This window comes from Dicentrarchus labrax, unplaced genomic scaffold, assembly GCF_905237075.1.
Source record: "Dicentrarchus labrax unplaced genomic scaffold, dlabrax2021, whole genome shotgun sequence".
Taxonomy (NCBI): Eukaryota; Metazoa; Chordata; class Actinopteri; family Moronidae; genus Dicentrarchus; species Dicentrarchus labrax.
The window spans coordinates 14,553,729-14,816,439 of record NW_026136710.1 but is presented as its reverse complement, the minus strand read 5'-3'; the positions used below and the strand labels follow the sequence as shown (position 1 = coordinate 14,816,439).

General features: G+C 39.4%; 6 protein-coding genes and 1 long non-coding RNA gene across 12 annotated transcripts; 4 read left to right on the top strand and 3 right to left on the bottom strand.

Moving 5' to 3' along the window:
- The first annotated feature begins 8,733 nt into the window (after nt 1-8,733).
- On the top strand, nt 8,734-12,257 carry LOC127370556 (uncharacterized). The gene is made up of 3 exons (XR_007886244.1): nt 8,734-8,817; nt 11,097-11,158; nt 12,179-12,257. It is a non-coding gene; the product is annotated as an uncharacterized LOC127370556 (long non-coding RNA).
- Nucleotides 12,258-13,077: 820 nt separating this feature from the next.
- Nucleotides 13,078-42,211, bottom strand: hook3 (hook microtubule-tethering protein 3). 4 transcript variants are annotated; one of them, XM_051412704.1, is made up of 25 exons: nt 42,027-42,211; nt 35,021-35,106; nt 34,602-34,674; nt 34,194-34,244; nt 33,868-34,000; nt 32,118-32,185; nt 31,871-31,933; nt 31,186-31,269; nt 30,086-30,148; nt 28,376-28,539; nt 28,108-28,248; nt 27,489-27,576; nt 27,148-27,261; nt 26,895-27,005; nt 26,487-26,571; nt 26,114-26,183; nt 23,364-23,504; nt 22,942-23,029; nt 20,820-20,854; nt 20,101-20,183; nt 19,875-19,975; nt 19,667-19,771; nt 19,375-19,446; nt 18,471-18,607; nt 13,078-18,297 (listed from the first exon to the last, which is right to left on the bottom strand). In XM_051412704.1, exons 1-25 carry the CDS (start codon nt 42,081-42,083, stop codon nt 18,285-18,287), a joined length of 2,226 nt encoding a protein of 741 aa, XP_051268664.1. In that variant the 5' UTR covers nt 42,084-42,211; the 3' UTR covers nt 13,078-18,284. The 4 variants fall into 4 exon arrangements, with proteins under 4 accessions (XP_051268664.1, XP_051268663.1, XP_051268665.1 ...); XM_051412703.1 differs by having other exon boundaries at nt 13,078-16,747; XM_051412705.1 differs by lacking the exon at nt 30,086-30,148 and having other exon boundaries at nt 13,078-16,747; nt 42,027-42,210.
- Nucleotides 42,212-44,250: 2,039 nt separating this feature from the next.
- On the bottom strand, nt 44,251-49,382 carry rnf170 (ring finger protein 170). 3 transcript variants are annotated; one of them, XM_051412713.1, is made up of 7 exons: nt 49,180-49,382; nt 47,870-48,033; nt 47,227-47,302; nt 46,481-46,595; nt 46,103-46,176; nt 45,693-45,824; nt 44,251-45,541 (listed from the first exon to the last, which is right to left on the bottom strand). In XM_051412713.1, the coding sequence occupies exons 2-7, from the start codon at nt 48,007-48,009 to the stop codon at nt 45,272-45,274; spliced, it is 807 nt and encodes a 268-aa protein (XP_051268673.1). In that variant the 5' UTR covers nt 48,010-48,033; nt 49,180-49,382; the 3' UTR covers nt 44,251-45,271. The 3 variants fall into 3 exon arrangements, with proteins under 3 accessions (XP_051268673.1, XP_051268672.1, XP_051268674.1); XM_051412712.1 differs by having other exon boundaries at nt 49,184-49,382; XM_051412714.1 differs by lacking the exon at nt 49,180-49,382 and adding an exon at nt 48,729-48,879.
- Nucleotides 49,383-49,819: 437 nt separating this feature from the next.
- Nucleotides 49,820-52,835, top strand: gpn3 (GPN-loop GTPase 3). Its single transcript, XM_051412711.1, has 8 exons — nt 49,820-49,991; nt 50,142-50,250; nt 50,770-50,937; nt 51,325-51,449; nt 51,596-51,711; nt 51,998-52,094; nt 52,192-52,320; nt 52,433-52,835. The coding sequence occupies exons 1-8, from the start codon at nt 49,944-49,946 to the stop codon at nt 52,496-52,498; spliced, it is 858 nt and encodes a 285-aa protein (XP_051268671.1). The 5' UTR covers nt 49,820-49,943; the 3' UTR covers nt 52,499-52,835.
- Nucleotides 52,836-52,873: 38 nt separating this feature from the next.
- arpc3 (actin related protein 2/3 complex, subunit 3) lies at nt 52,874-56,566 on the top strand. The gene is made up of 7 exons (XM_051412715.1): nt 52,874-53,011; nt 53,404-53,503; nt 54,009-54,085; nt 54,439-54,507; nt 54,769-54,895; nt 55,773-55,867; nt 56,321-56,566. Exons 1-7 carry the CDS (start codon nt 53,006-53,008, stop codon nt 56,381-56,383), a joined length of 537 nt encoding a protein of 178 aa, XP_051268675.1. The 5' UTR covers nt 52,874-53,005; the 3' UTR covers nt 56,384-56,566.
- A 171-nt stretch (nt 56,567-56,737) lies between these two features.
- LOC127370554 (ubiquitin-conjugating enzyme E2 G1) lies at nt 56,738-60,643 on the bottom strand. The gene is made up of 6 exons (XM_051412716.1): nt 60,423-60,643; nt 59,815-59,917; nt 59,631-59,728; nt 59,009-59,187; nt 58,390-58,500; nt 56,738-57,999 (listed from the first exon to the last, which is right to left on the bottom strand). The coding sequence occupies exons 1-5, from the start codon at nt 60,463-60,465 to the stop codon at nt 58,414-58,416; spliced, it is 510 nt and encodes a 169-aa protein (XP_051268676.1). The 5' UTR covers nt 60,466-60,643; the 3' UTR covers nt 56,738-57,999; nt 58,390-58,413.
- A 34,841-nt stretch (nt 60,644-95,484) lies between these two features.
- On the top strand, nt 95,485-239,353 carry si:dkey-112m2.1 (transmembrane protein 132C). Its single transcript, XM_051412701.1, has 10 exons — nt 95,485-96,115; nt 96,572-96,743; nt 141,541-142,465; nt 173,468-173,611; nt 201,843-202,032; nt 218,932-219,075; nt 225,228-225,436; nt 228,499-228,808; nt 236,251-236,442; nt 236,979-239,353. Exons 2-10 carry the CDS (start codon nt 96,695-96,697, stop codon nt 238,059-238,061), a joined length of 3,246 nt encoding a protein of 1,081 aa, XP_051268661.1. The 5' UTR covers nt 95,485-96,115; nt 96,572-96,694; the 3' UTR covers nt 238,062-239,353.
- Nucleotides 239,354-262,711: the final 23,358 nt, after the last annotated feature.

Here is a 262,711-nt window from a genome sequence, read left to right as displayed (position 1 = left end):
AGAACATGTGTTTGTATCCTATCCTGCTGAGGTTTTAGTGGCAAATATCAATTAAAAATATTTTTGTTTGTGTTGAAAACAACAAAACAAAGTTGGTTTGAAAAGTGCAGCATAGGAGAGGAAACTGTATTGTGTCACCATATGATCCTTAATCACTGTATCCCCTGAAGCTATATTATTGCCATTAAGGGCTGTGTTACAAACCCATGGGCACTGGTGCATGACACAATAATGAATCAGTCAAAAAGGACAAAAAGTAGATCACGTGAAACGATTGTGGAAGGTCCAAAATATATGATAATAATTTCAATAGCAGCCTATGAATACACCTATTAGCTCATCCCCCACTGATGATCTCTTCTTTATCAAAAGGCTTTCTGAAAAGAACTTTTTAATAAAGATTTCTTACCATGAAAAGCCACTGTGATAGACCCACAAAGCAGGCTACAGGTGGAGTCTTTAGATATAATTGTATGTGGAGGCCGATCTATGCGCTGTGGCTCTACGCTCCGCTCCGTGAGGCTGCTGGTTCGCAGGGGGCAGAACACATGTTGATGTTGTCAGACGTCTGAGTAAATACGAGACGGGTTGTTGACGCGAAGAACCACTTCTGGGCTTCTTTTATTTTATATATATATTTTTGAGGGCTTGCTGTTTGCAGTCAAAGAGCAGGCTTTTAGGAATCAGGACGAGGTCAAGCTGAAAGGTATTGCAGGCTTCAGCAGTCCAAGATGAATTCACAGACTGTGAAAACTCTGTGAAAATAATAGGCAAGCGATTAATAAACTGTGTCATCAATATTTTTGCTTATGTCTGTAATGGAAGGACACCATTTACCCAATTTAAAATAATTGGAATTTGAAAAAAAAAAAATAAAATAATTAAAATTATAATGCAGCTTTATATGTATAACCATTAAAACTGTATGCAAATATATATGCATATAGGTTATGCATACTTTATAGACAGATTATACAGTGTTTCTGCACATAAGTGTGTAATACGGACCCATGATGGTAGTGGAACCTCTTTGTCAAGGCCTGTTAAAGCTCCTCCTAGTGGACAAAATGATGTTTGCCAAATGTGCTGGTTTATACCCAGTTTTCAGTCAAAAGACAGAAAAGACAAAGCTGAAAGAGAGACAGACTGAGTGATGTCTCTCCAGCACACTGTTCTCAAAAAATCTTTCCTATTAGTCTTATTCATTTCAACTTCTTGACCCTCTAATCTGTTCACACTCTAGGAAAAAGTTACAGAACACCGGCTTACAGTGCTAAAAAAATAGCATTTGCAATATTGTGTCTTTTTTTTAACAAGGCTATTCCTACAGTGATATGCCAATAGAAAACTTTAAAGTTACATATAGTACTATGTCTTTCTTTTACTACTCTTTACAGAAGATCTCACTCCAAGTTTTTTTTTCCAAGTTTTAAAATGAATTGTACAAATCAGTGCCTTTTAAAACTCACAAATTTTAAAAACGATTAAAAGTTAGATACAAATACATGGCTCATTTCATGCATTTGTGTTTCAGATTCAGATTCCACTTATTTTGATGGATAGTTCAGGAGAAATGTGCAAAAATCAGACACGAAGAGCGCACAGTGACAGTCTTTGAAAAAGTGCGTGTGTCCCTCCATTTAGGTAACGAAGAGTAATAAAGAAAATGCCAATCATCCATTACATGAGCTTGTTGAACTGATTTCTGTCTCACACTAATGTATCCAAGCTGTTGCCAGATCACAATGAAAAAGGCAAAAATTGTGTAATTGCTTTGTCAGAATAGGATGAAGAAGGACTTTGCACGTGTGTATGCTAATCGTTGTTTGTGTTATGCATCTGTAAAAAGGTAAAAAGTACACCTGCAGCTGCTTCCTCTTTAAAGTATGAAAAGGTTGAGAAGTGTGTGATTTGTAGAGAGGCATTTGTGTGCAGCCACACACACACACACACACACACAAACACACACACACACACACACCTGTTCTTTATTTCCATTATCTACCCACTTAGCCCATAGAGGCTAATCTATATAAATACCCCTCCAACATACATCATCCTCTCTCGCTCTGTGTAGCATCACATGTGTCAGAGCTAAGGCCTGTTAACTGCCGCTCTTTTTCATCATTTATTGTGATTCATGGCAGCAAACTGAAACCACATATTTTAGCTCCTCACTAAAACTAAATGTGGGATCAGCACCGGGGGTCACGACTCCTCGGATAGTCAGGAATCCACTAACCAGCGCCTCGTCCTGTCACATAGCGGAGCAAAGTGTTTCCATAACTTAAAACCATATGACACACCAGAATGAGGGGATGATGAGTAAAACAAATGGTCTCATCACATGAGTTGAAAAGAGTTTTATATATTATATATATATATATATATATATATATATATAGTTATAACTTTCACATTTTGTCAGGTGATACTCTTTTCTTTTATTGTGAAGATTATCAGGATTAGTTTGATTGATGGTTTTAAAGTGAAAGTTAACCTATAGGTTAGTTAGTCTATAGGTTTTTACGACATATTATGCAAATTATGGACATTCTTTTTCAAATAGATAAAACAGGTGATCATAAAAAGTTCTGGCTTTTGATCTTTTTATCATTCATTTCGTTGCTTTTCTGTTTTATTATGACTGAATTCTGTATTTGCATGACCCTTCACATGCAGTGCAATGACAAAAAACTCATTCAAAATCATATTTAAAAAAAATTAAACAATCAAAATCTATAAACTTACACTGTTTACCTGCAACATTTTAAAGCAGTTCTATCATTTCACAAAAGAGAGTCTGTTTGAAGCCGGTATGGACTTCAGTGACCCCTGTCAATACTGATACTACAGCACATCTGTACATTTCCACTTTAAAGTGGCTCTGTTTGTGAACATCAAACAGGACTGGGGTCTTCTGAGGGTTCCCGAGCAAACATCTGATTCTGCCTCTTTAGAGAAATCTTCAAAAGGATTTCACAATATGGAAATGACCACATATGCTTCATTTTATAAAGACTGGGAGGTGGATGTATTTGATCCTGTCAGGTGACCCATACTGCTCTGTCTGTATCTTAGTGGAATAATTAAACAAGAAAATAGTGACAAATATTTCTTGGTTAAACAGTACAATGAGTGTAAGTCCTATAGCACAACCATGATTTCTGGCTGATTAAACATGAAGCAAAATTGGAAAAACATAAAGCAATAAACAAAAAGAGCCTATGAATGTGTATGCAAGCCTGAAAGTGCTTCCAGATTGCTATCTGTTGTTTACAGTATTTGTATGTCTGCATGCACACTCGGTTTATGCATTCCTGACGTTTTTATAATCCTGAAAACAGACCACAGAAGACATGACTTTCAGTAAGCAGACTGCTGGACAGATGGATCCATTCATTCATTCGTTTTACACATGGTCAGAGAAGAGAAGAGAAGAGAAGAGAAGAGAATGTACGGACAACTGTTCGAGTCTTCAAGTAGCCTAACAGTTTAAGTTCATATGACTCAGTCCATTTACAGATGGCCAGTCATATCAACCATGGTCTACTTTCTTCACAGCACATTAAACCCTGATTGAAAAGACCTGGCACAAATATCTGCAATTTTGCATGCCTGTGTGTGTGTGTGTGTGTGTGTGTGTGTGGAGAGAGAGAGAGAGAGAGAGAGAGAGAGAGAGAGAGAGTATGCGTGTAGGCCTACTGTGTGTCTCACTGCATGCAACAGTATGACTGTTTCTGTAGGTTAATAATAACAAAAAAGTTTTTATTTGTTTTGTTCGTGTGATTGCTAAATGTATTGTTATTTTCATGTTATTATTGTTTGTCCAGCAGGCTGGCTCATTAATAACCTCAGTAGTAACTAGTGTAAATATACAGCCAGCTATTATAGCTAAGCGGGAGAAGGACATGGCTAGCATCTAGTCTGTTTTTTGTACAGATTAAACAAGTAGGTAGAGTGATTAGAAAACAAAAAAATAAAAAAAATTAGGACAAATCAGGCTAGCCATTTCCTGCCTGCTTCATATTTAACATACAGATGACTGATGTTTTCAACAAAGTCAGACGTTTAAGTGTTATTTGGGAATTTAAGCAACAAATTGTGTCTTCATCATATTATTTATAGAGTATATCTAGCAATCAAAAACTGTACAACTATATTTGTGTAGTCTTTATGTGTGTTTCTGGCTGTATTCATGGTTCCCTGCTCCCTGTGTCATAACAAGTACCAGCTACACTTAAAAAACCTCAAAAAATGCACTGTAGGAGTGTGTCTATATATATTCCAAAGCAGACTGAGAATCTGTGTCTTCAGACATCTTCTGCCTACCTTAATTTCCATGGATGCAGATCTCTCCCTCGGTGGTTTAAGCAGAATGCCTCCCGGAATCTACTCACAATTATTTTCTCCATATTCAGTAAAAGCATCTGTCTAACATGAACGTGCAGTGTCTCCACGCCATTCATTCTCAATTAAGAAAGAATTCCTGAACGAAAACAGACATATTAACTTTGACCCACTTTTATCAACACAGAGGTCAGACAATGACCAAGTTGATTTTATCCCTCTTGCAGAAACCAGGCTGGACTAGACACAGAGGATGACTGACTTGTTCTAGCTACTACCAGGCAGCACATACAGAAGCTGCTACTACGTTAAATATTGTCTGACTGAGCCGCTATCTGTCATCTCTCCAAACAGTGACTACATGACAGTTTCTTATAATTTCAACATCATATTGACTGCTTCACTGATACAGATTACCCGCTGGACTTTGAACTTTCTTGTATGTTTCTTTTAAAACATAGGCCTTTATTATAAAAAAAACACAAAAAGCTCCATAACAATACATTGACTTCCTTTAACTTCCTTACACCAGCACCATCGTACCAGAGACCGTTACTAAAAAAAAAAAAAAATTGTTTCCAGAGGTTTTCCGTGTTTGTCAGGCAAGGAGGAAAAAATATGACCCAGTTGAAAAGAGATGTGAGCTATGTAATGTTGTCTTTTCTGGTTTTAGAAGAGAAAATGTAAACCACAGAGATTTTCTTTGCGTGAATACTAATCTGACCTGACTACACTAATGATCTAAATTATGTTTTTGTGCCGCTTACAGTAATCCCATCTATTCTGATCTGTGAATTCCCAACACAAGCAAACAAACCTTACAGATAACTCAGTAAGTTTTACACACTGACCATCCAGTTTTAGCAGGGATACAAACCGCATGATTGCTGTTCTTGATATTCTCAACACATTCAATTATCCGGTTCTTGTAAACATGTACGGTTTCAGATTTCAAAAACAAACATGACATTAACACTAAATGACACACAGACCAGAAAAGGCATGACTGCACGGTTAGTTGTGATGGAAGTGGTTGTGTGACTGAGCCGTTAGTCACAGCATCAAAGCAAAAATGGTGTTCATGGTAAAAAGCATTTACTGGAATCCAGGGTGTCCTGGTGGCTCTGTGGGCAGACACACATACCATACTAGATCCGAAGGTCTGCTCCAGCACCAGCTTATGTCCTTAATTACCAACCCCCCACCAACAATCTCCTGTTCCTCCTCTCGTTATTAGGAAACATATTTTTCAGAGATTTTTACATATATGTATATATATAGGACAAAGATGTTAGTCATTTGGTTGCTCTCAATGAATAAGTTATATACGTTGATAGATGAGGGGATATTCCGGAAAACCAACTACTGTAATATTGCAACTGTTATTTACTCTATATCACTTCCTCAATGATCGGATTGAAGTTAAATTCTCACAAACTCATCTTTATTTTGTCAAAACGTGTTCTTCTCATGGTGCACACTCAATTTGCTTGGGCACATGTAGATGTGAAATAGCAGAAGCATTTAAGTATATGTGAGTACCAATACATGATCGTAATGGCTGTTGACAAAAAAAACATGCTATTAAAAAGTTTAACGACTGAAAGCTAAATGCTAAGCTAACAATTTTCAGGGCCCAGGCCTAAGTTTTAATTTTGCATTTAAAAAATTTTATTCAATTCTATTCAGGTATTTTTTGGCATTTGTTTCAATTCTGTCCTGATGCAAAATGGCTGAGAGCAAATATAATAATAATAAAAACGACCACTACAAAGGGCATACCATAAAGAATAAACAAATTAAAATTAAAATACCCAAACTTTAAATTTTGAAGGTCTCAGGAGGTTAAATGAAGTTGTAAACATCAATACAATTGTCTCGCAGTTAATCACATGACATAGAAATGAGTTGAAGTTTACTTCACATGCCATGATATTAAAGCTACCTGTGTAGCTTGACAGTCTCTTCCAGTGTGGGTTGGATTTCTTGGTTTATTGGTATGTTTTGCATCAAATCACTAACAGACCAAAACAATTAAACGTGTTCAATTCTGTTCATTTGATTCTCTGAAAACAAAATCCAGTTAAAAAGTGAAATGTATCCCGTTGCTTTTTCCAGGGACTGCCTCCAGTTGAGGTCAAAAGTTGATTGTGAGTTGTTTATTGCTCCCAGCCAGTGTTAGGTAATGAAAAATAATAATTATCTTTCCTACTATTATCATTCCAACTCCACCCTCAACTTCCAGCCCCTTCCAATGAGACTCTTTCACTCTTTGTCTCTCTGTCTCTGATGTGCAGTGTGCATGTGTGTTCAGATCATTAATTTTCATGATGATGTGCTTAAATTGATGTGTCAGTTATCTGTCACTGCCAGAGACTTCAAAGTGCTCAAAGCCAACATTTCTTCGCACTTACCAAAAAAAATAGAACCAGAAGTAGAAGTCCACTGCACTAATACAATGGTCACAGAAGTGAACTGAAAATGAAGGGTGGTAGTTAAAGGAACTCATCATGCATTTATCTCTTCTGGATTATTGTAGAAGACTCTATAGATGTTTTTTTTTTTTTTTCAGGATTGTTAAAAATGACCAGACAATGAGCTATATTTGAATTTTCCCTAAAAAAAAAAAAAAACCTTTAGGGATAAAAGCTGCAGATATTCATTTAGGACCATGTCAGAATTGTAGCGTATTAATTACAGGTTTTTCGAAGTTTTCTTGGCTCTTTTTACATGCTTTGTAATCCCAGCTGTATGACAGCCATGGAAGCATTTCGATCTTTCTTTGAAAAGGAAATGGAAACTCATCTGCCACTTTTTCAGCCCCTTCAAGGCCATAGTTACAGTAGTTATTAATCTCACAATAAAAGTTGAGTTAAAAGATGACTTTTTAATGGAGACACTGTCATGCTTCATTTCTTTCAAGGATACCATAGAAATTTGCCAAAGGAAACAGAGAAGTTGTGGAAAAGGACCTTTGGCTATATTGTCGTCATTAACCATGACATATGCATAAATCTTTCTTCATCAGGACAGATCAGGGTCAGGGTTTTAGCACTAGTCTTAAATAGAGTATATATGGGCTACACATATAAAGCATGCACATTTCTGCATGTTGGAAAATGGATGAAAGCTTAATTGCTCATTACTTTGCAGTTCTTAGGTACTGTTGATGGAGCTATGCTTGACAAAGATATTTTTTATTAGCAGTTTCATTTATCTATTTTACTTTACTTTTCATTATTTTATATTGCATTCACACTGATGGCTTCATATTAGAGATATATACAAATACTTGTATGTCATTTCTGAATGCTGTATTTGTTTGGATTAGGAATTTGAGTCATAACTGTAGGACATGGGATTAAGAATCATTTTTAAAATGCAGAAGTCTGAATATTGTTTTTCCAGATGGTTAGAAGCGTCTTTGAGAATGCTGGAAATACCTACAAAATGGAGATAATGCATGAGAGACATAAACTTGTGTTTGTGCTAAGCTAGGCTAAACGCTTCCTGGGGCAGCTAGGTTATTGCATGAACAGAGATTAAATTAATATCCTCTCATCTAACTCCTGGTAAAAGAGCGTAATTATCTATATCTATTTCCAAAAATCTAAGTATTCCTATAAGTTCTTGATCATAACATTACTATGCTTGTATGGAGAATGTGTTAACTATTAATCTATTGCTATCAGCTCAGTCATCAGCTATCACACTTCTGTCTGCTGACTCTGTTCAAATCCAGAGAACCAACTAAAGTTTGGAAAAGTTAGGATTAAATGTTTCAGTGCTGGCTTTTTCCATACAATTGCAATAATCGTACCTGTCACTGAAAACTAATGGCCCAACATGATACGACTCTGGAGTGGGGTAACCGTATGTGTGAAAAGAAATGAAAGCTAACACAATGACTCACTCGGGCTGTCATGAGTCCATAAATCAGCTGCAGTCGCTGCTGTGAAGCCTCACAGAGTTCCTCTGTCTCATCTTTACGCCCAACCTCTAATAGACACCTGTCCACAGTCAGAAGGATGACTTACCTCACTTCTGCACTCTTTTTCCATTAGGCTTGATCTCCTTCACACCAGAACACTACTGGCTGGGGAGGGGGAGGGGGGTGAGCAGCAAAACCAGAATTAGTATTACTGCACAGCAAGAGAGAGAGAGAGAGGGGATGAAGGGGTGTGAAGGAATGCAGCTGTTCAAACAGCTCTTTGATTTAGTGGTCAGGGCGCCTAGTGTGACTCACTCTGGCTCAAACAGCGTGGAGATCACTCAGACGTTCATCCCTCTGGTCCGGTGGTTTTCAGCTCTCTGTCGGCCTCTGTAAATGTGTGTGCGTGTTTGTTTGAAAGAGAGAGAGAGAGAGAGAGAGAGAGAGAGAGAGAGAGAGAGAGAGAGAGAGAGAGAGAGAGAGAGAGAAATATGTACACTATCGGCTGCACCTGAACTTGATGACCTGTACATGTGGTAAGTTAAACGCCCACATGCACTCTATTTATGAAGCTTGTTAAATACAGATTAATCATCTGGATATATATGCATGAAAAGGTAAAAGTCTACTTATATCCCTTAAAAGTGTTAAGTGTTAATTGGTGTCTCCAAGTTTATATTTAATATCATGCACATTTCCTAATGCTCTTCATGACCATCTGCTCATGATAGAAAACCTGAGTGCCCAGAGAGACAGTGCGATGAAAAAATGGAAGTGGAAGGATTGGGCAATTTTCTAATTTCTCTGTTTTTGCTGTAGCCTTCAGCCTACGATGTCCCACACATGCAGAAATACCAATGCAAGTCCAACCAATTGGAATGTATTACTAACTGTAAAAAATGCATGGGCTTCAGTGGTGAAAACCACGTAGTACTAGTGTGTCCGTCTGCTTATGTGCATGACATTTGATTTTGTTTCATGAATCCATTCAGAAGTTTTTTTGCCATCATACCAAAGGGAATTGAAAACACTCATCACTTTGTCCATAACCAGCCTGTCCAAAATCCATTCAGAACTTTTTGAAATATCCTTCAACCAGAATGAGACAAAAACTTATATGTACATATGTATGTGACATCAGCCTAAAAATCTAAGTTAAAATTAAATAATATTTATAGAAGTACAGTAATAAGTATCTGTTTTTCTAGAGGACAGAAGGGTCAAAGGGGAACAAGAAAATCTGGTTTGAAAAGGCTTGGATGCGAGGCTACACATGAACCCGGAAATTGTGCAAAAAGAAAATACTCTTCTGATTAATGTGATGAATTTTAGGTTGCTTATTACGATGATCAACATATGAGAATATGAGAGGGATTTAAAGTGGCGGCAAGCCTGAGAATCTGCCTGAAAATGTCAGGGTTCATATCGCAACAAAAATCAGATCTGATCTTATGTCGACCTCGATAACCTAACGCTCGTCGAGAGTCATTTTTACCATCATAACTAAGCCCGAGAGGAGGCTGGCATAAATAAATAAATCTTCATGTCAAATGAAAGAGATTTGTGTCTCAGAAACGTCACATCCCTGCTTGGCCTGCATGTTGACCTTTAATAAACCCGTGGCCTGTTGTACACGGTAGCTGTCAGTCAAACTGCTCCCCTCGAGTTCAAGGGTCAATACAATCTAAAGAGCCACTCTGCCTCCCTTTTACTCTCTGACTGTGTCAACAGGCTGAGCATGAGGTTTCAGTTTCCCCCAGTGCACTTCTCACCTGCGTCTCATTGAAGTCGTGCCAAAAATGATCATGTAAAAGCGGAGAGGTTGCCTGTGCGTTGGCTGACGGTGAAAGTGCTCTTGTGTGTGTGTCCATGCTGTGTGCGTGTTGAAATCTCAGGTCAGGTATCCGCCGGGCTCCAATCCAAAGTGCTGGAAACACCACCTGATCTGTGTGTGTCTGATTGTGTGTGTGTTAGAGTGTGTGCATCAATGAGAGCCTTGTGTTATCAGGCCTCTGCCACCCCCCACACCCCCCACCCAGCCATCCATACATACACACACACACACACTCACACCAGTCTGATTGAAATGTAAATTGAAAGTGTCATAAGGCCCATATTGTCAGCCAAACGCTAAGTTATGAAGAAATAATAACAGGCTCTTTCATTAGGGAAATGACAGCTCTCGTTTGCTCTGATTTTCCTCCCGGTGGAATGATTCAGTAATTACTTCAATATTGAGAGACAGAGAGTTTAAAAAGAAAGAAAGAAAAAAAAAAACATCTGGGATCAATGACAACATTTTCTTTGGATATTAAAAACAAAGTTCCTACTCTGACAGCATTTGCCGGTAAAAGCAACAATGTTCTGTAAAATGGGTGTACTGTACAACATTTGCACCTACAGGTTTGCCATTAAGCTGACATAGTTTCCAAGTATTGATGGTGTCAAAAGAGAGAGTTTCAAAAGAATAAAAGAGAAATTCTCATAATTTCTGATGCTGTACAATTCTTACAGTGCATTTCAAAAATCTAAATTTATATTAATTTGATTTAATTTGATGATGAATTAATCTTTCTGTCTGTTGTATTTTAGAGAATGTAACCATAATGGAATGATAATGAATCAGACAACGTGTGGTCATGTTTCCGACAGTAAAATAATTTTGGGCTTTTGTCTGGACCACAGGAGTGGAATCGTGTCAGTGCTGCTGGTTGTCCACCCTATTCATAATGTCCATGACTCACTGTCTGCCTGTGGTGTTATTTTATTTTCTTATTGACTTTCCCTGACCTCAGCTTTTCTCCCTTCTTTGTAGTCCATATCCCAATGACAAAACTGGAACAAAGACACACAGAAAATGACCAGTCAAAATGTGAGGTGAGAGTTTGTCATTTTAAGGTTAGACACTTGAAGGGATGGTTTGGGGTTTTTTTTAAGTGGGGTTGTATGAAGTACTTATAGTGAGTGTGTTACCGTTATAGACATTAGTCAGTGCGTCCACAGTTTGAAAAGCAGACAGGAGTCCCGGTACAGAAGCAGAGCAATGCACTGCTGTGGACAGGGGCTGAAGAAAAACGCATTTTAGCCACACCACAAATCTATATCAGTCTGAGTGTACACTATATTAAGAATATTTTTTTTACCACTTTACCTTGTAGACAGCCTTTTTCTTTAGCCCTAACCATAGAACTTCTGTATTCCTACACATAATCCCAGCAACTACACATTCACAGCAGTGCTTTGAGCAAAACGCTAATGCCAGAACACTAACATGCTCACAATGACAATGCTAACATGCTGATGTAGGTATAATGTTTCTCCATGTTCACCGTATTAGTTTTGTACGTACGCGTTCCAACATCTGTTTGTTAGCACCGAACACAGCTGAGGCTGATGGGAATGTCATTAGTTTTGCAGTATGTATGAACTAAAGTGGATCAAATTTCATAGCAATCCATCCAGTACTTGTTGAGATATTTTAGTCTAACAAAAGCCATCTATAGAGCTATATTGCACCTATGTTCAGAGGGCCCATCAGCAGTCTTTGACTGTATCAATACCACAAGTGGAATCTGCAATAATGTGACCCCTTTTAATTTTCAAACTTTTATTCTGATGTTGCAAGATTGACCAACTTTAATAGATCAATATACTAAATAATAACTAAATATATGATTATTTTGCCAGGACACTACTGTACTATATCTTTACATCACCTTTTACCATGCCATGTTAAAGTAAACAGTGCAAAAAATCAATCACAACTTATTGTTTACTGCTTGTTTTTGGTACCTATAACTGGCATAAAATAAACCATCAACATATGACTTGAGCCAGGTTTGGAAAGTGATATCAACACACTGGACTGTAACTATCATCTCCCCTCCTTTCACTCAGGCCTATCTCAATGGAAGTGAATGAGAAACCAGAGAAGTGTATTTTTATTGACTTTGGACCTCTGCTGTGAAATGTCAGGAGGAAGCACCCAGAGGCTGAGGTAAGGGAGAGAAGGAAAAAGAAGCTCTTAGGAATGAAGGATGGGACACTGATATGGGGAAGTTCCTGAGTCTGCAGCCTTGAGGGGCATCCAGGCTTCATTTCCCAGGCAGGCAGGGCTGTTTGTGTGTGCACAGACTCAGTTCATAAGAGAGGCAGATACTGAAAAGCAGAATTCACCATGATCCGTAGCTAATATAGGACAGGAGTTGTGCCGCATTAGCGAGGGTGGTTATAACACTACGACCAAAGACAGGATGGTGGCTCAGGCGAGCTATTACTGTTTCCTTGTTAAGCCCAGTTTACTGTAAACTGTAACTTAAAGGCCAAGTCTAATTCTGCATTATGTTAAGACGAATTATATGCTGTAGGGTGTTTTCAGGACACAATTGGAATCCCCTCTTCCATCATCTGCCCTCCATGCTCAACTTGGATACTGTCTCATCTAGTTAATGATTTAATGAAAGCAAAGAAACACTGCTTGGCAAGGTGAAAAGAAACAGCTGAAAAACTTTTCATCCAAAGGACTGTGTGTATGACATACTTCTGGGGACGACCTTTACCTGCCCCCAAAGGTTTTTGTCCTCTCCTGCTCAAGTGTTATGGTCATGTTTATTTAGGGTATGTGTGCTCTTCTTATAACTTGTTTAAAATCTAATTTTAAACTGCTCAGTTGCATACATGTCAGCTGGGGAATCTACTGCTGACCCCAAACAACTGAGTGTGGTATCTGATAGCATGAGAAAAATTGTATTTGTTTATGTCGGTCATCATGTTATGGAAAAATCTGAACAAGCAGCCTGTTTTATACAAGCTTTATTTACAATGTCATTTCCAAGTTTTGCAGTGTAGGAAGCACATTTTCATCAATACGTCCTCATCGGACAGATGCTATATGAAATCCATCTAACTAGACATGAGTTTTATTTTCTCATCCTCAAATGGCCAGACACCTCCTCTAACACTGTTACATTAAGTATGTACATAGTGTGTTTGTATACAAGCAATATAAAACTTGGCAAATGGAAGGTTATTTGCTACTTCAATATGTAAAGAAAAGTTTGCCAATGAGTAAAAAAATACAGCAAACACTGCACGCGTAGTGATAGATTCTGACCTGTTAACAGCCGCATGTTCTTTTCACCTCTTTAATACACTTTTGACTGGCCCACAGAGCAATCAGCAGTCAAGTAACACTAGGGAACACACTGGGTATTCGTTTTAGTTTAGGCATATAAATAATACACCACATTATGACAGTTTTTGTGAAGATTACTGCAGTACTCATTCAGTAAATTGTTCTCAAACAGGAAAATTAAGGAAAAATTTGGGTTATAGCTTGAACAGTACATGAGGATGTCACCTTTCCTTCTTTACTGGGAAGAAATTAGCATTAATATGGTCTGAAACTCCATTCTGATAATCCTCCCCCCAGTATCTCATTATTTGCCAGTAATATTGGGTATAAAAACAGACACATATAAGCAACAAAATACAGTGGCTCACTTCATGGGGGATAAAAGGGGACAACATGTTTTCTGTTACGGAGATATTAAATAACAAAAGAAAAAAAAAGTTTCCCCAACATCCCTGATATAAATTGAAACAGAACAACCACAATGTGGATGTAATCCATTATATACAGATTTCTTACCAAACCAATGACAAATGGGGATGGACGGCTAAAAGAGTTCTGTGTGATAAAACGGACAGAAACAAGTAGAGAACTGGACAAAACCAACCCTTCTTTACTTTGCAACTGAATTATTTTTTTTTTGCTGAAAAAGTTATTTCACAGCTCGGTTCTGAAAATGTATTTGATGTCCAAATGAAGAATTTGATTTGTCCTCATCTAATCAGGATAAGTTAACCAAAAATCTGAGCCAACTTCATTTTAATGCAATTACACATGCACATCCAACAGCCTTTTTCCCCACAACAGGACCCTGGTCTTTGTTGCTGTCACTAAAACACTGGAAAATGTGTTCAATTGTTCAGGTTACAGTAACTTCACCAACAATTCAGTGAATTAAAAGTGTAGAGTGTGCTTTTTCGTAAATGAGAAAACATTCATTTTCAAACATGACAAGTTTCTTAGCACAATCATTTTCTAAGAAACTCCTCTTCCTGAAAATACTAAATGTAAATGTAACCTTGCTGTGTTTTCTCCATTTTACACTGATCTGAGCGGAAACAGTCGATATAATAACCTTTGTGTCATTTTCATTAGATGAACAGAGCAAACACTACACTATTTCAACCCATCTCCTCCTTTTGTTGCATAAGACAAGTATCTAACAGTATTTTGATGTCATATGGAAACTTCACATCTATTGTAACAGTATAAGTGGTGATATAATAATACTAATATAAAAAAAAATGTAACAACACTGCTGTACAAGCAGCAAAACAATAAATAAGCCATTAAGATAAAAATGCACGGCATGAATTAAACCAAGGTTACACATTATAACATTTATGAGTAAAATAGGTTAAAAACAGAGAAGAAAGCCCTCATTAAGCCCACTTAATCTTAAAAATAAGTTTTTTTTGTCCAGAAATGTATCATTTGGATGAGATCATCAAAATTTTTCTCTTTCTAAATAACACCATAAAACTGGTTTTAAAAGGCAGCACATCTTGCTGTATTAACTCCTAGCCAGTCTTGTTTTTTTTTTTTTTAAATATCACATTTTACACAAAGGCACTAAATTGGAGGATTCAACCATCTCTCTCACTCGAAAAATGTATGCACTTATACCTATAATATGCATATATCCTTAGGTCCAGGTGTTTCTTTTCAGTCTTTCTCACCCTTTTAGTTAACATGATTTTAATAAGCTCAGGAAATAAAATTTAAATAAGAAATTTATTTTAAAAGCTACATAAAATGTATAGTATGACTTATAGCAACACCAAGTTAAGTTTCCCTATTACTGATACTATAATTTGGCTCTTGTATAACTCGTGTATTGTGGTTAACACTGCATGTTTAAGCAGTCAACTTCATCCATGAACAATTAATGTAAAACAAATAAATAAAAATCTTTCACATAACTGTTCTGTTAGGTTGAACTAATAAAGCACAAACAAATGCAGGATTACTGCCTGGTGTGAATGCTTTTGAAATGTACTGAATAAGGGTTTGATCTGCGATCAGCAGGATCTTTAGAGATTGCTGGAATAGTTTCCCTTTCTGCTTTTTAAAAATAATTAGCCCTTTCAATCCAATCAAATGAATGTACTGTACATTTGCCTACATGAGCTAATGTACACTTTCATATCCGTGTTTCTTGAATACTTTTTAAGGCAATAATAATATCAAATTGCTTTTGGATCAATTAGACCACACTACTACTTGCTATAGACAAAACAACATAGACAACATAGTAGTCAACTACATTATAAGCCATCCAACACACTATAGAAATGTGTATAAAATGTGCTTTTAATCAAGAAATAGCCACTACACTGACATGGAAATTTGCAAGTAGGCTTAATGGGGGCTTTTATCCTGTATAAAAGCATATCTGTAACAATGTTATTAATTCAATTAATTTAAACAGTTATTTTGCCATCCTATGCTCCTACTGCAAATTGTTCAACTGACCAAATGCCCCGTAAGCTCTCCTTTAGTCCATAACTTGTTGTACTCACTAATACTTGAGGTAAAACCACATCTAAGGTGCCATCTTGCAACATGTTGAGGAGAGGCAGGGCAGAACTTCAACAGGAGATACACATTTTGAAGTTTATGGGGGAGCAGACTCCTTTTTTTTTTTTTTTTTTGCAGACTTATTCGCAGGCTACACCTCTCAAATATTTCTCTCACACCAACGCCGACTCTCCGCCAACCATGTAAATAAAAATAGATATGTGAAAATATGTCATTGAGGTATCCTGAAGCAGCCAGCCAATGTCAAGTTACACACAAGTACTACAGAAAGGGCCTACTAACAGTTCAACTGTGTGATTGACAGTATGTGCTGCGATATGCTGCCCCTGCCCTAGATGTTTGTAACACAGGTTGAACTGTAACAGATTTAATGCAGTGTGGAAAGACAAGCAGGCATGACCATGGAGAGTGAAAGGTGGGGGGGTGGAGGACAGGAGAACGGGAGTATGGCGAGGATAACAAAGCGCAGGAGAATATGAAGAGAAAGGAGCTGGAAGGGTGGAAAGGAGTTTAATTGGGTGAAGGAGGGTGAGGGTTTGCTCTTCCGACCCCATCCCTCATCAGGCTTGTCTGGAGGTTACAATGCATGACGCTGCAGAGGGTTGTTAGTGCTCATGCTGCTGTGCTGGTTATTCGCAGGCTCGAGTCAATGCAAAGTCATGCAAACAGTAGGCGGGCAGTTCATGCAGCGTGTGCCTCGGCCTAACTGAGCGTAGGCCAAAGACAGGCCAGGCTGGGCTGAGCCACGCCAGGCTTGGCCAGTTCAGTGGTGTGCCAGTCATGCAGTGACATTGCTGTTGAGGGAGGAGAAAGAGAGATAACGGTGAGACGGCGGGGCCTGTTAGCCTGAATTTCTGGCCTCGATCTCAACACATACATAGCAAATGAACAGGGTTAATTCTAAAGGTGCATCATGTAATAGAAGTTCATTCATGATGTGCCTTAAAAACAATGACAATGTAAACAGAATGGAAGAAGAAAATGGGTTAAAGAGAGGATAGGAACAGCTGCAACAAGCATACTTATTCAAGGTTCCCCCTTAAAGTGACATTGGAAACACTGTGCTTTTCAAAAAACACCTTTTAACATACCTTGGAAAACATTTTCACTATAACAATCAACTGATTCTAAAATGATATGGAAAGTAAGTCTGCTTCAGTGAGCTACATTGAATAAATACCTCATTGGCATTAAGGGGCAATCTACAAACCAAATCCCTTTTTCAACCAAACAGTCCCAGGGTGCCAAACTCAGCAACCATTGCACGACTAGATTTTCCTTCAGTGTATTTTTTTATGTGGTGCTGGGAGGGAAACTTGCAGTGTTGCAGGGATAATATTGCCCAACTGTACTGTAGTACTTACATTTAAATTCAACCCTATGGCACATAAAGTGTTGTCTGAGACAACCTGGTAAATGCTGGTAAAAGCTAAAACGCTGTGAGCTGGTGCCACTCCCGGTTTGTTCCACGGTGGCTCTTTAAGTCAGATCATGAAAGCCTGTCTACACAATTATGGAGCACATTGATCTTTGCCGCAATCTATCTAGATGTGGACCGTAACACCTGATAAAACTTCAACAGCTGAAGCAGTTACTTTGCCTTTTTTTTTTCCTCAGAGGAAATTACCCTTCACAATTATTGCTGCACTGTTACCAGCTGAGAAGTTACCTGTTTTTTTCTAAACCATGTAGTCCTATTAGAGATCATTCAGATCATTTAGCAAGCAAATGGAACATTTTACACGTGACAACTATACATCTTCCTATGCCTCCATGTATTTGTTACTCAATATTGATCTAAATTCACAGATCAAAACATAATGACATGGAAGAAGAGCAACTGATCTCCATTTGAAAAATACAATTCAAACATTAACACATGTAAATGAAAAAAATGCTGTTACCTGCTTAAAGCTACATCATAAGAGTTAAAACAGATACTGCAGAACAGAAAATCCGACAACGCCAGTCAACAAACAAGATGAACCTCAAATGCTATCACAGGTAGAGATGTGCATAAATACTGCATGAACAGGCAGAGCAGTTCCTCTGAACATAAATGACAGTAAATTCAGTAGAGGATGCGCTTCTTCTCTGCCTTGATGTCCAGATTACCTGCCTGGCAACTGTTTACCACAGAGTACAGGTTGAGGAAGGTCAGTGGTTGAGAGGGAGGAAGAGAGGGTGTTTGGAGTGATTAGTCAGACCCTATCAAATATACTGGGGTGTGAAAAACAGTAGAAGCCTGGCATCACAGAAAGTCAGGGTAACATATGCTTAGTCAGGGGGAAAAAAAGTGGTGCAAGATTTGGGCAGCCTTGGCTGGCATCTCTACCTCATGGATCTGATCAAGAAGAAAAAAAGGAAATCAATAGGCAGAATGAAGGGAAACAAGAACGTCCATTAGAAATGAATGAAAATAGTGTGCCTTCAAAAAAGGCACATCTACTGTTATGTAGGTTCAGGGGATTTGTAAGGTAGTTTGCCGCAGTATTTTTCTGCCTTGCTGCCATCTACCTTGCGGTAGCTGGCTGGACGTGGCCTGGATAGGAGCGGCGTGTGCTGGTGGCTTGTCTCTGCCGGGCCAGGAAGGACTGACCAGAACCGGAGTTGGCAAGTCTGTCTTCAGCCGCCTTCTTCTGCAGAGACATACCCTGGAGACAGATACAGAGGAAGTCTTATTATTGTTCCTAATGGTCACTGTCAGTATAATAAGACAGACTCAATATCACAATATGAACTTGTGCAGCAGCAGTAAACTGTTCTAACACAGGGAGTAAGAGAGTCACCAGACAATCAGCTACCGTTAGTTTGCGAATCTTGATGCATGAAAAAGCAAATGAGCTCAAACACAATATTAGTGTTGATTTAACAACTCATAAGTATTAACACCAGCTATTGATCAAATGTGTTAACAAGCAATCGTTGGTTGTTAAGTTGATAGAAAGGGAATTGCTGCCCTCTAGTGGTTAAAATGCCTTTATGCATGACTTGTGCATGATCAGGACTTCTTAATATGCAATACTGGGCCTGCATTACAAAAACATGTACTAAAATTCACATGTAGAATGTAATGTGCCAAATGAAAAAGGATGAACCAAACACAATTGTTTTCTGGACAATTATTTTAAGATAATGTTAAGGTCAGTCTATGTTTTTTAGTGCTTTAGGTTACTGTTTTAATATGTTATTGCTGCCAACTGCTAATAACTGACTTTGGGTCAGCTATGTGTTACTATAGGGCTGCAATTATTTTCAATCTGACAATTATTCTCCTTATCTATGTTAAGGATTTTTTGTGTATTATGTTATGTTCTTCTCTTCTTGCCCTTAAATCCCAGCTGCACATATGATGTGCCACAATTTAAAAAGCACACTAGTCAAAAGTGGTGACTGTTTTAGTTGTGTAGGTCCTTCTTACCATATTGTACCAGGCTGATACAATCAGTTTCTCCTCGTAATCTCTCTGGCATTTTGTCTTGTCCATCTCTTTCTGTACAAAGAAAACATAAAGCCACAACAAATTAAGCAATGAAAGTATTCTTTAGGCCACAATACGCTGTTGTCCAAATATTTCCAATGTGTTTTCACACACTTCGACAGACTTCCTTCTGTGGTGGTTAATTAGAAGGTGAGAGATAAACTTGATCAATATGCTGCCAAGTCCACTCCATTCCTTGCCAGACCATCTAATTCTTCTAAACCTGTATTACCTCCAATGAGTGCAACATCCTCTCCTTCTCCTGCAGCTGGTTCTTCAGGGCCTGGACCTCTGGACCTGAACCCTGGTTCTGCTTGGGATCCAAAGTACGGATCACCTGAAGAGGACACATACATGTTTTTGTTGACCCAAATCTACAGCAAGGATCACTGGTTACAGAAAGATAGGTCACTTGTTGTCCGTAATAAAGATGTACTTACGCTCTTGGCTTTTTCCAGGTATTTCTTATATCTCTCCTCCATCTGTTTCATGTCTTCATCTTTCTTCTTCAAGGCCTCCTCTAGCTCATCCACTCTTTGGGCTGAAAGGGAACAACATAACACTTTTTTGTTAAAAATCGTAAGAACAGATGGTAAGAGAGGATGGAGGTCAGTGGGTTTCGACTGTACTTGACACATTCAGAATTCAACAGAGGTCCAAACTCACAGCTGGCGTTGTATTTAGGCTCCATTTCGTCAATGAAGGAGTTTTTCTTCAGTAACTCATTGTTCAACTCTCGTAATTTCTCCCTGGTGAAGAATACAAAGCAAAATAAACTAGTTTTAGGCCTAGTTCTGTCTGATATTTCATGTTAAGCATTCCAGGACTGAATAAAGAGGATGGTTTAAATCTTTTAAAATGAAGTAGGGATGCACTGATATATTGGTCGATGTTTGCCCTGTTGATTGACAATGTCCTATTGGCAAATAAAATGGTAATCGCCAATATCAGTGGCCAATGTTTATCTGTTGTGTTACATCAACTTTGTGCTGGCTAAATGGGGTGTTGGTTGTTTCCAACTTGGATACTGGAGAAATAATCGCCTCAGTTTGCCAGTACTGGCACAAACTGCAGACAAATATCTACGGGCTCTATGCACACGCACGGACAGTGAGAGGCTGATCAGCTCTGTGTCTCACATCTTGGATGAGAAGTGAAATAGACTGAGCTGGAACAAGGCAGATATGCCAGTCTTTGTAAATTTTCCTTGGCACAAAAGGGTAAATAAATAACAACAAAAAACACTGGCTATTGGCCAAAGTGTTAATTTAAACACAGTTATCGCCAAAGAACTTCCAAACTGGTGCATCCCTAAAATAAAGTTCTATGCTATCCTGACCTGGCATAACTAGCAACATTTCTGGGTCTGTACGACAATAACTTACATGTGCTCCTCATACTTCTTCTTCAGAATGGAAGACTGAAAAAAGAGAGAGATATGGTTTATGACACATAATATTGTTACAACTTATACCACCTACAGATAGAATTTCAAATCTTTCAGTATAGTTCCTGCTAGCTTCACATCAGTCTTCTTCGCCTTTAAACCTGCAGCCACATTTGTGTGTCACACATTACAAAAAATATACCAAAAAGGTTTTCAGCACAGTGTCTGCCTAATTGAAAATGATCCATCAGTGCTAAATAAAAGGCACCACTATAACAAAATTATGCACTTTCCCCCTTTTATCCAACAGAGGGGAGTGTAGAACAGATACTGTTTGGAAAAAAGACCAATAGAGAAGTAATCTAGACTTCAAGCTAATCTTTGTCTGGGTAATTACGTGATTTCCCAGCCTGGATAATCACAAAGAATGGTTACAATTAGAGGAGTGCTCAAATTAATTTTTTTGAAGCTTTTATGTTTTTGATCCTGTTTCCTCAGGCAGTACCACTTTCTACCCATGTGGTATCTAAGGTGGTGTGCAGCAAAATCATGTGAGGGCAGAAATCTGCAAGAGTATCTCTGAACTAGAAGTCAAACAGCACCAAGGAAAGAGGAAACAGAGGAAAAATCTACAAGAGGATGCCTACGGGATGATTAAAGATGCCTTTCTATTTCTAACAGGAAAAGGTAGAATCTCAACAGCTATGAAAAAAGTATCTTGTGTAACTTGTGTGTAGCAACTCAGTGTAACAAACACATTAAAGTTAATGAAATGCTCAATACGAGGTTAAAATGCAATGATTGTGGTCAAAATGTCATTCTATTTGCAAAGCAACTGTTGCATTTTGCAGTCCTTATGTACCGTATTATATATTAGCAATACATTAGGCAAAGTTTTTACAATGTGTATATTTATTACATTCTGAGTTGTTACACATTTGTTTCCGGAAATCAAAAAACTAAGCAAACACCTGGAAAAAGTCTAAAAGAGGAAACTTGTCAGGAATCACAAAGTTATACTTACTATAGTCTGACAGTGGGAGCATTATTCGAAAAGAAAATGCAAAGTATTTTACTGATTGGCAAGAATCACAGACCCGCCAAATGTGGATGGTTTTGCATCCATGCAATAACCTGTTATGGAGTCGTTCCCATTTTTGCACCTGACATTTGACACACCATCTCCTCACCAAAATGACTCAAACTGTACTGATAATTCTACTTAAAGAAAAGGCAGTTTCTCCGTAACTGTGGCACTGCATTAAGGAAATACATATTTCCATTCTTATTGTGCACTGTGCCGTGTCGATGAAACACTCAAAAGACAAAAAAATAATAATATGTTATGTTCATCTTGAGTGAAGACAGATGGTTAAAGCATGAATGGTAACACTGGTGATGGGATGCTAAATCTACACAGGCTGGCAGGAATAGAACCAGAAACCCCATAAAAAATTTTTTTAAAAAAGTTTAGTATTTTAAATTAAGGTTAATTATTTAGTAAAGAAGCAAAGCAGCTCATGAAAGATGACGTTAAACATGCATGCGAGCTCTCTCTCACACATCAACCTTCTCAGGAGATGCTCCAACTCTCCTCTTCCTAAATACCAGTTGCCCCCTACTAGGAACTAGTTTGAAGGAGAGAATGAACAAAGAAAAATACAATGAAAATGTCCCCATTTGTGTTAAACATGTTAATACGAACTAAATCCAATTTGTTTTACTGATTTTATCATGTGCTGTCATTTATTAATTCACTGATGCATGCAAGGCTATCCACAGCTACAACATACAAATAATGTAAAAGCACACAGACAGAAAACTGAGATCATGCATACGATGAGTGTTAGAAATGGTTATTGTTAGGAGGAGTTAGTTACAACAAAACAAAATCAAAAGTGATTTCAACTGTTTTCTATGCGTTGGGTGTACATACACAATTTTGCCTTTTTAGTTCCTTTAAAAATAAAATACCAAAGCCTTCAGGAGAACCGATGTACTGCAGTCTTTATTCACCAAGTGTGGTATGATGGGAATTTGACTTTCTGTGGTTATTGCCAACATTTAAATGATATCAGAGTTAAACTTGCGCAATACAGAGATAACATTTAATTACTTACATCATCTGCTTTGGAACCCTGTTCTTGAAGATTCTTTTGTAGCTCCTCTACCTGACTCTGTTCCTCCATCAGGCGCTGATTGATTAACCTAGATAAAAAAGGGTCAAAAGACCAGTTTTACAAGATAGTTTTAATGGTAGATAAAACATCAGAGAGGCAGGCTTCTGGCTAAGAAGGTCATTGACTCAAATTCCAGTATAGACAAAGAAAATCTTTGTGGGTAGATAAATGGGAGATTGATCCAGATTCCAACACAAGGAAACAAAATCTGCCGACACTGAACATGTGACTTTTAAAACTACATGAACAACATTCTAAGTTGTAAAATATTCTCTTTTTTCATTAAATTTCAATACGATGAGACAGAATGATATAGTGTTTTTCCTAGGCAAATGCAAGTTGTTTCTGTGCTTTTAGCTGACCTGTTTTCTGTTTCCAGTTCATTTTTCCTTCTGCTGGCATCCTCCAGTAGACTCTGCAACAGTGCAATCTTCTCATTGTCCGATCCCTCCTGGGCCAGCTTCAGCATCTTGTTCTCGTGCTGAAGGCGAATCAAATGTTCTCTGGAAAAACACATTGGACAGAAGCAAGTGTTAATTTCAAATTTAACGATAACTTGTCACATATAGTTAAAACACATTATACACCTGTATGAACTGTCTGACTACCTAATAGTCTTTTTTTACCAGAGACCTGAGATAGAATTAGCACCCCCTTCAATTCTACAATACAAACAGACACACACACAGACATAAAATGTTTTTAAACCTAAATCTTGTTGTAACTTCACTTTTCTTCAGCAAAGAAATTGTACTTCCACTCTCACTGTGGAAACTGAATTAACTCTAAACACACCTCTCAGTCTAGTTAATCAAACAAACAAGACTACAGTAATGCTTCCGTAACAATACAAAGTGTTGGACCACCAGACTAACTGACATTGTCATCCCCAGAGCTAAAAATTATGTGAGACACCCACTCAGAAGTCTCTTGTTGTTGCAATCTCGCACTGCTCCCCTGACTGATTGACCGTTTCTCAATGATGCTAAAATTAGGTCTTTATACTAGGGATGTCCCGATCAAGGTTTTTTAACCCCCGGATCCGATCCGAGTAATTTAATATTGAGTATCTGCGGATCTGGAGTTCTGATCCGATTAATTTTAAAGCGTAGCCTACAGTGCGCAGTGCACAATAAAGTACAAAGTAAAGTACATTAAAGTTACTAAAATCAATCACATGTATATGCTTGAAAAACCCTCTGTAACCATTTTGGTCTCGTCGCTGTCTGGAGGCAGTCACTCTCTCCAGCGTTCGTTGCTTCAGTACCGCTGAGTTACCTGAATGAACGTGTGTCTGAATCGGTATTCTGCTTCAGTGTTTATTTCTGTCGTCTCTACATCTTTTGTGTGGATTACATGAATTAATTACTCCTATTGGCTTTTTAGTTCTGCAAGCTATACAATTTATAGTTTATAGCTTTAGTTCTATTATCCAGTTTGCATTATTGCATTCATGCAAACACCTTTGCAGCTCTTATGTTTCCTCTCAGCAGTGTGTAGCATTGACAGGGTTGATAAAGACTGCCTTTACAGTGTTGTGACAGGCAGTGAAGAGGTTTATATTTGTAGTGGTAGCAGGTAAGTTAAATTCAGTGAAAAAAAATTCAGAAAACAAAAGATTTCACCAGAGCAGTATTGATCTATTTTCCCTATATTCATTTTCTTGAATTACTGTGGAAACAGACTGTGCACCCACTTTCACTTGCCCATTAATTTATATTTCTGCATAATAAAATAAGAGAGAAAAAGAAAAAAGAGAAAAGAAAGAACCAACAAAACAGAGCAATCTGCACAGTAGAACGGGAGGTAAAAAAGCAGGACTGAGACTTTTTGTACTTAGATAAACACAAAAATGTCAGGTGGAAAGACAGAAAGGTAGAAAGCTTTGTTATACTGTATAGTGGGACTGAACAGATAAGACTGGATCTGCTGTTTGATAGTGTTGAGCACAGTCACTCTCTGTCTGTGTTTTTTTTTAGGGTGTGGCTGCCTCCTTTCCAACTGGAGAACTTACTAAATATTTCCAGATGAACTCACAGCTGCAGGCTGACAAAGGTTAGGCCAGGGAAGGCAAAAGAAGACTAGAAAAGAGGTTCTAATACAGCTTATTGAATATAATATGACACCAACATGACCGGATTTCTTCTAGTGGAGATCTGATTCCTACACAGTAGAAGAACTTAATTTCCAGCTGTTTTATAGTTTATAAAAAAATCAATCCCAGATGCTGCTTATGAAAGTAATGGGTTTAAGGTACAGCCAGCTTCAGTTTTCCACACTCACTGTTGGATGTTGAATTAACAACCGAACCAACAGACACAAATGAGCACATATCAGCCAAGACACCCAATTATCAATTTTGTATTTCACACACAGAGTGACTCTCTTTAGATCTCTCACAGGAAACATCAATATTGCAACATCTTACTTCCATTTTTGAAAGGTTGCAGGATATGACATCACCTCAGGGCACAACAGCAGTTCTTACCATCTCTACATTAGAAAGAATCGCCTCAACTGGCTTAACTCACAACTTCAAGGTAAATCCACATTTTTCTTGGTTCATCAAGACACGGCACGCAGCCAGCAGAAAACCCAGCCCTCTTGGAAAGTAGCAGTCAGGCTGATGTAACTCACACACACAACTATTACATAACTCGCTACAGAGGTGGCTTTTTTTAGGCTCATCTATCTTACCACAGCATACAGAGCAAGAGTAACTGGCAAGAAAAATCTGGCTACAAAGTAAAACAGCAGCAGCACAAACAAAGCATGTGCATACACAGGATTAGCAACATCTGCAGAGAATACAACTGTCTACACTGTAAAGCAACTCTCAAATCTTATCCTTTAGCTTGACTGATGTGTGTAGCATAGATGTTGTCGTAAACCAAAATCCCAAAATCTTGAAAGCATGTTGTTTGAAACAAGACAGATGTGATGCTATGATGTGATATTTGAGAAGGGATATTTACCATAACTTACCCAACTACCAAATATATTTATGTCCGATGATCTGATATTTGTACTTCTACTGTATTTTATTCTCTATTCTCTTATACTTTTAAAAAAGTAAAAAGAAAAAAGAAAAACTGGGGTTCAAAAGTCATACCTGATCTCCGGGGTGGTGATCTCAGCAGCCAGCGAATCCGAACCGTCGTTGCTGGCCAATGGTAACAAACCTAAAACAAACAGATTGTGGATGAAAAAAAGGCAATCCAGGCACTCCAAACAGGACAATATTAAAAAGCATGTATTGTAATGGCCACTGTAGGTCTTCGTCAGGGCTTTAAACAAACAAACAACACATATGTGTCTACACCTATATAGAAGTGCCAGCCAATGAGAGGCAGTCACCTGAACCAAGTAATAAGATAACATTGGAGGTATTTAAGCTTGCCCAAGTAAACTGTGCTTACTGTAGCTTTAAAAAGGCCATGCTCAGCTACCCATATTTAGCCCCTTTTGACAGTCATCAATTTTACCTGCTGTAAGTTGTCCCTCCTGGGCTTGGACACAATGGAGCTCCTCGATAGTCTCCTTCAGAGAGTCTCTCTCCGTCCGCATACGCTACAGAGGGAGTGACAAATGTGTGATGCACTAATACAGAAAAAGTATGACAGGGAGAAATAATGCAACGTCTGGGATGAATATCCCCAATGTGCCTACAGAATGCATCTGTAAATCAATTAGGGACAGCTAACACACTGCAGCATTTCCTGGCCTCTGGTATTATCCAATGTTACTCCTCTCCTTCTTGTACATCTATAAAATATATTGTGGGATATTTCTATGAAAACTGTATATTTATGTGTTTGCAAAGTAAAAGGAATACTGTTGGGACACTGTTTTATAGTGTACCCTATTATATGAATAAAATTTACTTTACGTACATCTTTTTCTTTTTGTAGAGAGTCCACTTTCTCTTTGACTCGTTTGTACTCAAACTCCATCTTGTCTGCCTTTTTAGACTCTTCTGACAGTTTGTTCTGAAGTTCCACCACCTGTGCAGAGAAAGGGCACTTAATGAGAAGACATCATCTCTCCAAATATACTATAAACGTGTGTGAGAGTTACAATTGGGGTACATCACCCTGCCATTTAAATAACAATTATTGCATGTGCACATGGCTGTTGGTTGGGTACCTGTCTCTTGTATGTCTCCAGCTGGCCCTTAGTAGCATTCGCCTTTCGTAGCTCCTCCTCCAAACTGACGTTGGTCTGCATTAATACCGTGTTCTTCTCCTCCATTAGCTTATTCTGGAATATAACAACAGAATTATACGTTTTATTTATGCAGTTTAACTTGGACGAACAAATATTGCCAATTGTTAGACTAACAGGGAGGTCATTAGTAAAAGATATTGATTGGAACAAGATGTTTCTTGCAAACCAATGGACGCTGTGTAAAGTATTGTTAGAAAAAAGGAGAACTCCTCATATTAAATATATTAAGTTGTTGCTGTTGTCTGTTTGTGACTGTCTACCTGTCTCCTGAGAAGTCCCATGTCCTCCAGTTTCTTCTTGTAGTGTTCCACTGTGCCCTCCAGCTTTGATACTTTGTCTGATGAATGCCTGGGAGAGAAAGAGATTCATTTTGTGATGTTACATTCAAAAAGCAAAGGGGGGAGGGGAGTTTTACCAAGGCTCTGTTTGTGTATCAACACACCTGTAACAACAGAAGTCTGAAATAACAGGATAGTGGCTCAACAATACATTATTTGTCTTCTGTCATCTCCTGTTTTTCTGACAAATTTCCACTCCCATTCGGCCTTTGGTGCAAGTCTTCTTACTTTTCAAATAATTTATATCTTTAATTATGCAATGTGCATGTTTTTAGCAACCAATACATCATCCTGATACATTTCATGTCATATAGCCTCTCATGGGTTATAAAAAATGGTTTATCACCTGTTGCATTCTAAAACAATCTTTAAAATAGCATTTAAATAAGCGCATAACAAACATCATCTGTAAGACAATGAATGCTAACATTATAACTTGTGATTCTCTAAGGTGAGATTTTGCAAACAATTAGGCACTTGCTTAGTGTTTAGTTTGCTTTACTCACGTAATCTCTTTTTTTTTTATTAATCTCTGACTTACCTGAGAACATCCATCTCATCCTTGAGCGACTGGGCTTCATCAGCCAGTGATGCAAGCTCTTCATTCTGTGACTTTACATCCAAAAGTTCTTTTTCAAGCTCTTCACAACGGATCCGGTAGTCATCTTTTGCTGCCTCCAGCCTAAGAGAGAATAAGCAACAATAGTAATCTTTCCAATCTTAAGACTTTTGACACCATTATCAGCCAATGCAACTTGGCAACTCGCTTTTCGTATGACAGAATCCCTCTCCTTCGAGCAGCTACACACCTGAAGGTTTCTTCCTGTAGTTGCTCCAGTTGTGTCTGCAGCTGGAGGTGTCTGCGTCCAGCTGGGCTGTTTATATCCTCTATGGAGTCAGACTGGTTAAGTCTCTCCATAAGGACCTGGTTTTCTGCCAGCAAACTGCTTTTCTCCTCCTGCAGGGCAGCGACCTGTGGGAGAGAAGATGGCAAAAGGAGGGACGGATAGAAATGCAAAAAGGAAAAAGGAGCAGAAATGGCAGACAGAGATGGAGGAGGACAGATGGATAAAAGGGAGCGTGGGAGGTGTAAAAAGGGATGGAAAGGATGTTTAGATAGAGAAGACAAGCAGAGAAGAGAAATAAGTTAGCAGGGAATGAAACCGAAAACTTTCAAATTGTATCTCTCAAGCTACTTTAATGTGCATGTAACATTTTCTTCACAGCATTCAGTCCGATAGGTTATTCACAATCACTGCAGCACTGAGTTTGGTAATAAAGCAAGCACACACCAAACACACTTCAACAAGGCAAACCAACAAACTCCAACATAGCACAGAGGGCTACATATGGTTTGATGTTGCCTTCTCAATGTGATAGACAGGGTATCAAACTCCACACAAAGCAAAGCAGAAGCAGTTTTTATGTACCACAATACTAACTATTTACTAGTCTGTTGTACCTCAGTTAATGTAAGTGCTGAACTGACATTAATGTTTTTTTCTTAAGAGAAAATATAAACATGCTTTTTTGGGAAAGTTACCTTTATATGAGCCTAAACTGGCTGATATCCACAAAACTAAATAGCATATGTAAGTGAAAGGGATATTATTTTATTTTCATTATACCTACAGTATCTAGACACTGAATTGTTATAACGCCTGTATAATCTATTTTGCATAATTCATTTTGTGTATTTTATAAGCCAATGTGTTTTTTTTTTTTAATGTTGTCTAACACTCCTGTGTGTAAAATGTATGCCATTTAAACGCCTGTAACACTGTTATGTGGAAGCATTCTAGGAGAACTTGCACCAGTGTGAAAATTCTCTCACTGCAACAAGCCTACATCACATCAAAGACGTGATCAGGACAGCTCAAAAAGAAGGAAATGGAGAGGAACTCAGTTATATTCATTCTTAAAACCAGAATAGGGTTTTCTTAAAAACATACTTAATTCCTATGAATATTGAGTTACAGTAGATGCTGCTGATCGCTTGCTGGCCAGAGTCCTGTTTTTTTTTTTTTATAACAAGATTCTTGGTGTGCTTTTTTTCATTTAAAATGGAAAAACAAAACTAAAATAGTGATATCACATATGAATAAATATTCAGTATGTGTAAATATTTGATATATATATTCAACAGCTCTGCCAAGAAATATCCCCTTCCTGCACCCAAAAGCCAAGCTCTTCCTCTTACTGTCTAATGTTGCTGTGGGAAAGCATGAAACACACCAAGGTAAAAAGGCTGAGAGGGATATTAGTGAAGGGGTGACAACTGACACACCCACACAAAACTGCAGTTGTGCCTGGTGTGCCTCAAGAGGACCACGTGTATACGTGTGCACAAACACTTGTGCACAAACGTGTACACACACATGCACACATAAGTAGGAGAAAGGGACTCTGGATTCCACAGGGGATGCTGGTGCAAGCAGACTGAAAAAAAATCCAGGACTTTTAGACACACCACACACCATGGATGGAAGAGACAGAGAGAAAAGAAAGTTTGGATTTACCCTCTCTTCTAGCTCATTAAACTCTAACCTCAGTCTATCACGCTCCTCTTGGACATGGAGGGCCTTTAAAGCAAGGCATACAGTATTGAAATAGTCAGGAAATAAGAGGACACAACAGGAGAGCAGGCACCGCTTTAAATGACAGCTCCATTTTTCTAGCAAAAACTGTGTCATTAGCAGAAAATAAATGTAAAATATGTATGTCCATTGTGATCAACTGCTATGAAGATAGAAAGAAATAGTGTGTTACTCTCCTTTTGCAAAAGTTCATCACTGTTAAGGTGAAAAAATAAAACAATCTGACAACGAAATAATTATAGGAAAGGTACATCAGTAGTAACAGAATCAGCCGTTTTGATACCATTACAGTGCAATTATGCAGAAAAGGGAGCTGCTTTTAAAGTGTAACCAATAAAATAGCTTTAAAAGTATGAAGTATGACACAATCAGTTATATAGTAAAAGAGTTACAAAATATAGCAGACAAAGTAAGAATAAAACTTCTAATTTGGTGAATGTGGGAATACTATGCGTTTATACAATGTTATTTTTCTCTACACTTTGAATATATTCAGCCTAATTAACTATATGACTAAAACAAGACAAGTGCTCATTTAGCTACAGTATGCCACACATATTTAGTCTTTTAGATGAAAAACCACTGAATTCCATTTACTTTTTTTGATAAATTTCAGTTTCAAATTGCATTACCTCAACACAGTTAACATTGCTCACATTTACAGTTCAAATTTAACAATATATATTTGATTAGAGCAACATTTTCCTAACAATAGTGATATTCGATTTTGATTTGATTTGAAAATTCTGTGATGGAACGCTTACAATTGTAATTTCAGCACCATGAATACACCAAATGGTCCTGTCATAATAACTTTAATCTCAATTATTCACATGCTCCCTTTTTTAGTAGTGAGCTACTGTAATAAATAACTGACCCACAAGACCTACTGGTGGGGTTTATGGTTTTCAGGTTAGGTCATTCAGACATGTGATAAGAGTACCTGCACACTGTGCTACGGTTTACAAAGCCAGTTATCAAACAGCCTAAAACATGGGGGGTCGCAACTACATAAAACCAACCTGCATGTCAAGCTCGCGACACCTCTGGGAGATCTCTTCCTTGGTAGCCAAAGCATCATTGAGCTCCTCTACTGTTTTCTTCAGCTGAGAACACAAAGAAACAGCAAATAAAGACCCTGCAGATTTGATTTGAATTCCACACAATTTGTTGTCCACTTGGATGCGACAAAAGAAACACTAATTTACATTTCATGGGCGTGTGGGATGAAGGGCTATACAATACAGTGTGACATGTTTGTGTTGCAGTTTGTACACAGTAATAATTACACAGGAGCGCAATGCTTCTGCTGAAGCTAGCTCTTCCACAAAAAAGGAGGGTGAGACACGAGGTGGAGGGAGTCTGGTTCATCTTTTACTGTGACTGTTGTGTGTTATGATATTGGTTTTGAGGTTTCAGTGGTAAATACAGATACTGGAGGGTGTCTGTGTGTGATTTCAAAGGGTTTGGCAAGCGAATGTTTAATACTGTACCTTAAAAATCAAGCTAATTTAATACAGGCAAGATACATTTAAACTTAAATACTTCCTGTTAGCATGGAACATATGGAAAGAATGAAGTTTCATGCAGTGAAAATATACCAAATAGCAATCAGCAAAATTCACAGAACATATAGCGTTCTTTCTGAAATCTGAGACCTTGTTGATGGCACTGTTAGTAAACAGAAATGTATTAAAGTCTCCATACCTGTCTGTCTAGATCCACATATGAGTCATTTCCTCCCATAACTGGAGTCTCTTTGCTCATCAGCTACAGACACACACAAAAATAAATTAGTGACTGCAAGAAGCTGTACACAGCATCAACACCTGTTACACCTTGATTCAGTAATGATGATGATAATGGTCTAAATCTGACCCATCGCACAATGCTATCATTATTAATCAATCATCACCAGCAGTTAATCAGAGGTTTAAATAGCATGATAGTTCACCTCTTGGATGGCTGTCATGACAACATGCTGCACGGACTCCTCCATCATCATTATGGTCTGGATGTATTCTAGAGAACACAGACACAGACAACAATATCACCTAATCAATCAGTCAATCCATTTATTTGATCCCAGAAGGGCAACTGGTTATGCAGCAGTTGGGTGCATACATTTAGCAAATATAAAACATAAAACACCATAAATTCATAAATACAACACTAAGACCAACAAAACCTAAACACACAAGTTAAAACATTAATGCAAATAACTACCCTTTCCACTTAGAATTTAAGAAGATGGCAGAGGGTATAAAGGTGTGTTTGAATCCATTTATTTTAGCTAAAGGAATCTGGTGGGTATCAGAAGACAGGAACTGAAACTGTTGTTGTAAGGGGTAGGAACAGCACATCAGACAGGAAGGATTCTGCTCTCTTATATATGTACATTATTAGAACAGTATATTAGATTGTTTGTTGTAAAGATCCTGCAGAGTTCCCTGTGCAGTGTCAGGTATTTTGCTGCACACACTGAGGGTATTTTTGTGCTTGACCTTGAGAGATTGATATCAACAGACAAAAGAGAAAGTGCGCACAGACTTGGGAACCTCACTGAATACCAAATCATCCCGATGCTCATATGCACTGCGTGCATGGATGTTAGTCTGCAAATTGCAGAGGGTAAAGAAATTGTTCGGTCCTGTTCAGTAGTTCTTTTTTGTTTTCCTTTTTTTGTAGCTTGATCACTAGAAGTAGTATCAGCCGATATCCATCACTGGGTCTATTTAAAGCCTTATATTCATAGTGTAGCCTTATTTATTGATCATTATTTATTATTCTTAACAAGATTGTATATATATATATATATTAAGTATTCATTAATTATTAAATTATGAATTGACAACTGTGTATTTACTTACTGTGTATTATTATGTATTTATTGGCACACAACATGTTCAACATGACACAACTTAAACCTCAGCCGGTTGTTGGTTATTGGCAGCAGCTCAGAGCTCCACAGTGTTTCCACAGAATGACAGTTAAAGTGTGGAGGATATATTTCTGTACACCATGTCTTATTTCACCATTTTAATTTAACTTCATTGTCCACCTTATTTTGGTGTTTTACTGTTTACTCACAAAATACTTTGTACACTTGTTTTTTCCCCTCATCTTTACCCTGACACACACACACACACACACACACACACACACACACACACACACACACACACACACACACACACACACACACACACACACACACACACACACACACACACACACACACACACACTGGCGGCCCCGCTTCTTTCTGCTCCTCTTTCCATATACAGGCTGTCTCTGCTCTGTTACTTTGGTCAGCAGTATGTTTTATAGTCACCCAAGACACACCTCAGGTTTTAAATGCTTTCACCCGCAATTCCTTTTTCCCAGCAGATAAGCCGTGCATTAACCAGGAGGCTTTTTAATTACATTGTTTATCAAAAACGCAACAGTTTCTTTACCTGCTCCTTGCTTGTAAAACATCTTCCAGATAACATCTCTCTCTCTGTTCTCTGCAAAATGCTAAAACAAGTCCCTGACTGTTAATATACCAGGCGGCCCACCCAAGTAAATCTATCTGTGTCAAAGACTGAATAACTTTCCTGCAGAATAAAATGAATGCGTCAACTGATCGGAGTTCAAACTAATTAGAGTGGATATCGGCCGATCAATCGGAGCAGCCTTAACACAGAGTAAGGAATATGCACCTTGTTTCTGTTCGCAGTTGACAGCACAGCCCAGTAGAAGTTGTAGCATCCTCCCAAGTTCTGCTGCGTCAGAATGCTCTCCAATAAGGTTAACATCTGGTAATGTGAAGTCGTTAATGTGCTGGCCTAGGATCTAGAAAGGGACAAAATGCAATAATGGAATTATTTCATTATATGAAAACTAGATTATCATGGCCTGTGTTGTGCATAAGGGACTACGGGCGGAGTAGTCACAACTTCGTTCATCGACACAGCTACTTGTGTAATGTTGATGCTGGGAACTGACCAAGTCTTCTTATTTCAAAATGAATAAGGTAAACTCTTACCTCCTGGTTATAGTCGAGGATTCCTTTCAGAATTTTCTTTAGGTTGCTGATCTGTAACGAGAGAACTTAAATGGGTACCTCTAGAATATCAGAAACAGCAATACAACTAACACAGGCTATACTGAAGCAAAGTATTAATGGTCACTCATAAAAAAGTTCAAACACAGATTAGTAATCTATGATTAACCAAAATCAAATAAATATTTTAATAGTAACAGTAGTCTTAGTGGGATCACGTATACGATTCAACATAATTGCAACATACAACATAGTTACCATTTCTGGATAAAGATATTATTCATTTACACTAGGAATGGTGTTCTATGTCATGCAGCTAATGGGGGAAATGGCCTCACAGAACCTTACCATGCATACCTATGAATAAAACAAAGAATAACTGATGCTTACCTTTAACCTCCAGTTGTCCCCAACCTCTGGCTTGATTCTACTAATCCAAGCATCATTGAAATACACTACATCTCTAGAAAATTCAGACAGAGAGGAGAATATGGATTAAACAGTGTGAAGTGTTTCTGAAGTGTCTTTTTGTGAATAAGGCACAAACAAAGTGGGCAGTTTTTGAGGGGGCTACCAAGAAGAGGCATCATCTCAATCTACAGGCTTAGGGAACTGAGAAATAAAGCTGAGTCTACAGTGATGGAGTGACAGCCTGACTGAATGTTCTAATACGTTTACTTAATTATTAGTTATTAATAAATCATTTTGACAACGCATTCTGGTATATTCCAATAACATAGAATTCAGTTTGCACAGGAACGCCACCAATAATGCCAAACAACATCATGCATTTTCAAATGAAAACTTACATTTTCTGTAGTGCTTGGGCCATGACGATGCCACTCGTCAAGTCTTCTACTGTCTTGCATGGAGCATCCACTCCAAATGTCTGGATCTAAATGACAAACAGAAACAAACACATTGAGCGCGGGGTGCCTCATAAAAGTCTACAATTACATCGAGTCGCGAGTTGGTCCACCTACAATAAGATCTGCAGAAGAGAGAATGGGACTTGGTTCAGAGGTGTGAAATACAGCGATATATGGAAAGTGTACTGATGCTTGCTTTTCACTTTCTGATCAGGAGACAGTGAAGGTAAACTACATTTTAAATCAGCATCAGGATGAATACATAAAATCTGTAATTTGATTAGACAGTTTTGTTATGCTAATTCTTGCTTTTTCACCCTCATTTTACTCTTTTCAGATATTTCAGCAAGCAGGGCTTGATGGTATATTACCACAACATATCTTTAAAGGGCAGGTTAACAGTCAGCTCACACTTGCTGCTCCTGCAAACTTCCTCTCAACTTTGCTTGTCATCATTGCTCAGTTTCTCTTACATCACCTTCATCACTTTTTTCAGACTTCACTTGGCATGTCTTAGTTCTCTTTCTGTCCTGCAAATCCCTCTCTAATGCTCTCCCTCTAGGCTAAAAGTCTGCTGCACAGACAGAAGTGAATAGTTTTCAGTCTACATGCCAAAAGTCCACGTGCCAGAGAGGGGCAATTGAGAGCAGGAATGTTGGAATTCTGACAGGAAGAAAATGACGAGGTTGAAATTCAGCCTGCACATCGTTCTGTCGCTCTCACTTTTCACATCGTGGCAGCTCTCAAGCCCTCAGTCGCCAATTTGCCAAGAGCAGAGAGCAACAAATAAGAGATTCAACAGAGTGTCTATAAACCAGGGACCCGGGCTGATGAAGGGTTTATGACGGATCCACAGGAAGTAAATGAACTGAAATTAACTGTCATCGTTTCCAACATAAAACTCATTTGAAATTCTTATGATTGGAAAGATTTTACAGTGAAAAGCAGCTAAAAGTGCTGGGTTGGTAATAATATGCAATTTAACTTGCCATCTAAATCCACTGCTATGACACTACAGGCTGCAGAGTCAATTTTCTTAAAATAAACATGATGCAACAACACCATCTCCGACTACTGAGCTGCTATAATCTGTTCTCAGCAAGTTTAAATTGTGTAAGTTTAAAAGGAAAAGTGGTTGAATAATTTATTTAATTCTTTAGAAGCAATTCCCTAGGTCTTTGATATGGAGCAGCATTTCATTAAGCCTGAAAACTATCTAAGGAGAGCCGTGTATTATTGCTTATATGCAGAGACAGAGATTAGTAAACAAGAAGACATTTGACACTGTACACAGGAAAGGACAAACCTGACATGGCATGAGGGCAACATGACACTCAAAATAACATCCACACTATCGCTTGATAAATCAAAATAACATCCACACTATCGCTTGATAAATCAAAATAACCTTAATGTTTTTAATGTTTAGATGAAGTGTATTTTACATGAACCTCAGATTTCTTTTGTGCCGCAATGACCACCAAATAACCTTAACGGGGTCACTTGGGGTCTAACCTGAAATTTTGTCAAGACTTTCCTTAAGCACACATTGCGTAAAACTGATCCAACAACAAAGTCCTGCTTCCTACATTGCTGCTGCAAACCAGATGATACTCACCTACACATGATGACACCTGATTATTATTCAAATTGCTAATTAGCTTTCAGAGTGCTTTCAGATAGCCAAGCATCAATAAGATAGCATCTCTGTGTATCAGTCGGGCAGTTTGTAGATAAAGCCGACCACTGTGCTAGAACAAATGCAGAAGCAAAACAATACCCCTGATTATATCACACCAACTACCAGAGAGAAGAAACTTGACACGCTTGAATTACCCATAGTGCTCACTCAATTATCGACCAATTCAACTAAACAGTACCAACTTTATTCTACAGCAAGATCAAGATTACACCCTGTCCTGCGATGCTCCGTTATCTTGTATAGTGGGATACATGCTAACTTCCTGTGTTTAGATACTAGTACAACACATTGCTGGCAAATGAGATGGCACTGCATTTTAACACGCATTACAATGGATGGAGTAGCAATTAACGGTTTGTCAAACATGCATTAAATTGCCCTTTTTTTAAATGCTGTATTATAAACATGTTATTAACAGAACTATACAATATACTGGGTGGGATAATTTAACAAGACAAATCACCTTTCTCCTGGAGTGAGAGTAATAGCGCTAAATGTAACTAAAACTAGACAAGCGTCACAGTAGACATGGTTGCCTATACACCTAATGCTCTGAACTTTGTGATGGCTCTCCACCACAGCCACATTTGGTCTGCACCTTTTTACTTTGCAGGAGAGAGGTGCAAGGAAAGAAAATAGGTCCTCTCAAAAAGACACAGACCACCCAAAAATGCCTCGACAGAGACATTTCTCCAAACATGACGATCAGTCCACAGCCATCAACAGACTGTTACGAAGCCTTTCTGAGCCAGAAACGAATCAATGGCCGAATGCAAAATCAATAGTTTCGGCCTCATGAGTTGAGGTATCAGATCAGACACCTCTACCAGGATTATACTTGAGATCTGACACATCCAAATCTGTTGCATTTTGTAGACAGACTTACTTTTATCCCCATATTGGTATATCCATCTACACTGTGTAAGAATCAATAAATAAACACCTTGTGTAAAACTGGATAGCTCGTGAAAGACTTCTGAATCAAGCTTCCTGTTAGGTAAACGCTGTGCTAAGGCTGAAATCAATGTGTCTTTGTGCGAGTGGTGTCCTTATGCTAAACCTCTAAGCTGTTGTTTCTGGATTAAATGTCAATGGCCTGTCATCCACGGTGTAAAAGGATTAATAGGAGCTATCCACACTTTGTTGATTTCAGTTGCAACATCAGAACTCTTCCCAGGTAGGTCCGGGCTAAACCATGTCCCCCTACGTCATCAGGGTCACCTCCAAATCAGCTTATTATGATTATATTAATCACTGAACCTTGAAGCACTGACTGCAGGGTGTAAAGGGGTCAACAAACACTGCACTGCATCTACTGGAGTAACATTTTCTGTTTCCCCTTCATTTCTGAACAAAACAACTTTAACAGTTACCCTGCTGTTCATAACTACTATTTTTTTTTTAATGTAATGTTCAACAATATCCAACTGAACGAGTAATTTTGTGGTTTTAGAACTGCAATATTGCCATTTCTGTCAACATTTCTCAAGCACAATTACTAATTTAGTACTTCTGGCCTTCCTTATATTTAACCATGGTGATGTGACTTCTTGTTGTTTTTAGTTAAATGCTATAATTTCATTTTCTGAATACATGTTTAACATTATACTATGTCACTGGAACCACACAATACTGGTTAAGCAGTACAGATGAATACTGGATGTCCACCACAGAACATCTTGTGCTATTTCTCTGCGCAGTAGCTTAGATCCTGTTAGTTCCCAATCTATGTTTAAAATCAATTAATCTGGAAACAAAGCATCATGTGAACTGAGGAATTTTGGGGTTGAAGTTTAACAAGATTTGCTCATGTTCCACAGTCTTGCCAGATTACAATCAGTATGCTTTGATCACATCATGCATAGCAATCTGGTAAAAGGGGAGATACAAGAGTTCAAGACTGCCTGTATACATTGGGGTTTATAAGTTACACCTGCAGTGAAAAATGAAAATGTCTGACATTGTATGAGACCTTAAAAAGTTTTATACAGTGGACCCTAGGGAGACAGAAAATGCATCACCGAAAGGTGGATTTCCCATGATACCCTCAGCTTTCTGAGTCACATGTACAAGAGCTGATATAATATCTGTAACAACATTTGCAGCACACAAAGCGCAACAAAATATAACATAAACACTAGAAATATGTGATGTAAACTATATTTCAAATCTATTAAAGGTGGGTATGTGTTTTTTTGAAAAAAACACAGACCTTAATCAAAGAAAAGATAACAACCAACAATCATACTCTTGAAAATGCTGGCTCCAGTACATCACGTAAGCATGGACATACACAACTCAGAGAAGGCAGACTGAGCTCAAAAAAGGAAATCCACACCTACGAGTTTATGGAAACTTTTGGAAAGAGAGGCAGTCAAGCTGTGGAAAAAGCATGTGTCACATGACTAGGACTAAAAAAATGGCCTGCAAAGCCTTTGCATGAACTCATAATTAATGTTATCGTTGTGAAGAGGATACGTGGCCCTCTAAACTACCAAATACCTACATTAGGCTGCATCCTACAGTACTTCAGTCAGCTACATAGTTATATATGTAGGCTATTTCTCCTGAAGGAAGATTAGTATACCAATGCCACACATGCCAACCTTGTACAACTTTGACAGTAACGGCGAATGTGCATGTGGTGCACGATGCAAGAGGTTTCAACTGCAAAACAATATGTGCAACAAAAATAACCATGACACAATGCAGCCAATGCATCTAGTTGTCTTACATTGGCTTACATTGCCATGTAAAGCATGAGAGCCATAAAGGTCGGTCATGATTATTTTTAAGTGGTGCTGCAATAGTTTATACGCTACACATCCAGTTATGTTTTTGTTTTATTAAGCAATATTTTACCTCTATATTTTAAAAAGGTATAAAGCTCATATGTAGGAAAATTATTAATTAAATATATTAATACACAAAACTTCACCATGTGTATTGACAACTGAAGTTACAAGCTAGCTCATGCATAGCAGGCACTGTGCTCGATTGAAATCAATTTTCTTGTATACCAAAATTTATATTCTAGACACAAATATGTTTATGTAGTCAAAAACAGGAAAGATTTATAATTGTTGTTAAATGACTACAATGTCATGAGATATAGTGTCATAATTTGCATCTCATTATCTTATTAGATAGAGTGTTTTTGTACAATGGGCAAAAACCATCAGATAACAATTACCTGATTAGTAACTTGTCAATACTTCTCTGTTTTTGTTTTAATCTTTTTTTTGGGGGCTTTATTGCTGAAACACGCATTACCTATGACAGAAATTGCCTACACTCATTGGAAAAGGAACTATGGGGTTTGGAATAAAGAGCAGCAGACCACAGGTCAGACTGACCAGATAGGACCAGCTCACTTTAGCAGGTGATGTGGTTGCCCCAGGAGGAAAGGAAGAGAGCTGGGATAGGTGCCATGCTGGCCATTCATGACAAAAAAAACTACAATTGTTAACACAACTGACTTAGTATTGTGGCTTCTAATAAGTCTGTTAATAACATACTAATAAGTCAATATAATATATTAACTAAAAACAACACACTACTTAGTAGGAGCTTTGTGTTTCTCAGTATCCCTTCAATCAAAACTACTCACCCTTCCTATTACTATTATTATTATTCCTGACCCAAGCAGAAACAGTTGCAGAGATATATTTACTGCTATTTCATAAGGAGGTACAGTCTCACACATTTTAGTAACAACTAGTCACACTCAGTGATGTGACTTCACAGTTAACAGGTATGTGAGGAATGTTTGCCAGCCACATCATTACTAGGAACAAGAAAGGCCATTCTAGGTTGTCATCCATGAGCCAAGCTATGACAACAAAAGGTGGAGGAGACAGATACAGAATGCAGATTGGACGTGAATGCGTGTGAATTGATTTTAGGTTGCTGACTACATTGTTGTTTTTGTTTTCATAGTGAAAATATAAATATTCACATGAAACATATCAGCTCTGAAAGACCTATTTCTCAATTTCACAAAAGGGAATCCACAAATTGATTTCAAGCATGCTTGCATGACATGTAAGGAAGCACATGACGAAGCAGGAGCAGGGTCACTTGCTTGTACTAAGCTCCACTATAACAGCAACAGATGCATGTTTTCACTATACACTACTGGCATAAATGTCAGTAGTGTATAGTAAGTATATGAAAACATGTATCTATACATGCACAGTTTCCATCACATGCCATCTCAACCAGTCCCTTCAAAACTCTGTTTACTCCACATCCAGAGTAATGCTTTGTGATGCAAGCTGAGGCATGATATGTATGTATTCAGTTGTTTCCCTTTCATTGCCTAAAAGTACATTACAGTTAAGATAGTTTGAACTTTAGTCAAACACTAAATGTCTATCAGCTTGGTTATCATATACACATCAGCAGTTGTTTTTTTCCCTCAGACTTCAATCTCTGCTTTGGACTAACTATTGAATCAAAGCACAAACAGTCATACCCACAACATCAGCACATTTAAGATGTACACGTTGATGTCAAGCTAAAAATATATCAGCTGTAGTCACATAGCTGCATTTCAACAACGTAAACATACACCAATCGGTAACATGTGATCCTACAATCTGATGCCTTATTCCTCTCGGCAGCTTAACGTTAGATATCTGTTTCAGGCTTTGACTGGAGCGGGTTAGAGTATCGTTATAACTACAAGCTCGGGAAAGCTAGCTTCCCTGTATGAGACATTTTTTTGATCAGAAAGAGGAATGGGGAAGGGAAAGGGAAAGCGGACATAATGATACACTGGGCAACAATGACAGGAATTCAGACTCAAAGCAGACACCGAGCTGTAACGGTACAACCTCAACCCAGAGGAAAAAGCCACCGTTAAAAAAGCGTTGAACCATAACAAGGCCAGCGTCTGCCGTTTGATCTGATCCCCTTACAACGTTACGACAGAGCGTTAGGAAAGTTGAGCCAGCTAAATACCCGATCGCAGAGATAACGTTAGGACCAAAATTACAGTCTTGGCTGGGTAGCTGGTTTGCTGGCGGCTAACAAGCAACACATCAGCAGCTAAAGCAGCAAACAGCTGGCCTGCATACGTAACCACTGTGAGCCCGTGTCATTTTCCCCTACCCTGCTAACGTTAGCCCAGCTAGCTCATCGAGCTAGCATTAGCCTCGTACGCTAGCTAGCATCGCCGGCGCCGGATAACTGTCTGTCAGCGCAAAAGAAGCATCAAAAACTTCATATTTGATGACCTACCCATGTCAGGAGGCTTTCACAGAGTTCCATTCGATCCAATGTCTCTGATGTACTCATCGTTAGCTAACGTAGACCGACTTTGTGAGGTGAACAGAGCCTGAAGTTAACAGTCGGCTTCATGTACTCCCGAGGTCTCTCGCTCTCTGGGTGTTCCACAATCTGTCGGCCAATAGTCGGGTTCGCTGCCTCACCAGTCCGGCGTCTGCCAGAGGAGGGCTGAGTGGGCGGAGTCTGCAGTGCACATAAAGGAAAACTCCCACTATTAAACAAAACAATCTTGTGGAACATTAATGTCATATAAAACGCGTGGATGAGATTTAGACAAATATGAAGCTGCGCTTTCAAGTGGCATATACAGCTACATTCAAGGGCAGACAAACAAACAAACAGGGCTGGATTGACCTGCTGATTTACCATTTCTGTTTTATAGTGCTTGAACGGTACATATCAACAGACAAATGCATTATTATTGTTAATTTATCAAAATACAAAGTAGGCTAATTGCCACGCAGTCATCTTGGGACATTAAGGGCCACACACCCCAGGAGAAAGAAAAGATGTGGGCAAAAAATAACTTGAAAGTCATCTGTTAGGGAAGTGGTTCCAAACCTATGGTAGCAGGTTAAATTAAAGGGTCATAAGATGATTACCAGCATAGGAAAGCACAAAATATATTTAACATAGACAAAATGACATTCCTGTTGTACATGTTGGATAATTGTACCTCTTCAGGACTGTATTAAAATAAAACACAGTAAAAAAACAATTACTTTGATAAAAGAGGTCACTGCAGACAGACATAGATAACAGGTGACACATATCATATGTGAACACTGCATCATTTTAAAAGACAAACAAAACAACTTATTGAGCGCATTCTTTCGTCAGCCATGTGATAAACACGGGTATGTCGATTTGCCATTTGGAGAGGGCAATTTGCTCCCAAAACAAAACAAACACATTGGCAAGCAACATGGGACTAAATTCATACCTCATGTAGGGGTAATTGCAAAAGTTTAATAAATGAACTCAAAAACAATCCCACCAAAATGGAAGAAGACTATAGTAAGAATAGATGTCTCATCTACACCTTCACTGAACATGTACCCGATTCGTTCCTTTTTTATTTATCTATTCCATTTATCCTTTAAGTTATTCTGTGAATTTGATTATCTTTTTCTGCGTATAGCATAAAGGAACTACTAACCTTAATTTAGTTTTACAGCCTTGTCTTGTATAATGATGAATACATTTTCTTGATTCCTTGATCTTGAGAAAGGCGGAGACAGTCAGTGACATAGGAAACACAACATAAATGACTTGTATATTGTAGGTGTCAGCTTGTATGAGGATCATGGTATCATATAACATATTTACAAAATGTATTTTGAGGTGTTTGATGTCATAAATCACTTGTGTTGTAAATTCAGATGCAGGTTGCACCAAAGCACTGACTCTTCCAGCAGCTGCAGTATTTTCCCACCAGAGTAATACTCTCACCTAACCGGTTCCCAGCTATAGAACATCAAAAATAAAAGACTGGTGATTGCTTAAACATGCCAGAGACAAAGAGGAGGAAAACACTCATTAGTAAGAACAGTGGAAAGGTATGACGCAGGTTTGCATGTGCCACACCTAAAAAAAAAAAACACTCCAAGAGGCAACTGATGGGCTTTTTTTGGTGATCTGAAGCTGTCAATCACACGGAGTGAATTTTACAGTTGACTGTTGATCCACCACATGAGCCTCAACCCTCTTCTACTATTAATGAACACCAAGGCCAATGCTAGCTCAGCAAATAGAGCCCCAACAAAGCAAATGGCCTGGATACAGTTTCAGTTACCACTCTGAAGCCGCCATGTTCAGCCTGGAGGGTCGGGACCCCCCATGGACTCACAGTAACTTTAGGAACAGGAGCAGAAATAACTGTTCTATTTTTACTGATTTAAAAGATATTATCTACTCTTGATGATTGTCTCAATTAATTTATCAATGTTTTTTTCCTCATCTGATAAACAAACAATCAAAATTTGATATTTCCCTTTGGCTGGACTAGTCAACACAAGCCAGGGAAGTGCATCTTTACTGTGCACTAGCATAGAGATCTCACTCATTCATTTTACATCCATCTAGTCCCAGAGAAAACATTAGAGCTCCAAGTAAGTACACACCATTTGCAAAATATAAACAAAATGAACTGCCACATACCACACAACATGTTAACTTCATTTTTAAATATTGATTCTTTTGCTTTTTATTTACTTACAGATTTAAACCAATGTTCCAAAATTTCATTGAAAAATATGAGAAGCTTTGGGATGTTCATAGAGTTGTTCACCCACGGACTCTTGAACCTGATTAAGACTGTAAGATCTGCACAGGACACGTCCAAACCGAGAATTGTCTTTAGAGTGACAAGGTATACTTTGAAATCGTAAGTTAACATTCATAACTTGGGCGAGTCTTTGACACCTTCCTTGTACGATCCTCTTTTATATGTTTAATTTAAATCTGCCAGTTCAGAAGTTATTACTGCAACAAACAGGTGGTCCTGTGCATCACCACTTCACATGAAAGCATGCAGAAAGGTTCAGATTTAATCAATACATGTAAACAGTTGGAGGGATGAAAATCTGTGTTTTTCAAGTCATTAAGAATTATGCATAGTCACAGGTTACTTATATTAAGTGCATCATCACTTTAATTGACCAAGCAGGCTGTGATAGCCACAGTAAAATGGTTCTAACACAGATTTGTCTGACAGTCAACAATCCGAATGCAGACAAGACACTGCCATCAATATGGTACATTCAAGATTACATATATTATACAACTGTCTGCATTATGATGAGATGCACTTTAACCAAATGACTGACTTTTGGCATTGCTGTTATAGAATCGGTCGGTCGTAATGTTAGGCGTCCAGTTAGGGCTGTCTCTCAACGAACTTCAAAGCCATTCTTATGCTGTATTATTGTGTGCCTTGACTTCATTTGACCTCTGAGCCATTGATGGTGAATTATATATATATATATATATATATAAATACGGAGTGAACATTCAGAGTTCAACCTTTTGCTAGCCCCTCTGCAGTGATGAGGTAACATCCCAGGCTTCAAAGTGAACCAGCATTATTGAGCAACTGTCCTTTGAGCATTTATTCAGCCTTTACACGTCAACCTCAGATACTGCCTCTCCCCGAGCCTGATGTGAGTGAGCTGAGGCCTCCTTTTATGAGTGAGCTCCTAGCCATTCAGTCTCTGTGTGACCACCTCTCTGTACATGATAGAGATGTACACAAAGAGAAGCAGGATCACAAAAAAATCGTCCATGAATCCCAGGAGACCGAAGAGTGCCTCGGGGAGGATGTCGAGCGGCGAGGCCAGGTAGGTGAGCGCACCAACTAGGCAGAGGAGAATTCGAATCCTGAACATCCAGAAGAGGCCGCCCACAGAAAACATCTCCCTAAAGGCATGACGAAGCAGGGTGGGCACATCTCGCAGTCTATCCATAAACTGAAAGACCAGAGGAGGGAAGAAATTATGAAAAAGTCTGTTCTAAATATACTTTATAATGCACTGCTCTAGTCAGTACCTCATTTGCATACTTGTATCTTTAACCAACAGTGCTACAGATTCAACACACATCTGGCTGTAGTATACTCACAGATCGTGGCTGGCCTGAGAACCTGCGGTTATAATCGTTAATGTCTCTTAATATGAGGATAGGTTCTGCCTCGCCATCCTGGACCTGCTGAGGAGCGGCATGCTCATGAAATAGTGGGAAGAGCAACGTTACCTGGGCAAGGGGGAAAAAAATCATACATGATACAGACACAATACAAAATGGTATGGTGTCCATCACCCTCATTTTTGGACTGATTCTGACAATAACCTACAGCAAACAATTATTAGCACCAGTCTTAATAGATGAGAATTTAGCAATTATCTCTGTTCTATTCAATCTGATCTGGAAGTAAACAACAGCTACCTTTGGGCGTGGCATGGAAAAATGGTAATTATAAGATTAACTATTCTACATCCAATATTCATTCATTCATTAACATTTAGTCTCACCATTTGTCTGCAGATGGGGCAGTTAATAGCACCCAGCCAGGTGCCATACCTCCAGTAAGCTATAATGCAGGAGCCTATGCAGGAAAAGACAGCACTTTACCACATGAGCACAGCACAAGTTAAAAATAAAATAACTAATAACTCTTTAATTATGCTTTGATTATTTTTGTTCTATATTCTACATTCTGATTACTATGTATCATCTAAAACCAAGCCATGTCAGCAGACAACATACTCAAGATGGGACAATTACCTATTTGCTGGAGAATAAATATGTCTCCAGCAGTGACAAGCATCTCCATTTTTTCTCTCAGTTTGATAACGTAATAGTTTGGTTTTGCTCAGTGCGTTTAACTAGAATCTGTACAACAGTCTTACCGCAGAAAAGGTGTCCACAATTGGTTTCCACAGGCAGAACAGCCTGCTGTAAACACACAGGACAAGACATGTCCGTGTAATACTGCTGCCTGGCCTCCGCCTGAGTATTTTCATCCTGACAGAAAGAAATCAAACACATAAAAGTTTAAGTAATAAATCACCATTTTGAAATTAACACAAATGTATGGAAAATGTAGAAAACTGCACTTTTTTTGTTACTCCTGGTTGTTTGACTTTGCAGCTTACTTCCCAAACTTTATACTATTTTCTAGCCCAAATATGTAAATCTTGCTTCCAAACTAAATACATTTTTATACAATTACATAAAAATAAGTATTATTTTCTTCCTTGTTATATGATACTGATAAGATAGCTTAATAAAACTTTTGGTTCAGAAGTATGGAAGGGTTAATAGCATCCAAATTACAATATGATTCTCAGACTTTAACTGAATCTATAGTTTTTGATACTTTTGGTGGCATTTGAAAACAATTATGTTCTATCGTTTGACATATGTTAGGTAATGTCCATTGTCTATGTTGATGTCAGGTGCAAAGTACGATTTAAGAAAAAACCCACTGGTGCTGAAGGTGCAATGCTTACAACAATAATATGTCTAATTATGAATTCACTCCAAAAAAAAAGAAGAATAATAACAATTGAAACTGATTTTGTTTATTTTTGTATGTTATCTTTGCCAACCATATTTGGCCAGAATGGCTAGAACTTAGAATGTGCCTGCGTACCTGCTCTGTTTGAAGCTGTTGTCGGACAGCTCGAACATGCTCCTGATTCTCCGGATGAATGTTCTGCTCATCTTGTCTGCAAGGTCAAAAGAGAGACATTAGGCATCAAAAGATTCCTGAGCTGAAATATGTGAGTGTATGAGCACACTCCCACAAGTATGCAAACTGACAAATAATGTTTTTTCCAAATTGTTAATGTGGCAACTTATTTGGAAAGCCAATTAAAAAAACACCAAGAAAAGTTTGCTTGGTTTCATCATAATACTAAATCTAAATTACCATTTCTATCACACAGTGCGAGGCAGCAGCCAACAGCAGAAATGGCAAAGAGAGGAGGAGAGGAGATGCAAAACTAAACCTGCCGAACAGGCTACTTTAATTTAAGCATAGAAAGATTTATAATACCAAGCAGTGCCTACAGGCAAACTAACTGTGGAGACAGGTTCTCCAATGTAAGACTGAGCAAGCAGTAAAACTTTAGTGTGCAGTGGATTACATTATATAAGGCAAATTGTACTAGACTGAACCAGTATTGTGTGAATCACCTTTTACTGAAAAGTTACTTCCATTCGAAAAGAGTTTCTCCAAAAGTTAAGAGTAATTCTCCACTTGACACAAATATCCTCCTGAATTTGCTGCCTACCTGCAGAGCAGAGTGAGGAGGCCTGCAAGGAAGGTGATGCTGAGCACCACAACAAACAAGACCTGGTTGCTGACACCCTCAATGAGGGTGTCTTCATCTTGGATCATGTAGTCCAAGTCCCCACATTGATTGTCCTCCATCACCCACACTCATAGCCTACAACACTAGAAAACAAAGAGGCAAAAGAGAGGTTAGAATGTCACTGGATTGTTCTGATCCTTAACTTCTCTACAGAAAGAGTAAGAGACAACTTTCTACATTAGTAAACCACTGAATTATTACTACATTTCTTTCTTATTAGTAGGAATAGAAACATTCATTATTCTATGAACACTGACTGCTATTTCTAGTCCACAAATTATCTAAATATTGGCACTTAGAGTGATAGCTTTAAAATACTTTGTGTATTTTTGGTTTATTCTGATTTTCCACTAACAGAAGTTTGCTCACACCAATGTACCAAAACAATGATGTCAAACAGAAAGCTCATCACTTGGGTACCAGTTTTCCGTGTTGACAATGACAGAATTCAAAATGAACTCATGTAAAACATTAGTATAATAACTTAACTCCATGCAGGAACTAAAGCTAATCTGACTGAAGTGCTACCAGTCCATATCCCCAGTGACAGCCAAGTAATGTAATTTCTAACTTATTCAAATGTATCAGCAGATTTAAGGTATGAAAACGAGTGGCATTTTCAGTATTAAGCTACAAACTTACAATCATTACAGTCACTGGTGACATTAACTGGCAAAAACATTAGTGAGTCTTCAGCCATTGTTGTTATTAGCAACTCTAACAAAGCAGCTAACATGGGTAGACAATTAACATTAGATTACACAAGATTATAGAATACCTAGGACGCCGTTGCTGTTTACTCTCCTCACATTATCAGCCAGCACTGTCTGCCATAAGCTTACAATTAACTCACTGCTCCCAACACTGCTAGCTTAGTTTAGCCTCGGCGTAGAGTAGCCTTGCCAATAACGCAATACCGCTGTAATACATGTATGGACACCGCTGACGTTGACAGGCGACGTTATGTCCTTTCAGTTTCGGAAGCTCCTCCGTCGTAGGACAGTGGCCAGAGTTACTGACCACCGAGAAAACGACAAATCCGAGCTCAACCGAGCCATAATCGCTCGTAGCTAAATCATAAACTTAGCTACCATTTTAACCTGGTTAAACAAGACGGTTTTGGAGTCTGGCCGCTTCGCTTAGCAGTCATAGAAATGGGCACAATGGAGCTAATAAACTACAACATAGCAACTACAGGACATGTTATTTAGTATGACGAATGAGCTCACCTACCAATAATAAGTCCACCTTGTCAGCTCCATTCACTCCCTTGAGTGTCGACACATTTTTCTTTCCAGCAATGGCAGGTTTTAGAGTCAGAAAAAGGCGTCGGGGGCGAGTAGCAGCATCGTTGGTTGCTTATGAACTGCTTTTGCATCAGTTTTACATTTGTTGTGTGCAGCTAGCCGTTTGTTGCTTCTTCTGCTCCTTCCTTCTGCTCCTTCTGCTTCTTCTTCGGATTTGAATGGTGGTTGGCAAACGAGCTTATAGGCGCGTTACCGCCACCTGCTGGACTGGAGCAGTGGATTGGCAGGAAGAATAATAATTATTTACTATATAATATTTATTATTTAGGGGGGGCAATAAAAGTATTTTTGAAATAACTTTGTATTATTCCTGTTGCTCCTAAGTAATTAATTAGAAGATTTCATACTTTCCATGATGCATTTCCAAGCAATGTAATACTATGTTTCCCATCATCCAGTACTGCTATTAATTCCCTTTTTTCTTCATTATATCTTCTGCCGTCCATTGGTACATGTTTGACAGAGTAGGGTTTATTACAGTGTGTGCATAGTCCAGTAGGGAGTGTTTGTGTGTGCTTAATTGTAGTTCTCACTCTGACCAGTAAGTGGCAGTAGTGAACCCTACAACCGCTGTGAATGTCCCCCACGAACAAGAAGAAGTACTAGAGCATCAGTACATACAACATAGCTAAGTTAGCGAAATTAACCAACTTAACTTTACCACAGCACTTTTTTATTGAGGCGAAATGCCTCGTTACGCACAGTTAGTGATGGGCCCGGCGGGCAGCGGTAAGGTAGGTTATCAGTCAATCCGTTATACCTGCTCAAATACTTTGTTATGCTATTCGGCTAAAGCGCTAAGCTAAGGCATGAGGTTGCCTTCCACATAGACCAAGTTCAGGTTACAACCGGTCGTTTATTTGTTTATTGTTTTTCCATTTCAGAGTACCTACTGCTCCACCATGGTCCAGCATTCAGAGTCCATAAACCGCTCAGTTCAGGTTGTCAATCTGGACCCAGCAGCTGAGCACTTTGAATATCCTGTCATGGCAGGTGAATACAGCATGTTTTCAGGTCACTAAAGTGTGTTTACGTCTAGTTACAACAAGTAAATATTGGCCTTACTCAGCCCAGAACGGAAGGGTCATTAAATAAAGACAGTAGAAGGTGACGCGAAGAAGAAATTCAAATAGTTTGTTATTACATGCTTATACAGTGTTTTAGGTCTCATTTGAAAACACTGGAGCATATGGTTTGTGAGATACATAGAGGGATAGATAGATCTTTGAGTTGGTTCACATGCTGTATAACAACACACTGAGGTAGGACACAGCTAGCTGAACAATACAAAACTATGCACCATAAAGTATATAGCAGCACATAAGAGCTATGTAATCACAATTGAGACTTGGTAGTGTGCTTATTCAGTGGTATTTACTGCAGTGTTCGTGTCAGTGTTGATCTGTGGCTAGAGAGGAGAGGGATAAAATATTATTAGTAAGATAAATCACATGCTAATCTTTGTTGTGTGCTGTTTACATTTGGTGTAACTTATGTAATAAATGTCCTCAGACATCCGTGAGCTCATCCAGGTGGATGACGTGATGGAGGACCCTTCTCTCAGATTCGGGCCTAACGGAGGCCTGGTCTTCTGCATGGAGTATTTTGCCAACAACTTTGACTGGCTGGAGGAAAGCCTGGGTCATGTAGAGGATGACTACATACTGTTCGACTGCCCAGGTAAACAGACAGACAGATTTTTACCCACTTCTGTTTGTGCCGGCCATGGTTCAGTAATGTTAACAGTTGAATGGAGATGATTTGATGGGTAGTGAGATGGGAGGACATATGTTAGGTTAGCACACATTGTCAGGACTAGAGGAAAAAGGATATAAAAATAAAAAGGTCACTCGTGTCAGTGGGTAAGACAGCTTGATTAACGGCAGAACATTTAACAAATTTAAGAAAGATAACAAGTGGACAAGAGATACTAAGACTGCATTTGCCATTGTTCTCATTACAGCATTGTCATTATGAATTACTGTTTCAGTTGTATTTGCATCAGCATTATAGATACAGCATAATCCAAGTTTTGGAGCTATGTTTACATGTGGCTTGTTTTTGCAGGTCAGATTGAACTTTACACACACCTCCCTGTAATGAGACAGCTGGTGGAGCAGCTCCAGCAGTGGGAGTTTCGGGTGTGTGGGGTCTTTTTGGTAGACTCCCAGTTCATGGTGGAGTCTTTTAAGGTAACTGATGGGCCCTCCAGTATCAGCATCTGGTTCTTTGATTCCCATTTGTGCCTGAACACGCCTCGTTTCTGCTATTACAATACTTCATGTAGTAATGAAAGCAAGCACAAAGTCTCAGATTTTCCCTCCTCCTCTAACTACAGTTCATCTCAGGAGTCATGGCTGCCCTGAGTGCCATGGTGTCATTAGAGATTCCTCAAGTAAACATCATGACAAAAATGGACCTGCTTAGTCCCAAAGCCAAGAAGGAAATTGAAAAGTAAGTTTCATACCGGTAGAGTACCACAGTGTTATGTTTGTTCAAACCTGCAGCAATAATGTTGGTACTGAGACACAAGTAAAGGAAAGGTCATAGTGAACCATTAGTAAATATAGTTAAATTCCAGAGTGACTGAATTGTCTTTCAAATTTGAATTAGTGTTTGAAGCAGTGTTTTTCAAAACCTGAACCCAGTAAAAGAGGCAGTTCTCTATTATCTTAATGCAGATTAAACAGGTTTTATCTATCTGGAAGCAGCATTCCTGATGTTTTGTCTTTAACACCAGATACCTGGACCCAGATATGTACTCAATGATGGAAGATAACTCCAATACAATCAGCAGTACAAAGTTCAAGAACCTGACTAAAGCCATCTGTGGTCTGGTAAGTAAAGCCCTTAATTTGATACTGCATTTCATTTTGGATTCAAATTTAGATTTTTTTCTTTTTGTGAAACGGTCTCTACGGTGTCTGTGTCCAGATTGACGACTACAGTATGGTGAGATTCCTGCCTTTTGACTGCACAGATGAGGAAGGTATCAACATAGTACTGCAACACATTGACTTCTCAATACAGTATGGAGAGGACCTGGAATTCAAGGAGCCAAAGGTGAAGAAACAAACAACAATAACACAATAAAATAATAATTGACAATGCGTTATTATAATAATATTATAATATTATGAATTTGTTGTTATTCCCATACTTTTATTTTCTACAGGAGGATGAGGAAGAGCCTTCTAACCTAAATTATGACGAGATATTTCAAGACAAGGTGGACAGCTAGCTGAGGAGTAATGTGACTTCTGGACAAAAAGAGACTTGTCCGTGTTAAAAAAAACAAACAAACAAGAAGAATCAAGACTCACCATATCAAGCCCAGGTGGAGGATGGCGTGTGACTGCAAAGGCACTGAGAAAGGCACATGGGAAAAATACTGACTCTGAAGATCATAAACATATCATGTGTTCAGGAGTTTTCTTTTTCTGTGCCATTTAGATCATGTGTAACTTTAACTCATTCATGTTGTATTATTTCAGGACAATGTTGAAGTTTAAAGAGTTATAAAATACGTGTATTAAACCTATATTTTTAAATAAAATATTGCAGAAAATATAAAACAAGACTGCCTGTGTGACTGAAACCGGTGTGTTAGCGCCTCCACGTGGCAGCTACGCCACATAGCATGTAGCCACTTCCTGTAAAGCTGAAGGGTGGGACAGGCGGAAGAAGAGTCCTGAGGTGCTACTATTTCTCTCTCGCTGAGCAGTTGGACTGATATTCATCGCTCAACATGCCGGTGAGTAAATCCTACACGATTATTGACCAGCAGAAACCTCTAGTGTGCAGTTCAGAGCTAAAAAAAACCAAAAAAACCTGCACAGCTGGGTGACACAAGGGCCTCCGAGCTGACGTTAGCATAGCCGGCTAGCTATGTTAGCATTTGCTCGCAGTTTGGTGATGCTGGACACGACAAAAAAAAAAAAAAACTCAAATGCGCCGTCATTTTCTGTACTTTTCTCCAACTTCTTAGTTTAGTATCTATAAAATATATAGCTTGGTGTCGTGGTAGCATGGCCGTTGCGACAGAGTTGACGGTAGCAGAGATGCCACTGATGCTATTTGACACAACGTTAGCTAGTGAACTAACGCTATACTGTATGTGACAGCACCTTTTCCTCTCTTTTGAAGGCGTATCACTCGAGCCTGATGATCCCCGAAACCAGGCTGGTGGGGAACATGGCTTTGCTTCCCCTCAAAACGCAGTTCAAAGGACCAGCCAGAGGAGACGGTAAGGCTGTAGGGTCGTTTTAACTAACACACAAAGTGGGAGCCGACCGCGCTTTATCACATACACGAGGAAACACATGTGTTATGTTTAGTTTTTAATGGCTTATAGACGATGCTTATACTTGAGTCAGTGTCGTGCAGGGTTCGTGCCGTGTTATGATACGGTGCTCATTTCCTGATACATGTATCAACTTCACTTCCATATATGGCCTGAAGAGTTCATCCTTAAGTTCAACTTCTTCATTAATGTCCCTTGACACTGCGTTTCCAGCTTCCATTGTCTGTAAAGTTTGGAAAAGAGTGTCCCTCGTCTTAATATGGAATAATTCACAGAACAAAAGATCTCACCATTGCAAAATAAGCTGAGCACATAATAAAAATAGATATGTGGTTACCAAAACAGGAAATGACTCTCAGCATTGATACATATGCAACCCTCCTGTAAATATACATTATTAAATCCATCATATGTATTTATTGATACCTTTTTTTTTTTTTCATTTCAGGCATCGAGTCAGACATCATTGATGAGGCTATCTACTACTTCAAGGCCAACGTGTTTTTTAAGAACTATGAAATCAAGGTATCAAATGAAATGTCACTTGTGTTGGCAGCTATAAGCAGTACTGTCACAAGTGTGCTTGTTCCTGTATGTGTTTTCTCTTCCCCATCTCTCTCTCTCTCTTTCTTTCTCTCTTTCTCTCTCTCGAAGCAGCTGTGCATTTTTCTTCCACATGCCCCAGCTTGCTTCTTCCTGTTCCCCTTAGCGATGCATACTTGCTCAGTACAACCTTTTACTGTTCAGACCTGGCTTAAAATGTACTTAATAATAGTAATAGTTACACTATAAAAAAACACACACTTTTACATTATTATTATTATTATTATTATTATATATTATATGTAATGTGTGTGTGTGCGTGTTGTTTCTTTCAGAATGAGGCGGACAGGACGCTGATCTATGTCACACTGTACATTTCTGAATGCCTAAAGAGGCTACAGAAGGTAAATTGCACATTTCTTAATGTACAAGTTACACTGGCTTCATGCAAACCTTAATATGTGTTGCAACAATTAAAAGTATTATGTTAAAGTGGGGCTTCTAAACCAACGGCTGAAGAACCACAAGGGTTTACTAGTTTGTTTGTAGGGAGTCATTAAATGATGAGTAGAATGTGAATTAGCTGCTTGAATGCCTATTCAAATGGGTGCTAGTAAAAAGGTGGTCTATCCCTTTGCATTGCAATATGTGTGTGCTCTTTACAGTGCAGCTCCAGGAGCCAGGGAGAGAAAGAGATGTACACTCTGGGCATCACTAACTTTCCCATCCCGGGAGAACCTGGCTTCCCTCTCAACGCTATGTATCTTAAACCTGCAAACAAGCAGGAGGAAGGTAAGAAGCAGCACTATAAATGAGGTATAATTCTAATGATTGTTTGCAGAGTTAAATGCGCCAGTTTCGCTTAACCCTCATCATATTTCATCTAATTCCCAGCATGAAGTAATAGCAAGCCAAAAATAGCATTGCTGAGCAGAGCCCCATCAGCTTTACAGATGTGAGGCTGGAAGTGCTGTTTCATGCTTGCGTGGTGTCCCCTTAGTGCTTACACAGTATCAGCACTGTGGTTGATGAAACTGGGTGGAAGAGGACCTGGATATTTAAAGGGGAACTTTGGCAGAAACCGTTTAAATTTAAGTTTGACCTGTTTTCCAGAGCTTCACTGAAAGCCGAGAGTGATCACGAGACACTAATCCGTGGGAAGTTTTCTCACTAAGGCTACTGTGACAGTACTTGTAAACTTTGAATTTAAACAGTTTCTGCACAATGTATGAGTTGAAAAGGCATGTTGTTGTCACGTAAGGGCCCTGATCATGTTGCACAGACATTTTAATTGCATTTTGTGTCTGTTAAGAGCAGCAAAAGGCACTCTTTAGGATATGCCCCCAAGAAGTGTATTATAACTAACTGGGAGCTCTGGCCATTAGCTGCAGGAACTCCAGTTTGCCAGCACCGGTTTTGGTCGTTGTTTTTCCTATCGACAGTACTCGGTGACATCTAGCGATCAAGACTCGGGTAAAAATCTGCCAAAGTTCCCCTTTAAGCTCAATTTTACTGAAATAACACAATGTTCATGTTGACTATGCAGTGAATCATAATTGTCACAACTGTCTTTTCCCTTCTGAATATTAACACTAGCTTCAATTTCCTGTAAAGATAGAGAAATATTGACGTGCAGGGTCAATAATACTGTTTCTACAACCTTTTCCAGAGACTATGAGGGCGTACCTCCAGCAGATCCGCCAGGAGACAGGCTTGAGGCTATGTGACCGCGTGTTTGACCCCCAGACAGACAAACCCAGCAAGGTGAGTAAGACGTCTCCAAAATAACACCACTACAGCTTTTTTATGCACACAGCACTTGCACCAGGTAATTAGCATTTCTGATAAGTTATGAACTGGTTTCAAAACATGACAACCAATGTCATATTGGCTCTGACCTGTAGTTCATGTGTTTTGAAGTGAAATTATCAGGGCTAATGTTACCTTTATTCAGAATATAATCACAAAGTAGACTACACCCAGGACAGTGTAAATTGTAACATGGTTGTTACTCGAGAAGAGGACATCGAAAATTGAGCTATAGCTGATGTTTTGACAATGGTTTGTATCCATATTTCAGCACTGAAACGATTAGTATCCTGTTGTCTGGTGACAAATGGATTGTGTGCTGCCCATTTGTAATCTTGCCAGGTAGTTTGTTTTCTAGAAGCTTTAGACACTTTTCTTAACAGTTTTTTGTTTTTTTTTTCCTTTCAGTGGTGGGTGTGCTTTGTCAAGAAGCAGTTCATGAACAAAAGTCTGTCAGCCCCTGGACAGTGAACAACTCAGGACCCACAGTTGCTGTAAGATGGGTGGATGGATTTTTCTTTGGGCGGGGTGTGCTTTTGTGTTGTTAAAATGATTTTATACTCTTTCAGTTTAAGGACATGTCTTCTCTTGTCTGGGTGTTGACCATATTGAGCTGGTGCTTAATTCAATAAAGCAGTAATGGGGATTGGAAAATGTGGTAATGTTTTGTTCTCATTCCTTAAAAAGAAAACATGCATGATCATTGACTCTTGATTAACAGTGACTCTGAATTGAATTTAAAAGTCAGATGTATGTTAATCTGTTAATAAATATGAGGTCTACATTGTATAACGGAGGGGTAGAAACATTTCACCAATCAGTCAACAACGTCCACAATGAGGTTTATTTCTTGTTTTCACAATATAACGTTCACTGACTTAAAAAGTGGGTGCATCTGTATACCTATTATTCATCAAATTATGTCCTTACTAAGCATAAAAAACACTATTGTTTAGTTTGATTACGTCACTTGATCAGCAGATCATTTTGTGGGTGGTATAGACTTTTATCACAGCAGATATTTTGACATACCATAATAGGAAAATCACAGGTGTTACTGACAACATTAACAAGTGAGTAAGCTGTGACAGTGAGCCAGAAGCAGCTAAATAGACGCCTGTGCTTTTCCTATTATCACATCAATGTCGTCTGTGAAAAAGGCCTATCTGAGGCACTACTGTACAATATCGACACATCATCAGGTGAATGCATTCTCTCTGTACATGTGTAGTGTTCAAAAGTGTCTTTCAAAGCAAGGACAAATAATTTATATTTACATAGGTAAAAAAAAATGTTGCATGTTCATTACAAATATATTTATCACTGTATTGTCTTTGGTTTTGTAAATCTGGATTCAAAACAAGCCTTCGGATGCAGTCCTTATTGAAGATAGGTTTCCTTTGCTGGTAGTCAATTGTTAAGGCAGTGCTGGGTGACAAATGTTCCCCCTCAGGGAGAGAAGGAACACTTTCTCTGCAGAACACTTGGGAAAGGGAAGCCAGTATCTATATTCCCCATCTCTTTCATGACTGCAAATACTCCGAAATTGCATAATTGATCAAATAACTGTAGACGTGATGGCTCAGTGTGGCAGGTTGAAAATAAAAATATAAACCTCCATAAAAGACAATAAGCATCTTAAAATAATCTCACTCTAAATAAATAAGTAAACTAGATTTTGAAAATGGGGCATTTATCAGAGGGGATCATGTCTCCTACAATCTGATGACTATGTACATAACAAAGAAAGTAGTATACTTCAAGCATCAGCATTTCACTCAGAAGAAGATGACCAGAAATATCTGTCCATAGTTCATCACTTGCAAATCTTGTGCAACTGATGGTGGAAATTCAAAAGTAAAATGGAACTTTTTGGCAGAATGAATGCCACTGGAATTCAGCAATATTCAGAAATAACAACTCTCAAACTGAAAGACACAAATTAGTAGAGAAATATGGGTTTATACATCTTTTTTTCTGTGAGTCTCCTTCTTTGGGTGGCTAGTTGATGTTGATAAAGTTGTGCCCCATGGTCATCTAGCTCACTTCTGAGTAACCAGTTGCCAAATCCCCTCTGCATTTCCAACCTGAAACAAAATAAACATCTCAGTTTGGTTATCAATATTAGTGAATGTTGTAAAAACCCGCAGCACAATACCTAAATGGTTCTACCAGGAAGACCTCAGCTAGATGAGCAGCAACAATAACTTCCCAGGTCCAAAATCATCACTACTGAAACTGAACTAAACTGAAAATATGTCCTGGCCTACAAATCTTGTTTTCCACATTTAAGAAAATGTGTTTGTTTGGTACAAACCCCCAAAACTTCACACGATCATTACGTTTTTCCAGAGAAAATTAAATTTGTGATGATCATTTCCAATTGTGAATCAAATCACACTATCTGTCACAATAATAGCAATATGATGTTTTTACCATACAGAGCAGCCCTAATCCTTACAGGTGGTTGTACTTACTGTGTCGATGACTGCCTTGAGGACTTAGTCGAAAGCCATTTCTTGACTCCTCCGCACACAGCGTGCCACCTTTTTCTTAAAAACTCCTGTAGGATCCTCCCGCCACTCTTTCTGCAGGATATTACATATGAAAAAAAATCTATAACCATCTCGTTAGTGCAAACCTTACTTCCTCTTGGGATTTCTACTTTTTGACGACACATTTTGCATCAGCTGACCGATGGATGTATATTTTTGAACTATTGCCTTTTTCTGTCTCTAAGTGGCATCTCTGAATAAAAAAATAAGCCCTTTTGACCCAACCAAGACTTGGCAGGCTGTGATCTGCCCCCTCTCCCAGGGACCCACGTCACTCAGCTCACTTATTTGGATTTCCATTAGAAAAACAAGACAAAAAAAAACTAAACTGTGGTGACTTTCAGTCATTTCAGGTTTTTTGTACCTTTAGATATTGCATCCTTCTCCACATGTATACATACAGTATATACACAGATTAGGAATAAAAAAAGTGTCCTATTGTCTCTCATGGCTTGCAAAGAAACACTCATCACTGATGATAAAGCGTCTGAAAACTAACCCCAACTTGAGAGTGTGCTTATGTGAGACTGTGGGCACTTACAGCTGCATCCACATTGGCAGGTGAGTCTCCATTGGGGTCCGCCAACATGGAGATAACACTGATCATGATGGTCTCTACTGTATGGATAGGCAGCCAGCGTTCCTCAGGCTTCTCATAGCCATACTTGTCCTCGCCAGGTTCGTGCAGGATGGATATGCAGACATCGCCATTTTTTGCCACTGGCAGCAAACAAGAATAAGCAGGCATTACTGACACGTTTGTACTGAAGCAGAGGATCGGGTACTATACTAAAGCTCTGCACTTGTTGAAAAAGTAAAACCTAATACATTTAATCCTGAAGCCAGTTAAGAGACTCAGTAGATCTGGTCAGGGGACTTTTACCAATAGCACTGTATCTGCAAACTATTATACTTACAGAAACATAATTCCATATATATATATGATTGAAGACACTTCAACAGGATTAACAGGATCTTATTGAATGCATTTTAAAATAATGTTTACCTTTTTTGGAATGGAAAACATGTTTTCAGAACTTGACAGCAGTATTGACAGGCTAGTATCCTAACATTTGCTTTTGAAAAATATACTGACTTTGAATACTTCTTTGATACAGATTAATTAGAGACACGGATAACAGTGGCCTGGAGTTAGTTCTTACCATTTGGATGCCAGATTTCTGTGATGAACTTCATCTTGGGAGGCCTCAAAGGATAGTTACGGGGGAAGGTTAGGGTGGCTTTGAAGAAACCTCCTTCACTACGAGCGACAAAGACGGTGGTGTTACAATACACTAGGGATTGTGAGAGAACATGCAGCTCAATCCAGTTCACTAGTAAACTCACAATAATGTGTCTTGAGGTCCAATGACGACCACTTCCCACTGATAGATGTCATCATCATCTACAAGACCCGCAGAAAACCCCTCCACTGGGTTCTTGTTGAGCTCTGAAATGTCAAACAAATAGACATAACAGCTAGGACAACAATGCTGAACAAAAAAAGGTTAAGAATTTACAGGACTGTTACGTACACAAGTATATGAAAACATAGGTGTATACTCATATTGACAGTGACATGCAACGTAGATGTTAAATTCTTTTGCATTTTAAACTATATAAATATAATAAACCTTACAAAAACGGGTTTGGGGAGTAAATACATACAATTAGTTGTTGTTTGTGGTGATTTTGAACTGCCTTCAGTAGCTATTGAGCAACCGCTACTCTTAGTCATATTCTCAGTCAACAGCTGTCTGGTAACAGGTTACGCTATCTATAACGTTATAACGTTACACGTGCATTTCAACTTTGTTTTCACGAGCTGTATCTGTACATAAAAACGTAGGCTAGCCAAATAAAACAGCGGCTAAATGAAACGCTAGCTGTTCCCTTCCTGTGATAGTTTAATGGACAGTAGAACAGGCTGTAGTAGCAACAGTTAGCCAACTTACCTGCTAATTGTTTACGTAGTAACAACGAGGACTGTTCCGTCATTTTACAGCTACCGGTGGACTATTTCTTCTTAACTGTTACTGAAATTAATTAACGCCAACTAAATGTCAAACTGTCAACGTGGCTAAATTAAACATCGGGCAAAGAAAGTAAAGCACACCGTCCACGTTTTCTTCTCTGTCTGTCTGACAACACCAATAACACGAGTCAAAAAAGAAAAGAGAAAGAGATTTCGTGGGTTTTTTGACCATCAGTAGAACCTTTCAGGCAACCCTTTCTCCCAGACTGTGTACTGTACCCCTGTGTAAGGTCCACTTATTAAATTATAGTTAAGCTCAGAGTTAGGGCCATGAGTGGGATATAGGGTTCATTTTAGAAAAATACTCGGAATTTATTGCGCACACAAACGAGGAAATGTTGCCTGTGAGGCTGAGTCTAGGGCATATTACTTACAACAAAACTTTTCTTCTTCGTGTAGATTTGCAGTAGGCTGTTCCCCCATTGGTGCATTACCGCCTCCATTGACACAATACGTTCCCTGTTTACACGGTTATACCTCACATCCAGAAATACAGACCTGTACAGCAAATACAGTAAGTGTCCAAAAGCATGTATACATTAGTTTGGATCTGGGACTGTTTCATTGTTTGGGCTATTGGGAGAGTTTAATGTTACGAAGCGAGGTCCTTAAAGAAATGGTTTTCCCACTTTGGTCTAGAGAGGAACAATTTGACAGGACCACAGCGACTATTGTGGACACTGAGTTGGTGTCCTATGTATTTTTAATGGGTTTTGGCATCAGTAATGGATTTTTCATTCCACAATTTAAAAAAAAACAAAAACATCCACAGTATTTTACAGGTTCTTTTAGACTGTAGCTATATTTAAATGTGACTACTTTAACGCCAATTAAACTATAACTTCAATAAAAATCATTTAGTATTACCCCATCGTAGTTATATGCCAGTCTCCAAAAAAACTCCATAAAACAGTGACCCAGTCTTAATTGTCTTTATTACCTCATCCTGTACCAATAAAATGTGTCCCTTTCTGAAATATTGGCATACCATACTCTCCTTCTACCACTCCCTCTGCCATCCCCTTGTTGCCTTTCAAGGCAGCTTTCAAATCCTCCTCATCTCACTCACTTCTTTACTTGCTACATCCACAACCACATAGCTTTCCATGCCTACTTGTGCTTGAATGTCTAAAAATACCAAAGCACTCCCTTACATCCACTCAATGCAGTGCCACTCAGAGCTCTAAAACATTTTCAGGCTTGACCAAAGATCATCCCCCTACTGGTGCTGTCAGTGCATCGACTGAAGAAAACCCCTGCTGTGGTGTTACTCTTTTGAAAACTGCCGATCCTTCTGGGAGCAGCCATTCCTTGAAAATCTACAGGTGCAATATCCAGTTCTCCTCTCATCACATGATCATCACCTCATCAACATTTGGCTTTCCACAATCCTCCTCCCCCACCTTCAGTAGCATACTAATAGATTTAGGATTTGGTAACAGCCATGTTGTAATACAAGGTAAGGTCAAAAAGCTGTCTTTGTGTTTACTTCTTGTTTCTCTGGGTCAGGGGTAGGCAACCTGTGCAGCTTTTTAGCCCCTCTCCAGTGGCTCCCAGTGGCTTTGAAAAAAATATATGAAATAATTATGTTGTTTTTTTTGTTTGTTTTTTTTAGATTTTCATCATTGTTGCAGGCCTAAAGTGATTCTTACATTACATCTCTCTCTATATATATATTTCCTCAATAGTGGTGGCTACTAGTGTTAAGTTTCCCAAGCTAGTCTAGCTATGAATTCCAAATCCCAACAAAAGACAGATTTTTTTGCTTTCCCCACCAACGTGAAACATGCTCTGCCTTGCCTTTCTGACCACTGAGTCAGTATGCAGCGGCCAGGTCAGGACCCGTTGATATTAAGGTCGGTCTAGTTCATTCCCTGCTTCTTCTCTATCAGCTCCTTAGTCTTGCTGATGTTCAGGAGTAGGTTGATGTCATGATTTAACACACACTGGTAGAGAACTCAAACCATATAGTAACTCTGAACCAACCTTGCTTAATGCTTCTCCAGCTTGTAAACATCTACTACCTTCTGTTAAACTGGCCTGTATGAACCTGGGAATGTGACATGCTTTCATGGTTTTAAAATGGAAAAATTGCATGTTTTCCCTTGACATTTAACACTACATCATCTAGTCTCTAAAGCATCCCATGCTAAGGTGATTCATTATGTAAATGATTTTCCGTCTGCATCGTATTGACCCATGCAGTTTGTCCAGCAAAAATGTTTGGACCAGAAATTTTCTAATTTCCCTCACTTCACTAATATTTATCAACTCTGACTTGCATGAAAATATATGTTGGTTTTCTCTATGTTAGCCTACATGTGCTAAACATTTCCCCATCTTCTAACACTTGTTTTCTAATACCCTTCTTTGAACCAACCATGCATTCACCACTGATGTTTCACACCCTCCAACACTCTTATTTAACAGATTTAATTATAGTTTTCAGGCCACTGCTCTTAACCTCTTGTACTCTACCATTATTTATTCTACTTGATATTTTCTCACAGCTCTCTTGGCTTTATTCATTTTAACATCTGCATTAACATAAGTTTAATTCCTCCAAAACACAGTGCACAAACTGTAAGCGTGTTTATCTTCATTTCATTTCTTGTCCATTAGCAGCTAAATGTATAGCATAAACTCACTATGTTATTGACTCGAACTCATTTGCATCCTGACAGACATAATCACATATGTCTTTAGATCTCCCCTGACAAGCTCTGACTCCTCCAGGAACTTCTGCTTCAATAAGCACTCCAGTCACCTCAGGTCTTTTACTGACTTGTTTGTTTTTTGCTCACAGGCACCCATCATAAATGCAGAGAAAAGACAGTTTTTTAATCAAATATGTATCAGATGGAGTTTCTGCTTGACTTGGTTTTGAGGGTGGTATTTTCCTGCACACTCACAGATCCTGCTGTCATCCTCACTTCTTTTTGAAAAAAAGCTTTTTGCATATTATCCTTGCCACATCTCCCACATCATCTTGAATCCCTGAAGACTACAGAAACCTCCAACATTTGAAAGTGTACAAGGGTGTATAAATTCTTCTATTTGATTCAAGTCATGAAGAATAACATTAATTCAGGCAGAATACTGAAGCCACATTTTCAGTAGCCGATTGGCATCAGCTGTTTTATTCATGCTTCACAATCATTGGCTCATTCTCCAGTTGGTTGGTTTATAGCTGATTAGTATTGCCTAGTCATATTCATGCAGGTGTACAGCATGGACCTCAAAATTGTTTCTCTGCTCTTTGCAGATGATGTTCTGGTGGCCCTTCAGCATGCACTGACTGTATGACAGTCAGCAGCCATGGTTCTCTGCCAGAAAATGGTTGACTGTTCCCTCGATTGATGGTAAAATGGAACTTGAAATCAACAGGCGGATTGATTCAGTGTCAGCAGCAGCAATGCAGGCATTGCATAGGACAGTTGTGGTGAATAGGAAATTGAGCTGGAAGGCAAAGTTTTTGATTTACCAGTCAATCTATGATTTAACTCTCACCTATGGTCTTAAACTTTGTGTAGTAACCAAGAGAATTAAACTGTGGATACAAGAGGTACATACAAAAGCTAATATTAGTTTCCTGTGGTCACCCTTAGAGATAAGGTAAGGGATAGGGTAGAGGAGCACAGACATCCAGAGGGAGTTTGGAGTAGAGCAGCTGCTCCTTCCTGTGCAAGTAGAAGTGGTTTGGGGATCTGATCAGGACGCCTCCTGGGCCCCTTCCTTTGGAAGGTTTTCTGGGCATGTCCAACATCTCCTATAGGAGACCCTGGACTAGGCCCAGAACACCCTGGAGAGGTTATATATCTCATCTGGCGTAAAAAGGCCTTGGGATCCCCCAGGATGTGTTGGAATAATTTGCTGCGGGAAGGGACTGCCTTATAGCTTTCCACCATTGCGACATGGCCCTAGGTAAGCAGCAGATGGATGGATGGATGGACCTTTGAATGTTAACAATAACACTGGCAAAAAAACTAAATCTACTTACTGTATGCTCATCTCATTTGCATAAGGTAATGATGCTATTAAAAATACTGTATCATTAGGCAGTAATATAAAATATACTGCTGTTGAAAATGCTCCATGCATTGCCCTCTGTGCATATTATCAAAGAGTGCACTCAGTTCAGAGGGGGGAAAGATACAGAACCCTGGTCAGTGGCTAATAGCAGGTAATTTGTTGCATTGATTAGAGCTGTCTCATTGCTGTTCTGAGGTCGAAACCACATTTGAGTATGCTGTTGATACTCTTTAAACTAACAAAGGGAATGAGTTACTGACTTACACCTCTTTACTTGATAATTTACTATGAAATTGAAGATTACACATCTTTAAAATTGCCTTGGAAAGCGCCCACTACCTGTGATTGAATTGTACCTGTAGAAGCCTGAAACCTGGAAGTCAATTGTATTTTCACTAAAATGTCATAAAGGTCTGATGAGAAAAAAGATCAAGAGGCAGTTTGTGACTGTCTCTGAGAAATGAATTTGATAATTTATGTTTGTTTCTGCCTGGTTGAAGAGCTAGGGATGACCTAACAATGAAGGCCATTTACTACTAGTTTAGAAACACAGCTGATTTTCCAACATTTTGGTCAGGCGTGTATAACCTGATGTTTCACACAGTCCTCAATGCTTTGGGATTTGACATCTCACCCAATCAACTTAATGCTTTTGTGGTCCCAGAACTTTATTGTCCGCTTTCACCCCAAAAAAGGTCAAAAAAGCTCTAAACATAACCTTTAACAAGATTGTCTGATGCTCACGGAGTGTTTGGCTCCCTGAACTCAGCAGGTAACACTGTATCTTTGAATGTTGAAAGGGATTTAAGGCAAACAAAAGTTTGAGCCATAGGCACTGCTGTTCATAGAAAATAGTCCAGGTGACCTGGCACTTGCTGACTCAAGTGTTACTCAACATGTGAATCTGAACCTGTGAACGTTGTCTAAACTTTTTCATGCCTACAGTAATCAAAAGAGATACTGTTGGTGTCACTGTAGTCACTACAAACTGTCTTATTTAAAGCTAATATTGTTGTTTTGATGTGCAGTGGAGTCTGGATGTTGAAAGATGCTTTTGTTTCAATACTATAATGTTTGGAGACATAACCTGTAATTCCTTTGGTTAAAATCTCCATCTTTGTAAATTTGCTATTGTAAGTAAGTCTAAATTGTATTAATTCATTGATGAATCAGCAGAAGAACCATTCATAGCGGTGGACAGGGGCATGAAAGAAATGTACTTTATTCATGAAACTGCAAAACAGCATGGCGAGAGGAAGTCACTGTCATGGTGCTAAAGCAATTAGTGGAAAGGTTGTTACTTCTATTGCACTAAGAGCTAGAGGGATTACTCACTCTCTTGGGAGTATGAAAGTTGTTAAAAGGGTCACAACCATTTGCTGCCTAGAACCAACAGGGAGGGGTTTTTTTCCAGACCAGTGGGGATTTTGAACTTTTTACACCTTATTATCTGCGAAACCATGTGTTTATGATTAATAGATTCAAACCTCTGGGGCGCAGAGATTATGCGCTCATCTCCATCTGTTTGTTTTTTCAGTCTTTCACACACATATGTCAAAACTACTGCTTTTGACTGCTGCAAATTCGCGGTGCACATTCAAGCATCAACAGAGAGACAACTATTGATTTTAGTCTACCCTTTGACCTTTCCTCTTGCAGTGTTTGTTAACTACATTTACAAGTACTGCAGTTTCTGTAGGCTCAGGATCAGGAGTCCCAATTACTGGCTTGACTGTTTCTGGCCAGCCCACAAGAACAAATTAAAGTGTGTTTCAGAAGACATCCATAAAACTAAATTTATTGGCAGAGAAGGGTGATCAACCTAGACTAATTCCTTTAGCATTATTTAAGAGATTTAGTTGAATTTATTATAATTTATTGAACCAATGGCCTCTGTTTAGAATGTAAATGTTTTTTGAACTCTTAACTACTTTAATACCATTAATTACTTCAGTACTTAAGTAATGACGTTATAAAACAAAGTTCCAAAATTTTAGTACTAAATACAAATATTAAGCCATTACTCATAAAACAAGTCATGTGGAAATCTTGGCAATAAGACTTTGCTTTATGTCACTGAATATTTAATAATACGTGTGTGTTTTAATCTCTGTTTGGGTTTCAAGAGGAGTTGTGCAAAACTGTTAAAAACTGCACTGTGGTTTGTTGTCATATATCATAATTAGGGAATGTTTGCTATGAAAACATTTCCTTCAGTTGGCCGTGAAAGACAATTTGATTTGAACTTGATCCCTTGGTTTTGTTTTCTTTGCTGAGGATCCGAAGGGCTCAAGTTTTGTATGTAGCAAATATCATCACTACGGGGCTCATTGATCAGGGAAAGATTACATGTAGAACTGAGTGCATCCTGTTTGAATGTTTCAGCACCATGGAGAGAGACACAGAGGGAGATTGTACTGCTACTACTCACTCATGCACTTTTAAGTTTTATAACAGTCATTTTTAAAATCTATTCAAGGGAAATAATTATAGTTTGCATTATACTCTATTTTCATTGTCATCCTTGCATCCCTGTGAGGGCCACACATGACATCTAGCAACTAACCTTCTTTCCTAAGACTGATTTTATATAAGCTCTGTATAAACTTGAAGCTACAACCATCACTTTGAACTTGCACAAGAAAAAGCCATTACCTGTAAAATACTCATATCTCCAACAACAATTTGCTGTTTTAGTTTCTAAAGTGGTATATTTCAGGCATTGAATTTCCTTTGTATAGGAAATTACACATACTGTAACTGTGAAATCCATTATTGTATTTATTATAGGCTGTTGCATGTTCCCCACCACTCAACTACCAGAAAAGAAAACAATCATTTCTGGGAATTAGCAGACATCAAGAATAAATGGGCATAATCAACAGTCATGTCTATAAGTGTAGTTGCCACAGAAATGACTTCAAAAGATCCATGGCCCGGTGCAGCATACTGTAGGTTGACATAACCTTTCAATAGATGGCAGTGTGACCCACACTTTACATCGCAAGCTTCTATGTCTTCAAATATGGATGAGTTTAAATTACACCCTGCAACTTCTGTGATTTGAATTGTTTGACAGTTTACCTATTTATTTATTTTTTCTATCTAGCGAAGGTTGCTGAGCATGCAATTTTCTGTACAATCTTGCTCCAAAAACACACCAGAGAGCAGCCTACTGCAACCACTTGTGATTCCTGTAAAGTAAATGTATAAGATAAGAACATCACTTTCCCTGTCCAACACCCTGATCATCTGGGGAACTGCACCTGCAATCTTGCAGTTGCACAACAGCTTTTTCCACTTTCCAGGACACAAACTCTACTGTTATTCTGAAAATTTAGACTATACATTAGAATGATTTACCCTAGGTCAGGGCTCACAGGCTCATTATCTTCCATGGAGAATAATTATTCTTTCTATGTATGACAACTCAGTGGGAACAACAGCTGAGTTTTAGATTTGATTTATATGCATACAGTGTTTATTTAGGCTGAAACAGTGTACTGAAAATGTGCCTGGCTTTCTGGGTAAACTGTGCAACCACAGTTTTAAAGAACTCATTTATGATGATAATAATTTTTTAAAGAAAACACAATGAAAGGTTTCAAAGGGCAATCATTTTTGTGATAACATTTTTGAATTCCACTTGTATTTATAGAGCTATTCCTAAAGCTAATTGTCTGAAAAAAAAGAGCAAGAATGCAGTTAAAAAAAGGAAAACAAACTAAAAACTAATTTGATATATGGTGAAATCACAAATTTGGTGATTTCCGTCCGGTGTTTGACAGTTCTGTGTAACTCTTACCAGTGTGTGTTTTATTTCCACACTGATACGCCCTGCTTTAAATAATGAAGTATTAAATCCCCCAGGGACAGCTCAACACCCTGCATAGCTGATTACATCCTGCTTTGATTTAAATGCACTCATCCCTCACAAACATCATTGGAGTACCCCCGTTCTGCCTGGAAATTAGTGGGCCAGTCAAAATGATTAATAAATGGTTGGTAAATAAATCTAATTTTGTCACCGTACAGCCGACACATCACACTTGGGGCTCCAATATCACCCTGCCTGTTCAAATTAGGACAGAATTATAAAAGATGGTTTCCCATTATTCACAGAAAACTTCCAAAGAGAATAATCATTCAGAAGCAAGACAAGTTTTTTGTTTGCTTGTTTTTTTATATATATTATATTGCTTTCTATTGGTCAGTTGTAAATTACATAAAATAGTCATTCTTTTTCTTTTTTTTTCCCCATGAAAGGCTTCAAACCAATCAGAGTAGGAAAACAGTCACTCTTTTGTTACACAGCTTACAACTCATGTCCGCAGTAACGCCATAACCTGTGATGAGGGGTGCTATTGTTTAAAAAGGTCACAAGCCAAAAAGGTTGGGAACCAGCCTTGTACATAATTACTACTGAGTCTAGCTTGTAGCCAATAAAGGTTACATCTGATGCAGATAAATTATAGATTACAGGCTAATATGACACATAATATGCAAAATAAGCCTCTGATGTGTTTTTTTCCATTTTTTTATTGCCTGTTGACATTTCAGTGCAGGTCCTTTAGAATCACCACTGTAAGTACATACTGTGGAAACAAGGGCAATACTTGCTGCTTTTTGCTTATAAAAACCAATTGCCCTATCACTGAACATTGTCTGTAGTAAAGTAATAGGCAGAGGGCCCCCTCAGGCTTATGGCCAGGAATAGCTGTCCTGATTGTCCTCTCAGTTGGTGGTCATGAATGAGAGGCTTCATGTGTTCAATGTTCATCATTGTTCCTATTTACTCAACCACATCGAAACACAACAAGCTATGACACAGAGGAAATTGATTGATAAACAAGATTACAGGATGAAAACAAGACTGGCCTGGATAATGCAACATCTAACGGAGATCATTCATGCACGGAAACGTTCTGAAAGAGATGCTGAGTGTGTGTAAAATTAGTTTAATATCTCCCTGAAAGAGCACTACACTTTGAAATATTAATCTACTTTTGGGAAATGTATGATTATGTGGTATCACATCTGGTTTTGAGGAGAAAAGCCCTTGATCCAGGGTGCACAAGTACCATTGATTTCAAACGGAAGACTTCAGAAGTGTTTTAGATCAAATCCCTGTTAATGAAGAAGATGATAGAACTTATCCATACACTTTTCACACAGTTTTCAGTAGACATTTGTTTTGGTGGGTAATGGTTGTTCATAAGCATTTCAGTTTGTTTATTTTTCTTCTGTGAAAAGCCATTCTTTGTATTTCCTAAAGAGTTATTTGCTCAAGAATATAAGCTCAATGACCAATTCTTCAAATTAATTTACCATTGATGTTTTAGAGTGCACACATGGGAAATTCTCAAGTACAATGAGACTCGGGAGGCAGAAACAAGGTTACTGATAATCTCTGTCTGAGAAGCTGAATTTTGATTTATTACTCTGCATCATGACTGTAATGAACACAGGTGGTGCAATCAGAACAATGCTTGGCCTAATCGTATTTTGCGTCTTGCATCAATATGTCTGTATTCAACGTATATTCTCAAGGTTTGTACAAATCAGAAGAAAATTCTATGTCACATTTTAGAAACGTATACTGAAAATGTATTATGATATAAAACCTGTTTTTGACACTTGTAATATAATAATATATCGCTGTAGCCTTTCATCCATCACTTTCTTCTAAAATGTTTGGTTGTTCACACACAGTCATTACATTTACATTTTTTATGCAATTTATCCAATCTGTGTGCTCTTTTTGCATGGTTACTCCCAAATCATGTACAGCACTGATTCACTACCAGTGGTACTAGTAGCCCAGGGGGTAGTTGGAAAGATCGTAGAGTAGCTTGACTAATTTACAATCCAGTGAAAAAATATATACACATATTGACTCAGCTGTAGCACCTGAACACAACTTGACTAAGAGTGTGTTAGCAAATTAGCAGTGAAGTTGAAAGAGTTAAACAGCTAAAAGTAATGGGTAAATAATTATAAGATGGCTTAAATGTTTAGAAGTAGTGTAGCTAAAAGTAATGGATATAACAGCTGAAAGCGTTAACTGAAAGTAAAGGATAAATGGCTGAAAGAGCTAAAATAGTTTTAATACACTGCTAAAAATGAATAGATAAGTTAAGTAAATAGTGAGCTAAAAGTTTTACGAACACAAACACTGACCAATTGTATAAAAAGATTACTGTTACATCCACTATTACGTCCTCTCTTATTCTGGAATCACTGATGTAAAGCAATAATCAACTAACTAACATGTTTGTGCCTCTCTTTTCCGGAGGCCACACTAAAACCAATCATGATATGTAAACTGGAAAGCCTCCAGTTTCCTTGAGTGTAGACTGCGCTCACAAATCCTGCTGTTCGAGAACTTTGTGCAGGCGGAGATTCCACATGAACCCTGTCACCCACATCAAGTGTGTACTCTACCTCACATGTCAAAACTTTGTCAGCTGGCTGCTTTGTATGCTCAAGAGCAAGATGATTGCATGCTCCAAGACTAGATTTACATATTTTAATGTGCTGTAGGTGGAATGGTAACCTCCTACAAAAAACTCAAAACATGAGAACAAGCCACTTGGGCAGTTATAAGCATGTAAACTCACATTAGTATTTTCTTTGTCTTACAGAGTGCCCAGTATATTTGCATGCAAGTATGACATTAAGGTGTCCCAGACTTCCTTGTCCTCAATTCAGCCAGTTAAAGCACATATGGTCCTAATTACTATCGAGACGTTCAGGGACTGAGCAAAGAAGAGGATAGTGTTCCCGAAAGGCTTTTGGTAAATTTGGGTCCTTGACTTCTTGAAATTGAAAAGATACATATGCAGCCTCTAGACTATACATTTCTCCAGAGATTTCTGCCAGTGTGATGGCGCTTTTGGAATCCAGGCGCTTGATCCAGGTACTTCAGCAGTAATGGCGGGCACACTCACCATCCTGCAGTGCACAATTAGAATGGACTCGACATCAAATCTGTGGACTTCTGATTGGCATCCTGAGTTTGACACTTCTTGGCCACATCTTGTCATTAAGAGTTACCCAGTGTGAGCTTCAGTCTAAAGGCGCATATCGACAGGTGGCTGAAGTCTTATTTAACTTCAGTTAAATTGGGCCTATTAATTAAGATAGTTAATATTCAGTGTGTATTGTTGAGCAGCCAAGTCCTTACCCAAAGCCGTTTTTATTTTATTTTATGACATTTATGTTAAAATCTGTCTGAACAGAATGCCTACTCCTGATCAAAGACAGCCTCTCTGTCAAGTCAAAAGGGTAATATTCCACCCAGCTCTGTTTTTACTGTTCCTACTTTGCATTATGTGGTTCTTTCCCTCTAGCCTTGTTTTGCTGTGGATTGAGGAGAGGACAAAATAAAGGCGACTGCTGCAATTTCATCCCTATTGGCCCCGTGGCAAATTGGCCCTTTATCAAACAGGGGCCTCATCTATCAAGCCAAAGACTGGTATTGAAATTGCCCCACCGGCCACAAATCAGACCAATGGATCGGCCTTTATCTCAGACAAGGCCGTCATCACTCTGTAGTGGCTGGAAGGGGAGGAACCGGGCCATTTAAGAGTCTATCCTGCGTTTCTTTGCTGATGGATGTAGCCTGCTTGACCTCCCTGTGACCAGGAGCAGCTGGACGAGCGCCAAGCCTGTGCTTAACCTGGATCATTATCTGGCTGAATGCGTGTGTTTGATTCTCTTTTACTCCGAGACTCTGACTTTGTCTGACTCTTTTTTTTTTCCCAGTCCTGACATGCCTTTGTTGTCGGTTTTCCACCTGCTCCTCCATTACTGTTCGCTCTAGTTTTCTAACCTCCTAATCTTGTCTGTCTTTGTCTCTCCCCACACCTCTCCTTTGCTCCCTCACACACACGCATTCTCTTTTTCTTTCGGCCTTTTTCTAAATCTCTCTTCTCACTGCTCACATTCGTTTTCCACAACCAATCAATGCAAATAGAGAAAGACCATAATGAAGGACAAGACAAATGGATGCTGTATTGTCAGCTGTGCCTCCCTGGTTTTAAACATTAGTCTGCCTGCTATGATTGATGGAAAGCTGTATTCAGGTAATACCTCACTCTTGCCATATTCCACACAAGCAGCTATCTGTAATGGTAAGATATCTAGACTGCTTGGCTGGCATAATCCTCCTGCGTCTTTCTGTCGATATGAATAACATAAATTGTATTGTGAATATTGCTACTTCGATATTAAAACTGATGTAAACTGATGGTTCCCCCTCCTCTACTGATTCATATTGACACAAGGATCCATTTACCAACAGGTCAAAAGTTATGACAACATTTCCAGTAGACAAGTTTTGATCACAGAAGTGCCTATGACAGCAAGTGATCAGTCTGACCTGTGATCTATCGTTCACTGGCTCTCTTCCCTGGCAGCTGGCGTCTCAGCTCATCCTCTCTGATCAATTTTCGTGACTTATGGGTTTAACTAAAAGCCCATCCACAATCTAATCCTCTTCTTAATTATGTTTTAACTGCTCTGCTTTTATTTGATTAGATTCAATCACAGTGCAATGAACCCAATCAGAGACAGGGATATTAACTGTACGTGCAGATTCATTAACATAAACCTACTTTGTGTCGTTGGGCTGATTGGAAAGCATCAGAGACATTCGGTAAACATGCATGAGTTTTAAAGGATGACAGTCTGGGTTAATATTTCTATTGGTTGAGAAAACTTTCACCAAAGTGATTGCTTTGAGATCTGGAAACACAACTATAGCACTACAGTCTGATGAAGCAAGAAACATGAGAAGTCAGAAAATCAGACTTTACAAGCCTACAATGTAGGCAGATTAGGTATTCTGCAGGTAAACTTTGTGTTCGCACAACATGGGTAGTAAGTTAAAGCAGAGCCAGAAACTCTGTTTAAAGAGTTGTTTCAAAGGACAGTTTAGATGTCTTTTTGCCTTTGCTTCTTTTCCAAATAACTTTGGCTTATCTGATAGTTTAAAACCTGCACGATGGTCCGACTACTTGTGGTTTGTGCTTCTTTTTGGCTGTGCTACAGTGTTCCAAGATCTTAACCTGGTTACAATATTTATTATTGCCAAGATATGACATCCAAAACTGAAAAATTGAGACCCAAGTTCTAACTGGTTTGGTATTCCATGTATAGTCTGGCATGGATAACACCACGTTACTGGTGCCCCCCAGCAGTTTAAAAGAAATGCTAAACATTTTTGCTAACGCCATTTTTACGCATATCTGCCACATATGAAGTAGACTGCATAATCCCACTGCTTGCCCTTGGTGCGGGGCGAGAAAATGGAGCACCATGAAATGCTAATCAAATTTAAGGGAAACCAATTCTGAATTCTGAAAGCCTTATCCCACCCCATCCCCTTGACTCAGTATGTGTGAGGTGTTATCAGTCCCTTGGGGGAAGCAAAGGAACCTTGGCCTGCACAGTGTTAGGGAAGGGAAAGACGGAAGTCTTCAGGGGGAAGAACACCCACACACACAATGGATGCCTGCAGAAAGTAAAACAGGTCAGGACTCCAGTGGTCTGATAAAGCAGAGGACTCATGAATTAAAGAGTGGTGGAGGAAATATGACATTTTTCCTTTCCATTCAGTCTATCGGGACTACTCGCATGCCAGTGAAATTACCTGGAGAGAAGCTGGTCCGATAATGGACTGCCAGAGACGAGATTCACTCTAGTAATTTCTCTCTACTCGTAAGGGCAGATTGGCATTGAAAATTCAAAACACTTTTGCTGCCTTTTGGGAAATTTGAGAGACAGGGGATTTACATTATCATAATAGATCATTTGTATCTGCTTAAATACCTATTTTTCTACTGTGTAATGGAAGCCATTCTTCCACAAATCATTCCCTATTGGATGAATATTGGATTTACAAGGCTCATTGCGCTTAATTAAAGCAGCCAGTGGGAGCCTTCATCATTCCCAAAAGTTATGTATGTTCACTTATATTAAGGTTTCACAGGAACATATCACATCGTTTTTTATTCGGAGCAATAGTTCTTTCCAACTCCATAGCTCCAACCAACTTACTCATGCAGATAAAAGGCCAAATGAACCCTGTACTGTTGTTTTGGAGGCAAATGAGGACCTTTGTTCTTACTCCTTCTGCAGAGATGCGGATGATTAATATGGAAGTGGTAATGGTGGAGGAGGGCAGGGATGCAATGGGTCTTCTTTCTCTAATGATTGGTTTAAGTGAGTGCTGTAATAGGCTGGGGTGCCAGGGCCGGTGATTTACGGGACCTCCTCCTGTCGTCATGCCATTGAGGCAGCCTGGAGGAGTGAACCAGAGTATTCAGCCATTCTTTCCCAATAATATCTGTAAAAAAATATGTATGTATGTCTTTTTCATTCCTTCAAAACCAAGTGTGGTTCTGCATATTCATCTCAGAGAGAGAGAGGGAGGAGAGTGGCCTTGTTCCCAGTTAACCTTTAACTGACAGTGTGGATGATGCCATGGAGGTGTGTACTAGCAAAATGATGAATGGTGCTCACAGAAAAGCTGCATGAAATTTCTTACCATGAGCCCCAAAGTTGAAACCTTAAGACACTGCAGCGGAACCTCGTACAGAACTCCTAAGTCCAGTTTTGTCAGATGCCTCTGGAGCAATATACATGAAGCAGTTATTTCTCACTTTGAAAAAGGTTATAATGTCCTCCGTGGGGTATTTTGGTGGGCAAACAAAGTGAAGGGGAGCCTGAGGGGAGGAAAGGTGGGTAAATAGCTTTTCTAATGGAGTCCTAATCTGTGGAGGCAATCTGCAGAGAGCTGCCCCTGGCTGTGCCAGTTGGGATGATGAGACAGAGGTGACAGCGTGGCAGTTATTATTAGTGGTATCATTGATCAGACAGCCGCAGCAGCAGAGTTGGAGAGAAGGATGATGGATTCGGTGGCTCCAGCCCAGCTAAGACATGAAGGCTGTCAGAAGGGAGGGGCTCAATGTATCCATGTGGAAAAAAGAGAAAGGATTCAGTGTAGGGGGTGATGTTCTGTACTTTCATGTAGATCAGGAGGGGTCTTGGCCATTGTTCAGAGATGGGCTGGCTGTTTTTGACAGAAGTCATCCATCTCAGGCACTGACATGTTCCAGATGAAAGAATTTGTGTTTTAAGTTGGAGTACAGAAAACTTGTACTGTAGCTATGAGGACACAGAGAATAATAAGACTGATCAGGATCTTTCCATTTCTCTCTCTGAAGGTTTGCCTATTTTGATCCACAGCTTTTTGTTCTGGCCTATCTTTCCACTCTGTTAATGTTGGTCATGAACTGAATGAACTTGCTCAGTCTCTGGCACACTCAGTGCATCTGACACTTTCAGTTTTCTAAGGCCCAGAATAGAAAAATAAAACTGGTCCCAAGTTGGAATGATTGTTTGTCATGTTTTATCATTTCTTGTCAATAGTCATTACCCACTCGTGAATACAGAGTGGTAAGAATGGTATAAGAACACAAGACTAAGAAGCTGTACTTAGGCCCAGCTTTGCTTTGAGATAAATGGTGTTACAATGTTCCTTGTCTTATGTAGTTTAGTGTGTTAGTATGCTATAATTAGCTTATTATGTAGTAGTATGTAGATATATGTTGATGTGAAAAATAAAAAACAAAAACAGAACCAACGTTTTGCAGGTACTTGGTCATTTAGTCAAAAGTTAACCAAAATTATTTAAAATTTTGACATGATGAATGCCGCTAAGTGAAACATTAAGCAATTAACAAAATTACAGCAGTTCATCCAGATGGATACACAAATGTCTGTAATAAATTTTGTGGCAATCCACCCAAGATTTGGATCAGTCTGGAGCAGAGTAGTAGACCAACCTAAATACCGATATAGACATTCTACAACAAGAACTTAAAACAAGAAAAGAACATATAGAAAACCATTCCATCTCTGTAACTACTGTACAGCATATTTTACATTTCAGAATGTCTTTAATTTTGATTATGCTAGTTGCTATCATCCTGTTAAGGTACCAATCAGTTGAATCAGAGAAGCAATAACCTATGACATACTTTCTGATATGCAGCATAATTCATGATGTTTTATTGATGTTTCCCTCTAAAGTCTCGTAATGTCCTCAGGTATGACAGCAGGTGTTCCTCTTTGAAAGACTCAAATACAAGCTTCCCCCCTGGGAATACAGACATAGAACAGGAAATGAACAGGAATTCAAGGACAGGTATTTATTTTTAACTACCTGCTTTTCATGGTCAACTCCAGTCGTGAATAATTTGTTCTAAAGGCTTTCCATGATGAGGTTTGAGGTTTTATTAGTGCTACCACAGCATGTCACCAACTGTTGTTGTAGGGTTGATCTGAAAGGGATGTTGTTTTGAATACACAAAATTTCATTTCTACTCATTTTCTTTTGACTTTTGTTTCATAGTGAAGGACTTTACACATTGTCCCATAGCAGTGTGGTATCTTTTTATCTTTAGAATTCAGTATGAATACCGCAATTTTCAGCTGAGAGCTTTGGCACTTATGAATAATGTAGTTGCAAAAGTCCATCATATCCACTCAGTGAACTGAAAACAGGATTTCAGTGCCACAGATTCAGACCACAGTGCCATGTTATCAACTCAACTTTAATAAACTTATAGCTTCACGGAACCTCGATTTTATCTCTAGTTTCTTTGAATATGCTCCTAAAAATCTGATTTTCTTAAGAATATAATATATATAAGAATATTTCTCAATGAAATCCAATGTCAATGCTGGGTCAAGGAATCAGAGGCAGTTATAAACCATCTTGACCGTAGTGATTACAACTGACCAAATCTAATTTATGTATAAAACACATTAAAATGACCAATATTAACTTACTGCTCTGCTCTTAATGAGGCAACTTGCTCATGGTGTTTTGTCTTTGACATGCTGTCTCACTCTGCCTCAGATCTGGCTGTTTGTTAGTCTGTCTGCTCTCTCTCTCAGATGCACACATTTATCATCGATCTTCAGTCAAACCCTGAAGTTCTGAAGGAAACTATATTCATAATGTCAATATTCAAGCCTGAACTTTTAATATCCTAACTTAATTGACATAAACCTGTATGGCAGAAGAATTTTGTACTCAGAAAATAAACATTATTTTCTTTTTTGGGGGATGAGAGCAAGAGGATTACTTACTCTACCAAAGTCAAACTGACTCAGACTGTAACAGGAATAACAACTACTACTAATTTCCTTTTTCTTTACAGTTAATTTTGGGGAAATGTATAAAATGCACAGGACAATGAGAATATTTTGAATTTGATGAAATGGTGCAGTGGAGTCCTGGGTTGGAATATTTCACTTGATGGAAACTTCATATTGTTTCCACAAAGAGCTGGAACACGCTGATCAAACAGAGTGGAATTAGATGAGCTACTTATATGGGAAATTAAATTTAACTGGAAAGGGGTTAAATTTAAACACGCCATTATTAACAACTTTAGACTTTTATGCCTGAACTTTATAGCCCTGCAGATATGAAACTCCAAAATGGCCAATATTGAATAAATAAATAAGACATTACAAAACAAATAATACAAAGAAATACAAAATAAATTCACAAATGAAGAGTAAAACAATGTAATCAATTATTAAAACTCAACCCATTACTATGAAACGTTATTCAATAAGTCTCATTTTCATAGTAAATTAGTTTTATTGGACTTCATCTTTATTTTTTTTTATTATTGCTGTTTTCCAAGCAATATTAGTAAATTCCAAAGGGAAAATCTCATGCCTATCTGGCTCAAAGCTTCACCAGCTAGAGGGCAGATTTGCTCTGGAGCCGAGACTGAGCCCATGCCAACTCCATAGTGCTCACCACTGAGTTGTGGCACATCAGAGTCAACCCCATCCATTCTGCTGGCTCAAGACCAAACACATCTGGGCCACTTTGATGTGATGACTGGGGAAATGTATTTTCTTGCCATACATGGCAGAAGTAAAGACAAATCAGGACCATGGATCGGTTAGACCACTGTTTTTTCTTTCTCTGCTGACTCCCCCAATAATTGTGACTGCACCCATCAATGAAAGCACCTTGTTTACACGCTGGACTGCAGTCATGACAGTTAGGTCTTTAAATAGTCTCTGCTTCATGTTCTTACTGCTCTCCTCCCGGTCCCATTTCCTATAAACTAACCACTTTCCAGCCTCTAATCACTTTCACTTTTTGCTATTTTAATGGTAAGCGGCATAGGTTTAAATAACGTGTATGATTGTCTGACCACTTGTGTTCCATGCCCTGTTGAACTTTGATCAAACCGGATCAGTCAGTCAGTTAACAAAATGTCACATACCAATCCTTAATCGCAAAGATGTACACAACTACTGACCCAGGGTGTAAAAAAAAAGATTTTCCTTTAACTTGACAGGTGGCTTTGACATATCCATGCCCTCAATTATCCCTTTGTACCTCTACCTGTCTCCTGCACAATCTCCCAAAGCCACTCCTTGTCATTTAAGCTTCACATTGACTTTTCTAAAACAGTTGGATTATTTTCTCCTCTATGTAGAGCTTTTACGTGACAGGGTTAGTGACTACAAAGGTAGTGAAATAAAGATTATCTTCATTATAATTGACATAGCATTTCGAAAAGGCTTAGGCTGGCATCCAATTTCTAGTTCCAATCTACTTCCAGTGTTCATCCAGTTTGTTTAATAACCTTTTGTACAAGATTCTGCATGTGATATGATTTAATCATATACATCCTGCTGGATGGAAGGTGCAACCCTCACTGTAGCCTTTTCCCACTATGTTGCCCTAATGATTGCTGGAGGGGAAATTGTTCACACTGTCATGATGCTTATCTGCAGATGCTGCCCTTCTGTGTACTGAACTCTGCTATTATAATGCACCATTTGAATATTTTTAAAACATGCTCTGCCTTTACTCATTTTACTGAAAAGTCCAAACCTCCCACAAGAAGTTATGTGATACTCAGCCGAAGGCATTGGCAAGTTCCACAAGTGCACGGCATGGAGATCTCTTTCCTCCACTTTGGTTGATTGAATCTTGTGCCAAACCATGTTGGTGTACTGGAAAATAATCTTTTTGCTTTTTATTAACCAAATTCTATACTGGAGTGCTTCTGCACCACAATGCATCATTTCATATTATCATCAAGTGGGCAAAGTGCTTCCTGCTCCTAAACTGAACAACCCACTTTCTTTATTTTACCTCATAGGCTCCATAAAATTCTCAATTTTTTTTTTCTGCTTTACATAACTGGCACATTTTTCACCTTTTCTCCACCTGAGTGAGCATCATGTATTTGGTGACTTTCCATTTGTGGGATATTTGGAGGAGAGGCATCCTTATGCACAGAAAATGTTGAGTCACAAATTCAGTTTTGGTGCAGTTTCATGGGGCTAATTTAGCTTTTTACAACTGTTTATGTATTTAATTGAAACCTAAATACGTGAAACGTCAACCATCCAATCAGTATGGGTCCACATTTAATGGGCAAAGTAGTCATTGATATTTGAAACTATTTTACAGCTCTATATCTGCTTAATTGTATTCATTCATTCAACTTGATATCCTTGAGCCAGACCTTGGACAAAAATATGCACGGTATCATTTTACCTTGCAATAGGGCACAGATCATCGCAATTCAAAAATGAAAAAACGCCATTGTCATGGTCCTGTAGTGTCCTGGGACTGAAGTATGCAAACATAAACATTTCCTCATTGCAGTTTAGAACAATAAGGATTTTTATTCAAACGCCAATTTTAAGTCCGTCACCCAAGGACAATGTACAAATCACAGCTAAAGGTCAACAAATACATACCAGCAGCAGAAAACAATGTAAAAACAAAATGAAAAACACAGAAAACACGACAAGTGGATCTGAGTGGATCTGTCAAGAATAGCCAGATGCGTTTTATATATGCAGATTAAAAGCCGGTGGTAAAGGCTTATTTAAAAAGATGAGTTTTCAGTTATGTCTAAAAAAAAAAGAAAGAAACAGATGTGTACTGACGCGAGAGCCAGAGGCGATGAAATGCTTAGGACACTGAATGCCTTGTTCCCCATGGAGGGGAAAAGCTGGATAAGAAAGGAAGAACCAAGAACCTCAGAGTTAACATAAATATACATACACACATATGGAGAAGCCAGAAAAGGCCTTTCAGGACAAAGCTTGCTCAGGAAGACACACTACTCAAATCTACACTTTAACAGTAGAGAATTGTAAGATTGTATGAGGTTTGACAAGACAGTGGACAACAGTGTTGCAGCCATGCTAGTGGCTCTGTGAGGCTGTAGGCACAGCGGTGCTTTGAGCTAAATGCTAATGTCGGAATGACATGCTCACACTGACAATGCAAATATGCTGATATTTAGCAGGAATAACGTTTATATTTAGCATGTTAGCATGCAATGGCAATCCATTCAGTGGTTGTCAGGATATTTCCTTAAAAGCTAAAACTGTCAACCTTAATTAGAGTGGACAACAAAGTCATTAGGATTCATCCTCTGGGAACCATGAATGTCTATACAAGGCAATGCATCCAGTAGTTGAACAAGTGGTGGACCAACCGACCAACTGTGTGAGTATGGTTAAAAATAGCACAATAGTCAGTGGAGAACAGCGATGGCCTGGCTGCATGTTAACATATATGTAGTTAAAGGGCAAAATCTGGTAGGGGGCTTGTGAACAATTTCTTGCAGAATGTAAACCTTCATCTGTCAGATTTTATACTACCTTTTTCTTTGGAGACTACAGATGATATGACCACATTAATACTAGTGCAAAACAAAATACTACTTAAAATACACCGATCAGCCTTAACATTATGAGCACTGACAGCTGAAGTGAATCACACTGATTATCTGGTTATCATGGCACCTGTCAGTGGGTGGGATATATTAGGCAGCAAGTGAACATTTTGTCCTTAAAGTTGATGTGTTAGAATCTGGAAAAATGGGCAGCGTGAGGATTTGAGGGATTTTGACAAGGGCCAGATTGTGATGGCTAGACGACTGGGTCAGAGCATCTCCAAAACTGCAGCTCTTGTGGGGTGTTCCCGGTCTGCAGTGGTCAGTACCTATCAAAAGTGGTCCAAGGAAGGAAAAGTGGTGTATTGGCGACAGGGTCATGGGAGTTAAAGGCTCATTAATGCATACATGTCTGGGTGGTCATAGTGTTACTGCTGATCGGAATATGTATATGAGAAATATCATATACATGACAAAAACTACTACATTTACTATGCTTTGTATCACTGTAATTGAATGTTAAATCAAGAATATATTATCACGTTTGAGAATTTCAAATTAAGCACACAATTACATAAATCCATAAGTTAGTACACACGCTGAAATAACTGAAAAGAGGCAGTGAAAAGAAAAGTGTTGCCAGTGAAGGTAATTGCATGGGATGCTGAATAAACTGTCTGATTAAATCTTGCTCTTGTCTGTGTCATTCTAAAGCAGGAAACCTGTTTCATCTTCCCTCCCCCAAGAGCCTCTATTTACTATTCAGCAGGATGCTCCTCGTAATGAATGAGACTCTTAATTGCCCCGAGTCCTTCAGAGCCAAATGAATCATAAAAAACATCCATATGTGATTGTGTCACCACTGTGCTGACTAAACAATAGGCTGGTTTGGCTGCTTTTATGTCAGGGTGACATGGTGAGTGGTTGCATAGTAACTTGTTAGCTAATGAGCTGACGGTGCTTCCTTAGTACATGGATGCTGGACACAGACTGTTTCTGTTAGGTATTCATCATGGCTGTGGAAATGGAAACAGAACATTTAAGCTCAGGCAGTATTTAGGTTAGAAAAGCTTTAATCCACACTCTCATGTGTACTAAGCGCTAGTTTCTTTTACTTTGAAAAAGCAGATACATGGTTTTTACATCATTTCTTGGCTAATTAACCTGATATTGAATCAGCTTACGTATAATATTAGCCTGTATCTGTGACACTTTTGTTGTAGTTCTTATTCTAAACTATGACAAAACTAGCCTCCAAAAGCAACAGCCAATGCATATTTTTTGCGTATCAAGCATGACTGTATCAAAGTAATTTACATTTGTATCTGGCAAGAGGAGAGACACGCTTAAAATCTATTACTGCAATACCAAATCCCCAGAAAAAGAAGAAAGATATATACTGTTTATGAAGGTAAACCTTGGCGATTGTACATGGTCATTTATTGAAGGATAGTGCACTCCTGGCGAATGTGATTAGCCCGGGGCTTTATTACCCTCTGTAAAACATTTCAGACTTTAATGTGCAATAGAGCTCTTCTTTCTTTATGCTGCTGCAGTGAGCCCTGTTCTCTTCTCATTACAAACATGCTGGTCCTGCAGTTGAACACCTCTTCAACCTCCTCTTCAATGGCCCCACTGCCTCCTTGAGTTTAAGCACTTTCATATGTCACTATGACATATCCAGGGACTGCAGGGTAAACACTTTGGCAGGCCATTGCTTCCACGGTTAGACATTTCATCTGATACTCTTTGATGTTGTGATTAGTGTGGTGGACAGCGGGCCTTGAATCAGCCTGTCTAGACAAACTGACAGAAACATGGCAACACTATTTTTTCCCAAAAACACCTCCTTTAGAGAGCTTTGTGGTTCCATAACTGTCATATATTTTCAGACCTGGTTGTTCCCATGTTCCCATGTTCCCAAGCATCTGTTACGAGTGCAGAAGCGATTGTAGAGACCGTTAACATCTCAGGAGACTGGATTGAAATCAGCATGTGACCACCAAGAAACTGTAAGTGCACATGTCAAGTAAGTTGAGATCCCTAAAACCACTTTGGAAAGCAAAGGACTTTCCAACGAGTAATGGAGAAAGATAACAACGGAGCATTAGGGACTCTCCATCTGAATAACTGGCGGGCAGAGGAGGATTAACCATTTCCACCCGGCTACAGGTTTCACCAAGGATCACTCTTTCGTTCACCCTGCCATCAGAGACTGCACTGGTCAGAGACTTTGCAGACTTTGGACAAAGTCAACAGCAACCAACAGTACGGCAGGCAAGGAAAAACTGTATCGGCCGGTACACCTCTTCCCTCTCTCTCTACAAGCTGGACATTCAACCATTCAGCTACAAGCCTTTTCATCCGGGTTTTAAATTTAACCAATTCTTTTTAATCAGAAACGTAGTTATCCTTTATCATTAGATGTGAACAATCAGTTTTGAATCAGTTTATGCTGTATGCTGGCCCTTGCTAAATCTTGCAATAAAAATAACCATTGAAGTTAAAGAATAAATTGTGGACATTGGATTTATGATATCTCATCAGGCAGTAATTATAAAGGTAGTGTGTTCATCAACTTAACGGTTCTTACAGGTTACTGTACAAGCCACTAAAATAATCCTAGCAACTACCAAGTGCACAGATCAATAAGAGGAGAGCTACCGTTAATGGACGTGACTAGTGTGGTATTTGACTTGGGCTATTCGGTCAGGTGCTACACTAGGGTGAGCAGGGTAGCTTAAAGAGTGCTCTTTTTAACCTAGTAGGGTAATACTCATAGGCAAGAGGCTCGGACCCTTTAAATAGAGAGCTGGTCCAGTACCACCTATACTGGGGTAACTCGGGATCTAACACACACAAGGCACAGATTGTGATCTGACTGCAAAAACAGTCGGTCAGGAACACTCTCAGACAACACTGATCATAAGTGTATGTGCAAGTTCATATTCAGCAATGACATAAACACTTCACTGACCTCCTTCTCTGTTGTTGCCTTCAACATTTAATTTGTCTGAGAGCCTTTTGTTCTACTTCAGTATTAAGAGGACACATGTTGTCCATGAGTGCACATGTTTTGTAGATACTTGAGAAAAGAACTATCTATATCACATCTTCATGGACTTGATTATTACCATAGTCTCCCATAGGTTTATAAAGAGCAGTTGTTCAGAGTGTGGTCAGCTCTGGCTGTTGGCCATATGGCAGTCCTGACTCTGCTAATCTAAAACTGGGCAAATATGTGGAACCTCAGTGGAGCTGAGGTGGGCTGAAGCCTGGTTACTGAAAACAGCCAGCAGTGACAGAATCCACCTTTCACTCTTAGCTGCCATGCCATAAATTATGCATAATTTGAAGCCTTGATATAATTTAAATGGGTGAGTTACATACAAATTCACCCCCTGTACAGTTGTCATGAATAGGTATTTAGCTATAGAGACCGAAACCTGGACCAGGCTGTGAACATGTTTATTTCTGCTGCAAAGTTTAACATTTTAATAAGGGGCTTTATCGGGATCATTCACTTCTGTAGCCAGCCTCAAGTGGCCGTTTAAGGAACTGCAGTTTTTGTTACTTCTGTGTTGGTTTCATTTGTCAGACACAGAGGGTGCCACTTCAAAGTTACCAGCCATGACAGCATGGCATGGCATGGTGGTATTGTTTTCACCTTGTGACTGTGTGTGTGTCGTCATGGCAAAATGTGGCCCAGGAGACACCTACTTTAATGGGAACTACCAAAGAAGTGGTCTTGAGTTCTGACTGTGGACAGATTTTTACCAAAGAAATAGCATCACAACCGTGCAAAATGCAGTCACAAAACTTCTAAATAAAGACTGAGTTTGAAGATGGGTGTTTCAAAAGGTGCTGAATGTGGTAATCATTTGGGAATGTTTCCTGACTGGATCAGGGCAAACAGCAGATCCATAATGATGCCAGTCGTAAAGGCCCTGAAAACTTTCCTCAAACCAACTAACTATGTATTAGTTTGTCCTATATTTTTTTCTGTGCTATTCTCGCTGGTTTTAAGTGGGTGGGACTCATTTTGAAAAAGCTAATCAGTGAAATCTTCTCACATTAGAAGTCCTCAAAGAAATATAATATAATATAATACAATGAAATGTAATGTAATATAATACAATACTTATGATTGTCTTCACAAATTAATTAATCAATTTAGCCCTCCATGGATGGATGGATGTCATGCATTTTAATCATGGCTGGCTCAGGAATCAAAGTGCCCCTTGTAATATCGGGCATAATGTTTACCAATTAGCACTGGCACTAAAGAGTAATTGAAAAGGTAACTGATTCAATTTTTGAAGGTGCATCCCTGATTTGTACTGGAGGTTACAGACAAAGTGTGTTGTGGTTAGCCTTCTAAATAGCTCTGAGTGGATCACAGAGGCCTTTAGTACTGCAGGTAAATGGGCTGCAAGGCAATCTGTTGCTGTCTATCCCACTTAGCCAGGGATTGCAATGGGGAGCTGATGTTTGGCTGTGCTGCAAAGGGTGGGATTACAGAGACACTACAAGGGTTTTAGCCACCTGGGTGAAAACAGTAATATTCTCTATGTCACAAGGCTGAAAAAGAAAATTTCTTGGCTCTGGGAAAAGTCTCTCACAAGGTATCGTTGTTGATCTATTACCGGATATCAGCAGTTTTTTCCCCCCATTTTCAAATGTTGGATGATCAGAAAACAATGAGTTTCCTTCCTCTGCAAGGACAAGCACGTCCTTGATACTGTCAGGATGCTGAAATGTTATTAACGTACATTCCAGGTAGCTGTCCAACCCTTGCAGTTGCAGGAACATTGTCAGTGAGTCTGATCTGCCTTGCATACAAATCAAATACAGATGATTATCTCCTCCTGTCTACCATTATAAAATGTTAAGTTTCCTTTTATGAGTCTGTGAATGACCTCATGACAATGATTCATCAAACACTTTTTAATTGAAGCCAACTGTTAGTCTCCGTCTCAAGGTGTATGGAATCAGTCTGGAGACGTAATTTAATGGCTAGAAGATTATACATTAATTCAAAAGGTGATGGGTACTTTGTGGCTAAAAATGATACCCTTGCTAGTCTGGTTAATTAATGTCGTTTTTCTTTCATTTCTTTAGACAAAGCTAGGTGCACCTCAGGTGAACATACATTAATTAAACTCAAATGTGGATATTTCACTGTGGAGGTCACCAAAAGTTTATTATTATTATTATTTATTTATTTTTAATTTTTGCATGCATTTGTAGGAGCCTGTTGGAAAAAGTCACTGGTTATAACTATCACACATCTGATCTCATCGTACTCAACCATAAGCATACATTTCCAGAGAAATTACTAAAACAGACAGGCCTTCCATCTGAAGGATACCACTTTTAATAATACTTAAATATTGAAATATATATGTATATATATGTTGATTGTTTGAGTTGATTATTTGAGCTTACCACTGCAGAATGATGTATGTGCAGATTATTTGTATATACATCAATTAGCCATAAAATTCAAATAAGCAGTTGAAGTGAATAACACAGATTATCTGGTTATCATGGCACCTCTCAGTTGGTGAGATATATTAGGCAGCAAGTGAACATTTTGCCCTCAAAGTTGATGTGTTAGAAGCAGGAAAAATAGGGATTTTTTAAAGTATTTCAGCGACTTTGACAAGGGCCAAATTGTGATGATGACGACTGGGTCAGAGCATCTCCAAAACTGCAGCTCTTGTGGGGGTGATCCCGGTCTGCAGTGGTCAGTACCTATCAAAAGTGGTCCAAGGAAGGAAAAGCTGTGAACCGGAGACAGGGTCATCAGTGGCTGATTCACAGCTCACTGATGCATGTGGGGAGCGAAGGCTGGTCCGTGTAGCCCGATCCAACAGACGAGCTACTGTAGCTCAAACTGCTGAAAAAGTTCATGCTGGTTCTGATAGAAAGGTGTCAGAACACACAGTGCATCACAGTTTGTTGTGTAACATTATGACCACCAGGGTGCCCATGAGGTCAGATATGAAGTAGCTCATAAAGTAAGAGGACCATCTAAACATTATGTTTAATTATTCGGTCAGGCTCAACCTGTAGTTATGTCCTCTTTCTGTCTGTTAATCAATGTGACAAAGAGAGAGTTGAACTGACCTTTTGATGCTCATTAACCAACTATTTCTGCTCTACTCAACAATTCTGTAAATAAGCATTCAGCCTCATGGAATAAAACAGTTAACTACTGCAGTCCTTCATGAGCTTTACACCATTAACTTGCACAACCTGTATCGGGCAAGTTGTAGATTTTGGGATTCTCCATGCAAAGTTGTAGCATAATTGCTTTTGCAAATGTGCATGGTCAGTCAGAAGAGAGAGCCCTGTGTTGTGTGTGTTGTACTTTGTATGTAATTGCTCAACAAGCAGTGGCATGCCAGTGGGTCATTACAAACTCATACTGTGTAGCCAAACATTGTTTAAACCCATTAATACTTTATTCAGAATTCAATTAGAAATCCCAAAGTTGTCAAATGTCAGGCTGAGTTTACTGAGCAAAGGCGCAAGTAAAGCACATGGCATCTCAAATATTTCACTTTGAATTGTACAGCTATTAAAAAAACATGTCTTGAGTCTTGGGTGTAAATAATTCATGCTGCAAATATTATGACATAATAACATGAGCTTCAATTAAGAGTTGAGTTGGAATTAAACTGTATATGGTACAGTAAGAGAGTGAAGGTGATTTTAGCAACCTTAAAGACCCTGAAAACCTATTTTAGGAATACGCTTCTTACCATAAGCAATGGGGCGCTACATGAACACACTGAATTGAAATAGTGTTGGTTATTTCACATAAGTTATTCCTCTATTTTTATTTTTGTATGTGCTATTGTCACTGGTTTGGAGTGAGTGGAACTTAGATGGAAAAAGATGACTTTCTTTTATTTATTTAACCTTTATAAGACATTAAGAACAATTTCTTCTTTAAGTGACAGTCTGGCAAGTTCTGAATACATTGTAAAAAATTTAAAAACCAGAATTTAGCAACATTTGAATAAAGATTGGGTGTCACTTGTGAGGTTGTTTGCTTATGTTTCTAGAACACTGTCTATCAAAACCCACCCACACAGTCCTGATGAAGCAGATTAGCTGACCTTTTGACTATTAAACTATTAATAAATAATAACTTGTAGTAATAATAACTCATCGTTTTTTCCCGAACTTTAACTTTGTTGCTTATTAAGTTATGAATATTTTATTATTTTGTTGAAAAGTACTTTAAATTTTAAACAATTTTGTATGACCTTTGAGGTAGCCAAAGATTGTTTAGAAGAAGCTGGAGGGCTGTGTTATCTTTGGTACACGATTCAATTATTTATCATGATCCTGGCCATACACAAGGGGACTGGCTATGTGAGTGTGAAAAAGAATAAAAGAGAAAATGAATAAAAAGAAGAAATCACCATTGATGGATTAAAGGTGAATATTGTTATATAATAGTGTGTAATGCAACATCACATTGCACAAGTTCTCCTCATAAACTGCATGGTTCTTCTATTCGAACCACACAGCTATACCACACGTAGCACAGGAGTTCATTATAATCCTGAAGTGATATCCATGTCAAAACTTTATTACCACAGCAGTCCAAATGAGACAGATAAACTACATTGATGGCAGTGTGAGCATAAAGTATTTACCTTTTATTCGGGAATGGTAATGATCAGCCAATACTTTTTACTTAGTTTTATTTTTTACAAGCTATCATTACTTATGCAGGTGCACATTAGATCTAATGGCTGTATCGCTGGTCATGAACTTTGCAAGTAGAGCCCGCCATATCAAATTGGCCGGTCACTCAGTATTACTTGCTCTACAGCGTATAATGGCAGCTGATGACAGTTCGGCCTTGATCTGAGCTCTTTCCCTGACTGCCTGTGGTTGGTAATGGCTGAGGAAGCAGTACAGTGGGCAAGTGAAGACCATGGCAGGTTACACATCATTCTCCCCTTGTGGAGGAAAGGTCTCTCTTGGAGACTGATAAATGTTAATTGCTCTACCCTGACATCAGCCGGAGAACACAGCTAGAAGAGGGCCTTGTGATGGAGAAGGTAAATTATTGGCGAGTATCCGCTTGTTTTTGCACATACACACTGCATATTAACGTATATGTTTGTGATTATATTTCTTAGTTTGATCCCTTTAAAGACATATTACAGTATTTTATCTCCAGGTTGTGATTTATCATCCTTAATGTGTCCCATTAAGGGAATGACAATAAAACAAGTACAGCAGGAGTGTCTACGTCAGGAGGTATTCTCTGCAAACCCACCAAACTCAAAAGCTTTAAAAATGAATAAGGGGAATGTGAATGAGACAACAAAAGAAGTGTTTATTTGGTGTAACAGCATATCCTCCATACATTTGTCCTTATTAATCAATATAGATCAGCCCAGTGGCAGCGGCAAGGATGTAATACAGCTAATCAATACTTCAGTGATTTTGCCTGGATGAGAACACATGCTCTGTGTGTGAACCAGCTGTATCCTCAAGAAATACTAATAACAGGTAAGCTGGAATCACAAGAGGAGAGATCTTTTCTCCAAATTATCTCAAAATCAAGTGCAGTCAGACTGTGTGTGTGTGTGTGTGAGAGAGAGAGAGAGAGAGAGAGAGAGAGAGAGAAAATTAGAGTTTAATAAACAGACAGAGAGACAAAAAGATTAGCTATTATTAGAGACATTTATGATTGTTTATACCATCAGGGGCTAAATTGATGTAAGTGATACTGTGATCAGTTTTGGCAAGATGTGTTCACGGTGCCAATCAGGTTTTCATCAACACTTTGAAATTTCAAAGTAATTTATGATTATTTTCATAAACTGTGTACGCTATTATACAAAAAGAAGGTGCCTTGATTTATATTTATGGAAATAATGGAAGAGGCGGGGGAAGTTTAACATGGAGTTGGTAAATTGGATGTTTGTGCAGTACATAAAAATCTGAATGTAAAGGTTCGATTCATTTTCATTTCTGCATAGATATTGCAAGGTCACTGGCTGACCGTTGAATTATCAGAACAAAATATTGACAACTTGGTGGAAAAAAATCTGTATATATAAAAACATATTCCTATCCAGTAAACTAAGGATTGCACTTTCTAGAAACCTACATTCAGTAATTGAAATCAGTTTATGTTCAGATTCTTGGCCAAGGATATCTTTATTATCCCTGAAGCGCAATTTGTTGTACAGCCAGCAGTGACTACCACATAATACATCTGCATCTAGCTCCTTAGACAAGGGTTGGCTAGGAGGATCAGCCTTCTTCAAAGACCTCACTGTGTGCCTGCAATTTTTCTGCACACTTTGGCGATACCCTGTTGTCGGTCATATGCTATGATATACTACAAGTGTTTTTGAGTATAAGCAGGCTTGGGAAGTAATGGATTACATATGGAGTTGCGTAATCGGTTTAAATTATAATAAAAATAAGTCAAAGTCATGTTTTACATCGCACAGTTTACAGTTTATGTTTTGTTGTCAGTTTTTAATCCTACAGGGTGCAATGGAACAAGAAGGGGCAGCCACGGTAAGCTGAAGAGCTGAAGACAAGAGGCTGCACACTCCTCAGCAAGGTAACCTTTTACTGCTCCTGCTGTTGTGCGGAAAACTACACATGCCATGCTCAATGTGAAATCAGGTTGCACTTGCTCATGGCATGATGGAAAAAGGCCAATTATTATTTGAACCACAAAGGTTTTTTTGGCTGTGTTGTAAATAGATACACCAGTTGCTCTGAGTGTTTCCAGAGTTCTGGGACCTGCATTAAACCCTCAACTCACTGTTACCACCTGTAATTACAGATTTCAGAAAATCAACCAGGACAGACTTTTTAAGGATTATAAATTCAAGGACATTATTAAAAGAAAACTTTGAAATGGGGAAAAAATACTCCTGAAACTGGCATTGTCTCCCACTCCCAACCTGATGTGATGAACGTGCAACTAAAAGCTGCTTGATTGTTTTCCAGTTTATCAGCGAGTTGCAGGATTTTTTCCCAGCTGTCTTATAAATAAATTGCATGTACTGTACTAATGGAAAACCTTGTGATGAATCAGTGTGTTTTACAACATGTTTACTTCACTAATGGTTCTCTCCAACTGTCCCTGTTTCTCCGTGAATTTCATTGACACTCTTGTCTCTGACCTCTTTGGTCCTTCATGTGCGATGAAGAATATCTAAAAAGGTGCATCACATTGTGAAGGAAGACTTGTTTCACAGCAGCATCTGATCTTTTATTCATAACATATCACTGTCATTGTGCCTCTGCCTTTCTACTCTCATTCATCAGCACATTATGATATTGCTGTTTTGTTTCTGTTGTTCCCGCAGTGAGAAGGGCATAAAACCGTTTTCTTTTTAAATCTATAACCAGGTCAGTCTCTTATAATGACCCTTAATTAACGTGTGTGTGTGTGTGTGTGTGTGTGTGTGTGTGTGTGTGAGTGTGTGAGAGTGTGTGTGTGTGTGTGTGTGTGTGTGTGTAAGGGAGAAATGGAAAGGGGGGGGAAAGATTTGATAATATCAGCGCATCCACTGACTCATTCCTCTGCTCTCTCTTTTACTTTTTACGTGGGTGAGTTCAATATCTACTGCATTATGAAGAAAACAGTAAAACCTGTGAAATCTTCTGTTGTAAAAGCTTAACGGTGCAGTTGGGCCCCCAGCTAACCTGCTCAATTTAACATTTATAGACAAAGACCATTGTGATTAATACTTCACTCAGCCTTTACACCGTTGAGATTCCTTCCATGTTACCACTTGCGCTGCTGTTTATGATTTGTGGGTCACTGGTGGAGGAGATGCTTCTCCAACAGCTGCAGACAAGCTGAACTGACAACACTACTTACTGAACTTCACCCAAGGAACCGCCACATCTGCTGTTTACCAATAGATCTCTGTGCACATGCTCTTTAGTTGTAATGCCAGCAGTATACGGCTAAAAGATCCAAAACGGTGTGTAATCCGAGGCTGCCGGAGTGCTGTTATTACATGGCTGCAAGCAAATGCTCATGTTCTCATTGCAACTCCGGGTTTGTTCATTTAATGGTGTCCATGCCAGATGGAAGAGCAGATCGGAGAGCCACACTTGCCAGGCTTAACTCGCATGCTCCTCAAAACAAAATGTAAACCGGAAACAAGCATGCCAAATTACTTTATTAAAAAGCAGTATATCACATGCCCTTGTAGTCCAGCTGCAGGTCATGGTGTCTAGGGTGCTAGGTGGCTATAGTCTGTGCACACTCCTGATTAAAGCCCACTTTCCTTTGGTCACAAACCTGTGAAAACATGCCAGATTTGATTTTGTTCCTGGTCTTAGAGGAAGCAAAGGGCACAACAACAGGCTCAGAGACTGTCTGCAGTTTGATGACATGTTTTAGACCTTATCCACTGAAAACAGCTATAGATTGGGGCTCAGAAAGGGATCTTTGTAAATATAATGTACCATGTTAATGAAGTTACTTGTATTAAAAATGCTAAACCAAGAATCTGACATGGAAGATAGAAAACACATCAGACTATGACTGTAGAGTAACAGTTTTGTCTCATTAACCACATACAGTATGTAACTCTTGATTTGACCCCTTCTCTGTTGTAAAGTCACTTACTATGTTTAATGGGCAATTTTGCTGTCAGTCTCCAGTCATGCCTTTCGCCCTTACATAATTAAGAAAAGGGAAGAATGAGAGAATACTACAAAGTCAGCTCATTCTATAAACTTCTCACTGTTTTGCAAGGCAAGCGGCTGCCAAGAAGCTTGCAGCTGTACAGTAACAACCTGTCTCAGAGTGAACGCAGGAGGCGCTCAGAGACAGCAAGCGGCATCCCATGAGACCATGCTCACCAAGAGGTAGACACCAGTTAAGATTTCACAGCCAGGATGTGTGTCTGTTTGGGGTCACAGTGAGTCTTTCCACTCCTCTAACTCTGCCATCACATAATCTGTTTTAAGTCTATTTTTGCCTCTTTCATCAGTAGCTTATTAAACTCTCACTGTGGGAACTATTAGGTGAAACAGGCTACAGAATTACTTCAGTTCTGTGAATTCTACTGCAGCTTCCAAGCGGGCATGTTACAGTATGGTCATGTCTTTTACTGCAGTAGTGTATGCTATGTCTGTATGGCACAAACAGTTCCAGGCAGGGAATCAAAAATTACTTAAATAAATGAATAAAATTGTTAAAAAGGCAAAAAGAAATTAATAAGAAATGCAAAGGAGAAAAAGTCTGATAACACTGTTGCTCAAGACAGACATTTAACATTTTGTATTTTAAGCACGCAGCTAATGTTCTCATCTGCGGAATTTATACTGACTGCAATAAACTTAAATTCTAAGATTACCAACATTACAAAGAGCCGCAAAGGATTGTAAAGGTCAGAGCGACGGTGTCCTCTGAATATTTCTGTCACTGTAAAATGAACAAGTAAGAGAGAAGCTTTGTGAAAAGAATGAGAAGTAAAAGGGAAAAAAGTTTTTATGCATATTAAAATGGGCAGAAGAAGAGATGGTATCCTGATGAGAAGCTCATGTAAGAGACCATTTAAAACTGGTGACACTGTTTTGATTGCTACAGTTACTAACCACCTACCACCTACCAACTTACAGCTCTGCAAAGCATTCATTAAGCATTATATAGACATCAGCTTACATATTAGCACATGCATGACACATACTGGGTTCCATAAATAACATACAGGAAGAACTTTATACAAAACAGCAGCAGTAATGTACACAATGTACACAATACAACTTTTATATCAACTCCACATATTGGCTATGTGTTATGGAAAGCCCTCCAGGAGTGCCGTCATTTGAGAGTGAAATCCAGTAAAATTTGTTTCTCCTATCATATCTCATTCTACTTGAATGGCACTGGTGGAGCAGAAAGGAGGAGACGATGAAGGAGGGAGCTCTTCTCTTCCAAACCCACAGGGTCCCTCCACTTCTCTGCCGATGGCCTGTAATTGGTGTTTAGCACTGTTGTGGAGAGGCCTCAGCTGCAGGGTGGCTCCTCTGGCTGCCTTTCAACGTGTCACTGGTTTGTGTGTCCCATTATGGCTTGTTCACTCTTCTCTTGAGGAATAGTGAGCATGTACACTAGCAGCTTGGGCCTTTCACCCAGCAGGGTGCAGAGGAGGCAAAACCACCAGCAGCTGCGCCACATTGTTCTGTAAAGGCAGAGAAGGGGGTGCATGGTGTAGGGGTATAATGAAAGAGCATTATTATGGAATTTCATTGTTTTTTTTGAGCTTGACCAATACTCGAGATAAAAGTTAGAATATCTTGGCCCCTGTTGCATCACATTTAACCATTTCTTTTACAATCTGTCTCTTGTGAGTACCCCAGCTTTATGGAAGTGCAATACTAAACAGCTGGAGTACCCCTTTAATAATTGTGCTACTGCCAAAAGTTGCACTTTTCTTGCATGTTATCCTGTTGAAGGACTTTTTATGGAGTTTTTCCTTATTTCTGTGAATATGTTGAGCTATATAAAGAAATATGACGGAGAGACAATGTGACCTACTTAGTATTTACTTCATTTTTACCTATCTATCCTGCAGTAGATACATACTGTTATACAGTGACTCTTCCAGGGCTCTACATCTGCAAACGCACTTTTATTGAGTCTTGATGCCACTTAAGGAGTGACTGCTCCGTTATGTATACCACCTTGTTCAGCCTACAGTTTCTTTATATATATTTTTGCAGCACCTCCTTATGTGTGACTCATGAGTCACAAAGCTTACATGAGGGCAGCAGCTTGCACTCAGAGGTAGGCTTCCCTGTAGGGGGCACTGTTGGTTCTCATGAACGACCAATGGCACAACAGGTTGCACTACTTCTACTCCTCTCCTCAAAAGACTGGACACTAATGATCCATCCAGGTTATGGGAGTGGTAAAATAAAAATCCATTGCCTACCATTTTTTAACCACTTTAGGTTTAGGGCCATTTAACCATGAACATCTCCTCACCTAAATGTGTGGCTTTGACTTCGTTAGATTTTGTATAGTGTGGATTGCGCTGACAGGGAGCTCCGTGCGCACAGCTTCTCTCCAGGTTGATTTAAAATGTTTTAATGATTCTGTTATAATTTATACTGTATGAAGATGCAAAGCTGCAGTGTTCTTTCTCTACTGTTTCAGTTGTGATTGAACATCTTCCTGCAGACTCCCTGTCGTATGCTCATTTTCACCATCCAACCGAAAAAAATCTAATCCAAAATCCATCAACTTATTTTTCCGACGGTTTTGGGGACTAAAAAAAAAAAAGCGAAATCCCCATGTGATATGAGCTGGGAATTGGATGGCACAATACTTGCTGACGTGACGCCCGCAAACCCCTTCTAATTTGCCAATCCAGCCCGGAGTGCGCGTCCCATAGCCCCCCCTCAGTTTGTGCACCAGCACTCTCCCGGTCCACAGCCACAGGGTGCAGAGCGGCAACAGATTCAAGATCCACTACACCTCCACTGATCTGTGCACGCTTTTTCATCGCGTGGAAAGTTGGAGGACTATTTTTTTTTTTTTTTTACCCAGAGACGTCGTATGTACTTGCGTGTCACCCGCCGCATCCAGGTGATCCGGCGCGCTGTGAATCCAGCACTCTATGAAAAAGAAGAAGAGGAAATGAGATCTCTTTGGGAATCAGACACTGTTGAGGACTTTTTCCGCTCTTGTCGTTGGTGAAAAAGATTTTGCAGCCTGATCGGAAGACGCGGGTGCATTTTAATGTCACATGTCAGTATTGGATGAGTCCGCGGCGCCGTATCCTGTGCAATAAGAGGAATGGTAAGAAGCAAAGAAACAAAACCAACACTGCATTTCACATACTCACTCCTATTTCTATTTGACGCTGCTTTTTTTTTATATATATAGCCCAGTGTATTCAGATCCCAGAGAGAAAGAAAGAGAGGGATAATAAATCATTGGCACCATCAGCACAGATTTGACAGATATGAAACATCTCTGGGTGCTGGAGGTTGTGAATGGTGACAGACTGTTTGTTTTCACACCTGTTTTATCCTCAGAAATTAACAGTTGAATCAACACCGTGACAAATCAGCCACAAATAGGAATGTAAGAAGTTGATTCATTACATATGCTTTGTAAAAAAAAATCCCCATTTTAGGGACTTTCTTTGCGGACTTCTCTCCCTTGCTTGCCTTCTTTTAGATCCAGAATCTAGCCTATAACTGTGTTTGTGGGGGGATGACACTGACCGTGCATTCATGTCTGTGATGGCAGGTGGTGTCGCATGGAATACAACTGTTTTGCTTTCAATGGAGAACCGCTCAAAGAGGATAAATTGCGTGCAAAGTTGTGCGGCTTTCTGCTGAGGGAGTTTATCCAGCGGGCGAACAAACAGACATGGGGCCGCTCCAGTGCGTGGGACTCAGCGCGCTCCTCCTGTGCACAGGTAAGACCCAGAGAGACCTCAGCTAATGTCAGTGAGCACTTGTGTGTTCATATACAGCCAAAGAAGAAGAATTATGGAAATGAAAAGGTAATGGTCGCATAATAATAAAAGGCACAGGGAATGCATCAACCTTTAGAGAGTGGTTTTTATTCAGTGTGGAGCATTTAATGAAATGCTAATTATTTCCTATCAGCCAAGAGGACATATATGATTTATGAGACATATAATTAGCTGTAAGCTGCTGTGGCAGAATACAAAATGACTCCCTAATATTAACATGAATGAACTGTGACAGTTGCCTCGAGAGTGCGTGGGGTTTGGGTGTTGTAGCAGCAACTTAAATGGGATGCAGTGTGTGTGAGCGAGGCACTGCAGAGCACCAGGAATAACAACAGGCTACAGACACAACCCAGAAAAAGGGAAAAAGCATCTTTTCTCGAAGTTTTAGCACTTCTGCACTTGTGTATGTGTGTGTCTGTGTGTGTGTGGTTATGGTTTGGGGTGCTCCAGTATATTTGCATGTGACAGTGTGGATTTTTTAAAAATGTTTTTGCAAGGTATGTGGGCTTGTGCTGACCTGTGATATAGGATATATATGTTTTCACCATAACATGCCAATCAACACCTTTCTTACTAGAATAAAGATATCTTTGTCATTGTCTAACAACAAATGTATGTTTGGATGATGGAGAAATACTGATTCTGCTGTGTATTTAAAGGAAACTATATATTTTACTTATGTACTTTTGTTTATCCTTCCATTTGGCTATGGTAACATTTCATTTAAAAATGCTGGGGCACCCTGGTAGCTCACCTGGTTGAGCTGGCACCCCATGTACCAAGGCTGAGTCCTTGTTGCAGCGGCCATGTCAAAACAAAATGCCATTGCTGAGTTCATGGAATGTGGAAGCTTTGCTAGAAATTGGGGGCCATTAGCAACAAGAGCAGTAAGATTGATGACTGGAAACAAATGGCCAGTTTAGCCATATTACCTAAAGCACTCATTTTGAGAGGCGGGTAGGATAGCCAAAAGTAAAAGTACAGTTACTTTATAATAACCAAGCAACCAGTAGCATTCAGTATTCCTCGCCTGTAGCCTGACAACAATTAGTCCTGCACATCCCTCGTAAAACTGCAAACTGACGTATTTACAGTTTGGTTTCTGTTTGCATTAAACAAACAAACAAGATACAATGTCTTGATTAGAGAGCTTTAGGCTATGTTCACACTGAAAGCCCTAGCGCTTAATTTGGATGTATTGCACAGATCAGATTGCTTTTGTTTGGCTGTTAACAATATTTGCTAAATGTGGCCCAAATCAGATTCCAGTATGAACAGCTTATGGCCCTGTTGGGTCACGCATGACGATTGCAGATCTAGATAAGTAAAAGTCACATGAATTCTGATATGACTGATCATTCAGATTCTGCAGAGCTACTTCCTGGATGAACTTTGGCCGACTACTTTCCAGAGTTGTGCATGTGACACAGTTAGCAGTGGCAATTTTGGGTAGAACAACCTTTGTTTTAACTTCCAAGTAAGTGATTTTTGATTTAGTATAGTGGATTTAGTATAAGCAACCCGCCTACTTGATATTGTGCATTAATTCTAACTAATTTTAGCATTTAAATTGCTATTATAACCAATTTGGAAAAGTGGTGCTGAAACTATGAAAAATCTGAACATCTGAATGTTCCCTAAAATTTGTATTAAACAAAATCATGCAAGTGGCTCTTTTCACCAAATAAAAGCCACTCCACAAATAAAGAGGTAGGCCAAAGATGGATCCATATCTCACTGGTTCTGGTCAGCCTCTTAATCTTTGCAGGTGAAAGTGGAGAGGAGGGAAAAAATGACTGATTCCATCCTGTCAGTCAACCGCCCTGGTGTGCAGCATCTCAGAGGATATTATAACTCTCTAGCCATCTGATTGCTTTCACCAAGAGGTTCTAGGTTGTCTCTATGAGACACTCGCACTGACAGGCACATACTGTACAGGATACCTACACACACTCACATACTGTCAGACTGGCCATCAGGACATTTGGAAATACTCCACATAGCCTGGCATGCTATAGAATGTGATACAGGCGTTTTTTTTTTTTTTTTTTTTTTAAACAAGACAGATTGGAGGATTGTCATCTCTTAGTCAAACAGAAAAAGTTCCAGGGCTGAAGAATTTCCTACTTCACAGTAAGACAAACTCATAAAAGTTGCAGAGGTTGTCATTAACGGCTTTATTAATAGTGCACCAACCAAAGGGATCCTTCAGTTAGTTAGGTCATGTTGAATGGTAGGTGAAATAAATGTATCCCTCGCTATATATCTATAATTGACTTAACTCCATACTGTATAGTTTTCATCACTTGTTCAAAAAAGTACTTGAATGCCTGGTATAAAGGCCACTGTGCTAAGCAACAGTGGGTGGATTTCCAATTGGAGTTTGCCTGCTCTTTTGTATGTGTGGGCCCGACCAGAGTGGATTTGGATGAAAAGTTAAAAAGTTACAAAGCCAAAACGCATTTAGCCTTAATTTAATAATATCTTCTCTCTCTCTCTCTCTCTCTCTCTCTCTCTCTCTCTCTCTCTCTCTCGCACACACACACACACACACACCCACCCAAACAACACAGGACAATAACCAAAATCACAGCCGCCACAGGCATTCAGGCTGTCTAACGGGATGACAACTGATGTCTAATCACCACTACCTGTTTAGCCACAGTATCCAACTTTCTGCCTCTCTGGGTACTCCACTTCCTCCATTAGATGTTGCATTAGAATGTTGGCAAATTGCAAGGTCTTAATATGAACATAATTTGTAGGGTACTGGGTTGGCCTATTTCATCTTATAACATTCAAAGAAGAAGAAACTTCGGTTGTTATACATAAAATATGGAGAAAAGCAGAGATCACAAAGAATGTATGTATGTAATGTTTTTCTAATGTATGTAGCAAATGTTACATGCCATTTTTTCCCCTGTTGTATCCCTGTAAGATCACCTGTCCACAAAGGGGACCTCAGGCAAAACCTGAAAGCTATACATGAGTATTATAACAGTATGCAAATCTTATATTTGGTGGGTGATTCTTGAACTAAAAAGAGCTAATGAGCCCCGTTAGCAAGTTCCACATGAGCCCCCAGAGGATCAGCCATGCATACTGCAGCTCAGTAAGCTTTGATGCTATTTCCACAATATCAGGACTTTTAGTCAGTTCAGCTCTATTATCGGCTATCGTGATAGTGCTGTCAAAGGTTCTTGAGGGTCTTTTTCAGCCCTGTTCCCGTTAACCTTTTCTCTTGCTTATTTGTTAGTTTGTTATTGCAACTGATGCATATTCTCTCACCTGATAAGTAATGCTTTCACAATGCTTGCACCAAATTGTAAAGGCATCCCCTTCTTCAGTTTAAACATTTATCATATAACTTTTTCACCATTTTTAAAATCACTGCCAATAGACTCACAAGTACACAAAAGAAAAGATTACAAAAATATATTTATATATTATATATATTATAACTACAAGTGCTGCTGCAACCAGCATCTGTACTCTTTTAGAGGCTGCAGTGGATTTCTCTGGACTGAAGTCATTCTGTGGACTGTTTTCCCTCGGTTGCCACAGCGAGTGTTTAACAATTCTACTGACGAAACAGGCGAAAAACTTAAGGCTTAAAACAGATTATCCCATGCCAATGTTAGGAGAGAGGAATAGCCCAGAGTGACCCTGCACACACATTAAGGCTGTGAAATCTAAACTGGCGTCTGCCTCCTGGAGAGCAAAGTCTCATGGGATATTGCTTGTTGGCTCTGAGCATCTTTTGGTTTAATGCTTGGAGGAGTTGGCAGCTGGGCTGCGTGCTTCTGGGTAGTGATTCTGCTTAAGGAAAACGAAGAAGCATATAGAATAAGCTGACTTTGTAGAAAAATCTCACATAAAAAAATTTCTCCCTTTCTCTCCTTTTTTCACTTTTTTATTCTCCTTAAATGGTTCAAAAGGGATTTCTGTGAGCTCTAATGTTCATTACCATAAAACAAGCACTGGGATACTTGTTACTGGAGGCCTCGACCAGGAAGCTAAAATAAAGCATTGCAGAACAAAGTGTTTGACTTTCCAGAGGCAAAGTCAAAGTTTATCACACAAAGAACACAACATTTAGTCTGTAAAGCAATAGCCCTCTAGACAAACACACATTGAATAATAATTTTCCAAATCCAGTGTAAAAGTGTACTATCACTGAATGAAATGCTGTATCATAAAGTGATAGATGAAGCCTGGCTTGCCCTGTATGACATAGTATTTTGCACAAGGCTCCAGAGAGCAGCAGAAGGAAAAGCTGCACAAGGGAGCCATATGTCACGTTATATAGGCCATAACACAGAGACACAATTGATGAAGTAAAAGGTCATGTAAAGAACTGAGTTGAGTAAAATTTGTCTGCCAAATTGTGGATGCTTCAAAAAGCCACTATGTGGTCTGCTATAAAGTAAATTGAATTAAATGTAATTCAAAATCACTAGTAGTTCTAACATGTAGGTAACACTTTGTATATTATGTTGCTTGTGATAAGCATAATAGGTAATAAGGGCCTACTTATCAACATCAATATATAGTAACAAGTCTTGTTAACATATATTAATGTTGATAAGTATCCTTATTACCTATTAACCAATGCTAAGTACAAGTACCATAATCTAAAGTGTTACACAAATGCATATGCCAGCCTTGTTAACATGAAGGAAGCTTGTACTGGCTGGTTCAATAAAAAAGTTCAGTGTTAATATAATAGTACAGGCAGGCCAGTGGGAACCCCTGCCAAGTCAGTAAAATCTTATTTTTAATGCCGGAAATAACAATAAATATTAATTCTTTTGGAAATCAATGTGTTTGTGGATCTATGCAGCACTCTCCTGAAACGTGATTCAAACCTCCTTCTATTGCCTGGAAAACTCTTTTGTGAATGCCACTTTTATCAGAGCCCCTTAGAATTACTGTGGAGCATGAGCATATGAGCATACGAGCGCATGAGCGTACCATGTTGTGGCCTAAAACAAGAAAAAGCTGTATCAGGACAACCAAATATATTAACATTTTTCTCCAAAAACTCCAGAGCTAAGCAAGAAAACAATACCAGGCGGAAATTAAGTTTGACTTTCTCTTTCCGGCGGAGCTGTGCACCACTGAACGGAGAGAGAAACAAGACGGCAGAAAGCCGGCTCATTAAGTGAATGATGATCACAAGAAATCATTAACACAGGGTAAGACAACGAGCCTACAGCCACAAAGTTCCTATATCCAAGTCAAACTCACAGCATTTTGTAAAGCAGCTGATTTAAAAAAAACAACAAAAAAACAACCGGAAGAAGTGAACTAGTGAACTAGTTCATTTTAACTTGTGTGAACGGAACTCTGAGCTTGCTCTTGTGAAGTGTGAACTTGCCAGAGGTGGAACAAAAAATCCTACTGAAGTTAATCACTAATACTACAGTGTAAAAAAATCCTGCATACAAAACATACTTAAAGTACCAAAAGTAAAAGCACTCATTATGCAGAATGGCCCATTTCAGAATTATTTATTTAATTATTTTATAAAGTTTTATCTTTATCTATGATTATGCATCATCATTTATTTGTTAACTGTTTTTTTTTTAAAACTGAATCTGCAAAAAAATTTATTAGAGTAAAAAGTACAATATTTCCCTGTGTAGTGGCGTAGAAGTGTAAAGTAGCAGAAAATGGGAACACTCAAGTGAAGTACAAGTACCTCAAAATTGTACTCAAGTACAGTACTTCAGTGAGATTTTAAATATAAAACAAATATTACATTTTGGTAAGGGGAAAACAGATCTCAAGAACAGGCTGAAAGGCATGTGGCAAAATGTCCTCATCATTTCATTTATCATAATGCCATGTTGGAATTTTTCTCCAAGCCAAGAAGGATAAAGTACAACTGTAAATCATTCACACTGTGTTTATGATGTGCTAATGATTTGCAAAGGTCATAGGTTGCACAGTGTATTTTTTATACCATCCTCTCCTTGTGATTAAAGTATTGAATATACTGAGTGAACAAAAATTCTAAACGCAGTTTTAAATTGTAGACCGCCTGCTGCACCGTATCAATATGCCATCCCTCATGTCTCATCTTATTTGTAAGTACCACCAGGTGTACATACTGTTGTATGTTGTTTGTATTGCATTCTGAGTCAATCTATTTGACAGTTTGACAAATAACAGTGTTGAGGCTCCCGTAAAGAATCCCTGTGGGAACCCTAATGAAGCATATTCTCAACACTGGTTAAAGTATTATTACTTACGTACTCTCCATAATTTGAGATTAGGACTAAAAATCATGAATTGCACAAATATATCTGTTGTCTTTCTTGTTATGTCATTCATAAACTGTTTAAAACTGATGTCATTGATTTTTTTGGGCTACTCGGGGGCACAGGAACAAGCTGTACAATCATCTTAGCAAATTGCCTAATTACAGCAGATGCACAGCAACAATAGCATTCATTTGGAGTCATATCTTTGCCCACCTGATGAATGTAATATTCAGTTTCCTTTTAGCTCTGTTGTGGTCTCCACCAACCCCTGATGAATAGCTGGGTTTCTTGCTTGATAGATGTTTTAGAACTTTTTGAAGTGATGGCATACAGCTGGTTTTTCGGACCTTTCTTTTCTCAAAACAGCCGCCTGCTACTGCTGAATTGATTGATGAGCACAGACATTGTGGACTTTTTAACAATTTAGTTAAAGGGCTAAAAATTGCTGCTAAAAAATCCTAGAACTGAGTGGTGGTGCAGCTTTGGGTGTTCATTTCTTGTGTTTCTTACTGTGAGGAACACCTTTCGCATGATACGCAGTCATTTGATCCGCTGTTGATATCAAAATATTGATCAGTGCAGGTTTAAAATCGGCAGTGAAAAGAGGGGGGAAATCTTAAAGTACCTCTAACTAGCCGGCGAACAACATTTTGGGTACACATGAATTTTATTTTGGAGGATGATGAAAATATAAAAAGAGGAGAGAAATCCCAAGATGTATTTACTAATTAACAGCTCCTATAATTAAAGATTACAATTTCCCGCTACCAGCTGTGATACAGCTATTGACCCACTGAACTGCTAGTTTTTCAGACTATGATAGTGGATTTTTTTCTCCCCATGAGGAGCCCGAGTCTAGACTACTTGCACTGTGGCTTGTTGTCCCTGCCTGCAGCTCTTTTGGAGTCTCCAAACCCATAACCACTGCTAGTTATTGCTGAATAAATACAACAGGGTGCAGCAAATGGACCTGATGGTGAGACATGAATGGTTACAGTCAACAGCAGTCATTTCTCCTTGTAGTTCAGTTCAACTTAAGCCCTTGTGCATTTATCTAGCAGCAATTGCTACAGTAATTGCCCACACTGTATTTTTGTGTAATCTTTTTCTTTCTTCTTTCAGTATTTCACTTTTGTAACAGTTTTTTTCTTTCTAATAGCTGAACAACTTCCTGGAAACTATGTCTATATATATACGATTAAAGACACAGTATAATCTTTCTGTAACTAACACGTGATATTTCAGGTATCAGATATCAGAGCGAGGAAGTTAGTTGGAGAATGTGACTAAACACAACATGAATAAAACTTTAATATTACCTTTTAGGCAAAAACTGTAGTTTTGGTTATATGTTAAAGTAAATACAAGCAGTGTGATACTTAAAGTTACTGTTCACTTTTTCAGTACTGTTCAGATTTGTTCATTAACATTCACATATTATGTTGATTAAAATGTAATCCAGGCGGCTTCATGTTTCTGTCAAAAACACATTTGCTGCAAAATAGTAGTAAATAAACATTTCTTCAGGAAGGGGTTGGGTTGAAATGTTATCTCCCTTCTCAGCCTTACCATGGCAGCTGTGTAAGTACACTGTTGGAGAAGAATCTCTCATGTTTGATGTAATATAAGGAATATTTTCTGAGTTGTTTATTGCGCCGTCCTTGAATCTTAATGTTAGGAAGGACCTAAAACGTTAGTTAAGTTCTAACACATAGTGTGTGACTTGTGCCTGGATGACCCAGATACACAGGCAGATCTTCTTAGGGGTGTTGACATGCCTTTTTGGCAATAAGCATTTTTTAATTGATTCAGTGGATTTGAGGCAATTGTTTGCCCCCTGCTAATACACCCTCTATATCCACCTAGCACACCTTATGATTTCTGGAGAAATGCTATGAGCAACCAAAGTTAAAATACAAGCAGGAACACAACTCATACCTCCAAGGCTTTTTAATTTCCATCTAATTTGATAAAAACAGAAGAAGGCTTTGGTTGTGTTATGTCTGTAGCGAAGACAGAAAAATTATGTTGTTTTGTTGTTGCTGTTTCATCATCATCAGGCTTGGAAAGATGTAACTGAAGTGAATGGCGAGTGTCTTTTTTTCCCTTCATTAGCTAATGTCATTAGCTGTGCAAATTAAGTGACTGACAGGAACTGACTTTGCGGTTGCACAGTGATTGTACTGTTTAAGGACGCTCTTCTCTCTACAGGAATAATAGTGCATCTAGTTTTTTCCAGTGTGATCGCTCGCTCAGTTAATTTCTAATAACTAGTATTATTATTAACATTTATTGATGGCAACTGAAAAAAGGCAGGCTTTGAAAGCACTGATAGTACTGAGGCATACATTGAGTTAAACCTGAGAGAAAGCCTAGGCTATAGACAGCATGACAAATGAGGGGATTTTACTCCTTTAACTATTTCTTCAGTCATAGGACATGGTCATTTGCTTTCTCTGAAATCCATAGGATTTAATCCACTGGGGGGAAAGAAATGCAAAAAGTGTCTTTCTTTTCCCACAGGTTTTGCTTTACTAATAGGATCAAAGACAGAAAGGATGAAAAGAAGAATAATCAATATATGACAGCATTAAGATGAAACATTGCCCTTCTTTCCTTGTTCACTCCGAGTGTTTGGAGGATTGGGAATACAGCTCGCGTAACCGTGGCTGGCGCGTGAAGATCCATGCCGATGCACCCCGACACACATAATCACACACAAACGCACGTGCGCAGCATCACTAAAGCTTTTGTGACACATTGTAGCTGCGCACTGTAAACACACACACACACACACACACACACACACAGACTCATCTGCTTGGGCAAACAACTTCACAGCCATCCAACTGGGAAAGGATCACACTCTGCGGGAGGTCTGGAGACAATTAGCATAACTAACAGAACACTCACCCAGAGAATCAGAAGGAAATGAAAATGAACCTACACAATCAGAGCAGAGAAAGAATGTTAACAGCATTTTTGGCACTTTCCTGTTTGAAAGATTGACAGAGAGACCACATATTTCTCTCGCTTCACCAGCTTTGGTCCCACAAGACAGTGAAGGTGCAGTACGTGTTCTCCTCTGTCGCTTGGGCTTCAAGCCCCTGCTGAGGTGGCCTCACACTGCATCACTTAGAACAGAGAAGTTTTGCAACAAGTTTTCAGAGAAAGCCAATAACACTTTTCCTGTATTTCTGAAGAGAGTTGTATCATTTTGTGTGAGTTTTTGTGTGTGAATGCTGCAGGTATACTGAGGTGGAGATGATGACATTTGTGATGGGTTTTCTGGTATTGCCGTTATCTGCTCAGGTCAGAGCAGGAAGATATTGCCTTAGTGCATTTTTTGGGCCCAAACATGATTGATAACAGCGGAAACGGTCCCGATGGGCTGCACTCTTGTGAAGTCTCTTTCCTTTTCTGTAGGTCTCCAGAGCCACAGTATGCAACTTTTTTTTCAGTCTGTCTTCCTCTCTTTCTGTCTGTCTCTATCCATCTATATGTCTGTCTCGTTATTGCCTGGTTCATCCGAGTGTCTGACTCCGGTTAAGAGATGCTCCTCATTGATTGATTTACCACCCGGTTCATCAGATGTTAAGAGATGAGAAAATAACCAGTCAGAAAAGTTCAACCCAGCACAACAACAACAACAAAAAAAAGAAATAAATAAACTCCACACAGACAGGTGAATTTTAATTTCAAACTTGATAGACACTTCGGAATTGAAACCTGAGGGGAAACTATTCCACACCTTTAGGAATGTGGTTCCCAAACCAAGACTCAATTCCCTTACCAATTTTCAGCAACACTGCCTCAAGAGAGGTAAACATTGCTGAGTGCTCCAGCCAATAAAAAAAATGTATTAGCAATAGGACTTCCATCTTCCAGAGACCTATATCCGTATAGGTGTTAATACTTTTATGCAGTAAGCCAAGTGAGGATCAGAACACTTCAACCATACTGATAAATAGATTAGAACAGCCTCAGGGCTTTTTAAAAAATATATATAATTGTGTATTATTTGCATTAGATTATCAGAAATATGCAGTCATGTATATAACCCCTGATAGGTGATGCCTACTAGAGCACTGGCAGTTTGTATTCTATATGTTAAAGTGCTAACTATGCACTCAGTTGCTTCAAGACATTTCAACAGTATATAACTTTGTGTAGAAACAGGCTATAAGGCCAGACACAGCTTCATATAGTACCAAGATTTTGTGGATTGCTTTTTCAGCGGCTGTATGTATGTACGGTTCACTTGGCCGGGTGATGCATTGGCCGGGAAAATGAGACACAGATATTGATCGATCCGTGGGCTGCAGGCCAGACCTGAACCCCAAATTGTGAGCAGCCTTAATAAACTGTTATTGGTCAATTTCTAGTTAACCTTAAATGTGCTGGTGGCCAGTTGGTAGGAAAATTGTAATCTGTGCAGCAGTGGAACAGATGTCATTCCAGAATGAGAAAAATCTGTTTTTGAGCATCAGTTGAGCGTTGTTGTGTCTGTGTGTGTGTGTGTGTGTGTGTTTGGGTGGGGATTTGTGGATGTGTGTGTATTAGCGGTAGTGACATACAAAATTTCAGCTTCTTAGTTTTTGCCATGGCCTGCCAAAAAAAAGGGAAAAAAAGGAAAAAGAATTAGATTCACAATAATCAGAAATGTGGGTCCTGACATATGGTCTTTCTTCATTGTCATCCTCTCATATTCTCCCCCTCTCATCCTCCTCATCTTTCCCCTGCTTCTTGCTTCACTCCCCACCAACCATGCTCCCCTTCACCTTCATATCCTTACCATCTTTCATCTTCCCCTCACATCTCCAATAGCCTCCTTCTCCTTCCCTCTTCATTTACTGTTTTATCTCTTTTTCCAGTTTCGTCCACCGAAGAGAACAGCTTAATGTATAAACATTTTAAATAAAGATTAACAGCCAAAATATTGCTGGCAGTGTTTCCTCAAAATGGTATGAGAGAATATTACAAGCAAAAAGCTTCTATATATAATCATCTCCTTCTAATAACTTTTATGTGCGATGGTACAAAGTAGCAGGATAGGGTTATTCAGTTTCTTGTGGGACTTAGAAGATTAATACTACTCTCTACCACCAGTAGCTGTTAGCTTAGCATCGCATCAAGACTGGAAACAGGTGGAAACAGCTAGTTCTATCCAACTATAACAAAACAGGACTACCAGTACATATAAAGCTCTAAACCTTGTTTAAACAGGGAGGGTTTTACAGGGAGGGTTACATGCTGGACTATTTGCTGGCCGGGGGTGGTAAGTTTCTGGAGTATGGTCATCACCCTGAGGTTTGTGAGGCGACGAGCGGAGACATCGGAACATAAGGTGTTAATTAGTGAACATTAGAGGTTCTGTCAGATTTCATTACCTTCAGACAGAACCAGGCTAGCAGTTTCCACCTGCTTTCAGTCTTTATGCTAAGCTAAGATAACTGACTGCTAACTGTAGCTCTGTATTTAGCGTGAAGACATGAGAGTGGTATCAATCTTCCTGTCCAACTCTTGGCAAGAAAGCAGGTAAGTGTCAAACTATTCCTTTAATTCCCATGAAGGGATAAATGATGCTTACTAATGTAATCATTTAAGTGTGCAATGATGGTCCATTTAACCATTGCCGGTGGATCTTTGGTTGTTCTGCATTATATTGAGGTAGATTTTTGTAGTAATTTAATAAACACAATATCACTAAAAAATGCAACAAGTGCAACACAGAAATGAATCCATTCCCTTGTAACTTTTTAAAAATCTATCCAACATTTAGGGGGGATCTACTGGCAGAAATTGAATATTTAATATTCATAGGTATGTGGAAGCGAGGGAGTTGAGAGTCTGCAACTGCAACACTAGATCCCACTAAATCCTACACACCTTTAAATCCTTTAAATCAAACGTTCCATCCACCAGCAGCCCTCTGCCTGTGCCACCAGAGACTTATGTTTCACACTCTTTGCCCATCGCCTTTATAATTTGTCTCTTCTATGCTGTAAATAGTTCCCCACAATTTATCATCCTACAGTGCAGTTCACTTGGCCTCTTCTGACAGAATCTGCTGACCCGTATGTCATGCTTTAAGATATTTTATCCACATTTTCAATTTGCCCATGGCATCCACTGCTCTGTCTCCATGCACTCATTAGTTGTACTCTCCCACCATTTGTGGCCTTTGCTCTTTAGGATTTAATTACCACATGTAGCCCAACCAACCAACATACGTTGGAATCAGAATCAATCCACAGTAAATAGTAGAGGAATGGCACACTGCGTTGACTCAACCAACAAACAAAGTGAAGAGGGCAGAGCTTGTAACAGAGCTCTGATTTTCCATTTTTCTTCCTTATGTGCCTCCTACTAAGTTATATGTAAAGAGAAGAAGATCTCTGCCTCAGTTTTTGAAGCTTTTGACTCATCTGGATGCTGTTCCAACATTTGTCAACATGTAGGAGATTTGAAGGCTTTGGCAAACGGGTTGATCAGATTACCCTAAATATCTGATCACTTATAGGCCATAAAGTGTATTTTAAGTGCTTAAATCTATGCTCAACACGTGCCTGCACCCTACCCAAGGCAGACAAACAGTGATTTTACGATGTCTCTTATTTAGTCATCCTGTCCCCGTTTCCCACATGAGCAATATACTGTGCTGCTCTGAGCATGCCCAGGGCCAGATCTGGGCCCAGTGCCTCAGTAATAGAGGATAAATCAGTTCTTAAAAGGTCCATATAGGGGGAAGCCGAAATGTATCCAAAGCCGAAGGATTTAAACAGAGACATGAAATCTCCTTTGTTTCGCTGTGGGCATGAAGCTGAGGGAGTGAGCCTTGTGTGGGCTCTTGGTACCGGTCTGAGGCCTCATGGGTGCCAGCATTTTCCAGCGGGTAATTGGGCCTCTCTGAGCCGCTATGTGTGTGTGTGTAATCTCCATGAATACAGTGAGGATACAGGCCCCTCACTTTCCAAAGTAGGCGTGGAAGGACACATGCCACTTTTATTTAAGGTAACTGATGAGGTAGACAGCTGGACTGATGTGGTCCACTTATGTCTTAACACTCACAGCCTCAGGTGTGATTTCTATCAGCACTTTCATTTTCTTCTCATCCTTCTGGTTTCATACCCATGCTTGATGGATTCCCAGGTGATTCAAGGACTGCTGTTGATTTTTGCTTTAAATAATTTCACATAGGTTGAGAATATATCATTATCTTATCACTATCTGTGGAGCACCCCCCTTGTTATATTGAAGAGATTACAAAAACAAGCTCAAATTCACTTGACAACCTGCCATTTCTCTAATTGCTCAGGTCAAGAGATTTTTTTAGAACAACAACAAAAAAAAAGCAGCAAGAAAATCCTCCAATATATTGACGTGCAGTAAACAAGAGCTGGCAGTACAGTATGCTACATGTTTGTCCTTGTATTGCCTTACAATCTTTGTTCTACATCTCGCTTGCAGGGTGCAGGATCAGATAGCTTTGCTCCATGCAGTGGCTGCCTGTCCTACACAGTTATCTGCAAGAGCAGATGTGTTTTTGTTTAGGCCACAACAGTCTGTTAGAAAAGACATTGCTGACTCAATGTTTGATACTGATTCAAACAGTACACGGCACATTGTAGAGGTTTTGAAAGTGGCAGGGTTGTTTAAAGCATATCAAGCAGGGCTGCAGTGATTATTTTCATAATTGATGATTACCGTAAATTGTTTTATTCATTGATTCATTTAGCCTTTAGGATGTCAGAAAATCAACAGACTTGACCAACAGACCGAAACTCAAAAGCATTTAATTATGATGCGTTGTGTGTATCTGTCCACAGCTAATCTCGCATACTACTGGACCAATCATTCTCATATCTTTTGTCTATTCATGACTGTATGCTCAAAAATGTGCATTAATCATTGATCATTGGTCAAAATTGATCTGTATCCGCAAAGATCCAATGGTATTCAAGTTTATGTAAATGTATCCAGATCTGTATATCATACCATATTATATCATATCATATAAAAATAAAATTTGTCAAAGATGCATGTCTGTAATCTCCGGACAGTATCTGTGCATATCCGAACATATCACCACCTTGGATACTAACGTATTTCTGTGCATTTATTCCAGTGGATACATTATAATCCACTAAAGTTAGACATGATACGACATGAATAAATCCCACCACAATCTTGACTGTGCGAGCCAGATGAAAAGGTATGACCATGGCCACTGCTATATGATGCTGCTATGTGTCTGCACAGTCACTATATTGGAGAGATCAAGATCCATCAGTAAACAATGCAATGTATCCTGAGCGATGCATCGACTGTAACTCATTAAACTCTGAACTGATTTTCATGAAATTTGGTTTGTTATAAACATGATGAATTTAACATAATACTGGTAATGTAATTCAGTTGCTTGAGGCCAGTCTTGGCAGGTCTATGCCAAAACATGAACCTTCTGAATAGCCACCACTCCCACTGGGACATGCAGGCTCTGATCTATGAATAGGCAACATCAGTGTAAATTCATTTTGAGCTTCTGTGAGTTTCTGCAAAAACATGGATTTCTATTATATTCTTATAAAGCTGTAGGACGCATGTAATGTTCTAAATAAATGACAGATAGCAATTTGAACATTGCTATTTATTTGTGAAAGTTTGGATATATTGTCCCATTTATTGTTTCCTTATTAAGTTTATACAGTTTGGCAAACCCTATGCATCCTAAAGAAAACTGGGACTATACTATACAAAAACACAAAAACAAACTATTGGATACATATGTAAGACATGTAAGACAAAACAGAAAAGCAGCAAACCTAAAATGTCTTTAGCATTTCTGTCTGTCGGTCCACCGTTTTCACTGAAATATTTGAACAGCTATTGGAGGGATCACTGTGAAATTTTGCACAGACATTCTTGGTGCCCAGAAGATGAAACTTACTGACTTTGGTGATCCAGGTACTTTTCCTCCAGCGCCACCAGAAGGTCAAAACTTTCACATATACAGCAAATTATCACAGCACCTACAAAAAAGATTGGCACAGATATTCATAGTTCCCTGATGATGTATCATAATTACTTTGGTGATTCCCTGAATGATGACATTAGCATTTGCTCACAGCACTGCTGTGCCTAAGTACAGTCTCACAGAGCTGTTTGCGTGGTGGTAGACTTAGAGTCTACGTTTATTGATTTACTGACTTATTAAATTTTCTGCTGATAGTGATTGATGAATAGTTCAAGCACTAATATGAAGGGTATTTTAAAAAGCCCTCTATGTGTATGTGCATTATCAATCACTGGTAAAGATCTTGGAGTACAGTGAGGAAGCAAACATTTGCATATACTTGAAAGGTGGAATCTATATTGAGAAAATGACAGGGGAATACTGACGAAAACCCACTGTTCAAAAAGTGCAGCCTGGTACCTTGAAGCTCTCAAAACACACTACTCATCTGTAGTATTGTTTGTCTACTCATCTTCAAAGCATGTTTGCTCTGTAAAATTTGTCTACAGTGCATATGAGTACACACTGCAAATATGTACCTTGCCATTCTTAGGTTGAATTTGCTCATAAACTGGGATATACCTCCAATCTGTAAAGCTAATTATTACCACTTCCATCCCGATGTCGTACAGGGAAGAGGTTCTTTCATATGTAGATTTGATTAAATTATGCCATGGTGAGCTCATTAGATCGGATTTACATTTAGAGATGTTTTTGTCCCCCCTGAACCTTGTGAACGCGAGCACTGCAATCACAGGTTTCTGATGACCTGACATTTCCTGGCCAGCTTTCCACCGCCGCAGCACTGCACGCTTGCAAAGTCGTGTCTGCTCATCAAAGCTAGGAAATGGCACCATGCTGCTTTTAAATTCATGGTTCACTTTGCTATATTAAACACTCTCATGGTTTTGTAATGGGTCTAGCTGGTTAATTAAGTGGGTCAGAAAGCAGATCAAAGGCCTTTGGTAGATATAGTCAGTATTTTGTACCATATCAGCTGTGTAGTGTCAGTCAATCAGAGATAGGACACTTCACTCATCCCGTCTGCTGTCAGGCTTTGATTTTTTTGTTTGTTTTTTTGTGAATGATTAATCAATTAATAAATCGGTTATTCTAGAATGTCAACATTAACCAGACATCTTTACTTTTTCATAGAGAACTTAGTCATTGCATTAAAATTTATATTTGTTTAAGTTGTTTTGCTTAGGGGCTTGAGCTGGGCTGTCTATGGATAAATCTGCAGGATGACTGACTGTTTTAGGTTAGCTTGTTTAAAGAAAGCAGTGGATCTAATCGTGACGAATTTTTTTTTTAGAGAGGTAGCCATCAATCATAAACCCCCGTTTTTCCTGCTGTCAAATTACCTCTGCAGCATCACACCACCCCCGACTGTAATTTTATAGAAAAAGAACACCTTATCTTTCCAGCTGTCAGAGGAATGATCGGCTAGTTGATTATGACGTTAGCGTTGCGGCATGCCGGTTAAGTTCCACTGTTCAACATTTAGGGATGACTAAGCCGCTGCACACCCTGCAGTGCATACAACATGAAAAACATGCAGGATAAGGTATGTGTATGAATATTAACATCATAAATTGTCCCTGTATTTCCATTTGCTTGCAGCTTTTCTTTCATAATGATTTTTTTTTTTGCTGATGTGATATTACACAGGAAAATAATAGTGGTAGAATAAAAGGGAGGATTGAGGGCTTATCTGACTCTGCAGGTGTGGTATTACAGGCTTCTCAATGGGAATCAGACTTGTGGTGTGAAGTATAAGCTCCTGCACTGCGCAGAGCATTCTGTACATAATCCCAGTGCACTTTCCCATAACTGGGAGCTGGGACAAAGTGAAGGGCACACAGTCTGTTTGGCAGCATGACACTGACAAGCGGCCACTGAGAGGGGGCCACGAGTGCTTGTCGTGCTTTGTGCGGTTGTGATGCAGCTCTGGCTCAGCGCTGCCAGGGAGAAATCTTTTCCAATCCAATGAAAAGGCTGTTTCTTTTGCTCCTTTCAGTGTTAAATAACATACACAAAAGAGAAAGATGGTCTGATAATTTTAATAAAGGAGAAAAGGCTTGAGAAGCCTAATTTTACTGTACTGAGAAATGAGTTCAATGTGGCCGAAACCATTATCCCACTAAATATAACATTATCTCCAAACAAGCTCATTATATATTATTAGTGATGTAATACATTTAGATGGAACATCCTTCAAAGCAGTGCAGGAAAATGAATATATTTTCATTATGTATACTAATCTATTTTTGTGCTCCACAGTGTTGGGCTCAGCTAATCAAAAATCAGTCCCAAACTTGTGCTATGTACCCATCTATTTTCATTCCACATTGTGGTAAAATGAGACAGTGGATCTGGACCACTGAATATTCAGTGAGTCTTTGTAGACTAATTATAATGTGTGTCTTCATAAACTTGGGGACTGCATGCGGTGACTGAATAAGGCAGAGCAGAAAATAAATTGATTTCTTGCTTTGATGCAGCTGTGTTGCGTGTTCAAATGTCTGATGAGGGGCTGCATGAAATAAAGAAACCTTTATTTCTTTTGTATGATAATTTAGGCCAGCTACAGGACATCGCGTTGTGCCGAATCCCTGCCTCAGCACAAGGGTCGCAGGAAATCTATTCTGGGTTGTGATGAAATTAATGGAACATTTTATTGGTGCAGGTCATGTTTGTGGTGTTGCGGCATTGTAATGAAGAAGAATGTTGAGAAATGTTGAGGAGGTGGAGCATTAAAAAGCCCCCGGCAGGTTCTGCTCGCTGTTGAAAGGGAAATAAGTCCATCATGGGGGAAAGCTCACTCAAAACAAGTAATGATTAATGTGAGTTTTGGATGTTTGCTGATTGAGTATGTGCAGCATGCGCCTACAAACATCAAGATATATGCATACAAATATACCCATATGAGCATACGAACACAATGCTTAGTCCTATATAGCTATTCAAGCATTCAGGCACTTCACCCACATTTATGCATACACATACACAAATAGATAAAGGCCAGACACAATAATAGGCACCAAGAGGGTATACTTTGTATGGAAAAATGGGTCTGTGCACAATTTGCCCTTATGTCTCAAACTGGTATGTTAAATACTTCACTTGTTTCAGTATTTTCTTTCTGTCACAGGCTAAACTTTTAAATTCAACTTGGAGGTTTTTTTCTGCGCACATCTGAGACAACGAGAAGGCCTAATGGACAAAGAGACGGTAGAAACTGCTCATGTGTGTCCATCGACGTCAGTGAGCATGAATTGAAACTTTAAACTGCATTTTGCATTTTCACATCAGTAAATCATTGGCACATTCATTGTGAGACATTAGTGTAATTAATGCAAACGAATGAGACTATTAGATCTCAGTGACTATTCGCTTCTGTTTTGCATTTTTAAAATGAGAGTGGAATACACTGAAGAGCTAACTTTAGTTTTGTGCAATAGTAGATAGTGGAAGAAATTAAACATACTGATTTAAAGGTCCCCTGTGTAACATTTAGGAGAATCTATTGACAAAAATGGATTTTAATATTCATAGATATGTTTTTATTAGTGTATAATCACCTGAAAGTAGGAATCGTTGTGTTTTTGTTACCGTAGAATGAGCCGTTTTTATCCACAGAGGGGGAGTAAGAGGGAGTCCAAACACTCGCTTGGCCGCTTGAGAGTGCTTTGTGGGAACTTCGGTTCTTCAAAATTGATACCAAATTCTGAAAACTTGACGGTATTAGTTTTTCTATTATTAATATTTTAGTCGGCTGGTAAATGCCACAGGAAGAGGAACATTTAGACCATGGCGACAAGTGCAACTGTACAGGTGATTAACTCCCAAAACGTTCATGCTCAGCGCTCTATCGTCAACTGTCCTCTGTGTCTCTGTCGCTGTGCTGTGTGTGCGTGTGCGTGTGTGTGTGTGTGTGTGCAGGTGCTCAGCCCTGCCCACAGTGAAACACCACTGCCAGTCAGAGGCGAGAGCGGTGGAGAGCTGCGAACAAAAACCAAATAAGAGTAATATTAGTAATGTTATTTACATAAAAGATGTACAGACGAGGAAAATAAACACTCTGCAGAATGCAGAATACAGTTCATTCAGGTTACTCAGGTTGGCCAAGGCTGCACTGAAGCAACAAACACTGCAGGACCCTTTTAAAGGGAGAGATAAAAATGGTACTGAATTAGTATCGAGAATCGTGGCATGTAACTGTTATTGGTATCGACTACTACATTTCTGGTATCGTGACATCCTTACTGCTGACCAAATGTGTTTGATTTTGTCATTATGTCATTGCTTTTGTATTGTTTTTCCTGAATTACACTATTTAGCCAGTGGGAATTATGCAGGGTTGCTTATTTGTGCCAACAAGCTGAAAACTAGCAAGCATAGAAGGGCAAAATCAGCTGTAATTGAATCAAAGATGGATAAACACCTGATAAAACAGGAATAAAACACACGCAGGGCCACCAAAAGGCAGACGAGTAACTATGAACCTACCAGTATCATGTGTTGCTTCTCTGCAGCAAAAGAGAACTGGAAACCACCTAAAGCCAACTGCATTCAAGCAACTATTCCTTAGTGAGCCCTGACGTTGTTTTAGTCACAGTGCCTGCACAAAGTAACCACACTGACTGTGCACAAACACATACAGTATTGCTCCAGAAATACTCTATGATGAGCCTTCTGGGAAAATTGATGGAAAGTTGAATCTACAGACACAGCTGCTCCTTACATGGGAGACATGGCCTAGGATGTGTTGTTTCAACTTTTAAAGCCGGGACACCACATGCGCGCGCACGCACACACACACACACACACACACACACACACACACACACACACACACAGACACAGACACAGACACAGACACACACACACACACACAGACACAGACACAGACACAGACACACACACACACACACACACACACACACACACACACACACACACACACACACACATACACTGGGATACACACTCGAAGTGCTTTTACAATACATGCCACATTCACCCATTCACACACATTCATACAGCGATCGTAAAGGCCACCACAAACAGAAACTAACTCATACACATCCACACACCGATGCACAGCATCAGGAGCAATCTGGGGTTCGGGGTTTTGCTCAAGGATCAAACTGCCAACCTTCTGATTAGTAAACGATCCACTCTACCACCTGAGCCATAGCTGCCCTGATGTTAACATGATAATAGGAAAGCAGGCTACATTGTCAGTTTTGTCTAAATCAGATTGCACTGTGCATTTCTGCTGTATTTTTTGGTTTGGGAACTTCTGAAACAAAGGCCATGATCCTGGCCAGAGTTAAAGTAAAGTCATAATCGATTTCAAATCTGGAGAGAAGAGTTTGCAGGCATTCCCTGGATGTCTGCCCTGTCTTTACTGCACAACTGCAGAATCAACGAGAGCAAAACACCACAAATAATACATCTAAAAGGGCTACGTATAGCACATGTAAGTCTACAGTATGAGTAACAAAGGTACTCATTAGCTATTTCATTATCTGAAGAAACCATATCTTTATTACATCACTATTTTAAGACTTTAACTGCCTTTGTCTCTCACAAAGAAAAACAGTAGTGACTCCTCTATACAGTGATGGGTTGTTGCTGAGTCAGGTCAGTCTGGATCGCCAGAGGGCATCCAGTCAGAATATGGAGGATGTTCTGGCGTTAATGAAGGGGCTGTCCAACACTTTATTAAATTTGTATAGACGGCAATCAAACTTTATACAGTATTTTAGAGTAAAAGTGGATATTGGCTGTGTTTCCTCAGAACTCACTACTTCTTATACAGTAGATGTAGGCAAGAAACAAGCTTCCCGAGGGTTACTTGAGTCAATATATAACTGTAGGCCAGTCGCAGAGCCAAAAGTTACAGACCCCCTGTTAAGCTGACTGACGCACAAGTATTCCATTATTTTTTTCGATTTTGTGCCATTGGATGAGCTTAACATACGTTTGTGGTCAGCGCTTAGCACTTTAAGCAGCCAGTTCAATACTGCCAAGGACAAACCAGGCAGTGGCTTGGGACACATTAATCTCAGCAAATGTTGAGAGTTGATAGTTAAAGAGTACCACTGCCAGCATGTTATGGACATTTTAAAGGCACTAAGACAAGGAATGATAGCTGATTTTTATGCCGTTGGCAACGCCGTTGGAATCTGACAGGTGGTGTGAATTACAGACCAGCACTGATGCATGGATAAAATCTGAGGCTACAAGTTCAGTAGCCAGAGATCACCCTTGTTTTTGGCTTGCCAGACAAAAAGACAGTAAACAAGGCTGTGCTAACAGAAGCATTTCAATCCACAATGCATCTACAACAGACAAGACATCTTTTGTACTCCCAGCAATTGATTCTGCTCTTAAACCTCACTCTAGACTGTCTGGGAGGATGCAGCGGAGCCTGTGTATTTCACACGCTACTGTTTGTGTAGTAACTGATATGCTAGCAGCTAATGATAACAGGTCACTGCTGTCACCAGCTGGGGAGTAAATAAGCAGCATTTGGCTGCTCATTTTGTTCATCCAGTATGAAAATTAACACCCTAACCTATAGTGCAAAACAACAAAAACAAGAGATGACCCTGCATGTTCAAATATGTGTGTGCACGCCTATATACACACACGCTAGCACACACAGATTAAAACACATAATTGAGCATCCATTCGCTGACTGATGGCGGAAGCAGTGGTCCCAGCTGCTGATAATTGAGAGGATGCATAAATACCATCTGTGTGTCAGGTGAGAAATCTGCACCTTTACAGGAGTGTGTATTGCAGGTAAAAAGACCAGCATGCTGCTAACAGACTACAAACTAATGCCCAGGAGCTGCTCAGTGACCCATGAAAACATATAACAGTGTCATAACAGCCATCTGGTCTGCCTCTATTGCTTCTATTAATAAATCTCCTGACTAAGCAGAGGAAGAGACGAGCGAGGCATGCAGAATAGTTACATGTCAAAAGCTTCCAGTCTCTTACTTTACTTTGTCTTCCTCATTCTCACTCATACAGACACAGACACACAGACACAGAAACACAGACACACAGACACACACACACCAGCTGCCATATGTGCATTCTGAGACGATTCAAAATTGTCCACAGAGGCACTGGTGACTCAAGGCCCCAAGCTGAGGGTGGCTCCCCAAAAATAAAATGCCTTCTGTGTTCCTCAAATGTATTTTTCTGGATATTTCATACTTTTGTCTTGGGCCACATTGATTTTTAAGGGGTTGCTTAGCAGCAAAGAAGTCAAACTTTCCTAAAAATCTTAAACATGGCACACCACTCTTGTGGTACTTGAGACAGAATGAAACAACCAGGACAAACTAAATTGTGTAGATAGATTTTGAATAGGTGAATGGTTATCAGCTCCATCTGTAAATAAGTCTACTGAGTTGCTAAAACTTGCGATTGAGCAGAGAAAAAAGAGGAAAATGTCAAGTAGTCACCTCAGGAGAATCACAGATCCTGTATATGCTCTATACTCATCCGAATGCAAAAAGGCTCCCAATAGTTTCATTATTTTCCTTACAGTCAAACTTTTATCTTAATGCATTTGCTCATGGGCCTGTCACCGGAGATTGATTTCTGCAAGAAAAACAGGAGAGAGTGAAAAGGATTGTAACAGGAACCAAGACAGAGCAGTGTTTTTGGCACACCATAATTATATTTCAATCATGCAAATGAGCTTGGTTTTGGTAGTTAGAGGGCTGTTGGAGTGTGTAATTGAAAATGCAAAAGATTGTCTCGCATCAAAATGTCGAGGAATGCTCTGGCTGGCTGCTAATCAGAATGGCCCCCACGTGCCGCGCACACTGAATCGCTGCCTCGATCTCTCTGGAATTGAATCGTTTTATCTTAATTAACTGTGCAAAATCCATCCAGGTTTGTGAGAGTGCCAATTTTTTCACCGACCCTCTCTCTTTTTCCAGTGTGCATATAGCCGAAAAAAAAAAATCAGCTCTTCCCCGACTCTAATAAATATTTCTGGGGCCGAATGTGATATTGACGTGGAGCAATGATCGAAGGATGGGATGCTGTCAGTTTACTGTAGCTGCACAGAATGTATCTTAAACAGATTGTCTGCTCGCTGCAGTCATTTTGGTTGGTAGTGTGTTTTGCCACACCTCTTCTCTCTTCATCTTTCCTTCCTTTGCTCACATATGTATGTTGAGAGTATTTGTTATGTTCTTTAACGGAAAAAGTCAATATTTTACATGGTATGATGAAAGTCCAGTTTAGAAGCTGGAGACACAAAATTTCCCAAATGACGTTGATGAGAACTTCTTTATAACACATAAGCATTATTTGTGTCAATTCTTACAGCTACACTTCTCTCTATTTTAAGCTTTCCAGTACTATCACCCTCATCAGTGTTATTTCATTGCTGTGGGAGTATGTGAGATTTGTGTTTTCATTAGTGTGGTTACATCCCACCAATCTCCCACTGTGAACTTCAGCAACTTCTACAGAAAGACAGGCAATTAGAATAAAATAACATCAGACACAAAAATAAGGCCGGAAGAGTAACTCAAATTCAAAAAGAAAAAAGGCATTTTGCTGGTTAGTTTGAGTTGATATTAAATATGATTCTTCCTTACCTGCACACCCTTACTGACTGATAACCCTGAGAGGCTGCAGATAATCTCCTCAATAACGAGCAATTCAATTAAATCATGTTCCTAGTCTGATCCCATTGCCCAACACTATTCGAACATCTAATTTCGCAGCTTTAATTGCTTGCAGCAATTAAATAGCCAGTGCTAATTGCTCCATTATGGACACATTGAACATGAATAATGAGGACTTTAATTTAAATTCTGTTTTTGCCTTGCCTATAAGATAAATTCAGAGAGGTCATTTCGTTATACCAAATTGGTCCTAAAGGCAAGCTTCCCCCTCAAGCATCTACTGCGGGCGCCCACAGCTCTCACCTCAATTAGAAAAATCTGAATGTGAAATGTAAAAAGTGAAAAACATTTGGGCTTTGGGTTGGGTAAAGAGAGATAACAGAGAGAAAAGAGATGGAAAAAAATGGAGAAAGAGACTGCAGCCCCTGCAATCTCAGCATGATTATTACACAGCAGCACCCTCCCATTTGCGCTCAGAGCCAAGGTCACTCCAGACGATTTTAACAGTAATTCTACACCTGACTTGACCATCCCAGCATCCTTGGCATATTATCCTGTAGTGTGAACAGGCTAGGGACTGCAGAGTGTGGCACTGCGGGCTGACAAGATGTTTTCAAACATCGTCTGATTTTATCTGGTTCACGTAGTGTGAAGTGGTACAAGACTCACCGAGGCTGAAATCTGAGAGCAGCATCGACAACAGATAATCAGAGTTTAGACACAGGAACAAGAGATGACAAAAAAAAAAGGAGAATGAACTGGAGGTTGAACAACAACAACCACAACAACGCTCACTCAAGCGGACACTTTCCATCACCAAACTCTGCGTGTTCTGCATGAGTTGCAAATTTACTGAATGGGAATGGTGGGAATGGTGAAGCGGCTGTATCAGCACACAGAATAATATTGTGCAATTGCAAATAAAGACAAATTATGTATCATACAGCATTCCTCATCAGTGCAAAATCTGTAATAATATCACTTTTGAATACATTTTCAGTGTAAGCTGTAGTTTCTGTGCCATGAGGCATGAAACAGGTTTGGGAGTCCAGATCCAACTTGCATTTATGTTGCAGATGCTTAATGTAAATAAGAAATTTGGGGTTTAGGGTCTTCCTCAAGCAAAACTTTGTCATGTGCTGGGAGGATCGAAAGATTGAACCACCAACCTTAAAATGAATGGATGATCCATGCTAACTCCCAAACTACAGCTGATTAATTCATCCTCCATTCATTAAAGTGACTGTAAAAAGTTTACACTAGTCATTCCACATGCTTTAATCAACTAAAGACAAACAGTGTACACTCATTCATTAGTACTACTGACAGCTCTCCATAATTGTGTCATACATTTTTAGATTCATTTCCTCACTTCGATTCGCATGTGTCAATTTCAGATTACTTTAAAATCAATTTGCAGAGGAATAATATCACATTCATCAGTATTTTTCATATTAGCAATGAGTCAAATGTTTAATGTGAAAGGGTTGCGCTTAGTGACAAGCTCACAGAAAATCAAACTAATACATCAGTTGAGCTATAAAAATCGTACTTGTCAAAGCCAAATCATCATCATTATCATCAAATCTATGCAGTCATTGAATTCTCATGTAGGTAAAGTGTTCTGATATCTGATATCCAAGACTTGAAATTAGACTACAAAGCAGCGTTCACAAACTATGTGGTCTGTTTGCCAGAATACTAACAGTTAACAAACCTGTACATTGTGGAAAGGATAATGTACTTTTGAGAGTTTAATTGTAGCATAAAACAGAAATGTAACCATCTAAAGAAACATCAGCAACAACAGACTGACCACCCCTGAACCAACTTTTCTCCACAGCTTCAGATATGAAGAAAAAGCATAAAACTGTTTTATTCTTTTCTTTGCACAAGATGTGACTGAAACCGAAAATGAAGGATGCCGCTTGCTTCTCTTTGATAGGTTTCCCACACTTCAAGCTTGGCTAAATGAAAGACAAATGTGTCTAATTAGCCAGGCAGCAGGTGCAGTAAAATGGTTGGTTTTGGCGGCGGGGAGCATCTCCTCTGGCGGGCTGTAAATATTGACTGTTGTAGATTGGGTGTAGTGAGCAGAGCACAGCAGGAAAGGCAGCTGACCGTGACAGTAGCTGTGACAGCCGCTGTAGACTTCCTCTCAGCTTGCCATACAAAGACAGTGAGGCCTGTGATTGGGGACGGATCCACTGTTCCTCAGTGTTTGTGTATGGGCCAGTGTATGTTTGCCTTTATCTGTCTCTCATCTTATCATAACAACTGTGGTGTTTCATTTTAAGTGCAAAGAGTGTAGATTTGTCCCCTGCACTCTACACATGTATTTCCACAACAAGTACATATGTGTACATGCATGAGTCCGTGTGCATTTGTGTGTGTGTGTGTGTGTGTGTGTGTGTGTGTGTGTGTGTGTGTGACTGACAGGGTGTCAGGCTGTACTTTAGAGGGGTGTCACTGCAAAGTCGCTGTGATGTGGTTCTGACGGGGACCTGAGGGAGTCAAGTTCCCGTTCCTCTAGGGTTTAGCTGCAGGCTGAAGTAGAGATGGAAGACGAATGGAAGATGAAGAGGAAAAGAAGAGGAAGAAGAAGTAGAAGGGAGACAGATGGAGGAGGCAAGGTTGAAAAAGATAAATAAATCAAATTCATAGGGAGGGAGGGAGGGAAGACAGAAGAGACAGAAAAGACAAGAAAAAGCTGTTTTGATCGAAAGTGCCCATATTTACTCATGAACTCCCCAAATGAACTTTATTTCAAGATGAATGAAAAAAAAAAAATTCACATTATGGAATGAACTGAAATGGATTTAATTATGTGTCAGCTGTAAAACCAGCAGAGTGCAAAGATTTATACATTCGTTTATAAGAGCAATGCTGCTCAAGACCATGCCCAGCTGTAAATGTCATATCGGAGGCTTATCTGAATCTGTCTGCAAAATTAAATACGCTTTTTAAAACAAAACACCCACATTCAGGTTGTCCATGTATTATTTATATGTCTTCTTCTGAAACTTCTTTCAAATATTAGCTCTTTCAATTCAATGAGGCACCTAAAAGGCAGAGAAAATGTGCGCGTGACTCACAAGCTGTCATTCGTTATTAGCTGCCAGTATACTGTAGCCATAATCAATCACAATAAAGACTTGAATAGGCTTAATCTGATCTCCTTTTATATCTTCATTAAGCCTTTGCATTTGATGCAGAATAGCGAAGGCTCTCTTCAATCTCTCCTTGATGTCAGCAAAACAAAAACAAACTAAATGTTTGTCATTTAAATAGTACAAGCTTTTTCAAAACGGTATAATAAAATACTTGAAAGAGACATACTAGTGCTGAAAAGATATGCTGATTAATCAATTAGTCAATTAGCATCAAATTATTCAGACATTTGTGTAATTGGTTTAAAGCCTCCCTCCACTCAAGAATATGTTTTTCTTCTTGTTCCTACAGTGGGATGTTTGAGCTTCACTGTATAAAATTATGTATGTGCAGAGTTTGACACTAAAAGGATGTTTTCACATTCATCTGCTGAAAGTGGAAAGTTTCCCTTTGCTCATTGAAAATCTGATTTTAGGGGGCGGGCGTACAAGCATGGTTTGTGACATCACAAATAGTTAAAAATAGGGCTGCCCTGAGTAAGTCGACTTAATCGTTAGTCGCTGAGAAGAGTTTTCATCTACGCATGAGAAGTTGGCTAATTTTTCATTTGAGTGAATGGCTACGGCGTCTTACTGCAGCCAATGGAGCTCCCCCTTCTGGCCTTTACATAAAATGCAGGTTTTAAGACACTTCCGTGTTGGCGTCACTTTTCGGACCCTAAAGCTCTGTCCATTATATATACTGTCAATGAGCTGCCTGTGGGAAAGTGTAAAGACATGAATTCACATTATGACTGTGTCTCTACGAAGCAAAGGAGTTTGTGAAATAAGTTATAAGCACTTTTTGGCTCCAGAGAGGGCTGATAAATTGCTGAAAGAAGTGACTTCCCCAGGCCTCTGTAACCTGCTCTTCATCTCTGCTTGAGGCTAGGGACTACATTAGCCACTACTAGCATAACACAAGAAATAAGAAGAATGTGTAGAGTAAAAAATATTGCAGATTCTGCTGTAACGATTTACATTTTAAAAAGTCCATCATGGATGTGACATGACAGGAGTGCACTAGAACTGTGGAGTACTCTTAAGTCTACAGGTGGTCAGAAGACAGTCCTATAAGTCATTTCTGGTAAATCATATACATTTTGGAAGGAATAGATGGAATTATGTCATTCTGCTACTAGGGATTCCAGATTAGGAAATGCATTAACAAATACTGTATCTCTCAATTAATCAAATAATAATTGAGATGCAAAAATTGAAATGAAAACACAGATTAATTTCAGGTTATCAGGTCACGCAGGTAGTCTCATAAAGTCACAGTTGTACCAGGAAAGCTGGGGTCATCAAGGTTTCTTCTGTTGTTTTATACACACGTACTAGTTGAAACGTTGCTGAGCAGGAGATAGTAAATTATGCATGAAAGGAATAGAAAGAAAATTTGAAGTTGAACTTGAGAGAAGGTGAGTAATAGAAGAGGGGAGACGGGTTTGAGTATATTTTGGGTGATATCCTCGTATTGCTATTGTGGAGGCTGTGTGTGTGTGTGAGTGAGAGGGAGTGGAAACCCCAGAGATGCCCACTATTAATTTCGTCTCACAAGATCAAGAGAGACACTGCAGCCACTGGGACTGTGTGTGTATGTGTGGAATTGTACGACCCCCCTTGAGCTGCCCAATATTCTTTTTCATATCCAAGCCACTGAACAGTGTGTGCTGTCAGCTCAGCAGCAGTGTGTACTGGTAGGAACAGGGACTCCTCTACATGCCTCACTGATCTCTTCAGGGAGCTGAGCACAGATCTGGAACCCACACACACACACACACACACACACACACACACACACACACACACACACACACACACACACACACACACACACACACACACACACACACACACACACACACACACACACACACACACACACACACACACACACACACACACACAAATCTTATAAAGCTGGACCATGTTATGTTTTGAGGTATTCATCTATGTCCACATTTATACTAACCACACACACACAAAAAAAATCCACTAACCTGTGTATATCTACACACAAACATATAGAGGCCAACACACATACACACAATCTCCATTCCTGAGCGCAGCCGACCCCTCATACAGAAAACAGTGTGACCTTTGAAGCCATCTCATCTCTGACTGAATGAGGAGCATGAAACATCCTGTGTGGCTGAGAAATGAGTTCACAGTGATGCCGAGTTGAGAATGAGAGCCCTGGACAGATTGCCCAGCTATGAACATTGTCCTTGTGGAGATTTTGGGGGCCAAGAGTTCTGTACCCACTGAAAGACTGTAATAATAATAATAATAATACATTTTATTTATAAGCGCTTTTCTAAATACTCAAAGACACTTTACATAAAAACATAAAAGCAGTAGAATAGTAAAACATTAAAAACACATCAGACTAAGCTAAACATTAAAAGCAATTTTAAAAAGGTGTGTTTTTCTGAGTGATTTGAATGTTGGAAGGTCGGTACAGTCACAGATGTGTTTGGGGAGAGAGTTCCAGAGGGAGGGGGCAGCTACAGAGAACGCTCTGTCGCCCCAGGTTCGGTGCTTGGTCCGGGGTGGAGGAGTCAGGAGGTTTGCTTCAGATGAGCGAAGGCTACGGGATGGATTGTAATATTCTGTGCACATGGTGCACATTTTAAAGCCACTGCCATTATTGTAAAAAATATTTAAAAATATCCAACAACCGCATATTTTAATAATAGACTGTTAATTAATTTATCAAGCAAAGTTGGCAAACAATGGCTGGTTGCAGCTCCTGAAAAGCGAGAATTAGCAGTTCTGCACAGCTTCACATTCATTGTAAATTGAATGTCTTTCGGTTTTTGACTTTGGAGCTTTAGACTTCTATTTTTGGACACTCACAAAAAAAAAAAAGACTAAATCATTTGACCAAATGGGATTCATCAATAATGAGAATAATTGTTTGTTGCAGCCCTATTCAGTGAGTTGATACACATTGTAGGCCAATCTCTCAAAGGAATTAACCAGACAGCTCAAGAGTAAGCATGATTTAATATATGTAGATACATACATATATTATACTCTATTAGATATAGCATACATATTTTATATGTAGTCCACATTGGTCATTCAAATAGTTTATTATTGTGTTGTATTTTATCATATCTAATTAAGAGACACCACAATGAGCATAATTATTCCAATAACAGGCTGACTTCTGCATTTTATTTGCCTGAATCTGTGTCACTGAATTTGAGTTCTGCTCAGGGACTAGTTTTGTCTCCATAGCTAGATCAGTACTTCTAGCTGTTAAAATTTCATGACTGTTGTCTCCGTGTGACAAAGAGCAACTGTGCTTTTATCTTTGATGGCTCTTGCTGCTGAAGTGAGAATATAAAAACAACAAGAGCTTGCTAGTGGCCAGGGGGAGCTATGCCAAGCTGCCAAGAGTTGCAAGGCATGATGCCCAATATGATGCTCATGAACCGCTCAGCTGGGTTGTTAAAACACAACTAGCCATTGAATGTGAGCCTTAAGTAAAGACATTTCTGGTAAATCAGCTGCAGTTACTGATGAAAAAATAATACCCGCTTTGTTTTTTCCCCCTCAGTGGACCTCCTGTCTTGCTTGGCTGGCCATTCACTCTGGTTTATATTTCATCCTGGGAGCCATGATCAAAGTTGGGAAGAGTCTTTGTTTTAACAGGGCCTATGTGAATACAATGAATTTGTCCAGGGCCACATGCTCTGTGTCAGATCGATGCAAACTAACATAAACAAGCAAGTTTTCTTGTGCTGGTATTTAGGAAAGGTCATTAACTTTGAATGGCAAATCATTTTGGGTTCCTAGTTTGGTCGGAGATGATAATAGGCAGCTTAGATATTGATCTGCTCTCATCAACAGAGTGCTTTTCTCTAAGAGCCGGCTCTGCTTTCTGGACACCCAGATATGTGATATGAATACCAATGCATGTAAGCACAAATGCGCTCATGCACATGCTAATAGAGAAAATCAAGAGTGGAAGTATAAGTGCACTCATTAGAGTTATTTCTCAGCCACACAGGAACCACAGGCCATTAAACCTGTCTGATGCTCTTCTTACTGCACCAATTTCTGATAATTTCCATCACCGACAGTGTTCATAACAAAAGAGCTAAACTCTCTGACCCCTCGGATAAATGGGTTAATGTTAATTTTGAGAACTGAGGAGAGGGCAAGTGATTTCCAGACTGTGAAGCATCTGGATGATCAACAGAGAAAAACCCAAAAGGGAACACAGAAGCTAGTCTGTACATGCTTTTTTTTTTTTTGACTGATTTCCAAGGATACCAATCGATGCGGAAGTGCCAGACTGTGACATAAATGTCACTGTGGCTACATGTTGCTATATGTCATGAAAGTGTATACACAAAGTGGGGGAGGCAGAGGCAGCGGAGAGCTTAAAGCTCAGGCAAACAGCAAGTGAATGTATGACAGCAGAGCTCAAAATAAATGTGAAAGAAAGGCAGAAACAAAAACTTCCAGAAGTTATGTCACCTTTACTCTCCTTTGGTAGCCTCTAGTCTGTATGACAAGAATATAGCAACTTCAGCAACAACCGACAAGTGTACATACCAATAACTCAGAAATACATTATGTCTTTTAAATTAAACTATGTATTTTAAATCCACCAAGGCACACAGTACAGAGATAAATTAGCTGTTGAAACTATAACAGTAAAAAGAAAAACTAAGAAAGAAAGACTATACACCGCGGTACTTTGAGCTAAATGCTGAAGTTTACATGGTAACCATGTTCACAATGACACTGCAGATGCAATGTTTACCATGTTCACTATCTTAGGTTAGCTTCATAAACCAAATTAAACCACAATGGAGAAAGTCAAAGTTTGACCTGATGATGTTAGTCCGCATTAAAAAATGTCTCCGCCAAATTTAATAGCAATCCATCCAATAAATGTTGAAACATTTATTTTACTCAAAACCATAAAAGTTCACCTGCTGATTAGAGGAAAAGTCAGAATCATATTGATACAGCAACCATGAATGTTTGCTGGAAAATGTGTGCCAATTCATTCAGTAGATGTAGAGATAGTTCTCTGCATAGGTGAACATTTTGACATGCTGGTGGTGCTAGATGAAAAGGAAGGTGATCGCTAAAATCAATAGGATTCATCCTCTGAAGTCCATGAATGTATATACCAAATTGCATGGCAATCAGTCTAATAGCGGTGGACCGACTGACCAGCAAAAAGAAGTTGGCATCTTTTGAATAGGGCTGGAGACTTTTAAGATCAGCAGCTACTTGCACTTCTTGATTAAAGGTATTTCAAATTGGATCCAGCTTTCAGCTATGATGGCCATACTGACCTTTACTAGGTGGTCAGGTTGTTGTGGATGTCAAAGTTTGTCATTGCATTGTAGTTTGAATGCTGGTTGTGTGCTTTGGTCCCCAGTTTTATTGTGAGGGGAAAAGAATAGCCATATAACCTTGAACTAAAATTTTTACTTGTGTAAAGATCAGTTAATATGAGCTAATGAATAGTTAAATTCGGGAGGTAGGGGATACCAAATGAAAGAAAGTTGGCTAAAGTAAAATGTCATTGCAAGAGTTGGCCAAAATAATAGCTTGGTTTTACTTGGATCAGGCCTATCTTTACAGCTCAATTTTGGTCATCCACTGGGATATTTGGGCCATTTCCTTCCCTTAATTTATATTTGAGTTTTAATACTTATCTGCACAGAAGAATTGTCAGTTTTACATTTCTGAATCAACAGACGCTTTAGATTTAAACAACCTCCATAAAATAATACTACCTTCATTAAAGGAAAAAACATCCCTTCAGTCGATACTTGTAAACTCCAAATACTTGTCAGAGAAAAAAAGATCACAAACAACCCTGTAAAGCCTGCTTTATTGTTAGCACCTTATAGGTGGTCTTAAAATGTCTCTCAAACCTGTGGTTGCCATCGTTGGATAAGATCCACTGTAGTTTACTCCTTTAATATTCAGCAGCTGTGATGTATGATCATGTGACCTTGAAGGGCAATCAAAGCTCATTTGCAAAATGTTTTAAAAGCAATGAGTCAAGCGGGTCAATTCATCTTAAAAATTATTAAAATGATGTGTGTTTCTCATGTTTGGCAGGGAACGTCTCTGTGTCCTTGGGCTAGACATACAGTAGGGTATTGTTACCCACTCACTTTTATTAGACACCCGTTGTTGAAACAGCCTAAGTAAATGGTGTTAAAGGTTATCCTGCTGATGTAATGCATCGTGATAAGACTTATTTAAGAATTTCACCTGGCAGCAGGCTCACAGGTGTCTTGGAGGAAGTGAGTTCAAAAGGTTGGTTTTTTTACTCTGCAAGGAGTCTTATGTGGAGTTTTAGGTGTAGTTATAGTCTCAGTGTTTCAAGTATTAGGATGTGATTTAAACTACTTTAATTTCTTGGGTTCAGGTGTGATTTAAGGCTAATTTTTTCCACACCTACTACAAAAGGAACCTTTTTTAGATGCAGAGATCGAGACCACATCTCCCCGACACCTTCCTGTATTACTTCATTTATTCAGTCACAAGGACACATGGACACACTGAAAGTGCAGCCACTCGTCTTCTCTCTGGTGCACTACAGGGTGCTCCACATTTGTACGTCCTTATTCTTTTACAACAAGGTAATGTACTTTTGTCAGCCTCACTGTACCATCATACTTCTCATCCCTGCTCAAGGAAATGTTAACTCAACTCAAGAGTATGTCCATACCTGAAGATTCTACTGCCTCAATAGCTTTTTCTATCCTATGATTACCACAACTTGTTATTATGGAGGGCCTATAGAGTTGTGCCTATTGCTCCTGTGAAACGGGGACAAGGAGTGAAAAAAAATCTAACTTTCTCATAGTTGTACAATTCAGATGAAGATTAAATAACAGACTGTCAATCTTTTACTTAGATTTATTCCAGATTTACTCTACTTGCCTATAGGATAGGTAACCTTGGGCCTCTGTATCACACATATTTCAACCATGAGTGATGTACCAAAGAGAGACAGCTTTCCACGGTGATGTAAAGACATTTTATGATGCGCGGCATCTTATTTTATGACCGGCTATAAAAAATGAAGAAACTCTCTGAAAAGCTTTTTCTCAGCAAAAACCCAAGGCGATCGTGAGGTAATTATCTGACTAAACCTTTCACAGCTTCTGTTAGTCACAAAATCTGGCAAGAGAAAGACGAGGCTGACAAATAAAACTAGGTCTGAGCATGAGTGAAAATGATAGACAGCCTTTCTCTTGGCATCTTTATTTCCATTTCCCGCTTATTCCCCAAACCACTAAGCTCACTCAAAGACTCAAAATTCTCTGTGGCTCTTTCGAGGAGGGGGGTATGGATAAAGAAATGCATGCCGTGAGCATTGCTTGCTACAGGGAGAGACCTCCGAGTTCATCTCATTTCAGAGTTTCTGAGCAGCAACGAAATGACTGTCTGTTCTCTCCCTTTGCTCCTGCTGGAGCGTGCAGTGGACTTCCTCAGGGCCAGGGAGACCAGGCTCCTCTCTTCCATGCTGTTTACCACCTCACCGCTGTCAGAGGCGCACAACTTTTCTCCAGTGCCACCCATCAACATAGTCCACTGTATCTGTGCCAGAGGCATCTCACTATACACGTTCCTCAGCACTCAACAAATGCATTTGGGCTATACTTACAGATACTACAGTTAGAGCTTTAGAGGCTCAACTTTAGATCATCTTTAGTTTGACCAATGGGGTGCATGCTGGCTCAAAATCTAAATTTCTATTGATGGTGTTTGCCCGAGGCTGCCTGACAGTCGTCTCTAAGGAGTGAAGTGTGTTCATCTTCAGACAGTCGCACACAATAAAAAAGTGCACTCAGACACAGAAATACACAAAGTAGCAAAGATCCCCACATTCACATACATTTTAAGCACAAGCATACACGTTATGTTATGCACTCACCCATGCATTGACAACTATTCACACACCATCTACACACACATGCAGTGTAAGCACATGTACCATTTTCTTTTACCTGGACTCTTCTTTAGATTGCATTTTTGTATTGCATGGTCTAATCGTTGGATTTTCAACTCCCAACCACATAAACCTCTTCACATATGCTGTCACATGTAGAGCACTCATTACACTGTACTGTAGCACACAACCCCCCTGACTCCTGCTTAAATCCCCCCCTCCCCCAGGCAGCAGATACCGATGTAAAAACTGACTTCTGCAGGAGCTTTGGACAAGCCGTCCACAGACAGCATTGCTAACACCTTTGACTACATATACTATAAGTGTTGTGAAGTGTCATTGTTGTACATCACTGTTCTCCAATATTACCATGTAGAACCCGAGATTCACTTTACAGCGTCACTGTACAGCCCATCATACTTCATTCATCCTTACGGACATCTAAACTCAAGAGCGTGACTCTTACTGAAATCACATTCACTTACCACCACAGCCCTTTTTACTCTGATTTATACAACCTGTTATTATGGAGGGCCCAATAGAGCTGTCCTTCTGTCCGAATGATGTGAAGACAAGAAAAAATAACACTTTCATAGAGGAAGATGAAATAACTGACTGTCATTCTCTACTATTTTACCTGTCTGTTGGATAAATAAACTAAACCCTCAGTACTTTTTGGAAAAGACAACTGTCGAGTGTTCTTCAGCGTATTGTTATTATTTTTATTTCTCAGTTTTTTTATTTTTCACTCTCAAAATAGCATCTTCAATTGAGGAAATGCTTTCTGAACATTGATCGAAAAAGGCTCACCTACAATCTGTTCTAATCCCTTACATGATTGCTTGGAGTGACTTCAGTCATCAGAAGGGAATGATTATACACAACAAAGTAATATACTCCTTTACAAGGATTTATCAGATGTGGATTTTTGGATGTTTGGCCAAGAATGATTTCCTATTAATAGATGCATATCACATTATTAATTATTAGTAATTATTATTATTACTAATAATTATTAGTAATTATTATTATTACTAATAATTATTAGTAATTTGTTCATATGCAATATCCTAGATGCTCTTCTCATCATCTGTAGCCTAAATATGTTTTTCTAAAGTACATTAAATGATCTAACAGATTTAATTCTCTTACTTGAGAGATTTGTAGAAATTGCGAAACAAAGCTATTATTATTTCTCCATTTCTTTTTTCGTTTGTATTTAAAGACAGCAAGTGATTACATTGAATTCCTGCCCATCCCTTCTCCTGAACATAATTAATATTGTCGTTTGCATTATTTGACTTCCTGAAGCAGCTGCAGTGCCTGATGTCCAAGGCCCATTGACTCTCTTACAATGTAACCTTGCTGGAAATGCCAGAACATTACTCACCCTGCTCTTTTTTGCCAACTCACTGCATTATTCTTACCCACTTAACTGCATCTGATTTCATATATTTGCACAAAAAAAAGTCCCCAGTGTATAATATACCGTATCTGAAATGGATTCACTTGGATATGATTACTATGTGCCTAGAGTGGTTTTTATTTATGACATAGGTCTCCTACTGTCTAAGCACATCACTGCATCATCTGTCACTGTCACTACTTTTATTTGACTTACTTTCAAAGTATGGTTACTTCACAGAGAGAGAGAGAGAGAGAGAGAGAGAGAGAGGAGAGAGGGAGAGGGAGGGAGGGAGGGAGGGAGGGAGATGGAGAGAGGGAGGGCTGGTCACATACATAGTCTCACCGAGGCAATCTGTGGTCTTTAATGACAGCAGCAGAGCCCACATAGTTAAAGTTGAAGCCTTCGATTACCCCTGTGGGTGCCCTCGTAGGAAGGCTAACTGCTGCTCCGCTCCGCTCAGCACATTTGGCCCCGTTCCTTCAAGAGCTCTCGTCTCCTAGTTCATCTCATCTAAACAACCATCGGCTCCTTAGCGAATCCCTGCTCCGCCATTCACCTCCTCCCTTCCTGACACTGTACAATGCACAACACTGGGCCCACAGGCAATGGGTAGAATTGAAGTGTCATAAAAAGCCCATTCATGTCCCAAACGTGTCTTCAAGGCAGAAAGCTTTGAGGTTGTTTTCCTCTCTACACAACTGGTGAATTGCTGTTCATTGCTGTTGCTCACTACCCCCACCAGGGAGACGTGATGCTTTGCAGAATGAGTGGGGGGAAAAAAATACAAAGAAATGTTTGGAAGCTGCTGGAAGTTTTCCCGAGTTGGGTGTAACTAATGCCCAAATGGGAGGTTTATCTTTTTTATTTCCATTAGTGTTTCTTTAGGATTCCTGTAACACTAAAATATTATTTCCGAGCGAGCAGAGGCGGAGGATGGATTTTAAATGTCATTCTTAGCAGCAGTTACCTTTTGGATCTAATTGAGGCAGCTTCTGGTGCAACACACTGGCTGTTTAAGAAGTGACAGCTTACAAACAGCTCATTTTCGGCTTTGTTTAGACCATGTAATATGTAATTACTCTCTGCATCTCCATTTCAGCAGCGAAAAGGAGGACATTAGAGCTTGCTTTTTGCCGTGCCCTTAAGGATAATGAACTTTTCGTTTTGCTGTATCACGGAGCATAAAAAATGGACACTTTTCAAACTTTGGGGTTCGTGACTTACAATGGTTGCCTACACTAATGGTAGAAGGCATGATCAAAGAATGAACTGTATCATCTAAAATTGTTTTAATTCTCTTTTCAGGCTACTTCATTTATTTGACTTAATTAGTTATCGAAGTATGGCACACGCAGTAAATGTTCATTATTTCAAATATATTAACATATTTCACATAACAAGGGATTTATTACATAAGGATTAATTTTTCTTTATATCTTGGCTAGAATTAACGTTACCCCTACTGAACCCATAATCTCAGGACACGTTTAAACATGTATTTTTAATATGGAAATGAATAATTAAGCCTTTGTGATGATTCCTTCTTCATTGTTAAGCGATGTACATTTGCTTCTAGTGGCTTCTTTCATAAGATTATAGCTGCCTATGTGAAAGTGAGGAATGCTCTCTCTCTCTCTCTCTCTCTCTCTCTCTCTCAAGGAATATGGCACGTGGTCCAGCCAATATATCTGTATTGATGTGATTATGTGTGTAGGTGTTGTGTGTGTGTGTGTGTGTGTGTGTGTGTGTGTGTTTTGCATGCTTGGAAGGTGAGATGAGATGAGAGATGACAAGCATGCTGTAAATTACTTGCGTTCAGTCTCAGGGAATTTATCGACAGAAATGACCCAAAGGCCATTTTGGAACTAAAGAGGTCGTAAGATTTGTCAAAGGATGAAAACAACTCAAGTTTTGAAGAAACACGTGGCTCAGACTTATTGCTGATATCTAAAGTATGAAGCCTGGCCCCATCCATCTTGGTTGAGTCACAATACTTCATTTTCCCTCATTTCTCTGAAAGGGGAAAATATGATTCCACCTATCGATTGCTGCATAAATGTGTTGCCTAGTGATGAAAGATGAGGTGTGCTTTGCTTTTATGTGATCTGATTAACCTCCAGCTGGGAGTGGGCTCTCTGCTCTGACCTGGTTCTCCTGCAGTGTCAGAGTGCATGTGATAGGCACTTAGAGCGATTAGAGTTCCTGTGTGTTTTGTTTGTGTTGAGATACCACCCAGGACATTTCACTAACCAGGGGATTATATTGCTAGCCACTGAAGACTGTTTTTTATCTAGTAGCCTGCACTGATTTAAGAAGTCCCCAAAGTGTGCTTTTGAGATTGTAAATGGGGTAATGAATATGCGTATTGGACATACTTTATCTTGGTTCTTTATATTACGTATTTGTTTTGTTTTGGATAGAAACGTTTTTTTTTTTTTTCTTGTGGCTTTTAAGTAGTATAGTATTATAGTACTAGAATACTTTATTAAATTTGTTAAAACCGGTCCTCAGTCAATACAGCAATTCAAGTAGTTTGGAGGTTTTTCAATAGCTTTGCTAATTGTCGTGCTGCTCAGTGGTTTTGGAGACATTCAGCCCCCTCGCTCTTTTGTGTGCCCACAAGACTTTATCATAAACCGTCTTTGATAAGGTTTTTAAACTTCTTGACTTTGCCAATGGCATTTTCTCCATCTGAGCTGCAGCTGACATTTATATCCAGCCCTCCAAGAGCCCAAAAGACCCTTTTCATTCCATTGTTCTGTGGCTGAAAATGAAAAAGTTACCCCTCATACTGACCGACAGTAGGTCCATTGATGGTGACTTCAAGGTCCCCTAAGCAGCTCCTCTGCAGAGCAAGCTCCCACATAGAGCAAATGTTTAACAAAAGAAAATGCCACGTAAAGATCACGTCTTAATGTTTTACCTTGTGGGCTTATGAAAATTTGTGGATTTCAATAGCTTTTTAAATGTCAGTATTAGAAGACACAAAACAAGATGTGCCTTTCTCTTTAAAACACACTATCAGTAAAGTAAAAAAGCTTTGGTACGTCCGGATACAAAAGTGGGAGCAAAGAGGAACAAATAACAGCATGGAAATGGCATGTTAAGGGTATTTTAACATTGGGAGATTTTCTTTCTTTTCTTTTATATTAATAGCTTCAGCTTCTTTGGTCTATCTCCGTTCTTTTTGTTAGTCCTAGAAGCTATTGAAAAGGTGTTGAAAATCATTTTAGAAGACACTGAAAGATTCATTTAAGCAGGAATGACAGAACTTTTCACAAAACATAAATCCTGAAAAATTATAATATGTATATGTAATATATATAAATATGTATATTGTTTACATTTGTACCATGAGGCACAGGGTTGCTTTAAAGCTAAATGCTCATTGCTTGCAATGCAAAGTGCCCATTAAAAATATTTACCATCTTAGTTTAGTATATTTGAATAGTAACAGCTTATTAGCATTAAACATAAAGTACAGCTGAGGCTGATAGACACATTATTAGTTTTGCAGGTACATAAACGTAAGTATTGGAAAAAATGTTTTGACCTGATGATGGTGCTAGATGAAAAGTTAATGGTTCACCAAAGTTATTACAATTCATCAATCATAAATATCTGAACCGAATTTCATGACAAACAAATTCGTTGTTGAGACAGTTCACTCAAAACTACAAAAGTTAGTGTAGAAAAGGGTAGAGAGTTTCCTAGAAGTTGGTAGCAAATGTTACTCAAACAGAAATAGTGCATTTGTTGAGGGCTATTATCTGCTGTGGATTAATCTAATATGGGCACCAGTACATTGTCTGTGGGATTGAATCTAAATGAACTTCAGTGGCCATGTTCATGGTAATGAGGCAACATGTCTTGAATTTCCCTCGGGATAAATAAAGTATCTATCTATCATCATGTCACCCAGTGCAACACTGTGGCTCATTGATGTGTTTTTAATAGTTTGTGGACAAAAATTGAGCTCTGTGGCACAGAGGAATAAGATATACCAAGCTTCGCTTGTAAGCAGGATAAAGTCATTGCATTTTGGTCTTTTTATTGGACATACAATGAGAAACATAGAATTTTCCCAGACTTTTCCTTTGAGCCTATCCTGGACCAAAACAGAAATGGTTTGGGTAAATAATGGATGGACAGACAGATGGACCAGATTTAGATTTCACATGCCAGCATTGTCAGTGACCACTTGTGGTGTATTTTTCAGTGAGTGAAGAGACAGCAAGAGTTGCATCAGCAGGTTGGAAAGTGGTGAACTCGTGTACAGGTGTTTCTAAAGCAGCAATGTTCTGCCGTGTTCTAATTTTAAACTGAATGAAGGAGGCGTGGGGGCCATGCACATCATCTCTTTCCGGCTGTAATCTCAGACTTTTTCTGAACACTTACAAGACAACACAATCCACCATTATCACCACCTTCCCTTTTTCACTCTCGAAGTGTTCGTCTTCCCACCTCTTACCTTGATCCCTTCCCTCTCTATAGATTGCCTATAGGAAAATCTGTTTGATTAATGTATTACTGAAATCAGGCCAACTTAATATGTTTGATCGAGGAGTGGTTGCAAGATGCACACATGGTGGAGGATAAAGATAGGATGAGAAGAGGAGGAGGAGTAGGAGGAGGGAGGCAAGATGAAGGGATTATATTTCTTGGGTGAAGTTCTACTCAGGTCGCCAGGGACGAGAACAGGTGATTATGAGAAACGGTTTGATTTGAAGCCACACATGGCTGTCTTGGGGACATGAATGCTTTAATACCATTTTGAGAGTTTATTTTTGAGGTGCTTGCTTACTGCATGTGGTAGGAATTCCATGGAAAATACTTTAAATGCATTTTAATTTGGAGTCCCATGCTCTTGTGGGCCCCTTGACTCATGCTACATGAATATAACATCAAGACATTAAATCCTGAATTGAACATATTTCTAATGATGAAGCCAGTCCGGTTCAGCTACATGTTTGATATGTGATCAGACTCCTCAACTCACGTCCTGAGGGCTTGGCAGTGCGCAGAAATCCTCCGCAAGAGTTTCCAGCCAGGATTTACCACGGGGGTTAAGTTATCTGCACAAATCATTCCTTTTTTCATTTGCAGAAACAGTCCTGCAGACATGATTTACAAGTACAGTAGCTGCAGACATGAAATCCAAGGGCAACACAGGGCTACAAATCACACCGGCTTTGCCTCTCTATTTACGACAACCTATTGGTGTCATAGAAAGGGACATATTCTAAATCTGAAGGTACAAATTACAACATTTTTCTGCTGTAATGAGGTATTTAGTTTCATCTGTGTCATGGTTAACGGGAACTAGGACAGTGTGTCACATCCCCCAGAGAAACAGAGAGACAAAAATCCTCTCACTGTGCTGTAAGCATGATCCAGCACCAACTAAGCACCTGCTCCCCTCTTGACATTGCTCTATCTTGTCATTTTTCTGGGTAAACTTCGTTATTTTAGTCAAAACTGTGTACCAGCAGTCGCTCGTGGTGAACTGTCTAAGCGGAGGTCTTTACATCTTTTTTTATTTTTTAATATTTTTTTGGCTTTTATTTGATAGGACAGCTGAAGACAGACAGGAAAGGGTGGCAGAGAGAAAGAGGGGATGACACGCAGCAAAGGGCCACAGGTCGGATTCGAACCCTGGGCCGTTGCAGCAAGGACTCAGCCTCTGTACATGGGTCGCCAGCTCTACAAACTGAGCTAACCGGGCACCCAGTCTTTACATCTTTTATCATTCGTGCCAGGGATCAGGGGTGTATAAAAATGCAGTTTAACTCAGGAGTTTGAGTAGTTTGAAGCAGGTGCGCAAGAATACACACAAAAAAGCAACTGCCTACAGAATAGTGTAACTAATTCATATTTATGATTCATTTTGTATTATTTTCATGCCTTTGTTACCCATATCAGTGTCACACTTTTCACTATTAATGCATATGATTATACAGAATAGAGGTTTTTAATTAGGTTCAGCTGTGAGGCTGTTTTTCATTCAGGCAGCCAACATAATTTTCACAGCTGTGGTGGAGACAAAGGCCAGATTTTGAACTTTCTTGTATTTATTAGGGAATAAAATGGACTTTAATCCACCTGTTGACCTGTGTAATATACCAAACTAGAAATAGCTGCTCCAGCATACCTTGACTTAAAAGTTTTAACAGATGAAGAAGGATTGGATATTGACTATTTGATTGATTTATAAGGCCCACCATTAGGCTGGGTTTCAGCCAAAGACGGCTCCTTTTGATAAAAGAAATCTCTCAAAGACATACAAATGAAAGGTAGATAATGAAAATGTCATTTCAGCACCAGTAGCTGTCCATAGTCTGATCTATTACTGTAAATAGCCTAATGCATGGCACAGAACCTGAGCACAATATCCCCTTTCATGACTCTCTCTTTATGAGTGGTATTGATTATTAAATGGATATATATCAGGTCATTTTATGTACAGTCCCAAACATGGTTGAAACAGGGTATTGTGGAGGTGTGGGGTCAACCTTCACTGCATCCATGTTTCCTTCCTCTGCTGTGTCAGAGCTCGGATGGTCCTTTTCTGAAGTGCTGCTCTTGTGCCTGATGCTAGTTCTGACCAGCCGGTCATTGCTTTGCTGCCACAGATTTTCACAAATCACTGCCACGCCACGTCTCCAACAGCACTGAGGAATGGGGACAGAAAATCAATGGGCTCTCATGGGCTACTCCATCAGTCCAAATATCTGGAGCTTGATGGCGAAGAAAAACAGGGGGTGGGGAGGATTTGCAGGATGGAGAGAGCGAGCGATGGAAGCAGGTTTTAGGACCATGCAGGGTCAAGAGGCTGGATGGGCAAGCTGGTTTGTTTTAAGATAGGAGTGTGCGGTGGTTGTAAGCAAGACCAGTAAGAAAGAAAGAAAGAAAGATAGAGAGAGACTTGACACCAGTGCCAATATCATACCTGAGTTTTGTTACGAATACCAAACAGATAAATTTTTCAAGACGTTAGCACAGAGGCACTGTGAGGATGTATGATATCATCATATATATCATTATATGTTTCTTGCGAATAAAACATCCATAGATTTGCTTAAAAATCGTAGAGAAAAGATGCTCCTCATAGCTCCAGAACTTTCCTGACAAACATCACTTTTTTAAGTTCTCTTCGGTAATAAAGAAGTATAAATACTTCAATAGAGAATGGAGTGTAAATCGGATGAGTAAAGAAAGATAATTTTTCCCAATTCCATACAGTATACAAGCAGTAATTGTCTTAGTATATAGTTTTTGCAGCAGTAACATGTTGTACTAACGGGAAATTATGCATTACGTGTACAGAGCAATCAATCAAACTGCCGAGTTGAAATGCCACTGCCACTTAAAGTGGACTAAAAAGTTTTTTTTAATCTAATATCTAATACAAATTTTCCAAGATCTTCGTTGAGCTGTCTCTTCACCATCCACAATCTGTTTTAATGTTTTAAAGCCATGAAGAGCTCCACCTTCTTTCAGTGTATCGCACTGTGGGACAATAGTGCACATCGACAGCACACGGAAATATCTTTGTAGCATATTGACTAGCTTTCCAGTTTGAATGCACTATATACTTACAACCTGCTTAGAATTACTAATATAGTATGAGACTGGGACACAGCCTAGGAATCTGACCAGGCATTTGATCCCAACTTTCCTTACCTGACAGTTGTTAAGTATAAGAGGAGGTTGAAATGAGACAACTGATCAAGTCTGAGGAAGGAAAAAAAAAAGAAGTAAAATTGAAGCCGACAGAAAAACAGATTGAGTAAGTGCGTCATAATGAAAAGGATCGAGAGCAGGAGGGAACGTGGACAAGCCTGATAAGCAAGCGACTCAGAAATACGCAAGTGTTTTGGATTGAGTCTAACAAATTCTTTTAAATAAGAGCAGCGGCTCATGAAAGTGATATCATATGGAAATGTCTCCACCAAACCATTTAACATTCACCACTAGAACTGACTGTAGATATGATTGCCTCAGGTTGGAGGCAGTGCATGCAAATGTTATGTTAAATGTGAAGTGCCGCCATCCACGTCGTGAGTTATTTCCTCCAATTTTTCTCATTCTGCTCTTTGATTTCACACCTTGCTCGGGTTTCGTTGATAGGGTTTTAAACAATAAACCTTCCTCATATAGCTACAAGTACTATGATGATGAATTATTCCAGGTGCTCCTACCTCAGTGGCTGAAACAAAGGTTAACGGGTAAATAACATCTTCTTTGTCATTTTCTCTCTCTGTTTCAGTGGTGGACAGCAAGGTGATCCTGGAGGGCCTTCAGAGGTACGGCCCCACACCAATCTATCTGCCTGTCAGCTACCGGATCCTCAATGCTGAGTCGGCGTTCTTTCTCCAGGAGGCAAATCAGGACTTAATGAGGAACTCCAGCCTGCAGGCTCGTACGGAGTCTTTCTTCGTCCACCAGGCCCGGCAGATGCCCTTTGTCAATGCTAGCTATGGCCCGCTGTCTGTCCAGCAGCCTGTCCCTCTGGAGCTGCTGCAGACCCTGCCAGGGCCATTTAACACACCCTCCTTCTCTTCATCATCAGTGCCAACATCAGCGTCATCGCCACCTCTCTTTACATTTAACTGGAAGGTTCACACCTATATTATCAGCGAAAGGATTCACCCCAGTTGGCCAAAGGTTCAAGTGTTGTTCTACATTGCTGGGAGGGACTGGGATGATTACAGCGCCATCCACAAGCTGCCCTGCGTCAGGATGTTCGCCTTCCATGAGACTCAAGAGGTGCGGGGGACATGCAGGCTAAAAGGTGAACTGGGAATATGTGTTGCCGAGCTGGAGCCCCTTGCCAGCTGGTTCAGCCCACCCACCATCAGGCCAGGAAGGCAGAGGGTCTCTGAGCAGGCCCAGGGCACTCCTGTGGAGCTGTACTACATGATTCAAACCACGGACAGTGGAGACTGCAGCTCAGAGGATTCAAGAAAGGACACCTCCGTCCGCACAGACCAGCAGAGGCCGATGGGCTATTTTGCAGGGCACACACCAATGCAGCGCATCGGGAGTGTCAGGCTGTTTCAGCCGCTGTCGGAGCTGAAACTGGACAATAACTTTGTGGTGATGGCACCCTCCAAACCCATCCGACAGAGAGAAACAGTCTCTGCTTTTCTGGCTCTGTCCACGCTTTCTACAGTGCCAATTTTCACCCTCAGGTGAGTCACAGTTCACTCGGCTGCTATATTAATGTTCAGTCATTTTCCAAACTAATCTCAACAGGAATCATTGGACATACAAATGTAGGAAGGCATTGGAAGACTTTTAGAGAAAGCAGCAGTGATAGATAAAACCAATGAGAACAGGCCACAACCAAAAATCTGACAATGCATGACAACATTTACAGTACACCCATCTGTCACTTAGTGCCTCATTTGAGTCACTGAGTATTGTGCTGTGGCATACCACAGGAAGACATTTCTCAAGAAATTCTTAGTCAGTGTTTGTCTGAGTCATATTCTTAAATGAAACATGCAGGGCATAACTAATTTAGTACAATGCCTCTGTGTTTCTAAAATACTGTACTTTATGTAGCTATGTTATGCACTTGCCAAACCCACCTTCTTATTGAAGAGATCACAGACTCTAGGCAACACAGTTATAGTCCGATCATGCATTTACTTTACTATATTGTTGTGGTTTGGAAACATTACTTATAACAGCTTGTTTAATCAAAATAACCTACAGTTGGCAAAATCAGGGATTAATCTCTGGCATTAGAGATTAGGAAATATGTGCATGATTATGTTTTGATTTGCCACACCATACTCCAACACACAGACAGATTTCCATGACACTGTGTTTAGCTTGTCTATTTAGATCATTTATCTACTAATCAGAAAACTATAACATCACAAATGAAAATAAAGGTAAAAAAAAGACAAGGTGGTAAACAAGACTGCCTCATGCACTCAATTACCTGACTTTATTATGTGAAACAGCACTGACAATAAACACTCAAGATCCTTTCCTACTTTGGTTTTGCAGAATGAATTTCAGCTGGCAGACAATCTTTGTGAAATAATATTATTTCAGTGACAAACACAGAGCTTGCCACACACCAAATCTTGGCTCTGAACCAATCTGAAACCTCTTGGTATTTGTTTCAAAGTTTTCTGCAAGCGGAAGCATGAGCTATGTTCAACTTAAGTAAAAAGCTGAAAAGTGAGAGCAAAGTTTGAAGGGAGTTCATTTATGGTTTATGGTATATTTTCTTCTGCTTACAGTGGAAATAGATAACTTTTTTGCTTTAACTTATCATTATGAAGTAAATGTTGATTACACAGTGTAATGGCTGTAGAATAAGGACACCATCGTGTAGACGGGCTACATATAAGCCTCACTTTCACTATGCAGTCTGCCACCGGGCACAATTTCCAGACACATAGACTAAATGAATGAACAAACTTACACTTTTTCTCCACTCTACTTTTGACGGAACCTCTGCTGTAGTTGTTCATGCAAAGCAATAAAGTCACTCAAACTATTTTACCACTATGCAATGCACATCATTACAATAGCATACAATGCATATATATAAAATTATAAAATATTAAATTGTGACAATTTCAATTTACCTCTTCAGTGAACACCCTTCTCTCTTATTTCCAAAGTAGAGCTGATTTCCTTACAGAGCTGGGCTCTGAGGAAAACGGGAAGCGATCGGCTGCCTTTGCAACAGCAGCGCAAACAATAATGCCACTTGGAAACGCTAAGGAGGGTAATTGAAAAGTTTCCACTTTAAGGGAAAATTTTTATGGTTGATTATCATCTTCACAGAATACAGTTTTTTATTTATACTACCATTTCTACCATAAATCTCACTTACATGCAATGATAATCTTCTGGCGGAATAAAACCCCGCAAAACAAGGATTTTCGCAGAGGTTTGTTTTTGTTTATTGTAACCTTCCAGGTCATTTAGTAAAGAAATTACAGCGATATTGTAGTGCTTAAAACCTTCCGAAACTGCATCTTTGACAGTGTGGAGGGGATTGTTTTGACTGGATAACACCTTAATTACGCCTTGGTGCTATTTATGAAGATTGTTTTCATGTACTCCCCTTCAAAATTGCCTGTCTGAGGGAAATTTTTATCTGAGGTAATTCCACACAACAACAACAAAGTAGTTATTGATTCATTGAGCTTTGTCTCATACAAATTACCATTCAAAGTGACTGTAATTGCGCCATGTTGTGTGATGCAAATTAAGGTGTAAGGAATATGCATTTCCACTGGGCTACTTTTATGCCTGAGATCTAAATCATGGCAGATGAAACAGTTAGCAGCCTTAAAGTGGGGCTGTGACAGAGAGCCTTGGCAATTTGTCAACCCTGGGTGAGCAGGAAATCTGCCAAAAAGCCTCATTGCTTTTTCTCTCGCTCCAGTGATGATGAACTCCCATGAAGTATTAGCGCTCGCAGTGTGTGTTTATCACATTTGTCAGCATGTGTGTAAATGGGAACTTTAAAGGCGGTATTTTTCCTTTAGTGCCTTTTTGCACCAGTGTTGCACCCCAATCGTTCAGAAGTTTGTCTTTTTTATGTTTTCCGTTGGGATAGCATGGACTTAAAATTCAACCAAAATACCTCATTAGCAACCAAAAGATTAAACCTCAAAGTGTTTGAAAATCACAGGCTACTTTACAGTACTTGACTACCAGCTTACCAAACTCTGTAAATGAATATCCGAACACTGATGATTAATCTTTCGTCAGCTTTGTTGTGCGTTGCTTTTATCTTACAAGGTTAAACCTGTGGTGCCATTCAATGCCCTTTTTCTCTCAGTTGTTGAACCCCAGGATTATGAAAAAACATTCCTTTAAAATACCCTTTAAGCACTTGATATCCCCACGATGATGGTGCAATTTGAGTTCTGATCACTGGAGGTGGAGGCTGGAGTGTGTGTGCATGGATCCTTGTTCACGGCAGGCGTCTTCAACTTGCTATGTAGGATGCCAAGGCTCTGCTCCGCCCGCTCGCTGTATGTGTTTGCATACTGTCGGCCAATGTTTGCCTATGCACTGTGGGTGTGTTTATGGGCAGCTTACTTTACAAGTCGGTCTGGTGTGTTTCTCCCAGCAGCTAAGGCATCATTAACTATTTATGTTCTCTGGAGTTACTCCCTTCTCCTCCCCATTATCTCCCCACCCTCCTCCCCCTCTCTTACCCATCCTTCTCCTCTCCTCCACCATCCTTGTCTGCTGTAACATGTGAAAAAAGAACATTGAGAATCTTTCTGGACAGCCTTTATTCCTACATGTGCCGCTGTCAGATGGAATCAGTGGATTTTTAAAATTTCTTTTACTCACCCTTTTTTTGTAGAACTAGAAGTCTCTTTAGGAATTTGGAAAAATAACGGGGTGTATAATCCTCTTAATGTATTGTTCACAAACTGATTAGTTGACGTAGGATTACTTGCACTGAGCGCACCTTGAATTTTTCAAGCTTATTATACATTAAGTGCGCAAAAGTGGGACCAGGCATGCCTGTAAATGCCTGCACAGTTAAGATTTTGCTGTTAATTTAACTACCTTTCTCCTCCCCAATGGCAAAGCAAACCAGCACAGCAAGATAAAGGAAAATATGTCTTCTGACTGATTATGTGAATTAGATTTCCAAAGGCTTATAATATTCTAGCTTGTTTGAGAGCACTTAAGAGCACTTTATACAATCAGCACATGTATCATCAGAGTCTGCTGAATCACCCATCCATCTTTTGGGTCACACTGGTTAATAGACGTTAGTCTGATATCTCAGTGTTTGAATCCTGTGCAGAAAGGTCAAAACGATCTGAATGCAAAGCAGTAATTTATTCACCATGCCCCTTGGGCTCTGGTTTGTGTCTAAAACTATTTTGATAAGCGTAAAGCAAGTTTCATGTTTCAATAAATGAATACCACACATATAACCAAAAACATAAAACAGTTTTCCTCATTTTTTCCTGTAAGCTGCCAACTGTCCCTTAAGGATATTAACCTGATGACTGCAGCAAAATGTATAAACACTTTCATCAAACTTTCAATATGGTAAATAAGGTGCATGTCTACATACTGACCGTGAACGTTAGTGTTACATCAGTCGGTTTTCCAAATAGAAAAGTATCATGCAAACATATAAATGGGTTTCCTAAAACACTGAGTCTGTGGAGTGTTTTCCTCCAGCTGTGTCCACTGGACTGTAAATATTGGCATCCTTCTAATATTAAGATAATTCATATATTGTAATGTTTGGCTTGTTGTTTTCTTATTGCCTCATTCCTAACTTTGAGTTAAAAGCCATATACTGTGCAGATCAGGTAACCTTGTTTGCTTTGTTAACTCACTCTGGACCTTCTTAGGAAATCATTAGTGTAAGAGATCCTGACATTATACCCGACATAACATTACTTCATACTCTCTAATAAACTTTATTTATTTACAAGTTCTTTGCAGAAAAAGAAAGTAAAACACACAACACCGGGGGAGACAATAAAGTTTAAGTATGATTTTAAGTAAGAATAATCTAGGTTCCTCATGTAGCAGAATATGGATGATATCTCATGTTATCATACTGATGCCTAGCCAGCTTCTTCAGCTTGGCTGCACACAAAATCAGAACACTTAACCAAGGGGCTATTTTATTGGCCATTTTTTGTCTCTCCGCACTTATTGCGTAATTGACTGAATTTGATCTAATCTAAACTAATCAAATGTAATTATTTTGGATGTAATTGCATGCTTTTATTCCCAGCTGCTGGGAAAACACACGGACGTTTGTGCACACACATGAATATGCGCATAAACACTCATACTTGTAGACATACGGACAATCGCACACATACATGCGTGGACGTGCTCTGTGCCAACCGTAAAGTCACGGTGTGTTTGTCATGCTAAGGGCTCCCAGTGGAATCAGTAATTCCCTGCTCCCTGCCTCATTAGCCATGGAGAGAGTGGTGTAACAGGTTGGAAAAGGGTTCTCTAGCTACTCCTTATTCCACATGCAAATGAAAACACCATTTCCTCCTGAACAAATTAACAGGCTTTTCAAAAGATAAATTGCCCCAGCTGTATTGTAATTTTGACTAAACAATCCGACATATTTCCACAGATCCCCCCCGGGGGCAGTGGTTGCTGATGAATGCAAATGAATTTCTAATATGTGAGAGTGTGAAGGTATAAGTATGAGTTTCTTCATGCTGTTCCAGCCCCAAACAGTCAGCACTTGTTTTATTATTCAGAGGTTTAGCAGGTGAAAGAGGTAGGCACGCTGTTTGGCTATGAATAAAGGGGTAGACTTAGTTGAGGTCGGTCTGGAGTTAGTCACTGGTTTTACAGACCTGGCGCAGTGCTTGGTGTCAGCCGAGTGTGATCCTTAACACAGTTCAGGTTTACAGGTCGTGTACCTTGGCTGTTTGTTATTGGTCATTGTTTGCTGACATATCAGCAGGAGAAAAGGTTGGAATAAAGATGTTCTCCCCAGTGTATTGTGTCTTATCTTGACTGCACTCCTCTGTGATTCAGTTCTCTGTAAAGGTCACCCAAGATAGGTACGTCTCTTTTCCATTTCCATTCCTGTACTTATCTGTACTTTTTCTTGTATTTTATCTGCCGCTCCGTCTTGGTTTCTCTCTGCTCCTTGTGGTGTTTAACCTTTCTCTCTCTCTGTACTCGTGCTCTCCTTTTCTGTCATACTCTTGCTTTCGCTAAACTTGACATGTTCCTTCTCTTTGTGCAGAAAGGCTGGCAAAAACCTTCTGTGTTTTTACATTCAAATGAAGAACTCTTGCCTTAAATTAAAAGTCAATCCTGTCTCAGTGTAGAGTTCAAAGTCTCCTCACCCTCTTCTGCCCTTTGTTACTCATCTCCCGCTTTCCTTTGCTCAGTCGGCATGCTCACCAGTGTTTACTTTGACAGCATAGACTTTCCTCATCTACTCATTAATAAGTAATTAGTGATTTGCAGCCTGTGGAGACTGTTCACTATGTAGATCCTACTCTCTGTTGGGCCCTGCCACCACAAAGCAATCACCAGTTGCCCGCAGCAAGTAATTTGAATCCTTGTATTTTCTACCATAATGATTTTCCATCACTTTTCTCCTCTTGAATTTGTGTCTAAATTGATGAATGTATTGGACGTCAGAAGCCCAGAATGCTTTGCTCTGCAACTTCCATGCTGCCTGTCTTCTTTTTTTTCTTTGCTCTTTCTCTGTCCATCTGCCTTTTCGGAAAGGCTGCACATCCCCGAGAGATTTTTGTGATCCCGCAGCTTGGCAGAGGGTCATACGAATGCGCCGTACCATTCAGAGTGACACATGCCTCCAAGACTTTTGAGTATCGACAGGACCAGAGGTCGCTTCGGTTTTTCTCTCTGGACGCTTTAAACTTGCGAAAGTCTTGCAGGCTTTTTATAAGGGCAGCAGAGAGAATGAAGGAAGCTGCAGTGGGGTTTTCCCAAGAGAGTGGTGCTCCATATCTGGGCTAGTGTTAGGATTACTGAAGTATGTGCTGTAGGTCGAGAAGTGTATCTATCCCTCTCAGATCTTTCAGCTTGTATATCCAGACACAGTCTGATGTAACACTGATCAGCACTGTTAATTAAAGCTGAATTTCACACAGAAGTAGGTTCAGATCTGTCGTTGTGTATTAGTGTAGCCATATTTCTGGCTTTTGTGTGTGTTTTTACATACAATTTGCATTGGTAATACTATTATTATTACTTCCAAACTGTAATACTGAGGAGATTTTGTTGTACAGTTCAGTTATTCCAGCAAAAATCTATTTGTCTCATCACAAGTTTCTCAAAATGTTTCAGCTTTATTTATTTAGTATTGATTTGAAATTGAGACAAGCCGTTTTCTCCAAATAAAATAATCTCATTTGTGTAAAAAAGCTGCATGTTTGGCATCCAGTGTTAATGTTCCCCATAGCCTCCCTTGACAGAGCTGTCTAACAACAAAGTAGTTACTGGAAATTGAGACAGCAAGTGTCATATAAACTCCACTATTAAAATTAGTTTCCACCATACAACTGTCTTCAGAAGAAGCCAATAAAGATGGCGACAGTCATCATGAAAACAAATTAAATACAGCAATGGCAGCAATGTTAACACATTTTTTCATTACGTTTCTGGCTAAATGTATTTGCTGTTGCAGATTTGTGGTATATGTCCTTTCATGGAGACAGGATTACTTTATTCATATTATTTTATGCTGTCAAAATAAGAGAAGGCCAGACAAATGACTGAGACAAAAAAGAAGAGGTTTGGAGGGGCTCTGATTTGAACTACAATCAGTCACTTGTATCTTTAATCTTGACTTTGATATAGAGATGTTCGGGTATCGGCTAAAAGCAAGTCAAGTCAAGTTTATTAATAGAGCACATTTAAAAACAACAAACGTTGACCATTAATCATCATTAATCAGTTGCATTTTGAATCAGCTGCAGACGTGAAAAAGATGCTATTTCTCAGATGCAAGAAGCAAGACTGAATACATTTTTTACTTATGCCAAAATGCAGCCTCTGGCACAATTAGATAATTGCACATTGTGGGAATGGGATTATTAAAATTTCAGCTCTTTTTCATTTAACAACACAAAATAATATCTATTGCTGCCTAAACTACAAACAGGTGTTTGTTTGGATCACTCACATATGACTACAACTCATGGAAGCTGTTGTTTTTTAATTCTAATTTATCATAATCTTAAAAGTAATGAGGTGCTCACATTGTACTGCACATTACAATAAACACCCATTCAGCTTTGGATATACCTATTGGCTATAGAGAAGCAAAGAACCATGTCTGAGCTCTATCGAAAGAACAACAAACAAATGCTCCACCGTACACCGTACCCCTTTTGAATATTATTTAAATTCTGTATCCATTTATGAACATTCAGTGATAATTAATTGATAAATCGAGACACTGCTAATGTGCTTTACACCCAAAGAACAAAACTTCCACCAATAATAAATGGCTGCTCCTATATTTGTTACACTACCATTACCAACAGAGATAGCAGTGTATGCTGTACACACTATAAATCCCTTTGGGACAAATGTGTGATTTTGGCCAATCATAATAACCTTCACTTGTCTACAGCCGTTATATTCTGAATGTACCTTGCAGATTACGATCACACATAAGTGTTGATGCTTTAAACCTCGACCCAAATAACCTGGAAACGATGGAAATGTGATTATAAAACTACTGGAGCTGCTGCTGCTGCAATTCCTTTGCTTATCACACTGTTGTTAACATCTTCAGGCGACACTTCTACTCCAACTTCTGCAACACTGCTAACTCGAGCTCCTGCAATCTAAGTTGAAGATGATATATGTAGGTCTAGAGGGGTTGACAAACAGGGTGGGATTAGGTAGTGAAGCAGTCCTGGCAGAATAAACTCTGCTGGCTAACTGTGGGTTGGTCTCTCTCTCTCTCTCTCTCTCTCTCTCTCTCTCCCTCTCCCTCTGCCAGACAATCACAAACTTGGCCTTCTAATCACTTGTTTATCCTTGATGTTTCTCATAAGGATTTACTTTGATTAGTTTGATCCCACAGACTTGACAGCTGTAACACAAACTCAAAGTCATGCATATTTTAATGTGGACTTGAGGCGAAGAAATAAAGAGAGGGAGAAAAGATGAAATGCCGTGCTTGTCATACATCGGGAGCCTGTTTTTAGAAACTGCCACAGAAACAGACAATGCACTAACTCAACCCAACTATTTATAAGACTCACAGAGGGGTTGGAGAGATGCACAAAGATTGAAACACAGTCGAATAAACAACAAACAAGAAGTCAGGGAGCGAGACGTATAGAAGGGAAGCAGCCGCTACGATTATGCTGCTAGTTAACGCTGTAAAAACTAAAAACATTTTCTGTTCGCCCTACGGTGAGAAAATGTGCTTGAGTAATACCCCATGTGAACTGTGGCTCCATTCACAAAACATCACATTTGAACCATTAAACTTAATCTCTATGGAAACCTAAATCTATGGAGACTTCGTCCGTCCTAGATGACATAAAAAAAAAAAAAAAACACTTGCTTTTTAAACTACAATTGATGTCTTGCTTTGGCTGAAAGAATCCAGGAGCTGTGTCTCTAAATTAGCAAGGATATGTTTGTGCAGTTGGCCTGGTGTTATCTGTGCCTGTTGACTGACTTTTTTTTTTTCGTCTGGTGTTTTTTTTTTCTGCTTCAGCTTTCTTCCTCTTACTTTCTCAAAATAGCTGGGCACTGTCAAATAACATTACTATACTAATGCAAACTTATAATGATAGAAGACGACTAAGGAGCTACAGTCACACTCTCATTCTTACAATTACAATATTTGCACGCATATCATGTCTACCTTCTTAGTTTAGAGTGTTAGCATGCCAACAGTTGTAAATTAGGTAAGGTAAAGCACAGCTGAGGATGAACTTGGTCATGAAGCAAAGTACAGGACAAATTGGAAAGTAAATGTGGAGATATTTCACTCAAAAGTACAAATGTGCACTTCATGATGGCGCTAGAGGAAAGTCAGGGCGCAAGACATTTATCATAAAAAACCTGTCAGAAGCGGGAGACAGCTTCCCGAGGGGAGGCAGAGACAGAGTGAGTTGAGACAGAGTTTATGGGACTATTGCCACCTCTAATACCAAATATTACACAGATAGATTATTTGTTTCCTACATTTATTCTCTTCCAAAATCTTGTTTTTGTGACTGACATAAAGGAGAAACCTGCTTCACAAAAGGTGTGAGATCGGGAAGGGTAAAGTGCTCATGTAAAGTGCTCACTGCTTGCTGATGGACAGGATAATCAGCTTTAATGGAAGGACAGAAATTATGAGGAAGAGGCTGTTGAACTGAATGTGCAGGAGGTGCCGTCCAGTTCACTGCATGGACTGGTTGTTCAGAATCACTGATCTGATACCAAATCCATGCAGAATAATTATGCAGAGGCATTAGGGGAGTAACGGTTCACCAGAGTCACTCTTTGGTTCATATCCCGGTTTAAGGGTCGCGATGTTGGTGTGAGATCGGTACAGTGGCGGACAAAAACGAATGCATAAGGATACGCTTCTTTTCTTCTCTGTGATGAACACTGCATACTGATCTTATCCACAACTTTCTCTCCACTGCTGTTGTAGCTGACCGGGAACCCGAATTGTTCCCAAACACCAGATTTAAAAGGATGTAGGTGGGACTTCCTGCTTTTATTTGCGCTCACTTAGTGTGACAGACTCACACGGCAATCAGCTTGTTGTGCTAACCTCAGGCTCATGTTGCTAACGGTTTATGGCTGAAATTTTTTGAACTTCAGTCACACGTTACATGCATCAATCTACAAATCACGTAGTCTGCCTGCGGCTGCTGTTATAGCCCTAATAAATATACAAAAGAACACGAAAACAGCCCATGAGCATTGATACATAAAAAAAACATGGGTCATATTAATTGCAAGAAACCGCCAGCATTGATGTGTATCCCATCCACCGCGTGCTTTCCCATGCATCCTTCTGTACATTTGTGTGTTTTGTTTTAACTGTATTTTTCTGAAGCCAGTCAGATGTTGATACTGTTTATGCAGTTTATGCTTGATTGACCAAGAGCAATGCCTTTGACCAAGGAGGTTTAAGGCATCTTGATATCGGAAAACAAAACCCTGCATAGTTTCTTACAGTGGCAGTATCATTCCTGGTTTCATACAAAGCACTTTCTTTGCTTTGAAAATGATAGTTATGTTACAGAATATTAAAATTCACCTTCTGCTCCACCGAAAATATTGCTCTTTTATGTGTTTTGCTTTCATTCCCCCGAGCAGATCGCCTTCCCTTCTTAGACACAGGCAGAAATACAGAGTTCGAGGCAGTGACAACAAAAAATAAGAAAAAAGACAGCAACAAAGATCTAGAGAGAGCAAAAAACGAACTGTCGAGGTGACAGAGACTGGGCTTCTGGGAAGAATCATTAGACTGATATAATATTCAGCATGCAGCTTGGAGCAGTGCCTTTGGCTTGGCTTTAAGCTGTGTAGAGTCGGTCAGTCTGGCTGTAGCTGGTTGGGAGGTCAGCCATTGATCTGCAGATATAAGCTGGTACTTTGGATCCAAGCCTTCATCATCCTGCAGGGCTACCACCACTGTGGGTGGATAAGCCTTGATCTGCTCAGGGGTTTGCATGTGTGTGTGTGTGTGTGTGTGTCGCTGTGTGTACGCTGGTTGAGAGAAAGATGCAAAGGACTGTTTGTGTTTGTCCACACAGTACATCTACAGATGTGGCAGTGTGCGATGCATGTGATCTGTATGATTCTTTTTTTTTTTGTGATTTTCAGCCCTGCTGGGTAGAGTTGAGGGTAAGAAAAGTGGGACTGAAAGGATGAAAAGAATGACAGGTCAATGAAAGAGGGGATGCTGTGTAACTGACCAGCACTCACTGGTTATAACTCAAAAACATCTTAAAACATAAAACATTGTTATTAGCTTAGAGACGGTTACATTAAATAACATCTACATGACAACTGGAGCAACATGAGAATGAATCTCACAAGATAAAATTCATAAAATATTTGAACAGAAAGATGATGATTAATTGACGGGGTGGTTTTAAGTTTACCACAGTTGATGTCTTCTATTTCTGATGCAGGACTGACAGTAAATAGTCTAAAATCTGGGACATTCTGACTGGAATTTATAGGCTGTAATTTGGAAAAAATTGCAGTTTCTGGTCTGTTTTTGACTGATGTTAATGTCTGCTGTCTTTGAAAAGTGATATCTAGTTTCTCCTGTTCACTATCTTTCAACTCAATAATTCAGCTGCAAAGCTGCCTTTTTAAAATGAGTGTCTTTTTCATCATTTTGTTCCATCCACATCAGGCTTAAACACCCGTTAAGTAAAACAGGCTTTTTCCTTCCTATTACCATTATTCCTATTTTCACCATTGTGTGTATCCTTGAGATTGTTTAATTCATTTCCTCTTCCTTCTTAAACATAGGGGAAAAAAGGCAATTCTTGAATATTCTTCATTGTTTCCATCCACACAGTCTTCTTGCTGGCACATTGCGGCCTTTCTGTCATTGCAATCGCAATTGCAAGAAACCGTCAGCATGGATATGCGTCCTCCTGTACTCGGTACAAACAAAACAAGAACCCACTCATAAATGCATTATTCCATAGTGCTACTATGTAGTCAAAAACTGTACATGGACAGTGCTACTGCAAAAAAGGGTGAAGTTGAAAAATGTGTCAGATGTTTAAATTTAAAGAGAATAAAGCGCAGTTTTTTTGTTTTTTTACTTAAGGCAAACAAGATATTTGAGTTGTATTAGTCTGAACTGAGACACAGAAGGCGTTCTTTCCATTTTCCATTACAGTTTAGTTCCAGAGTATAATTTCTCCGAGATGGAAATTAGAGGCTGACACTCATTAACATCACAGACAAGGTGATGCAACCACCGCTAGTGCTAAAAGATAAAAAAAAAAAAGGCTGGGAACTTTTAGATTTCTTAGAATCTCTCTGGTTTCCTGTGAATTGGGAAAAATCCCTGTTGTATATGCCAGTGGTTTGATAAATGAAGGATATGTCTCATTTGCTAGAGATGGGCTGATCTCATTATGTTGTGCTGCTGAAATTCTCATCACTGTATTGAGAACTTCCCTTTCAGTAGGTGGATCAAACCTAATTAAAGATAGCTTTTTGTTCATTTGATATCAAAGGGCCGTTAGTATGATTATCTTCATTCAAATAGATAAGCCTGAAAACAAACAAAAAATAAATAAGTCAATCTTAAGCTTTTATAATTTAATTTGTTTAATTAACCAAAACTGAACTTAGTGTTTTTTTTAAATCATTCTTTGGATTTACTGCATTTAAAGAGATGCTATTAATACAGTGATATAGTATTAAGAAATACATGCACTACATAAGTTATCAAATGCTCTGCTCGTCTTAATGGTGATTGGTGACAGCTTCTGTGTGCATTGACTAAGATAAAATATTAGCAAGGAAGCAAGAAATTATTCAGTATCACTGAAACTGTAAATGTTTGACATTTGAGATTGTATTTGTATTGCTACACATTTCTTTTTGAGTTTAAAATCATTAACAAATACAGAAATCTGTAAGATATAGGTGTGATGTTTCCTGCTTAGTACAGGGTTATAGACTATAAAGTGATAAAAAGAAAACAATTGTGCAAGAGTGATATCTGCTTTTATGTAGATGACGTCAAGGTTTTCCCAGAAGAAAATACTTTTTGAGTGTGAATACTGTGTGAATGACAGCATTTTTAGGCTGCCTCATTTTCAAGTCTAATATAACTAATATAAAATGGTGCCTTCACTCTGGAGTGACGCTCCCTTTGTGTTTTGCACAGCAGTCTTTCAGCCTTCTCTGTCATCTTTGTCGGGCACTTGAGGTTCAAATGCTGCTGCAAAAACCCCGGAGGAGGCATCAGTCACAAAGTAGATGTACATTTTCTGTGTGCTCTTCTTTATTTTTACCGCATATGTAAAGGCTTGTGAATTTCTGGATAAGCATTTCACCCTTTTTTTTACTCTCAAGTCGGCCATTCTCTGGCCCACAGTATTGATGACTGGAAGCGATCTGACGGTGTCACTCCACTTTTCGACGAGCTGTGTTATGGCCCAGAGGACTCACTCTGATTCTCTTTGTCTCGCTTTCCTGACATACAAACTGACACAAAACTGTACGCTTGCACAAACACATCAAATCTCTTTCCTTATTATTTCCAGTTACTTAGTGGCTGCGTAGTGTATTAATGAATCATGAAATGTGCTCCAGTCCATTTACAAGCCATCCTCCCAGTACAGGGTCCACACTGCCATGACCACTCATGTGGCTCACCCTGATAGCACTGCGAGAAACTCACTCACTGGAAACACAATAACAGTCTGTGTGTGTGTTTGTGTGTTTGTGTTAATCCGGGTATGCCTCCGATTTATGGGCCAACTATAGTTATGATCTGGAGGTCACAACTGACTGGACCAAGTCTGTTCCAGTTTGTTTTATTTGTTAAATTGTTGTTAAATGATTCTATTCATTTGTTTTCTGGTCTAGTCGCTGCGCATCGTTCTCATTAAGATTATTTCAAGCACATTTAACTTTTACAACCAGAATCAGGACCATCGACATCACGTTGGAAATCGTAAAAACAATAATAATCCTGGCCAAAGATGGCAAGCAAACTGTGAAATAGTGCTTTGTGCCATGATTTCAGTTTAGCAGTTTTTAGTGCACAGCCACAGCTCACCTGGAGTTCACCGCACTCTTACAAAGTTCACTCACTTTCATCTCTTTCTGCAAAAATTTAGAGTTGCCCTCGTCTCCTCACCCACCAACTCATCCAAATATAGCGCTTTTTCCTTCCGTGTCATTTTCCTCACAAACTGCAGCATAAATTAGCAACATTCAGGGTGGGGAAAGTTGTTATGTTTGAGGTGTTTTTGCAGCTTTCAATACTGTGTGTGACTGTATGCGAGTACACACACCCACAATACCTGTCATAAGACTATGATAAATATGGCAGCCTTGTGAAAGTACATATCTGTTTGTGTGATGATGTATTTTGATCTTTTTTGCGTGAATCTCTTGCTAATTAATGTGCCACAAAAGAAAATTATAGCCCTGTCTCTGCCATTTGCTGGTGGTTTGTGTCACGGCCTGAAAGACACATGGAATGAAATGAGCAACAGGAAGCCGAAAGAGCTAAATGCTGTCTTACTGACAGAGTGGTCAGTGGAGACCTGAATGTGTTGTTTGTGTTTCCGTCTTTTGCTGGGCGACTAATGACATTTCAAGCATATTTTTGGCAAAAATGAGAACATTTTGGCTGCAGTATATTGACTGCTCAGTGCTCTGCTAAGTGCTACTGAATGCTACTTAACAGACTCAAGAGCATGTGTCTTAAGAGTGCGTATAAGAGAGAACACTACCCTCAAAATTTAACAATGTGTTGAGCTTGGTTATTATATGATGCTAAAAGATGAGCTCACATTATAAGTTCCCTTTTGACACAATTTGCCTTTTCTGATGTCATTTAGATGTAATTTCATGATAAATAGTTTTCTAAAAAAGTAATAATTTGATGATTTCCCATTCCTGAGTCCTAACTGGAGTTGTGCTGCAAACCAAGGTTAAAAAATACCTGAGGGTGGTATTTTTGCCGTTTGCCCTCACAGAGTTAATCTGTGCTATTTAGTCATGTTTCTTTACTACAGTTTCACCCTTCAAGTTGAACTTAAGTTGGTCTGGACCAAAGAAAAAAGTGATATTTTGTTGTCTTTTAGTTCTGGTCCACTTTGTGTTGACATTGTGCTATAATTTATTCATTGGGTAGTTTTGTGGCTGTCATCCTGCATCATCAGTGAATGAACCCAAGGAGGGAAACAAAATGTGATTTATTACAGAGATTAAAAGCAAGTAATGCTGCACCACGCCTTATGTGTTTTCATCTTTTCTGGTGTCACTAAAGTATACTTCTGTGTTATAGGGTTACACCATATGGCGGCGACATGCGTAGGCTTTGTACATAGGCCATAGGCTAACACACTTCAGGGCTACAAGGATGCTCGTGTTTTATCCAGCAAGTTTCTGATGGTGAAGGAGATGGATGGTGAAGACAACATTTAGCAACATCTAGCAAAACTATCAACGGATGAGATCTGAGATTGAAGCACAAATTAAAACTACAGCATAGGTATCCATGACAAGACTTTTTATTAAATCCTTGTGTCAAGCATGAATTCAGCTTAAGAGCTCACAAAGAAATAGATGTTTTTTTTTTACTTCTGAGTTTGAATGCCAGCTTTCAGACTAACGTAATGGAATGGAACCTCTGTGCACACAGCAACAGTTGGTTTGAATTTTTCGGAAATGGTTGCATTCAAACAACCTTCATTTTAATTGCAGCCACAGTAGTTTGCTCTGAGAATTAATCCAATTCCTACTCATAGACTACACTCATAGCTTTAGTATATAGTACATAGTGTGATTCATAAAAATGTATGTTTTATCCATTACATTATAGCTTGCTCATGTCAAGGTGGTTCTGGCCTGAATGACCACTTGTCCTTGTTCACTCTTTCATCGGTTGTCCCCTGGCACACAGTGTTTGACTGTGGTCTGAAGGAACAGACCCGGCGTTGTCAGTCCACGAGGCTCAATGCAGACAAGCTGTGTTGTGGCCCAAGGGAGTCATGCGCACACACAAAACACACAAACAGAAGCAGCAGCCCAAGGGAGTCCTCTATGAAGGGATCAGTGTAAACATCCAGTGGCAGTCGAGGTGTTGGTGGCCCTGTGAAGTGGAAGCAGTGCTCAGGGCATGGAGCTGGCTGATAAATTCTACCAACATACAGGAGAGAAGTGAATTGGTCATCCCTGTTAAAACACCGGCAGCCACCCATTCCCCCGGTGCCATATTACTGCTGCAGCACACTGAAGAGAGGCTTAGACACCTGCAGAGGAAGTGAAAAGTGAAGAGAGGGCATGATATGTCCTGCACTTGCATGAGCATGTGTTTTTATGTGTGCACACGTAAGACCATCAATTCAATCATACAGTATCATAAATTACTCTGCAGGGGTTAGTGGTTAAATCAAAGGTCCAGTGTGTAACATTTAGGAGGCTCTATTGGCAGAAGTGGAGTATAATATTCATAAGCACGTTTTCATTTGTGTATAACCACCTAAATACATGAAGCATTAGGTTATTCTTACATTAGAATGAGCTGTTTATCTGCAGATGCAATGGGTCGCCTTCCATGGAGTCTGCTATGAAATGGCATGTTTCTACAGTAGCCCAGAAGGGACAAACCAAACACTGGCTCTTGATAGGGCTGTCTGCAACTATAGATGCGATTTAATCCTACATACTGGACTTTTAAGTCCGTCTTCACTAGAAATACAAAAGCATTGGTCGTTTGTTCAAACCTCTTGGGCTGGGTCAAATGACAACTGTTGTCTGAATAGCAAAGGCAAAAGTTGTTAGTTGTTATAGTGCCACAAAAATGTGTCTCTCACTCCAACTCTGTTTATATCTTGTCCCCTACTAAGAGCCCACATTACCTTTTCGGGGGCATTTTATGGCTTTATTAGATAGTGAGAGAAGACAGGAAATGAAGGTGAGAGCATGCAACAAAGATCTCCTGCTGGACTCAAACCAGGGGGTTCATGGTCAGCATCGTTCAGCCATGGCGGTGTCCCAATCTCTCCCTATTTTATTTGTGAGGAAAATGATTTATTTTGCTGCTGCTCAGTCTGACGCCCCTCAATCACAAAAATGTCCCCGTTGTCTAAGCACCAAAGACTTACTGTCAAGACTTAATCATTCCATATTTTATGTTATAATATGCAATTATCCTTACGTCATTCACTTGTTTCTCCTGAAATTATTTTTCTGGCGGTTTGGATGACTAGTTGTTCGAAACAGTTTAAACTAACAGGCACACTGAAAGTTAGTAGTCAATACCAGTGAAATTCCACAATTCTTGATACCATGGTAAAAAAAATTATATCCCGTTTTTTTGTTTTTGCCCCACAATCCCCATTTAATACTAGTATCTGCTGATACTGAGTCGCCATCCAATACCTACTTCTAAGTTTAAGCAGTGTGATAACCTTGTTTTTTTTTTATATACTTTATTAAATAAAAAAGACAAACTCTCTAATCTTTTTTTGATCTTGTCACTGTCTCCAGGGAATTCCTCTCTTCCTTTAATAGTGTCCTGCAAGCTTTGCTAAATGAACTGTGTGTGTTTATTTCCCTTGTCTTTACATCTTTTGCACAGATTATATTAATGAATCAATCTTATCGGCTTTTTGTACACAGGGCTTTTGTTGCACATGCAGTGGCGTGGTGAGTGTGCTGCTCTCCACGGCTGTCTGTGTCGCCCCCACAGTGAAACACAGCCGCGGGCAGGTCTGAGCTCCTGCACACACAGCACAGTGGCACTGCACACAAAAGCTTTGCAAGTTAAATCACCTGTACATTTGCACTTCTTCCTATGGAATTTAACAGCAGACTACAATATTTGTAGGCATATATGCTGCCCCATCAGGTCTGGAAGAACTGTATCCATGCATGGTTACTAGGGTACGGTACAAAAACGAGTACCGTCAAGTTTTCTGAATTTTGGCATTGACTCGGTACAGAAGTACTGATTATCATGACATCCCTACACGGCAACATATCTGTCAATAAATAGCATATTGGCGGTAGTTTCAAAATTCTGTTTCATCATGTGCTAGGGTTGGTAGTTCGAGACTAGGGTCCTCCTGTCCTCATATCCAAGTGTCAGTGAACCCCAAAGTACTCTTGATGACCAGGCTGTGTGTGAACACATTAATGAAAAGCTAATTATAAAAGTGCTCTGGGCAGAAAGCACTTTGAAAGTGCAGTCCATTTACCATTGTTTGCACACATTTTTTTTTTTATCTGTCATTCACTGCGTGACTGAAATGGCTCCTTCCATTTATTTTCAATAGAATGCGCCATGAATCTCTTTTTAAGGCATTGTAGCGTAGAGGGCAACACAGGCCTGACCTGCAGATTGAGAAAATAGACTAAATGTTTACTTTATGCAAATTAGGGCAAACTTTGCAAGAAAGTGCCAAAATGACTCACTAAAAAAACTGACAGGAATCCAGGAAATGTCTTAACCAGCTGTGGAAAAATCTCTAAAAATATCTAAATAATCACATTGAAATGGGATTGAAATTTAATCCTACAATGTTTAATAATGCTGCACACAGGTCACACTTTATGTTTTGATTCAAAAAAATTATACTTTTTTAGAATATAAACTGATGGTTTTTCTGTTTGATGAGACTATGCTTATGTCCACGGTCAGCTTGTATATAAGCGGTTAATTTCACCTAAATATCACCCTGCCTTCTCTGTAAATGGAATGTAATGTGCAAAATAAGCCACTGCCGCCTCTCTAAAATGCACACCATGAAAAGCGCAGGGCGAAACCATTTCGTGAGGATAAAGTTGTCTTTAAAGGTTGTTAACACAGCAAAAAATATGTTGTTGAGTTTATTTTATAGCAGTTTAGTGTCAGCTATGCAGTGGGGTCAGACTGTTTGTCCAGAAGGTTTTTTTTCTTTTCAGTTCATTTAAATACTTACGTAAAACATTACCGCAATGCAAATCAATAGCTGCAAGAGGTGCCAAAGAAGACTAAAAAGTTTCAGGTGAATTTCTACTTTCATGCTGGTAATTTTCACTACCTCCACAGTATATCAGATCAGGCATTGCTCTGAGTTACAGGAAAAACCTGTGTCGACACAAATATGTGCCATGCAATTTGACTTAGCTTTGCTCCTGAGGAAAACAAAAAAACACATTATTTACTTTTGCAGACACATAGTGATGAGGAGAGTTTGTTTTTCTTTATATATCTACTGCGTCTCAGATCTCTGATCAGGGCCCTGAGAGGGAAACTGGAAGAAAAATAACAAGTTAGAGAGGAAGGGATGAGGAGGATAAGACAGTCTGGGAGAGGGAGAGACAAGATTTTTTTTGGAGAAGTCTATTGTTCTTGATGCTACTGATAACAAAGCTCCATTTTGCAAAATCAAACAAAAATATCTGTATCTGTAAATCCCCAAATGATTTTCAATTTTTTTTTTGTTTGTGAGGAGAGTGGTAGGATAGTATTTTACTAAAAAAACAAACAAGAACTCTCTTATCCTTTTGTAACAAAAGAAAATGCACCTCAGCCAGCAGAGATTATCTGTTGATTTTCTGTCCAGGCCTTCATCAAAGTCAATCATTCAATCCCTAAATCATCCCTCTATCTTCTCTTTGACTACCTCTCTTTGTCTCTGTGTTGCCATCTCACTACTAATTTCTTTCTCTCTCTCTCTCACACACACACACACACACACACACACACACACACACACACACACACACACACACACACACACACACACACACACACACACACACACACACACACACACACACACACACACACACAAAACCCTGCCAGATGATGTAGTGACTTGGTTCTTTTCCCTGTCTTCTGTATGTGGTGAACCCTGCTCATGGAGTGACTTTTCAGCAGTGTCCACTGGTGCACATGTTGAAGCGTACATGGGGCTAATGTACTGGTTGACATGCCCGGTTTTACAGATGACAACTGAATTGATTTACCTGCAATTGCAGCTCTGAATTTTCCAAATATCTGCACATGGCACCATGCAGAGGAGTGGGTCAGACTATTTCAGACAAATGCTTTATTTTGTCCCTGGAGGATAGCTCAGATTGTATGTGAACATAACCTTGAGCCTGTGATTGAAAGCGAAATAGAAATTTGGGTTTTAATCCTAAGAGCCAATTCTCTCACACTTTGCAAACATTTTGTGACACAATTGTGACAGTTTTCAGACGGACATTGTCTGAAATGTTTGGTTAAAATCGTGGCTGTCATCTTTCTTGTCACGTTGCCACTCCAGCACTTACTGTACTGCCTTCCCACAGTTTCGCACAAATGTCACAACACTGGAAAATACAACAACACGTGCCATTTAGACCAAGAGTGTGTCTACTGTTGCTAGAACTCACTCAGCTCACCCGCACCAGCAAGAAGCATTTAATCAATTACATCAGGGATATTGATACCGTAGTGCTGACAGCTGAATGACATACTGTGACAGTTGACCCCTGATCCTGATCACCTGCATCACCTGACCACACATCTGCAGGCTCAAGCCCCCAGTCAGTCAATAAATCATTCATAGATGAAGTCAGGAGAGAACAAGCATTTAGTCCCTGCTCAGCAACCCTGGCTCCCAGTGCCATTACAGCACACTTCATCAGTCCTAGCTGGCTTTTGTGTTTGTCCCCAGTGTGTCACATCCTTCAAAACCTCCCACAACAGTGTATTCATACAATTTATGATCTAATTAGAGGGCATAATGAATAGTCAACCATTTGTAACGATCGTGATTAAAATGTTTTAGTGATTGCCAAAGATTAATTGTTTCAGTAATGGTTTCAGATTGATATAATTTGCATACATATGGCAATTATAAATTTTTGTTCTTCCTCTCCTTGATGTGCAAGTGACAAAAGCTGTTTTCTGACACTATTGTATATTTTCTGTCTGGAATAATTTTCAACGAAAAGAAGCAAAATTAAGTTCAAATTACCTAATTCATTCATAATGTCATTGACATGGACATAAGTTCATGCAACGTGTATTGTATTGATAATCATATGTACCACTTATGTGCATGTGTGCCAGAACTAAGTCTATAGCCATGCTAGCAGCTCTGCAAGGCTGTAATTAGGCACAACATTGCTTTGAGCTTAATGCTAAGAAAATATGTTTACCTTGATTTAGTTAAGCATATTAGCATGTTAACATGCTACACTGTCTGGGAGCTATAAATCTCCAAAATGTGCCAATCCATTGGTTGAAGTATTTGAATGAAGTGAAAGCTTTGACCTGCTGGGATCATCAAAGTCATTTGAATCCATCCTCAAGAAACCTTGAATATCTGTAGCAAAATTCATGGCAATCTATCCAGCAGTTGTTGAGATATTTGACTGAACTACAGATGTCAACTACCTGGTTGTGCTACAGGTTAAGTCAGGGGATGACCAGAGTAATTCAGATTCATCTTATGGGGAACATGTGGATGACTGCAAGCCGATCTATCCAGTAGTTACTGAAATATTTCAGTCTGGAGCGTTGGTGGATCAACCAACTGACCAACATTGCCATCTCTACAGCATGTAGGGAAATATGAGTGGGCTATACAGTTTAGCACTAAGGCTTTTGCAATGTCAGCCAGATCTTCCAGAAGTTGATTTGAAAGCACTACCCTCAAAACCATCCTCGTCTGTTGCTCTTCCTAAGGTGTCTTTCTTTTATTGGGAAGTGTTTTGGGATAGAGGGTGTTGTATGCTACAATGGGCATATTGTAATTAATGATTCTTGGTTACAGAAATAGCACTGACTTGACTTCTCACTGCAGTGCTACTGTATGTGGAAGCAGAATAGGGATTTCTGGCACAATTCCACCTACTTCAAATGTGCATAGAGAAGGGAAAAAGTCTTAAGAGGTAAAAACTCAAGCAGCACCTTAAGAATAAAAAAACAACTTTATAAGCAGACATGCATTTTGGCTTGTGGCCTTCATCAGGGTCATCAGGATGACTGCGTACTAATATGTGCCCGGTCGCTGCAGCATCAGTGTTAATCTGTATAACCCTTCCAACATCAGGTTTACCAACTTGCCATAATCTGTCCCACTACATCCTGAGATTACACTGCTTGGCTCCCTTCTGCATCCATCCAAATATTGGATCAGTCCTGGATCATCCGTCCGGCCCAACAAATCCAATGCGAAGACTAATTTTTATCCCTTTGGATGCAACCTTATGTCAAATAGGTTTTACTGCAAACAGTGTCTGCATGTTTGCCCTATCCCCTTTTTAACTGGCTAGGCTTCCATTCAAATGGCAGCCATAGGAATCAAGCTTCTGTCTGCTACAACATGACCTCATTTCTTCAGCTAATCTACAGCAGCAGTAGTAGTGAGTTCCTGAAATCCAGCATTAAAGCAAATGAAAAACTGGAAGTTTTGAGTACACTGCTGGGCAAACATTTCTGCAATTATGACAAATAAAAAGGAAAACCATCGTGACACATATTTCAAATATTATGTTAATCTGAAATCCCGTGCTAGCTCTCCAAATCCTGTGACGTAAATGAGGGTCGTAATATCCTACATGTAGGACACCAGATTGGTAATGTTCTTGAATTTTACATTTTGAGTTTTCCGTCATGAGGAGAGCCGGTTTACTGATTTACTGGAGGTGACTTGCTGTTGGCCACAGTGGGTGTTGCGCTGTCACACCCCTCAGTGTCATCATCCCGTTGGCCCGCTTTCAAGTATACAGCAACTGCACACACACGGAGCTCTTTGTCATTTCAGTCAATAACCACCCACATCCAGCCTGTTTCTTTATTCAGACAATCATGTAGTTTTGGAAATAACCTTAAATATAATACGACGTAAGGAGATAATGAGAGCTTAGGGTAGAGTGAGGAAAACAAAGTCATTGACTGCTTTAAGCTATAGGCTTTGACAAATCCAGCTTTTTATGAGCCACAATTTTGTTTTTTTTCCTATTATTTTTCCCATTTTTAAGTAAATAATGCCTTAATTACATCTCACACCCCCTCTGTGATAGCTTATGTATGGGTTGCATCCAAAACGGCAGCCATGCATTATGCAGAAATGGGCTCAACATTAGTGCTTTCTCATCATATTATTATTATCATAGCACTCGTGAGGCCTTTGCTTGCAAAATAATGTTTTAGGGATTCCATTAGCTTTATTTATTTATCGTTCAATAATATGTGACTGAAGTAAGACTAATTTGTTCCTTTTAATGTGAAACCCTTCATACAGCATGACACTTCTATGAAACCCACTGCTGAAGTAGTACTTTGTTTTTCAACCATTATGACTAAATGTTTTATTTGCTTACAATCATAAATAGCGCTATCCATTTGTGCATCGGCTGAGGCACGAAAGTGAGAGTGAAAAACATCAATTTTGGGAGAATCACAAGGCTAGTCATTGTGGCAGTAGAATGTAGAACACGAGGATCTTGGGATCCAAATTATATGTTTTGTTATTCATTGAGCAAGATAATGATTTTCTCTCCACTAAGGTGTATTTAAGATATACTGTATGTTTGAAACCTTGCTCAGGTTTTCAAATGAAATGTTCCTTTCCTCAGACAAGCCCAGGGGCTTCTCTGAATTTGATTCATTTCTCAGTGCTCCTGCCCATATGATTGCTCTTGATCTGTCATGGATTCGTTCATGTCAGGAGACGATGGCCAGCTCACATTTTGAACCTCCTCTCATTTGAAGTCAGCTGCACTCCTCTGACAGTTACTTCTTCGTCTTTTTTTAAAAGGCGGAGTTTGTTCCCAGACCTCAGGTCCAGGCTCCATATGTCAGTCATCTGGCTGCTTTTCCCTTTAATTAAAAAAATACTGTGAAAGAGATGTTTTGATGAGGAATCGCCACTCTGTGTGTTTTTCAAGCATTTCAGATATGGATGAAAAGAGGATTTCGCTGAAGGGCAATCAACTCCTCTCCTCTCTGAGTAAAAAGCAAATAGTCTGTGCTTTTTTCGTACAGTACTGTTTCTTATAGCCACCTGATTGTAATGTCTCGTGTTTGGTGACAGTCAGCATCTCCTCAATTAAGTAGCACTCAATACAATCCACTCAACGTTGAAATGACTCAGTAGCACTTTAAGAAGTACTTCCTTTGATCATTTTTGTCCCTTGATGAAAGATGGGTAGCTTTTAACCCTTTACAGCTTTGGTACCCTCAAAGCACATCCATTCACTGTCTGATTTCGATCACACAGATATTATCTGTGAAGAATAGTGAGATGAGGAGGCGGCCAATGCCAGCTAGAAGTGAAATTGACATTTCACAAGGGTAAAGTGAAGGACCGGATAAGCCTCACACAAGGCTTCATTTTCCAACAGCACTTCTCCACCAACATCCAGAGGAAATTAGAGGTTGTGGATGAACGTTAGGTGATGATAGCCTGCTTCAATATATTATTCTTTCCAAACATTCCTTCAATCTTTTTTTTTTCTAAGTAAAAAGTTTTCAAACCCAGATTCCTTTTTGAACAAGTTGAGCCAAGCAGCACAGACTGTATACAGATTGGAGACAAGGTAGTATTTGTTGTAAGGTTATTGGATTGGATTGTACAGCACTGTAGGTGTCAGCAGTGTGTCCATCCCCTGTATTTTCAGCTTGGTCTGAAGTTTAAAAGTCCATGGATTTGTTCATTGATTAATTCTCAAACACATACAGTGGTGATGATTACAAAGGCTAGAGAGTAATAAAGTGGAGCTTAAGTAAAAATAAGCAAGACTAAGTCTAAATTGAAAATGTGTCAATGTCAACTTGATGGTGGCGCTTGAGGAATAATCAGGGGGTCACCAAAGTCAGTAGGTTTCTTCCACTGGGGACCATGAATGTCTGTACAAAACCTCCTGGCATACAATCTAATAGATTTTTCAATATTTCAGTCTGGACTGTCTGACCATCCTTCGAGCCTAGCCACTTATGTGACTAAAAACTCAACAGAGTTTTCCTACACCATAAAGTCTTAATTACAGGTGTGCCAAAAACTGTACTCTAAGAAGGATCCAGACTTCCTGCACACACCCCCTCTCTGTAGTATTGTAGATCTTCAAAATACTTGATATTCACTGACTGAAATGAGGTGACAAACAGTGTGCAAGATCTTTGGTTCTGATTAAAATATAGAGCAGGGCACCTAAGCTAGACGGGGGGGGGAATAGAGACAGACTGAGGGAGATCAGAAGAGAGACGTGAAAGTGAGACAGAAGGGTGAGACGGAGAGGAAACGCAGCAGAAAAGCATGGGTGGAGATGAGCTTTGTCTGGCGAGCGCTTTTTATCTGATTGTGTTAATCTTGTCCTCTGTTCGCAGCGTTGCCACGCACCAACACTTTTAACTAGCTCTGATAATGGGAAGAACAGCATCAAACTCATTAATTGAATTAGCTCTCTCTTTATCTCCAAATCTGCCTGTGTCCGCTCACCCCTACAAACACTCCACCGACAACTATTCCCCAGCTAATTGACTCAGAGCATCTCCAGCGCAGCCCTGTTTCACCTTACTAATTTATTGAACCAGCTCCTGGCCTGGTTCACCTGTCATTGGCCACTATCTAATTTAATTTTCCCCGAGGTGATGGAGATTATTTTGTTTCTGAGCAAGAGAGATAGAGACAAGGGGGAGGGGGGACACATAAAGAAAGCCTGGTTTCCATGCCCAACAGCTTGTGTGTTTATTTCATAGCTGGATTTAGCTGCAGGTGTTTGAGAATTAAGGGACACAGGCCAAGTAAACTAGCTCAATGTGATTTGGCCAATTTCCCCTGCTGTCAGTAATTGAATTATGCTAAAATACCTTTTTAAAATTAATTTGGAAAATGCGCTCAACCATGAGTTATTGTCCGTTTCAGATTTGTCTAACTAACACCAGACCCGTTTGTCAGCTATGGGGCTTTGTCTTTCAGTGGTTTTAAACATTTCAGTGGGTAATGATGCAGGTTTGCAGGTTAGTGCTGTGGCTCATCTGTATTAGAGCTTTTCTCCATCTGTCTCTCGCTTTGCAGGAGCCTTTCTGTGATGTAGGAGCTAAAGGTGGTTTCTTTGTAGTGCAGCTGATATCAGAGCAATTGTTCTCACTTTCATTTATCTCCACTAAAGGTTAGCTTTGTCCACCAGCCCACTCTCTGCCCATGTGTTAACATTAAATCAGATATAGACACAGACCAAGACGGGAGTCTGTGTGTGTGTGTATGTATATATGTGTGTGTGCGTGTGAGAGAGAGAAGTTATTTGGTTCTTTCAGATGTGTGTCTCCATCTTCACCAGAGTAATGATATGTTATTACCTGGGCTGCAATGCAGGGAACTGTCCTCCTGTTTATTCTCATCTTTATTATCATTGTTTTAACTTTAAGTTTAATGGGTGAAATAACCTTGCAAATGGCCTCTGGAAGATTACATTGATATATCTCTCTCCAATTGTTGGAAGAGCAGAGCAGACAGCAAATGTCAATGCCGACTACAAGTTCTTATTCTAGCCTCTTAGCCAGTAAAGCCCCGTCTTCAACTCTTCTCTTCTCCTGAACGTTTGTTTCTGCCGTCCTCTGTCCTTTTTCATCCACACTGATACAACACCTGTCTCTTCTAATCCACCTGGCTGGTCTCTGTAAACTACCATTCCCTCTTTGTGCTCAACACCCAGCTATCCCTTCCATCCTTGTGCTCACCATAAAGACCTTGACCCCTAACAACCCCCCCCTCAAGGAAAGGCGCCCTGCTTGTCACTTACTTTGGCTGTTTTTTTCTGTGTTTTCATTAATTCCCAAGTACAGTGCAAATATGTTTGTCAAGTTATTATTAAACCTATGCATTTGTCACACCTTGTATTGAATAACTTTCTGACTCTTATGTGGTCCCGAGGACATAAGGACTAGGATTGTGTCCGACATTCACTTACTCTACAGTAATTCACAACTCACTTTACAGTGGTGAAATGAAAACAAAGGATTACATTTTCTCAACTACTGTACTTTTTGAGTTAATTGAAGTTTACTTCAGTTTTACCAATTTCCACTACATTTATCTGACAGCTAATTAGTTACTTTGCAGGTTCCGATTTTTCATACAAAACTTATGATCGAGTTGTAAAATATATTAATTTCTATAAATGAGACTACCAAAAAACTAGACTCCCTTTGAACAGGTAACAACATAAAAATTCTGATTACACATTATTATATCAGTGGTAGTAATCCAATAGAATATATGTAATAATATAACGCTGAGTACTTTCACTTTTGATACTTATTATGATTCTTTATTCTTTCTCTTATAATAATAGCTATTAAATGATAATGTGAAAGCAATGTGACAATGTCAACGAGTACGCTTCTAGTGAACCCTACAGAGAATAATCACCTAAATATGCAGTTCCCCTCAGCTTTACATTTTGGTTCACTCTCAGCGCACTCGTAGCATAATTTTTTCGGCTGTAGCAGGCAGCTGTTTTCAGTGATAAAGCTCTAAAAACACATTGCGCACTACTTGCTCAGCAGCACACAGCAGACAGATACAGTTAGAGACCGCTGTTTGAGACCAAAGTGGAGCACTTAGCACCTAAAGAGCCAGATATTTCCCTCCCAACACTGTCACTAAATAAGGAATTCTATATAAAATAATTAAAGACAGCTTCTTCCCTCAGGCTGTTGTGACCTCAACAATTCATTATACATTTTTATAACTCATTAATCTTTTTTTGTTTTGTTTTGTTAAAAGTAGCATAAAGGGAACTATATCTAAATTTCATTCTACAATCTTCCTTTGTAAATGACAATGAAATAACCTTGAATAGAGGACTTACATGGCCAAATCAGAACATTAATTCCGGGCAGTACTCAGGTCATTACTCTCATCTGCTTTCTCCTATTCAATATTTTAGGAGCTTGGTTACTTTTTAAAATACTTTTTCTCACAGCTTTTTAATTTGGGTCTCATTTTATTGGTAATTTATTGTTACTTCAATATATTTATCTTAGCGGTTTACCATGTATACTATATGGTGTCTTTTTTTAGCACACAAGACTCACACAGTCTTTCATTTTATTCAGAATTGTTTTTATCCTATTTCATTTCCTGCTGTGTAAAGTGCATTAATATTAATGTGCATTTGTGTTCCATTCAGCATGCGGGAGGCATGCCAGAGCGTAAGGTGTGTTGACATGTTATTTGGGCAGTGGCCATCCTGGGGGTGTCATTTCTAAGCATCAATCACAAAGAGCTGAAAACTGTCTTTTCTGACAACCTCATCTCATCTGTAAATACTCATCCCACTGATGCAGGTTTTCATGGAATTAATGAGGCGGCTTCATGTGCTGATGCATGTGAAAGGGGGCCTCCCTTCAAATTGCTTTCCTTTATTGCCTACCCCCCACCCTTTCCTCCCTCACCAGAAATCATATTAGCCAAACCAATCTCATTTGCAACATGCCATTTGTTAATTTAGCCCCCTTAACTAATGCATGTGTGAGAGAAATGAGCATGATGCAGGAAGAAGAAACAGAAAATAAGAGAAAGGAGAAGACAGCTGTGAAACTGGGGAACATGGATATTAGGAAAGAAAGAAAGAAAGAAAGAAAGAAAGAAAGAAAGAAAGAAAGAAAGGGAAGGTTAGCCATTAAGACAGCAGAGTATCAGGGCTGTGGACTATGTAGACACTGGAGTTCATTTAACATCAATACGGATCAATCCATCTATAAACTAGTTAATTCATTGATTAACTCATTTACTCTATAAAATGGCAAACATAGTGACAAAACACCACAAGGTCAAGTGTATAACATTGAGGAGGATCTATTGGAAGAAATGGAATATAATATGAATAACTGCATGCTTTCATTAGTGTATAATTACATTAATATGGGAATCATTATGTTTTAGTTACCTTAGAATGAGCCTTTTAAATCTACAGACGCCCTCCATGGAATTCGCCATGTTGAACCGCCACGTTTCCACAGTAACCCAGAAGAGACAAATCAATCACTGGCTCTAGATAGGGGTGTTTCTCTTCTTCCCCGCTTGGAAGGGGAGGGTGAAGCGAGGGACTTGTGATCTGCAACTACACCTCTAGATGCTGCCAAATCCTACAAACTAGACATTTAAAGTGCTCACTTAGTCAGACCAGCAGCCAAAATAAACCAAAAGAGAATTACATTGATAATGATAGGAAACAGACTAAAACAAGTACATTTTCTCATTTGTTAATCAATTATTTATTACTTGTAAAATGACTGAAACAATCAACTGGTAATCAAAATTGAGCACTTGTGAAAACACAATGTATTACTGGCATTTGTAATGCTCCCCCGGTTGTAAACTGTCAGTGCTGAACCTGCTTGTGAGTTTGTAGTAATTACTGTGCCGTGGCTAAGGTGACGACAGGGAAACAGGAGGGCATACGACAATCTGTCTTCTCCTCCTAGTTATTGCCTGTGTCTTCCACACTGGCTGCCTTTATCTTTGCTCGTAAGGACGGAGACCAACACAAGGCCAGTTATTACCGCCTCAGCGGCCTGGATAAGATCAAAAAAGACCGGTTGAACACTGAAGATGTAATGACTGTGCTCTTCTAAGGACTGCTGCATGGTTTGTCATGTCATTATCCCCCAGTTAAGCTCAGTTTTTTTCCTTCATCCTTTACAAGTCTTTCACAGCTCCAGAACGAGGACAGTCTCCAATTATTTTGATGTGGGGAAAAAATTACCCAGCATTCATGTTTTACTGAATAGAAATGTTTCTTCTTCCTCACCTTTTTTGTGCTGTTGGTGTTTTACTTCAGATCTCCCTTTTCCTTTCCGTTCTTTCCTTCTTTCTACTCACATAGAATATTCTTCCCCATTCGTGCCAGTGGTTTGAACAAGAGCAATTTGTCATGTTGGGAAGGAAGTAATGAAAGCCTCTCACGTACTTCATGGTAATTACATGTGACAGAGGAGGAGGAGGAGAGCAACAGCGTGTCAGTACGCTGAAAGAGAAGGAGGTCATGGTTCTTCTGCACCTGTATGGCCTCCCACAGACTGTGACCACCACTAATGGAAGTGATAGGGGGACAAAAGGGTGGGGCAGAGGTGGCATGAAGGCTGCAGAGATTGGAGTCCTTTAAAAACCCCAGGTGTTGGGGCGAAAAAAGCCAAAATTATCTTAAGTGAAGCTTGCTCCATAAAGAACCAGAATCTGTGTTTATTGTCAAGCAGATTTTCACACACAAGGAATTTGAAGGTGCTAATGTTGGGATATTACAAGGGTAAAACATGACTTGTCATGTAAGACTCCTTCATTATGTACTCATATTGCTGTTAAACAGACTTTCACAGAGGTTAATTTGAGCCTGCTACCCCTGAGTGGTGATTATTTCAATTCAGCCAACATGCCATCTGTTGTCCTGATGCTATGTTTCATCACTGCTAATGAAATAATTTAGCTTGTACCTGCCAGATTCACTTTCCTAAAGCAATATTCATCCCAAGTACAATCATTTTAGTTTACTATATTATATACTATCCAAAATGGATTAGGTCCAAAAGTAGAAAGAATTCCTTTGTGATCCACATTTTGTTAGAAGAGTATAGTAATGATTTTCTCAAGATCTACCATCAAAAGTTCCCTTTCAAAAGTTTTTTCTTTTCTTTTATAGCTTCAGTTTAGTGCTTTTATATTAGTAAAAGCATGTTTTTGTAGCTTTCAGTAGTTAGTCTAATGTCCTTCTTGCCTGTGTGTCAGTGTGAGAGCCTATGAGCATTTGAAGTGTTGTTTTGTGACCTCTGTGAGAGACAATTAAAGCGCCACCTCAAAAAATGTCTTTCTTTCTTTTGACATGTTTGTGTGTGTCGGAGACAGAGAGAGCAAAAGAGGCCATGTGTGCTTCAGAAGCTCTGAAACTTAATTCAATTCATTTAATGAGTTCTGGTGACAGTTCCAGTATCATCTAATTTAATATTTTTCCCTTGTTTTTTTGTTTCTGTATTTAAGGGTCAAGCTGAAGGACGGCGTGGTGTTCCTGGGAGCTAGGGCCATGAACCCTGTTGTGTGGACGGTGAGTCAGGATGTCAGAAGTGAAGGTCACAGGATTGTCACCCTCCACTGTCGGAGGAAGGAGAACAGTTTTAGCCAAAGGTACGTCAGACTCCCTCCTTCCACAGAATTAATCAACGCGTGAATGAAATATGAACTGAACACCCTGCTGAACAACCAGAAAGCAGCAGCGCACTTGTTCATTTCTCGGACAGCTGTCACTAGAGAGCGATTGCAAAGAGTGAGGATGAAAGAGGTCATGACTCAGCATCTCAACCATTAATTCCTTGGCACTGCCACGCCTGCAGGGCCACAGCCAGTTCTAAGTGCAGTCAATAAAATGTATTGTTCAAGGAAGACAGTGTTGCCCCTTGCTCGCACTTAAAAGATAGGTCCGGAAATATTCTATACTTTTCATATTGTCAACAAATCCCATGAAGACAAAAAAACAACAATGGATTGATCCTGTTAACAAGCATTGTCTATGTAGCCAAAGCCTCAGTCCTCTGTGCCCTATACCATGGAATGGTTGGCCAAAATACAATTAAAAACACATTATTGTGTTTGTGTGTGACATTTTGAAAGCAGCTATAATTGACATTTTTATAATAACATTGTATCAAATGACAGTGGAAAACACTGACAATGTGAAAGGGATAATTCAGATTGATAAACCTACAAGAATGTCACTTGAATATGCAGGTCCCTGCGGCTTTACGAAGCTTTATAGTTTTATAGTTCAGCTGCAGCGTTAATGTTTGTGTTCTCTCTCAGCAACAAATATGCATAAACACAAAGCTGGTGGACATAGTGGAGCATTTAGTTGCTGAAGAGCCAGAAATTTAAGTCAGGAGTTGGTAGAGACCAAAACTAGAGCTAAATAAGGGCGAATATTGGACTTACTTTTATCAGGTGGCCAAAACCACGACTCCAAATGATTGATAATGTTTCTCCGTAACTGCTGGATGTGTACATAAGGTGATATATCATTCTTGTGTTCAAAACTTTTTTGTGGTCAAAAAATGATGTTACTGCAGGTTACAAGATATCAAATACAGCAGCCTTATCTTTTTTATGAAACCTCACCCATGTTACGTCACATTCAGTTTAAACTGTCTTCTTAATGTGGAATAAGAAGGAATCCCAGAAACTTTTCCCAACAGTAATCATTTATAACTAATTATCTTAAGTTACCCTTTGTTAAAATGTACAGTTACAGTGCTTTCAAATCACCTTCATCCATTAAAGCAACTTAGACATCAAAGTTGAGATGAAGAAATGTAAGTTGTAAATTGTTTTTCATCCCTCAGAAATGAAACTGAACAAAAAAGGCTGCTTGAAAAGAAGGAAATTCTAAATCTAAAACTTATATGCTTTGTAAATGACAATAATGTGAGGTACACATGTATCCCTAATATTTAGTATATGGGCTGAAATATACCAAACTGTTTGTCTAAGCCTTTACATATGAGTATTGTATTTGGGTAAGGAATCATAATGTTTTACAAGTCTGAGGAACTTTTGGTGGCGTTTAGTGATTACTTAAATTTGAAAAGTTGAATGACATTTGACAAAAGAACATCTGCAACTTTCTAATCAAGACAAACAGTGTGCTTTGTGAACATGTTTCCATGATGAATAATAACTATGCATCTGTTTTTGAGTTTCTGCATGTGTGTCTTTGTACAGTATTTGACATTCAACTCGACAGCTAAACGGTTTTAGGCAAAGACAAAGTGGCTGCACACAGGAAGTGACACACCCTGGCTGGGTTGTTATTTCCTCCTGGGTGTCAAGGTGACGACAGTGATGAATGACAAGTCATCTATCATTTACATGCATTTCTTTCACAGCCCCCGCTGAGGTGAACAGACATTGAATTATACAGAGCTGCTCAAATCAAGGTCATACATGTTGAATCTGGAATTATGCCCTGCAATTCTCCATTCAACAAAAGACTACCTTGAAGTATTGAGATGATAATGCAACACCTGCCATGACCCTGTGCTTTTAGGGTTCTTTAGCTTACATATGAAATGGAATAAAAAGCATCATTCAGAGTTTGCCAAATGGGAAGATTATCAAAACATTGAACTTTAATTTTGAAATCTTTGATGAGGTTAGAGAGAGGAGCAGCCTTGGACTTCAGTCTATTTGAAAATACACAAGACCATGACTGCTGAAATATAAAAAACCCTCCCCTGGCAGTGTCAGTTTCATCTCCTGACCAGCGGTGGTAGCCAGCTCTCAAATTACGCTTTGCTTTTTGTGGTCAGGCATCAACATGAACCCTCGACACACCGGATCAGACAAACATACTGCATGATGGGCTTTTATTGGTCTTTGCTTTTGATTTCAAAACAGGAACAAAATGAGCTGTCTCGACTCGTACATTGTCCACTGAAATCGCTTTTTGAATTACTTTTTGGGAAAGAAAGAAACAGGCCTTAGGGGTGCAGGATCCTGCTTCATTTATGAGACCAAAACAAGGTTTTAGGAGTTGCCCAGTAACATCAGCTATTATAGCTCTCTGATTGGTCAAACTTCCAGCTGGTCGGCTCTATCCATTCTCTGTGGATATTTTCCAGGCCACCAGCAGGAGAAAAAAAACAAGTCTCAAAAGATTTAGGCTGGCTTGAGGCTACAACAGAGTAAGATTTGTTGAATTAAGTCTGAAAGCCTTGAAAGTAATTTTCTAAATTAATTTAATTTAGTTCGCTGGTACCTGCACAGATTTCCTTTTTGACATACTTTCTCCTACTCACCAGTAATAGGTCCATACACAGGGAGTGATTCTATTCAATGGCTGTACCGTGGATAGCAGATATCCCATCAGTCAGGTTAAGTGCAAAACGATCTTCATTAGCCAGAATATGAAAAGGGGTAATGGAAATATGTTTAGATTGAAGCCAAGGAGTTTGAAAAGACAAGTGCTCTAAAACATTAAACTTCTCCTAATCTCCAATTGAAGCTCACTTTGCCGACCATTAAAACAGCATCACTGCCAGAACCTGAGAGATAAATACGGGGAGCAGGATGCGTCTCCTCTGTCTCGTGGTAGAAAATGTAGCCATTTACAGCCAGTGGTGTGACCGCCAGGTGACAGACTGATTCAGACAGGTTTGATGACTAAACTTCCAACAACCAATCAATCATGATCATATCAACTGTGGACATGCACACTTAGAGAGACAGTTGTATCTCAGTATAATGAGGAATCCTTTTAATGGATGTGCATCATTTCTACACAATGACTACTTAGGGGAGGTTCAGAAAACTGATAGTTGTCATGTCCCAGAGTTGTGCACATTGTGTGTGTATCTGCTTCAGAACAGCAGTCCAGTTACTTTAGCAAACATAGGCTCACTATACTGATCTTATGTGCTCTGGAGAAACTGAGTCAGCTGAGAGTTGAGGTGTGAAAAGAGAAATAAACGGTTAAAAGTGTTAGTACAGAAGAGAAAAAAAGGTCTAGGAGAACACAAAGCATATGAAATGTTAAAGTTCAGTTATAGTATGTGAGACAGTAATAGGTGCTGGGAAATAAAAGCCATAATCGAGTTATTTTGAAAAGTCAAGAAATTAATTCTGCTGCAGCCTGTGATGCGATTATTTATTTGCATTATTTTTGTTAGAAAAGAAAAAGTAACAAATTACGAGTGACATGAACAAACTATTACAATTGTGATGTTGTATATGTTTTCTTATAGGATTCTATTCAAGGTAGAGAAAGTAGCTTATTAAGACATCTCTTTAACTTTTTACTTTCTAGAAAAAATAAATGTGGTTGTGTTTGTATGTATTTGTATGTTCATCATGTGAAACATTTTCTATTCTCTATAGCAACTGCAGCTCTATCTCCGGGCAGCAGTTTCTTTATGTGTACCACAGAAACCACCCTCTTTAACAAATGATGATTTAGTTACAGTGCAATATGTGTGGTAGCCTGTATGGGAATGGATTACATCTTTGGATGTTTGGGTTTCAATACAGCATGCTGTAAATTAATTGTCTATATAACAGCAAAAACCGTTTGCCTCCTGGCAAGACTTGTATTCCCTTTGCAGATAAAGCGAAACCCAGCTTGTAAATTTACACTCATTATAAGGTCTCAAAATGTTCTGGATTCTGTGTGTGCCCAAAAAATCACTTTAGAAACCAATCCAGCAGTTTAAAAAAAATAAAAAATAAAATGCTGATCTGTGTCATAGAATGCCATGGTCAGCATTTAGTATTTGAGGGCATCTGTATGCAGACAGCAAGGATTGCAGTGTGTATGAGATAAGAAAACCCTATAGTGAGCTGGACCTGGTCCTAACTGTACTGAAGATGTCTATCAACATAGCTGCCCATAGAGATACACAATTGTTCCTTTTACACATACATACATTTTAATTTTTCAGTTTAAACAGACAGTTTTATGCACTAAGCTGTCGCAACACATCACAGCCCCTCTTGAGAAATAACCTCTCTTGTGAACAAATTGAACGCAAAACCTCAAAAAAAAAAAAAACATCAACCAATCTCAATTCTGTGCCCCTCTTAACACAAGGGAGTCTACGTTGAGCGGATTTAGCCACAAATAGGCTACTACATGATTGTACAAGTCTCCAGGCGGTAATAAAGCTGACTGATGCAAGATCAAATGGACGTCAGACAATACTGCCTTCTCTGTTATGAAGATGTATTAGTACACTTAAATGCTAAGAGTTGTCCTTCAGCAGCAAGTCCTCCGCTTCTGTGTCCTCACTACTCTCCGTTACCATTGAACGACCGACTGCTTCTCCCCACCGTGAAGCCAATTCATATTCTTTATTTTTTCCTGCAAGTGCTATTGAATTTCAAATCCCCATCAGCCGTTGGGATAACTAAGCATGGGAATGCATACACCACACACTTGAGGAATATCATACACATTATCTTTGTGTCTGCGCACGTTGATGCGAGTCAAGTGGGTGGGTCCTCCATGTAAACAGAGTTGACAGTGATGTTCCTATAGAATAACCACACTGCAAAATCAAAAAGAGAGTCATCAGCAATTCATGTCAGGTACTCAAGCTGCTTCTGGCTCCATTATTTCTTTTTAATGAAATCTAACACAATTTGGAGTTCCCGTTTGATTGAGGGGAAGGAGTTGAGAATGGGAAACAAATGAAGGGTTTGTTACGGCAGCAGCAGTTCTGTGACCCAATACTCAGCATGTCAATCAGTAGCTTCTTTCCCAGGCTGCAATGGGAGTTCGATTTGTAATTGCAGGTGGTGAGGCGTGGCATCTAACAACTAATTAAAGTAAACCGAATCTAATGGCCAACATTTCTCAATTTGCTCACTCCCTCAAATTAACACACGCACAGAGGGGACGTAGCGATTTCAGGAGCGGTAAAGCTTTTGACAAACATGAGGGTGTTTTCAGACATTGGAAGCTACTTGTTAAAATTATATATTTCGGGCTTTGGCTCTATCAACATGACAGGAGCATTATGGATGGAGCTGCAATGCTTGCGCAATATTTGGCATCTGGTACAGAAAAAGGAGCAGTGGCACTGCTGAAGAACAGCAGTGAGGGATACGAAGGGAGACAAGTGTTACCCGTTTTCTCACAGGCTTCATCGCTGGTAGATTTCAATTCATTTCTTATTTGGCATATACATTTTGATTTCTTATTTCTGAACTGATTAATCTTCTGATTACTTTCTCAATTACACAATTAGGAAATTCTGTCATTATAATTTCCAAGAGTCTGTAAATGTATTAATTTTCTTGTGCTTTCCGACCATCAGTCCAGTAACAACAGGCTTTACGTTTACTATTGTGTATAACTAATCTGGGAAAAAGTCTGGGATGTTTGGCTTTTTTTGCTTGAAAAATGTATTTACAAACAAACAAAATTCTGTCAGTCAATGACCTAATCCATTAATTGACTAAATATTCAGCTCTTACATAACATCTTCATTAATGACCTTTGTGAGTGTGAGGGGAGACTTGTCCCTGCTGGATTCTCCACTTTTCTCATCAGTTTTCTCATTTATTAGATAGGCAGCAGATTTTTTTATGTTATTTTATGGAAGCAGCCAAGCATTGTACAAAAGGATGTTAGGTTATGACTCTCAATTATATCCTCCTTGCTCGCATGCGGAATATTGGCGTTGACGATCGTTTAAAATTTAGCGGGGTAGACTGATGGTTCTGATGATGGCCTCACATAAGATTAAAAAAAAAACAAGAATTTTGAAAAAAGAATGAGTAAAAACACATGTAATTGGCTTATCATGAGACAAATCTCCTCAGTAGCTTACATTTATTCACTCACAGATGTTCACAGCCTATTCAAATGATTTTATTTTCCTTAAGTGACAGATTTATTGCAGCACTCTTATGGAGGCAGAACAAGACCCACTTAGTATCCCTCTGTGTTAATTTAACCTTGCGCTACTGTAGCCATTCTGTTAATGAGGCAGCATTCAGCTCATACTTGCACCATGTTGTAATTGTAACAAGAATGTTCCTACTACTGCCTTTGTGACTTTTACAGAATAAGTAACTATGGTGTTTATTCAGACTTGACTGATGTAAAACTGCCAGTGCATTCAACCCAGTGAATGCCTGAAACAGGCTGCATACTGAGAAGTAACACTGTCAAATGTGTTTTTTCTTACTGTAAACATTAACTCTTGACTCCCGTCTGTGTGCGTACACGATGACGCATGCACACGCGCGCGCACAAACAAACAAACAAACAAACAAACAAACAAGTGAACAAATAGAACCCTCCAGCATCTTTTCACCTTCAAAGTCTACGGGATCATGAAACATGCCACCACATTCAATTTGTCTGCTGTTGCTAGAGATGACTCCCGCTGCGAGCGAGTGGGAGTAAGGCTTACTCTAAAAGACTGACAAGACAGCCTTACAACACCTACACAATGATGCAAGCCTGTAAACCAAAGTTCTTAGGGCTGCTATCTAAAAACAACACCATAGTCTTACGTCTTGAGTGACAACGCGACAAGACACCGGGATAAATGGAATTATATTTCAGCCAACAATATATGCTTTACAGTGTGTGTTTCATCATCTTTGCACTTATTGCAGCTGTGGTGAAATGTATTTTAGGGGTTAGGATTTGGAGAGGAAAAAAATAAATCTTGCCAGGAAGTTGCATGAAAAGTCTCAAAGTTGTGCTGAGCCTTTGATGAGGAAAGTCTGCTCGGTGTGCGAGCTCCGGTGTGAAAATAGGTTAAAGATTCAAATTGTTTTCCAACAGTTGGTGAAATCATGTTTTAAGCATCAGTGAAATCGAGGCTTGTCATTCTGTGTTTTGCCCCAGCCATCTGCTGAGGGAGGTGACATGAGCCTCTGAGGGTCTTTCTGTGAAACAGAGGAAGCGAGCATCAATGGGGGGGAATGGAAACCCCAAGCTTGTTTTAGACTGAAATGATTAGCATACTCTGCAGTGTGCCAGGGAGAGAAGAAAGCCACAATTCCCATATAAATACTCTATAAAGACTCTACTTAGATCAGATTGCCCCTACTAAGCATTGTTCTATCTGCATGCAAGAATACCTTCCAGCACATCACGTATCCTTTTTCATCGTTACGTGAGATTACCTGCTGAGATGTATAGAAAGCCGTGCTCTTCAGGGGGCGATAAATCAACATTATGGGTTAGAAATGGATGGATCACCATGAAATTTTGTACAGACAGTCATGTTGTGTAGAGTCATCATCAGGTCAAATTTGACTTTGTCCGTGATTTTGTTCATGAACTACCGAGACTCCCATCAACATCTGTTGTACCTTTGGTTTAGAGCCCTTAATCCAGTACTAATGAGCACATGTTAGCATGCATGCTATACTAACATGGTGAGTGTGATGAATACTGCATGCCAAACATCAGAATATTAGCATTGTCACTGAGCAATTCAACTCTTAACGCAGGGTCCACACTGCTTGCATCTACAGTGCGTGGCAGACATCTTGCTTTTTATTTCAACCGGTGTTAACAGATTAGAGTAGCCACAGTGCCCGCATGAGCCATGCATCTCAGCTGATGTTTTAACAGAGAGTCGAGACCTTGCCAATTGTTTCTGCATGCAGCGCGTGGTTCCCGTCAAAAATAGACAATGAAAAGTCTGTTCATAGTCATATCGACTTTATACTAACAGCATACACCGATCAGCCCTAACATTATGAGCACTGACAGGTGAAGTGAATAACACTGATTATCTCTGATATATTCGGCAGCAAGTGAACATTTTGTCCTCAAGTTGATGTGTTAGAAGCAGGAAAAATGGGCAGTGTGAGGATTTGAGCGACTTTGACAAGAGACAACTTGTGATGGCTAGATGACTGGATCAGAGCATCTCCAAAACTGCAGCTCTTGTGGGGTACCAGGGTGCCCAGGTGGTCATAATGTTATGGCTGATCGGAGAATACACCTTTTACTACTTTCAATCTCTGTATCTGTAGAATATGTCACAGACATGAAAAAAATGTTGTTGTTTTTTAACTCAACACCTCCTGTATCTGTTTGAGATTAAAAGTCAGTGTTTCTGAATCCATTCATATTTTAACAGGGCTTTTACTGTATTGTATTTATCAAAGGCAAACTCAGTATAGAAAGATAGGGCTGGCAGCAGTAGCTCTGCAGCAGAAACACTCTCTGTGTGGTCACCTCAGGCATGAGAGCTGCAGCAGATCGGCGAGGCAACTGTCACATACGGCCACTGCATCCTATGTGGACCAACTGTAAGCTGTGTCTCTAATCCATACTGCGTAATAATTCTAAGCAGGTTTAGAGTATGTAGTGTGTTTATGCTGGAAAAGTGACAAATATAGCAACAGTCAGTCTACACACCAAAAACAAATGAATTGATTTATGCTCTTGATGGAAACTATGCTCCCACAATGTACTGCACAAAGGAAACGGAGGAGCTAGGAAATATTTGAACTAATTGTGGATGCTGCCAGAACAGCTACAGGAACACAAAGACACACACACACACACACACACACACACACACACACACACACACACACACACACACACACACACACACACACACACACACACACACACTATAAACTCCTCTCAAGGAGACAACAAAATTGGAAGTAGCACAGTTTCACTGACATCCAATGGTACAGGTATAGTAAAATTTCTGATTGTTTTTATTTCTTATGTACTTACTGCAAAAACACCATGCTATAAAGACTACTAAATTGCATTTACTGTAAAACTTGTATGGAATTGTGACACAGCTAATGAATGAATGAATTCATGCATTCATGTATATAGCCTCTGATATACTGTACTTGCTTGTGTGTGTTTACCTCCTTACTACAAAGAGCATTGAGGTTTAATATTGAATTTTTGAACTGGTGTTCAAGCCTAACATCTTTAGGACAGTATAAACTATTAAACTATTACATTATTTTTAAACAGTTAAACTAACTGCAGTCACTGCTGCTTTGAGCACAAGGTAATAACTGAACAAAGCTCTAACTTAACTTTAGTAAGAAAATCAATAAAAAAAAACAATACAAGTGAGGGGGGCAGACATACTTTTTAGTCCTTTATGCTCATGAAAAGAATGTAGGCAAGTATGTAAACAATCCCATATCCTACAATATTCTTATGGCGATAAGTCCAACCACATTACCCAAGCCTAGTAGGGCTAGAAGGCAAACGGTAAAAGAAAATCATCTTTTTATTGAGCCGGTTGAGGTTTCAAGTCAACCAGAACGTGAACACAGATCAAGAAATACATGGAGGGGTGTCGCCCCTTGTATTACATGCCGTGTTCACTCACATATAGGTTACTTGGGGCCCCAAGAGTGTGAACAGCCCACTCTGTGCCACATATGGAAGCTGTGTCATATTCATGATCTCATTATGCATGTCTAAGTGGCCCTGAAACAGCATGTACATTTTAACCCAATCTGATTGATTGTTCTCATGATATGGTAATAATAGCTGGAGGCCTTGTATGGGGTGCAATCTTTCCCTGCTTTCATCACCTCTCTTCCCCCCCCATCTCAATGACAGGTTCTCTCACTCCCCCCCTCCCTCATGTGAAATGCAAGACAGTTAATATGTGGTCCCTCTTATGGAAATCCAGTCATTAGAAAATTGTAGAAATTTGTCATTCACATATGCATTTTTTATCATGAGCAGTGAGCAATAGCGTCATCCGTCAGTGGATGTAGTGATTATATTCCATATGTTAGCTGTGTGTGTAATTTAAGAATTGTGTATGTAAAATTTGCTTGCAGAGCTATATTTAAGGCATAAATGCATACACAAGAGCAGATCTGAATAAAGAATGGTTTGTTCATCCAGTGCTGACATTTGACTACACCCCCTTAACTGTGAGCCCATGCAAATGTACATTGTTTGGGTTAGTGAATATGTGTCTACAAGTCAACTTTACCCCATGCCGGAGAGTCGTTAGGAGCCGGAGTAATTGACAGAACAATGGTGAGTGAAGATTGAACGAGAAAGGAGTTCGATATTCAGTCCTCTTCAGTTCAGGGGGAGAGGTCAGAGGGCCTCATACTGTTCTATCTGATTGCACCGAGCTTAACTCACATGGCGAATGAACACATACAATCAATGGCCAAACCAAGCAGGACCAGTGGGACTGCATTTACAACTGGACTTAAATCAAAGGTCCCTTCAGTGCAATCTGAATCCAATGGAGGAACTCTCCATGCATCAGCGAGATGCATGGATGTTAATGACCTGCCCGCTGAGGGTGTCTGCCTGTGTGCGCACATATGCACCTGTTTATGTGTATTGGGTTAAGGGGGAAATTAAAGAATGGATGGCAATTACTTTGTGCCTTGAAGAGTGTGGCAGTTTTGATTAGTTAGCTGTGCTGTAATCTGTTTAATTATTACTTGTTCAAAACAAATACATTCTAGCAGACAAAATAAGAGATTTTGAGTGTCAGGGAGAAAGGAAAAAAAAGAATTAAGAAAGAAATAAGATGCATTTATGTGCGTAGGGGTGTGTGTGATAGTGCATGTATTTTCCTGCGTGCCCTTAAATGTGTGAATGGTCTTTTGAAAGTACAATGTTACTGATGATGGATAGGGGAGGCGAAGCAATTACCCTCTCAGGTGGTGTAATTTGTATGTTTGTGAACTGCTGTTTTCTTCAGTTGGCTTATCACAGGTACAGGTAGCATACAATTTGGTATGAAAAATATTTGAATATGCTCGGTTATCCTTTTAAGTAATCATCCAGACATCTTATTAATGTGTGTGCCAGTAGCCCCACTAATGCATTGGTGAAATGCTCTCTTCGCTCTCTTCTCGCTGCCTCCCTTATATTAAAAAAGATTGCTACAGCAGTCCAAGGCAGGCAACTATGTGATCGTTAGATGGATCTGCAATATTGATCGTATGTAATTTAATTTGCATGAGTGGCATATGAGGTCTGTGTGTTGCGGGGCCTTCTCGTGCTTTATGCAATCATAAAGGCTCCGTCGAGGCAAACTGCCTCATGAGTCTAAAAAAATAAAAACACAAGTCTTATTTATTCCTTCCAACCTGTCATCATTAATGGAAATCAAAATGGACGCGATGCCACTAATGAACTATAATTAATTTAATCTCAGGGGAATGATTTATAGCACATCCTCCTACTTGAAGATATGCTCTGTCTTCTCCTTCATCTAGCCTTCTCCCTTAACTCCAGACATGAATTAGATATTTACTGTGGATTCTATCATATCCTTGACCTGCATGTTATCAGTGAGCTAGTATCTCTGCCTGTGAAGTGAAATGATTGAGCCCGCTGGGACTGGGACTGAATCTGCCCTTGGCTTTGTGGCTAATCCAGGTAAAGCAGCCACCACGCGGATGCATGACATCAACTGGAAAACAGTAAGGACGTTAACTTCTTCAGCTATCAAACTGTTGGGTTTTTTTCTTGTTGTGTTCAGGTGCCACATTTATAAAAATCTTTCTATGTTGGCATGTTAAACAGAAACCCACAATCAGATACGGTAGCCCCATCATAATCATGTGCGTCTTGGCAGTACAAATTCACCCATTGGTTAAAACTGAATGTATGTGAACTTGAGAATCATACAATCATGTTTTTGAAATGAGCTTTTCTTGTTTATTTGACTATATATTTAGAAAACAAATTAATATTTTTTAAAGTAGAGCAAAGTCTCCTCTGCTCCCAACAAAGCACTGTAGTTCCTTAATCTGACTTTTATCAGCAATCAAAGCCAGCGCTGGTAGGGAGTTGCCCACAGACTAGTTGGAGATTGGCCATGGAGCCTGGTGGTGTTTGATAAGGCAGGCCTATTGGCCTTGGGACCCTAGGCTCAGACCTTCTGATCCACTTCATCTTCTAATAAATCATCCACTGAATCCTGGCCCCTGTTAATGCTTTAAAGCTCTCTTTGAGGTGTACTTTATACTTTAGGTCCTGCAAGAACTTGTCAAGGGATTTCCAGCACACAGATATTCACCAACAATTTAAAGAGACCGAGACTTAGTTTGGAGTGCAGAACTGCACCGATTGGTCGATTAAGTCGATTGAAAGAAAATGAATCAATGCAAACATTTTGATAATCAATTAATCGGTAAATGCATGCTTTCATCTTCTCAAGTGCAAGGATTTGCTGCTCTTCTTTGTAATATATGATTGTAAAGGAAATATCTTTGGGTTTTGGTCGGACATATCAAGCCCCCTACTTCTTTACATTTCATACAGTAGACTAAACCATTAATCAAGAAAATAATAATTAATCAATAAGGAAATGAATTATTAGTTGCCCCCCTTTAGGTTAATATTAGAATTGGAAACAAAAAGATAATTTATAGGCCAAATGGATCTTTTTAATCAAAAAGAGTAAAAGCAGTTTGGCTTAGATATATTCATAATTCAGAGTACCTTTCTGTGTGTGTGTGCGAGTGAGTGAGTGAGTGAGTGAGTGAGTGACAAATCACCAGACTAACACCCTAGCAAGTTGTTTGCTCAACTGTTAGGTTTAACACAAGATGCAGAAAAATATAAGGGATGGCAAAATAAGGACCTGTGTGCCTCTCCCTCTCTCATCAAATCCCTCTCTCTCTCTCTCTCTCTCTCTCTCTCTCTCTCTCTCTCTCTCTCTCTCTCTCAAATCCAGTGGGTGAGGAGGAGAGGGTTCTGTTTACTTGACAGATTAATGAGGCAAGGGAGAAGAAGTAAGGGTTGAGGCCAGCAAGGGGTGATGGTGGGGTCAGCATTCTTATTAACCCTGTCCAGATATACCAATCTAATAAACTGAACCAGGGAGCAGTTTGTTTGTTTGTTTTTTCAGGTTTGTGTTGGGGCATGCACATGCAATGCGTGTTTCTTGCCTGTTTCTATATTAATTTCTACCTCCGAGTGTGTGAGAAAGAGACAGAGAGGGAGATTTGTGGGCAGAAAGCATGCAGGTGTCGCTGATGAACTGGGATTGGTTCAAGGTAACACATTTTTGTAAAGCAGACATATAAAAGTGTGCATTGCATAGAGGATGAATGTGCAATCCTAAAAGAAAAAAAAACAAGATTTTGGTACATTTTAATGAGACAGCTATTTTAAGTTTATTTCAAAGATACACAAAATAAGTAAAAGAAACCTTCCAAAATTAGTGTCACTGTCATATTAATTTACTCTTGTCAGAAAATCTTAAAAGGATTAAACAGAGTGAGAGATAGAAAAGTCTGATAATGACCTATCGGTATCATTAAATAACCCACAAAACAATACCCTAAAAACAATCTGAGTGCTACACAGTGAGGGCCGGTAGACACTACACTACTCACAATTCTCCTATAAAATGATGAGTATTATTTACACAGCTATTTATATACAAACAGCTCCTTTCAGCGTTCACTCTCAAGTGGTATCTCAAGATCAGTAAAGATTGTCTTTATTTTTTTTCCGCTTGCAAAGAAGAATACCCAGATTTAAAAAAATCTGTAGATCAGTTTAGTTTGTTTTTTTTTATCTCACTGTGCTTCAAAATGTCCCCCCCTGCAGCCAGAGGACAAGGTTTCCCACATTTTACTGCAAACAATGTTCTCTTGTGGCGGGGACAACTAAGTATAAGCTTCTGGCAACAGAAGTTTAAGAAAAAATTACATGTAGGAATATCTAAATGAGAGGAAGATAATGTTACTGATTGTTTTAACCTTTATTCATCCAGGGTAGATTTGCTGAGTAGAAAGGCTTTTTATGCCCAACTGTGCAATATAGCAATATGAATAAAATTCTTGCCATGTAATTGGACAACAAAATTCCATTTAACCTCTTCTTATAATGTTTCTAGGCAGTTGTAGGTAAAAAAAAATAGCCACAAATTTACATCGAAACAGTCGCACATGGACATCATGTGTAGAACGCAGCCACTCAACATAGATGAAAGAAGAGATCCTGAGGGCACTACTCCCCACAGCCACTTCATTTGCATGATAGCCAGAGGGCTTATTACATTACCATGTAACAAGCAATGATTTATTAACACTCATCATTGTGTTCTCATATTGTCAGACTTGTTCATAAATTCCTGACATACTGTGCGCTCCAGTGTGTGGGACTTTGATGTGTCCATATAGACAGAGACTATCTCTGTGACATGTGTTTCAGAAGGCACGAGCTGGGATCTGAGTTTAGGGCACTGCTCGCCACAACTTGCCAGTGTGAAGATAGACAATCATAATTTGGGTTTTAACCTTGGTAGAGCTGAGACAATCAAACCCCTACCAAATCCCCTTAGTGTGATAGGTTGAGAAATTTCTCAAAATTGCTGCCAAGATTTCACTACAACTTTAACACAGTCAAGGTCATACTTGGACACCCGTGGCTAGAGGCCACAAGAGGATCTGCATCTCATTGGCTCTAACTTTCTGTTATGGTTGTTGCCACACGTCAGCCTGCTCCCTCAATCAGCCTCAGTCTGTATTTCACCATTACACCTCCAAAAGAGTGGGTTGAAAAATCCTGCATTGCTAGTGCAGAATAAAAGCACGGTGGCAAGACCCTCTACAAAAGCAAACACTGTAGTTTCTAATAAAAGGATCCAAAAAAGGTTTGCAGTTATGTTGAAAATCAAAATGAAAAAGGAAGCTGCAGGACTCTCACAGGAATGCAACACTTCATAATTCTTGTAGTGAGCACTTAGTTGGAGTTGACGCAAGTTTTATGGTAGAGAAAGTAATAGAAAGCAGAAAGTTGCTCAGTCTCTCAGGCTATACCTGGAGGAGGTCCAGTGAAGTTGTTTATCTATTCAAAACACTGACCAAAAGCAATAGAATGTATTGTCTTGCTAGAAGGAACACCCAAGGTACAGTATGAGCTGGGGTAAAAACACTTCTTGGACTCATTTAAATGCTCTGTTTGTGCTTCTCTGTGTAGATGTTACAACCAAATATACCAATCGAAGTTGCTACAAGAGCAGAAGAGGGAAAACAATGAAAATGGGGAGGACAGAGGTGATTACATGGCAAATTTCCTCTGTTCCCACAACGTTGCAGCACATTGAGCGATAGATTGATTCAAAACAAAGAAAAAAGAAGGATGGAAGGATGAATGAAGTGAAGGCAGCGGTGAGCCAAAAGCAAAAAACAGAGATGAAAAGATAGAAATAGGAGAGAAAAAACTCCAGCAAGTGCAGTCAAATAGACACCTCTGAGGCCACAATGAGCTCCAACAGCCATTGAGAGGCAAATAATAAAAAGGAGAACTTAATCTGATCCCTTGTCATCTATGTGTGTATGTGTGAGTAACAAGGAAAAGAAGTGTCATTTCTGGTGAAGAGTTTAAACTCCAAGGGGGAGATTAGCCAGTCACACTGAGTTGATCTTATTGTCCAGGATAAGAGGATGAGCACCATATCCCTCTGGAGAATTTTACTAACACTCCTACAGCTCACAGAAATCAATAAGGGGCTAGAAGATGGTGTTTATACAATGACTGATTGATTTGCTGTTTTTAAGCACGGCTCATAACCAACCAGATGGTCATTAAGCGCAGTTTACTGGCCAACAGTTAAAACGGTGATGGTGGTACTGCGTGGCTCTCAACCAGACGTTGTAAGCTCTCTCAGTGCCTTGATTGTCAAGGAATTCACTCATTTGAGAAATTCTATATCCAGAGAGAGGTGGAAGAAAAAACATTTCTTCACGTCAAATTTTGCTCGGACTTCACTCACCGCCACAAATTCTTTAATCTCACACAACCACGTAGCTGACTCAGAGGTAAAAAGTAAACACTCGTGTTCAAAGCGTTTGTAGAAGCCGCATTTATTTATGTTTTCAGAGATTAAAAGTTTTTTTTTTTTCTGAGATTAACTAGCTGGGATATTTTCTGTTGGCAATTTATAATCAGTGCTGGATGAGTCAGAGAAAATACACTCTGACCTTGAGTTCACACTTCTTATCATGAAAGGATACATTAACCACTGAAACTGTCGACAATTTGCGAATATTCCTGTCTCCTACAAATTCTGCTCATATACTGGTAATTTAATTAGGCCTATACATTTCATAGGAACTTGCACTGGCACTTTTTATACTAAAAGAGTACAGAATGGATGGTTAGATGTATGAAGCATAATTGGTTTACTGTGTGTCCTGTGTATAGAATCTAGGCTACTAAAACCCTTTAGACAGTGGTCTGCAGAATGCTAACATGCAGAGGTTAAGCAGGTTTATCGTGTTCACAATTGTAGTTTAGTGTGTCAGCAAGCTAACATTTGCTAATTAGCACTAAACACAAACTACAGCTTTTGCAGGTATATTTGGTCATAGACCAAAGTATTGGAGTAATAATCAAAACTTTGAGCTGCTGGTGGCGATGAAGGAAAAATCAGGGGATCACCAAAGGTAGGATTCATCCTCTGGGGACTATGAATACTGGTTAAAAATTTCATAGCAACCCATCCAATAGTTGAGGTATTTCAGTCTGGATGAAATGTGATGGACAGACTAACCGACACTGCTTTCCATAGAACCACACTGCTAGAATAGCCAGGAGCATATATTGTAAAGAAAACAAATGAAATGTGTTGACACTGAACAACTTGCAAATACATTCAAATTTTACATTGGCTGTGAACAGATACATTGACTATGAACTCTATTACACTGATAACAAATATAAGGTGGTTTTTTTTGGATATGAACAGAATATTTACGAGACAGGATTGTTTGTGAAACGCATCAGTGTTTGATGGGGAAGGTTTTTGCCATTTGTGTTTGAGGTTTACAATTTGACGAGACAGTTTTAACATTCCTTTGATATGTTTTTTTCTGAGATCAATTTGCATACATTCTTTAGGCACCCTGTTGCTATGTGATAAGCAGGGCATTTCAGAAACAGTATACTGAAGGAAAGAAATAGCCACTTTTTCCATACTTCCTTTTAGAAACGTGCTGTTAAGACAGTGTGTGGAATTTAAATAGTGTTGCTATTTTAAATACACACATTTAATACATCAGATTTCACCTGGTGATGTTGGTCATATTGTTAAAACAAAAAAAAAAAAGCTTTCTTTCTGCTTTGATATTGCCTTTCTGGTCATGATCCGACATAGATTCAACTCAAAAAAAAAAAAAAAAAGATGATCTCACCGTAGAGTTTTTGCACCATGTTAACATCTCCAATTTTCCAGGTGAGGTCTGTGTTTTCTCGGCTGCTTTTTTAGGCACTGATTGGCTTTTGCTACGACATGGTGCAGAGTGGCGACACTGCCTTTTGATTGGCTGATGCATGGAGCCACATCTGTTTCATGCAGGAAGCCCCGAATCCTCTCATTTCACACACCGTTTGAGAGGAATATAGGAAAAATGTGGCACGGAGTGAGAAAGAAAATAGACCAGTAGGCAGCTGAGAGAGGCAAGATGCAGCAACAACAGAAAAAGAACAGTGGTGTGTGTGTGTGTGTGTGTGTGTGTGTGTGTGTGTGTGTGTGTGTGTGTGTGTGTGTGTGTGTGCGCGCGCGCGGGGGGTAAGGGGGGGGGTTATTTCAGAAAATATTGAAGAAGAGACAGACCAAAGAGGCAATTTGGGAGAAGAACTGCAATGTTTTTCTTTCAGTTTTTACACCCTCTGCCCCCCACCCCTACCCCTTTTGCACTATGCAGGCCTACTGTTAACACAAAGTAATCTGTAGTGACAGGGACAGGGCTGACTTCGCGGGGCTGATAGATCCTGGGGGAAATCTCCAGCATACATAAATTGGTTATCTTACGTTTCATCTGTCTCTTGACATGAACTCATTTTATGATCTCTTTCATTATCTGTCTGTCATGTGTCAATGTTTATTGCTCCATAAACAGATCCATTCCATACACATGAAACAGGCATCACTGGATGGAAAAGCCACCAGTCCCCCCCCAAAGACAGCACAAGGTTAGGAATACAGTGCAAGTGTTTTATGAGTGCTGTGCATTTATTACCAACATCTGTGACATGGCTCACCGAGCCGTCGTTGGGGGAAGAATTTTGGCGTTTCAGTCTTTTTCGCGATGAATAAATCATGATTACTCACACGCAATTGGACTTTTTGTTTTATTCTATGACCTTTTTACCGCTTCTCTTTCTGTCTCTGTGCCACTTTTTCCCGCTCATCAACCCTCCCAAGCCCCACGGGGCCTTCGAATAGTCCGGCCGGCTGAGTGGCCCGCCTGTAACAACCATCTCAAAACTATCACATTCAAGTTGCATCCCAGGTCTGCTGTTCACCGGTGCGGTGTCGGGGCCAAGTTCTGCTTGTATCAATAGGATCTCATTAGCATCATTGGGGAAGAGAGACAGATATTAGACCTGAGATAGTGAAACTCATTAGAGAGGAGCCTGGACTCCCTTGGGACACACACACACACACACACACACACACACACACACACACACACACACACACACACACACACACACACACACACACACACACACACACACACACACACACACACACACACACACACACACTATGGTTTCTGCTACACCAGAGCCTAATTTATTAATCATAATATTCTAATGACCCCCAACTGCACCAGGCTAAATGACCTCATTACACACTCTTGGGTTAGCTTCTGCTGAACTACAGTAGTCTGCGGTAGTCTCCACTATTAATGTGCAGTGACCTTTATAACTACACTGCAGTAAGCAGCAGATGGAGCTCCTGTTGACTCCAGGTTTCATTCATTGGAGAAATTATCCGATTTCCCTTTAGGTCATTCGAACCAATTATAATCAAAACGTAGTTCTGAGACATCACGACTCCAGATACAGAAAACACTCAGCCGCACAGCTGGAGAGTAAGTGAACTACAAATGATTAAAACAGCTGCAAAAACAAATCATCCGTGTCACCACATACAGGGTATTGGGAAAGCAAGGGAGAACAGTAATTCCATATTAGCCAAACATCTTCTCTGCACGATGAGAATTCAATTAAAAGTAATAGTTAATAGTAACACATTTTAGGAGGAGTCTTTAGCCCTCTATGGCATGGTGTTGCCCTCAGGCAACAAACCACTATTTTGGCCCACACACCCCCTTTAATTTTTTAAAGTAACAAATCAAATTAAAAGTCTGATGATAAGTCTTTGACCAATGAAATTTGAGGTGGGCGTGGTTTGACCTTTGTCTGTGGCGGGAAAAGTCCTTTTGGAACCATCGCCGGCTTGGACACACTACTAGCAGAAGGTAAGATAAATTTCACTTTTTAACATGTTTAAATTTGAATAAATTTGTATAAATAATATCTGTGATGTACATGAATATGTGAAGAAGCATATTTGAATAAGTAAAGACAGTTTTTGTCTTTATTTATATAGTAAAATGGTAGTTTTCCATTCGTTGCCTCAGGGCAACATTGCGCAGTTAGACCACTTTTGTTTGAACAATAACATTCTAATGGATGGAGATGTGCAGGGATGCATAGTTATCACCATAATCAATTTTTTTGCTTTACTATCTACTATTACTCACAGGAAATGGATTCCAGACATTTTATGGGTGTAAGGAAGATGATCGGGGAGTTAGGCTTATTCCGTCAGACAGTGAGGACAGTGAGCTTGAGGAGAGTGACAGTGAGGAAGAGTGGACCCAAGATTCAGGTTTGAGGGAGAATAAGGAGATCAGAATTCAGTCAGTAGAGTAACATACTGTATGTAATGAACATGGTGTGGGTGTGTGTGTGTGTGTGTGTGTCCGCGTGTGTGCGTGCGTGCGTGCGTGAGTGGGTGAAGAGAGGTATATGACCTATTCTAATTCTAATCTTCCCTTTTGGAACAGATGGCCTATCTGATGACAACGAATCAGTGGATGAAGAGGAAAATCAAATTAGTGATGATGCATCAGAGGAAGATGTTCCACACTTGCCCCGGTGGAGAACATCCCACAGTGCCAACATCACCAAATACCCTGAATGGCAGGCCAGCCTTCCAAAATCAGACAATATCATGTCCCCCTACGAATACTTCAAGATGTTTTTTCTGAAGACCTTCTGGAAGTAGTTGTAGAGCAGTCAAATTTATATGCCATTCAATGTGACACCAACAAGCCCCTTAACATCACTACCAAAGAACTGGAGCAGTTCATGGGTACTGCAGTGTACATGTCCTTGTTTGGACTACCAGGCACCCGCATGTTTTGGAACAAAGCCACCCGAGTGTCCCAGGTAGCTGACACCATGGCACTCAACAGATGGGAGTTCATCAAAAATCCCTGCACTTCAACAACAATCAGGTGAAACAAGGAGAAAATGTTGACCTACTCCACAAAATCCGACCACTGGTCACTCATCTAACCTCGAAGCTGCAAACCATCCCAATGGGTGAGAAGCTGGCTGTAGATGAGCAGATGGTCCCTTTCAAGGGAAGAAATAGACTCAAGCAATACCTGCCATCAAAACCAAAAAATGGGGCTACAAGATACTTGTCTTGGCTGGCTCTGATGGTGTCCCGCACAATTTTGAGATCTACACAGGGAGAGTTGTGCAACCCCTGAGCTGCCAGATGTAGGAGCAAGTGGCAATGTTGTCCTTCGCCTGGCCCAGCCAATACCCACGCAGCAGAACTACAAGTTATTCTTTGACAACTGGTTCACAAGTGTCCCTCTCATACTCACACTAGCTCAGCAGGGAATTCACTGTACTGGTACTGTTCGTGGCAACAGACTACCCGGTGTCAACTTGATGTGTGATGCTGAGTTGAAGAGAACTGGACGTGGCTCTTCGAACAGAAGACGGCCATGGTTGGAGAAACCACCTTGCATGCTGTGAAGTGGTTGATAACAGTTCAGTAAGTCTGCTCAGTGATTACTTGGCGCCACCCAGTCACCGAGGTTGATAGGTGGGATCAGCAGAAGAAAGTCATCAAAGTCCCCAGTCCTGCTGTGGTGGAGAGTACAATAAGAATATGGGTGGGGTGGATCTGCTGGACCTCTCATTGCACTGTACCGAACAAAATCAGATCAAGAGTGGTCCCGGCTGATGTTCCACTTATCGACATGACCATTGACTGCCTGGCTGCTCTACAGGGAGACTGCAGCAGCACTGGGATGAGAAAAGAGGAACAGATGAAGCTTTATACGTCAAGTCGTACATTGCCGAAAGCCTGTGCAAAAGTGGCAAGAATCTGGAGCGTAAGAGAGGTCGTCCCAGTTCCACAATTGCTGGGGAGTATGAAGAAAAGAGGAGAAGAGGACCCACTACACCCATTCCGGTCCCTGATGTGCGTCTGGATGCCACAGCCCACTGGATGGTCATGTGTGAAAAGAAAGGGAGATGCAAGGTACCAGGATGCAATGGTACCCCTAAAGCCAAGTGCCAAAAATGTGATGTCCACCTCTGCTTCACATCAACCAGCAACTGCTTCCTGAGGTTCCACACAGAATAAAACAGACTGTGTAAAAAGGAGAAACACCGATTCAATCAGTACTGTTGTGTTCTTTGTCTGCTTTGACTGCTTTTTATGAGTTTGTGATTCTGTTTTTGAATTTGTTGAAATTGTTGTTATTGAAATTAAACTTCTTCTAATGTATTTATTGCTTGTTTGTTCCTCATTACACCTATTATACAATATAGAAAACCTTGGCGTTTTAGGACCTCGTAGCATATTGTTGCCCTGAGGCAACAAACCCAAATGTGGTGGGGGGCCGGGGGGGCATTTTATGATTGATATGTTATCAGGGACCCCCAAGCTCCCAAAACTGGGGTGAAATATTTTTTCCTCCTAAAATAAAAATTTGCCTAGAGGGTTAGTTTAGATAAGATCAATGCAGCTCTGTATATAGGAGTCAATTAGATAAGTTCAGCATAAAGACTGTTGGCAGCTAGCCTGGCTGTGTCCAAAGCTTACTGATTAACTCATTATATCTTGGTGGTATAGTTAATGCATACAGAAACAGAAAGGTAAAAACAACAAGTGGTGGTTTTATAGGAAGTTTCATGCTGGAACTGTTTCTCTCCTTACTGGAGTCATGTTGTCACTGTGAGGTTGCCAGGCAACGAGCAAAGAGTCCAGGAAGTCACTGCACCCCTCTGGTTATCATCAAGAAAAAGTTCCAACAAGTGAAAAACTTCCCCGAAACCTTCCTTTAATGTTGCTCTTTATGAAAAAAGTTTCAAATAAAATGTATGACTAATTCTGTGAACTGTGTAATGAGCAGAAAATAGCAGTCAGTTTTCTGAGACACTGTAAACACCTTTTTTTTTCCAATGAAGGAGGACTAAACATTTCCTGAAATTCCCTGGAATCAAACCAGATGAAGTTTTGCCAACGGAAGCATTTTTACTAAATAAAGTGTGTGACTGACGGTGTGCAGGACTTCTGGGTACTTCTCTGTGTTTAGACCATCAAATAATTCCTAAAAGGGATTTAACTTTCTTTTTTCTAGACTTGAAAAGGAAGATTTGGCTAACACAGGAGAGATCAAAGCAGGAGATGGATCTTTATGTGAAGACAGATGGCCAGCAGGAGTTTCTCATCCCGCCCACTGTCACACCTACTTTGTTGAGTTACTGCTGGTCTCACATGTCAGGATTCAGTTATGGAGAAGGCAACTGTGCATTCTGTTGTCCATTCAATTTCTCCATCTGTTTATATTTTCGTGTTGCCAGCAGGTCTACACTAAAAAGTCTACTTGCTGAAAGGAAATGAAGTTGTGCTGAAACAGTTCATCAACAGAAAATTCAATAATTTAGATAATCAATTCATCTTTTGATCATAATCAAGTCATTTATTTATTTAAGCTTGAATGCCATCAACATTCACAGATCTGAGCCTTTTAAATGGGAGGGTGTGCTGCTTTTCTCTGTTTTTACATCATTTTAAACTGAATATCTGCAGGGTTTGGATTATTTTTTGGGGCAAAACTCGAAGGCATCACCTTGGGTTCTAGGAAACTGTGATGGCCATTGTTTTGCCATTTTTTAAGACAAGTGATCAAAATAAAAAATCAAATTAATAATGTTAAGTAACGAAAACACATATCTAATGGGAAATATCAAGATTGCCAACAGCAGACCATATAACAGGCTACAGCATAGACTCCAGTTACATTAACAGCCACACAGAGTGAGTTATATAAGATATGAAAAATGTCTTCAGTCATTGCATGTTGGCCGGGGAGAATTACTGGTACGCGTCTTAAATCTTTCTTGCGGTGCACTTTCATGCAGTCCTTTTACTTTGGTGTCATCTGACCCACAGCCAACACACAAGGAATACAGCATGTGCGGGGTCACAAACATCCTATCTACAGTGCATCAAACAAACAATATTTCATTGGCAGAGAAAAATCCGACACAGAAATCTGACCACACAAAAAAGTGCATTCACGGCCAACCTTTTCTGGGGCCAGCGAGTTTATTTACAGCATTTCCTCACACTGGCTGAGAAACCGAGCTGAACGTGTCGGCCAGGAAGTACATCCCATTGTCTTCTGGCTCCCATAATGGAAAAGGGTATTTAATGAATGGAGCCGTTTGAGGTATTAATCTTAGTGCATACAAACACATACTGTACAGACACACACAAACTGTCTCACCCCCACCTCTCCTTCTATTGTTGGACTCGCTGTCGATTCACTGTGTTGAAATAGATTCAGGTCTTTGATGTATCATTGTTGTCAGTGCTAACCAAATCACTGCTGTGCATGAAAGGAACCCCCTCGGGTCTCTAAAACAGACAGCAGAGTTTTCTTTCACTACCTTTCTCAGAGCCGGATATCCACAGAAGTGTTAAGAGTGAAAAGAGGAAAACATGGCTGCATGTTTAACAGGGCTTTTGTGTACCTTAGCTCCACTTTTATTTTCCTATTTGCGAACAAAAGGAATTTCTTTCTTGTCATTTTTTTCTCTTTATGCCGCTGCTTTTCCTCTCAGAGTCCCTTTGTTACTACAAGGGTTTGTTTGAAATGTATCTTACTGAATTGAAAGTGCGCATGTTTTTTCCTCTGAGTGGATTCTTTTACCTTGTTCTGTTTGTGCTTTCAAACCCAACAATAGGACTGACAACTGGAGATACCTCAAAAGCCTCCTCAAAATGACATGACCGATTTTCCACCTCATTTCCCCACAACAAACTACGATGCCGGGGCACTGTCGCTTTTTGAGTGGCACAGTCAGTTCTGTGATCCTAGTAGACGTTTTTTCTTTTATTGTAGCCCTTTTGACCCCGTTTCCGCTCTGTGTTTTGTCTCTGTCTCAGCGTCCACCTCTTGCTCTCATCCCCCCATCCACGAGTCAGGGCCTGAGAAGTGATAGTCGCCAGTGAATGTGTCGAATTGTATGGTAATCGCGGCGAGGAAAGGGCACGCGGTGCGGTTATGATTCTAATGAGACATGGAGGAAGCGGGCTGACCTCTCCAACTGGTGGGCTGCAGACATTCATCATCCCAAACACACGATGGTTGAAAGGGGGTGAGGGTGAGGGAAGAGAGCAAACCGCCCTCTATTGGGAGCAATATAACACTGCAGGTGAGCCAGTGGAATAAGTTTAAGGGGGGGAGGAAAGAAGATGAAAATAAAGAGCAAAGACAAGAAAAAGGCACAATAATAAAGACAACACAGAAAAAGACATATTGAATAGGGAGTGAAGGGGAGTTGTATTGTAGTGTTCAGCACTAAAGCCCTGATTGTTCGCAGCTTCATTGTAACGCACGACTGTCTGTTGCAGATAATTGATTTGGCTGTAATTGTACACCATAAGCGTAAACCACATAATCACTGCAGTCACTACCCCTGAGCCCAGCGTGTTGTCGGGGAGTGGAGGATATCCTACTGCGGTTCTGTAGCACTCAGAGTTTCTGTCTGAGAGAGAAATTGAAAAGGAAAAGAGAGTGATGGATGGACTTGAGCTTGTGCGAGTGGCAGATACTTACAGTCCACAGCCGTACAACAGAAAGCAGAGATTTTTCAACAAATCAGTTAATGTGGGTAAGCAAATAGAAAGTACAATCTGCAATATGGGCTGTGTGAGATGTTTGCTCTCAGCAGTTTCTCAGTTTTTGCTTTTGATGCTTAACTTTGATGAAAAGCAAATGGATTTCAAAGAGCAAAAAATGAGCCTGGAAATATATAAACGGCACCCCGCGTGGAAAGCATGCTTAAAAAAGAGCAAACATAGTGTTTCTAATGTTACATTTGTGTGTTTCTTCCTCTTGGTTATGTAATCGAAACTCATTTTGCGGACTACTTAGCAATGCTTTTGATTTTTCATGTTTTTATTAATCCATTTCTGCACTTGGTTATTTGGACAGCAGAAAAGGACCATTCCCAAACATGTAAATATAGAACTTTAATATATATAAAATAGATAGAATAGAATTCTAAACTTTTTTAAATATAAATGTAAAGTGGGGACAGTGGGTGGGAGATGAGATAGAGAGGGAGGGTAATGACACTGTGGGAGAAATGTATATTCCCATACATCTTTTTGCAGAAAGAGGGATAGGATGTCTAGATTGTATAATGAAAAGCTAAATATTAAAGAATGAGGCTGGCATTATTCAATATTTTTAGAGTCAACGTTCCATTGGCCAAAGGGGTTAAGACACTGAACTCCAACATTCCCAGTTCAAATCCAACTGGAGACTCTTGTTGGATATCTCACCCTTTTTCTGTCATTTCTCTACTGTCGCTGTCTAATAAGGTGTAAAATTTGCCCCCAAAAATAATGATAATTTAAGAATCCAATGAAAAGACCTCAAGTCTTATAACGGTTAACAACTTCCCAATAAAGCCTGTGGTGCTCAGTCCCACGCCTCTTGTTCCTACTGAAGACGTAAATCTTTAAAAACAGGTTAGAAATACATAGTTTAATTTTTTTTTTAAAGCAGATTTCTCAGCAATTTCCTTACACAGCTGGGCACTGTAGTTTTTAGCAAATATTGTTAAATCAGGAGTAAATATTGTATTGGTTGGGGACTATTTTCTTTCGTGGATTACCACACATTTGCTCTACTAAGTATCTAAAGGCAGCAGGTGTGTGTGTGTGCCATCGACTGAAAATAAACTACACAGGCCATGTTTATCAGAATGTATAATAATGTCTCACAGTGCAAAGGTGCAACAGAATTGTTTTTCAATACACAATGGAGCTCCATGGAAATTGTTTATGTCATGAGATTTGTTGACAATAAGACAAATATCAATTTTCACCACCCTTATCCTTTAGTCTAGGTTGGAAAATAATTTATTGGTGGGAAAGAAGTGTTATGCATGCAGTTTAGGGTAAAAATTGGAAAGGAGAGAGTCACAGGAAGATTTTTCAGTTCCACAATATCACAAAGAACCACCACACACTGTGCTGCGCTACAGTACCTGTATAATTCCTCTGTGTTCAAACAGAATTGTATCTCAACAGCGCTCACTGTGTGGCCAGATTCACACCTGGATATTCACCTGTGATCACCCCGGGGCCAAAGCTTCTCACTGGTATCTGGAAACACATTAAGTGTAACCAGGATTGCTATTCAAGCTTGTTTTCATCCACACTGATTTTCGGCTTCTCCCTTACACTTTCCTACCAGAGTGGATCCTTAAATCTGCACTTTGAAGTGAGGCTAGCATCTGAAGTGTGAACACATAAGAGGGGAGTTGGGGGAGCTTTAAAAACAGGGTTGGCCAAAATATGTTCAAGGAAAACCTTGGATCTTACCCCCCCCTTCCTCATGCTCAATTTGGGCTCTCTCCAGCCTTGCTTTAATTGTGTGACAACCAAACAACATACTGCTCAGGATAGAAAAAAAAAAGAGTATGGTACAACTTCATACTAAAGCCTACAACACATACATCGATTGCCTCTTGGAACTGCCTTACTGCCTTTAATTTTTTGTTCTGTGAGCCATTTGTAGATCCCTAAGTGCAAATTGTATTTCAAGACAGCATGTGTATCTGTGTGCTTGTTGGGAAAGGTGTTGCATCAAGTTTTGTCTGTGACAGAGAACACCTGAGGGAGAGGCAGCTTGATCAAACCTAGCAGTCAGCAAATCAAATAAGTTTGGGGGATTTTATTTTGCATTCATTGTTCTTTCTGCTTTGTTTGCATCTCCATCAGCTGAGAGAAAATTATTTGCTCGGCCCTGGCAATCTCTGCAAGAGAAGCTCCATATTGCGAGAGGAAAAATAAATTGCTTTTTTTTGCCAACATCATGGTTCTGTGCGGATGTGAGAATGAATTTCAATAGTGCTGCGATTAGTTTCATATCAGATTGTGAGATGAGGGATACGTTTGCTTACATTTTAGGGAGAAATAGCATATCCTCACACAACATCTGCGTGTAATACACTGGAAGCATCGTCTGCTCGCTAAAATAAAATATTTCTGTTTCTGATTTTCTTAACACCTGATTAAAATGTGCAATTAATTCTCAGTCGCTGTTTATCAGTCCGTTCTTCCACCCCCAACACCAAACACTCCTGTTAATGGATGATAAAGACCAATTTCCCTTCTGTTTCTCCTCAGTCTCTGTCTCTCCTCCTTCTTTAACCCGACTCTTCTTCCCTGTTTCCGCTCTATTTTCTCCTCACCCTTTTTTTCCCACTCACTGTTTCCTTCCCTTCATTCATAGTCTTATGTCATCATCTTCTTTCTTTTTTGGATTTCCTGTTGTGTTCAAATTTTTCCATGGGCTTATTTTAGTATTTTCATTTTTCATCTATTTTCCTGCTACTCCCTCATCCCTTTTGACTCCCACCTTATTTCTAATTTGTTATCCTTTCCGATTGCCACCTATCTTTCTTTGCCTCTCTTTCCCTCCCGCTCCCTGCCCTTCTCTTTTATCTAAATCCACTCCTGACACACATCTTCTCCCCTCTCTCCCCTTGCAGAGTGGAGGCAGCAGGCTACCAGCGAGTGCTGCAGGTGGACCTGGAGGTGAACGGGCTGATGGTGATTCAGGGCGGAAGGGAGGTGACATGGCAGGTGGAGTATCCGCTCGCCCGCACCCTTACCAGTGAGGTGCTGACCCTCATCCGGCTGGCACCGCAGGACCTGGGTGGCATCGTGCCACTAGCCATGGTGAGGAATGGGGGGGGGTTGAGCTGTGTAGGTTGAAAGCTTGTGTGTATTTGTGTGTCTATAAGTGTTGAAATCACTCATTATGGTACAGTAAGGTCTGTATTAATGCAGGTTAAGGCTAGATTACAACATCACTGGGGGAATACTTGAATCTGGTTGGTTTGATAGCATTTTCTATTTTAAAAATACTGGGCAGGGATGCACACTCAGTCAGGATAGAACTGAGGACAATAAGACACCAACACAGCAGCAAAAAAAATCTAATTACAATTTCCTCACTCAGAAGTTCACACTCTCCATCTTGCCTCAAGAATCACAAAGAAATTCCTGTGAAGATTACGCTTAGACCTACTTGGTGTTAGACATTAACACACAGACATGAGACCTGCGCAGTGGTGGAGGAAGTATTCAGAATGTTTACTTAAGTAAAGATACCACACCGTAAAAATAATCCATTTAAAGTCTGCATTAAAAATGCTACTTAAATAAAAGTATGTGAGTATGTAAACTACTTATTAGATAGAATTATTCCAGACAAATGGCTCATGTGACAGTTATCCTATTATATATTAGAGTATTATTATTCATGCATTAATATAAAAGCTGTCATAGTGGTTGACGTGGAGCTCATTCTTAACTATTTTGTATAGGACTGCAACTAATGAGTATTTTCAAAATAGATACATCTCCTAATTATAATCTTTTTAATTAATCAATCGGTGGATTGTTCAGTTTGTAAAAATTCAGAAAATAGTGAGAATTACCATCACAATTACCCACAGCCCGAAATGAGACAAGGCTCATTTTGTCCAACAGCACAATACTCAAAATGATGACACATCTGAGAAGCCATGTAAATGTGTGTAAATGTAAATTATAAAAACAAATAGTTGGCCATTCCTTTTCTGTCCATTAATCCATGAATCAGTTACTTGCACTTGGCTATATTGTTGGGTAATTTATTCTATAACATTAGCCCTCCATATGTTGTTTTTTAAAGATATTTTTGGCCAATTTAACCTTTATTGGACTGTATGACAATAAGAGGCAGACAGACGGGGGTATGGCATGCAACCATTCAGCTACCAAGGCACTCCAGCTCTTTGTATGTTTTGCATGCAAAATGAAATGAATGAATTGAAACTGTGTCCGACTTCCTTAGCAATAGAAAGCAGAGGATAAAAGGATAGAGATGGAAAATGAATTAAACCTCAGATTCCGCCAGAATGAGCTAAACAAAGTAAAAGTTAAACACCCACATTACATCTTATATTTCCAAGGATGATAGTTTTGGCTGTTACTAGGCAACGGCGTCTTTCACTTGTTGGAGTGCAAACTACTGTAACATTAATGTAAGGAGTAAAAAAGATGGTGAACATCTATTTCTATCTATTTCTATTTTCCCACAATATGAGCAGTCAGTTATTATATTGAATATTTGATATTGGTTATGCAAGCAGAATAATCTTCTCACTGTCTAACAACGGAACCATCTTTTGCTCTTTTCCGAGGGCTTCTTAGCTCCTTCATCATTGGTTATTTTCTCATAAACACAGGATTGTGGATTGCACAGACCTATTCATACTACAGCAGGTGATGATTGTGCCAAATACAATTTTTTCAACAAAAATGATATAAAAATGATGATGAAATTATTATTATCCACTGTTTCCTTAAAAAATAAGTATTTTTATTTTTTATTTTAAAGTATTTTTTATACAAAGCTTGTCCTTTTTTAATTGTCAGTAATCTGGTTAATACTGCTCTCAGGGTTTGCTGACTGAGAAGTTAATTGAGTTTGGATTTAGAAAGTCCAAACATGGATGAATTGGTAAGTGGCTTCGGATTGCTAATTGTATTATGATAATGACTATGTAAATAGTTTTTCCAAAATGAAAGGAAAACCATTCAGTATGCTGCAACGAGATAAGCATAGTTTTTATTTTCCTCATTGATAATGGCCACGTAAAAAAATCAAATGCCTTCGAGCACTTCATAAACTTTCATTAAGGCAATTGTGTGAGGCAGCAGTTGCAGCCGCTGATTTATGCTTTCTGGCCTGTGGAGTAGCCTTGAGACTGACTATATTTCTCAACTTTTAATGTCATTATAAAAGTGAACAGCTTTCTCTGTCAATGTTGGAATGATTTTTTTTTACTAAAGAAATAGACAAAACAAGTGTTTGCTCACCTGGTAGAGCTGGCAGGTGCGTACTGTTGAAAATGCAACCAAACAAGTGTTGAAGTTGAAATCGGAAATCATTTAGAAATGTTGAATTTGATTTAGTAAATAGAAAAAACAGGACACAACCTAAATATTAATAAATATACCCATCTATACGTATTTTTATATACTAGTCACAGTGGGGCAATATCTAAAAACACAGGCAACAACAATGATGATAACATAAGACAAAATACTGAGCAATAGCAACTGAGCATCGAGATAACGTCTGTAAAATGTGTCTGGAGACCACGTTGGATTCTCTTATCACAAGAGAGTGATTATTCAAAGAGAAAAATCTCTTCTGCCTGTATATATGACTATGACTGTGAGAAATGCTGATCATTCATGGTTGATGACTTCATTAGGTTTATATTCACATTTTATGGTCTGTTGACGATTTACCACGGCATCAATTAACCTGACTGAACAAGATGTTGTTACACAGAATCATCTGGAAAGTCGTTGTTGGAAGTTCTTTGGAAAAAGAAAGGCACTTTCAAAATGTACTCAGCAGGTGATTGGATGAACCATCTGTCTATCACTGTCGATCAGGCATACTTCTCAACTAATCAGATCAGTAAACCATATAACATAGTCCAACTCTCACCTAAACCAGTCGGGAGAAGAGCGAAAACATTGTTTCCATAGAGAAAAGCCTTCAGTGCTGTTCTCTGCTCTTCTTTCATGAAGAAATACTCTCCGGTTACGATATGATTGATGCTAGCAGCATCGACACTAACCTCTTTAGCAGCCACCATTATTGTTTTCAAGCAGTCACTTCTCACACACAACTAGTCTTTAATCCACGCCGTAGCTCACACCATAGCTGCCAGTAGTTCCATAAGCACACAAGCACATAGCTTGCAGCCTAGCAAGATGGATTCAGGCGGGATCTTGCGATCTCGAGTCCAGCTGCCTCTAAAAGTTAAAAAACAGTCCATAACAACATCTTCCTACCAACTTGATGTATGATATTATTTGTTCTTGGCATTGAATCTCATGATGCTAACTGTGCTACGTTCCTCTCTAACCCCGTTTTCAGCTTTTTAGCATTTATACAATTGTGTTTTATAATTAATCAACTCTACCCCTACAGAGTAAACATATTTTAAAGGAAAATTTTAAGTCAACAAATGGTTTGATTAAACTTGGTGTTAGTGGTTGACATCAATCTCCACCTTTGCAGCAGAACTTGAAGGTTGACACCGATCACTGCTGGCACTCAACAGTGCTCGTCTGTGTACAGAGTGCCAGACACCTCTGTTCAATAAAACATCTCATCTCGCTCTGAACACTTCCAGCCTACACTCCTACAGAGAAGCACACACATGCAACACACTCATACAGTCTGCCAAACATGAAGAACAGGACTCCATGCTGTCTTGATTTGACAGCTGTTGTAAAATGTCTTTAAACTTCAGGATGACTGCCTGAAACTGTGACAGTATGTTAAAGATATAATGTAACATTTACGCATTTAAAATGTCTAAAAACGACTGTTGAGCTGTTATTCCAAATGTTTGCAACAATGTTTAAACCGAGAGGAATCTGTAATATTATTCAAGGTAACCTTTCATTTGGTTGCTTGTCAGTGGCGTTTTTTGGCCTTTACCTCCTCTCATTGCTCCAATTTCCAGGGAAATGCGGGATACACAAGAGAGTGAGGAAGTCAGCGAATGTGAATAAATGTAAAGCGAATAAAACTTTGATACATTACCTCATCTGTGAACATAATTGCTGCCTGAATCACGTCAGATTTTAAATCAGCAAAGAAACAACCACCAGTTTAACAATGAAGATAACAAGTCCCATGACCCCAAGCTACTCCACAACCATCAAACTACATCTTTTGTTATTGCTTGACGTGAGAAACCTCTAGCAGCAGAGATTGTAAAAAAGAAAGGAGATGGGAGAGTCTAATGAAACACAAAAACAAGAAGGCAGCTTTAGACGGAACAAAATTGGGAGTGAAGTTTGGTAAGCCTAGGAATAACCTGCCAAATAATACCTGAGGTTTATTTGTTTAACTCAGACATACAGCCTGTGGTGACTACAAACAGTGCATAAAAGTAAAAAAAAAAAGCACTAGATATTCCTCATGCAGCAATGGACAAAGCCCATCATTTCAAGGCATGTCCTTTTCCAGGATAATAAAACTGAGCAATTTGTATTGTAGTCCATTCGATGACTCACAATATTCTCTAGTCTTTTGTGGCTAGACTGGATATTTTAAAATGCTAGTTCAATGCTGAATACACCACAGAAAACATTTGTCTTAACAAGTAATTTAACATTCAGCTTAAACTTGAATTTTTCTGAAAGCGAGAGAAGAATTCTGGCATTGGAATGAGATAATCACACTCATTCTAAAAAGCAATTTCCCTTGTTTCAGGAATATTTAATGCATCATTGTCTTCAAACAGAACAGAATAAGACACAGTATTCGCTAATATCAGGAAATGAAATGTTATTTTGGAAAATTCTTAAGTTGATTTGTATTGGAAACAGGCTTCGATTTATTTAAGAACAGTACATTTTGAGGACTCAGTAACAGATTGCAGGGTATGTATCTTTTAGAGACAGTAAACCCACCTGGTTCTCGGGTTCTGTTTATAACATAGTCTTTGAATTTTTTTTAATCAATAGCTTTAATACCCAACAGCTCTCAAAAGTGTAAACAAGAAGTTAAAAGTAAGTTGTGCGCGCTTACAGAGACACATTACATCCTAGTACTCTGTTCCTCGTACTGCACTGCAAGGTCTTGTGCATTACTGTGATATCATGAACTCACTGAACTCAAGTAGTGAATGGTGGTTCATTGTCACAAAGACAAATGCCTGTATATTGTTTGTACTTACACCTAACATCATATTGCTAACTTTGGACATGGAGTCAGACAGAGAAAGCTGTGCAACCCAGAACCCAAGAAGGTAGACGGGATGAGAGACAGTCAAAGTGTTTCATTAACAAGCTGGAAAGGTACATGGAGAGAACATGCCAACTGAGAGTGCGCTACTTTTACTGCATCCTCCAATGAGTTTCTGATCTTTCTCGTGCCGCGCTGTGTCTCTCTGTTCGCTCATTAGAAGAGACAGCCAGTGTGGCCCCCATAGCTCTTTACAGTACATCCCAAATGCAATCATTAGCATTTTATTCATAGCCTCTGAAACTCACTCCATTTCAAACTCAATAACATTAGCTTTGTTCTCGAAGTCCCATAGCATTATAATCAGGGCCATTAGCGGGAAGCTCAACATTAGCTTGTTTTTTTTGTCATGGGTGAGCGCCTTTGTCTAGAATAATTAGGGTTTGGCCAAATGCAGCCTTCTCCGTACAGACTCCATACCGGCGTTTGACAGATAGTGACAGTCTGAGGCAGCGAGGACAACAGAATTAGTAAGACGTTGTGTCCTCTGCAGGGAGGAGAAACAGATAAGTCAAAGGAAAAGCAGTCCTCATATCTGTAATTTACACACAGTGCTATCGCAGCATCAGGACCGGCCAGCGGTATTCCAGCAGGCTGCCATCAGTCACACTGTCACGCTGTCAGGAACTGTATTTGGAAATGGCCTGGCAGAGCACTAATAGGCTGTGCAGTGAGGCTATCCACTGGCATGCTAAGTGTCCTCAAGGCAGCATTAGCCATCTGCATGCGGCCATAATGCCCCTTATAGCTTAATTAAGTCCTCTTGTGTATATACGGGCCTCTAATTTACCGCACTATCTTTCTCCTGTGCATTTTGACAACATTAATTCTCCCTTTTGCTCTCAGCCCCTGGTGGATTCAGTCTCATCTGCACCAGGCTTGTTTCTTATCCCCGGTCTTGATTATGTTATACTGCAGAGAGAGACAGAAAAGGCAGACATAAATATAGACAGAGAGTGAGATCAAAACAAGGAAACTCTGTTCAACCCAACACTTTTAGGGTTATTTATTTTACTCTTGAAGGCTGTGTCTTTCTGTTTTCTTGTTTTGTGTCTTACTTTCTTGGTAATACACATGCCTGCATTAGAGCTAGACTGATACTGGAGCAATGTTGACACTATTTCTGACTGAAATTGGCAACATATGGACAATAACTTACTGCCTGATAACTCCATGAATGATTAGAGAGAAAATGAAGACACTGCTCTTGTTATTAGACGAAGAGAGAGAGAGAGAGAGATCACTCTCAAGGCTGATTGATCGTTGTGGAATAACATGTTTTTTTGGTTTTTTTTACCACTGCCTCGACAAAATGTAGATGACAGCATCGGCGATGATGTGAAGTTATAGAGGATGATGTTACAGCTTTCAGGGATCAGACAAGCTAATGCTATGTTAGCCAACTGTCAGTCAGCATATACAGCAAGGCTGACAGCTGTTTCATAGTGTGATCGCTAGTTTTGCTTAATGTCATCGTAACTTACCATACTCTTGAGTCTTTTCAACTCCAGTTCCACCACCCTCTTTCCCCTGAATAGTGCCATGTCTAACTGATTAGTTGAGGTTAGATGGTAGAGAGTCAAATCAGCTGCTAGAATCCCAAAGCAGACCGCAGTAACCAAATGTTAGGACTAGTTAGGACTATAACTGATAAAGTGGGACACAGATGACTCTTAAAAACAGCAGTGGCAGTAGTGCAGCTGCCTGCTGTGGCTGCAGCCCCAACTAGTGGCGTAAAGATGCAATCAACCAGTGTTGTACATTAATAAAATATAGAAATTAGTTGAACTGACTTGTTTTTCTGGTGTCAACTAGTGCGATTACCAATGTGTAACCGAGCAATTGACTAATTGCGCACAGCCCTTCTAGATAAATAGGTCATAAAGTAAGGAGCAGCATGCAACTCATGTCACTCTAGGTTATATATACTGTAAATTAATGTATTATAATTGTGAAAAACACAGTCCAACCAATCAGTTGGACTCTAGCCTGCACACTAGAAACAAGATGCTTGCCCCTCTTGATCAGACAGTTCTGCCAAGCTGCCTTCGAGCTATTTAGATAAGCATCATTTGATCCACTGCAGTTGCTCTGTGTTACAGACAAAGACCAACACTCCCTATATGAATAACACACATTCTGTATGCATGTCTTCTATAGACACAACACGCACAAACTTTACTCCACTCCTACCACCCAACAGTCTCCCTTTTCCCTCTCTCTTGGCCCAGGATGCAGCTTCTATGTATGTCAGTCAGGCTTTACTTTGAAGCTAAGCCTGTCCATTCTGTAATTTGTTGTTGTGCATTTGTGTATTTTTTTCTGGCTTGTCTTCTCCTACCCTTTCCCAACTCTGTCAGTCTGGCTTGAGAGTCTTTTATTCGGCCAGCTAGGGCCAGGGTCCAGCCCAGCGCAGCTCTGCTGGCTTATTCTAATCAAATGGCCTCCAGATACTGGAGAGAGGGGTCCTCAGAATATGGGCAGGCTTTATCTGGGATAGCCAATTCACCACTGCTGACTTTGGATTTTCCTCACCTAATGTTAAAGAGTAAGAAAGTAAAAGGAGGGGAAAACAACAGAGGCTTAATATTTAATCTCGCTAAAAGTATTAGGAGCTCACAGTTCACAATAACAAAATTCAACAGATTGTCAGGCCAACAGGTTATGTAATAAATCAATATCTAATTAATGAGGAGAGTATAAATCACTGCGGTCCTGATTTAATAATCAATAATGGTATTTCTTACTCCTGGTCATGGCAGAATGCCCCCAAACTGCCCCCAACTCTTTATTTGCTAATACTGCAATTATAGCTGCTTTGCCAATTGTTTTAAATCAGTGGAGACACAGGAGGTGATTATTCAGCTTATTTTATCCTCAGACAAAAAAAAGAGCATGTTAGTTGAATCCAAAGTTTGTTCTACGTATGCAGTATACGTGCAAAAGAGACAACACTATCTGACCAAATTATTCTGTAAATAAGGCTGTATAAGTGTTCATCTATGTTCACCTCCCTGTATTAATAATTCTCTCAAACCTGAAAATTAAAAAAGTTTAAACAGATACTCCAGAGACGACTGACATCTTCCTCACTACAAAAAGTAATGTTCCATTTTTTTGCCCGTTCTATCACATCCCTTGTCATTTCTGTTATCAGCACCTTGCTCCGGCTTCTCTCCGACTTCAACATTGCAGTGCAGAATAACTTGGCTCCTGCGCCTTTTTCCCAAGCTATAACCATAAAAAGATTACACTCTATGAACACCGCTCTCCCCTGATGTTGTATCACCATTTCTTTTATAAAAAAAGAAAAGTACAAAATAAAATAAAATAAAAAAAAGTGTTTGTGTTGATTCCTCCTGCCCTTGCTTTCATTTCATCTCCTACTGGCTGTGAGATATTCGGATGTTTGTGAGTGGCAGGGGGAGACTGTAGAGGTGCTGGAGGGAATAGACTTTTTATTGATAATTGATATGAACTGAATAGCTGAGAGTGCTGCAGTGGCAGTATAAATCGTACTCACAAGCGCTGCAGGCCAACACTGTATGGGACCTGTGAGCTTTCTGTCAATCTCAGCCAGTTAGTAAATAGTTGAGCTGTGGTCTCCGTAAGTCAGAGGCATCTGTTCAGTCAATGAATAATAAATTGTGGGCCAGTGTTAAGCAGTGCTGAGGGCCGTGATCCTTCCCCTCCTCCGCTTCCCCCTTTGAATGAGTATATATCATTAGTCATTAGTCTTCTCTCTCCTTACAGTACACCTTATCTGGTAGAGTGCACTGTAGCAATACAGGGCACTTCACACATAAGGTGGTTATGTGATTCTATTAATGCTTCATTTTGTATACTACTACTACTACTACTACTACTACTACTACTACTACTACTACTACTACTACTACTACTACTACTACTACTACTACTACTACTACTACTACTACTACTAACAATAATAATACTAATAATATAATTTGAGATGTGCTGTAGGTCCATATGTCTATTCAGGAAAAGCTACCACTACTGTTAAAGGTGATTTCTGCATGCACCAAGAGCAGGTTTGTAGCCCATTGTTCAGTAAGAGTGCAGCATGGTGGTGCAGTGGTTGGCACTGTCTCAGCAAGAAAATAATATGTTTAAGTCCACCAGCCAGCCAGTCTGTGTTGCCCCTTGTGTATCCTTGTGTGAAGTTTGTATACTCTCCCCATATGGGGCCTCATTTATAAAATGGACTTACAGTTTTGATTGTAAGTATAGCTTATGCAGAAGTCCATGTATAAGTACTTATTTATAAAACCTCACTTTGATGTGGAAATGATCTTCATGTAAAGATATGTAAAGTTTAGACTTGATGTAAATTGTTTTCCTGCTGGTTATGTAGGGGAATTGCAGTTTGTGAAGCATATGTGCCTAAGTCTATGGCTGACTGCATAAGCTTAAAGAACAATGTGATAGCAGTTATTAATGAAAGGTGTGAGGAATTAACTGCTGGACACAAGGTGTTTTGAATTGAAAACAGGATGCAATGTTCTATGAATAGTGTGTCAAATTCCTGACTCAACCCTTACTTGTGCTTGCATTAAATTGCTTATTGTAAGGCACATTAAGATTTATAGATCACAGGTGTGTACAATGTGTTACAAATGGGCTTCTTAAAACCTGAACATCAGCACTCCATCGGAAATTATCTTAGGGCTAAGTTAAAGTATAAAACTAAGAACGTTTTTTATAAATGAGGCTCCAGATGCTTAATTTCCTCCCACAGTCCAAAGCAAAGCAGGTCAGGTTAATTGCCGACTTTTAGGGTGCTTTCACACCCTAGTTTCTCAACCTAGTTCAGTTCATTTGGTTCAGACCAAGGAAACATATAAAGGTTACACTGGCTTTTTGCAAAAGAAACAAAAGCTGTGAGCTGCCATATGGACTGACAGGCAACTCATTGACTGGACAGTTTTGGCAACTGTCATCAGCATGGTTATTTCTACATGGACTCACATAAGGAAATCCGATTCTGGTGACTGACAGCAAGATATTTCATTAACCCACACACAGCTGCTTAGCTTTCAGACCACAAATGAACCAAACAGGGCAGCGGACAGAGACAGACCTTTACAGCTGGTCTCGGTCCAATTGTTTAGTCCGCACCACAGCTTGACTGACAGCTTTCACAACTGCACTAAACGGGAAAATGCACCTGAGTCAATTTGCATCGAACACAAGAGGTCAGGCAGGAAAGCACCATCACTCCAAAGTACTGCAGGTCAGATTCATTGGCGACCTAAAATTTCCCATAGATGTGAATTGTTGTCCGTCTATATGTACTAACCCTGTGATAGACTTATCCAAGGTTCACCGATTCAATGAAATTATTGTCATATAAACACATTAAAATGCCACACATGCATAGCCATACAATAATGAATGGATGTTCACAAAAAGTAAATTTTTTTCATGTGGGAAGAAAAGTGGCAAATTTATGACAGGGTGACAGTGGCAAACGGAATTAACTGCAAGTTGATACTGACTGACAGGGCCATACGGACACTGAATCTTTAGCAGCCTCATCTGAAACGGTGTGTTTTGAACTGTGCTGGTAAACTGCTTGTCATCTTGTAAGGATTTTTCCCCCTGTGTTTGTGTTGTTAAAATGGATGAATCCAGGCTGTTTACTGTGTTTGATCCAAATGGATTAAATGAGTGGATGTGTAATGCTATCAGTGGCCACCCATTGCAGGTTTCAGGATCAAACTGGGAGAAAAACACAAAAGTGATTTCAAAACATCCTTTATGGCTGCCAAGTCATTAGATCTCAGTAATATATCGCTCAGACTTTTGAAACTTTGACTCCCTGGCACCGGTGTCTGTCCTTGAACTCGCAGACATTCACATATAGTAACTATTCTCCACAGTGAACAGTGCTTCTGTAGGTTGTCTGCTACCTTACACACATCATTCATCCACAACCATATCAGCCCCCACACACTCCACCCCTTGTACCCTCGCTGCACAGAAGCGTAATGGCCTTTTATCGATTCTTTCTCCTCTCGCTGTCTTTCTTCTCCTTTCTTGCTCTCTCCTCTGCACTGCAATGAGAGGTTGTTAAGATAAGCTGCTGTGTGAGGAGAGAGCCATGCCTGTTTTTTTGGAGCTAGACAGCAAGGGTGTGTGCGTGCCTGTGTATGTGTGTGTCAAAGTTTATATATGCGTGTGTATATGTGTGGGGGGCTAATAACAGCCATTTGGAGACATGAGTGCTTATCTGCTGTTGTGTACAAATAGGGTCCATGAATAGGACATGCTTTTCAGCCCCTCATAACCCCAGGAGGGTATTAGGCAGCCAGCCGATGCTCTGTGAGAGGTAGGCGTATTTCATGGAAAACGATACTGCCTTTTGTGCCTCATGCGTCACTCCAGCCGTCTCACCAAATTTCACTTAATTTCAGTCGAGAGATTACGTGTTTGCGATCGTGTGCGCATTATATCTGAACTCACTCAATATTCAATTCTTAGTGGCACAAACAGTCTCCATAATACATGTACAAGCTCATTAAGAGCTCTCTTTTCAGTGTTGTTCCAGTGTTAATGGCTCATTAAGTGAAAACAGACACTTCATCACACGTGAAGCACAGACCACACATACAAACACTTTTTATAGGTGCTTATTTGTCTCCAGAGGCTGTACATTCTGTCTTACGATATAATTATGAGCGAACGTGTTCATTGCTCACCAAGGAACAGCAATGATGCGAAGGTCTCAGATGGTGAGTGTTTGCTTTATAGCATACACTGTGCACAAATGTAATTTCTAGTTTTTGAGAAATCTGACTCAGTCTAAAATTAAAGTTAAGAGACGAAGAGATGGATTTCTGCGTTTTTCTTTCATTTTTCTAAATTCCCAACATACATATTAGCACATTAACACATCTAGCGTATGCCCACAAGTTCCTTTGATATCATCATGAAACCTATACCGCATCAGATGCCTAATGATTTTACATCAACTTCTACCAGAAAATTACAACACGTAATTTCTCCCCTGCCTACAGATTTTGTATCCCTTCGTGGCAGGCCCAACAAATTCGCAGATGCTGCGAGAAAGATTTGTGATAAACTGTGACAGTCTTTCACACATCTAAAAATATGTGTATATGTAAGGAAAGGCCCACCTGCACGAATTCTGCCGAGGAGGTTTAAAAAGCAGAAGTGCGAGGTGAAAAAACTGGAAACGTCAGTGAAAAGCTGAGATTGGACATTCATTATTCATTTTTAAAAGACCCTGAATAGATAGCTTCAATGACAGCCACGGTGGACAGTTAATAACAATGCCCATGTCAGAGCACAGGTCAGGTTTGTTTGAGTCATCTCTCTGAGATTGTACTTTGAGGAAGAATGGGGGAAGTCCCACTCTATTTCACTCTTTCACCCCCCCCAACCTTTTCATGGTAGTGGTTTAGAGAGGTGGGGGTTAAATACTTAACGTTTAAGAAGCAACAGTGACAGGTGCCTACAGCTCATTTCAATTCATGGCCAAAGAAAAGGACATTTAAACACTTTTTTGTAACATCAGCCCGTTGTGTGACTGCTGTCACCTTCAGTAGAGAAGTAGCACAGTGGTAGAGCACAACCTTGTGCTGTAGAATGATAAATAAATTAACCTTGAGAACCAGAAAACAGAAAAATAAGATGTGTGAAAGGAGACCTCTTTTTAATAGGTGTGGAGTTCCTTAATCTACTGCTGAGCTTAAAATTATATTTTCTTCTCAAAAAGGAGCATTAGGGTGAAGAAACAAAGCAAACAGAGAAGCACCAGTTTTGATGAACAAAGAGCTGTCTGGAGACCAGTTTTTCTTTGCCTTTCAAAGGTTTAGGCCTTTTAGTAGTCTCCATTGAAACTAAGCTGTGATGAGCAGGATCCACCGTTAAAGCCTCTGTACAACCAACACACAGAGCTCAAGGATTACCAGACGTTGTCTTAATTGATCTCATTATCTTCTCGCTGCTCCTCTATGAGGCTTTCCATTCTGAAGTGTATCTTGTGATATCTCTTTAATGCCTGCAATTTGACATAAAGTATTAATGTCAAAGTTTTTTTTATCCACCTGAGGTGAGTTCAGGGGAGGAATATCATTAAAAAGACATTCCTCCATTTTAGTCATCAAAGTCTGTTTACAGGTCTTTACAACTACGACAGAGTTGTATAAGGTTTGTGAGTGAGCTCCTCCTGACCTCTGTAGCCTGCTCCTCATCTCTGCATGAGGCTCGAAGCGCGACGCTGCATTAGCCGCTACTAGCATAACACACCTGAATCTCTGACCAAACTGCCAGCGGTCAAGTTGCATTGGGGGTAATGTAGGCAACCAGGTTTTGACAGTGAAGAAGAATGTCCATTGTGTGTCTGACAGTGTTCCAGGCATAACACTTAAGAAAAGCTTTATATGTAGTTGTAAGCAGTTGTAAGTGTTTATTAATGCATTTGTTAACAATTGTAGCTCCTCCTGTGGACACCCATAAGTGGAGGCTGCTAATTGAGCACTGAAGATTCAGGTTAAATTAATGCCATGGGGCCGACTGCTGGCGATTTAAAAATATATATTTTTTTTAAATTACAGTGGTTGCTGTATCTGTCAGTCACATTGAACAGGTTGTTGTAGTCTGGCACTCCATCTGCTCTCTCTCTCCTCTCTCGTGTGTAATTTCTGTGGTTGCTCTAATGTTTACAATGTTTAGTTTAGGTTGGCAATTTTTCAATATCTGCTCTTCAAAATATTTACCATCGCCGCTTAATTCAGCAGTTGTAAGAGTTTAAGTTATTGAACTGATGCATACTCGATAGATACTTAATGAAGTTTCTGATAAATGAGTTAGGGATGAGTTCTTTTGATTTGTGCATTGCGCAAGCCTATTTCATAGATATTCCAGCCGGGCTTCACAATTTTAATGTCTTTTGGTGTGCAGTGTGCAGTTATATATTCCTTTTGGCTTTCTGCCTTGTGTAAAGTTCTTAGGCTAAGTATTAATTAGATATAAATGATCCTGCTTAATCGGGTACACGTAGATCATATAGTATGATTTTACAATTCAATGGCTTATCAGTGAGGTGTAATAAAAACTACACTGCAGACTGGAGTCTCTGTTAACAGTGGCAAACAGACTGACAGCTGTCTCATGTGACCTCCGTGAGGTGAATGAATGCGCATCAGTAGCTCCACGTATGCGCCAACCTGTTGGAACACGTTCTCACTCCCAACTCATCAGATATTGTTTGCAACCTCCAGAACTTACGCGCTTGTCCCCTAATGGGCTGTATCCTTACTGTCCTTCATTTTTATAAACTATAATAACCTGGACGTGGGTCACATCTCTCACCTGCATGCATGCACTGCCTCTCTCCCGCTTTCCTTCAGTATTGTTAATTCAGCGCTGCTGACTGAAATGGCTGTGGCTGCTTCCACACACAGTATGTTCGTGTTTAAGTTTGCAAAAAACATGAATGCTGCACAGAATTTAGTATGACGTCATTATATAGACTGACTTTGTCCTAGCACGCCCAACTGTCACTGGTACCTGGCTGAAAGGTCACTATATTTTTATACTGTTTAACATGTTGTAGTAAACTGCAAACATACTATAACTATATTTTTTTACAATGGATAAAACAGTACAAAAGATAATAGTTCATTGATTGATAGCAAAAACAACTGAGAAATAAAAATGATTGTTACAGTGTCAGTTCACACATACATCTGTCTGCTTTAGGTCCCTGTGGCAGTAAAGATTACTGCTCATAGCTGCTCAGCGCTCATCATTATGTTGGGCTACTTAAACACATAGTGCTAAATGTCTCAGATTGCAATTATATTCATCAACTGCAGGAAATGTGTCCCTTCAGGTAAATTGTATTACATTTCTGTTTGTGAGTAAAGAGAACACACATCAGCAGCATGGCCTCTGACCAATATAAACACAGAAAGCATTTTATTTTTACGTATGTTGTACATTTCTGATCTTAAGCTTCATATGCTGGACCAAAACAGATCTGCTGACAAATTTATATCAAATGTTCTTTGTTCCAATTTAAAAAAACACACTATGAACCAGCCTCCCCCTCAGCTGAGTCAGTGCTGCTTTAAAAAAACTTCTAAAAGCTTGTGTGTACACATTGGCCTTTTCTAATTTGTTGCTCTGCCACCATAACATACACTGTCTATGTTGTTTTGTTTTATTTGCTGTTACTGTGCACTTAGAGTGTTAATTTGTAATGTGCGTGCTGTACCCCTGCTGTGTAATATATATTTTTTTCTTTTTGGGTGTTTATATAAAGCACTTTATAACTAGTGCTTTGAAAAGTGCTACAAAAAGTAGATAAATATCTATCGAGCACATGCGAATACAAGTGTCGTACCACTCTGGTTTAATCTACACTTAATGTGTCTATTTCAGTTGGAGACGCTTTGTATGTCAGGAATAGACCAAATGGTTACACAATTACATTTAGTGGAAATTAGCTACTCTTTGACTGAGCTCTCAATGAATCTGAGTTGCAACAGGCATTCTGCTGGAAGACTTATCTGGGGTAACTAATCTCACCCTAAAAACATACATGAACATTATGTGCTAGCACATATAGTGAGGAGGAGGTGGTTGGAGGAAGGAGCTGCAGCAGCAAATGACTTTGGCGTGAAGGTATCAGCGGCATAATAGTGAGAAGTGCTGCTGGCTACATCTGTAAATATTACTGGATGTTACTAGTCAGCTGCCAACTAACTGATGAGTGAACCACTGATGGGTGAAGCATGAATGAAGCTGATGGCAGTTGATATAAATTAATCCAATGTTCTATTTCTGTTCGTTTGGAATTATGAACTACATGAATGCAAAATGAAAAGTAAGTACTGTTCACGCTCTTTGCGCACACAGAAAACTAATATAGCTCCATTAAAAGGTGCTTTCAAATACATATTTAGATATTGTAGGTGTGTATTTAACACATTTAGAGAATGAAAACAGAATATTGTAAAGTTGGAACTGTCTTTTAGTAGATCCGTTTCCCTCCTAGATCCAGAAACAGCAAACAAGCTTCTTCCTAATTTTGGAGTATTACTCTGAGGCCTATTAGCAACATAAAACTGTTCCTGTCAGTTATATGAGCTTACTATATATATATATATATATAGGCATTGGTAATAATATAACTGTCCGCCTATACGTAAACTGCAGTATAGACATGCCAAAGATATGTCTGAGGAAATTTAGATAATCATCCCAAGAAAAATGATAGCATAAGTCATTTCAGCAAATGCCCGAAAACGACAGATGCCGTAGTAAGCCTAGCAGCGGCCGTAGGACTTATGACAGAGAGCACAGAAAGAAGTCAGTTCACGTTATTAAAAGAACAACAAACTACACATATGGGATATGACTTTGACACAGGTCACCACTGTTCATTTCCCATTTCTGACAAATCCTTTTAACCATGACCACAATCTGTACTTGGACTTAAGTGGTTATTATTGTAACCGACAATGAAAGTCCCCTGACCGACTCAACTGCAAAATGTCCTGTTCATATATAGTATCAAAACATTTCTTTAATGACCACATTTCAGGGATTCCTTTTTAAAAATGATTATGTTTATGATGTGTTTAAAAATGAACACATCAGTGTTATTGTCAACCTCAAAAAGTCAGTTTTCAACCCAGTTACTGTGTTGTTAGGAATAATACTCATTTTTGTCTTACTGTATTCCCTCGCAGGATACCGAGATCCTCAACACAGCTGTCCTCACTGGGCGCACAGTCGCCGTGCCAGTAAAGGTAGTCACCGTAGGAACAGACGGAGCTGTCTCTGATGTAACGGAGTCGGTGGAGTGCAGGTCTACAGATGACCAGGTTATCAAGGTTAGTGGGCATGGGTTTCGTGCAGCTGCTTTTTTTTTTTTTTTTTTTTTAAATTCTACCTCTTTCTCATTTGCCTTTATTGTCGTTTGCTTCATGGTCAGCTTTCTAGTGGTACGTGGGTGGGTGAGCGGAATGAACAAAAGGTAGCTGCGGTGTAGAAATGGTTTGTGCTCATTAGTCAAGGAGAAGCAGGTGCTGAATTTCCTCGAGCAAACTAGGGACCGGATTTTTTTCCTCTCTTTATTTATTTTATTTTTTATTTTCTTAAATGGTACACCAGAAATTGAGAGCCTCTCCTCAAGGCACAGATCGATACCTCAAAAATGTTTTTTAAAAAAAACTAAGAAAAAAGCAAGAATATTTCCATTAAGGACACCAAGTGAATGAGAGAAAACATACTGATACATAAAAGGTCACAGTACCATAACTGTTTGTTACAGATAATAATATATATATATAAACCTAAATAAACTGTGATTTTATCATAAGAAATGACAGACTGTAAATATGAACAGTGTTTCTAGTGAGAGGGAGCAGAATATAAAAAATTCAGAACAGCAGATGTACAAGATTTCTTTTTTTTTTTTAAGTCTACTAGTATGTGCTTGTTTCTGATCATGTTGTTGCCTGAAATCTATACTTCCCCATCTGATACGGTGGAGCCAAAATACAACAAGACAGCAGCTCGAATTCATATTAGACAAAAGTTGCTGTTTATTCTGCAGCTTGTAGCTGATGCCACTCTCATTTCCCTCTGCTCATTTTACTTGCCTCCAGATAATGTTAAAATAATGTAATTGCATTGCATATACAGTATGTTTTGAAAAGCACAGTAAGAATTTCATCTCCTGCATTTAAAAAGGTAGTTTGAAATCCGACTTTATGCCCTAAGTAGAAGAGTTTTCTCAAAAGCCCCAGTTTGCAACTTTATTACCATTTGCCAATAACAGAGCTCTGACAAACAATAAAGGTGGCAAAAATTTCACCATGATTGATTTCCTATCTTGAGCAAGTTTCAAATCTCTCTAAATTGATTTTCATCAGGCTCTCTGAAAGCTTGCGTAATTAATATAAAACCTTATTGAATGCTTTGGGAAATGTTACACAGGATTTACTGTTAATCTAAACATTTTAAAAAGCAGTAGCTTAATCCACTGTGGTAGGTAAAGATTGAGCTTTTTTACTGTGATAACATTAGATTTTATATTTTTGCCCTTCAGTGTGTCCCCATCCTATTACGCAAAAGGAGAAGCGAGAAAAATGAGTGAAGTGAGAGAAATGAGAAAAAATAAACTGTTTGTTCTTAATTGTCAGTATGTGTGAAAGAAAAAGAAAAGTGTTGCAGCTGTGTGTGTGTGTGTGTGTGTGTGTGTGTGTGTGTGTGTGTGTGTGTGTGTTATATTGAGGAGCTGATTTTGTGTGTTGTATGTGTGCAGTACATGCATATCAGAGAGAAGAGAAGAGGCAGATCTCTCAAAGGGTTTAATTATCCACTGAAGTAGTACCACACATTGTGACGCTGACCTCGGTAGCGCACTCCCCTGCCCACCCTTCTAGTTTGGTAACAGTAAGCGGTACCCCTCCTCTCTCCACCCTATTTTCAAAGGAAACTCAAAATAAAACACTTTTTTTGATCGGGATCTCCATCTTCCCTCATAGAAACTTTGAGGATTAAGTTCTTCCCGCAGCATGGACCACCATAAAATAATCCTGAACCTAAAACTGTAAAGGCCACATCTTATTGGCAGTTCTCTTTATTTTACCCCACCACTACAAATTGGAAATAGCTCACTGGTATATTTACAAAGCCTACCAGTGGATTTTACGTTGACTGTAGAGCTGAAATGTTTGATCATTTAATCACTATTTTGATAATTGCTTGTGAATATTTGCAGGTTTTCTCAGTCTGTTATAATAGCAAGTCAAATATCTTTGGGCTTTGGATTGTTGTTCAAGCAAAACAAGCAATTCAAAGACACCTTGGATTGAACATCATTGTCCCTATTATCCTCTTTTCTAACATTTTATAGACCGAACAATTAAATGATTAATTAATTGAGAAAAATCAGCAGATTATTAGATTAGAAGGTAACTGTTAGTTATTATTAGCCCTAAGTGACTGATGAACAAGTTGATTCTCGGCATGACATAAACTTATAGGATTTTAACCTCTGATTTGACAGATGTGTTTTACCGATACATCACAGAAGCTCAAGAATACAGGAGCTTCACTACAGTGCTCAGCCAGCACAACCATGTCAATTAACTGCATATATACAGCCTCTGCATGCACTGTTACGCCTCTTAAAAACCAATGTGTCACGGCCATAATCATATCAATGCACAGTCATGGCCAAAGCTATATCATCCCAGGGCTACAACCAGGGGGCGGTCTATTACATAATACATAAGATTGTATCGTAATGTGGCTCAGCCTTTCTTTATGGATCAGAGGGAATACAGAACATATTACCAGGGAACACAAACTCTATTGCGAGGAACGCAAAATTACTACAGAAAAATTTGCATTTTTTAAGCAAAGTTACACTATCACCTGTTTGAAAACTGCCCCTGCATTCAAATAAGCTCTGATTTCACAAATTAGCAATCAATAGTTATATTATTGGAAAATCAAACACTCACAATACAGTTAGGATAAGAATAATTTGGTCATATCCCTGCCATTGGGCCTTTATCCTTAAATGCAAAAACAACAGCAAACAAGTTTTAAAATTCTGCATTTGCTAAACACCGTTTGGTTAAAGCAGCCGCTGTCAATGTTTTCCCTTTTGATGCCAGTCGCCTACAGTACTCTACCATAACAAGTGAGTCCAGGAATTAGCAGGACACTGCTTTAGAATGGCTTCCAAGTCCATGCTTTGTGATTCCAATAAAACAAACATTGTTTGAATATTTTCTGATAAAATGAAAGTGAAAACTGTGAAAAATGGACAGCGGGGGAAATGTACTAATGTTCATCAAATCTAAAAACAACCTTGAAAGCTAGGTATTACAACATATCCTCCCCCAGGTCTTTATTTCTTAAAGGCAGATTGATTTTAATATAAATTCAGACAAATAGTAATATAAAGCTCAACGAACAGAATCAAAATATGCGAGTGTTTTTTATCTTCTGTTTCAATGTGAGTCTAGATGTTTCACTTTTTATTACAATTATGTAGAGCCTTAAGGTGTTCCAGATAAACCACTGAACCTCACACTAGGATATACTTTATAGTTTTAGTGAGTCTTTATAGTTTAGAATGATGAAATTTCACACACTTACTGCTCTCAGCTGGAATCATCTAAGAAAAATACCACTTATGCTCAGTGCCCTGATTTCCAGTTAAGTAAGACAATTTATTTTTTAGTGAATGAAAGAAATCTTAACATTCTTTAGCAAATGGCCATAGCCGAAAGGTTCCAGTACAGTAGAATCTTAGCGTCATAAACTCTGAATCTGAATTGTATTCTGTGGTGTCCTTATCTGGGTTTGTGCATGTCACTCTGAAAATTTCAAGCCTGCGTGATTATCAACACAATGGATTGTTTCCATGGAGAAGTGACATTGATTTGTGCGTGGTTTCATGACACATTAATGGTGATAACTGCGGCTAGCGAGATCAGTCAAGTGCTAAATCTTTCATGCTGTGCAGAATATGTCACCTTACAGAGATCTCAATTAAATCTTTACGGCTATCATCTCCGATACCTTTCAGAAAGAAAGATAAAGATGGATCTAGAATGTAGAGTAAAAGTGGAACAAAACTAGAGATTGAAAGGTAGAAATGGGTTGACATGAACTGATTTCAGCATTAGGGCATCAGAGAGAGTGAGTGTATGAGTGCTGGAGAAAATGAACGGTGCAAAAAGGAACAAAAATAGAGGTGAGGCTTAAGAGACTCAATAAACAGTGAAGTGGATTCTTTCAGCTCACTCCCTGGATGGCTGCCTTTAGAAACCCAGCACATTAGTGCATGTCGTGAACATTATGTGTGTGACGTGCACACCTACAACAGAGAGGGGCTGCTTTAAGAAACTAGTATTATCAAAGTACTGTGTTATTTCTTCCTTAGATAAGACAGGCTGTAACTGACAATCATTTTTATTTTCATTTTTCTGATTTGCGATTACTCGATTATTTGCTTTGGCTAAACAGTGTCAGGCAATAGTAAAACATGTCCAGAAGAGTGCAGGGTGATGCCTGGGAATTATTATTATTAATTTAAAAAGATAAAACAAAGAAAGGCAGCAAGACCTCTCATTTTGAGAAGAAGGAAAACAGTCAGTGTTTAGCATTTTATCTTTGATAATCAATGAATCATTTAAATTATTTAAACTGTTGCAAATTAAATATCTGACAATCAATCAGTTCATTAAATCTCAGTTCTAACTACATGGAACATTTTCATTTTCACAGCTTTTAATCAAGTAATTGATATGGTCATAACAAGCATCATGCAAAGTTATCATTTGACTTGCACTGTAAGTCATTGGTTCTCAATCTATTATTTAACATATAATATTATCAGAATACGACAAAATTCCAAATGGAAATTCTAAACTATACTAAAATGTAAGATAAAATAATTTTAGCTTTTCCTGTAATATTGTTCAATATCAGCTTGCTACGTAGTCACCTTATATATACGGTCAATGGTAGTCACAACAGACGCATGTACCGCACGCATACACCCGTAATTAGTCACACCTTGCAGTGTATGGGAGTTTTGTGGAAGAGTGTAAGTGCCAGTTCTTTATTATTAGGTTTCTAAGGAATAAAGCTGCCTCCTGCGTGAACTCTCCATAGCTGAACAGAGTAGACTACCGCATTCTAATGTCAGCCATAATGGTGGTATTTGGAGAGTCTAATGATTTGTGGTGTTGAGGTTGTATGGGGTGTGAAAAGTTTGAGAAACACTGCTTTATGTGATGACTGTTGGTCTTATCAAAGAAAGGCTATGCTACATAATTTTGATATTGATTGTACACACTGACATGACAAATGCATTTCACAGATTTGATTTATGAAACTGATCAATTGAACAGAAATCCAGATGAAATGTTAAACCTTTCTCCGACTCTGAATGTCCTTTCTGAAGCACCACCCGTTCTCATTACAGGAAGACTGAACATGTAGGAGGTACAGTAATACAGTAGTAGACTGAGGGTGAGGGTAAAAGAGTGGGATAGAAAGAGGAAACGAAAGGGAGGAGGAGAGAGCTGACAGATACCAAGCTGTCAGTTTTGTTGCTCAGAGACAGGGGCTGGTCTGACATCATTTGAGAGTAAAGCTGCCAAGTTATATGCAAAGACGTGGAGGCAGATGACAGTCTTCTTGTGACTGGTTCGTTATAAAGAAGCAACTGTCAGTATTGAGGAATTCTGCTGAAATTACTAGTTGTGCCAATCAAGCATATGATGGTATTTGAGATTGAAATGAATTGAAATGCAAGTGATTACAAACGCAATTTTAATGACAGATCGTTAAATGGATTTGGTCGTCAAAGGGGGAAAAAATATTTGATGCGGAGATTGTGGTGCTTTGAATATACTAACAGACACTTCTGATGCTCTTGCTATATAATTTCTCTATGTTGGAGACGCATCTGAGAAACCTGATTGGAGTTGTACTTCATCCAGCCAATCAGAATTTGGTTCGAGCAAGTGTTTTGTTCTCTGGTTGGATGAAGCAGGTTTTGTGTCTTTTCTCAGCTCCATCTGTTAAGTTGGACCAAAGTCATATTCCTTGCACACATATTATCCTGCGAGCGCACGCATTAAATACGCATTCGCACACATTCAACCGCACACACAAGCAGAGAGGAAACTGAGCAGACCTGACACTTGAGGTTTCATTGAAGTAATGCCAAATCTTTCCACCCTCCAGCATGTCAGAATAGGCTGTTGACTGAAAATCTTCAACTGGACAAAAACTGGAAATCTTCCTCAAATACTTCCAAATGACAAAATTTTGCAACTACATCCATGATACATTTTAGCAAAATTATATTTAAATTTGTTATTTTAAAGAATTTGAATACTTTGTCATCTTTTCTCCAAGTTTTCAATCTCAAATTGATTTGTCTTTCTTTATCTCTTTGTGCCCGTCTCCCATCCTGCCACCTCTCATTGTTCCCTTTTTTCTCCAGGTGTCAGAGCGCTGTGACTATGTGTACGTCAATGGGAAGGAGACAAGAGGCAAGAGCAGGGTGATGCTCAACTTTACCTACAGTTTTCTAAGCGCCCAACTTGAGATGAGTGTATGGATGCCCCGCTTGCCCTTGCTAATCGATGTGGCCGACCCCGAGCTCAGCCAGATAAAGGGCTGGAGGGTCCCTGTCAGTGCAGGCAACAGAAGGTAAGGCCTGAGTGCCTTTTGCAGCTATACTGTTGCATTTTGTACTGTGCAGTATTCTTAAATATACACCTATAAAGTGAACACTGCAGCACAGCACCAGCATCTTCAAGGCAGCTCAACATGATCCTTGCTTAACACTAAACTCTTGAACAAGCTGAACAATTACTCCACACGCAAAATCAATTTTTTGATTTATCCAATGAGTACCCATATATAACAGTCATTTTAAAGCGGTCCCTGGACATATCTTTACATTTCTTTATTTAAGTTAATAACCTGATTTTGAACCCTACATGAGAATCTGAGGCACATTCTTCACAGGTAAAAACAATAAAATGGCTTGGTAGTGTTGGTGCAGACATATGAGGCATAAAATGCAGGTGCAGCAGCAGAGCTGGTATAATGAGTGTCTAATAATTCAGTCTCCCAAAAAGGTACTTATGCTGAATAAGAAATGAGTAATAATTTTGAGCATTACAGAGCATGGACAAAATTCCTGAGGCTGAAAAGTGACACTGTGTGCAATGATCTGTGCGGTGCATCGTGAGTTGTACAAGAAGGTGGTAATAAAAATATTTAAGTGAGTGATTTTTCTTCAAATATGAATACGGCTGATTAAAATCAAAATTATCCTATTTACATTAAAATAAATGATCACCGAAGCACACTGACTAATTTACATTTAATAAAAGCCATTATAATTATTATATATTGTGATCACATAGACAGATATGGTGAAGACATGAAAAACCCAAAACACTAAGGTGTTTGCGTTGTAACACTAAATGAAATTATTCCATGTGCCACTGTGTTTAGCCTCTTTAGAGCCATGATATTACACATTCATGTTCAATTTAGCAGTTGACATACATCATATTTACTGTTGGTGACGTTTTAGCTTGTGTGAATCAGATTTTTAGGAGTCATAATTAGCAGTAGCGTTAAATGTTTAAAACATCACTGCATCACAATAACATATGCATTAAACATTTGTACAGAAAACAGCACATTCCTGCCACAAAGTCACTGTGGTGTCATCTCCCACTGGCTTACACCCCACAGGGTGGCACTCTAACACAAATACCCCCTAGGCTACCAACGCCTGAGCACATCAGTCATGTCTGTCAAGCACCTCACCGTATGAAGAATGCATGATATGTGAAGTTTATGTGCATATTTGTAACAGAGAAAGCTAAATGAAAAAAATAAAATGTTTTCTCTGCATGGCTTTATCAATGTGTGCGCATTCACATTCACATAAGCATGTAAGCTACCTCATTACACTCTGGCACCTTGGCTGACCTGTCACTCACTGCTACAAACATGACCTGACCTCATGTTTCTGTTGCCAGCCACAAATGTCACCTTGGTTTAGACTGCCGTCCCTTCACTGATGTGGAATAAGGGAAGGGGAGGGGATGGTGGAAAGAGGTTAGGAACTAAGCCAAGCCATTGGGCCACAGCATGTTAACCTGTCAGCCTGTTTTTCTGCCTGACCGGCCATGCCTCATTAAACCTAATGGAAACTGTCACTGTCACTCCCCCCCCGGCCACCTGACTGTTAGAGAGAGAGATGCAAGCAGAGCTCGAAAGAGTAAGAGAGAAGAGGGAGAGAGAGAGAAAAACAGTGCAAGTTGAAAAATAGATTATAGAAAAGTCAAGTTAGAAATTGATGTGAGAAATATAGAGTGAGAGCCAGGCATGCAGTGTGAGAGATGGCAATGCACAGGACAAAACAACAAAATCGACATATATCCAGTGATAAAGAGTGATGGAAGATGAAGAGTGCAAGGATAAGACTAATGTATACGCATTATAGCCATAGCAATGTTTCTCTTCATCATCAACATGGTCGAACTCTTTAGAGCGGATCCGTGTCCCGAGGCCACATTTTACCCATCACTGTAGCTCCTGCGGCTAAGCCTGGGGACCAAAAAATACAATATGTTGTTGTTTGATATGATGTATTATAGTAACCAAGGGAGCAGTTTGTGTCTACAAGCACTTTTAATGTATTTTTGGAAAGAATTGGAACAGGAGGTACAGTAAATTCCAGTTAATCATGAAGTGAGACAAAGTGCTTTAAAAATACAGTAGAGCAGAGAATAGAATCAAATGGACCCCTTAATGCAGCAAGGTAGGATATGTTATGAACTTTTATTTTGTTTTGTTTTTTATTTTATAAAGTACACTTAAACTTGTATAAAACATCCTGGTGCCATATAAATCTTGCCTAGTAATGGTTTGAGACTGTATTTTATCTTCTTAAATTGCACACTGTGTGCGCTTTAATCTACGCTGTCTATTGGTATAAATGTTTCAGTGTCGTATTAGGTCCACAGTGGCACCTATTTTCCTTCTTCCATAATTCTTTGTAGGATTTTTAAATGTTTTCACAGTAATAGGGTTGTTTTCCCCTTTCTTGCTTCCTTTTCTACCTTTCCCAGTCTAATGTGGGCCTGTTAATGTGATAAAGGGTCATACAAACTTAGACTTAAAGAACAGAACAGATGTGTCATAAAATTCCCCTGCATTTGCTACAAAACATATCTCACATATCTTCTGAGATGGCTATATCTGCAAAGTGTTTGCTGTGGGCCAAATAAATGGCAGACATACAGCAAAATATCAGCTGCCCTTTTAAAGAAAATGAGAACACAAGCAAGGCAGCAGTTTGTCTCTGCAAGCTGTTTTTAATGGATTTTTGAAAACACTGGGAGCGTACGACTTTCGGGAGGTTGGGAAAACCTGCAGCACAACAGAGTCGAGGCATTGACTGCAGTAAATACATCAGAGGGTTTAGACTTCGTGGGCATTAATGGCGATAAGAAAAAAATGAATTACATTGAATTGTGATAGGAAAAAGCAGAATTGTGCTGTTGATAACCTTCAAAGTATCTCTGTCTCCTTAGGACTTCTCCAGACACAAAGAGCGTTCAGTACTTTTTACCCCTGAAACAACCTGAAGTATGCTTAAAGCATCTGCCTCTATACTCCTCACTGTTATAAGCAATTGATCTGTGCTTCATTCCCATTGTTCATCTGTTTTCCCATCCCTGTAGGTATGAGAGGGTCACCGATGACAAGGATGAAGACGATGGAGCTGATGAGAGGACAGACAACAGCTGTGTGGCCCAGTATCAGAGCACCACTCTGCGTGTCCTCACTCACTTTGTGGCAGATACGGGAGAAGTTAGAGGAGCCCCGGAGGAGGACGGACTGGGCCAGCAGAACTTCCTTCTGGGTAGTGACTGGCAGGTGGAGGTTACACAACTGGTGAAGGATTCTCTGAGGGTGGCGGACCCGAAGGTTGCGCAACTGTCGGAGGGCCAAGTCCTAATAGGACTGAGCCCTGGAACCACCAAACTACAGGTTGGATGTCTGTCTGTTTTGGGAACCTGATAAGCAAACTGCATTTTAATTTTGTTTCATTTCATTATTCAGACATCCTGCTCGTTTGTTTTAGCCGTTTGGGTGAAGGGGTTATTTTGCCCCAACCGATCAGTAGTGACACATCTGTCTCATCAACATCATTTTCAGTTGACACAGAAGCAGTAGTTTTGCTTAATCCTGCCTACACAGTTAACCGTAACCCATGAACAACAGAGATCCTGTAAAGTCTGTAAGTACTGTGAAAATGGCCAGCGAAAAAGGAGTTGAGGAAGTTGGGGAAAAGACACCCAACTCTTCATCTCTACAAGGTTTTTTAGGCCCTTTGACCTCATTGTTTTGGTGGTACCAAATTCCACTCTCAACAGTCTCTTGCAGCAACAAGCATGTGTTTACAGCAAAAATGCTCTAATATACCCCCATGTACACCACCGATCCAGACAAAGTTAACAACAAGCTGGTGAACGTAGTGGAGCATCTAGGAGCTAAAACCTAGATGGAGACGGAAACGTGTCTAAAAGGAGAGTAAATATTAGATTTACATTCATCAGGTAGCCAGAAACATGATTCTGAATGAATGCTAATGTTGCTTTGTGGCAGCTGGATACATAAAATAGGCACTCCATCGCAAACGAAAAGCCAATAATATGTTAAAAGTTTGTGTTTTTAGGTTTTTATAAGTTGTTCTGACCCCAAGTGGCCAGAAAAAGAGAGTGTCGCTTTAACTTAGTAGTTTGCATGTTTAGAAAGGAGTAAAACTAGAAAGAAATGTGCAGATTGGAAGTAAGGTATAGGTATAGAAAACATGGGGTAAGACGGAACAGGTTTGGCAGTGGAAAGGGAACGAGTAACAAAAATAACTACATTGATTGCAGCATGGCACAAATACTTAAGCCTATCAGAAGCTGACAGAGAAACATGCCTTCATGGCACATCTAATAAAAGATTGCACTTCTTCGGTCTCTCTTTCTCCTTCACACCCACACACCCACACACACACACACACACACACACACACACACACACACACACGCTCAGAATCCTATTTATCTGATATTACAACCAGGTTCTTGCTCAGGACAGCACGTGTGCTTGCTCACAGTGTAAATCAACATCAATCTGGCATTTACAAGATAGCACGATACGGAACAACACATTGTTGAGGCAGTGGACTGGAATCATAATCTCCTTCTCTTTATTTATCAACTGAAGAGCTGTTGGCACTTCTTGAGTGATTATGTGTTTGTGAGACAGAGTGCCGTTTCACTGCTGGCCAGGACATGGCTTAAATGAAAGGAAAAGTGACTGGACATCATCTTGTGTTAAGTCTGGTACTGATGAAATGGGAATATTGTTCTCATTCATTTTACTGCAAAGCTAACATCTAGTAGATTTACATCTTACTCATCTGTGCTGATGAGTAAGATGTTGTACAGTGGTATAAAGGGTGAACGTCTCTATAGGCCATTTAACAAACTGTATTATGAATGCCTCAAATGCTAGATCCAGCCTTGATTTTGACAAAGTCAGCCCAGTCCAATTCACTGTGTGCATGATTAGTATTAAATTCAAATCCAATTAGAGGATAACTTGTAATTCAGTGCTATAAAGCAACCCTGCACATTTGGAAGGTTTCCAAACATCAACTGTCATAAAGACTGTCAGAAAGGTTTTTAATTAATTCATTATTCATTTTTAGGCTAAAATGGCAGGTAATTAGTTTTGTGGAGTTATAATATTGGATCACATAACCATATTGGTTGCATTCAAGAATAAAAAAAAAGTTCATTTTTCATTTTGAGAGACATGTTGGCTGCTTTCCAATGGCTGTAGCTAGGAAGCCTGGGTTGTTTTGGAGAAAGTATGTATCGGTAATTGTCCTTGTTGCCTTAATATTTCGGCCATGGTGGTGGTAGCTGCTTGATTGGTCATGGAGAATGCACTTAATGAATGGAATAAATGCATAAGAAGTGGGTAATATGTAAAAAAAACTATTCTTCTTTCTATAAAATATGTTCATGCAGTCACTCATTCAATCACTTTCTTTATTTTAAACCCAATCAATCAAGTGGACTCCAGAGTATTGGCAATTGTGTTAAGGAGACTGACATTTGTTTAATTCAGATCAATTTTAGGTCCAACTTCTAATACAAGTGCTTTCCAATTGTTGACAATGACATCCAAGTGCAATCACTGCAGTAACCAAGAAAGATTTTTAAAAATACATAGGATTTTATCCCAGAAGAAATACAGTATGTTGTAGTATATCTCTGTGGTAATGAAGGAATAATTTCAGATATGTTTTTGGTTCCTGTACCAGTTCCTGCTTGATCTAGATATTGCAAAGTGAATTATAATTGCTGGTACCTGTTATAAGTGAGTGTATTTCTCCCTTGAAATGCAAATGATATAACTGAACATAAAGGTTATTTGTAGCACTGAATGCAGACCTGATTTGATAGTTAATGTTTCTACTAATTAATCAACAATTTGTACTCAAAGTGTTAGTTATGTTTTCAGCCTAGTCTTTGGTATGCTTCTCAGGTGGTCTGTGGAAAGGTTAAATCATTCAGAATGAAAACATGCTCTTGATTTAGGACAAAGCTTTTGGGCTTAATCCAGAGAAATCATGTAAACACTTAGTGAAATAGACGAACAAAGCAAAGCATGAAATCAGCTCAGTGAACCACTAGGGTTATGTATTTGAGTGGCTTTCCTAATTTTCCTAAAAACAACACAAGCCATTTCAGTATAACCATTTCCTGTGACCTTTATTTACCCAGTTCACTCACAGTTAGGGTTAACTACTATCTGACTACAATAATAGGCACAAATGATGTGTAAAGAGAAAAAATATTTGTTTTGAATATTCTAATATTTGGTCGTACACAATTTTTGTTCTTCTACAATATCTTTATTCAAACATTGTGTAAGAATAAATATGAAAAGAACCAAGATTGTATTTCATTTGCCCTCCCAAAATTGATTTTGTATTATTTGTATTTGGAAGCCCATTAGGAAAAGATCAAGGTGGGGGGTTTTTTTGTTTTACCTTTTTGTTTTAAATCCGATCACAGATTTCTGTGATAAAAAAAACTAATTCCAAAGCAGCTAGTCCAGTCATATAGTCAATCTAGATAATAAACTACTGTGAATATACCTTTTTATTTTTCTCAGTGTTACCTTATGGTTGAGAGTGCGGTCTGATTTCCACAATACTGTATTCTGTGTTCATGTGCTGGTTGAGGGGTTCAAAATCTGAGGTGTGCTTGCTGCGAAACTGCACTGTCAGAAAGTCAAACCCAGTCAGCTTGACAGCAAAGGAAGGAACTCTGCCTCATTCATCCAAGAAACAGAGTGCTAATACATTTTCATGTGCTCTAATTTCTGAAGATTTTGAATACATAACACTAGGGCTGCTCGATTATGGAAAAAATCATAATCACGATTATTTGGGTCAAAATTGAAATCACGATTATTCAAACGATTTTTTTTTTTAAACTTCAGAAACATGCTGCATTTAATGGACATTTGTCAAAAACACTTTGCAAGGAAGTCCTCAGTTACACTTTCCTTTCCCCATAAACATTTGTAAGTCTCCTTTTTACATTGACAGTCATAGTGCACTCTTGCAATCTCTACAGAAAGTTAAATTAAATTAAATAACACACAAAAGATAAGCCATAGAAAAACAATTTGTGTTCTCAAATTTTAGTGCACTTCCACAACATTTGAAATTACCCAGTGTTTCCTCTATGTTGATTTTGGAGCGGCGGCCTACCGCTGTTAAATTTCTGCCGCCACGGTATCAGAAATGGGGCAGACGCACAATGTAGTCACGGTTGCCTTTCAAATGATCCTGCCGACATAATGCACCCCCGTTGGCTGCCGCTCACATTGCAATTTAACAACAAGTAGAACTATTTAGAGGTTATTGGGGCTGTTCAGTTTAACTCCACATACTGTTGTGTTGATGTAGCTTATTGTCTAAACGTTCGCTTTCTTCCAAGTCGACTATTAAACTAACAGCTCCACCAAAAACGTCACTGCGGTGGGTCCGTTTTAATTGGACAACGTTCAACTTGTCAGTTTTCAGCTCAACGTCCTGATATCAAACATCTGGAAACATTAAAACGGTAAATATATTTGTTTGTGTCGCAGCGAAGTGTCACTTCTGTTTCATATGTAAAACGTTCGCCGGCGTGACGGGCGTGTTCGGACGGGCCTGCCCCCACTGCTAAAAAAAAAATCCTAGAGGAATCACTGATTACCTGTTACCTGTACTCCAACGAAAACAACGTGACTGACTCATGTGCAGTGCATGCTGTGGGGGAGGGACGGAAATACGCATGCACAAAACATGCAGACTGTGGCTGTGTCCCAATTCAGGGGCTACATCCCTGAATTGGGACACAGCTTTTTTTCTATATAACGTTGCACAACAGGAAATGAAAAGAAAATCGTTTCCCCCCCGATTTTATTAGTTTTGAGAATGTTTGACCCCAAAATCGTAATCATGATCAAATTTAAATTGAGCAGCCTTACATAACACACATTAGAAGCTTTATTTTGATGTGTTGTTTAACTGTTTAGAATTACAACGAAGCACAATGAAGGATTTGACAATTAAATGTCACTGAGGTTTTAGAAGATTCCAAATTTGCATCATTAAGATACTGGGCTGCAAGTTCAAAGGTGTATCAGGAGAAATTAATGAATCCTTTGAAGCACCGTCTGTCTGACATGTTATGGATAGACTACTGGCATGAAAAACACATTATGCTATCAACCTTTGCGAAAGTGTCAGAATAATGAGTCAGAGTAACATGGTCTGGGCAACAATCGATCGTATGTAATATTGTTGGTTACACCAAACTAGAACCAGGCGCAAATGGGATTTTGTGGGGTCAGGTAGTAAAAGCCCTCTGAGATTTGGAAAGAAATCATACAAGACAAGACTGACAGCTTTGAATGGAAAGAGGGAAGCCTGGAAGGGGTCTTTAATTGCTCTCTGGAGGTGGAATGAAGCAACCTGTAAACTCTGGAACTGGTCTGTGGAAGGGACTTGACATGTCTGCTGGGGGACTCTTGCAAATATGGATCTAGGCCAAAGGCAGGACCTGCAATCTCTCTAATGGGGTAAAGAAGAGACATGACATTTCTTAAAATTGGACAAAGGACTCTGACAAAGGGGAGGAAAAGGGTCTGCCTACTTCCACAGAGTCAAGGAAAGGAGCCTAGACACCTTTAAGAAAATCTGGACACTTGTTAGTATGTAGTCAGGGCTAGGTTGAGAGGATTGTTGATCAGTCTGAGGGACACAAAAAATGTTCCTGACATCTCGTGGACAGCTATGAAGGGGGTAAATGTTTTTGTGACTGGAAGTTTGGGAGCTGCTTCTGTTCGAGAAGGTGATGCATGGCTTCTTGAACTTTAAACTTAGGTACCTACTTACTTTCTGATATTTTAGTAGTTCCTAGTTGGTACGGCATTGGGGCACCTTTTGACTGCAGTGTGATTTTATTTTAATATAAAGCAAACAGATCTTACTCACCTACAATGATATGAATCTAAACATCCAGAGGATGCAAGTATGATGATGACGAGTATAAGTATGTAAGTATGATGTTACCAGTAGTGCAACTTCCAAAAATGAAGCATTTCAGTAGCCCAAAATTTTCATATTAACATTTTGTGTCACTGAAGATGTGTAAAGAATTGTAGGTGGTGATATTCACCACCAGTGTGGCTTTTTAACCTTTGCCCTCATCTCAGAGATAAGGTTAAAACAATTTCCCATTTTTTGACTACACTGATTTTAGCAACGTTTAAAACTCAGTGATATCAGTGTCACTGCGTGGGAAGCAAAAGGAAAAAAAAAACGAGGTAAACCAAAGGGAAGAAAACAGGGAAAAGGGTCTGTACAAATGAGGCAGTGATCAGTGCTGACAGATCATTATGGTTGGTAAATGGATCTATGCGGGGGCGGCTGGGGGAGAGACCGGAGCCCTAATTGGAGCGGATGTGAGGGATTCTCATCTCATAACAATATCACAACAATTTACATGCTTACATCTCTGGCAACTCAGGGAGATAGAGAATGTATTAGAAGGGTGGCGATTATAGGTTCGCGTGCAAGTTTAGGTTTAGTTGTTTTTTATAATCATAATGTTTCTTTATCTATGCACAGACCCCGTGCATGTGGTCTCCGTTGCTTAATAGTTTTGAATACAGGAGCCAAAGTTTCCGTTCTATTTACATACATTTTTATTGACCCAGCACACAAAAAAGTATAGGGAGAATGTTCTTCCAATAAAAATAACTGCATCTGTTGTTCCAGCAAATGCCAGAAATACGTCATGTTTACATTCAAGTCCACTGGCAACCATAGTAAAAAAGTAATAAAGGAGAGATTTAGGCAACAGTACTGTAGAGCAACAAATTCCACAGAGGAGGTTGGGGTGGATAGATGAATCAACAAACAAGTCATCAACATAGGAGATCACTTTTCCTGCCTGGTGTCCTACCAACAGTCTACCTTAGTTTAACCATGATAATGATCAATCCCTAACAACAACCAAGTGGTTAATATTGTAACAATGACAATGAAGGTCCCTTAACCCTTTAAAGGACCAGCAATAAAAACACGATTCTTATTGTCAGGCCATACACTAGTGAAAACATACCTATGAATATTACATTCCATTTCCGCCAATAGATCCTCCTGAATGTAACACGGATGTTTAAGTAATAATTTTTACCCCAACTACTATTACGTCCCCTAACCCTAATGAAGTTCTAGTAGTTCTAAAAATAACCAAACCCTAAACCGCTATCAATTAACAAAACATATATATTTGTTATTATATTTATTTATAACCATGATTTATAACTTTTTTGATAGAAAAGCAAATTACGAATTGTCCTGTTGAATAGAATAATAAAACAGGGCATCATAAGTGTCATTCTGGAGTGCGGTTACAAACAACATCATTTGTCATTCAATTTGGAGGTCTTTTGACATCGATATAGGCTGGTATTTGACATAAGGCAGTGTACTTTAAGAATATGTGTTTTCTTTAAGATTTTACAGTACTGAACTACAAGATGATATTCCATCAAAGCTGTATGCAAATGTGTGCAAATATCTGTTTTGATAACAGTTTATTTACTACTGGAACCCACATAGTATGACTACATTCAAAGAAGGAACTTTAAAAGGGATTTCTTGATAAAACTCAATTTAGCGTGCAGGCTTCAGCTTGCAGGGCTCCAAGATTGGACAGCTTATCATCTACAGTGACAGTACATAGTCAACAACAGTGGCTGCTAGCAAATTGGCTCTTCCTCTTCATTTACAGTAACAATGTCATCTCAGATCTTAATGGACTATAATGAGCAGCAAGTGTTTGCATGTATTGCAGGTGCTGTCCCCTCTGACATCATCAGTCCTGGCTGAGAGGAGCATCAGGGTGCTGGATGATAAAGTGAGTGTGACAGAGCTGGGGGTGCAGTTGGTATCTGGACTCTCTCTGTCCCTGCAGCTCAGCCCAGGGAGTAACAGGGCCATCATCGCCACTGCAACCACACAGGAGGTCATTGACTCACTAAAACAGGTATGGGTCCAAGACTTCCAAATATCATTCCTTAACCTACCACAAGAAGAGGGAAAGTATCATCTTTACTGTAATAGCACTGTATGGTGCATTGCATTTGGCTTGTTCAGGGCTTGATAAGGCTTATTATGGAGTCTATGATATGCATTAGAATTTTTCCTTTATAATTAATTCACTCTTGATTTAGTGAAGCCATCTCTTTGATTTGCATATCCAACCACTGAACAGCTCTGTTATTCCTGTAATTATAATTTCAAATGGGAAAAGGCTACTGTCTCTTCCCTTGGAGAGAAAAGAATATTTGGCTTTCAGGGGAATAGTTCCATATCATATAATATCCACTCTATTGTTTCTATGAACCTTTCTACGGTAATTAAGGCTCACTTTTGCTTTCACCATGTTCCTCTGTTTAATTTCCCATTCTTATGCATTAGCTGGAAACTTGCAGATTACTGTTTTTGGAATTATTTCCAGGGTTATTTGGGTTACTGCTGTTGTACTGAAACCAATTTCTGTTTGTATGTGTATTTAATTAGGAGTCCCTCATCAGTGCTTGGCTCCAGTTCAGTGATGGATCCATGACTCCTCTAGACAACTACAACCCTGCCCATTTTACCCTGGCAGCCATCTCTCTGGATGAACAGGTGGTGGTGGTAAAGCGCAGTGCGGCATGGAAGTGGCCCATTGTTGTTGCTAAGGGCGAAGGTCAGGGTTTGCTTGTGCGTGTTGAAATGAGCCCATCAGAGGTGTGCCAGAAGGGAAAAAGGCGTACTGTCACAGCCACTGGAATGGCAAATATACAGGTAAGATTTGGTCAGCCAGGGGAGCAATACAGACAACCAGGTGATCGGCGAACGCGGCCTGATCCTCCATATTATGGTGGATCTATCTCTGACATGGAAACTGGGTTAATCAACCGCGGAGCCACTACCATCAGAGGTCACGTCCCAGTGAGACCTAATGGGGGGCGTCTATCAGCGGACAGCGGGGCGAGGGTCCCAAGCGAATTCTCTGAATATCCAGACAAGGCAGAGCTGCCTCGTAGCCGCAGCACTGATGAGGACTTGTTACCGTCCCGACGAGGTCTGACAGACCTGGAGATTGGTATGTATGCTCTGCTGGGAGTCTTCTGCCTGGCCATCCTGGTTTTTCTAATTAACTGCATCTCTTATGCATATAAGTACCGTAGCAAGCAGCTTTCCCTGGAGGCCCCAGAAGCAATGCCCCATGCCCACGACTGGGTTTGGCTGGGCCAAGAGGAGGGGCTATGTCTGCAGCAACAGCAGCAGGACGAGCTTGGTGGTACTCTAGAGGAAGGTAGTCAACTATTAAATGGAGGCGTCCAGCGTGGTAATAATGGTGTGGGAGGCTGTAGTTCGAGTGGGAGGGATCACAGGAATGAGTCGCTTAACTCACCCACTACCAAGAGAAAGAGGGTGAAGTTCACCACCTTTTCCAATGTCAAGTCCAGTAATGGATGTCCTGTGCTCAGCCCATTAGCACTAGTGCAGACCAGTGAGATAAAATGGGTATGTCCGGACATCGAGCTTGGGGACTCAAAGGATCTTAGGAACTACATGGAAAAGCTTAATGAGAATGCAATTAAGAACATTGCATAGGGGGTACTGGGTGTTTTCAATGAACTAAAGAGAAACTCACCTGAATGCCTTCAGAATAAGGAGGGAAGGATGGTTGGAGGGAGGAAAGGAAAGAGAAAATGAATAAGGGGTGAATAACAGACCGGGGCTGCTGTTAAACTGTACTTCACCATAACAACAGGAAAGTGCATTCAGCCGCCGCTGTTGTTTCCATGGCAGTGAAGCAAAGGACTACAAAGAGACATGATTTGCCATGGCACCACAGCATAGTTATGGGGAAAATGTGAACTTGATATTGTTGCTTAACTTAAATGTACGTCGTTTGTCTTTAATTGAGGTTCAGTTCCCTTTTCTATGCGCCACGTACTTTGTTTTATGTTTTATTTTTTAAATCATCATGTTTTAATGTTGTATTTGTTGTACTTTTTTGCGCTTTGTTGCTTTTTTTTTTAAAGAGTTGCTGTATGCTCTGTACCACATGTCAGCGATTCTAGATTCTAGGAAAGAAGAGCAAAATTTGTATTGTATATAAACATAGAGTTTGATTTGAAGGTATTATATGTATAGTAACATTTTGTAACAAGTGCTGTTTGGTTTTGCTTAGGTTTTGTTTGTAGTTTAGTTTTTGTTTAGTTTTGTCTCCAGAAGCCAGATCCATGCATGATGTTATTAATGAGGAGGCATGTGTGTATGATCTGGTACCTGAAATGAAAGTGTGTAGATAACTAATACCAATACCTCTGGAGACATGTCGGTTTGATATTATTGCATTCATTCATCATGGAGCTGAGTTTTGGGTTGGTTTCATTATGTTAATATTGGTTTCAAAAGTTTTGTTAGCCCACACATTTTCCCTTCTTATGTTAATGTTGTTACTTATGCAACTCCCTTTCATTCAGTTGCATACCTCAGATAAAGTAGACTTTTTACACTACTTTAAATCCTGATACAGCCTGACATTCAATTAGAAAATGAATTAGTTACATTCAAAAGAAAATCACTAATCACCATCAAGAGAATCAATAGACAATCACATAAATAATGTATGGTTCAATCCCTTCATTTATAACGTTCCATAAAAATCAGTCCAGTTTACAATTTGTATGGCCTGAATTAGGTTGAGAGACTGCTGTATATGAAATATTGGAGTCCTGACAGTGAATTAACAAAATTACCACAAACTGTGAAGTGAAAGCCCAAAGTCTGGCCTCTTCTTCGTTTTATCATATGTCAGTATTGGTCCATCGTTTTCTATCTCTGTTTTAAAATTGGTTGCTGGACTAATTAAAACTGAGGGTGACTCTTCTCCATCATGCTGCTGTATGATTCATTTTTCTGGCTGTTGTATTCTTCTCTGGGTCTGTCTTGTTTTGCTCATCTGACTGGTTTATGTGAGTACACAGACAGTGGCTTCATCAAATATCAAAATGAAGTGTCTGTTGTTGTTGACAGTCGGTGCAGCTGCCAGCTGAAGCGGGAGAGATATAGTTATCTTGCAGCTATCATCCAAAACTTTCAATCAGCAATACATTCCTATATCCATGTATTTTTTTACCCAGTGTATCAGTGTTAGTATTAATCTGTGAGAGACAAAAATGGTCAGGTAAGATATCTTTTCCGTTATTTGTTTTTTTAAAAATAATGTTTTGAAATACTGTTACAGTATTGGGAAATACTGATACTCGCAATAATTTTGTTTTTGTACAAAAATTCCTCCAACTGTGTAGTTAATTTAAAAAAACTGCTATTAAAAGCGCAAAAAACGTTTAAGTTGTCAACCCAAATAAGTACTAAATAATACTAATATAACTAAAAAATGCTGATACTCGTATCATTTAAGTATGTTCACTGACAGTGTACTTTATTCGACTTCTGACTAAATAGACAATCTTACACTTACATTCAAAAACTTTATATGCCTGCCAACCATCCCATACACCTTCTTGCAACTCCAGCATGGTACACGTAAACGTAGTCAAAAACTTAATCTATCACCATAAGGTAATTAGGAAAACTATTTAGTATAATACAAAAATTTTAATTCATTAGCACCATCAGTGGAAGAAAAGAGGCAGTGAGTTGGAGAAACACAAGTACCTAAGTATAAGATGTAAAATTGATAACTATTAAAAAGTAGTGTATCGAGAGGCAGATATAAAGCTGAGCATAATAAACATTATCACCTGCATTTAACACCATGTGATAATACCTGTGAGTATCATTTGTGCATCATAATCAGCTGTTAAAAAGGTTCTAGGCCAAGTGCACCAGAGCCCTAAAAAAGTCTCTAACCCTCTCAGACAATTAGTCTTTTTCCAAAGGATCACAGACATGCTCCCCTTTCTAAAAGGGCAACCTAATTAGAGATTACTTAGTTCAGTCTTATTACATGTTAATGTGGCATTTCCTATGCAATTTATCTTGCCCACTTACTGTACCTGTAAATCTACTTGGATATAATTTGCAACCTAATTAAAACAAACCCAAGGACCTGTGCATTGAAGATGTCCCAAGGTAACCAGGAAAAGTGTGATGGTGATGCTCTTTTACAAACCTGTCTCAAGACAGCAGTATGATTTTGGATGAAGTCAACAAATCTCAGTTGAAAGTAAAAGCCTGTGTAACATCCAAATTAACATTGTTTAATCTATGATTAAAAACAGAGAAGGTGGCTCACCTGGTAGACCTGGTGCACAAAGTACCAAGGCTGAGACCTTGCTGCAGTGTCCATGGGTTTGAATCTGACCTGCAGCCCTTTGCTGCTTGTCAACAACAACATCCGGCTCATCCGCATTGATGAAGTGCACAGACTACAGAAGATTGCCACACTTTCAACCAGGATATTTGCACTGGAGAAGACTTGTTAACTCCATGAAACTCTCCCAATGTCTCCCACCAGTGACTCAACTACAATTTAGAAAGACAGCTTTCAACTACCATAACATGTGCAGTGACTGGGATTGTGCAATAATCCAGGTGCAAAACCTAAAGATAAGTGCAAGACTTTACTCCCACTGAGGGCAACATTTATGGCTTCAGCTCAGGCAACTTTTACCCCAGACATCTGGCAGATGACCAAAGGTATAATAAACACAGACCACAGTCTGAAAACTAAACTAGAAACTAGAAAACAGGTTTGAACAGTTAAAAAATCCTTATTAGACATGTGTAGATGGGTGCTAATAAGAATGGACGAGGGAGAATTATGAGGAGTTTGAATGAATGGAAATAGCCAAGTAAGTGAATGGTAATGAAGTGAAGGGGGATGAAAAAACAAAAACATCATCCTGTAACTTTTTTTTATGTAACGTTTTACAAGTGGTAACACAATTAAAAAATATTGCTTCTGATATCTCACCCCAAAATAATAAAATTATCCTACATATGGAGAGCAATGAAGCAGGATTTCATTGAATTTCTAAATGGCCTTGATAAACTGGAAGCCCAGTTGTTGATGACTGGATCACTGCCAATGGTCAGAGGGATCAACAGGTTCAGCAGACTTTTTATGAATTGAATACATCACTCACCAAGCCTGTGGTCTGAAAAGGATCAACTACACTGATAACTTTAATCTGGTGTGGGGATGTATGTATCTTTTCAGAGCAGATGGCCTCTACTCAATATGATATGGAGTAGTGATCATTTTTGTCTCGGCCTGCAATACCCATCAGCCAAGCCATAAAGCCATAAAGCCACAAAGACGAAACACGACAGCCTCTATGTGAATAGGCTTATAACCGGGTCATGGGTCAGTCTTCCAAGTCGTGCTCTCTTCACTCTCCCCTCTCCTTTGGCTCACACCTTTTGGGATTCACTGACAAAATGGAAAAGCTGGTTAATGCTGGCATTAAATTCACCCCCTCTGAGCTCTGCCTCCACCCCAGCACAGCACATTCTGTGGCACCGACCTTGCTGATAATGAAGACAACAGAGAGAGAAAACAGCTCTCTCCTACCCGTGCTGGTGAAGATAAGCCCAGCAAGGTCACCAACACTTTTCCTCATCAGTCTCCCCTCACCTCCCCTCTTGGGGATTGCTCTTACAAGCCGATATCAGAGATATGTGATGCTAAGTTGCAGTGCTGCATCTCTAAACATGGCCAGTCAAATCAACACCAAGCAAATCTGCCTGGCATCAGTACAGACAAAAGAGAAGATAACTTGGACATACAGGGTCCCTGCCCCATGTCTACTTCGCCCAATATCCATTTCCTCTATTGTGCATGGACCTATTGCATCCTACTGTATTGGCGCCTCCACCACTGCCAGGTGGGGGAGTAAAGAATGGTATGTTCTATCCATATCCTCTTTAACAAACAAATTATTTTAAATAATCCTTTTACTACTCTTAAACTTGATTTCCTTTTCCTACTTTCTGAATGTAAGCTGGTGACATATATGTATTGACTCAGGATGTAGATGCGCCCACACACAATTAAGGACACACACTAGATCTGATCATCACTAAGGGTGTTAATATTTCAAATGTTGATGCAACTGACCATGCTATATGAGATCATGTCAAAGCTTTATTTGATGACTCCCAAAGTCCACACGACATCAATAACGGTTACAAAGTGGTGCATCAATGAGAATACTGGTGAACAGTTAATGGAAGCTAACTCTGCATTTGCACTTACCCATGATGTTCCATCTGATCTTCAAAACCATCCCAATTACAAAGATGATTTCATTGATGTCATTACAGGGTTAACTCATCATCTGCTAAACAAAAAACTCCATAGAGAAATGCCAAATCTGCAATGATCCAGAGAAGGGAATGCCAAAAAGCTGAGCCAGATGGCGAAAAACCTCAAATTCACATATTTAAAGAGAAACTTAATACTTACCATTTAGAACTGAGAAAGACTAGGCAATCCTTTTCACCAACAATGCCACTAACTCACATTCTCTTTTTTGACTTCTTCAGTAATAAAATTAGAGGTCAACCAGTAAAAGTTCAATTTCATGCAAAAAATAATGGTGAAAATAGCGAGATGTTGTGCTGTTGACAACAGAACTCAGGAGGAAATTGTGCAGCATCCTAAGCTGTCCACCTGCTGTCTTGATACTCTACTAACAAGCATCCCTAAAAATGTTTTCAGCTGTTTGGCAATGGATTTGAGGCAGATAGTAGCTTTCTTTCATCAGGTAACTGTCCTGAAGCCTTAGAAAATGCAGTCCTCAAGCTTCTCCCGAAAAAAGAGTAATCTGAATACATCTGTGATTATCAACAAACCATCCCTTTGTAAGTTAAATAATTGAAAAAGTTGTCTACCAGCGACTAAGTCAATTTTTAACATCAAATAGTTACTTTGCTAATTTACAAATCTGGATTTCAGCCCTACACAGTACTGAGACAACTCTTATTAAGGTTCTGAAAGATATTTGTTTAATAAGTGAGTCAAAAAGAAATTTCAGTTCTAGTCATATTACATTTCAGTGCTGTGTTTATTTTTAACACAGTTCAAATTACTTTTGCACAGCCTGAAAAACTTGGTTGTGCTCTCAGGCTCAGTGTTAAAGTGGTTCAAGTCATATTTTCAGGGCTTTTGTCTCAATTGGTAGTTATGATGCATCTGAGCAGGCCAAGATGATTTATGGGGTTTATCCAAGGCTCAATCCTTGCATGCTTCCATTAGGCTACATTATACAGAACAAAAATATTAAATATCATTATGCAGACGAGACTCAGGTTTACCTTGCTCTGTTACCAAGCGACTACAGTCTCACTTCATTCTCTTCAAGAGAACTGAACAAATAAATGAACTCTCTTGGGCTAAATGCAGACAGACCTAAGATTACTGCCTTTGGAACAAAAGAAGAAAGGATGAAAGCCATGTGAAATCAATTACAATATCTGCATTCTACCATCGTAAAGACAGTCAGAATTAGAATTATGTCCCAGTAGGATCTAGAGGAGTGGTTCTGGTGGTGGTCCACCCTTCAGAAGAAAAAAGTTCACGCCCGCCACACTACAGTTTTTAGTAATCGTTAACAATGAGAGAGGGACTAATAAAAAAGGGATCCATGTTGAATTTTAGTTCAATACAGGTCAGTACAATAGCATCAGCAAACTCTTTTTCTTGTTTATTTTCCCTACATAAATCATATTCATTCAGCTTTGTTCCACTACATATTTTTCCCCTGGTCAGCAATGTCTCACCTGCAGTGACTCAATGCCCCACCAGTGGGGCCCGCCCCAAAGTTCAAGAAGCAATGATGTAGAATGTCCTAGAGCATCGAGGCTGAAGAGACTCGACACAACAGAACCGCTGTCTGAAACGCAGTACTGCTGATGCCTCAATTCACAATGCAGGATTACAATACCACAGAGGCGTAGCCTCCTAGAAAAACTCTCAACTGGAAACACCAACTGGTCTGCTAACTAATCCAATTCACCACAGCTGTGGCGTTTGTGTCCTATGGCTCGCTAATGTTTCAGTTTAAGGAGTGACCCTGTTAAAAAGGGACTTCCAGCCGAATATGTGACTGGCGACTTTTTTCGGCTGAAAGTCCACCCACATCAGGCTGTGACCTACCCATCTGTCACCATTCATGACACAACTCAAAATCAAACTCAAACCTTGATATATTTCATATCTAAAACTACAGCTGTGTATTGCTTCTTTTATTCCTTTCCAGAAATCTTAACCTCTTACTGACATCTGCTCCATTGAGATTTTTCTCAATGCCACCAAGGTACTCCAAACCGTTACAGCTGCCTTTCACCCCTCAGTCTTAACCCTCTTAGACTTGTGCCTGTGTCCTCGACACTGAACTGCCAGGTACTTCTCTTGCTGACACAGGGATCTCTGGGTCTGTACTCACGCTCCCTAACTAACTGACAGCTGCAGTAATGGAAAGGACCCCTGCCACTTGTTACAAACCATCTCCACTGACATTCACTATGCCAAACTATGTCACTAGAACATCACTAGTTATCCCATTTCGCAAATGATCCTACCGTTGCTATGCCAACAATTCTCAACAAGACCTTCTCTCCTTTCCTTCTCCTTTCCATTTCTTCTCTTTGACAAGGCTCACCAATTACACTGCTGGCGTCACCTATCAACCCACCACCTTAAGCACATCTCACTGCCACTGCTGGTAAAACTGTGATAACTCACATACAAACTGACAAAAAATCTAGAGTGATGCCAGACAGTTGCCCTTCCATTAGGGTTTACGCTGAAGTCATTCCCCTATTCTGTATTGTATCCACTTGCACTGCAAAGGGGTAGAAGGGTCTATAAGGCAGAGTCCTGCAGAGTCCTGTTACCCGCGGGTACTTGACAGGTAACCCGCAAAAACATTGTGTGGGAGGTAAAAATTATATTTATATAAATTTGGAGGTATGGGTAAAAATAAATGAACTCTTCATCCCTTACATCCCTTTTTGCCTTTTTAACTTTTCTTTGTGATCATTTTGGGTGTGTTAATGCATATGGCATAAGTTCTGGCAAGGTTTTTTTTAATTTAATACCACACCCTATACAAAGCCTATATTCATTTAAATAGGCTTTTAATCCTTACCATTTAAACCCATTAAAACACAAATTTTTGATCCCAGGACCATTGCACCATAAAATTATACATCCTACTGTATCAGCCTTTCACTCTAGTGCACATTCTAAGTCCATTATTTTTTCAGTTTCACCATTTTCCACCAGATGGGAGCCATTGTATAGGGCTTGCCCTATGGGGAAAATGCATGTAATTTCCCTGGTTTTCACTAGGGACACTATTGCCTATATTATTAAGCACTGAAACAGATTTATGCATCAGAAATGTTGGTTGTGTGATGATATGGATGCTGGAGAGTGGTGTGTGTGAGTAAGGAAAAATTTTAGTGTTTGTCTTTGTGTGTGTAAGCTTGTGCAGGCTAGAGATAGAAATTATATGGTACTACAGGTTACATTTTGCCTTCTCTCTTTCTCTCTCCCTGTCTCTCTTTAATGTTGCGTTCCCACCGAAGCAGAAGCAAGTAGTTGCCTCATGTTATTTGCAGGATAATTTGTATTTACTCTGAGAATATTCGCCCTTTAATCTAAAGAGCCTAAAATAAACAGATTTTGCTGTGAATTAATGTCAATAAACGTATCTATATGATGCTGAAATATTGTCATAATGAGGGCGATTTGTAAAAAGACTGAATTCATACATTGTCGGGTCTGTCTGCAACGTGCAAACAACTTTTAAAATGCCTGTTTTCTGAACAGAGTTCAGATCAAGAGGACTATGCTAACTTAGCTCATAGAAAAGTAGAACCGACGCAAATAATTTTATTCGCCTTGGTGGGAATGCAGCATTACACAACCACAAACCTCAACCAACCCACCCACTCACACACACACACATACATGCATGCAAATGCACGTGCACATGCAGTCCTTCAAACTCAATAAAATGTAATGCTATTACAGGCATCTCCTGGTGCAGTGTTTCTGTCTATGAGTTAGAGTAACGGCTTAGGCTGCTGATCTTTGCAAGTGCTAGTGTGTGTGTCTGTGTGTGTGCACACATATGAGCCGAGAGCAAGCCAATCTCATGGCATGTTATTCTTTTGCTCTGATTTCTGTGTCTTTGACTCACAGAGATGAAACATGAGTTAGACTTTCATATATACCAAAGTTTTTTTATACAGTCTATCGTTTAAAGCCCCTCCGTAATTAGGGTACATGCACTTTGAGTAGTTTTTAGTAGTAAAACAAAAATAAATTTTTCATGGACAATAAGTTACCAGGTAACTAGATCTATTACTGCACAAACAATATTTGCTAATCATTGTAATATCCCAGACTGTGATAATAACAATAAACAAATCTTTTGAATTTAAAATTTAGTATATAAAACAGTTGTCTGTGTTTTTTATTTCATAAAAAATAGTGGTTTTGTCAGTAAACATTGATGTATTGTGATTGATTTAATGCATTTAAAGTAGAAAATAATATTAATATATAATATCTTTATAGCAATTTGAGGTAGGGGGCATTTTTGTTCTGAAAGGTGCTAAATTGCGGGGTTTTATTTTAATCTGACACTGCACAAAAAATTGACGAGCATCAAAATCAATTCCACAACAATGGCATTGTGTAAACAAGCTGGTATCTAAAGGGTTAAAATTCTGAAAATGATTGATTATTTGTTAGTTATGATCAGGACTGAAGTTTAATTTAATGTAGTGAAAACAGGAAAAAAATATAAATATATGATATTTTTATAGCCTTTTTAGGAATGGTACCTTGTTTTCCTCTTAACTTGTGGATAGAGAATCTTTTTACACAGGCAGAAGGCATGCGGGCAGTGGCTGAGAATAAAAATGTCTTGTGTTTTCTGGAGAAATCAGAAATGAAAATGACCGCGCAGGCTTTTTAACATTTAAAACAGTTAAATATCATCAAGGCTGAACCGCCCAGGATTTTCTTTTATTGTGAAACCCGCAAGCTTGTACGTCCTGTGAGAACTATAAGCCATTATACATTGTTTTGATACATGGTTTTACTGTATCCAATTGAGGGTTCATGGTCTAATGCTGGTCTACTCAAAGAAAAAAGTCAAACTTGTGGTTCTAGAGGAAAGTCAAGGGTCAATAATATAAATTATTGGGGACCCATGAATGTCTGTACCAAATTCCACCATACCAAATCTATCCATCTAACACTAGTTGATATATTTCAATCTGAACCAAAGTGATCAACTACTGATGCTATTACCATGGCTAACAATGCCCACATGTAGCAAAGTCAAAGGTGACATCTTGCTTGTTTTGTCTTACCAACAGTCGAAAACCACAAAAAAATTAAAACAGATGAAAACAGTAAACCCTCACATTTGACATACTAAAACTAAGACATTTTAATAAGTGACTTAAAAGGTTAATCAATCATCAGAATTACTACATACTGACAGACTACAATTAACTGACTAATCGTTTCTACATTGCCTGAATAACAATATTAACTGAAGTAGTCAAAAAATGAGCGATTAAGGCAAAAGGTGGTGGGAGGGTGGTCTGCGTCTCCGGCAGCTACCTTTGTGCGTTTCTTTTCTTTATGTCACTGTCTATTTGTATCCATGTTCAGCCTTTAAACATCCCCTGTATTCAAGTGTGTTTGCACAAATATGATACATCATAATTGAGTATTGTTTTGTTCATTAATTTAAGCCAAATTTATTTTGGAAACAATCTGGGTCCAGTCTAAAAGGTACGAGAAATATAATGGTTTGCAAGACCTCTGAGTTACTATTGTTCACATCCACGTGCTTGTACAATGGCCAGTGCATATTCCTGCTGGCATACTGCACACTTGTTTGTCATCGAGCGAGTGTAGATAAACTGAGAAGAATTATCCTGTGTGTGTGTGTGTGTGTGTGTGTGTGTGTGTGTGTGTGTGTAAATGTGATTTATGGGTTACACTGGTGCAATTAAAACAGGTTTGAATGTAGTATTGTTTTCTTTATTCTGCTGACATTGAAACACTGCTCTTGGTGAGGATGAAGAAGACGGCAAATGAAAACCAACATACCTTTGACCCGACTCTGTCTATAAATGTAAACCATTCAGCAAGATGGATCAGGCCTTAGAGAATGTCACGATGAGAGACTTGATGCATGTCCCTGAAAAACAACAAATAGTTCATTAAGGGAAACGAATCACGGCATTTTTAGCTACGTGCAGTTGATCATTGGAAATCCCAGTGGTGATGGCCTTATTGAGCTCCAAGTAGAGATAGGGCTGCAGCTGTTAATACCCCCCTTCCACTAAACATAAAGCACCACCTCTACTCTCCTCTGAAATTTATTTTTCGCTTATTTTATCTCTGATGGTATTTTTGTTTTTAGGTCTGTGTTTTCCAGTGTCCTAGGGGGGATGTGTATTCTGGGTCCCTGAAGTGATAATGATGGCTTGCTCGCTGGTTCCTTTGTTCTGCAGCACAATGCCAAGCTGACAGACCAGGCTAAGAGAACGGCTGTTGGAAATAGTTTTGTAAAGAGGGAAAGTTCAGGAATCAAGAAAACAGACAAACATCTGCATCTTGCTTAACAGCTGGCAAAGCCTTATTTAAGCCTTCTCTAAAACAACTTGCTTTCACTCTGGGTTGAAAGAAGAACCATAAAATTACTCAAATGAGCTTTTGCAGCATAACCCAAGCAGTCCAAAACTAATCCATCCATCCAGATTATATGACAATGTTTATATTCTATTTATTCACATACTCATCCTTCTCCTTATTAGATTGTGTCTATGAGATGTGCAGATACAGTACATCCCGTTGCCCCTTACATGCAGTAGAAAGACAGTAACCCCAGTGGAACACAGCATAAATTGGTCTGTTCTACCAGCTGAGCCTTAACTGGGACACCCCTCAGTAACAAGTGCAGAGAATATTTGTTATTCAGGGGCCACAAGTGTGGTGGGCACCTAAGAAGGATTATATTTTCCTCCAGCCTCAACTATTGATGACTGATTCTATCTACAACAGACTGATGATTCAGGACGACAGAAAATATTTTAAAATATATCAGAGACCTTTTTAAAAATGACACTTTTTAAAACCTGGAAGAATGCGACTCGGAAACTGATATGACACGATCCTCTATATTGAAGACTTATCTCTCAGTTGGACTTGAAACTACAGAAACACTCAGTCCACCCACAATTCCAAGGTGCGGTCACAGAGTAGAGGTTCTCCCCTTTAAATGATCTAAATAAGGGCAGCAGTAGCTCAGTGTGTAGGGACTTAGGGCCGGTTCAAGTCCCACAGACCACAAAATATGGAGTGTGGACTGGTAGCTGGAGAGGTGCCAGTTTCACTTCCTGTGCACTGCCGAGGTACCCTTGAGCAAGGCAACCTAACCCCAAAACCTGCTCACGGGGCACCGGTCACGTTGCAGCCCCATCACTCCACCATCTCTCTCCCCTTTGCATGTCCACAAGTGCATGACGTGTGCATTTCAGCCTGTGTGTGTGTGTGTGTGTGTGTGTGTGTGTAAAAAAAAGAGTGAAAAAAACAATTTCCCCTAGGGGATCAATAAAGTATATCTTCTTCTTTGGCCAAGCACAAACACCAGCTCGCAGAGAGCATACAAACCCAACAGACATGTTAGCAATAGCTGATATGACCTGCCACCGGCAATATTTGGTTTTTTTTAACCAGTGAAAGCAAACAAATACCAGCTAAAATGGAAACTGCTACTTGAAAGTTTAGTGCACTTTTCTAATAGTAATGATTAACAGTAGATACAGCACAGGAAAGAAATCATCAGGTTTTGATCGGCTTTATTTTAGCCGATATAGATACAATGGCTTTTACCATTGATGTGTGAAGCTATAACCCTGCCAGTCTCGCAATGAGATCTGGCCACATGAGAGACTAGTGAACTTCGGTTGAATAAAACCTGCTTGAATTCAGTGAGACAAAAAGTATTTCTTTGATGTATGAGGCTGGGATGGAGCTGGTTTCCCCCAAGTTGCAGTGGGACTCCAGCCACCAGTTTTTGTCGCTCCTCTCCAGCATTAGGAAGCTTTCTCCGGCCGCAAAGTGCAGCGAGTTGAGCTCCGCTGATTGGAAGGTGTACAGAGACCAGTAGTTCACCAAAACTTTAACACACCGGAATGAAACAAAACAGCAAGAGAACCGGTGTCGAAAAATAGGGCCTCTCTGAGTGGAAATATATTGATTTAAAAGAGGCTATGAATGCATGGTGGACCACTGCTGACTATTTACAATGTAGCTGGGATCCTTTGACCTGTGACTGTTTCCAGTAAACACTGCAGCGTCAATTCTTAATGTCAACTTCAATATTGTTAAATTTTGTATTGTACTGTAACTGAAATATCCCTAAACAAACTGACCACCTCTACTCACCCCTAGTGCAGATTTTTACACCACCAGAGTCCAAGAGATGTAAACTCTCTTGGCCTGGTTTCAAACCCCCAGTTGGCCTGCCTTTGCACAAGCAACACAATCACCTGTTAATGCAACATGGTGAAATGAGGCATTCTGCCGCTAGAAGCCACGGATAGAGAGTCAATAAACTGCAGAGAAGCTGGAGTACTTGCATGATCAAGGAGAGCTTTATGCTCATCTTGAGTTTCATCACTGATACCCTTGGCATGATGTTGGAGCCCTGGCATTTGGCTCAGTTTATCCTACCACCATTTTGGAGGAATGCTCTGCAAATAGCTGGCGAATAATTGTTTATTTAATTATATCTGTAGTCAGTAGAAATAAAAGTGTTAAGAAATGTTTTGTGAAATGTTCCTATACATTAAAATAACTGTGAAAGTAAATTTAAGTGACAGCGAGCTGTGCAGAGATGTGTGTTAGTAAGGCTACAACCATTGGAGCTAAGCCCTGGTCTACCCAGCACCTATTGTTCTGAATTACAAGATCACCAGCTCTTGTAATTTTACTTTACTAAACATTGTAAACTTTACTGCAATACAATTTCTGGAAATGAGTGTATTTGTTGTGCACTGGTGTGAAGAAAGTACTTGTTTATCTTGGTTAGGGTTTTTTTTTTATTCTTTTGAAGAAAATAAGTTCAGAATTTAATTACTGGTAGGAGATAAGAGATATTTTGCAGGGCAAATTGGCTGCCCTTCTCTTCTATAAAAACAACATCAGCAGAGAGGCTGCATATTAACAGACAGCAGACCAATCACTTATATTAGATTTCTTACATAGGTTCGGTACTTTATGGCCTCAACCTGTCTCTGATTCCTACATTTTTAGTTCCTGTCATGTTTCTCTCCCTAACACCATTGGTAGTTATTTTTATAGAAAGTGAAGATTCTCAACACCCAGTGGTAAAATCCTTGTTTTAATTTGCAAAATGGTCTCACAGATAAAAGTATTTCAGCCCCTGTGCTTGCAGTGTCATTGCACTTGGCACCTGGTGCCAAATGTTATTATTACTGCTGTTCCCCTGCCTCTCCTTAGTATTTGTCATCCTTAATTGTAAGAAGGGATATTTTCTACCTGTCATCTGTTCATAAAAAAACAACACACAGTTTCATATTTAGTTGAGCTGTTGGTTTGTTTCCTGTGTTGAATGGTGCCAGCTTGTAATGGGTGCATTATTCATGGAAAGCAACACCAGAAGTAAAAAAGAATAGCCCCTAGAACAAAAATTGCATTTGTTTGCCATTTAAATGTAGACGCAAATATTTCTCAATCTGCCACTAATTTTACTTCAATAAACAAAAAATATGCAGAGCAGATTTTCAGTCAGCTTTCCCTGGATAAATGAAGGTTAAAACAATTCAAAAAAAATGCCAGTAGGTACCCAGAATATAATCAGACAAAGCTGCTCACACCTAATCTGTGCTACTGTATGTTTGTTTTGTGTGTGTGTAGCTGCTATTGTTCATGTGTTAAGTAGGCGGCCTAGTACATGTGTGTTTGTTTTTGTCTAGAGATAGAAAAATATTGGCCAGCGCTTTCCCAGTAAAAGATCTACAGAATAAACAATGCCAGCAGGAGAAAGCGCACACACATACACAGTTTGGTATCAGCACTCTTGGGGAGAGCATATGTTTAAGCTTTGTTTCTAACAAGAGGCTTCAGTGGCAGACAAATTTGTTTTCGACTACAGAGGGTGAAAAGAATAAATGTAAATGTGTTGTCTTTTGATGTAAACAATTGAATTCTGTATTTTTGTCAATTAACTCAATATTGACCACATAGCACAGTGGCCAACAGGCAATTGTGTTGTTGTATTGCTCCACCGTGCAAGAGTAAGGGATGTATCACAAACAACGTGTCCTGTGTTGAAATTTAGATTTAAAAACTGAAACACCGTCAAAGAAAATACCTTCAGTCAGTACTTAAATTTTGTTCTCCTTTCACACATTACGGGAAACAAGTACTGATGGGAATTGGAAACACATTTTTATTTACTACATGCATACATGTTTACACTTTACGACTCTGGAAAGACTAAGCAGCAACAGTTACTTCAGTTTCAGAGGAGATTCAGCCAAGATTGTGACCACAACAGTGGCTGAGATTGCATTGTTGTACAACTGGCACTTCTTTAAAGTAAGAGATATCATATTTTGAAAGCTCCTCAGATATTACTGTTGTGTATAGAAAAGAACACACCGTGGTCTCTGTAGTGTGCTGACAATGGCAAGAGATACTGCGGGTAGACACAACTGTTACTAGAAAACCTGTACAATATAATGCAATCCGATGCAACACCTTTGCAGCAATGCTACCTTTTTAAAGCTTTTGAAGTGTATTTTTTCCCCTAAGGCTGTCAGAGAGGTGTTGATTCAAACTAAGGTCACCTTTGAGGTTGCATTTTGTGTTTTGTTGTAGCATTCTATTGTGTTGTGTAGTGTATTAGGGCTGCAACTAACAACTATTGTAATTTCCATTTAATGCGACAGTCAAAAACCTAAAAACATATTCATTTTAAAATAATGCAAGATAGAGAAAATAAGCAAAACCTTGTCTTTGAGACACTGGAAACAGAGAATGTTTTGCCTTCTTACCTGATAGTGACTTTAACAATAAACTTTCTGTTTCTGTTCACAATTGATTAATCAACAAATTTTTTAAGCACTACATTTTTAGAAAGGTGTATGACTTTGGAGATGCTCTAGCGCAACCGTGAGTTTGATATTTGTGGTTTTGGACTGAAATATTTCAACAGATCTTGCATGGATTTCAATGACATGTGGTACCCATAAGCATGCTCCCCAGGACATAAATGTATGTACCAAAATGTCAGTGTGTTCAATATTTTGGTTTAAAAAATGCCTGCCAAACTAATGACATCCCCATCATCCACAGCTATACAGTATCTTGTGTTTAGCTAACATTTCCATGCTAACACACTAAGTGAACATGGTTAGCCTTATACCTTCTTAATAAGAGCATATGAGCATTGTTGTGAGCATTTCATTCAAAGCACCGCTACAGCTACAGAGCCACTAGCACAGCTGTAAAGTTTTAGCGTCATACCATTTTATACAATGTAGATAACCCTTTTAATGTTGAGTGTATTAGACCATTGTGGGAAAAGTTTGAATTTAGTTTTATTATATCAGTTGTGTTTATCAGATATTTCATTCACTGTATTACACAAAACTAGACTTTCTACTTATATTATCCAGAAAGGATCCCCATTAGATTTTCCATAAAAATGTACCTCGGTATATCACAAAATGTCTATACCGTAATGTAAAATGATATGCGCTTTGATGATCACTCACTGCTAATTGTAAACGCATTCAATTTCATCCATTCCTGGGTCGACCCCCTGTACAGACTGGGGTCAGGCTGTAAGATATAGAAAGGGAACCATTATGACGTGTGAAGCAACCGATTCAAACTACAAGGTGGCAGGTTACTGTTGTGAATTGTTTAAGAACAGTTTAACCTGTCCCTAAGGTCTGAGCTTTTCCTTCCATTTTGCTGTGACAACCACTGCCTTTTTGTCTTGTTAATCCTACTCTTTTCCTGGAAATCCCAAATCGCTAGTATGTCTCTTAACATGAAGCCAGGGCAGAACCGGGCTCTATATTTAATGTGCTGTAAAAAGGGATCAGATGATCGGTGTCAGAGGATGGGAGGCCCCTGCACTGTCAAGCCTATTCTCACTTCATCTCAGCCCAGCGATTTATCAAATTACAGCCTGTTTCTAAGGGCTGACAGGGGAGATTACCAGTACATGGAAAAGTAGAGGCGGTTTTTCAGCGGAGCCCTATGCCTCTAATCAATGAAGCATCCTCTACTCACACCTATCCAACCTTACTCACACTTTCTACCTGTCTTACTCGGAGGCATCCATTTCTTAAAGAGCTCAACACAAATCTTGAGAGTGTATGGATATGGCACGCCTGTATGTGTGTGCGTGTCTGCATGTGCAAGTGGATGTATTTTCTCGTGACTTTGTTTTGGTGAGGTAAGATGTAATATGGGAGAGCCTCTGGCAGCTCCATTATCTGGGTGGTGTCAGCCTGTCTGCCTGTACACGCTTCCTTTCTTTGGGCCCACTCTCCCATTCAAACATTTATTTGCTGCCCTGACATACCCTGTCAAGCCCCTTCTGCCTCTCTGTCAGTGAGCAGAGCTTACTGCACTACTAACTCTGCAGCTTCAAGGCTGCCTGCACTATTATGTGACCCCTTTTCTAATAGCATTTGCACCATTTCCGAACACTTTCACGCAGCATAAGTCAAAATCAAAGTAATATAATAAATAAACTGAAATGACATATATATATATATAAAAATAAAGATTTTTGTCATGCTACCTGTTAACATAGAAGTCCATTCCTGTAAGTGTAAGTAAGATTGCATCAAGTGCAATTATTGCATGATGTTTTGATGAGTATCTCTGATTTGAATGGCATAAGTGCTAGCTTTCTGCCTGAGTGCTAGCTCACTTCCACACTTCACTTCCACAGTGACTCAGCATTTGATGAAGTCAGTAATTGAGGGCAAAGTGTAAATAGATTACTGATTCAATTAACCCTTTTACAGTGGGAAGTTCAGATCACAGCCAGACGTTTAGCCTTTCTAGTGAAAGCCTCACAAACCTGCAAGACAGCCTTGGAATACAGATGAATGACCAAAATGGAGCTTCCGCAGAGGACCTGAGAAACACTTTCTGGAGCACACGGCAGCTCAATTAAAAGTGTTAAATGTGGAAATAATTCTGGGTGCCATTTTTCCAACCGCCTGGGAGAAAGCAGCAGCAGAGAAATGTCATTTTACTTATGCAGCAAATGAGAGCGTGATTAAGTGACTCCGAAACAACCTGCTGCGTGGCTTGCAAAATGAATCAGGAGCCCAATAGCGGCCAGTTGTGGCTTTTAGATAAGACATTTTTTCAACTTGGCAACAGTTAGCACCTTTCACTTGAAAGTAGAATTATTGATGGCCGGTATAGGTCTGGATATTAATGCGTGGAAAGGTTAGGTCCTTACAGCCAATTACTGTACTTCCACCTGAAAAATGATAGAGGGTATGTTTGAGGGTACTAAAATTCTTCAGCATAACATCAGACTGTGCCATACTGTAGCCTTTACTGAATTGCTTCTCTGAGTGTGCAGGTAATAATATAACTGAATTGCCTGACAGAACATTAATACTGGAGGATTTTTTGGAATTTAGTTTTTTTTTTAAATTAGCCACACGGAAGGCTGTGGGGGATTGCAATGTTGGTTGGTTAGTCAGTATACCACCACCAGACTAAAATATCAACAATTAAATGTATTATGGAGCCATTATTGTAGCAAAACTATTTACAAATGTGCCTGGAGAGTTATGTAACTGTATCTCAATCCATGTGTGCGTAATCAGATTTGTAAATGTGTCAAAGGATCTGTAAAAATGTACTGAGATTTGTGAATGTGTACAGGAATCTGCAAACGTGTGTTCAGATTTGCAAATGTATTTATATCTGAAAATGTGTGGTCAAATCTGTAAATTTGTACACAAATCTATAAATGCAGCCATAACATTATGACCAACTGTGCACCCTGACTGGTCTGCGGCTACACAGCCTCATACACAACAAACTGTTTGCATTAACTTAACTTTTTCAGCAGTTTGAGCTACAGTAGCTCGTCTGTTTGATCGGACCACACGGGCCAGCTTTTGCTCCCCAAGTTCATCAGTGAGCCTTGGCCGCTTCATTAGCATTTAGCTCAAAGCACCGCTGTGCCCACTTACAGCCAGACAGAGCTGCTAGTGTGGCTATGGACCTTTGTTAAATGTTCAATACCAACACTTTTTGATTATTAATTTATTTCTGTGCATAACACCCTGTATCACAGTCAGATACACTACATGCCTATCCACCATGCCTATCCACCACTCTTTCTTTCACAAACTTACTTTCAGCCTTGCTAAAGAAAGTGCACCCTACTTCCTGCTTTTGTACTCAACTCCACTGTAACTGTCATTGAAAAAAATCATGCACGACCAATGTGAATGCAATTGAAATGATACCGGTCTAAATAATAATAGTAAAGGAGTAAACTCACTGTCATTTATTAAAAAGAAATCTACCATCTGCAACAATTCAACTGAGGTTCTTGTTTCTTCAGTCTATCCCATAACGGCTGTGTATTTTTAAATAAAAGGATTTCTAACTGCAAGCTCTGGATTCAGAGAATAATCTCTTCACTTTTTTCTATTTCTCTCCCACTGCCCTCCCACTTTTTTTTTATTCATTTCCCGCTACATCCCTTTGCCTCCTTCCTGGCTCCAAAAGAAATCTGCTTCAAACCATCTGTCTCCAAGCGCAACACATGCCTCCTCTATTCACTAGAGAGAAGGAAAAGAGCATGTGGGGACACAATAGACCCATTACAGGAGCAAATTGTCTCCCTTCTTCCTCTCCTTCTCCTTTTCCCTTCATCCATCCAGATGTCGTAGCTCCACAAGTCGGGTACTGTCAGTACAAGTGGGATAAAGAGAACCAGCTGGTGGCTACTGAGTAGACGTTACTTAAGTGGTACACAAGGAAATTAAATAGTATGACACTAATAAGAAACATAAGAACTGGTAATGTAAACTAAAAGTCATTACCGTGAAATGCCAAATATAATACTTAAAAGTTACTTTGGCTATTTTAGCAGTTTTCACTTTCACACCCCAATTCCTCACTTTTTCTAGTGTTCGTGTACAGTATGTGTGTGGTCCTTCATTTCTTATTTCAGCAGCGTCTGCTCTCTCACCATGGCTCCTCTGCTTGGCTAGTGGAATTCAGAGCCCTAGATGAGCCGGTCGGAGATCTCAGCAGGACATTTGGAGGCTGCGATGGAGGATGAAGCCTGCATGATACGGACCATGGGGCATGCATGCATGCATAAATACAGACTCTACAGAAAGACAGGCTGTGCATACGTGTTTGTTTCAACTTTGTGATTGTTCTTTGGTCGGGGTTCTGTTTTCCATATAAAACTTGTAATACTCAGGCGGCTCCCATCGCCCTGCTGAGTGTATGTCTCTGCAGAGGTCAGGTTTTACAGCTCTGCTTTATACAACTGATAAAAGAAAAATATCTATAAATGAGTGACATAGTCTTATGGGTGATTCATTTGAGTTCATGCATATCATCATATGCACAAAAAAAATCATACTGAACAGAACAGTGTTCTCATTATTGTACAACTAAACAAAAGGACTGCACCACTTTTTCTGGATTGACACAACAAACAATGGGTAATTTTGGTGTTTGAATCCTTTGCTACACAGCTCGTGTCAGAATACAAGGACAACAGCAGTCTTCTGCTTTGTCCTAGAATTATGACTCAGAGGATGTACGCCTGCTATAGAATGGTGATCCTCTTGCAGTGTTGCAAAATACTGACAATAGTTGAAAAGGTGAGCGTCAGAGCTGAATCACCCATTCAGAAATGTAAAGCCATTATGCAAATTGTGATGATATGAAAGCTGTCTAACTGAAGCCATGAAGAAATATGTCAAATTTAGTTTTTAATCAAATGGCCAATAATGTGGAGAACATTACAAGTTACCGGCCGCAAAAGAAGTAAAATCATTTCATATGGTCTCGTCAAGGCTATTTCACCATGTTGAAAATGAAAATAACTAATATGCACTAATATGTTTCCAACAAGAGGCCACTTATATAATGCTATGTGCACGTCAGTAATCCATGTTTTAATATTAAAGGACTATACCGATACCAGACGATACTAAAAATTTTGTAGTTAATACCAAAAGAATCCCACAATTTTCAATACCCCAAAAACAAAACAATAAATCCATCCAACATATACTCCTTTTATTAAAAACAATTGGACATGACACAAAATAACAACAGTGGCCCGTTTTGTAATAGATTGCTTTCTTATTCATTACTTAACTCAAGCTACTTTAATCTACTCACCTTGCTTTTCCCTTAAGTCTGGCATCGACTTGGTACCAGAGTATTATTCTCTCATATAAAGGGACTTTAGTATTATTAGGCACCAAGTCAGATATATGGTCTCCCAAATGTAATTACAACTTGGGTGTTGACATGAACGCTGTTTAGTCTGAAACTGGTAATTACAATAACTCTAGTGTTTAAGTTACTTAGAAACTTAAAGGAACTTTAGGTGACAAAAAAAGCAAACTGACATCTTTAGAGCCAGTGTTTGGTTTGTTCGTACTGGCCCACTGTAGGAACATGTCGTAGCAACGTGAAAGAGGTCCCGCTCCTAATCTAGATGTTAAGGGTTCATTATAAGGTAACAAGAACACAATGATTCTTAGCTTCAGGTGATTAATATTACATTCCAAAAAGATCCCCTAAAATCTATACTGTTCCTTTAAATCTAATTTGAATCATTAATGTCATTAGATAGACCACTGTGCTGTTCCTCAAGTCAGAAAGCCATTAAAACATTTTTTTTCAAAAAACAATACAATAAAAACACAACAACAATACTTTGACTTCTACATTGAGTACTACATACATAGCAGGCTGTAAACTTTACAAACGGGGTCTCAAAATGACCACAAACCACAAAACTAGGTTGACTGTGGAAGCAGAGAAGAGTGATAATTAATGGAGGGCAGCGTGATGTTGGGCAGCAGGGCAACGGCCACTCTGACGATCTCTGCTCCTGTGATGACTGTCAGTGAAGTCAGTTAACCACTTTTAAATGAGATGGTGGTACAAATTCCTCTACTGCAGTCCACTGTGACTGACTCTTCAGTTGACAGCACTGCAGCAGTCCGGCAGCAGAGATGCTCCGGGGTTTGCTGTGATTGAACTGAACTGTGAGCAGGATGCACCCTTTTACTTTCTCTGACTGATGTGTTTTTTTATATCACAGATGATGAACAAAACCATTAAAACAGGAGGTAGGCATGTAGATGCATTTTCACTGCAGTAATTGCTGATATAACTGTAGTGTTGGACAAAAAAAAAAGGAACATCTAAATCTTCATATTGAACAACCAAATAAGTTTCCACTGACAAGATTCTGAGTCAGGTACAGCCCTAGAACTTATTAAGAAAAAAAACACAATTACCCATACTTCCTCTCCAGTTACACCTACTTATTCGATCGAGTTCAGTCCCATTTGTCCAGTGTTGCCCTGTGCAGCCAAAGGAGAAACACTTCAATGTAGTGTACAATCGGCTACAAAAGTTTAGGAAACATCATGTTGCTGCTGTTACACTGGTGGCTACCTAGCAACATAATCCCTGACAAAATGTCTCTTTTGTCTTTCAAAAGAAAGAAAAGTTACTGATTTAAAACGGTTTCATAGTGAGCGGATAGATTAGTGCATGGTTGTGCCAACTGTTAAGAAGCCCATGTGTTCACTAAGCAGTGACAATGTTTCTGTGAGAAATAATTACAGTACAACTAAAGTAGACTTTCAGAACATTTCAAATGGACTAGATCACTCTGGAAGGATGCATAACTGGTTAAAGAAAGTTCCTAGGTAGTTTAATGTGTCAATAGAAGTGGACTTGGATTACAGATAGTGTTTTTGCTAATTGCAAGCAAGATGAGTTTACCACCTCGTTTACAGACTACAATAAACTACACAATAATGAACTTAATTCAGCAACTGCTGGTTGAAGAGTTGACAAGTCAAGCTAGAAATGCAGTGTTTCCTCTATGTTGATTTTGGAGCGGCGGCCCACTCGGTATCAGAAATGGGGCAGACACACAATGTAGTCACGGTTGCCTTTTAAATGATCCTGCCGACATAATGCACCCCGGTTGGCTGCCGCTCACATTGCAATTTAACATGATGTTCGGACGGGCCTGCCCCCACTGCTAAAAAAAATCCTAGAGGAAACACTGAAATGGTTTGCTTATACTACAGGACATGAGGTTTTGTTATCATGAAAACACTGCAAACCAATCTTAGGGTGTTTTCACATATAGTCCCTTTTAAATGAACCAAAGTCAGTGCTGTTAAAGTGAACCAAAACTGGACCAACAGAAAAGGGACTCAGTTCTTTATGCTTTCAAATTCAGTTCATTTACAAAGAGGATGCAGTTCTTTTTGTGCTACATTTTAGCACTGATTAGGCCCCCAGTCCTCAGAGCTTTGAATTATGGGTATTTTTCACTTGGAACAAGATGGCTGCTGCTATAACTGTCTTATCCACATTTTTGTGGTATTTGGTTAAATTAGCCCACAGAGATAGGGAAAACCAAAGTATAATTATTCCGATCACACATGAACACAAAAAGCGACTGAGGAGACTACAAAGGAGACAGGGATGGAGGAAAGAGAATTTTGCAACAGACAGATCAGGCACCATCTGACGCTACTGGCAACACTTGCCACACTTCATCTCTCACCTGAAAGGTAGGTAGCCTATTACATATAAAAGGGAATTCAGAAATGCACACCCAGCTAATTTTCACACCACAACTATAACCATCCTCATGGTACAACAAATTAAGCGTACAATCATCATACAATTATGAAAAGCATGCGGCAGACATTGGCCCTTTTTGGTGGTGTTCTTTGTGTCAAAAAGGCATATTAGGCGCCTGGTTAGCTCTGTTGGTAAAGCTGGCGACCCATATACAGAGTTGCTGCAGCGTCCGAGGTTTGAATCCGACCTGTGGCTCTTTACTCTCTCTCTCTACCCACTTTTCCTGTCTATCTTTGGCTGTCCCTATCTAATAAAGGCATGAAAAGGCCAAAAAAAAAAAAAAAAAGGCAATTAAGATTTGAATTTGACTTAGATGCTGATACTGTATATGTTAACAGATCATGCTGGACAAAACCAAGGTCTTGCATTCGGTGGGAGAGCACAAGTGCCTGGACTGATGCTGACTGGGGCCGGAATTTCAGAATGGGCAGGGACACATTCCTCTACCTCTGCCAGCAGTCGAGACCTAAACTTGGGCCGGCACAGACCTCGGTACAGGATACCCTTAGCAGTGGAGCACCGCATTACAACTACTTTATGGAGGCTCTCCACTAAAATTGAATACCTTTCCATCTCACACATCTTTTGTATAGGTCTCTCCACTGCCTGCATGGTAACCCATGAAACAGTCTCAACCATTATACGTGTACTCAAGTCACACTTCATCAAAGTCCCAAGAGGTACGGATTTGAAGGACATTGTAAATGGATTCAAGGATAGATGGGGTTTCCCCCAGTTTGCTAGGGCTATTGATGTCACACGTGCCCATCATAGCCCCACATGTCAACAAAGCAGATTATTACAATTGTAAGGGTCATTATTACCCTACTGCACGCTGTAGTAGACCATAAACTAATGTTTTGGGAGTGTTTTCAAACTCTACATTTTACCAAAAAGGCCAGTCTGGAATACTTTTCCCACAATGGACTGAGGAATTCCAGGGGGACAGTGTTTCGTTCTCAATAGCTGATGAAGCATATCCACTGCTCCCATGGGTCCAGAATCCACATCCTGAAGGACAGGGTATAATGTATGTAGAAGGGGCTTTTGGCAGACTCGCTGGCATTGCTTACTTAAGACATGATCACAATGTCAAGGTTGGTGACAGCTTGTTGCATATTACATGCACTTACAACATAAGTGAGAGCAGAGGGGAAGAGTTCAAGGCACATCTTTTAGAAAATGTGGCTGATGTAAGAGATGGAAGAGGAAGGACCTATCCCTGACCACGCCACTGGACAAGACCAGGACACTGACTCAATATTTTGCTCAACTCTGAAAT

What these genes read in the sequence shown, in the direction of transcription:
- hook3 (XM_051412703.1), bottom strand. Translation starts at nt 42,083, where the DNA reads ATGAGTACATCAGAGACATTGGATCGAATGGAACTCTGTGAAAGCCTC. An exon ending in TGGAGACATACAAGAGACAG is followed by an intron (nt 27,006 to 27,147) that starts GTACCCAACCAA and finishes TTCTCTGCACAG; the next exon opens with GTGGTGGAACTTCAGAACAA. An exon ending in GAACTGGAAACAGAAAACAG is followed by an intron (nt 23,030 to 23,363) that starts GTCAGCTAAAAG and finishes TTTTTTATCTAG; the next exon opens with GTTAATCAATCAGCGCCTGA.
- rnf170 (XM_051412713.1), bottom strand. Translation starts at nt 48,009, where the DNA reads ATGGAGGACAATCAATGTGGGGACTTGGACTACATGATCCAAGATGAA. An exon ending in CTCCTCACTCTGCTCTGCAG is followed by an intron (nt 47,303 to 47,869) that starts GTAGGCAGCAAA and finishes TTGACCTTGCAG; the next exon opens with ACAAGATGAGCAGAACATTC. An exon ending in TTGTGGACACCTTTTCTGCG is followed by an intron (nt 46,177 to 46,480) that starts GTAAGACTGTTG and finishes TTTCCTGCATAG; the next exon opens with GCTCCTGCATTATAGCTTAC.
- gpn3 (XM_051412711.1), top strand. Translation starts at nt 49,944, where the DNA reads ATGCCTCGTTACGCACAGTTAGTGATGGGCCCGGCGGGCAGCGGTAAG. An exon ending in CATACTGTTCGACTGCCCAG is followed by an intron (nt 50,938 to 51,324) that starts GTAAACAGACAG and finishes TTGTTTTTGCAG; the next exon opens with GTCAGATTGAACTTTACACA. An exon ending in TCATGGTGGAGTCTTTTAAG is followed by an intron (nt 51,450 to 51,595) that starts GTAACTGATGGG and finishes CTCTAACTACAG; the next exon opens with TTCATCTCAGGAGTCATGGC.
- arpc3 (XM_051412715.1), top strand. An exon ending in TTAAGAACTATGAAATCAAG is followed by an intron (nt 54,086 to 54,438) that starts GTATCAAATGAA and finishes TGTTTCTTTCAG; the next exon opens with AATGAGGCGGACAGGACGCT. An exon ending in GCCTAAAGAGGCTACAGAAG is followed by an intron (nt 54,508 to 54,768) that starts GTAAATTGCACA and finishes TGCTCTTTACAG; the next exon opens with TGCAGCTCCAGGAGCCAGGG.
- LOC127370554 (XM_051412716.1), bottom strand. Translation starts at nt 60,465, where the DNA reads ATGACGGAACAGTCCTCGTTGTTACTACGTAAACAATTAGCAG. An exon ending in ACTACGTAAACAATTAGCAG is followed by an intron (nt 59,918 to 60,422) that starts GTAAGTTGGCTA and finishes TTGACATTTCAG; the next exon opens with AGCTCAACAAGAACCCAGTG. An exon ending in AGAAATCTGGCATCCAAATG is followed by an intron (nt 59,188 to 59,630) that starts GTAAGAACTAAC and finishes GTTTGCTGCCAG; the next exon opens with TGGCAAAAAATGGCGATGTC.
- si:dkey-112m2.1 (XM_051412701.1), top strand. Translation starts at nt 96,695, where the DNA reads ATGGGGCCGCTCCAGTGCGTGGGACTCAGCGCGCTCCTCCTGTGCACA. An exon ending in GAGAACAGTTTTAGCCAAAG is followed by an intron (nt 173,612 to 201,842) that starts GTACGTCAGACT and finishes CTCCCCTTGCAG; the next exon opens with AGTGGAGGCAGCAGGCTACC. An exon ending in CTGGAACCACCAAACTACAG is followed by an intron (nt 228,809 to 236,250) that starts GTTGGATGTCTG and finishes CATGTATTGCAG; the next exon opens with GTGCTGTCCCCTCTGACATC.